This window comes from Sylvia atricapilla, chromosome 22, assembly GCF_009819655.1.
Source record: "Sylvia atricapilla isolate bSylAtr1 chromosome 22, bSylAtr1.pri, whole genome shotgun sequence".
NCBI lineage: Eukaryota > Metazoa > Chordata > Aves > Passeriformes > Sylviidae > Sylvia > Sylvia atricapilla.
This window is the reverse complement of record NC_089161.1, coordinates 4323343-4567665: the sequence shown is the minus strand read 5'-3', so window position 1 is coordinate 4567665 and position 244323 is coordinate 4323343. Positions and strand designations below refer to the sequence as shown.

Below are 244323 nucleotides of genomic sequence, written 5' to 3'. Positions count from 1 at the left end.
TAACTTTGAATATGAAAAAAACTTTGAATGTTAAAGTAAAATGAGATTTTATTAATCAATGAGCTAGATAATGCCTTAAAATGTTTGCAAATTTTACTTGCATCTGCTTTTCCAAGTTTTCTGGAGATAAACCAAAAAAACATTTTACGATTTTTAAATTTTACCAAACCAAACTGCTTCACATAGTGTGATTTGTTTGAACTTTATGGACTGATCTTACTTTCCTTGTCTGAAAACAATAAAACTGATGTTTTATTTTGCTTTGAATTTTCTGAAATTCCTGCCTCAAACATATTTTGGGGAGCTAACTTGACAGAATGAATTTGGTTTGTGCAGCTTCTTGGCATTCACTTACTCTTATATCAGATACATTATTTGTTAAATCAAATGCATGAATAGATTTTTTTAAATGAGAGGAATACTGCAAGTTTATGAAATCTTAAAGTAAGACTTGGAATGAAAAATGAAAAGCATGACTTTTAGCATGATTTTAGCTTTGGGTTATGTATATATAGGGCAAAGTGAATGGAATTGATTAAGTAATTTCCATTATTGAAAATACAAATTTTAAAATAAATTAATCCAGTGACTATAAAACACTAGGTACCAAATTTTATACCAAATAGGGCAAATTCAACATTTTTACTATCTTGCCTTCAAACGCAAAACATAAGACATCATAAACCTTTCCCTTATTTATCCTGAAATAAATTACAGCAAGCCTGTTCCACACTCTAAACACAGGAAAGGTAATGCTGTAGATTCAGTAACCTATGTTAGATGTCTCTGGTGGATGCAGGTTGGAACCAATGTTGAATTCAAAATGTCTCTTGATAGATGGGAATACATTCAGTCTTCCACCCTTGTGAGAGTATTGGAGGTGTGATTATGACCCTCCACTAGAAACAGGTGAAGGAAGTTGGTGATGCTGCTCCTGCTCCCTCAGGTTTGTCTCTGTGTTGATTCTGGCCTGTGTGATCTTGCTTTGATCTGCAAACTCAAACAGCCTGAAAATGCTCTTTTTGTGGAGCCTCTCTGTTAAATTCCTGTCTCCTCCCCCCATCTCTGGCATCTGGAATGGTGTAAATCCAGACCTGCACAGGTGGCCTTTCAGCTGTGAGGAGCAGTTTGAGTGTGGATACAGGAATGTTTTCTACAGTAATAATGAGTTTTGCACCATGGCTTTGTCCTGCAGCATGTTCCACAATCCAGGAGAACAAACCCTTCCATGCAGGAGAGGGGACTGAGATGTCACCTGGGGGGAAATTGTAAAGGAACACATCTACTTACTGCCTTTGAAAACTTGCATTCTAGCCAGTGTTAAAGCAGCTTCTACACTTGGACAGTGGACTGTGCTGGAGCCAGTGCTGGGATCTGCATTCCCAGGGAGAGCAGAGACTGGGGGTGGTGTGTGTGGGCTGGGACTGTGGGTTAGGAACACTGAAATGTTTTGAGGCCAAGCCTCAAAATAACACAAACATTGGACTTGATTGTCTAGGCACAGAACTATGGAATAGCTTGGCTGCTGTTCCTGGAAGTTGGCTTGACCTGGATTTTTATTTTATCCCATTTCTAGCACTTAGGAACATGCTGGTTTAATCTGGGCAGCTGTGGATCCTGTTAATGGCTGGCTCTGTGTGTGCTCATTTGTGTCAGTTCTCTTCTGCCTGATGGTTTGGTAGTAAAGCATTACAAAGTAAAGTATTACATGTATATAATACTGATTCATGAGATAGGAAATGCAGCTTTGCTTAATTAGGCAAATTAGGTGCAGTAAATGATGTATTTGGGATTGGTTTGAACAGAGCAATGTAGTTCAGCTGTTAAAATACAGCTCCCACTTCTCATTACGAGTGTTAAATGGCCTTTAGAGTTTGTTTGCCTTCTATTAAGATAATTTTTGTGATGTCTCAGGATCAGGTGTTTCTTGCTGTCAGTACATTGTAGGAATTAATATCAAGAGGTTTGAATGAATGTAGGGCTGATTTATGTGTTCTGTTTTGTTATCAGCATATCAAGCAGTGACTCTCCCCAGAACTCCCAGGTGAAACAGCTGCATGTGGCTTGAACTTGCCTTTTGAATCATTTGCAAACTTTGATTTTGGGAGCTTTCATCTCTTTGGAACTTGTGTTTTCAAAGCCCATAAGAATTTGTCTTCCAAGTGTCTCAAATTTGAAAACACAAGAGAAGTTCTGCCCCTTCTCTTTGGAATCAAACCCCTCAATTTCACCAGCTCCCTGGATAATGGCTGACCAAAAGTAAGGATTTGGTTTTCTCCCTTCCATTGGTTTCTGCTGAGCAAAACTGCCAGGAGGAGGAAAACAACACCCTAAAATTTTTAGGGCTGAGATGCTCAATTAGTTGAAGAAAAGAAGTTTTAGAGTCTCTGGAAAAACTACATCCTGAAAATCTTCCCATTTGATTCTTTCACAAAAATTATTTAATATTTCCCACGTTTCTTCTGTTTGTGTCTGCAGAGGAAAGTTCATCTGTCCTCTGTTGGTAAGCTTTAAAACTCAGCTTTTGGATGAGGAGAACCAAAGTATCAAGAAAGGACATGAGCTACCCAAAAGGTCTGTGATACTATGGGGAGCTAATGAGTCCCACTTCTGTGTTTTAACCACCTGGCCAATCATCCCCAAACTTTTTTATTTTATATTTGGGATTAAAAATGTGTAGATTTGGAGCTCTTGGTGCTTTTCCAAATTACTTTACCAAGAGCTTTCTCTCTGGAGAATGACCATGTGTAGCTATACCACCCTTGCAGAAGCTGTAGTCAGAAATACTGAAAGTACAGACATGGTGTGATCTCTCATCTAAGGTCATTTCTCTCTCCCTCTCTCTCTGTCCCAGCCTATGGGCATAGTAATTTTGTGATACAGTTTTGGTTTCTTTCTTGGAAGCCACGGCTTTTTTGAAAGAACTGAGTTCTCTTGTCAGCTCTTCTCATTTTTCAGTCTGACTCAAAATGTACTTTAGTTTTGAAGCTACTATAGGGCAGTAAAAGACATTTTATACAGATTTTTTTTGTTACATTAGTTGTTTTATCCCTCCATGTAAGGCAGTAGTATTAGTTGAGATAATGAAAACAAAGGTATAAGATTTTTTTATCCACATAAAATCTATCTAAATGACATGTAAAGAAGTGAAGTGGAAATTAAGACATGTTATCTTTATTATTAATATGGTAACCTTTGTTTTTCCTGATGGTAACCCTTTTAAGCCATTGCTACATTTTAACAACTGTGCAACAACAGCTTTAAACCATCTTCATTGTTGATCACAATGGACAAATATACCGAGGTAAATTGCTGAATCAAGACAGCTCTCAGTTCATGTTCTTTAAAGCACCTGCAGTGTAGTTAATCTATTAAAGTGACATAATTAAATGGATTGACAAATATTTAATACTAAGAATAAGAAGTGTGTGTGCCAGCAAATAAATATCAGTACCAGAGTGGTACAGAGGGACAGAATTTTGCCAGTCTGTGGCATAAATGTGGTTTTATTTCTTCTTCCATGTGCAATTTCAAGTACTGTGTCAGCTACAGCCAGCTCACACCCTGATGACTGGCTGTGTGATGTATCTCAGTGGGATCCCATTGCACCAGTGCTGTTCTCCCTCCTGTCGGTCCTCTCTGGGCTGTGCAGATTTACTGAGAAGTTCAGTGTGTTGGCTTTTCTTACAATGCCTAAAATCATCGGGGTCCTGTGTGCTGTTGCCACAGTTCCACTCTCCAGGATACCCAGGAACGGAGCTCTCTGATGGCTAAAATGCCCTAATAGACCAAGAAAGGCAACAAGAAAGTAATTCTTGGCTTTCTTCCTCTTTTCATTTCTTGCTTTTCTTCTTTTAAACATGAGATTCTCTGCACTTTTCATTGCAGGAAATGCCTTCATTTCTCTTCTCTGTTTTAATTTGTACCCCCAAGGTATGTTGTGTGTATCTCAACCAGCGCTGCCTTTGGTACTCCTGGGGCTCCTTGTGAAGTTTCAAGCTCTGGCATTTTTTCATCTGGCTTATGAGCAAGAATTTCGTGATTTTATTTTTTTTATTTTTTTTTATCAGAATACTGCTGACAAAATGCTCTTGGTGCTGTTTCACTGGTCCTAAAAGTATGAGCTAGACACAGTTGGGTAATGATTTGGGTTATCTTTATAAGGATCCCCTATAACACACAAAATGCTGGGTGGAAATGCCAAAGATGCACACATAACAAAGTGGATACAATTTTTATGTATTTAGCAAATTAGTATAACTGACAAGAATCCCCAGTTGGAGGTATAGATGATGAAGTAACTCCTCCCTAGTTCTACCCTTTTCTGAAACTCTCTAACCTCTTAGATAGAAACTAAACTGTGTCTATGAAAATGTTTCTCAGAGAGCTGGTTTCAACCTTGGCTCCCAGAGAGACTCACCTTGGGTCCCCAGGGCTTGGAGCCACTAGGGAATTTATTTTGTCTTTCTGTCTAGTAGTGGGTAAAATGCTAGCTACAAATACAGTAATAGGCTACAGAACTACAAATATTTCTGTAAAGAACATAGAGAATATATAAAGGCAAAAATCAAGTTGGCATCACTCTGAATAGCAACACTAACAGACACTGAAATACAGATTGTAGACAAGGTATTTTAATATGTATCCTTTTAAATTTCATGGTCTCTTTTATCTGTCTGACAGAAGTTTAGAGATGACACATCTCTTGGTGGTTTTTTTCCTCTTATACAGCTAGATATATATTAACTGAATGTATGTGTTTAAAAGCAGAAGGAACCATGGTAAAAATACAACAGGGGATTAAATCAGCTGTTTCAAAATCAGAAAGTGTCATGAGTACTTTTGCTTGAGCACATGTGTACCTGTGCTCCTTCTGGAGTATTCCATTCCTGCTTCCTTTGCCAGGCTCTCCCTGTTAGAGCACAGTGAACAGACACTGCTGAAGGGATGTTTTGTGTAGGGAAGTGGCTGTCTAAGAGGGGTACTATAAACAATCTGCAGCTGGATAGCAACAGGATGCTAGCAGCCCTTATCTTTACAGACCGCCCTTATCCTTAGACAGAGACATTGTGTCTCTGGGGTCTAAGGGATGTAATTCCGGACAATATCAAATGTGTAGCAGAAGCCATAGGAATGCAGATGTGGGAGTCAGATTCACATTTCTTCATGAACCAATTGTATGCTTACTTTTAGTTTTATGCATGAGCTTATTAGGTGTGCTATATATTCTGTAAATGTTTCTAATAAACTGAGTCTTGCCATTAAATCGTATCGATTTGTGGCAATTTCTCCTGCCGACCACGACAGTTTTGGGCATGTGGTGGAGACTTTCCCTTGTGGCTTAGTTGGGTCTCTTGCTCCAGGTAACAAGTGGCTTTTGAACAACCCTTGATTTACAGGACATTTTCTGAATTAGTTAAAGTAGAAAAGACCAGGAAAGCTTGTTTGAGGGCATCACTACCTAAAGCAAAAAGTGATCCAGATGTCAGAGACAGAGACGTGAAATCAAATAAACATCATAAATAATAACAGCATGCTCACAGGGGCTTCCCCTTTTTTCCTGACAAACATTGTCCTTTGATAGAAGACCAGAGAATCGGGTTGGTTTGCTTCTGTTTGTCTTGTGGGGGTTCTTTTCATATTAACATAGGATTATTTCCTAGGAAATAGAACCACCAAGTAGACAACAGCAGCGTGGGTTTGTTATAAAATGGAGGTGCTTCTTCCAGTTACTGGCAGGGCTTCTTTTGGAAAGCCCCTTTTTTTTTTTGCATTTGAAATCAAAACACACAAAGTCTGAAAAAATGCATTCACTTGGAAATGCATACAGACTGTGATGTTCCTGTGGAGCAAAGTCTTCACCCTCTTTATTGATGTTGCTTTTATTGCACACTTGTAATAATATTTTGTCATGAAACATCCTTTCTGAAAAGCCAGCAGCAACAACAAGCACTTTCCACTTCCTATCCTCTTAAATAGCTAGTTCAATCAAGAAAAAACTTAAGAATTAAGAAATTCAATCAAGAATGGCAGCTGAGAAGCCTGGTTTCACTTTGGATGGGTAAGTGGAGTTTTTCTCCTGAGGAGCACCCTGGAGCTCTTCCCTCACTGAGTGCCACAAGCAACTTGCCTCTTAATCCAAGTCATCTTGTTCCATGAACCTTTGTAAAACTTAATGGCATTGCCATCTCAGACAAATTTGAATGAAGTTATCCAATAGGTTAAAAAATCATTGATACCTATGATCTTTTTTTCATTAAAAAGGAACTAATATATATATATAAAATGCTCAGTATGCTCGTTTCAGTCTTACTTCCTCTGGAAAACAGGGCAGAAAACTCTCCCTGGTGCAAGTTCTGGGAAAGTCAGAGGTTTTACACAGAGATTTTTGTACTTACATAAGTAATTGTTGCATCAGATACTCTGACTTCAGCAGTGTAACTGAAACCTTCCAGGCTCTGTGATGTTGGTGCCTGTCCTTTGCTAGAAAAGCTTGGATAGGGCCTGATAAGAGAAAAAAAAACACAGAGGAGAGGAAAAAATACAAACAGATCTCATCAATTTTCATGACTAGTATGTCATTTGAAACTGCATTAATTAATTGGGAGAATTGCCTAATTCTAATTGCCTAATAATTGGCATATTATTACAGAAGATTAAGGTGTGTTCTAGCCCATTACTTAATTAGGAAAATCAAGAATGTACTAATTTGGCATTGAAATTCTTAGTTTCTCTAGACCTGTTAGGCAAACCAACCCTGAGAGCTGCTATGGCTAAGAGAGCTCAGAAACTGAGCAGAGCAAAGAGAGGAGATTCATTTTGTGTCACACACAGCATGTGCATTCTGGAGAAAGAAATCAAGGTGGTCAAAATCGTTGCAGCTGCAAGCTGAAGATATTTACACAGTGTTCCTGTGCTCATCTTTGGTGCTTGGTTGTGGTGGCAGTGAGGTAGCTGTGGATCTTTGGTAAAATAATCATTTATCTGACTTTTAATATTTTCTCCTTTCTTTTGTTGTTGTTGATAAGGGTGAGAAGCAAAGAAAAAACAACCAAGAGGTGTGAGAATTTAAATTGTCATTATTTTCCTGTTTACCTCAGAGAGTTTTCAAGACACTTTGCCTTTTTGAAGTGGCTAACCTTCACTTTTCACAATACTTGGGGACTTAAGGAGGTTTCATGACATCTTCAACTAACTGAAGTATTTCCAGGCATCAGAACAAAAACAATCCAAAGTAACAAATGAAGGTGAGTGAAATGATGAGTAGCAGTCCTAAGGATGATTTTCACCAATGGGAATTAGTTTCTCTTGGGATGGGAGGAAAGGGAAGGTTTCTCAGGGGGAAGGTCTGTAACATGTTGGTGTTTTAAGTGGCAATGTGTAAAGCCTAAATCTTAGAGGAGTCACTGTGGTTGACTCTGAGCCTTCACCCACTCATCCAAACAGCAGTAAAATGACTGTGCTGAAAGAATTAGTGCTTCATACTGAGAACTTCCTTGAGGCTTGGTTGCAACTCTTGAAAAAGTGACAGCTGGATGGGGCTGGGCTTGGACTGGTTCCTGGCCAAGGCTTTGGGGTGGTGAAGTGCTCTCTGAGGGCAGCCCAGATGACTCAGGAGCCTGTGCACAACCATCCGTGTGCCTTGGGGGACAACCTTGGTTCTCACGAGTGGCAGGAACTGTCAGCACCACGGCTAGACATTGAGGCAGGTTTTTTTGTTCTGTTTTTACTTCTCTCTTTCAGGGCAGCCCCCCTCTCCCTTCCTTCTAAATTGTCTTCTCAACTCAGCTGAGTCTCAAAGCCTGTCTCCTGCTTGCCTTGAACAGCTGGAATGTCTCTGGACTGAATGAACAGGCAAGGAGCATGACTTGGTGGGACCCTGGAAGGGTCTCAGCCTCCAGAAAGAACAGCCTGTCCATCTCACTTGCAATGCTGGGAGCCAAGGGCATTTAACACCACCTCAGATGGCTGCCTGCAGCCTGCCTCTGGGACTGTGGCTCCTGCTGCTTCTCCAGGATGTCCAGACAACCCCACAGGTAAGGCAGGGACACACCAGGATCCTGCAGCTCCTCAGGATGCAGGAGCCTGGTGAGGTCTGGGGGCACCTGGGGCTGCAGAGCCATCCTGCCTTCAGCTGGGTATTGGAGGGGGTGTCCACAGAAGCAGGGTTTGTGCAACACAGGGGGTTAAAGGTGGTGAGCAGAGCTTTCAGGAGATAAAGCTATGAAGCAGAGCAGCCAGGAGATTTTGCCCTCACTGGGATCTCTGCAGGCAGGAGCATGGGATATGAGCTGTGATCTGCATCTTGTTGGCACTGGCAGAGCTGCTGCAGCTCCAGGCACATCCCAGCTAGGGAGTGAGGAAAGGTTTGATGGGGCTGGGGGGGCTTTTATTTTTGCCTGTGTGCTCGGTGACAAACCCATTCCTTGCAGAGTTTGGTTCAGAGAGCTGTTGCCCACTCTGCTGATGCAAATCAGGAGGAGCAGACTGAAAGGTGTAAAGGCTAAACAATAATAGAACTTTCCCTTTACACCCCCCACACTACTGACACTGACTTCCTCATGAATCCACTACTATTTCTGAATCAAAAATCACTTTAAATACACACAGCCCACTAGCTGCCCTCAGCTGATGCTGTAGATGCATGCCAGCTCCCTGTTCCAATCTTATCAGGGTTTGTGGGTTTGCTTCCACTCCCACACTGCCACTTACCCCCTCCTCCTGTGGATCACATGGCAACGAACCCTTAGCATCTGGCATAAATCCAGGTGATTTCCCTGACTGACACTTAAAAGTACACATTAAAAAAATAAAAAGGTCAAGCACAGAGAGATTGCACAGGTGAAGTCAAGTAGGTGAGTATTTGCATGCAGAGTTGGATTGGAAACGAGCCATATTTCCTTACAGTGGAAATACAAGCATTTATTATCCTAAGACATCTGTCTGTACATAGTAACTGAAAAATCCAGCACATCACTTGGGCTGTCAGATTTTTTACAAGACACTGACTCCAGTTAAATCTTTGAAAATAAGCAAGTTCTGTACCCTCTTCATAGACACTTGAAAAAGATCCTCCTGGTTCTTTTGGTAAGAGTAGGAGTTTGCTCTTGTGTCTTTAGTTGTAAATTCCCTTCCCACATTGCAAGTTTGCTTTGCTTTCCCTGGGTTATCTGTTCTGCCACTGTCTGCCTCCTGAAGTACAGAGGCATAAGTGTTCTATGGGATTGGAGTCTGTAATTCTTGCTCACCTGAGGAATGTTTGGGAGGGCATTCAGATAAGCTTGTCCAGTGTGCTGAATGCAGACTGCTTTAGGAGAAAAGCCATGAGAAACAAAAAGATGATACTTTTTCTCTTTGACATCACTTTTGGTGGTCTGTTCACAAAATGAATGGGGCAGAGAGAAAATTTGGTTTTCTGATACTCGTTGTCAATATTCACTGCAGAATTATCAGTTACCTGGAATAAACACATGGACATTGCTGGGATAAGCCACTGGCTTTGCACTGTTCTGCATTGCCTCTCTCACAGCAACACTTGCTCTTACTGCTAGTGGAGTACAAGTGATACTGCCTAATGGGAGCAAGTCTCTGTTCACTGGTCATATTTTTAAACCATGTTCCCCCTTACCTCAGTTCACAGTTTGGGTTTTGTTTCTTTTTATATTCAGAGAACCCTCACTTGTTGATAATGTCTTTACTCTCAGGCAAATGAAGCTTGACTACTTGAAACTGTAAAGTATCAGCTTTTTCTGTGCTGTCACAATTTGGATAGGAGCTTGACAGACAGTTAACTGTTTTGCTGCAGTATTAGTCAGTTCTAGAATAGCCACTGCTGGTGGATTATTTTTTTTACGGTAATATTCTTTCTTCCTGGCTTACAGCTCATTTGTAGCAAGCCGATTTCTTACTCTGCCTCACAATCACTTTTTCTCTATGAGTTCAAAAAACCATAAATAAATGAGTCAAACCTTGTCCTGACTGAATTGCAGAGTAGCCCACTGAATTCAGCACCACCTTTACAACTGCCATTATTTAAATTGGAATAGCAAACATTTTTGTAGAAATAAGGAAAGTGGGAAGAGCTGAAAAAAGTGTATTTTCTAAACCAAATTCTCTCAAGCAATTGTTGAAAAACCCAAATACTTCTGATCTATATGTTTACTTTATTTAATTGGTCCTTGATCTGCAATGCATTCAGAAAAGGAAAAAAAAAAATAGTTGACTTGCTGGGTGACTGAAAGCTCTAAATCAGTGCACCCTGTGCATGCTGTCACAGAGCAGTCCAAGCAGGATAGGAATTGTCTTTCCTTTCACAAGAAATATTCCAGCTCCTTCTAGACCCAAAACCTTTATTTGAAGAGAAGGTCAGAGAGAAAGATAAAGACCTACTGTCCACCACAGCCACATGCCTTACTCCAATAGGTGTGCGATCTTCCTTTAATGTTAAAGGTTTGGTTTTTTTTTTAATAATACACATTAACAAACAGAAGTCTAGGTTCTAATGATAATAGGAGATGTTATTGTGATAAAACTGGTACTTCTTCACTGACCCCTTAGAGAGTGCTGGGGACCAGCCTTCCTGCTGAGTTAAGAGCAGAACTTTGCATCATTGTGTTGCTGTTACAGGTCACATTGGGAGTCAAACAGCTTTAAAATTTGGAGGGAAAAGGATGACAAGAATGGGGGCATGGTGACTGATGCTGAGCATTGATGTGAATGTTATTTATCACTGAAAGGATCTGTACTAATTTTTATACTCATGAAGCGCCTCTACTGAACAGATGGTGACTTAGAGGCATTTTGCTTATGGATTACAAGTGATGATAGTTCAGAAGGTGGTTTCTCAGTCATAAACATCCAGCTGTGATTTGTTAAAATGAATTCCTTCCACAGCAGAGCACTTTGGGTTTGGCTCAGCAACAGCAGAGGTGGCTAAAAGCTGTGCTTGTGTCTGGACACTTGGCAGCAGCATTTGTTAGGGAGCCATGGATGACCTGTGTAACAGAGGTGGGTAGTGCAGAGCTGCCCTCCTGTGGAAAGGGAGAAGATAAGGCTGAGTACTCTCTCATATTGTGTCTGCATTACTTGTTCAGTATGTAGGCCTAGTTCATGCAGTGATTTATCACTGCACTACCATCAGGTCAAATTCATAATCAGAATGTGCACTGCTGGAACCAGCAGCAGAATCTAATAATAAACTCCTGATTTTCATATTCTTGGCAAGGTAACTTTTTAAACAGCTGTTATCTCACATTTTTCACAGACACTACTCTTTTATTTCAACCCCAAAACAGACAATTAAATAAGTTGTAAGCATATGTACTGCATAAGTAATCCAGTAATTCAAGGGTTTGTACTCTTGTTTAAAATTCAGCTTCATTTGCAGCCAGAGTTGGTTGCCCAGGAAGAAAAAATTAGGTATTTCTGGTGACTTCCCACAGCTCTTGCAGAGAAACTAATCTGGGCTGATTTAGCTACAGCCAGGATGCTGTAGCTAATTTGTTTCTTAAATTTTCTTTATAGAAACAGTTAATTCAGTAAGTAACTCACTGACCTTTTGTGCAGTCCCTGGTCATTTCCTGTTGTTCTTTCTGGTCTGGCAGAGTCTGCGTGGCCAGGGCACCCCTGCACACAGTGAGGACACAACACTTCCTTTTCCTCCAGTTTAGGGCTTCCTCCCCACAACAGGAAAACACCGAGTGCACCTTTGTAATCGTGGTCTGAGTCAGGCTGAGCTGGCACAAACACCTGCTCTTGCCTCTACAACCAGCCACAGAATGTGCTTTAGGGAAGCCCTGGGGTTATAGGGCAGAGATGTGTCAGAGTTCTCAGTTCTGTTACTGGACCCCAATGAAATTTAATGGTTTTGATGTGTTTCTATTTCTTGTTCTTCTGTTAATTTCCTCCTTGACCAAAAGTTCCTGTTTTCTGATGGAAGTTAAGGAACTTCTATGTTTTGCATATATTAAACAGGAGAATGGGCTTGAAATGATTTAGGTAGTGAGTTTCTGCACGGTGCACAAAGTATTGGTTCAAAGACCAGTGGAAAATTCATCAGCAGAAAGTGAGATGTAGAGTTTCTGAAATATTTGACTTCTCTACCAGTATCGTGTGGGAAAATCTCTGGGGAATCTGCTTATTAATTCTTTAAAAAAAAATTTTAAAAATCACTGTTCATATCTTCTAGTAAATACTGAAAATGAAATTCAGATAACAATATTTTTAGGGGATTCTGAAGGGAGATGCCAAATTCAAAAATCAGATTTTCTCATCTGAACACTCATAGCACTGTAATTTCCCAGAGCATGTAGTGGCCCAGCCACACAAAAACTAAATCTTATTATGTGCTTCTTGCTACAAGTTGTAGCTGCGTCTCGTTTTGTAAGCTAATAACAAAACTACTTTATGGTGGGGTTTTTTTAACTAAATAAATATTGGTTATGTAGTGATGAAAGGTTATTTCTGAAAACCTTCAGCCACAACAGGAGTGGGATCAGTTATTTGAATAAGGGCTTCATCACAGGAGTATTTGCAGCATTCAAAGCAAAATCCTCCTGTAGGATTTGTCCTAAATGATAAGTGCAATAATTTATTGGTTTATAATAGACTCTTGGGTTGCTGAATTCAAACAGTATGACTGCATAAGTAACAGAAAACTTGTATGCTGCAAACAGGAATGACCCCTGTGGATTACACCCAATCTATGTATATTTAGATGATGCTGAATATGGTATCACCTCTTACTCCAGTGCACACAGAGTTGGAAATCTGTTACAGATGTTAGGGATTTTATTCCTTTCCTTAAAAAATCCTTAGCACCAATTAACATGAAAAAATTTTAGGAGAGTAATTTTTATCCTTTTTTAAAGATTTGCTAACTGCTGCAACGTTTCTAAAGGAAATGCAGGCAATAATTTCGTTGCTTTGGGAATACTTGAATTTTCAAAAAACTGTGGGCTTTTCCTTACCCGTCTACAACTGCCATTGCTTGAGACAGGCATTGGGATCTGCTCTAGTACAGAATTAGTTGTTTTCTAATTGTGTCTTTTGTCTCTTTCGATTTCTAGACATCATTAACCCCACCTCATTCCTGTGATACACTAGAGAATTGGTTCTATGACGAAGCTTCACAAAACTGCTGTTACCAGTGTCCCTCAGGTATGTTTATAGTTCAGACAAATTCACATGGAGCCCTTCTCATAGAGACAGTAGGAACCCTGTGTGTCTGCAGAGTTGTCTTTTGTCCCTGAGGAAAGGGGCAGTTTCATGAATCACTGTCTAATTTGGCTCCAGATGTGAATCTGCTCTCCACTGTCCTGCTCCCATGTAGTCTGCATGCAAACTAGATAATGTGACAGAATTTATATTTTATCACTTCACTTGACACTGAACTAGCCAGGTCAAAGAATTCATTTCAAACTTGCCCTTGGGTGTGAATTAGCACAGTGAAATTAGGCTAAATGAGTTTCTTTTCAGAGATAAAAAACTATAAAATGAAGGTATGGAAAATCTGACTTTATTCTCATAGTCACAACAGTTTAGAAAGTGTCTCACATGAGGGAGGGAGCAGGGCCTTGTCAGGGGACACATTAAGCTGTGCTGGAAGCTGGGGGTGACTCAGAGGCACTTGAGGTCAGCACCAGGAAAGACCTTGGTGAGACAAGAGTTCTGGAAATACCTGAAACTGCCCCATTGGCCAAAACCCCCTCAGTGGGTGGGTATTTTGTGGTACTTCACCACCATCTGTGTCTTCTTGCAGAAGTCTTTTTCTTTTGTTTTTCTTAAAGGAAATTTCTGACCTGTATTTGTGTTCTGATGGTAACAGAGGGCTTTAGTGTTTGATTGCCAGCATTTGCATCCAGTTCCAGTAGGATTCCCACTGGGGCATTCTGTGCTGCTGGCCAGACCCCTAGAGTCCTTCAGAAGTTGTATATGTAAATCAGAGCAAGGCATGGAGAAAATGGTCCAATAAAAAGAAAAAATGGGTGGGGATGTGACTTAGACACATCCAAAGGGCCAAGAAAAGCCCTTTTGTTCTTCAAAACTGTACTTTGCCAAAGTCATGAGGGATGTCATAGTGAGGCTGGGTGAGAAGCAGAGATCTGATTTACACCGGGCTGTAATGAGCCACCAGCATCCATCAGTTCACCTTGGCTGATTCTTCATTGCTACGTCCTCACATCAGCTCTGGACTCCTCCACAATAAAAGTTACAGGAACCCTTTTCGACCTTAATTGTCCACTACTCCTTCAGGCAATAACCTGTTCATATCTGCTACTAACTCAGCTGCTCACTGCGAAGAAAGAGGAGCTTTTCTAAAAGTCCTTTTACTCAAAGGAAGGAAAGAAGGAAACATGAAACCCAGTTCCCTGGGAGCTCAGTAATGGCAGGACAATGGTTCTCATGGAGACTTGGTTGTCTTTTCTGTTGGCAAATGACTTGCCACCTGCCCATTCCACAGCAGTCCATTCCAGCTGGGATTATGTCCTGGCCCTGGACTTTAACACTTGAATGGGAAAGGCAGAAATGTCCTAGAGAAATCAAATAACTAAGAGAAGACTGTGGTAATGTGTTTAACAGGTAAACAAGCAGACAAGAACATTTCAGGATGTTTTTCTGCCCATTTTGGATATCTCGTATCTTTTTGGGGTTTTTTTCTCCAGGCTATATTAAAAAGAAACCATGTCCTCAGGATCCAGCTGAAGACTGTATGACATGTGGACCTGATCAATATTTGAATATATCCCCAAAGCCACGATGTGATGCCTGTGTGTCATGCTCAAAAGGTTTGCTTTTCCCCACACATACCTCACATTACATTCCCTCTCTGTGTATTTTATTTACAGTTAATTTGTATTTTACTCATTTTGAATTTCCACAGCAAAATTATCCATCCTTGGTTAATTAGTTAGACAGCAGAATGTTACCTTGCACTTAATCTACTTTACTTCCTGTGTGACCTGGGACTACCTAAAAATTCTCCCCTCCAACACTATCCTAGTCTGGTTTCTGCTTTCTGTCTTATATTACAAGCTCTTATCTACAGGCTTCTCTAATTATTCATGACTTAAATTACCTTCATATGGCTTTAAACTGAAAGAGGGCAGGTTAAATTAGATACTAGGAAGAACTACTTCCCCTGTGAGGGTGCTGAGGCCCTGGCACAGGATGCCCAGAGCAGCTGTGGCTGCCCCATCCCTGGAAGTGTCCAAGGCCAGGCTGGACAGGGCTTGGAGCAATCAGGGATGGTGGGAGGTGTCCCTGCCCGTGGCAGGGATGGAGTGAGATCAGTGCTAAGCTCATCTTCAACCCAAAATGCTCTGTGATCATGAAGAGGGACAGCACCTTTTTCTGCTTTCTGAGCATTAGAGCTGGTGTTGCTGAGCTTTGGCCCCACTTTACATTTCCCTTGCAAGGTGCTCCTTTGTCCCTGCATGTGTTTGTTGTCCCCAGAGCCAGACCTTGTGGAGAAGCAGCCGTGCTCCTTCTACTCCAGGCGCACCTGCGAGTGCCGGCCCGGCCTCTTCTGCCAAGTGACTGTCAAGGACACCTGCTCACGCTGCCAGCACCACTCTGCCTGCAAGCCTGGCTTTGGAGTCAAAATCAGGGGTAGGAATTCCTCACCTGGCCAGTTTACCTTTCCTGGGCCTGGAAATAGGCCTGGACCTGATGCATTTTATTTGGTCAGTCCTCAGTCATTATTTTTTATTCAGGCACCTCAACAAATGATGTCGTTTGTGAAGAGTGTCCTCCTGGGACCTTCTCTGATCAAAACTCCAGCACAGACATCTGCAAACCCCACACCAAGTAAGTCTGTGCTTCATTAATGGGACTGACTAATTAAGTGAAATTAATAAAGGATGAAAAAGGGCGTATCACTTTTGGTGCGAAGTATACAAATTCATCTTAGAAGCAAGAGAATCGCCTTGGGCTCATGTGCAGAGGTTAAAAGGCCTCTCTTTGTACCTGTTGTACAACTCTGGGCTGGAGGAACAAGGGAAGGAAGGAATCCTGCTTTCCTCAATTTTGGTTTACTAAGTAGAGTGGAATTGGCACATCTGTGTGAGTAGCAGCTTTGCATCCAGACCAAGAATTAATGCCACAGGGATGACAGAATAATGACTTTTACGCCGAAAGCAATAACTGCTGTTGGTACAAAAATGACCAGGGGGATGTTTGTCACATGGAAAACACTTGTACCTTGTACCTTGGCAATGACACCTGGTTTTTCATTCCCAGCTGTGCCAAGTTGAATAAAGTAACTCTAAGGAAAGGAAATGCCACACACGACCAAGTTTGCCTGGACCAGTTGCCCACTTACCTCACCCCAAGCACTTTGTCCATGAGATTCACCAATGAGACAAATAATTCTGACCTGAGGATGCTGAAGGAGAACCTGGTGACCTCTGCTAGTGGTGACCTTCTAAGTGTCACAACAACTGAAAGTCCCAGTTCACCTCCTGAGGAGAAAACTCAGGCTGACGCTTCTCCCACCTCAGCTAAGGGGAAGATGACAACAGGAGGTAACAGAGACACAGCATTTACTCTCTCTAGCACTTCTTATTTGGAAGTATCTTTGGTAAACACAATGTTTATGTGGGAGCTTCCTTCCAATCCCCTCTCTGTGCTGCAGGTGTAGTGCTTTGGGCAGTGGTTTTCTCTGTGACAGTGCTTCTTGGGGCCATGCTGATGTTTTGGAAGTGGAAGGTTTGCAAGAAGCGGGTCCTGGTCCTCAGAAGAAAGCGTGAGTTCTTCAAGCTGTAGCACTTGATGTGCTGTTTGATCTGCCAAACAGCAGATGGGAAACTCCAATGTGGGGACACTTGTAGGGGTCATTGGGGAAGAGAATGTTCTCTACAGGGCAAGTAAGGGTTTAAGGCAAGCTGCTCATGCAGGATGTTGGAGAACATGAAAGATGGAAGCAGCTGGGAATTTATGGAGGGAAGTGGGTGGGTGACCTACAAGTGGGAAAAGGGTAACTAGCTGCTGCTTCTCTCAGCACAGACACTAATATTAAATGATACCTGAAGTGCTGTGTGAGTAGTTTGTGGTTCTGGGAACAGGACTGGGCTTTGAGCATGAGAGGAAGGGTGATTTTTACTGACACTGACTCCCCATAGCTTTGCCTAGAGTTACATGTGGGGTGTGCCTGCAGAACCACATTCCCTCTTTTATAGAAAGCAGGGTGTGCACGCTGTAGGTTGGTTGTAGATCTGTGGGTGTGGTGAAGCTGTTGGAGCCTTCAGGCTCCATAGTGAGTTTGACTAAATGAAAGGTTTCTTTTATCAGCAGCACATCTGCATTCGGTCATCACACACAAATGTGTGACCAAATCTCAAGGTGAGTGACTGATGGGCCAGCAGTGTCATCCTTATGTCTGAAGCTTAACATGGGATTTTATTTTATAGAATTTTAATTTAAAAACTGGAAGTTCCTCATGTCACACGTATGGAAGAGGCCAGTCGTGTTCCTCCCCAGCAGGCAGGGGACACGCTGGATGTGACCAGGTGCCACCAGGTGGCACTTGGTTCCCACGATGAGTGAAGGGTTGGGTTCGGTGATGTCTCAGTGCTGGAAAACCCCTGATTGATTTCGGGACAGTCAGATATGGGAGACGTGTTCAGAAAAAAAAATCTGTCCAGATCCCATAATGTGCAAACATTTTACCCATTTAGCTGATCCCCTCTCAGCAATTCCACTGCCACTGACGGGTCTATTCTCTGTTGTGTCAGATTCTAATCACCGCACAGCAGAGCTTTTTATATTCATTCACTCAGGAATACAATTTAAAGCCTCTTTTGTGCAGCTTAATTTTCTCAAAATGGGTTCTTTCTCTCTCATTTGCCTTGCACAATAGAAATTACTGTGTAGCATTACAGAGCTGATGCTCTGAAAATAAATGTGATTGCACATCTGGGTGAAATTAGACAGTAGGTGTGAGCCCATCTACCTTCATGCTGCTACAGAATGTTGTACACTCCCTCCTCACCTCTCTTCCTTGCCCGGTGTTTCCTGGGATCATTAATTGAATCATGCATAAAATCCCACCCCCTTAATAACCATCTGACCATCTGATGAACTGACCTAACTTGTTAATCCGGTAGAAAGTTATTAACTTTTTTTAAAACTTTTTTTTTTCTTTTTAATAAGCTTGTCTTATGCTTATCTAGACAGTTTCATCAGTTTGTTTTTCCATAAGATGAATACCAGTTGTGGTGTGGAGACAGTGATACAAAAGGCTTTGGGGACAGCAGGATCTCAGAACCTGTTGCTGGTTCACCTCAGGATTTCATTTCAGTGTGCCCTGAGTTTTCAGAAAACCATCATGCATGTGGGGTGGGCAGGGGAGTGGTTTAGGAAGTCCATTGCTGGGTAATCTTTCAGAGCACATATAACATTCTTGGAATTGTATGAGGTTTCTTCTGATAATGTTTTTGCTTCCCATTGCAGGTTCAGATCTCGTGAACAAATGTGCAGTAAGTGTGAACAATATTCCAAACCAGGTCACTTTCCATGCCAAAGTAAAAAATGTTATTTTCAAATGTCCTGTCCAAAAAGTGCCAGCCTTTTAGTCTGGACGTCTCTCTACAACAGACAGACATTTAGGTGGGATGAGATGTATTAGGACTTGATACTTTCATGTCTTGGGTTGAGGTTAATGTGGTGTTAAATAATGTGATGCTGCCATTCTTGCTTGTGAGGGGATTTGTTTTGGTGTTAAGCCATTTATGGTGCGCTCCATGGGATAAGGTCTGAAATCACAGGATGAACATGCCTTTTCTTCCTTCCAGGAGAACTTTGTGTGTCAGTCCCATTTCATCTTTCTGCTCCAGCCACAGAGATGGGATTTGTGCTTTTCTCTTCTCTCCCTCCATTCCCTTCCCTCTGCAGGATTTGGCATGGCTGGGATATGGGAACACAGTGGGTTTGGTTTGTCATTCCTTCAGGACAAGCTCCTGGGGTTACAGTACAGTTTGCAGATGAACAGGACAAACATCAGTCAATATGGCAACAACAGAAAGCAGTTCCTCAGCTGCTGAAATCATCACAGTTTGGTTTGATTTCCCCTCTGTCAGTGAAATTACAGCCACTTCCATCCTCTGAATCTTCTCAGTTTATTAGGCTTGTTATCTTTAAATGTCCAGATCTGCTAAACCACTCTTTAGACCCTAAATTTTTTTTGCTTTTAAATGAGTTTGCTTTTAAATGTTGTGCATCTGCACACACACAAGATCCTGCTTTTTCCAGTTACTCTGGTTGCAATCAGCTGTCAGAATCTCAGAGTGTTAATGTTAATTATTGAATTGTGAGCAGCTTCAATTCTTGCCCCTATAGAGAGTCAGACATGAGCAAGGGTCATAAAGGGCATATTTCAAAATCTCTTTTTTCCCCCAACCATGTGTACACAGAAGAAGATCAGAACCACCAGAAAACTGTGATGCAGGACCTTCAGCCTCTCTCAGATTTTGATTCCTCTTTTAAAGAACTGCCTGTAATTAATTCTTCATGTGTTAGGTAGTTTGAGCTTGTTTCTTCTGCCTGACATTCTGCTGAGGCAATTACATTTTGAAGTTAAATCAGTTTGGCCTCTGGCTTGTTCTATTCTTCCATAGGAGCATGACACATTTTGCAGAGTCCAAGAAGTAGCTAAAACATATTTTCTTCAGTGGAAAGGGGGTACATTCCTGAAAATGTTATCAGAAATCTGTGAATTCAGCTTAGAAACAGTATTTTGAAATAGGATCTTAAGTGATGCAGGAGTCTAGTTTGAAGTTCTCATACCTGTTAGGTACTTTGGAACGTTTCACTCCCTATGAGAGTGGTGCTGGGAAGTCCATTCTGTTATCCTGACTGCCACAGGAGGATTCTGTGGACTTACTGCAATGTCCAAAGTGTTTTTACATTCACCCCACTTGTGCCCTCCTGTTTGCATTGGCAGAAGATCATACTGACCACTGACAGTGGGCCAGAGGAGGAGAAGTTAATTGACAGAACCATTCCTTTGGAAACCAACAATAACTTGGTGTCCAGCACAGAAAAAGCCCCGAGTCCTCACTGGAGTGTGACTGATGTGACACCAAGCAGTGGGAATGCCTCAGATTGCCCTGTGGATTCTCGAGTCAGAGACCACACAAATAACAGAATTGGTGAGTCTTGCTCTTTTTTATTTTCATTTTGTCATCTTTTTTCAAATTTTCAAACATGGCATACTGTTGCTCCAAGGTTAGTGGTAAACTTCCAAGTGTCCAAATCTCCTAACATAGATTATGCTGAATCTCCAGATATTTGGCACAAAAATACCTATTCATTTGAATATAATGCTTTCTTTTTTCCATGTTTGTCTTAGTCACTATGAATTTGACAGAAAACTCCCTTCTTCCTCCTTTTCATTCTAGCAGCTGTAAATTTTACAGAATTTTGAATATGTCAGCTGGAAGATGAGAATGAGAATTGTACTTAGTTATCATTTTCTTCTCTGGTTTCATAATAATGGCTTGAAATGTGTCTCTCATTTGTTCCTGTAAAGTCTTTTCCATGGCACAGGATGGGAGATAAAGTCAGGCAGGGAGCTCATTCACAGGGGGAGAATTGTCACCTGAGACATTCTGGCAGTGCTTCCAAACCCAATTCTGAGGTTATTTTTTTTAATTGCAAAACTGACCTTTCCTTACTAAATGCCCTTTCTGTTTTTACTGTGAGTGATGGATTGGGATGAATGTGATGATTTGATTTAAATATCCAAATATCTCCAAGCAATTAACCTGCTGTGTCTGATGTGCAGCATCCTTCTGAATTAGGTGCAGTGCTGCAAGCCACTGATAAGGCCTTATTTACCTTTGTGGGAAGGAGTAAGACAAGTTGGACCCAAGGTTCAGAAAATTTTGTAGTTTATTCTCAGCTAGAAAGAAATTAATTTCTTTGCAGGTCCTAAGACCCCACAACTTCTGTACAGTGCTGATTTTTACCCAAAGGTTTCTTTTACATGATCATGTTTCTTGAAACAGCAGGAGCATAAACGTTGGACTCTTTATATCTAGATCCCAATCAGTTGCTTCTTCCTAAGAGATTATTGTGAATATCTTCTGCCTTTTCCACTTTGTCTTTCTCCTGTAGTCCCACCTCTAGCTCAGTGGCTTAATCCCATGGGAGCTCAATCTACTTGATCTGAAATGTCCAGAGTCCTAATAAAAACATTGCATGAAAAAGAGCCATCTCTGGGGCAGCACTGACTGTTCACCATTGCTCAGAATCACTTTTTTCCTCCCTCAGAAAAACTCTACATCATGAAGGCCGACACTGTTATCGTGGGCTCTGTTTCAGAAGTGCCCAGTGGTAAGAACTGTGCTCTCAGAGGATGTGAAAGTAACCTGGATGCTCAGGAAAGCATGGAAGAGGAACTGGGAATGCACTACCCAGAGCAGGAAACAGAGTCTTTTCCAGGGAATGATGTGATGGTTCCTGTGGAAGAGGAGGGAAAGGAATTTCACCACCCTACCACTGCCACTGAGAAGTGACTACCCACAGAGTTTGTGTGGGAAGATGCAGAATCATCCAGTGTGACACTAAGGCTGAACTTCTGACAAAGGGGGTAAACACACTGTGCCTTAGATTACTGGGAAACTCCTGGAAAGCAATGAAACACATTCAACCAAGGACAGCTAGAACCCCTTTCATCTAACAAATGAGAGGGGTTTTTTCCCTCTCAAATCCAAACTGCCTTCATAGCTGACATCAAATATTTCTATTTCCCTGTCTCCCTGTATCATACTGAAAACAAATTTGAATCAAAGCTGCATCATTTAGAGGACATCTGGGTGTGAGCTGAAGTTTCACAGCTTGCTTTCTCAGTGTGAAGGAATGGATTGAAATCTATGTCTGGTTACTTCTATTTGCTGTGAAAATTCTGGCCAGGATTCTGAGGCAAGCTTGAGACTCTGCCACACTTCTTATGCTGTTTGTATTCCAATACTTCAAATTTTGTCATATATTATGCAACATCTCTCAAGGTATTTTCTCAAGGCTTCAACTTTTCATTGAAAATGATAATAATTTTAGTGTTCCCTAGCATGAACATAACTCTCAAATTAGTGGACTTCATGTTTCTTGAGGAATTAGGATCAAAAGGTGCCACACAGGCTCTGAAAATAGAAGGCAAATAAAACTTCAAGTCCACTGTACTTTAGGCCATTCTTTCTAGGTTTTGAAGTCTGATTCATGTATTTTTGACTACATCAAATCATTAAGTGATTTGTAAGTGTAAGTAAGTGTACAAAACAACCTCTTCTGATGATGCCAAGCTGGCTGAACATTTGCTATTGGATGAACTATGGGTTAAGCCCAACGTGGAGCCTGTAAAAAGAGAAATGAAGAAAAGAAACTATTTTTTCTAGTGAAAAAGAAGCACAGCAGTTATTTCTTATAACATTGTTCATATTGACTTGTTTTAGAAATGTCCATAGTCATCAGGGTGACACTGATTTGCATATCCTTTAAAAACAAGTCCGTTTGGTGGCCAACTGGCACGTGTTATGCTATTTTTAAATCTTTTGTGCTGCTTGTTCAGTAACTGTAAATGTAATAGTGCTGACTATACTTTTGCACAGGACAATGGAAAATGAGCAGTATGACAAAGCGTGTCTTAATAATCAAAAAAAGTAACCACAAAACCCAGTACTTGCTTTGTAGTTTTGTCCTGATCTGAGCCCTGTAATAACAGTGGTGCAGCTGCAGCGACTTGTCTTAGAGCACACACAAGGGCACAAAAACACCCTCCTGGGCCAGACTGGAGTCTGAGGCCGACATTTCATCCCTGACAGCACAGGAAGGGATTAGTTAGGAAGACCATAACTGCTGTTTGCATCCATCATAGTTCTGCTCTTGCAGCTGACTTTGGATTAAGGATGTCAGAATTTGACTCAGCCTTTATTATTCTTTCATATCCCCATTAGTTTTTATTCTCTCTTTTGAATTTCCAAGTACAGTCTGCCTCCATAAGCACCTGTGGCAAAAGATTACAGATATCATGTACTGTGTAAAGGACTTTTAGCACTTTCAAACTGGTCTCTTTATTTCAGTGAATGTCACTAGCTCTTGTCTTACAGAAGTCAGTGAGTTGCTTTTTATTTTTTCTTGGGCAACCAAGTTGCTTTTGTGATTGATTGTATCTCAGCTTTGATTGAATTAAGCCTCCAAGATGAGTTCCCATCTTTTCATATTACTCATGTAAGTTTGATGCTCCACCACCTTGGTCACTTTAGTTGACCTTTTCCACATCTACTTTAACTTCACTACATACTTCATTTTAGAGGACACCAATTCATGGATCCACAAACTGAATAACCACATTTACCTGGCTGTAATCGTTCGGGGTGTTCTGCAGTGACTGTTATAATTGTGTATTTCCACTCTGTATATTAATTAATCTTTTTTACTGGAACAGCTTTCTAGAAGAACTATATGCATTGCAGCCTGCTGGATGTGTTATAGTTAGTTGGTTTAATAATGCTGGTAATGTCTGAATTAAAAATTGCATGGATTTTAAGCCATGGGCATGCTTTTCCTGTTTGATATGTAAATGTTTAATTGTTAATTTCAGTACCTGTATCAGTCTCCGCAGAAGTATTTTGGCAAGAAAGCCATTTAAAGCTCAGAGAGCTCTTAGTGGATTGGAGCTTTTCTCAGGAGCAGGGCTGAATTTATAGTCAAGTCTGTCTGTACCATCCCGGCTGCGTGTGACACACGAGTGACCGGTGCGGTGGCTATTCACGGATACAGGAATGCTGCAAAGGGAACTTCGCCCTGTGGGCCCAAGGAGTTGGATGATGATCCAGTACTCCTGGAATACCCATGATCGGTACTGTAGGAACGGGGCCGTAGAGACCCTCCACACTCCCAGAGCCCCGCGTAGGCAGCTGCGATGTCCGGGCCACGGGGGCGGCATCCTCCGAATCCCCGGGCGGTGCCCCCGGGGGCCGGACCCGTCCCGGGGCCGCGGGGCCGCATCCGCCCCGCCCGCACTCGGCGGAGATGGGGCTGCGCTGGGCGCTGCTCCCGGCGCCGCTGCCGGTGCTGCTCCCGGCGCTGATCCCGGTGCTGCTCCCGGTGCCGATCCCGGTGCTGCTCCCGGTGCTGATCCCGGTGCCGATCCCGGTGCCGATCCCGGTGCCGATCCCGGCGCTGCTCCCGGCGCTGATCTCGGTGCTGCTCCCGGCGCTGACCGGCGCCACGGCCGGGCGGGTGAGCGGGGCCGGGCGGGGACGCGGGTGCTGGGAACGCTGCAAAGGGCGAGCGCAGCGGGGCAAACGCGGGCGGGCATCGCCTGAGGATGCCGCTCTGGAGGTGCGCGGGGAGCGGGCAGCGTCTTACTGCAGGGTCTGCGGTCCACCTGTCACCTGTCCGCCCCTTGTTTCCTCCCTCTTGTCACCTGTCCGTCCCTTGTCACCTCTGTGCCCCTGGGTTTGCGCTGGATTCACCGTGATCTCTACAGCAACCTCAAGTCCCTCTCTTAAAACTTCAAAGCTCAGCCTTTGTCCATGTTGTTGTTACTTCTTGGCTTCCCAAAGAAATGACTAATAGTTTTCCCGGATTTTCATCGGAAACAGGCTGATTTTTGCAGGCTTATTTGAATGTTTATAAAAACCGCGGTAAGTGTCCTGGCAAGTGCAGTGTGTAAATCTATCTATATCTATCCCATATCTATATTACACTGTTTACACAGGAAGAGCCGGTTGTGCTCCGTTGGTTCCCTAGAGCTCTTCTCTATTTAAACAGAAAAGCCTTTTAATTTACAGCAAAGATCTGATGTGCTGCAGCTGCCAGTGTCCTATTCCATATCCAGCTGCAGCACTGTTTGGCAGTGAGGATTTGTGACTGTGTCAGCCAGAGAGCTCAATGGGAGCTCTTTGCCTTCGACTCAGTGTTTTCTGAACTGGTGTATTGATAGCACCTTTCTGTCTGATTTTAAAATGTCCAGGATTGTGAAGATAAATATGGAAATGTTGCTGAGATCTCCAGGTCACTGTGTGGGATATTTATGTTATTTACATGCTTATTTCATCATAGGAATTTAGGCTGGATAAGACAAAGGTTCAGTGAAATCAGGTGAGGATGTCAGAATGTGTATTGAACCTGGAATTACACAATGGTCTTTTAAGGAGTACTGGCTGCTATAGTCAGCTGATAATGCATTAAAATAATTATCTTAACTGTTTCTCACTAATTTTTAATTCACTTCTGATTTTAAGGTGAAAGTGTTTTGAACCTGATTTACTGGACACTTTGCAGTGGATAGGACAAAGCAGATAGGGAAGGGAGAGTCCCAGAATTGTAGCAGAACTTATCACCACAATTTAAGTTTGTCATGCTTTGTGCTGAAAAAGGGGCTTTGGTTCAAAAGGAATTAGCTCTCCTCTCACTCTAAACATGACTGAAACATAATGATGGAAATAATGACAGAAACTTTCAGCATCACTTCTTGCACTGTAACAAAATAAGAAAAAGCCTATATGTAAAGTTAGAAAAACAAATACAGTAGTTTCAGAAATACCACATCTGCCAGAGATTTGGAAAAACCCCGTGCCGGTTATATCAAATTTTAACAGTGATTTGTTAAAGAAAACTTACTGTATTTTTGAGGGAGACAAACTGGCAAGGCAATAGTTCTTGAGTGACACTACTTCTTGGGTTTTTTCTCATTCATCTCAAAGTCTCTCAAAGTCTCAGTTCCCAGTCTCAGTGTCAGACACAGGAACTGAACATTATTTTTGCCATTTTAACAACTGAGTCACCAGGGTTATCAGAAATAGCCTGAAGTTTCGAAACAGAAAAGCCAGTAAATGTGTATGTTTTCCCAAATACATATACAATAAAATATATACCTTGTCTTCCTACAAACTTAGACTTCAATAATTTTTGCGTATTGTGAACAGCTTCAACATTCTGTGCATCCCCCTGATTTCTCATTCTGGGAAAATGTTTTCATATTCTGGTGGTGAGTGGCAATGAAGTAGAATTCCTGGCAGTAAGCAAAGAGACACTGTTTTCTCAGGGAGTGGGGAAGTTGAGCTGTAAGTCTGTTGGTGTGTGGCTGTGCAAGGACTCCTGCTTTACAGAAGTAAAATGCAATATAGGATGGAAGAATAATTCACATAATGGACCATAATCTTTGAGAGATGTGCAGCACAGCAGCTTTGGAAGAAACTGTATAGCTTGAGTAAAGTTGGTGCAGCCTGATACACCTCCAGCTGATTTGGGAGACGCTGTTATCTGATAATTAAACTTCACTAGAAAATTTTATGAGAAGTTTAAATATTTCAGACAGAATTCTGTTTTTTCCTGCCTCCAGTAGATCTGGTAGCTCAGCAAATTTTGTCTCTGTACCTCAAATCCTCTCCACAGAAATGGATTTTCCGTCAGAGGCCTCAGTGACTTCATTGTGGTTTCCCATGCGTGAAGAACATCGTGCACAGACGTAGTTCCCCATTGCGCTGGGGTCGCAGTCTGGAGGCAGGCACAGGGCTGAACACACCGAGGTCATGTGACAATAGCCAAAGTTCATGATTGGGTGTCCCCTTGTACAGGGGCTTTAATTTCCCGTGCTTACACATGTGATTGGTCGGGGTCTTAGCTCCGCCCAGCTCCCTGGCCAATGACACGTCTGCATGCAGGACTGAACGGGATTGGCTGGGGCCCCTGCTTGAGTTCGAATCCAACCTATCACTGCTCACCCAGAGCCTTGTTTACTTCTGTTCTGTAACTAAGCCTAACCCAATGGGGTTTCTCGTTATGGCCAATTTATCTGTATGGTTCAGACCAGATGTAGCTGTGACAGTTCCTCTTCACAGGAAGGATCCTGTCAATCTTCTTCTGATTGACAGCTTCAGTTTGAGGGCAAATATACGAAGAGGACATCAACAGAAATGTAGACGTGTGAGTTAGGATTAAAATAGATGCTTAAATATCTTTGTTTAAATGGCCTTGAGTGAAAATGAATGTTATATGAATGGATTCTATAGATTCATCTATTATATTAACATGTTTTATTTTTATTATGTAATATACTTAAATTTAATTACACCTGAAGTCCTTTCAGTTGGTGTGGAGATCGCTGTTATCCCACTCCCCAGGGACAAATCAGGTCACCTGCACAGTGATCTCTGTAGTGCAAACTAGAAAACTATCCAAACAGTGCAGGAATTCCAGAGTCTGGAGTCACTGACTTTGTGCATGTAACTTCTTAGTTATCGCTTAATGCAGAAGCATTGCAAAAATCTCCCTAGTGAGTTATGAAGTCAAAGGGAAGCAGTTTACCCATTTTTATGTCAAAATGTATTGCTTAATTTGATGTGCATAGGGCTAGACAAAATTTCCTCTTTAAGAATGTGCCTCTACTGATAGACAGATGAGGTATTTTATTTTTTCTTGTACTTGTCAAATGAAATGAAAGCTCCCAAAGTCTTAATTTTGTCCATATAAATTTCTTTTAAATCAGCTCTCCTTAGACACTGCTACCCTAAACTGAGAAGCACTAAGGCTGTAATGCAAACTGTGCAGCATCAGGTTTGTTTCCCTTCACACAATCTGCTTGTAGAACACTGACTCACAGTAAAAACAGGGTAAAATAAGGACTTTTGTGAGAGATACACACACTGGCAAAATGCAAAGATTGTGAAATAGAATCTGGCCTCTACTCATCTGTCTTTCAGCCCAAAGTAGCCAATGGATCTGTATACCACAAATCCTGTATGGCCCAACTCGGACTACAGGATTAGTGACATTGCTAGAAAACTGGGGTCTTGTAGCAAAGAAATCCAGAAGAGTTTTAAAACTAGTAAAAGGCCTACACTTCCTCTGACAGATTTAACAGCTTTGATTAAACTAGTTTATGCTGTGAGTAGCTACTAAATGAATTGAATCCTTCAGAGCAAACCAAGCTGAGCACGTGTGGCTGTGCGTAAATTGTAGCTAAGCCAGTCACAACTGCCTTTAGTTTCGCGTAAAGTTCTTTGAGGACATTTGGGAAAAAATTGTATATGGTAAGTCACTGAGAGCCACAGCTCATCAGATAACATTTCAGGGAGATTGTATCAGAGAGCAGAGAGATCCTTCCAAGCACAACTTCAGAGAAACAGGTGTGAACCCACCAACTGACAGGTTTTCCTGTGTCTGTAGCTCAAAGGGCAGGATTCACAACAGACAGGGAAGAGCTTGAGGTAAGAACTTTTTTTTTTGCCAGGAAGCCTCACCAGCAGGGTAATTTGTGATGTGGTTTATTGTATTTCCCCTTTTCTTCCCCTGTGTCTGCTCTTGCAGTGAAGTTTTATGGTTGGAAAAGGCTCTCAACTGATAGTTTTAATGAAGTCAATCATAGTGACTACAAAAATGGGATGAAAATACTTGGCCTTTCCTCTTTTAATAAAAAAGTAACTTAAATGAAAAATACTTCTGATGAGACCAGAGTCCTTTTTTCCTTCAACAAATTTTAGTGTCAGCTCAAGTTTGCAAACAGGATGATTTATCATTGTCCATCCTATGACATCTAAACTCAAGACTTTTCTCTGCCTTCACATACTCAGAAAAGGGTTTTTTTGACACTGACCATTGAGTAGGTTGGCAAAATCCTGCTTCTGATCACAGCTAAATAAGAGGCAGAGTATTTCAATGAGCTGCATAAGAAAATGCTGAATTCCCTTTAAGTAGTTGCTGAGGGTGGGACACAATAATCTCCTTTGTCAGTAATGTGAAGACACAATAGATATTCAACATGTTTTTCAGTAAGGCGGAAGGATATTTTCATTACCGGTCTACCAAGAGCTTGCTCCTGTTTTGATTTGTTTTAGTAATGATTCCTCTAAATGTGTGGAGATTTTTAATGGAGCAATCTCTTCAGACTGCAAAAAGCTAAGCAGTGTCACATCCTTTTTTAAACAATGCCTTTTAAAAAGTGCCTTTTCGGTCTAGTAGGAAACTCCTACACTTGTCCTACCTTACAGGAGCCTCCTTTAAATGAGTATATTTTCCCCTTTGAAAACAGTCAGTAAGTCATCAGATAATTTGACACTTGTTCATTGAAGTAATTGAGCTGTGCTCCTTCTCAGAAGCAGCAGTGCAGTTTTTGGAGACATCATTTTTAGAACATCAGTGCCTTTCTTGCTCAGGAAGGAATCACAGAGTATCTGGAAAGATAAAAGCCTTTTTTCCTTTTCTTTGGAAAGACTGACTGAAGTTTTTGAGCCGCTTTGCAGTAAATGTTTCTCCCACCAACCCACAGGTAGGAATTTAGGGTTCTCTGGTGTTTTGTTAGATGTTGTTTGGGCCATGGCAGCTGAGGAACTGAGGAACTCAGCCCTTTGGTTTGGGGGATGCAGTAGTGACCAGGTGTGATGGTAATCCCATAGTTCCACTGCACTCTTCTGAACCTAAAACCTGGAGAAATCATTGTCTGTGGCGGTGGATCTCTGGAAAACAAAGGAAATCGTCACATGCAGCTCATTAGCTGTTCACTGCCCTGCAGCCTCTTGGCATCTGCTGTGTTCTGTTTCATTGGGGCTACATCGGTGCCTTGGAAAGGAATGAGCTTGTAATTGCACTGGTCTTTAGGTATTTGTCTCTTGTGAGTCTCTAATTCAGGATCAGAAAGGACTTGTGACTCATGACTTCCCCTTGATTTCTCCTAGGAATATTCAGTACCTTACATGCCACAGTTTGCACAGTGCAACAATTCCAGCACTGAATACTATGACGAAGGACTTAATAAATGCTGCAGCCAGTGCCCTCCAGGTAGGTTATAATTCAAACTATTACTTTACACAGCCCAGTTCACTTAATTTTCAGATGATCATGGTCTATTTTGATTACTTATCTAAAGTGCATCAGATCTTTGTTGTTGTAATGCATTCTTCCTCAAAGACAACAAAACACTATGACTGCAAAACGCCTGCAAGAGACACATTGTCCATCAGAAGTGGAATTCTCCTGTGAGGTTAACCTGGCTGGGGCTTACCAGGTGTTAGGTTCAGATCTTGCGTAAGCACAGCTCTGCATGAGGCTTTCATTAAAGTAATTGAAGTAATTTTAGCCAACATTGGAGGGGAAACAACAGCTCACTAAGGGAATTACAAAAATTAGACAATGGAGACACAAGCCCACTAATAAAAATAAATATTGTAAAACAGGGCATGAAGTAATGTTTAGTTTCTGTACTATAATAATATCACTTATCTAAGGGGTTTTCCATTGGACAGGTCAATCTATCATTGCTCATAAAAGGCAGTTTTGTTGTCTTTTACTGTATATCAGACACTGCAGAGCAATGTCAGACTGGGGACAGGACTGCAGGCAATGTCTGCTCTGAGCTGTCATGACTTACAGTCCAGGGGTGATTTTAAGTTATCTGTAGTAAGCCAAAGTCATTGTCTGAGGGTTTTGGGATTGTTTTTTTTTGGAGGTGATAGTAATGTTTCTTGGAGGTTTTGGTAGTAAGAGTTTTTGCAACAAGTTGCAACTATATTATTACATTATATACAGAAAAAAAAAATTGGCTTTTTTTTCTCATTACATACTGAGCAGAGAAAATTTGTCTCTATAAATGCTGAGTGTCTGTCAGATCCGGAAGTTTAAACAGGAAATCAGTCTTTACTGAAACAGCTGCAGTTTCTTGAATTAACTGAAATTATCAAGATAGATCTGCTAAACTTCCTTTGTTCGTGATGGACGAAAGATGATTCATAGGTAAAACTTTCCTGTTGTGTTATGTAGTGTTCAGTACTAAATCAGTCTAAATCATTATCTGGATGTAGGAAGTAGAATGTAAAACTTCAATTAAGTACAGGGAAAAACAAAGTCTTTGGAAATAATTCATGTGGCTCATCTCCAGGGCCTCTTCTTTTGAAAAACAGATTTTCCAAGCAGCTATAAATTTTTTTCAGTGTTATTCCTGCTTTCTGACTATGTTTTCCAGGACATTTTTGTAATATATATGAGACATTGACTTTTATCTTCTTTCTCCTTTCACATGAAAGGGAAATGCCAACTGAGGTGTTTTCCTTTCTTCAAAATGAATATATTGGAATTCATATTTACATGTTTCCCAGCACTGTACTAAACTCTGCTGGTGGTGAGCAGCTTAGAAGAAACTATCTTTGATAGCTTTTGACTTTGTCTGGAATGCCAGTGGCTTCAGAAATCCCCTGCTTGGCTCTGTTAGGGCTGGCTGGAGAGATGATGGAGAAAGAATGGGCTTGTGTCCCTTTCACAGTGACAAGTGGTGAAGTTCTAATTCAGGCCTGTTTGTGATGTGACTTGACCTTGCCTCTCCACTCACTGCCTGTAATAGTAGTAAGGGTATCACCCAGGCACATCACTGTGGCCTGACTTTGGGTGTCAAACATCTCCATGTCTTCACCAGAAAACAGTTTCCATGAAGGTAAAATATTTGGTTTGAGCCAAAAGAGGCTCAGGATTGAGGCTGCCCTGTTTTGAATGTGGCTGGAATTCACTGAACTGAATGTAGGAAAAGGGGTCAAACATGATTTGACATAAATCAGAATTTCCTTGTAGAGACATGCAGTCCTCTACATCAACACTTGCTTTGGTGTATGATACCAAACTGATAATGTCAGTGAAGGGTTCTACAGCTCAGAATGAAACTAAATTCCTAGTGATCTTTTCCAGTGAGATGCCTTCTCTGTTTTGTTTTTTTTTTTCTTTTAATAGGTCAATATAGGACAGAGAGCTGCAGTCACACTGAGGATACCAAGTGCAGTCCCTGCAGACCTAAAACATACACAGCAATCTGGAATCATTCTCCACAGTGCTTTGCCTGCTCACCACCCTGCAGGAAAGGTAGGCTTGGATTAGTAAAGAGGCTTGCACAAAGACCGGGCTTGGTTTAACTTTGTCTTTTCTCCTAAGAAAACCAGGAGGTTTTGTCAATCACTTGCATAGTCCTCATGCTTTTGGAATGTGTAAGATTTAGGGATAAGAATAAAGGAAAAGTTTCGCAGGAAGCCTTGGCCCTTTTTAAGTTCTAAAAATGAGACACCAATCTTAGATTATTAAAAACTAAGGCACTGCATCACTAAAATATTCCAAATGTCATCAGTAGAACAAGTTCCTGCTTATACCCCATTAAGATACCTCAAGACTTGGATAATTACATTTCCAGCATCCTGTCATTTCTCATTTTGTCTGCTGAAGTGATAACAGCAAACATGGGTCGTGATATTCCTCTCTTAATTTTATTTATTTTGAAAGCAGCAGTCAGTGAGAGCACACTGGTTCTGTTCACTAAAGTAGCTTTAGAGTATATAAGGTAGAACATTGTACCAACCCCTGTACTTTGGGCTAATAGATCATCTGTGTTAATGAACTCAGTCATGCTGTTCTCCATCTTTTCTAATGGAAATTGGCGTAGAACATTTTATACTTGATTCACTGAGAAGTTTTAAAGGTACAGTCTAAGTTGAAAGGACCTTTGGTCTCATTTAAATATATAATCTTACAAAGCTGGATAATTACAATATGAAAATGTCTGTAGTAAAATCTCCAAAAACTTCAAATACATTGACATAGCCTGCACAGACTGAAAATCTCAGTGTGACCCCCAGGTACAGCAGTGGTGAACACAAATGGCCACGTTTGGGGTTATGACAAAATGTAATACAGCTGCAGGTACAGAGTTTTAACTGTGCACTCTACCTCCAGGTGCCAATTTCTCCTTGCCTAGAGAGAGAAAACTCTTCTGAAAATGTAGGCATTGGGGCATATTAACACATTTTTGGTTTGTGGTGCTATTCAAGCTCAAAACTTGTATGTGAATATCATTTCATGTTCACTCAAAACATTGCAGGCTATGATTTCAAACGTTGCCAATGACATTGTGCTTTATTGTTGTTTTAAAACCAGGGCTTGTACAGAATCAAACCTGCACAAGGTCCCAGGACAGGATCTGTAGCTGCCCACCCCACAAGTATTGTGTGTCCAAGCTAGACGAGTACTGCGAAGCGTGCAGAGCACACAAAAAATGCGGCAAAGGTTACCGGGTTTCCAGAAGAGGTAATTTGATTTTGAACACTCTGCTTACTAAACACTTACTCTGGCCGAATTCCCTACAGTTGTACATTCTTTTTAGAGTTTATTTTTATGTTCTTAGCAAGTAGGCATTAACCAGAGTCATAGTATTTTTCTCCAGAGGTATATCCAAAGGGACAACATGTTGCAATTTCTTACTGTTATAGATCATAAAGTTCCCAACCAAACTTAATCTTTGTTTCACTCTAGTGTGTGATTTATTCTGTACAAGTGACTGAGATCCAAGATCACTTAATCACTCTTTAAATCCTTGAAACAGGGCTTCAGGTGGAATTTTGGGTACAGTAAATAGTGATGACTCTGCTGAATTGATTCAATTCCTGCAGAATTGATCTGGTTTTATTAGCTGATGGAATCCACCACCCTGACAATACACCTGTCTCAAAATGATATATAATTTTCAAATATTTAAACACTGAACATTTTAAAAAAATTAGGAATCATTTGAGAAGATGCAGAACTCAACAGTCTGGTAATCAGTGAGTCAGGTGAAAAGCTCAGCTTTGTCTGCAGCACCACACCTGAACCTTTAATAGCACCAAACATACAGCTGGTTAATCTTCTCTTTGGGTGGGGGGCTCCAAGTGAATGTCTTCTGTGACAGTTACAGGCTGTATTTTTGCACTGCTTCTGTATCACTACCAGGATCTCTTGCAGACCCTGATTATTCACTCTTGTTTCTCACCAGATAAGTAACTGAAGTTTTCCTCTTTGTTTACAGGGACAGACAGCACAGACACAGAATGTAAACCTTGTCCCCCTGGCACATTTTCCCCTGAGGAATCGTACACCACCACCTGTACACCACATACCATGTGAGCCAGTGTTCCAACAACAGCCTTAACTGTGCAGGGCTTTCTGTCTTTCCTAACTTCTCTTTTTGTCTCCTGCAGTTGTAAATCAGTGGCTGTTCCTGGGAACAGCAGAAATGACACTGTCTGCAGTGACTCAGGAGCAGCCACAGTTCTGCCTCACACCATTTTGAACCCACTTCTGACCCAAAGTTCAGCTTCCCACAAACCTGAAATAATAACTCGACCTGTCACATTAAACCCTGTACCTGACCTGTCCCACATCACCGGTGAGCTTTAACTCATTTAAAATGACTTTTGTCTGCCTAGGAACCACATCTTTATTTAGTTCTGTGTCTTTCCAAGACCAGTCACCTATACACACACAGAACCTCAGAAGAGCTCAATTAATTCAGTGTGACACTCGTTGTAGTAAGCTGCATTTTTACCTGTGCATCTGCACTACCTGAGCACTTTCTATGGGCCTTGTAAATCTGGAAATATTTCTAAAAAAGAAATTCAAATTAGATTATACAAGGCATTTCCTGAGAGTTGCTGCTATAGCTGGTAGAGAAGTTTGTATCTTAGATTCTGGACTGAGGCAAACCTGACCTGGGGAGAGGTCTTTGGAGCCTTCTCAGCCTTTCCTGAGACAGAAGGTCCTGCCAGCATTCCCAGGTGTGGGTGGATGTGTCTCCTGTTCACAGCCCATCCAGAAGGCAGAGATGTTCAGGAGCATTCTGAGCTACTCGGCCTCATATGGTACAAACTTTCACTTGCCCAGAGAAATATCTTTTGTGACCAAGGCCAAAAGTCTGTCCTCACATTTCAGGAGAAGACAATTCAATTTTATGAAGTGGTGGTGACTGAAATGAGACCTTGGTGTCTGATAATTGAGGCATCAAATGTGAATGTCAGAGATACATAATACTTGTAAATTCAGTTTTTGTAGCCATTGTCAGAAACTACCAAACTATCCTTTTTTAATTAGATCCTTTGTTAGATCAACATGCTAAATAATTTCTCCTTTTTATCTATTTTCAGGAGCAGTAGCAGGGCCACTGTTATTGATCCTGATAATTGTTATTTTGGGCTATTGCTTAGTCTCCAAAAAAAAAGGTAAGATTCATGAAGTGAAAACAAGCAAATCTGTAAAAACTGGGAAGTGTCACCTTATTTCCCATTATCCTGACCCTGGTGGTTGACTGAAACGAGTGTGTTAGACAATGCTAGCTTTCTTTAAATCTGTTTTGTTCCTCAGATTTTAGGTTTAAACACACAACAGCCTTGGAGCTGGGCAACTGTGCAACAGTTGTGCTTCTGCTGAAGCTTGTTAAATATTTAGTACATCATTTAAATATTAGACAAATTCAGGTGTTATAATTAAATAGACATGACTGTGGTTTATTTTCATCAATACCTTTTCTCACTGACACTATACCAGAAAAGTTATAAATTTATGCAGATGCTTCTTTTTGCTTCCTGGCTAAATTTAAGTCACAAAATTAATACAATACAGCTTTCAATGTTTTCAAACTGTGTGTAATAAATGTACATTTGGAGTTTATTGCAGGAGCAGGGGATCACTCAGCCTAGATTAGGGTGCAGTTGTTGCAAATGGGACAGGTTTGGGTGCTAATAAACTGTCTTTGCTCTCTGGCAGCCCTTGTGTGGTCTGCCCCAGCCACAGAAGCAGATTTGGTGAGTGTCCTCTCTTTCCATCTCTTCCATTTCTCTAAAAATTATACAGAAATCATAAACTCTTGCCTAATTACAAGTAGAAGAAAACTGCACAGCAAAAAGAAAACTGGAGTGAGAACGGGGTGGTTTGGTCCTCCAGGGTTTAAGATGTACCTTATATATCCCAAATAATGTCCCACTCACTTTATGTGAGGCTGAAAACAGCAGAAAACCCATGTGGGCTTTGGAAAACCAAATTTGACAGCCTTTGGTCCCTAAGTAATCAGAGTAGTGCTGTGGGTGTCTTCAGGGGATGGGTTCATTTTATTAAACCCCCTAATGAGCTGTTATGAATTTTACTTGCACTCATCACTATGAAAATGAAAATAATTATAGAATGTCTTGGGTTGGAAGGGACCTTAAAGCTCCTCTAGTTCCAACCATCAATGGTTTCTTTAGCTGCCAAAACACTGACCAGCTCTTTGCTAGCGGGTTTTTCTTTTTTTAAAGATTAACATTTTTTGCATTTCTCTGCAAATGTTCCAGCCTTTTCCCCCTCCAGGAAAACAGTGTGACAAAAAAGTGAGAGATACAGAATTGCAGAACTCCAGTTGTTCTGAACAGGAGCAACAGCATCTCCTGGAAACTTCTGGGTCCAGCAGTAGCATCCTAAATAATCCAACTGGATCTGCAAATGTCAGTGTAATATGTAAAAAGGATGATGAAAAGAAAATCCCAGGAGGATTTCAGCAGCAACATTCACCTCCAGAAGGTTCTAAATTCCAGAGTGGAGACAGACACAGCTCTGTGAGTTCAGGTAGTAATGATTCTGCATGAACCAGAACCTCTTGAAATTTGATTATCAATTATGAGTCCTTTTAGCAGAAGTTTAAATGGCAGGATAAAACATCTGAGTCGTGTTCAGCAGAGAGAAAATTTAGTAACTTTTGAAAAGATAAAGCGATTGTTTAAAGTTGCCATGCTGAGACAGTAAAGAGTTTTCTCAGTAGAGAAACAGGTATTTAGGGGTTGGGGGTCAGGTGGTTGGCACTTACCTGTGAGTGGGAGTAGAAGCCAAAGGGAGCAGTAACAAAAGAACATTGTCAAAAGCATGTGAAATGACAAGAGATGGGCAAGGAATTGTTTGCAATCCAGGTCTCTGCATGAATTTTTGTAGCCTTTTTATTTCTGGGGTGATACGTGGACTTTATAGTACCAAAATGGTACAGAACCAACTCAACCACCTTGACTAAATTAAGTGAAGCAAAAAGATATTTAGTGCCTACTTTAACTGTAGGTCAAAGTGCTGGATAAAGAATCCAACTGCCCCATTCTGGTTTCATTCTTCTGTGGTTTGTGTTTATTTGACAGAACATTCTGGCAATGGAAGAACACAGGTGAATGTGACATGTATTGTTAAATTCTGTAGTCCAGACTGCAGCTCCCAGGGCCCTGAGCAGAACAGCTCAACCAGCAGGGATTATGGACACATTCCCTGTCACTCCCCAACAGGGGAAGAAACCCTCCTTTCAAAAGAAGAAAATGCCTTAAAAAGAGAAACTGAAATTCACATCGCAGTGGAAAATGAGGACAATTTACTTCAAGACTTACTTCCAGAAGAAAAGAAGGCTCCTCTGGTTATTCAAGATGTTGGGATGAAAACCAGTTAAAGGAAATTACAGATCATCTGCTGATTGACTGATAAAATCAATCAAAGAACCTCTTGTCTTGTAAAACAATCATTATGGTAAATGTAGCTTTCTTACAGAGATTTGAAATTTCAGATGAATATAGACACTGATGCTTTCAAGGTTGTTAGTGTCTTCTGTCGCTTTGCAGTTTAAAAGAAAAAGCATTCAAACTTTTTAAACTAAATGGCCAACTCCTCCCTTTCTTCTGTGATACCCTAAGAGGACCTTTATGAGACTTGAAAAGGAATGTTTTTCAATGTTTTTCAAACTTTATGCCGTTTTCTCCTGAGACTTCTTGTGATGATGATTTTTATTCGAGGTCTGCCACGTGTCAAGAACGTGGTTGTGACCAGCACTTCTAAGGGACTGGAGTTAAATAATCATTCTTTAATGCTCAGGAATCATCTATTTGATTTGAATTTTAAAGCTATTGCATTCAGTTTCCTATCCTGTATCTTAGTTGTCATACTTTCCCTCATCCTCCTGGATATTTCTTTGTTACAGGTTTGTTTTTTCTCATTATCACACCAAATTTCTCAAGTACACATAGGATATCAGGAAGTGAAGTCTTTTACACAAGCTTTTTTAACAACTAAAATGACAATTTTATGTCTAAACAACAGAATTTCATTGCCTGTACATAGTTTGTTCTTTTTTAGAAGGGAAAACCTAGACAGAACTGTTATTTTGGAGTAGGAAATAAGTTCCTTTTGTTGACAACCCTAGAGTTTGTCACCTTTGTGTCCTGGCTGATGTCACATGTTTCCCCAGTTGATCCTCACCTCATTTTTGAGGTAAACCATAAATCCAGAATATTTTCCTTGTGTTCAGTGGCTATTAGAGCAGATCCCTGTGATTATCTTTGCCAGATAGCTCACTGCCCTCAGGTGGCAGAGCATCATCTGTAATAAACGGAATTTACTCAAACCTCAGAACCTGAAAATCCTGTTCTCCTTCACTGCCTGGTGATGCTGGAGCTCCAACCACCTCTTACAGAAAATCAATGGAGGTTCTTCTTCAATTAAGTGGTTTGGAAGCCAATATTTAGGAACCCACTTCCCTTAATTACATTTTACATCTGTGACTTAACTGTCAATTGAAGTGGCTGTGTTCAACCAGAATCTGCAATCCAGAGACTGAATCCCACAGCAGTGAGGTCATACAGTGACACACCACCCTTGTTTTATGCCATAAAAACACTGCTGGACTATGTGATCTTTGTACTCCCCACTGAACTGTCCTAATCTATCTCAAGATAGACACAGTGGTTACTTCTGAGGCCTGAGATGTAAAAGGATCTGTCTGAATAACATTTATTCTATTGCTGCAAGTGAGTATGCAGAGTCTGAAAATGCAAATTTTAAACTTCCACAAAAGCTATGCTATTATATAAGCTGTTCTTATTTCTGGAACTGAAAACTGACAAACACGGCAGTAGTTCTGCTATGGAGAAACTTTTTGCAAATGTGTATTAACCTTACACTTGAAGGTAATTTTCAGGAAAGACTTTGAAAATGGGCACATTGAAACTACTACAGAACTGAAGGATTTAGGCATAAACCTCATTTTTCACAGCCCTTTGAACCTCTTGCACTGCAATATTTCTGCCAGCCAATTTTTCCTCAGTCAGCTCCCACTGTCGAGACCATACTGGAGCAGCAAAGGAAGATTTTTGAAGACGTTTGAAAACATTAAAAAGGAGGATCCCGTTACAGTAGTTAATTTACTGACTTTTTCAAATTAAGCTGCTGTCCTAGAGGGAAAATCCAAGTTTTATGTTGAAGTAGGAAAAATGAGCTTGTGTTTGCTTATAAAAAGTAAACAAAAAACACCAACACACCACCTCCCCCCCAAAAAAACCCGAACAACACCACCAAACAAAAAACCCCATGTATTCTCTAGTTTCCGGACCCTTTTATTAAACAAAATTCGAGTTTCCAGTGCGGCTCTCCCCCTGCCCAGCTTACCTAAGGCAGCTCGCCGAGCGCGCTCCGGGAGTTGTTGTCTGAGGGACTCGGTGTGAGGGGGCTCGGCCTGAGGGGCACGGACTGCGGGGCCTCGGCCTGAGGGGCTCGGCCGCTGCTTCTCTCCCGCCGGGCTGGCACACGGAGAGCCCCGCGGGGCCCCAAACCCGCCCGCTTTGAGCCCAATTCCGTGAGGGCCCTGCGGGACCTCGGCCGCCTTCCGACCCCAAACCCGCCCGGTGTGAGCCTATTCCCGTTCCAGCCCCGAACCCGCCCGGTGTGAGCCCAATTCCCATGAGAGCCCCAAACCTGCCCGGTGTGAGCCCGGGCCCAATTCCCGTGAGGGCCCCAAACCCGCCCGCTTTGAGCCCAATTCCCATGAGAAGCCCCGAACCCGCCCGCTGTCAGCCCAATTCCCGTTCCGGCCCAGAACCCGCCTAGTTTGAGTCCATTCCCGTTCCGGCCCCAAACCCGCCCGCTCTCAGCCCAATTCCCGTTCCGGTCCCGAACTCGCCTAGTTTGAGTCCATTCCCGTCCCGAACCCGCCCGCTCTCAGCCCAATTCCCGTTCCGGTCCCGAACCCGCCCGCTCTCAGCCCAATCCCTGAGGGCGGTGCGGGGCCGCGGTTCGGGCCCGCCCCAGGGGCGTTCCCGGGCCCCTCCCGCAGGGGGCGGTGCCGCCGCCCATCGATCACTCGGCGCTCCCTCACTCGGGCGCGCCCCCGCGACCGCCAGGCGCGCGCCCGCCGCTCCCCGCCCGCAGCGCAGGTGAGTCGGGGGTCCCGGGGGGTTCCCGAGGTGGCCTCAGAGGGACACAGGGGACACTCGGGAGAGCCCCGGCCCCGCCGCCTTTCCCTCCTGCGTCAGCCGCGGCTCCGGCTCCGCGGGTCCGGCCTGAGGGGCCCCTCCCTGCCGCACGCCCCTCACGGCGCCCCGCCCCGCCCCGGGGTGGGTGGGCGAGCGGCGGCCGCGGCGCGTCCCGGTCCGTGCGCCCACCGCGGGGCGGGGAGCGGAGCGCGGCGCCGGGGGCTCGGCCGCCCCGGGGCCTGGGGCTCCCTCAGGGCCTCCCCGCCCGGCGCGGGCCGGTCTCCGCCTCACGCTCCGCGGGGCTCCCGCGGGGTCTCTGCTGCTCCGCCGGGCAAGGTGACCTTTGGCGTCCTCCCCGCACGCGGTGCGAGCCCGCAGCTCTGTGCTGCCCCGTGTCCCCGGCAGCCTCAAGGGCCCTTCCCGCCCGGGTTTGGGCAGCGGGGCTGGAGGAGCCCCCTGCCCTGGCACTGCCCTGGCACTGCCCTGGCACTGCCCTGCCCCGCCGCTGCAGGGCCTGCTCCGCTCCCCGGCGGAACATCGCATCTTTATCGCTTTGAGCCAAGGCCTGCTTGGGGCTTCGCTTCTCATCGTGACAGTTCTTCTTCTGCTGTGTGTGTCTTACGGAAATTAAAACACTGCGTCGAAAATAAATGCCTTGTTTTTATTGCCAAGGTACAGCAGTGCACTATGGAGTTAAAAATATAGAAGCCTTAAAACATTTGAAAAATTCCTGCATGGTTAGTTATGTCCCAGGAGTTTAGGTTAAGGATGTGATGTACTTTATTTACAGTCCTTTGGGTGGCTTCAGGCATGGTTCATGCACTAGAGGGTTTCAGTCATTGGGATGCTGATCTCTGCTGTGCTTAAATGTTTCTTTAAGGTCTTTGTTTTGGTTCCAAACACCTGTAGGTTCCTTCTTTATTAACTTTTTTTCAGTGACAGTGTAACAAAGATGACAGTATGTGCTTTTGTTTAATCTCGAGTTTCTTGTCACTTTTATTAGAATAAAAACCTATAATATATGCTCTTGGTGGCCCAAGAGCACCAATGCTTAGTCTCTGTTATGTGAAATAATAGTATGGTTTTTGAAAATTGTTGAGAAATTTTACCAAGGCAAAACTGTTAAAACACGTTTTTTGTGAAGTCATGTGACTGATTTCAATCGAACTTGCCTCTGCTTTCTGTTTCATTCTTCAGGACAGCACAGTTTCACAGTTTCTCAGCCTTTAGAAAAAGCCTTTAATTGCTCTCTTGATTCTGGTTATTTTATTTAAGTATTAGTTAAATATTTTCACTGCCTTTTTAAAAAGAAAAAGTTGAAATGGGGCTGCCTAAAATCAAGCAAACCCTTTAATGAAAAAATTAAACCTTGATGTGAAATTAAAAATGTGACTCTTGAAGCTCTTCTGTTGTCAGCTGTAAATAAAAGATGTATCTTGTTTTTCTGCTTTGTAGAATTCAACGGTTTAGGCAGGTATCTGGGATTGGGAGAGTTTTTCAAACACAAAATTGATACATTTATTCCATTCTAACCTCTAGAAATGGCCTGCATGCTTTTTTCCTTACTGTACCAGGCCTTGCCCCACCCTTGCAGGAGTTATGAGTAGTTTTGCAATTCAGTGGTTAAAAAGTTGATCAGGGACTTTGGGATTTTAATGCCCTGATTACCACAGAGGGTGAAACAGAAGTGGCTGGAGAAGAGTGAAGGGAAATGTTCAGGAATGTGACCAGTGGTGATTCTCTAATGCAGCTTTTCCCCTCTTCAGTGCAATAATCTCTGCTGCCACTTTGAAAACCTGTTGCAGTAACTGTTGATGAGCTATTTTTGAGGCTTGTATCTGATTACTTCCCACACACAGGCTCTCCCAAAAAAGGGGTTTGAGTAGGGCGAGTTGCTTCACAGATGTCGTGTAAGAATTCTACAAAAGTACAGCAGGCTTCAGGCTGTTACTTCAGAGCAGGCTCCAGACCCAGCATGGTGAAATTATTGGCAGCAGAGGTCGAGGAGGCCAGTGCCAGCTTCAGATCAACATGGAATTTTGTTCTTTCCTTTTCTGGAGGAGGGTTGTAGATTCTCCTTGTTGATCATTGCAACAAAATGTGATGTTTTTGTTAGGAAAAGGGTGGAAAGGTGAACTTCATGTGCAAATGGGAGTGGTGTGTGATTACCAGATCTCTCTGTGAGGCTGATTTGACACTTAAAGGGCATAGGATAAAGCTTTTTTTAATGTAGAAATCAAACTTAGTGCTTTTATTTCTCTTTAGATAGATCCCAGTAAGACTCAAAGTGACAATGATGTCAGCTCTGCTGAGAGTGTGTATTTCATACAATAATTTTCTTGTTTTTTTTTTTTTCTTTCAGACTGAGACTAATTATGGAAGAGAAATCCAGAAAATGACAGAAAAGCATTAATTTTCCTCTTCTAGGACAGTCATGTTGGAAGGATTGGTAGCCTGGGTCCTCAACACCTACTTGGGCAAATATGTCAATAACCTGAACACAGACCAACTTTCAGTGGCACTTCTAAAGGGTGAGGGAGGCTTTGTGGTATTTTCTATACTGTTTTCATATTGTGATTTAGAAAAGTGGTTTTTTTTTTTTGTAATAACCGGAAAGTAGAATAGGAATAATCAGTTAATGTTGTGTTTAATGTCTATATAAACCCTTTTAATAGAGAGTTTGATGCTAGAACTTTACTGTGAACAGTAAATGATCTTGTTTCTCTTTATCAACACTCTTAAACCAATTTACATAAAATTTTCAAAAGTATTCTTAGCTATCTTAGCATGTTGAATTTATATAATTTTTTTCTTGATCCTGGTCAGTAACTTTGCTCTTGAGGGACCGTGGCAGGACGTGTCCTGAGCCTTTTACCTTTTAGTGTCATAGTTACACCCCTGTAATCTGGTCTGTGTCATGCTGCATCCACGAGTTTTGTACTTTGTACAGTTCTCAGATCAATGCTTTCTGTTCACCCCTTGCTGCTGTTAGCAGCTGCTTCTGGTGAGAATGATTTGTAATACACCAAAACTTTTCTGTGTGTGTGCTTTTCACAATACTAATAAGTCTCTCTTTTGAAAAAAGACAATAAGGAGAGGTTTTGTCTGTGGCTACGAGGTAGTTCAGATCTAAAACCCCACAGAAGATTGCTTCTGGATGACCTCATGAAATGGTTTGAGCGCATGACATTGGAAAATTAACAAGTGTGTTGAGTAACCATTGTGATTGTAACACAACCTGTAGTGGTAGGTTGGCTATTCTCATTAAATCCCATTTACTTTATTTTTTTTTAATAATTCTTGTCATTTTAGGCTTACAGTGTTCAAGCTGGCTTTCTATAACACAGTTTTGTTTAGCAGACTTATTTTTCTTCTGCTTTGTTTGTATAGGTGCTGTTGAATTGGAAAACTTGCCACTAAAAAAAGATGCCTTAAAGGAGCTGGAGTTACCATTTGAAGTAAAGGCAGGTTTGTATTTTGCTTGTGTGTGCCGGACAGATACTTTCTAAACAGGAAATATTGCATGTTTTAGAGGACCTGTGAGTCAGAGGCTTGAACAAATGAGGTAGCCTGATTTTTAGGTTATTTCTGTTTTAGCTTGTTTGTTTCTGACACTGCTTTTTTTTTTGAGGGTGATAAAATAAATTTTCACAGGAGTCTGATAGAGTGCCTGTTTTGTTTATTCAGGTTTCATTGGCAAAATAACACTACAGATCCCTTTTTATCGTCCACATGTGGATCCATGGGTGATATCTGTCTCAAAACTACACTTAATTGGTGCACCAGAAAAAAGAGAAGAGTTTGATGAGGAAAGGGAAAAGCTGCAAGAAAGAGAGCACAAGAAAGCCCTTCTGCTGGCACTTGAAGAAAAATGGAAGGTGAGTCATGCTTGTGTTTCACAGTGAAGAAACCTCTGTGGTGGATGGATTGTATTTTAGTGTCCTGACAAGAGAGAGAACAAATGCACAGGAAATGGAGTTAGAATTTGATTTATACATGCTGACACAGTGCAATTTCTGTCTACCACCCTCACAGTTATGTCATATGTCCCACATACATGGGAGATAGGTAAATATCTTAACTTGTTTAGTTTTTCTTCCTCCCTGTTAACAGTGATTTCAGTGTAGCAAGGTATATTGTCTGCTCACCAGCTGTTACAGTGGTTAGTAATGTTTATCCTTTGCTTCCTCTTTCAGAAAGAACAACAGCAGAAAGGGGAGTCCTACTGGTACTCAGTTACTGCATCTGTAGTCACGAGAATTGTAGAAAACATTGAAGTAAGTATTTGCTTTTGAGTGATTGGCAATTGCACGTTTGCCTTTAAAATGGAGAATAATTGTAGGATAGCAAAAAAGAGTACAGTGGGTTGTGAAAATGGTTCATTTTTGGGGAGAAGGGCAGGGACTGTTGATACCTGAGGAGAAGGTAGAACCAGGGAGTACAAAAACAGAGATCAGGAATAGGGTTTTTGTTAGGTTAAATATCTAGTAGAAATTTGCTGTAAAATTTCAGAAATTAAATATTGAATTGCCCCAGCATTAATGAAAAGTACTACTGCCTGCTCTAATCATGTAAATAGTATATCTCTAGTAATGTTTTCTTTTCTGTCCAGTTAAAAATCCAGGATGTGCATTTGAGGTTTGAAGATGGTGTCACAAATCCCTCGCAGCCGTTTGCATTTGGCATCTGCATCAAAAATGTCTCAATGCAAAATGCAGTGTTTGAACCAGTAAGTGCAGCTTGTGGGTACAAAAGCAGCTCAGGTAGGATGCTGCATTTATGGGTGCTAGCAAATATTCACAAAAACATACAGCATTTTAAAAATCTTTTGGTTGTTGTAATAAATTGACTCTGAGCATTTCATGTTTTTTATTGGGTATGTAGAACAAAAAACTACGTGGCATGTGGTGTGAAATCTTGACTTTACTCCACTTCTATTCCAGGTGGAGAAGCTGATGCGGAAAAAACAGATGGATGTGGCTGATTTCAGTGTCTATTGGGATACCAGTTGCACTTTACTGGGTGACTTGCCTCCTGGTCAGCTACAGGTACGTGAGAGAGGTTTTGCATATGAAAGAGAGGTTGTTGTTAGTCTCCTTTCTGTACTACAGACCTGATTCATGTAGAATTTATTGGATCTGGTCTTTTAAGAGCAACAGAAGTCATTGTTTCATGCTTTACTGATAGGATACATGTTCAACCCACAAAGGCTGTGTTGTGAAATAGCTTGTTGTACTTTTGAAGAGAAAGCACGTTCAAGAAGTTTTTTCCAGTGGACTGGCCTGCTAATAAAGTACATTCAATGCATGAAACCAATGCATCTAGTGACTATTGTACACTCGCTTCTCAGAGGGTAATTTACTTGTAACCCCCAGGAAGCAATGGATAGAAGTATGGAAAGTCGTGATCACAATTACATCATGGAGCCTGTCTGCACTTCTGCTCTTCTCAAGAGAAATTGTTCTAAGGAGCCTTTAAGATCCAGGCATACTCCACGGCTGGAATGTGACATTCAGCTGGAGACAATACCCCTGAAGCTTTCTCAGGTAAATACCAAACATTGACCTGCCAGTAACTGGAACAGGTATCATAAAACTGTGCCAGTGTTTGTGGCAACTTAAATGGTGTTATTTTAGCATACTGTTAATACTCTCTGAAAGATTTTGTTTGAGAGGCAGCTCAATGAGATATATTGAATAAGTTGTTTTAAAGTGAAGCATTCAAAATTACTTCTTTATTTTACTGAAACGGATTACTCTAAAAAGAATTCAATTGCTTGATTATTGCAGTAATAGGGTGCATGTTGGGAGTGGGGGGGCTGATCTGTACAGTGTACAATTGCAGCTGATGTTATGTTGATTACCTGGCATGGAAGATTTCCTTCGGTTTATTTGTAAATAAAGCCATAAATGGAATGTCACACATCAACTACTAGTGGCTAGGAAAAGATATGTCACAATGGGGAACAAAATTGTGAATTATGATTAACATTAATCTTAATTCTGCACCATGTGCAGGCCATTGACACCAGTAAACCAAACCTGTGATTGGGTTTTTGGCTAGGTTTTTCCTCTCCTCTTTTCCTGGGGAAACACTCACTGATCTGTGTGTTGTTTCATTAAAAGATGCAGTATCAACAGATCATGGGATTTTTAAAGGAGCTGGCTAGAAAGGAGCGACAGCTTAAATTCAGGAAGTGGAAACCAAGAGTTGCAGTAACAGAGAAGTAAGTACATCTCCATGTGTGGTGTCGTCAGCTATATTAGAAAAACCAGAATGAGAGAAAACCAAAAATGTACATAATATGTTAGAGATTCAGTTTTCACGTTTTTTTCCCCTACCTCAGAAATCAGTTTTAAATATTCAGATGTAATTCAAATGTAAAATTATCCTTACCTGAGACTTTCAGTCCAATCTGTGTAACTCTAAATTTTGTTGTCTGTGCCTGATAAGTGGCAGCTGGACTAAATCCCAGTGGAGTGCTGGGAGCTTGGGGAGCTTGAGGCTTTCAATCCAGTCTGTGTACCTCTAAATTTTGTTTTCTGTGCCTGATAAGTGGCAGCTGGACTGAATCCCAGTGGAATGGTGGGACTTTGGGGAGCACTGTCCTACACAGTGTGTAGGATCAGCCCATCTGTGCTGGCTCCAGTGCTGCTGCTTGGCTGCTGGCCCACTGCTTTTCACTGAGTCTCCTGGACCTTTCACCAGTTGGACATGCACTTGCTTTAGGTATTTTTTACTGAAACACTGTACTTGAAAATGGTTTCAGCTGCCGGGAGTGGTGGATCTTTGCCCTGAATGCAAACCTTTCAGAGATCAGGGAGCAGAGGCAACGTTCCACCTGGGCCTTCGCGCTGCAGCGCGCCCGGGATGCCGTGTCCTACACGGACCTGTACTACAGCAAGCTGAAGGGGGAACCACTGTCTGCTGCAGACAAGGTATTTGAGCTTCAGTTTCTTCTGCAGTGATGGTTAATCATCTTACATTTGGGTTGTTTCATCTTTTTGTGTTTCAAACCTGGACAAGTTAATAAATATCTTTACTTATACTGCAGACCGTTTGCACTGAGCTGATTGTCTGCTGACTACAGCTGAGATTTTAATGATGAGACCTGGGCTTGTGGGAGGTGTGTGAGCTGCAGGATTCGTGTGGTTTTGTTTTGGACTGCAAAAAGCTGTCTGGTTTTTGAGCTGTAACCAGTGTTCACCAAAAATAGCATTAACTGTTATAAAATGCCTGTAGCAGTTGGTGACATGCTTTCTTAACTTATGTTCTCTGTACATCCAAAAGGTATTTAAATACCAGAAATGTGTCTGCCCATATGCTTGGGTAGATAATTGGGGAAAATTGTGGCTACTTCACAGTGTTTCTATGGTTTTTTGGGGGGTTTTTTGTTTGTTTTGTTTTTCGAAGTTTATTTGAGGATGAATAATTTAATGCCCCTAATAATGAACCTGTGACCTACTTCAGAGAGAAAAAAAGCTCATGAACTATAATTAGCTGCTTTTTGTCTTTAGGTATATTGGGACTTTTTCTTCAAATCAGTTCAGGGTACCATGTACCACACTTGTATTAATTAAAAGTGAAATTTTGTTGATACTTTTAAGTGTATGTAATCCTTACTTTTGGTATTTGGATGTGAACTGTAGGAGTAGGTCAATGTACAGAAAATTTTTATAGTACCTGGCAAAGCCAGGTCTCATAGAGCTTGTATTGTGTTCAGCAGAACTGTGAAGTGTAGCAAGGGTAATGGCAGAAAAATGTCTTTTGCTTTGTTGTTTCATGATAGATTTTTTTAGACTTGGGTGAATCATCAGTTCCCTCAAACAACTTGTTAATCAGTACAAAGAAGACAGCATGTCTGAGTAACTGACTATGAATACTACACTGGCCTAATTTACTCAGTTCATTTCCTCCACCTTCTTTATTCAAGACAGAAGCTCTTTTTTGTTCCTGGCTAAGCAGTGCATTCTGTTAAATCAGTTTATTTTCCCTGGTTTAATTTTTGTGCTGCAAATCTTGCTTCTTATTTGTAATAGTAGGATATAGTTGTGATTTTTTTTTTACAGTGCTAGAATAGTGTATTTTACAATGCAAATAAGCTTTATTTATAATTCAGGGGAATGTCAATGTTACAATTGCCTACATGACTTTCATTACTTTTCCTGAGCTGAGGCACTTGGGATATGATCATTAATGCCATCCTAGTTCTTTGTCCAAGTCCCTAACTCAGGGCAGAGACACTTGACATGTTTGTGAACAAGATTCTGTATTCCTTTAATGCAGGTGCTTTACCATTTTTGTCTTTCCAGGCAGAAATGCGTCGTATTGAGGATGAACAGACTTATGAAGAGTTGAAGGTTCTGTATGAGATAGTTCATAATAAATTTCATGACTTAGCTGAGGTGAGAACATTCTCCATACAGGGTAATATTTGAAATCTTTAAGTGATTATCTGAGGTATTGTTCTGGTGGAGAGCCTTAGCAGGTATTTTCGTTGATTTGAAATTGTGGCATTAATGCTAAAATTGCAGAAATGCTCAGTTCCTGCAATTTTTAATGTTGTGTCACTTGCACAGTGAAATCTTTTGTTTTGCCACATGATGATCTTCTCCAGCAGAATCCTTGCCAGAATTCCTAGGTCAAATACTCTTCCTCTTAAAAAGAGAGTGGAAATGAAGACCTGTAATGAGTATTTTCCCAAAATAAACGTGTGGCAGAAGTGAGCCTCATGGAAATAGCTTGGGGAACACACTTCATTCATTACAGACCAATCTCCGTAACAATACAACATCATCTCTTGCAAATACAAATGCTAAAATGTTGAGCTGTGCTTTATGGTGTCAAATGACTTCTTTGATTTAGTGTTTCTGGAGACTAAGATTTAAATGGTGACATATGGCTTCATATGTGCATAATCACATTCATGTTTATATATTCATATGAATTTGCAGCAGTTAAGTGATGATATGTTTTGTTGTTTCTTTGCTGCTGCTCTCTTCTAGGCTGAGTATTGATTGAGAATGTCACTGCTGGACTGCTGAGTAAATAGGAGATAAAACTGTTTTTATTGTGGTGTTTTTTGTGCACTGGTGATACTCTTTCACTCAGCAGCAGTAACGTGTATGTGTTGAATGTTCAAACAGAGTATTAAAGAGCCCTTGCCTGATTGCATTGGAGGTTCCCCTGCAGCAGAACCTGCCCATGGCAGCAGCTCTGGGATGCTGCAGTACCTGCAGTCCTGGTTTCCTGGCTGGGGAGGTTGGTATGGATACACTCAGCAGACATATGAAGGTGAACCTTTTGAAGGGCTGCTGCCAGATCCGAAGGAACAGTGGAATCCAGAAGATATACTGGGTATGGAAACACAGGGTTTGCTCCCGTGGTGTGATACCTGGTCCAGGTGGGCAGAAAGAGCTCTGGGCCTGTGCTGGTAAAGGATTTTCTGCCAGCTGATGTGCCCAGGCAGCAGAGCCTGCCTAAAGCTGAACAACCTGGGCACTGTGTTGGTACCTGCTTCTTTCCGAAATGATACAGGGAATGTATGTGCTTCCACTGTTACTGTCATTTATGGCAAAGAGCTTTGGGACTTCTGTTCAAGTGTGTCTGTGGGGTCATGTGATTGGGTGTAACAGGAATAGTACTGGACTGTTGGGGTCTTTGTAAATTCAGGCTTATGTTACCTTGATTGAAATAGAAGAATTCTATGGAATATTCAGTTTTTTTAAGGAAAAGGGTATATCTGCTCTATTTTTTGTTTCTATTTTTCTCCCCGAGAGCTGGAGAAATCTTTATTTTCATATTCAGAGGAACATCTTGTTCTTCAGTAATCCTCCAGAAACTTAATTTATTTAATGTGTTGGTTTTGTCTTGTATTAGGTACGGATGAATTTTTTGATCCTGCTGCAGATGCTTCCAGCATGAATACCTTTACCAAAAGAGATCATGTTTTTGCTAAATTAAATCTACAGCTGCAGGGTGGCTCTTTCACTCTGTTGCATAGGAAGAAAAAGGTGCTGTATGCTGAAGAGACTGCTTTTATGGAGCTGGAGTTTTCAGGTATTAAGCCCATTTCTTTTCTTTCTTAAAAAAGATGAGAGCTGCCTGACAGTCATTGCACTATATAACAAATTTCTGTGTCAAATTTTTAGTAGAAATAAATATATATAAAGACTGCAAAAACACTTGTTTGTTGGACATTATTTTTTATTTGTAAAATGTAAATAAAATGTATGCTGTACTAAAAGTAGCAAAATAATTTTATTTGTTTTTATTCCAGGTGTAAAGATCTTGGCAGAATCCCTTCCTCGCAGAAAGTCTTCCCTTCTCAAAGTTCAGCTTGGTGGTCTTTTCCTGAGGGATTTGGCGACAGAAGGGACCATATTTCCTGTTCTTGTTTTCCCAAATCCTGTAGGTGAAAAAAGCTCTATCAGTTACTATGTAGGATGCATAATTTTGTATGAAAATAGTCATACTCCAAAATTCAGAACATTAGTATCCCAGAAAGGGAAAACAAAAGTCTTGAGCAAAAGTTTCTGTCTGTTGAATTTACTTTTTTCCTCTCTTCTCAAATATCATATGTAGAACTCTTCATTTTTTACTCTATAGTTTTGTGACTTCAGTTATATGTGTTGAGAAGAAATTAATTTGTTGACCAACATTTGATTTTTGGAACAATCAGCATCGCTGCTTAAACAGTGATTGTTCTTTTCCATAAAGCTCTACAGCCCAAGGTTCTGTTTCACCTGTGTACTGGTACACTAAACGTAGAAATAAATTCTAGAAAAGATTTCAAAGTTCTCTTCTGAGTGAACAAAATTTGAATCTAAAGCTATGAGCATTTCCCATGTATTTTTTACTGACTGCAATTTGCACTTCAGAGTTCAGCCTGTCTGCTGCAGGAGTGGAGAGTATTTGCTACTTAGTCATATTGCCTTCTTTTGTTTGGCCCTGTCAGGGAAAAATGCATATAATAATCTCAGACTTTATGTATGGTTCAACAGAAAATACTTCTGTGCTTATATCAGGTGGCTTGGTTGATTTTATCTAAACAATCTTTTTCTTTTAAATTCTTACTAGCAAAAAGAGGTTGGCTGCGTGTCTTCCTTTGGACTACAAAGTTTGTCCTCAGACCTGACTAATCAGAACACTGGTAAAGATTTTATTTTGTGTTTGATGAGATAATTCCTGCAAACCAGAAATTTCAGAACTAAGTGCCTGGAGTTTGAATTAATGCAAATGTTTTTTGCAAATGGTAAAGATAAAATCATAGAAGCTTTGTTCAAGATGTAAGGGTGCATGCAGGTTGACTTTAAAGAAAGAAATTATGTATTTCAAGACAATAGGAGTTACACTTATTCTTTGTTTTGGTTTAAAAATAAATTGATAGGAGTTCAACATTAGAACCCAAATTATACAAATGTTCTTGTCTATATAAACTTGTTGAATTTTATTGATTGTAGAAGTTGATCATATTGTTTCCTTTCCTGTTACTGGAGAATTCTTGGACACTTGTATTTTCCCAGTAGTACCACTTAAAGTTATTAAATTCTTAGGGAGTTGTTTTTTGCATTTGTCTTCTTTGTTTGTTTGGGGACTTTTTTACAGCTGCTTTTTGTAGCTGCTTTTTTTTTTTACAGTTGCTTTTTTTTTTTTTTTTAATTCAGTTGCAGATCCTGATGCCCCAGTATTTGAGATGCTTTATGAAAGAAATCCAATTCACAGCACTTTTGAGAGGCGCCTGGAAGTCAGTACCAGACCTCTAAATATTATTTACAATCCACAAGCCATTAAGAAAGTAGCTGACTTCTTCTACAAGGGAAGGGTTCATGCCTCAGGTTAACCTTTAATGTGTTTTTTTGGCGGGGTTGGGGTTTTGTTGGTGGAATTACATCTTTTCTTATCTTTGATCTTTATTTACTTTCATTGTTAGAAATAGAAAGCACTAATCAAAGAATCTTCACTTTAAGTTCAAATTTAGCAATACTCTGAGTCTTGAGGGTTTTCTTCCTTTGTTTGTTTTGTTCTTTGTTTAATTGAATCAGGGATTTTGCTTTGACAGACTCCTACAACTTCTTTAAAATTGCAAGTTAACTTTAAAATTGCAAGTTACTTTTAACACCTCATGGTGGATGTTAATTTCCCCTAAATTAAAAAGCATAAATAAGGAGAGGGGACTTGTGCCTGGAATCTGTGCTGGCAACTGATGGAGTTTTTTTAGAGGGAATTTAAAAGTATTTCTCTAGTAATGATACAGAGAAAATAGTATTCTAATTCCTGTTGCTTTTTTGTTGTTGCTGTTGATGAGGTTAAGGCTGCCCTTTGTTACAGCTTCTTGAGATAGTTTGATTTTTAAATTTGAACATACTTGTTCCTTAAATTTCTAAGCACAACAAGATTTAGGGTTCTAGTACCTAAACCTGTAACACCATAAAGTGGCCACATTTGTTTTGGTTGTTCAGTTTCTGAGGAGATGAAGGGTGACAGTAAGTAACATTAGAAACATGAAAATGTTTTGGAAATACCTGTTGTATTTCTGCTGATTATGGTAAATAACAAAAGATTCAAATTACCTGTTATAAAGGTGTGTGTGACACCTTTTCTCACTAGGTGAGAATATTCCATAAATACTCAAGTTTAAAACAAACCAACCAACCGTGCAAAGAAAAACCCAGTGCCTACACATGCACATCTTTATATTTAGTCAGAATTTCCTCTGTGGCCATACTTATCTTCCTTTCTGTCTTAGTCAAATGCAATTACTCGAGCTGAAGGTCTGTGAGATAAAGACCAGAAAATGGGTGGGGAAGTATTTTTTAGTGGGATTATTTGTTTTTCCTTTTTTCTGTGCAGCAGCCTGGCAAATAGGCACAGACAGTGACTTTCACCTGCTGTGTTTTCCTGTTCTGTGTTTTATTGCTAAAATTTAAAGCAAATCTTCTATCTTTTTTTCTTCCTTTTTTTCTTCTGATTCAATAAAGGATGAACAAAGTTATGCCTAGTCAGTTTTCCCTTTCTTGTGCAGGTTTTGGTTATCAGTCTGAGTTAGAGGCCAGAGTGGCTGAAGCTGCCAGAAGACAGTACAACAAGCTGAAAATGCAGACAAAAGCTGAAATCAGACAAACCATCGACCGTTTATTAGTTGGAGACTTCATTGTAAGTTTTTGCCCCCAAAATGTTTATGTCGACTTTTAGCCTTTTGGTTTAGGACTTGCAGCTCTAAAGAGTGATGTTTGTTGTTGTTTGTGTGATGTTCTTTGTGAGCAGAAGGGAAGTTGTGCAGGAGGTGTTGTAGACTCCTTTTGCTGTCAGTCAGTCCAGGCTTGAAGTGCAGAGCATGTTTTCACCTGCTGAAAATGTTTTTTTATTGACTACAGTGGGAGTCTGTGGTTTAACATGGTACCAAACCTGAATGTGGCTGGAGTCTGTGACAGCTCATCAGGAGAAAAAGTGGCCAATTAGATGTTTTACATGGCTTCTTTTGGTTTGTTTTCTTGTGGGCTGTTACATCTTTCTTCTTAACTTTCAGGAAAACAGCAAAAGCTGGACTGTGTGCCTTGATATCTCTGCCCCTCAGGTGATCTTTCCCGATGATTTCAAATTTGTGGATCCTGTGTTAGTTGTTGTAGATCTGGGAAGAATATTACTCACAAATTCTCAAGGTATGATCTAGAATTATTGCTGCTTTCCTCTTCTATCTTCTTTCAGAAAGTCAGAGCTTAAAAAAAGGGTAAAAAAGTACAGGGAAGTTTTGGAGGATGTTCCTGCCTTGTAAAGTAGAAAAACATACTTTTCTTAAGATAATAAAATGAAAGGTAATATTAGGCAGTAAAGCCAGTTGGACAAAAACCTTCTAATGATAAAAATACTGTAGTTAAGTAGCTCTTACCTTTCATTTGGTTTTGAGGATCAGAAGAATTGCATGGGCAGAGTAATGGGTTCTTTTTTTGACGACTTGGTCAGAAGTGAATCTTGCAGTAAGTAAGTGGGTTAAAAATGAGACAATAGTGTCTTTTAATAGCTTCTGTACTACGTTGTGACTGACATCTCTGGGAATGTAGAAGTACAGTAGATTTCTTGTTGAGGAAAAAGGAACTGACAGTGGAAGGAGGCAAGGTATCAGATACGCTTTGTTTTTAAAAAAATAGGACTTCAGACAGGATGATCGGATAATCATAGGAAACATCTGAGGAGGGAGGAGAATACTTTTATTTATTTGCTTGTTGACTTTTTTTTTTTAATCCACAGAGGACCCTAAGAGGAGTGCAGGTGCCATTTCTTCAGAAGTCAATGAATTGAGTGATGAGGAATATAAAACACCTCTTGCAACTCCTCCCAATACTCCTCCGCCAGAATCCAACACCAATAGTGGCATCAAAATGTCTGAATTTACTGGAGTAGAAATAAGTGAAGAGCAGCTACAGGCACACTTAATGAGTAAAAAAATGTATGAGAGATACACACTTTCCTTTATGGACCTTCAGATCATGGTGGGCCGAGTGAAAGACAACTGGAAACACGTTCAGGATAGTGATGTGGGTCCAACTCATGTGGTAGAAAAATTCAATGTTCACCTGCAGCTGGAGCGCAGATTGATATACACATCTGACCCAAAATACCCAGGAGCTGTCTTGTCTGGCAACTTGCCTGACTTGAAAATTCACATCAATGAAGACAAGATCCTAGCTCTGAAGAACTGTTTGACACAGCTGAGTACGTCTGAAGCTAAGTCTTCAGATGCCCTACATTTAGGGAGAGATAAGATTTTTGCAGAGGTAGACCAGTTTGGCAGTTTGCACGATTCTGTCATGAATCTAACACAGAGTGTTGTTATGCTCGAGCAAAACACCCGGGAAGTTCTGGTTGAATCCCAGCTGCTTTTGGCTGAGTTCAAAGTAAACTGCATGCAGCTGGGTGTTGAGAGTAATGGGCGATACATCTCCGTGCTCAAGGTTTTTGGCACCAATGCCCATTTTGTGAAAAGGCCTTATGATGCAGAGGTGTCCCTGACTGTCCATGGCCTGTTACTGGTTGATACTATGCAAACATATGGAACAGATTTTGATCTTTTGATGGCTTCTCATAAGAACCTGAGCTTTGATGTGCCAACAGGAAGCCTTCGAGACAGCAGGGCTCAGTCCCCAGTTTCTGGACCACAAGATGCACATCCCATTGATGTTGCTGGTTTGGCAGAGAGATGCACTACAACCTCCAACACCTCACGCAGTAGCAATGGAAAAGATCAAGAGTCCTTGATAAAATTGGAGTATCAGTTTGTGAGTGCAGAATGCCCATCAATGAACTTGGATAGCAGTCTGCAGGTGATCTCCGTACAGGTGAACAACCTGGATATCATCCTTAACCCAGAGACTATTGTTGAATTGATTGGTTTTCTCCAGAAATCTTTCCCCAAGGAGAAAGAAGATTCTAGTCCTCAGCCTTTAATAGCTGACTTGGAGAGAGGTTGGAGGGAACAGGAAACATTCCAGTCTACTTATGCACAGAACACAGAGGTAGCAGTTGATATTCACTGGTTAAATGTACTCCTCCTCAGGACAGTTGGCATGACAAATGGAGAAAAATATGGCAGAAAAATTGCAACAGCCAGCATTGGTGGCACCAAAGTCAATGTCTCCATGTGTAGTAGACTGGATGTGAATGGGTCTCTTGGATGCCTTCACCTTATGGATCTGACCCAAGACAATGTAAAGAACCAGTATGTGGTGAGCATAGGGAATACAGGGAGGTATGAAAATCTCATTGGCGATGTAAATTGCTTGGAGTCTTTATTCTTTAGGCTTGATGATGGAGATAGCCTTCCAGATGCTTTAAGTTTCACTTTCACAGAAAAGTCAAAAGAGGAGTGTTCTCTCAACCTCAAAATGGCCTCCTTACACTACAACCACTCAGCCAAATTTTTGAAAGAACTGACCTTGTCCATGGACGAGCTGGAAGAGAATTTCCGCAGCATGTTGAAAAGTGCAGCTTCAAAAGTTACAACAGTCTTGGCAACCAAAACTGCTGAATACAGTGAAATGGTTTCTTTGTTTGATACCACACCACGATCAAGAGATGTTGCCAGTGCAGAAGATAACGAAGGCGATGCATTTGGATCACAGTCCCTCAAAGCTGATACTATTAAGCTTATATTAAATATAAACATTGAATCCCCAATTGTCTCCATACCTCGAAAGCCTGGGAGCTCTGAACTGCTCGTGGGTCATCTAGGACAAATATCCATTCAGAATTTTGTACCAGGAGAGGATGAATCTACAAGTGATAGGCTGCAAGTTGAAATTAAAGATATTAAGATGTATTCATTGAATAGTAGTCAATTTACAAACAAGAAGGATCCTGCAAGTGAGATACCCAATGGGCCTCATTCTTCATCAGGTCCTGCCAGCATTAACAGCCAGGAAGAATCTCATTTTACTCGTCATGACTTCTTTGAATCATTACATAAAGGCCATGGTATGTTAATCAGAGGAGTCTTAATTATTATAATATCAGTAGTATATGTATTATAGTATGAGTAGTGTATGAAAATGTGTGTTGACCATAGGTCTGACTGTATATTCTGCTTCACCCATCCTGAAACATATTGGTCAGTTTCAATGACAATGGGCTAGTTATTGTATTTATATCCATTTTTGGTCTCCTAAGCGAAAACAGAATGGTGCCTTTTAGGTAGAGATTGAGCAAAACAAACCATACAACCTTAGTCCAGCATTGCTCAGATTCTGAGCAGGATCAGTACCTACTCTGTTATCTCTTCCATACAGTATTTATGGACTAATCAGTTCACTCACTCTAATGTTGTTTTAATTTCACTTTCTCTTAAAGCTTTCCATATTCTGAATAACACTACCATCCAATTTAAATTGGAAAAGATACCACTAGAGAAAGATTCGGATTTAGCATTTCCTCTGTGTAATGAAGACTTTGGAACATCAAGCATCATGAAGATTGAAGGGAAATTTGTGAACCCTCTTCAGGTACAGAAATGTAATAATTCCACTATCAATATAAAAATATTTCCCTGCATAGAAGATAAGTATTTTTCAGGCCAGTATCTTCATGTTGGTAGTTTAGAAATCAGATCTTTTTACACATGTTTAGAAGAGATAGTCTTAAATCATCATCATCATCACCAATATTTAACCTTATTTGGGGATGTTTTAGACATCTTATGAATTAGCATAACTTTTGCTTCTCTTGAACAGAGAAGGAAAAGTAAATGTGTCACTGTCCAAATTACACTGTCTGAATAAGTTTATTTGCACTTGTAGTTGAAAATAAGAATTAAAATACCATTGCCTTGAAAAAAATCTGTGTAAGAGCAGAGGTTTTAAACAGAGAAAACTGAAACTTCTAACACTTAGGAGACAAACAATGACTAAGTAGAGTTTGTTTCATTTATTACTCTGTATGCTCAGGTGGTGAACTATTTTTAACACTCTGTGTGGATGGTTTTTGCCTAGGAATACAAGGTATCCTATTCTAGAATCCCATCCCTTGTGTTTCTGGGTGGTGTCATTTTGCAGAGCTAATACAGAAGAACTGTTTTGCTTCAGTTTTGCATTGTACCTTATTTTGCATTATTTTTTTCTGGGATGATCTCAAAATTTGTGTGGTTTGGAATTCCACTTAGGAGTTTTAGAATATATATATTGATTCGATGAATGTAGAGGGCTCCAGTGTGATGGTTGTTTCTTTTCTCTACATTTTAGGTGGTGTTAGCAAAACATGTATATGAGCAAGTCCTTCAGACTCTGGATAATTTAATTTACAATGAAGACTTGAACAAATTTTCAACCACTTCTGTATCTGCAACTGGTCTTAGTTCTCCTTCAGCATCACTTCATAGTACAGGCACAGAATTCTTGAGTGAACGGAAGGAAAATGGCTTATTCAGCCAACCTAGTTTTAATTCTGTTCCAAAGAAGCCCTTAGCTATCAGGGAAACAAAATCTTTTACTCAGATTCAAGCAAACTTTCACATCTCAGAGCTCCAGGTTCAGTTAAGTGCTGATCTCACATTAGGGGCACAAGGCCTTGTCAGCCTTAAGTTTCAGGATTTTGATGTTGAGTTTGCCAAAGATCACCCTCAAACCTTGTCCATTCAGATTGCCTTGCGTTCCCTGCTGATGGAAGATCTCCTAGAAAAAAAAACAGACTCTAAGTATAAGAACCTCATGGTCTCCCGTGGAGCACCCAAACCTTCCAGTTTAGCACATAAGGAATATCTTTCACAGTCCTGCCCTGCAGTATCCAATGCAGAATATCCAGATATGCCTCGTTCCCTCCCTTCCCATATGGAAGAAGCACCTAATGTCTTTCAGCTGTACCAAAGACCAGTTTGTGCCTCCCGTAAGAAGCAAAAAGAAGATGCTGATTCTGAGTATCCTCTGACTCCACCTCCTTCTCCATCAGCAGACAGATCCAAGTTGCCCTGTGGAAAAAGTAACTTTGATGATTCATTAGTTCATATCAATATATTTCTAGTGGATAGGAAACATCCTGAGTTTTGCTCTCGCTATAACAAAATTAACCGTAGTGTAGATGTTGATTTTAATTGTCTAGATGTGTTGATAACTTTGCAAACTTGGGTAGTGATACTGGATTTCTTTGGGATTGGATCCACTGCTGATAACCATGCTATGAAGCCGCAGCCTGAAGATACTCAGCAGACAATCAAAGCAGAAATAAATTCCTTGGCAGCTTCTCAAGCCCAAGAGCCTGTAAACACTAAGCTGGATCTAAAGGTATACTTGAGATGCAAAGCAGTAATTGGATTGTCTGTCATAAAACATCTGGTTTATAGGAACTTAAGGTGACATTTACATCATGTGTTTTATATTCCAGTGGGGAGTGTACATAAATGCAGAAACAGATACAAATGTGTGTAGCTATATTTAAAAAGAGGAGTTACAGAAAAGTAGAACATTTGCAAAATGTTTGGCTCCCTTACTCTGTGATCCTCTCTTTAATGAAAAGGTTGCTTCAGTATTGAAGACCTAACATACTGCAATTGGCACTGTGCTGTTCTAGGTACTTTGGAGTTTATTTATGAAAAAATGTCTATAGTTTATAAATATATATTCATATATGTTTATACAACCATATGTATAAACATGTTTTTTGAAAAACACATGATGTATGTGTATATAATATAGTCTTTGCCCAGAGGCCCTGCAGTCTAACTTACATGTGACAAATCTTCAAAGAGAAAAGATGAAGGTAACAGTGCTGGGATTTGTTCTTGCCCTGATCATTCTGAATTGCTTGGGAGACCCATTAATGTGCAAACAAGACAGTAAAAATGTTGCTGTCCTTCAGTGTCTCCTAATTTGATAATTGTTGTTTGCCATTCATGTGTTACAGTGCAGTTGTTCTGGCAAAAAGCTAAACAAGATGTTCCAGCTCTGAAGTCATGTTTTTCATACCAATTTCTTCCTGTTTTGTTTGACCAGGTCCATTCTTTATCCTTAGTCCTGAATAAGACAACCAGTGAGCTTGCTAAAGCCAGTGTGGCAAAACTTGCAGCTCACTTGGAAGTGATTGGTGAGTACATTGAAGGGCTCAGGTTGTTTACAGCTTAAAATAAAATGAGATGTGCACTGGAATTGTGATTTTAAATGTTTTTATTTTGGTACTTGTTGGGTTTTTGTGGTATTTTTGGACAAAATGTTCGTTCTCCTCCCACTGCTTCTTCCTTTGCTTTTTTAGGATTTATTTTAAATTGTGTCATCCCTCCCAATTGTCAAACCTTTCATAATTTTAGCTGTGACTGGCTGGAGTTTCAATACTTTCACAGAGCAGAACAATAGTTTTTATTACTGAGGAATAAAAGGAGGAAAAAAAGGAGGTGTATCTAAGTTTGACAAATCAAAGTAGAGTGATCACATGATGTGTGTAAAGCCTAGAGGAATGTGTGGGTTATTGCAATCTTTGTGACAGAAACACATGATTTTCTTTGAACATGAGGTTTAATGCTTAATTGAATTGACTTATTTAATTACTTTTTGATGAGGCTAATAGAAACTTTTGGGGTTTGGTAACCGGTCTGTGTTTGAGGATCCTGATTGTCTGTCCTTTGTTTTGCAGAGGGAGATTTAACCTTGCAGGGGAGTATTGGAAGTCTGTCCTTGAGTGATCTTACATCTCACGGAGAGTTTTACAGAGAACGTTTCACTACAAGTGGTGAAGAAGCGCTCATTTTTCAAATCTTTAAGTATGAATTTAAACTTTCTGTTACTCAATATTTGCTTGTTACTCCATTAACTTCCAATCCCTCCCAAAAGAGCCCCAAAAGTCAAACAAAACCAGAAAACCCAAGCCCACAACTATCAGGGTTGCACGATTCTGCTTTGGCCTCTTGGGACTTAAGTGAAGCTTAGAATATTTTCAGTTATAAACTTAAGATTTTTAACTTGTCTTTTTCTTGTAATGTCCAAAGAAATGGAAAAGTAGTTTTTTATTTCCCCCTAAAGCTGTTCTTGAAAGTATTTACATGATAGTTTCTTCCTAGCTAAAATGGGGGTTTTTTAGATGTTGGAAGAAGTTTTCAAATGATGAAATAGATTTTCCATTGCTCTTTGATTTTGGAGTTAAGGGTTTGCTTTTGTCATAATGTAAATTTGAATTTCTTTGTTACGTTTTATGGAACATGTCTTACCTTGTGATTTTTCCTGGTTTTCCAGTTAATCAGATTAGAAATTATCCATGTCATGTTATGGAATTAATTTCAAATATGACAGCACACTGATTCAAAATTGAATGTACACATTATCCTGCAGTGGAGTAGTTACCTTAAAAGCCACTGTTCTGATACAAAATCACCAAAGGTCTTACTGGAATGCAGAGATTAAAGGTACATTCCAGATACAAAATTTTCCTATTTGCTTAATTAAAACTCAGCAACACTTAAATGTACAAAATATAGAAGTACTTAATACAAATCCTGACTTTTCACGTCTACGACTGAGCTAGCGTTAATTACATCCTGCGAACGTTAGTTAAATCCTCTATATCACTATTTTGAAGGCAGCAGAATGTCTAAAATGTAGCTGCTTCTAAAATGTGGCTCAGAAGTGTAAAGGTTACTTTGCCCCCTTGTCACAGGTACGGGAGGCCGGACCCACTGCTGCAGCGGGAGTGTGACATCCGTGTGACCCTGCGCATGGCCTCGGTGCAGTACGTGCACACCCAGCGCTTCCAGGCCGAGGTGGTGGCCTTCATCCAGCACTTCACCCAGCTCCAGGATGTCTTGGGGAGGCAGAGAGCAGCAATTGAAGGGCAAACAGTATGTCTGGGCCTTTTTTCTGTTCTTTCCCAGCTGGATTTTCGCAGTTGAAATGCAATATATAATTTACATTAATGTGTCAGCTCGAGTGGATTGAAGTGGTGGGAGATTTTAAGAGTTTTGGTGTTGGTAGACATTTCTCAGGCTCATACTGTAATCAACAGACCTTAATTAGGACCATTCTGCTGCTGTTTGAAAGTGCAGAATACCAAATTTGCAGATTCCTTAAAAACTTCAGCACCGTGTTTCTTCAGGATGCACTGGACAGAAAGGTTCAAGGTGTTACCTTGTCTTACTCTCCACTGTTCACCAGGTACCTGAATTAGTTCTGTTCCACTCAGGTGTATGCCTCTGATTTAGTTTGATGGCTGGTAGGCTGAGAAGGTCAGAACTTCTGCATGGTCGAGTGCATGAATATAGAGATTGTAGACAAAATAGAGTATATCCATATAGAGTATATAGGGCATGATAGAGTGTTTCAATAATCAGGGCAGCCATAGACCACAGGACCCGATGTGGGAATAATTAATATAGTCAATAGTCTTCTTTTAATAGAAGCTTCTCATAATTGAAGGAAAGACAGTGAATGCTTGAATATTAAAATGCTTCATTGTTTATCAGGTGGGAAGCTTGAATGTGACTTTGAAACATCTTCAAAGAATGTTTGAGTGATGTTTGAATGATGGGGCTTTGCTTTTTGCAAATAATTTTTCTTAAGTAATTTGCTATATGGTGAGCTGAGTAGTGTCTATTCTGCCTCTTAGTTCAGGGGTGAAAGAGTGTGTCACTCCTGAGTGCTGCATCTCTTCCACAGGTTTTTCCTGTTTGCACCATAATACTTTATTAATGAGCCTTTATTCTCTGCCTAAAACAAGAATTTTGAGGAGTTTTAGTTGGTTGCTTTGTTGTTTGGTTTTTTGGTGTTCTTTTTGTATAAACTAACCATATCCTAATTTTGGAAATCAAGGGGTAATGATCCTGAATTCAGTACTAATCAGTGGGAAATATCACCTGCTTTCTGCAATTTTTGTAAATACTTTTAAAATGTATTTCTGCTCTTCCCAGGTGAGAGATAAAGCCCAGCGAGCTTCCCGAGTTCTTCTTGATATTGAGGCTGGGGCTCCTGTTCTGCTCATACCTGAGAGCTCCAAATCCAACAGTCTGATTGTAGCTAATCTGGGAAAACTGAAAGTGAGGAACAGATTCCTGTTTGCAGGGATGCCGGGTACCTTTTCATTAAAGAACAAGGTAGAAACATTACTTCTTAATTTAGCAGCTTGTAGTTTTGCTGGTTCTTGTTTGTTTTATTTCTAAATCAAAATTGTAAGTGATTCTTACATTTTATTTTATATATTTACTTTATTATACTTATTTTTATATTTGCTATATTTACTTTACATTTTGATATTTACTTTATTTATATTTATATTTACTAGACTTTATAGTTCTAGTAGTGAGAGTCTCTGCCAGGGTGCTGGCAAGTCTTAGAGATTTGCCTTGCTGCTGATGTCTGAGGCATTTGGGCAGATGGGAGACTGAGCTGAGTGCTTTGAGAGAACAGAGGGAATAAAGGAGGCTGAACTCACTCCAGTTGCTCTGGTGAGGAAGCAGGACCCAACCAGCTGCACACCTGAACATGTGGATGGGCTTTCACCTCAAACCTGTTTGGTTACTCCAGCTGTTCACCACTCCAAATTTCCACAGTGTGAATAGCAGAAAGGAGGGGTGTGTGTTGGCTGAGACTTGCTCTGACACACTGGAGAACAGAATTTTATTTTTTTTTCTGCTCTCTGAAAAACTGAGTGTGTGGAGTTGCTTTGATGAGGTGAAACCCTGGGAAAGGTTTCCAGTGACCGTACACGTGGCAAAGCGCAGGACAAGAGTATCTGGTGCTGCTCTTGAGAGATGCAGCCACAATATTTGTGGTAAGGAAGATCCATCTTGAATGGCTTGAGGGACTTGTCTGGGTTAGACACTACCCCTAATGCCATTTTAAAGGGTTTAGAAGTTGAATGGACTAAACTGCTGCAGTGGGTTTGTGGTGTGTCTGTTGCCTTCATCTGGTTGGTATCTACCTGTGTCTTTGCTGTCAGGAAATAGTGGACTGTGATGTTGGGTTGTTTCCTGAACTGTAGTGTGTTGATACAATAGAGGTTTGTAAGCAGTAGACTCCTAAATTAACATTATAAGTTAAAGAAAGTGTGCAAAATAATTTTATTTCAGCCTAGAAATACTGTGTTATGTAGCACTGTAGAAATGTAGGTGTTTAGAATGAGATTAGGTGGGGTTTGGCTTTTTTTTGTTGGTTTTGTTTTCATTTTTCCTCTGTCCTGTGTTTATTTTTGAGGATCGGATTTTACAAGGCAATGCATACAAGGATCCTGTTTTATTTGAGGTATTTCACATCTTCATAGCAGTGTTCAGGTGCTCCTCATTCATTCTGTAAAAAAGGAAGTATTCTTCTGGAATTTAGCACTTCAAAAAGCTACTTCATTTATTAAAAATGATGTTTCCAGTCTAAAGGTTTTGCTGAATTCTATAAGAATTGGATGTAAAGCTTTTGTGGTGTGCTCTTTCTGCATGTCTGAGGAGCTGCTAATTTGGATTTAATTGCATAAATTCATAGATTTATAGATGATGTGATGTTTTTTCTTTGCATGTACTTTTCAGTCTTTTCTTTACAGTATGAAGTTAAATGTTAATGTCCTTAAATGTTTTTCTTTAAAATCCTTGACTGTGTTAATTAATTTTACCGATTTTTTTTTCTAATATTTAAAAACCATGTAAGGCAAGAAGATATTAACAATTAAAACCAGAAAGGGAAGTTTATGGTAGGGATTGATGTGACATCAGAAACTGGATACAGAAGGAAGATGGGAAATGATAGTAACAATACAGGAGTCAGGGGCAAAGTGAGCAGCCTTGGAGTAAAGGCTGAGTAAATCACTAAAGATGATTGCTACCTGCATGTGGGACACGAGGTTCATTAATTGAAATGATTGACACATTAATCCCAAAATTGGCTTTGGAGTATAAAGGTGGTGTGTAAGCCTCTTGCACCAGACAAATCACAGAGTGGTTGTGGCCATTCCATGACAGAAGGCTGTCAGATTGGTCAAGCAGGATTTTTGGGAAAAGAAATTTCTGATGTTGGTATGACTCTTTTTGTAGTGAAATCTGCAGGGTTTGGATGCAAGACACCTCATGGATTTCCACTGGATATGTGGTGATGGGGAGATGTCTAAAATGTTTTACATCAATATAACATCAACAAACTTTTCTTTTTTCGCCTGTGAGGAGTTAACTACTAAGTGTAGGGATTTGTCCAACCTTAAACTGCAGGAGAATTTTGGGGCACATTTTGGTGTGACAACTGAAGTATTAAAAGTGCATAAAATGTGCATGTGTAGAAGTGTTAGTTCACAGATTGTAATAAAATTTGAAGTTGCTGACATGATCTTGCAGGAATGATGGCATATGTTTCTTCCATCACCTGAAAAACAGCTTTAAATATTTAAAAGTCTTTATTCTTCAGAAATGTTTAATATCATGACAGTCTTAACCCTCTATTTTGGTGTAAATTTCATTTACCTGAGGTTTTTTTTGTTTTATGCAAAACCCTCTGCTTTTAAATTAGTCTCATTGAAAAGATTCTGCAGCTTTTTTGAGAAATATTCCCAAAAATATTTTGAGAATCTGCTGTTAAGGCTAGAAGAGAAAAGTTTGGCCATTTTTCTACAGGAAAAGATACTGGCATTCCAGTAACATACTCTCTACAGCAGAAGACACTGATATTCTAGTAATTTGTTGCAGCTTGAACCTTGGTGCATTGGTTCCTTAGAATTTAAGTGAAAAATCGTTTGTTAATTACAAAATTTCTTTCATTAGCAGGATTCAGTTCAATTTTCCTCTCCTATGGGAACCCCAAAACACAGCATGAAGAAAGCAAGTGCTGATGAGTCCAAAATAGCAATGGAAGGATTGGTCATGAAAAAATCACCAGGAACAAACATTTCCAGGCTGAAGAGTGAGCCTGCAGTGAGCACATCGAGTAAGCAGCAAGGGCAGCCATTGAAGCTGCCAGTTGTCCCAAACCCTGAGAGCCCAGGTATGTGACAGCAGCAAGAACCCCATGGAGCTTCTTTTGCCTTGTGAAATAGGGCAGTGACGTACTGCCTTTATCTTATGTGACATTGAAAAAGTATGAGGCTCTGGGTCTGAAGACTATAGATTGGAGCAGAAATGATTTCTGAGCTTTAAGGCTGATTTTTGCAGCTTAAAGGATTATGAAATTGTTTAGTTTCTGTAAGAACAGTCTTGCAAATTGGGTGTGTTTTGAGATGCAGTTAGGAATTTACATTTACCTGTGAATGAGCTTGGAGTCTGGTAGTTACACATATTGATGAACATGAATAAAAAAATAAAAAAATGTGGAATAAAATCAAAACTAAATTAAATGTCTTTTTAAAAGTAGGTTGCATTAGTTTTGCACAGATTCTGTTTTTCTTCCTTAATGTGTTATCTCCTTTGTACTTGCAGAGGATCACATCTGCCTCTTAGACTGCATTGTGGTTGATCTGCAGGACATGGACATCTTTGCTGCTGAAAGACACCAGAGAGACTATTCCAAGACTGTGGAAGACACCAGTGCAGATTTGAGCTTTCCATCCTACTTGGTGAGGCAGACAGGAGGGAGCCTGCTGACAGAACCCTTCAGACTGAAGTTAAAAGTAGAGAGAAATTTGGACAAGTGAGTTTAAACAGGGTCACTACATGCTTTCACCTAGAGCAGTGTTTTAGATACCTTTTGTTGTATCCTGGAGGCCTTGCCTGCTGTGTTGGAGCTCCTGGAAGTGCTGAGGTTTCCTTTTTGTTGCAGGGAGCTCAGTCACGCCGTGGCAGACATTTCAATCCACGGCAACCTGTCCTCAGTGCACTGCTCCCTGGATCTGAACAAGTACAAACTGATCCGTGGGCTGCTGGAGAACAACCTCGGGGAGCCCATCGAGGAGTTCATGCGCCCTTATGACCTGCAGGATCCAAGAATTCTTGTAAGAGGATCTATGTGCAGCTGAAATGCTTGTGCAATGTCTGGGGAGGTTTGCTGATGGCAGCAATATTTTAAGGTCAAAGAAGCTCTAGACTTATTGTGAAATGGATTAAGGATCATTTTCAAGTTAAAGGGCACAGTGTTGTGGAAAAAGCCATCTCTGGATGTGTTTAAGAAAAGACTGGATGTGGCACTTGGTGCCATAATTTATTTGAGGGTAGGGTTGGGTTGGACTTGATGATCTTGGACATCTCTTCCAACCTAATGATGTTGTGATTCTGTGAAATCGTTTCACATTTCATTTCACATAACATTTCCCCAGTAATGGTTTAGAAGCTCTTTGGAGAGGAAGGACACCACACAAAAGCGGTTTACATTTTTCTGAAATACAGTTTAATTCAGAGATGAAAGTTAGGCAGATGCTCTGAAAAAGAATGTTGGTGTTCTCCTCTTTCAGACGGTGTTGAGTGGAGAAGTGTATACTTCCATGTCATTCCTCATTGACATGGTTAATGTGAGCCTGGAACTGATGGATCCAAAGGGAAAAGATGGATGCAGCTCTTTAGCCAGGTATGAATGTTCTTCTCTTACTGAATATCTTATCTTAAATACTATGCTCATGTCAAAGATACAGGACAAGAATTGAAATAATATGTGGAATTACAGTTTAATTATGCAGTGGAATGGAATTTCTTAATTAGAGCCCCAACTGAGAGTTTGAGCTGCTCTGAAAGATGAAACTGTTCAAAAGATATGGTCTGTCGTTTCAGTAATACTTGGAATAACAGTCCAGTAATGTTTACTTGCCCAGGAGAAATAGTACATTAAATAAGAAAGCGATATGAGGGAAGGTTAAAAAAGCAGATTTCTGCTATGTTGGCCTGTTGGGGTTCTTTTAATCCAGAAGGTTTTATATCAGTGGAAAATATTATTACATTTAGTTCAGATCTATTTTCGATCTCTATGACATGGGACATGACTGTAGTTGTTTTAGAAAATACCTAGATGAAAGATTTCAGCAGTGTGCCAGACTTGTGAAATAAGTGACTCCAAGGAATAAATAAACTGTAAGTCTCTTTGGTGTGTTGTTTTGCTTTTTATTCTCCTAGGTTTGATTTTAAGAAATCCAAGTTGCTTTTTGAAAGCTCTTCAAATGGAACAAAGTCTGTAAATCTGGTCTCTCATTCCATGATGGCCTTTGACACTCGTTATGCTGCACAGAAATATGCTACAGGCCCCCCAAATGTCTTCAATTGCATCTTTCAGTCATCAAAGAACACCAGTAGCCCAGGAGCAATCCAGATTGAATTGCATTTCAGGTTGGTAGTTCTGGGATTTGTTTGTTTTTAATTACATAATCAGTATTGCCCTGGCTTTAATACACCTGTTACTATTGCAGATAAACTTGGAGGCTCTTTATTTCAATCTGATGACATTTTTGGGGTGATCAGTGATACTTGATAGATTGAAATCTGCAGTCATTAATTCTCTGGAAGTTGTTGGATTTTTTTTTTTTTTCTTTTTCACTTGTTGCAATAAAATCTAGGTTTGAATGTGTAATAGATCAGATGAAGGTTTGACCTACTAGAATCAGTAGTGCTTAAAGCTTGATAAGTCTGGTCTGGCACTTTATGTATGTGTGCAGAAAACAAATTTGTAGAACTTTTAATATAAGGTGCACAAAAGCTGTTTCCCAGCAGGTGTCACACATGGTTTTCTGAGAGCATCAGATACAGACAGAAATGGCACCTCTTTCAGAAACAATCTCTGTATTCTCCTATATATTCTGTCCTACCCTGTTGGTTTTTTCTTACTTGTTTTAATCTAATTTGGTATTGAAATTTGGAATGTAAAGTATAATGTCAGTGTTTACCTGTATCAGCATGGTGGTTTTTTGAGGAATGTTAACTACCAAAAAAGAGGGTGAAGTGAAATGACTAGAGATGTTGCCTTCACTTCTGATCAGACTTGCTGACCAAGCTCAGCCTTCTCACTCTCATATAAGTATGATGCCTTCTGAAACAGTTGCAGGAGTAATGTAAGGGAAAAAAAGGTGTGGATTATTTTAGTGCAGTAGAAAATTTTGGAGGCATTTATTCATAAAAAACAGCTAAAGAAACTTGGCAATTGAGAGAAAATTTCTTTTGAAGATTTGGATGCTACATTACGGTTTTAGGTACCTAAAAATGTGTTCAGAAAGAAACCAGTATTTCAATTTGAATAAAACTAAAATGGGATTTACTAAAAAATACACCCTAAAAAACCCCTAGGTGGTTTTCACAGAACTGTTGAGTCAGTAGGTGGCTAGATCAGACACAGTTAGTAAGTTTGCACAGTACAGCCTAATCTGGTTTATGAGTGAGAGTTTCAGGAATCTTCTTCCCAACTGTTATGATTTTAAATTTTAGCTGCAGCAGCATGTGGTCTGTTTTTAGTGGTGAGAGCATCCTTGGCAGTAGATGTAAGGGCTGGCAGAACTCAATGATAGTGTTGTACTGGCTGGTGCCTCTTGAAATATCCTGGAGAGCCAGGGAGGGTTATGGGCTTTTGCTGTTGGAAGCAGCACAGGCAGAGGCTGCTCCCCACTAAGGCATCACAGTTCTTTGGAGATTTTATAGTTCACAGTGTGCTGGATTGAAAATCGTTTCATGATATTTAACCACTTAGATGATTTTCCGGTTAGCATGATCAAATGTAACTGGTATTCCAGATCATGAAGCCAAACAATTTATCCCTCCTAGCCAGACCCTCAGGATGGGATGCTGGGAGCTCAGGCAGGCTGACATTTTTTCTGAATGACAAAGCAGCTTCCTGTGCTGCAAAATGCTGTCAGAGAATGAGAGGAAATTCATGTTGTATCTCTTATCTCAGATCTGAGTTTCACATGCAGAATGTTAGGTTTGATAGATTTGACCCAACAGACAAAAAATGATAATAAGAAAAGGTTTTAAAATTTGAGATTTTGAAAATTAATATTGATAGTGTAAGTGTGTTAAAGGAGTGCGGTTTATAAATTTTGTCATGTAGTTTTTCAGTTCATCTCTTGTACCATTATTGATTAGAATTTGTGCAGTTAAGATCTGTTGGGGTTCTGTGGGTACAGCAAATTGTTGAATTTCACTGTTTATATATATGTATGTATTTTATACACACTGTAAACCAAGTGTATCCCTATAAAATGCCAATAATTCTTAGTAGATATGATAGTTTTCAGCATGATTTTAAATATTTGCAGGCTCTGAAGTTATATTCTCTCTTCTTAAAAGGTCTACAAAGGATTCCTCCAGTTTCACAGTTGTTCTGAACAATCTTCGTGTATTCCTGATATTTGACTGGTTGTTACTGGTTCATGACTTTTTATATACTCCTCGAGATACCAAAAAGTGGGAAAATCCCCATTTGTCCCGGCAGAGAACCTGCATCAGTGACACAACTGTTGTTCCCAAAGCTGTGAAAAGTGGAGTAGTTACCAAACGTTCCTCACTCCCTGTGACAGCAGAAAAGCAGCTGGAAGTCAAGGTTAATGTGACAGGTAAATGTGCTCTTCTCTGGTGCTTTTGTAGGAGTTTTTTTCATTAACAGCTGTCTGCTGGTTTAAAACCAGGTCCATGAAAGTAAATCAAGAAACCTGCTGCTAATGCCTAAAGTACTTAAATGATATTGCCAACTGCCCTGTTAGTTACTTACCCTTTGGGTTTTTTTGGTTAAGGAACTGAATTTGTGGTTGTTGAAGACATGTCCTGCTTTGATACCAACGCAATCATTCTGAAGGGAACAACTGTTCTCATTTACAAGCCCAAGTTGTTGGATCGTCCTTTCTCTGGCAATTTGTCTGGCATTGAGGTAAGAAAAATAAATTTGCTGCTTCTGTATAACATCTAAAATTAGAGGAGTTTGTGAATATACTTTACTGTAAATGTATATACAAAAGGAATAGTCCACAGATGCTTTTTTGAAATTTCTTGGTTTCTCATCAAATGCTCTCATTTTACAGCAGTTTTGAGGATAGTTCTGTATTGTTTGTGTTAAAACATTGTAAGACTTGACTGTAGCCTGAAAATATTGAGGCTAGTTCTTACCACGCCTGTTCTCTCAGTTTGTAATTTTTTAAAAATAATTTGCAATTTTTAGGTGTTTTCATGCCGGTTAGGAAACGAGCAAGAGACTGCACTGTCAATTATTGATCCAGTACAGATCCATATGGAACTTATTGGGAATTCTTCCTACCCAAGTGGTTCAGGACTGCTGGATGCTTTCAACAGTGAAGATTTTCCTCCTATTCTAGAGGTAATACTAAAGGCCTGAATAAAACTGTATGCAGTAGAGAATACTAGCAGAGATATATTTAGCCCAAGGATTCCATATAAGACTTTCAAATGAAAGAAGCAGGCAGAAAATGCTCTTAGTGGTAATGAAAGAGTGATTTATGGGATATGTTACAGAGATTAATAGTGGGGGAAGGAAATGGGCTAATTGTGTGGGCTCATGGTGTTAGATAGTTACTAATGTCTGAAAGAAAAAGGTTTTTTTCTATATTTCTGTTTGTAATTGTTAAGATGTATTCAAGGGCAAGTATATTTAAAGACTTTTTTACCATTGTATCAAAGTAAAACTTCTTTTCCCTGAGATGTAATGCTTTTGGTTGTTGGTAAATAATAACAAGTTTGATAATTTTATTATTGAATCTTTGAAACAGCATGGTGATCAGATTGTAAGACTAAATTTTGTCTTCCTTTGGGAAAAGCTTTACTAATATCTGAAGTATTTAAGAAAAATATGTAGAAAAGGGCAAGTGAATCTTATACTCTTAATTTTTTGTTTAGATTCAGTTGCAAGCACTGGATATTAGACTGTCCTACAATGATGTTCAGCTCTTCTTGGCAATTGCAAAGTCAATTCCCCGACAGACAAGTGCAGCTCTGCCTGACTCAGCTGCCTCAAGTGCTGGGAATGCTGCTGATCCCTCCAGTTCAGCCCTGGGGAGTGAGACCTCGGCACATGAAACCAGAGATGGATCCAAACGTGTGCTGGATCCTGTTCTTGGTATGTTTTTCACAGTTGGAGTGAAGCCATTTTTTATATCTAAAGAAAGTTTCTACAAAGGGAAGCTAATCTATATGCTTAACACAAAGGATGTTGGTATCTTCATGGTGTAAGACCCTTTGTTGGTTAGAACTACCTAATGCACTGTCCTGATGATTCTATAAAAAATACAAAAGCAGAGCAGAATTATGTGCTTTTTCTACAGCAGCAATCTTAAACAACCCCCCATTTTTTCATACAGATGTATTTTGATTTTAGAAATGCAAACAAGTAGATATCTGTCAAGGATTTATGCTTGGTTAACTGTTAATTCCAGAGGTGCAGCTGACTCGCCTCCAGGAGCTGGGATTCAGTATGGAGGATTGTCGTAAAGCTCTTTTCATCTGCCAAGGTAACACCAGATATTCTTAGCAGGGCTTTGCACATTGTTCTTGTTATCTTAATTGCAATTAAATAAAGCCTTTAGACTGTCAGGTGGCAATGCACAGGCACTGTTTTCTTCTTTAGAACATCTTTGGCTCTGTGCTGGCCTGTAGTCTTAAAAATTCTTCTTCCTGTTCTGCTGCTGTGTAAAATCCACCCCCCAAGAATTCTTTCTGCCCTTTAGGATGTCATGTGTGGGGTGCTTGAGTGTATTTTTGTTTGGGAGGTTTTTTGTAATTGGTAATTTTTATGGTGCACCAATTTCTTGCTATTACATATCTCTTCCTCTTGAGAGCATGTTTTTTCATCTCTTCCTTTTGAATTCATATTTCTCTAGTTCTGCATGAAGTACATGAAAAGTTTCAAGACAAAGCTTTGACACAAGTGATTCTTTTTTGCTTTAGCACTGTCATGCTTCCCACCTTGCCTAGAGGCATGCATAATGTTACAGATTTTTATTACATTTGCCAACTTCAAAACACATTTCTTACTCTTAGGACAGCAATGTCTTTATGATCTTCTCATATCTATGTTAAAAAAATAGAGCATATTGAAGGTACTGCTGAGAATATTTTCCTAAGAGAGAGGGTATTAGTTTGCTTCTATATGATTTTTACTAAGGACATGTCTTTGAGAAAGTAGGTGATGTTTGACTGGTTGTTTGCTTTTACCTAAGGTGACTTGAAAAAAGCTGCAAGTTGGTTGTTTAAGAATGCTGAACCTCTGAAATCAGTTTCCCAGTCCTCTTCTGGTCGAGATAGCCAGGGGATTGTGCCTTTCCAGTTCATCTCTGGAGTGGAAATAAAGGCAGAAAGTGTCTGCATCTGCTTTATAGATGACTGCATGGACTGTGATGTTCCCCTGGCTGAATTAACCTTTTCACGTGAGTATCTGGTTCTGCCCTGGCATAAAATGACTGTCAGTTCTGGATGTGTTCCGCATTGTGCTCTTATTTGTTAGGACTTATCAAATTTCAGCTGACAGTGTCTTGGTGGTGGTTGTGTGGGATATTGGGGGTTCCTTTTCCTTTATTTCTGTTTGATTTAAGTTTTGGTTTTTAGAAGATTACGGTCTTTGTAGGGTTAAGATTCTGGTTTCCCCTTTTTACATCATGTAACAAATGGAATCTGTCCTGAGCAGAATCCAAGGGAGGCTCTGTATTGCAAGGTGTGGCTGTCTGCAAATGTTATTTGAAGAGTATTATTATAGGCTTTTTGTACCATTTCAGTTTAAAAGACAAGACAAAACCTTCCATTGCTTACTTAACAATTCACAAAATCAGGAAGCCTGATTGTTTTGCATTAGTTTAAATTTCACTTTTTTTTCCCCCCCACAGGTTTGAATTTTCTCCAACATTTGAGAACCAGCCCTGAAGGCCGTGCTGATTTTACCCTCTCAGGAGATTATTACAACCGTGAGCTTTCAGGTGAAATACCTTTGGGGTTGTTGTTTTCTTATTCAAGTTTAGGAAACAGCCTTTCCTACTACAGGAGCCTGAAGCTCACCCACTAGGAAAGGCCTCTAAGGAAATAGGGAAAGGTTGACCTTGGGGACTGTGTGTGTGTGAGACTGTGATCCTAGACAAGATATCCTGGTTTGAGATCAGTTAGAGGGATGTGGAAAGTGGAGGGAGTGAAAAGTGGCACTCAGGTTTTCAGATGGAATTGCATAAGAAGGTTATCCAGCAAAATAACAGTTTTATAACAAGCTGTCTCTGCATTCTCTTCTCTCTTCTCTTTGTTTGGTACATTCAATTTATTACATATTTCAGGAAGGAAAAGCATGTGAGGGCAGGTGATTAGGCTGAAGACAAAGGATTAACATAAGAAGTTAATCACAATTTTTGTTTTAGATACAGAAAAGCAAATTAGGCCTCAATACAGGCCAGATACTGATAAAAGAAGTAATCTTAGTTGGGTGGGATTTTTTAACTTAGAAATTAAATTTTCTGTTACATTACTGGTGACAAGCACTCAGGAATTATCTGTTAATAACAAGGTGATTTTCTTGGTTTTAAAAAATACTTTGTTTTTAAAAATACATTGGGGGGGGTTTTCATAGCTTTCTAGACCTTTATCTTTTGAAATACTTAATAATCGCCAACTTAACATATGTGTGAAAATCATTGTCAAAGCTATTTGAGAGAGCTTCCAGCTGGTTTAAATGTAAAGCTCTAATTGCCTTCTAGTCCTTTAATTGGAGCTAAGATACTTCTGCAACATCCTACATATAATATACATGGTTTGAATGGACCAAATTTGTGTTAGGTATTAAATTAAATCCATAGGCTTGCAACTTCATCTTGAACAGAGATTAAAAGTAAAGGCCCTGATTATGGAAGTTTCATTGTTAAATACGTGCAGGGCATTGCAGTGTGGCCTCGTGTGTGTAGCAGAGGTGATGGTTTGTGTTTCTCTCAGGGTGGGAGCCGTTCATTGAGCCGTGGCCCTGCTCAGTGGCCTGGCAGCAGCAAGCCTCCAGCCGCCTGCACCCTCCCCGCCTGAAGCTGGAAGTGAAGGCCAAGCCACGGCTGGATATAAACATCACCTCTGTTCTCATGGGTATGTGGGAGTATTCCCTGAGAACAGCACTCCACAGTCTGCTTTTCACTACTGGAAATGACAGGCAGCTCTAATTAAAGTGCTGCTGGTGTCCTGTGGAGAGAGCGGGTCTGGCCCGAGTCCCTCCACACCTCCCAGGACACTGCACCAGGTGTGGGTGTTTAGGCAGCTTATGTTCTATCAGATGTTGTCAAAGTGTAAAGACATGAGCTGCATATGTTAGAGGTTAGTAGGAATTCTTTCTCTGGTCATATGAATTCTATCAAATTTGTATGTTCTTGGAAATTTATTTTTAATCAGAAACAGGCTTTCATCTAAAGCTTTCTTTACTTCTTAAAAATATTTTGATATTTTTGATATCATTTTTCAGTATATTGACAGGTGTAGTGGGGAGCTCCTCATTTCAGCTTTTTGGTCTCTGAGTACCTGAGCTGTCAATCCTCACCTCTGGAAATCAAACTATTTTGTTCATCATTAAATCCAATTTCATGTGAGCTTCTCCGTTGTGGAGCTCTAATTGTGTGCCTTTCCCAGGAATACTGTTGCTCATTCAGAGTTATTTGGTGTGCACAAAAATAAAAATGCCAACAGAACTTTCTGAACTTTCAGATACAACAGAAAAGCCTTCCTTGGTCCTTTCTCCCCCAGGGAGAACCTGGGAGGTTGGCAGAAAGGGGGAGCCGAGGTGGCAGGGGGAGAAGCAAATCAGTGATTCCTAAAATGATGCCTTTTAAAAGCAGTGATAATAAGTGGTGAAAAAGGTTTATAATTAATATTGTGCCAGAGGACTCAATTGGTGTCTTGATATTTATGCAGGAATGTGCCTCTTAAAAAGAAGCAAACCCCAAAACCCCTAGGAAGTACTTCTAACATGAAAATATTTAAGGTTAATTGCCTCGGCAGGGAGAGCTCTTAGATTGACATAGGAGTATCTTAGAACATGAATTCCACTGAAAGTCTTTTATCTTAGGGATATATATTTTTCTAAGACACTGCTGTGATTTTATGAGCTGTTGTTTGTCTTTAACTTATGTAAGTGACTCACAGAAAAAGCAGTGAAGTGAAACTTGTGCTGTTAAAGTGGAGTAACTTGAGTGTGATGAATTTAACACAGTTTTCAATGACTTTGTTTACTGCCACCTTGAAAACATTGGCTCTCTGTGCTTACATTCCTCTAGAGCAATACACATGTACCAAGCAGTCCTGGATGGAAGATTACTGTAAACAGGACAAAGAAGTGAATGTAATCAGCTCAGAAGACTGCATGGGTTCTTCAGTGGATCCCCCATGTTTTGGGCAGAGTATGTTAGTCATTAATCACACTTTATTTGAAACAGTCCTGACACACATGGTCATCTGTCTAATGTATTACAAGCATAAGTAGTTTGGCTTCACAGAAGACAGTGATTTGTTAGAGATGTTTGGGGAAAAAAAAAAAAAGACAAAAAAGCTGTTTTCTGTTCAATTATGTTCAGTTCTTTTAAAACAAAATGATTTCTGGCTGCTTAGCTATGAGAAAGAGCTTTACACTGCTAATTCTGCTTCCTTTCTGTCTGCCACTCTCAGTTAATAACTCTCATGTCAAGGATTAAATCAGAGTTTTGAGTTTAGGCTGTGTGCAATTCAGAGAGGATCTTTTCCTTTCTGTACCCCAAAGACCTAAATAACTGAGTTTCAGGAAAAAAATACTGGCTTTTTTGTGAAATAATCACCTGAGTAATAGCTCTCAATATGTGGCAGGTCTTTCAGTTTATTTTCTCCCAGAGTTCCTTCTGGAAGGAATTTTATCAACTCTAATGCCAGCTTAGAGTAAGCAAATGGGTGGAGACTTAAAATTGCATGATGTGTATCTTCCCTTATGCATGCAAGGGAACATCTGCCTGTGTTTGTGTGGATTTCCTTACCTGCTAACTTTGTCTTTCCTGTCTGCCAGGCCTCCCTCTTGTCTACCTTAGAACTAGGAGTACAGCCAGTTTGACTAACCTAGAGCATCAGATCTATGCTAGAGGTACTGTACAGCACACAGACACCAAAAGGTGGTTTTCTTCTTTGGAAGGCTCTTGCACAATAAACACTGTGCTGTATGTGGGGCTTTCTGGTGGACTGGCCTCTATATTTACACATAATCAAACCCCAAAAAAACCCTCAAGCTAAATAATGTAACAGCCACTTTTGTTTTAGTGTGCTAGATTTAGTATTTCATCCTGTCATTCTCTGTTCTTCAGGAAAGAATGGAGAAATTTAACCCCATGTAGAAAAATGTCTTTGTAAGGAAGGTTATGTGAACTGTTGATTATCCAGTGTCCCTCTTCTACAGGGACAGTACAGGGAATTGAAAACAGCATAATAATATGACAATACTTAATTTATATTCTAAAAATATTCACCATTATGTTCAATATACATATTTATGCCTAATTTAGCATATTTATGTACTTAAAACTTTCAGATGCTTTCAGAAGCACAGATTGTTTTCAGTACGCCTTAAGAAGTAAAGCATTCCTAATAAATAATTTGTTAATCCATTTGACAGGACAGGTTTTGGGCAAAATCATGGAGTATAAAGTAAGATTTTTTTCATTTTTTGACATTATAGAAGACAAACAGCACAATTCATAAATATATAGCCCTCTAGAAAAGTTAATGATTTGGAGAAAACTTTCTGGAAATCTACATCTGTTTCCTGTTCAAGTACCATTAGAAATGTTTTCTCTGACTTAAAAAAAAAAAAAAGAAACAAAAAAAAAACAAAACAAAAAAACAAAACAAAAAAACAAAATGGAAAATTTTGGATTTATTTTTCTGAAATATTTTTCTGTTTGTTTTTTCCTCCCCAAAGATCAAGCAAGCAGCAAAACATCTAATATTAATTGCTTGGCTTTTAGTAGGGGTTGCAGCTAAATGACTAAATTAATTATGAAAAACTCCTCCTGACAAAGATAGTCTTTTTTTATCAGGCAGTAGTCTCAAAACACAGCTTTTACATTTCTCTTGAAAATCAGGCCATAGTCCCAAAAATTCATTTTAGAAGTCTCCAAAGATAAATTGGCAATAGATTAAACACCAGAGTAAAAGTTCATTTGGCGTCTGGTCTAATTTTGTAGGTCCTGGGCTAGCCAAAAAATTATATAAAATGAAACTCAACACTAAAACCATGTATTTGCTCTTGGCAAAAATCTGAATTTTGACTTTCAAGGATTTCATCTTCTTGTTATTTAATTGGAAATAAGCTCTGTAAGCTTTAGATCAGATTTAAGTCTCCATGGACAACGTGAGGGTACGTAGGGATTTGTTGATGTGACAGAAAATCGTCTGTCATGATCAGTAACTCCTTGAAAAACCTCCCTGCCCTCCCCACACCACCCCTGCTTGCCTCTGGAAACCTTTTGGAGTGACTTCAGATCAGGTCTGGGGAAGAGATTTCTGTCTTAGCTTTTCTTTAAGCAGCTGATTTATTGTGTGTGCCTTCTTTCCCCTTCTCTCATACCAAAGATGTGTGTATTGAGGGAGCGTCATTTATCTTCCTTTTTAAGTAAATTACCGGACTTTGACAGGGGTTTTTCTGTGTCCAAACTCAGTAAGTATTTTCACAGATTCCAGGCACTGCAGTGTGGAAGATGAGAGTAACACTTGTGTGCCTGTTAGAAATTTGTGCTTGGAAAATGTCGAACATGGGAGGAGTAATATCTTCTTCTGGTGTTTTGCTGTCCTAGCAGTTTAACAAAACCAGATTGTTTTTGGTTGCTCTCAATTTATTTTCCATACTTCAGTAGGCTTTATCCTGCATAGGAAAACATTTCTACTTGTTCAGGCTTTGAGAATAAAAGTCCCTTTAAAGGGGATACTGGCTAACCCTGTATTTGTCACATTAAATACAGCATAAATCTTAATTATAAATGATTTTGTGTTCAATATTTAATGAGCATTTAGATGTACATAAAAGGTTTCTGATTATGCTTGGGTTTTTAGTTAGATTTTCTACTTGTTAGGTGTAGCTGAAGGCATAGTATAAGACTTGGTATAAAGAAACAAAAGAACATGTAGATTAAGCTCAGTTCCAAGGGGGGTTGATGTAGGGGAAGAATGTCTGTTTGTTTTGTACCATTTCTTTAGTAGTTACTAATTGTAAAATCTTTGTAGGTAATCTGATGTCCTGTTTCTTTGATTTCTTCAGTTAGTGTAGGTTGTGGTTCTCCAGCCATTGTATCTCATCCCACATTAACATCTGATGAATGTTTCTCATGGTTGTTCAGACAAGGCTGTGTTCTGTTTTGTAGCTGAAATGAAGACCCCAAAGCGCAGGCAGCCGTTCGTCCCCTTTGCTCTGAGAAATCACACTGGCTGCACTCTGTGGTTTGCCACCCTGACTACAACCCCAACCCGGTAAGGAGCTCTTCAGGGATCACTTCAAATGTATTTGTCTGGCTGCTCTTCCATGTCAGCCAAAGCCTGTTGTTTTCACTGCTTTTGTTTTGTAGAGACACGTAGGCAACTCCCAGTTTTACTCAGTTAAGAGCCTTTTCTTTGACATAGAGATAGTTTTATTATTAAACAAAATAGATTTTTTTATGAAGACAGCTAGCAGTATGTGGAAACCAGTCAAGTACATTCGTGGTGTGAATGTGTTCACTGCAGAACTGAGACAGACTAAAAAAACACTTGCAACTTGAAGTAGTCATTTTGTAAAATGCTGTGATTCTCTTCACAGGGCTGCGCTGTCTCACAGTGGGAGTCCAGGTGTTGTTCCTGAGGAAAACGGGACGTTGCTGGGTGATGCCCATAATGTCAGTGAATGGCAGGAGGTTATCACTGGGGAAGAGGTTCCGTTTGAGTTTGAAACCAGAGGGAAACTCAGACACAGGTGAAGGGACCAGGCCATGAGATGTTCTGACAGTCTCGTATGTGGAACACACAGGTTCACAGTTGTGAGGGCACTGGCAGGTGTCACATTAAATATGGCTTTTCTTTAAAATCTACTGTTAATATTTAGTTTCTGGTTTTAATACTCTTGTATGGACAGAAATTATAATTTCTCTGGTAAAGCAGCAACTATTGCTGGTGGTGGCAGCTATTCCTATATGAGAGTTGGATCATTGTAAGCTTTTTAGAAGGGCTCGGGGGTGTTGGTTACAAATCAATGTCCTGTCCTTTATTTTAAAGGACTGTTGGGGTGGTATGGTTGTTATCAGAGGTAAGAACTAGAGCTTGTTAACAAATATGTAGCACGCTTTTATTTTTGCAACATAGTTTTGTCTGTGTGTTCCTTAGGAAGGGTGGAGTAATTAGACAAAATCAGGTCCATTTATCAATGGAATGGAAAAACTCTTAAGATTTTTTAATGCCTCAGTGAGATTCTTTCAACAGAATCCAGAGGATGTTTGTGGTTTGAACTGTTTGGTATTTAGTTTGTATAATAATGCTTAATAATAATTTGACTTGATCCCACCTGGTAGGCACACACATGATCTAAGGATTCATCAGTTGCAAGTGAGAGTAAATGGCTGGGAAGAAGTGAGTCCAGTGTCTGTAGACAAAGTGGGAACATATTTCCGATACGCTGCACCAGATAAGAATTCCTCCTCTTCTACTGTAAGTTCTGATTTTGAGTGTTTTAAAAGAATGTGTGTAAATTAGGAGTAATGATGTCTGCAGTATTTTGATCTAAAAGCATCTGCTGTATGAGATTGTCCTCTTTCCAGTTAGCCTGGATTGGGAGAGCTTGGAGGTGCTGGGTTCCTAACTGTGTAAGCAAACCACAGGCAGAGCAGTCAGCACTTGATCTGTGCTTGGCAGGCAGAGCTTCCAGTGACAGAGCAAATGTATTAGTGACAGGCCATGCACTCGTGGAGACTGAGCTTTAAATCAGCCCAGCATTTCAGCAGCTACTTTTATTTCTTTTATTGCAGGAATGCTTTTCATGTGTTTAATTTGCTTAAAATAAACAACACTGGCAATTTCCTGGAAGCCTATGGATTGTTTTTGAAGTATGTGGCTCTGTAGACAAATTATACTTGTCATGAAGGGAAAATGCAGTTGTAATAATCAGCAGGCTGGCATTTGGTGGAGACTCAGTGATAAAAATGGTCTTGTAGATGTCAAGACTAAGTTTTGAGACTAGCTACTGGAAGTTACTGAGCACTGGACAAATAGGAGGGTGAGATCTTTTTGGTATGAAACAATTAAATTAAACTTGATACTGCTGACAAGAGCCAGTGGTCTCTTACTTGAATTTTCTGATGTTTTTATATCGAAGCACAAAAAGGATCATCTCTCTGTAATTTGAATATTGAAGGAAAAGGATGCAAATTATGAGATTATGATAAATTAATGAGAACTTCTGTTTAGCAACATCTCCTGGAGAATTTTTCTTAACAACAAACCCTCTATAAGCTTCATTTTTTTGCAAAGCAGTGTTGCAAACAGGCTTTGCTAATCGAGTTCTGACGTGATAGCAAGCTGTACTGAAGGTCAGAAACACAAAATGATGAAAGTTTATTCTTCTGTAGCAAAGTTCTGTGTTAAAGCTGAGAGTCGTATCTTAAAAGTTGAACTACTTTAACCGTCTTGTTTACTTTCCTCCCAGCTTGGAAGTCCAATAAATAGAACAAATATAATACATCCACAAGTCTATGTGAGTATATATTTTCATTTTTTTGAGAACTACTTAAGTAAGAGCTGGGAAACTCTACAAGTGAAGCGGCTTTTCTATCCTTCTGGTACCTTTTCAGTAGGAAAGAAGCAAAATTTAAGCAAACAAAATGCAGTTTTAAATCAGAACAAATACTATGATTTATCATTTGTCACCAGTATAAATGTTTGAAAAATTTGTCTTAAATTCCAATATATGAATTCTAGCATGTAAACACATAGTAAATGTTGCTTTCAGGATCAAAGTGGCAATGGCTGTGTAATGTAGAAGGTAAAACACCACAGCAGAAGGGCAGCTATGAGTGAACAAAGTATGAATACATTAGGAAAGCTCCACTTTATTTCCCAGTTTTGACAGATAGGAATGATGAGTGACTGGTAACTATATGAGGCTTAGACTTCAAACTCCACAGATTTATTAAATAACATAATAGCAAGATGATTTATGAAGTTCTCTTGGGATCTGTATTGCTGTTATATGAACTTTTTGAGAAAGATTTTGAGAAAGATAATGGAGTTAGTAGTATGTGGAATTGCTTTTTAATAATTTTACTGTGCTTTGGGGAGGAGGTACAGGATTAAAAACCACCATTATTAAACTATTTATACACCTTATGAGTTGCACATGGTTGGACTCAGTTGCCAAGTTTTTCTCCAGAAGTTAGTGCTTTGTAGTGGAGGTGTCCCTCTTCTAGATAAATTCATTACCTGAGCTTTTTAATGCTTTTAAATATCTTCCAGTTTTCTTCATTGCCTCCAGTTCGTGTGGTGTTTGAAGTGACCATGGAGGGGAGCGCCCGGAAGGTGATAACAGTGCGCTCAGCCTTGATGGTGAAGAACAAGCTGGAAACTCCAATGGAGCTGAGACTGGACAGTCCTTCTGCCCCTGATAGTGAGTGCTGTATCCTCCTATGCCCCACATTCCTGTAGCATTCCCTGTACACTGTGGGGCATTCAGCTTTCTCCACAAGGACATTCACCACCAGCTGTAATGCTTCGCACCAGGACAGACCTCCCTGGACAGGATATGGGGCATGTTAAGAAGAAAACAGCAAGACACTAGAGAGCCCAGTAGGATTTTTTGATTGTTGTTCAGATAAACAGGGAAAGCTGCGACTCTGTAAAGACTGAATCTTATTTCTGTATGTAGGGAAGTTGTCTCTTTAGCAGCAGTCTAGAGGGTTTTGGTGTTACCTTGCAAAGGTTTAGTGTAGAAAGGTAATGATACACTGATAGTGAACCAAAAGGTTTGAAGAATGAGGTTTTTTGTAACAAGCATTTTCACTAAAGCATTTGAGTACCAGCAAGTTTTTAGGCTGTTTCAGATTTACACAATGAAATTAGTCTGCTGCCAGTTTGTTAATAGAGCTGAAAATAACAGGTTGGTTTTTGAAACATGCATAAAGCAGGAAGTGATTTACATTAAAATTAAATGTATTGCCTTAAAAATTTGAGACTTACTGCTTAAAAATTTAATGGTTTTTAGTAAAGAAGCCTCTTTTGATATGTGTATTTTCTTTTCTGGTTGCAGAGCCTGTAGTCCTTCCAGCAGTTATGCCAGGAGATTCCTTTGCTATTCCATTACATCTCACATCCTGGCGTTTGCAAGCCAGGCCCAAAGGAATGGGAGTCTTCTTCTGTAAAGCTCCAATTCACTGGACTAATGTCCAGAAGGCAGCAGAGGTGAGCAGCAGCAAGAGGGAGTGTCATTCCATGGAGTCTGAAAACAGCCAGTTCTTCAGGTAATTAAAGCCCAGTTCTTTTTCTGTAAACTCTGATAAATGAACTCCTGTGAAAGTAAAGAACAGGAAAGAAAATGTTTAGAGATGAAAGCTGCTACAGTTTAGTGGGCTGTTTATTGGGTCTGTTGAATAGTGAGAAAGCAGTGAAGTGTAGCTGCTCTGTTTCTGCAGGGCTCCTTGAAGTCCCTCTGGCAGTGCTTGTTAAACTTCTGACAGTACAAAGCACACTATGAATATTTATTGTAAAAAAAAGAGAAAAGAAAAAGCTAGAAAATAGGATGTGAACTTATATTAAATTAACTGCTCTGTCTCACTGAGGATAAAGAGTGGTTTTCCAAAGAAATGTTCACAAATACTCACTCTTTGTCCCCAGTGTCCTCTGCTCAGTCCTGAGGCCAAAATTCTCTCTGCATAGTGAGGACTTAATGGAATTTTGTAGCTTTCTGATATGATTGATTTAGGATTGCTCTGCATTTAGGAAATACTAGGATAGGGATTATGGAAATTGTGTCAGGAAATGACCTTTGCACCCCATATCATGGCCTTTGCACACAGTTACTGCTGTGTGTCAGTCTCATGATTAATTTCCTAATACACTGGGTTTTTTAATGTATCACAGTGAGAAAAATAAACAAATTATTTAAAATGAATGCTTACCAACTGAATTTTTCACCTTAACTAATGAAAAGCTGAAATGGTCAAGTGGTCAGAGCAAGGTTATATCTACTGGGAAGAAGGACACATTGAGCATTTATGTTTAAAAACATGATTATAGTTTGCTTTAATGGTTAAAAATCTGCTTTTAGTAGCAGTTAAGAACATGCTTTTGCAAGTTTACAAAAGTTGGTTTTAAAGGTGGTAAGCTCTAATGGCCATTTTCTGTTGGGTCTCTGAAAGACCAGTTTTTGGGGAACTAACTTTGTTTAAAATCAGAAAACTCATGTTGTCTTAATGTCAGGCATAAATACAAAAGACCTTATAATAATCTGCAAAATGATTATGTGGAGAACAACTCTAAATGCTGTTTTTCTTATCAATCCTGAAGTTAGAGTACGTTTGAGGACGTAGTGCAATACAGAAAGACAAGGTTTGATTGTTCTGTCAAATTGATTGACTTCTCACGTGTGTTGGCATTCCCAGGTTTTGTGTTGCCATAAAGAAGGAAAATTACCCAGATTACATGCCCTCCAGCATATTCTCTGACAGTGCTAAGCAGATTTTCAGGCAGCCTGGGCATACCATTTATCTCCTGCCAACGGTGGTGATCTGCAATCTGCTGCCTTGTGAGCTGGAGTTCTACGTGAAGGGTTTGCCCATCAGTGGGACACTGAAGCCTGGCAAAGAGGTCGCCTTGCACACGGCTGACACAGCCCAGAACATTGAGCTCGGTAAGGCTCCTGCTCAGGGACCATTTACTGCTCCTCCCTGGACCTCCAGGAAACTTGTTTATGCAAGGAACTATGGCGCAGAATGGAAAAATAGAAAGCATTTAAATTATGTTTTCATTGGGTTGCAGGGCTTCTTATTTTTAATGACGAAGTGAGCACACTGGAAAAAAACCAACCCAATATTGCCATCATTCCTCCAAATCTGTCATTTAGAATGTTCGTTGTTCAGTTCTTGTTTTCCTGATAGTGGAAACTGGAGAGGACAGTGGTAAAGAGAGGAATAAATCAAATAAGCGCCAATATTTTGGGTGGTTTTGCTCTTTTCTTTTTGACAGAAATACTCAGTGTTGAGAGTATATGTGGAGTTACTTAACATGGGCTGGACCTGTAATGCCTAAAGCAATAATTAGCCCTAAGCAGGGTCCCTTACAGAACTTGTTTTGCTGTTTGTGACTTAAACTGAGGCATTTCTTCATGAAGTCAGAGCTTACTGGGCAGATTGAAAAGTTGATCAAGGTGGGCTCTATGGCAGATTAGGGAGATCAAATTACGTGAAACACCAATTTAATGCTTACCAAAACCTCGTGATTGAGTGGGTGATGTTTTATTTTGTTCTGCTTTGTTCTGTTTCATAGGGGTATTGCTAGAAAACTTCCCAATCTGCAAAGAGCTGTTGATTCCTCCAGGGACACAAAACTACATGGTGCGGATGCGACTGTACGATGTCAATAAACGGCTGCTCAATCTGACCATACGGATTGTGTGTCGTGCTGAAGGCTCTCTGAAAATACTCATTTCAGCTCCATATTGGTTAATCAACAAAACAGGCAAGTTCTGCTGTAATCATGAAGTGGGAAATAAGGATTTCCTGTAGTGTTCTGATTAGCTTTCTAGCCAAGTAACATTTTTAAATGCTACTTAAAAGGAACAAGTATAGCAACTGGGTTGCTATTTTACAGATTTTCAAACATGACCTGTTGTACCTTTCAATAAGTCGATATAGATTAGATCACTGTTAAAATTCATGGTTTTCAAAGACTGAAATGCTTTGAGAAGGCAACAGGTGTGAATTGCAGTGAGTCTGTGTGAACTTCTACTGGCACTTTCAGGTCTGCACGGACCAGTCTCATGACCTGCAGCCATGAACAGCTGTTTTAAGAAGATTAGATGAAGAACTAGAAGGAGAATTCATGCACAGTAATGGCTAAAATACTACAACAAAAAAATCTTGGTTTCCTTAATTTGAAATTTTTACTGTTCTCATTTTAAGTTGTACAAAGGTGATGTGTAGTTGAACACTTTTTTTCTGTGTTTACTTAAAGGATTGCCACTTATCTTCAGACAAGATAATGCAAAAACAGATGCAGCTGGTCAGTTTGAAGAGCATGAGCTTGCTAGAAGCCTCAGCCCACTGCTGTTCTGTTATGCTGATAAAGAACAGCCAAACTTGTAAGTAAGAAGGGCAATCAGGCAGAACTTTATAAAGGTGAAATTAGTAAGATGACCTCTGAAATTATTAAGTGTTTTAATACTGCATTGAGCATATTGAATTCTTAGACACTTCCTACTGAAAGCTCCTTGGTTGGCCAATTCTGTGTCTCAATTTATTCAAAATTTTTTTTTTATTTCAAAGATATAAGACACACAAATGCTATCATGATTAATCGGTCTGGAAATTACCAAGCTTTTTACAGGACATGGCCATTTGCTCCTTACCAATGTGTTGAAAGGGCTTATGGCAGAAATGCAGAATGAGTCACTCAGTAAGAGATTTATCATGGCTTCAAATGCTTCTGTATCCAGACACATACTCTTTTTCTGTCTGGGCATGTGTTTGATCATCAGCATCATGTTGCTACCTGATCCTTCAATTAAATGACTAAACTTTTGTGTTTCCTTCTTACCCGTAGTTGCACAATGCGGGTTGGAAGAGGAATCCATCCTGAAGGTATGCCTGGCTGGTGCCAGGGTTTCTCCCTGGATGGTGGTAGTGGTGTCAGAGCCCTCAAGGTGATCCAGCATGGAAACCGGCCAGGCCTCATCTATAACATCGGTAGGTGGTGATGGGAACACTGGAAAACCCTGTGGAACTCCTGGTGAGATACAATGTCAGTGACACCAGAAACAGAACAATTGCAGCAGAGAAACATATCTTCTTAAAGGCTTTTGGGGTCCAGAGAAAACCATTCAACAAAAGATTGTATTCTAATATTTTTATGTCTTGTTTTGAACTTTATTAGCTTATATATTAGTTTTCAGTTATTTTTAATTTTACATTTCATCACTGAGTGTTAATAACTACATTGTCAAACTGTTCTGTCTGCTTCTGTGGTTTTATTCCCCCTGTATGTTAATTCTAAGTACATTCTAAATCCCATGACGTTACTCTGATTGTTTTAAGTGTCTGTGTGCTGTAACTGTTAAGCCACGTGCTGCTTCTGTGGGTTTTGCTTGGTGATGCCTGCATAGGCTGATGTGCAGCTCCTGGATTCCTTGTGCTCCTGGTGTACATGAAGTACAAGCAGGTTTTAGTTTTGAATTAAATGAGAGTCTGGAACTTACTCTGCAGTGATTGTCAAGGAACTTTTCATACGTTTAAAAGTTAAATAATTACTTTCATTGAAATTCTTTTGATTGGGAATTAGTTGGGGTTTTTTTATCTTGAGTTATCTTCAGTATCTAAATTGTACTTGAGAAATAGAGGGTAACAAATGGCATAAGGTTACATTTACTATTTAAAAATAATGTTCCAGTTCAATACAGTGGTATGCCACCAAACCTTCATCTCAGGAACCAAAGAAAGAACTCGCATTCTCTGAAATATATTGTGTCAGCTGTCTTTTTCTTTTTTCACCTTGTTTTTTTACTAGGTATTGATGTTAAAAAAGGCAGAGGCCGTTACATTGACACCTGCATGGTCACCTTTGCTCCCCGGTACCTGTTAGACAATAAATCAAGCTACAAACTGGCCTTTGTTCAGCGGGAATTCGCCAGAGGTCGGGTAAGAAGCTTCCTGGTGCTGACTTTTTAGCATAGTACTGTACTTAGTCACAGCATCTGCTCACCAAGAAGAGCAGACCTTGTTCTTGAAACTATTCTTGGCTTGTTATGAGGATCTTTCTCATTATTGCAATAGTAGCATCCCCCTGACAGAAGAATGGCTGGCTTGTATTTTAGAGGTGTATAGGTTAATAGTGGATTTTTCAGTGCTGCGATTATTTACCAATTATTTACCAATTTCTGTTCCTAGGGAACATCCAATCCTGATGGTTACATCTCCACACTCCCTGGTTCCAGTGTTGTGTTCCATTGGCCAAGGAATGATTATGATCAGCTGTTGTGTGTGAGGCTGATGGACGTCCCAAACTGCATTTGGTCCGGGGGCTTTGAGGTCAACAAGAACAATTCATTCCACATTAACATGAGGTAGCTGTGACCTATAAATCTTCTGCAGCTGCAGTGTTTTGATAGAAGCAGCTGTTTACACTGCAGATAATGCAGATCAGAAGTTTACCTGTCCTGTACTGTGCTCTTGTTCAGGGACACTCTGGGAAAATGTTACTTTTTAAGAGTGGAAATTACCCTTCAAGGAGCCACGTACCGCATTGCGTTCAGCGACACCGACCAGTTACCGCCGCCTTTCCGCATTGACAATTTCTCCAAGGTAAAAGAACCAGACCCCATATTTTTTACCTTTACGTCTTTTTAGTAAAAAAAGTAGTTCTTCTGTATTTGTTAGAAGTGAGAGCTGACTAACTTGTGTAATGAAATGAAACGTAAGTCTGTGTATTTGTCTGTAATAATTGTAATTTTCTGAAGTTCTAGTAAAAATTGGTAGTTTGCAGCTACATCATCTTTTTCAAGTAATAGTGGTAACATTGTGACTTTCATGAGTGCTTTAAAAGTCTCACAAGGAGGAGAAGTGTTACCAATGAGAGGGATGATATTTAATCTGTTCTAGTCTTGTAATTTAGATTAGCAGGGTTTGAGATGCTCCATGGGCCTGCAGACATTTTAAACCAGAGATGGCAGATAAAAGCAAATATGATGTGTCTCATCCCATTAAAATTCTCGTTACTTGAGACCTGAATAGAAGAATATGCATATGGAAATGACTGAGTGGGGGGAAAAAAGAAGTGATCTGAACATGTTTCAGTCATCAACTCCTGATAAATGCGCAAATGATAGCAAAAAGTCTGTCTGATGAACAATTCCTGTATGAACAAACTCCTCCTTCCTGACTGTTACAGGTGCCAGTTGTGTTTAAGCAGCACGGGGTGATAGAGCCCAGGCTGTCCACTGATGTGAAGCCCATGACCTCTCTGGATTATGCATGGGATGAGCCCATCCTGCCTCCCTTCATCACGCTGACAGTGAAAGGAGCAGGCTCCTCAGAAGTTGTCTGCTGCATGAATGACTTCCAGGACAGCAAACAGCTCTTCTATGAAAACTTCATCTATATTGCTGCTACATATACTTTCTCAGGGTAATTCTTTATATCTTTGATGGAAATATTTTTGATGTTCACATGAAGCTTTAATTAATTATATCAAATTATTATTCTCTTAATGGTTACCATTCAAAAGTTTTTCACATGGAATTAAACTTCTGTCTTGTAGACAGAAGAAATGCCAAATTCAGAAGTTGTATAGCTGTCAGTAATTTGTGTATTTTGCCTCATTTGGACATAGTACCTTTGCTTTAGAGGTGCAGCTTGACACTGTTTGTTCTGTCACACAGTGAGAAGGATTTAGCATCTGGCATCTGCTGTGACCCCATTATGTGGTCTTGGAAGAGTCAGGATGTTTGGGTCCCTCTCTGGGGCCTTAAATGTCTTTTGGTGTATAAAGGACTCTTTACCACAAGTCACACCTATTTACAACATGCCTCTGAGGTTTAAGGTTGCACTAGTTTATATGCTACTGAAAACAGCTCTGGGAGATTGATACAGGGCTTTGTTACTTTCTTCAATATGAGGTAGAAAACTGTCTTTTAATTCATCTGTTTTGCCTGTGAATTTCCTAGTTTCAGTGAGAAATCAAAGCCCCTTTTAAGAATGTACTCAAGTTACCATCTTGCCCTGGTAATTCCTAACAAGAGGGGAAGACCCCCCAATATAAATGTTAGTCTGTATTGGGCTGTATTGGAAGTGTGAACTTCCAGTTTGAATTTTGGTGCAGATCTGATTCATGCTATAAAAAGAAGCTGCTACTCTGAACAAACATGATGCTGTTTTGTTGGTGTTCCAGGTTACAGGAGCCAAGTGTAAGACATGTTGCTTCAAATAAGGATGCTGCAAATGCAGAGCTTGTCCTTGATGTTTCTCCAAAGACTCAACGAGTTTTGCTGAAAAAGAAGGTACCAAGATACGTTTGACCTTTTTTTTTTAATAATACTGTTGCTATGTACAGAAGTACAATCAAATGCTGAGAGTAGGACGACATTAAAAAAAGTTCTGGTTTTAAAGGGTAGAGAGAGACTCCAGAGTGATCGGAGATTATTTTGAATTATGGTGGTGTTTCTGTATAAGATTTTTATAGGGGTAAAGGTGACCAAAAAGGGAATTGGAGTAAAGTAGCAAGGAAGGTTGTAAATGCCTCCAAGACAACAGAATGTGGTAGTTGCGTGTTCGATATTCTCATGAAGTTACAAGGTAGGACATGCTTCCTTTTCAGGAGCATTGTAAGCCACGTCATCTATTTCTGGAGCTCTTAAGAAATAGAAACTGTTTTTAAATACTGCTGAGATTAACAAAATGCTTTTAAATGCAGCTCTGCATCTAGATGCTGTTGTGTATTCATTGAATATCAGAGTTCAATCAGAAGCCTTTATCCAGACTAGTTCCTAATTCTAATTCAGGGCTCTGAAGTTAAATACATACAAGTCATTCCAGGAATTATAATTCAAAGCCTCTGATAGCAAAACAAAACCAAAACATTTGCTCTGTACTGTATTTAAATGTTGGATTTTTCTGTAACAGGAGCCAGGAAAGCGATCCCAGCTCTGGAGGATGACAGACTCAGGAATGCTTTGCCATGAAGGTTCTTCAGTTCCCCATAACCCCCACAAACCTTCTCCTCGCTCCGAGGACTCCAGCATGATTTTAGATATCGCAGGCCTGGCAGCTGTCACAGATAACAGGTATTGAAATACAGTTCCTCAGGACACTGATGGGAGTTTCTAACAGTGTTTTTGAAAACATACTTAATATAATATTCTCTGAATATGGAAAGACATTGTTCTGAAGGCATGTGAAAGAGCTGGATTTCATCTAGCTTTATAAAAAAATGTCGTGATCACCTGTGTGACTTGGAAATACTTGTAAAAGCATGGCTGATGCCTTTTCAGCAGGAGACTGAAGAGCACTTCAGAAGAGAGGTTAGGAAAACGACCTGGGGCAGAATAAGTGTTCAGCATTAACACAAGTGCAGAGTAAAAGCTGTGAGGTGCATCCTCTGAGCCCTGGGGCTTCCCCTGCAGGTACGAGCCGCTGATGCTGAGGAGGCCGGACCAGCGGCGCAGCACGACCCAGACGTGGAGCTTTCGGGATGGGAAGCTGACCTGTGGGATCCATGGCCTTGTTGTCCAGGTCAGTAGTGGTTAGATGCTGAACCTGTTTTGTTTGTTGCTGATGTAGATGACAATCATTTGGGATTAGTATTGAAGTGAGCTAAAAGCTTTGAGGCAAGTTCAGAATATGGAGTAAAGCAAACTTGTGCAGGCAGCTTATGGTTTAAGTTTATATTAGAATGTTCTTATTAATTTCAAATAACTGAAGGGCTTGCACTGTTAATTATACACTAGAATAGTATTTTAGTTAGTACTGTGATACTACATTGATCATGTTGTGATCAAATTACTGCAGTGTAGTAAGTTATTACTTTAAGTGACAAAAAAAGCTCTCCATTGCTCTCTTTAGATAATATTGCTGACTAAGTAAGGATTTACTTTCTTATCTGTGGGTCCAGGGTTCCTCCTTAGAAAGCTTTCTGTCTTTTTGGAGAACTTTTCAGGAAGGACTTTCCAATGTCCCCTGATGATGTGACAGCTTCAGTTTTAAACGTGCAGTGGGAATGCTTAATTCCAACTTAGTTACCAATAACCTGCCTAATTATCAATTACTTAATTATCAATCTGGGCTGTTTCTTTTATCTGCCAACTGACTAAACATGAGTTAGCAGAAACCTTAGTAATACCAAGTAAAATGCTGCTGGAATGCTCTTCTTTTAGTTCTGCAGAAAATACAGGTTTAAACTCATATATGTAAATAGTTACCTACCTAAATAGCTATCACTTGATTACTTAATTTTCTTTCTTTACTCTTTTTTTCTTTCTCCAGGCAAAGGGAGGAATACAGGGTCTTCATGATGGAGCTGAAGTTGTTCTAGGTCCTGATAACTCACTTGAACTTTTAGGGCCAGTTCCACCTGAACAGCAGTTCACAAACCAAAAGATGAGGCCTGGCTCAGGAGTACTGGCTGTGAGAGTAGTCCCAGATGGGCCAACTAGAGTTCTGCAGGTGACAGTCCTTCATTAACTAGAATCTAGTTCCATTCTTTGCTTATACTGGCAGTATTCTTTTTCTGTATTACATCTTTAAATCCTTATGAGAAGCTGCCTTTATAAGGACTTGAAGGGGATGAGAATGTCATAAGCCAGATGTAGTTATTACAGGAGTTTTCCTTGTTCCTAATTTTTCAAAAAGGTAATTCGCTAAGGTAGGACAATGTAGCTGTTATTTATATATCTGAAAGGAGTCATTGTAGTAATTTATTTGTTTTCAGATAACTGATTCTAACCAACGTAGGAGTGATCGTTCATTCAGTGAAGGAGAAGAACTTCCAGTTACAGAACAAGATCTGCGCAAGTTCAAAAATCCAGATACAGAACAGGAACTAGAAGTAAGATATGACAACTAGTCTTTTTTATTTTAATTTTCTTTTCTAGATTTCAAGAGGGATATGATGGTCAGTAACCTCTCCTGATGATGACCTTGTATTATAAACTTTAGATTTTCCTGCTACAACTTCTCATTCTTATAATTTGGGTTAATATGCCTTAATCCTCTTGATTCTAAGACTAATTTTCAAGGAGCTGCTCGCCCTCTCTGGAGATGATCCTAAAAAAATAATTGCTTTTCAGAAATGTTTATTTGATGTCACAAGTTTTTCCAGTGTTGGTCTGTTAGTGGTGGGATTTTTCCTGTTCTTTTCTCAGGTGCTCGTGAAACTGGAAGGTGGAATAGGATTGTCTTTGGTCAACAAAGTCCCTGAAGAGCTTGTGTTTGCAAGCCTCACCAGAATTAATGTCCACTACACTCAGCTCTCAACCAGTCAGGTGCTAGAGCTCAGTGTACATGATATACAGGTATTTGCCATTTTGAAACAAATTCATTTCTTCATGGTTCTTCTTCAGCCTTTTGAGTCATAATAGGTTTGGAAAATGTTTAGAGCTGCAACAGAGATCTTAATTCCTAAATATCACTGGAGTTTCAATTCTGTTTTCTGTCTGTTTTGTAGGTGGACAACCAACTTATTGGCACCACACGGCCTTTTATGCTCTTTCTGACACCCAGGATGATTGAGAATGAGCCCCTGGACCCTGGGCCTGCTGTGCAAGTCAATGCCATGAAATTTCCCAGTAAAAATGCACTGACTGATATATACAAGGTAAACCACCATGTTTAGTTTGTGTAACATAGGTATTACTTTGCTTAAATGAACTTCCCTGTTCTGAATTTTTACTTGTAATCTGAATTCAGTGGTTTGTGAAATACACTTTGTTGAATTAATTCTGAAGCTTAAAGGACACAGCATCCACCTTCTCATGTTGGCTGTGTTTAAAGCTACAGTACAATGATGAACAGGGTAATTAATAAGTATGTTAAAAAATGTGACAAATCAGTCCAGACCCCTGTCTGTCCATGTCTCTGACCTTACTTTTCAAGGCAGTTATTCTCTCCTGAGAACTGCAGCACAGTGAACCAGAATATCTCTATGTTTTGCCCTTCAGGAGTTCAGTACAAAGCTATAACTTCTCTCTGATAAGCTGTTATCTTGCTGCATAAACCCAGTTCTGTGCTCTGCAGCCATTTGGAAATGTTGGCTATAAATTTATCCACCAACTGTGGTGTGTACTGTGAGGGCAAAACTGAGTTGGTTGTCAAGACTTACTTTCTCACTTGGAATCTTCACGCATGTATTTTGACTGTTTTGAAAAGCAGCTGATTTTCTGAAGTGTTGGAAATGCAGTTCAGATTTTGAAGTGTTAGGATTAGGTAATAAAGCACAACGCCTTCCAGAAAATTGAAATAATCATCGGTGGTTGTAGATAACTTGAAGTGAAGAAAGCTACCAAAGACATTTTGAAGGTGGGAGTCTTGCTACAAATCCATGAGAGTGAAAATATTCCATTGAAATAGAGCACGTTGTCCTTTTTAATAGCTTACATGGATAATATTTCTGATGTTAATGGTGTAAACTGAGACTTGTTTATCTCTGTAGCATCTGCTGATCACTGCCCGAAAGTTCACAGTTCAAATTGAGGAGAAACTACTTCTGAAGCTATTGAGTTTCTTTGGCTATGACCAGTCGGAATCAGGTGTGGTATAAGATTGCACAGCCCAGTTTTACAATATACAAAAGTATTATGATCTTTGTGTATAAAATAAGTAGAAAACACCAGCACACTCTTGGCTGTGTGGAACTACCCACTCTTGAACAGAGCTGGAGATGCCTCAGTGGCCCCTGTGAAGCTGTTGATGGATGTTTTGCCTGTTGCAGAACTCAGGTGATGCCCAAATACAGCCTGTCTCTGCAAGAAGTTCAGTATTCATTTTCCATTCCTGTATCTGGATTCATCTGAACTGGGATAAAAGAAATTGTGTTATTAATTTAGCAAACCACTTTGTTTAGTGATTTGTTTGTTTGTTTATTTAACCCAGGGCTAGAAGTGAGAGCTGTGTTAATTTGTTCCTTGGGCAGTTCCTCTTGCTTCACTGCAAGAAAATTTTGTCTGACCTTTGTATTGGCATCCATACCCTTAGTTTTAATTGTAATGTAAGTTTTCTTTCATTCACTGAGGCAAGACAGACCTTTTCAATCTTCTGATCTCATAGATGCTATTCTAATCCTCCTATTTTAGTGTTTATCTAGTGCTTTGGAAACTTTCTGAAATGTTTGTTTTGGAGTGACAATTGAAAAAGTAATTTCTATTATGCAGTAGCCTGTGCACTGTTACATAATAACTATCACAGGAAAAGAACTATTTTTGGCATGATTCCAAATGGGGCCAAGCCTACAAATGATGCTCCAGAGTTTTGTCTTGCTAATCCACAGTGTCCTCTGAATTGTCTCTGCAAAAATAACAGTACTGCATTTCACAGAGGACCTAGTGATGAGGAAGAAGTAAAAATTTTGAGTTTTGCTCTAAGCCTTTTAACTAATCTCCCCTTTGTTGTGGTTTATCCTGTTCTTTTTGCTCTTTTTTTCCCTTACTTACTGTATGTTATTTGTAGTTTGTCTGCTGATATCATCCTAGATTCAGACAAAAATAATTTGCTCATTTACAGACAAAAATAATTTGCTCATTTGCAGTTAACATGTTTTATTGTTAATAAGTCTGAGTGCATGAGACTTGGTCATCTTTTGTCTTTGCCTTGCTTCCACACAACACCCAGGTGCTCTTACAAATAACATGAGCCTGTTAAAGTCAACTGAATTTGAGTCACCCTCCCTGTGAACTGATTTATTGGATGTCTTCCATGTAGGCATGATGTCCATTGTGTAGTGAATATCTGAAAGCTTGCTTTTTACATTATATTCCTAGTGAAGTGTGTAAGAAATTAGAGAGAGAGGAAAACAGACTGTAAGAGCAGGAGTGCACAGTAGGAACATTGCATAGCCATGTGTTATCTCCTTGTGTCTGTGTGCTGATAAAGAGAAATTAGAAGTGAAATTAAAAGCTCAAATAACAGGTTTTAGAGATGCAGAAAGATCTGACAAAAATTCTTGAGCCTCAGAGGTCAACCTCGTGTCACAAGGCATGAGTAATTTTGCTGGCTACACCAGCGGTCACACATACTTTTTATTTGTGCAGAGGACTGTTAACTCTTAACAGAGTGTGCATTCCTAACCCCATATTTATTTATCTTTAATTGGTTCTAATTCCTGTGTTTTGTCTGGATGCAGAGGTTGAAAAGTATGATGAAAACCTCCATGAGAAGGTTGTCGAACAAGGCGGAGCACAGAAACGATACTACTTTGAAAATCTGAAAATCAGTATGCCTCAAATCAAGCTGAGTGTCTTCACTTCCAACAAGCTCCCTTTGGATCTCAAGGTACACCAGAGCATTCCCAGAGTGGGCTTCCAGTAAAGGGGAGGAAAAGGGAACAGATGCTTTGATACTTTTAGTTTCCATTTACTCTTGCATTATCCAAGTTAAAAGTAATAGAAGCTCCAGCAACTTCTCACATTTAATTAGCATATTTTCCAGTCTCTTGTAATAGTCCTTCATTTTTGTAATTTCAGCTGAAGCACAGCCAACTGGACCTAATGACTCACTGCTTTACAATGGACCTTAGTTACAATAATGGAAGTACAAAGAGCTTAAAGGGAATTACTATCATAAAATAAGAAGTTATTCAACTTAGAGAACAGAAATACCGGACAACTCCAAGTGTTTTTGTCCAAAAAATGTTGTTTCATTGGAATTGGAGAATTTGCATGAGCACTGTGCAATATAGTCAAAAATTAAAGTGAACTGAGATTGAGTATGAACTTAAAATAGGTGGGAAATCTGGTCTTTTACATATGGTCATAAATCTGGCACAGTTGGGAAGTGAATCAGGGATTCCAGATTATGGCCAGAACATAATCTCATCCAGTGTTCCCAAATCGTGTGTTAGGACCTTCCTGGACACAATAAAGTGGCAGAAGTCAGTTTTAAATGATTAATTTAACATTTCAGTCAGAAATACTTCAGTTCTGTCTGAGCTAATACAACTACTTCTCTCCAAGATGGGAGAACTGAAAGAAAACCAACCAACCAAACCATAAAAAAACCTTCCCCATTGTGGAGGTTTCAAAAAACCAAAACTGAGATGCCAACTGGACTTTTTTGTCCTTGATATTAATTGACAACGATGAGCAAGCTTCTAAAGAAGTTTAGTGTTGTGTAATGAATGTCTGTCATGGAGTCTTACCAAGACAATCCAGAAGATCACCAGTCCTACATTGTTGTATTCTTTTACCAAATCCTTGTGCTGAGAACAGTTCAATACCCAGCTGGGGTATTCCTTGGCTGTGATATTCCTTACCACTAAACACAGCAGCAGTGTCCTGAATATGTAGTTGCATTTCAGCTGCAACATGAAAACCCTTGTAATTCCATTAGCTGAAATGCAGACTGAGGAAGCAGAACTAGCAGTGAGCGCCTTTAAGAACCCAGCTCTGTGCATTGTTCTGTTTGGATTTCCTACTGCCCCTGGTATAGGATTGCACATGGATCCATCTTGGCAGCCGCCAGCAGCGCTCCCAAGAGAAAACTTGGCATATACATTTTTCCCCATAATGTTAACAGTCCCTCCATATTCTGTATATTGACTTTCACAGAAAGAGTTCAATTCAGTTCTGTAGTACAGGAAAGTTCAGGGTAGGAGGGAGAGAATTATCACAGTAGAGCCTTTGTGGAAGTTTTTCTAATTACCTCTAATGTTTCTAGCTTGGGCATGGCTGTCTGGTAATTTGGTGTAGACAGATTATTTTTATTAGGTACCAGTATTAACAAAGTTGCCTTATATAATATCTGATAGTTAAACAGGAAATTACTTCCTACCCAAGTGAATAATGAGGACTACTCTGGTTGGTCATCCATTTACTGAAAAAATAAATAGCTCTTTTCTTACTTGCAAACTTAACTCAGACCTGTAACTTGCCTTAATTGCCTGCAGATGGCACAAAAACTTGTGTTCCTTAGACCAGGCAGCTTTGGTGATTAATGTGTAAAGATAAAACATCAGTGTGAAGCTTCTTGCCTTCTTGGTGAGTGTGCAGATGCCATTATCAAGACCTGAAGAAGAAGGGGCCTCTTTCTGTCTTAAAAAAATTAGCTTTCTTAATTTTTTTCCAAAATTTTTTATTTTAGTGTCTGTATTTAGATGTTCAGCTTGTCCACCTTAAATGCGGTTTTTTATGTATAAATTGTACAAAGCACAGATGGCCTATGAGCTAATTACAGTTTTAGTTTTCTTCCTTGAAAAATAATGGGGGAAGCTAGTTTAAAGAATTTGTTTAGACCACATAATGTTAAGAAATGAGCCTCAGGCTTACAGGAAATTATGTATGTTATTCCAGCTCATCCTGACTCTTAATCCCTTCACAGAAGTTCAGCAGGGTGGAAAACAGCCAGTTTTGTCAAGGAAATTAATTTAGGGTTGGAGTTTAATTGAACATTAGAACAATATAGCAAAATTATATATAGAATCTTAGACACATTTTGGTTTGAAATATTCCTATCAAGTGTAGGAAACAGATTGCATTGGAAACTTAGTGACTCTTGAGTTACTGAAGAAATGCAGTGCTAGGAAGTCGTGAATGCTTAGAGTTAAAAATTTGTGGGTGACTGCTCTCTGTATCAAAGTGTCCACACTGCAGTGGTAGAGAACTCCAGCAGCTTCAGAGAATTTTGGTTTGTTACCCATTTAAAGGATGCTGTGAATGAGAAGCAGAGAGAAGAATTACAGTGGCAATATCTTTTATTTACTCAGGCGTTGAAAAGCACACTGGGGTTCCCTCTGATCCGGTTTGAAGATGCTGTGATTAATCTGGATCCTTTCACTCGGGTCCATCCATATGAAACTCAGGAGTTCATCATTAATGACATTCTGAAACACTTCCAGGAGGTCAGTAGAGATTATGTTGTGGCAAGGGTTGAACTTCTCTTAGTTGAGGATGTGGGAACTCTTTCCTGACTGTTAGATGTTAGTGCTGTGTTGCTTCTTTGGTATATGGACAAGTAGTATCCTGGAAGATACATAAGAAGAATACACTGCATTTTAAGATGAAACTGTTGTTAATTTTACTGGTATTTGTGTGTTGATTTCTCTAGTAAACCTACTTGGGTTGGCATAAACTTCTGTTGTGGGTGGGATGGGGTTTTTTTCCATCAACCTTGCTGGTGTTAATGTGATCTGTGAGAAGTACTTTATTCTTCCTCTGGATTTTACAGGAGCTGCTGAGTCAGGCAGCAAGGATTCTAGGTTCTGTGGATTTCCTTGGCAACCCTATGGGTCTACTGAATGATGTTTCAGAAGGTGTCACTGGACTTATAAAGTATGGCAATGTTGGTGGTCTCATCAGAAATGTCACTCATGGAGTATCAAACTCTGCTGCAAAGGTAAAAATTGTGACATTAAAGTTTGCTGTAACAATAAGCAAAAAATAGGCAAGAAGTCCATGCTTCAATTGCTTTATGTCCTGTTGGTTTTGTAAAAATGGTGTTTGAAGTGTAGATTTTGTTTTTCTTTAATGCTTTCTGTACATCCCTGGGATGTCAGAAACAAGAGTCAGTGGACCACTCAAAGCCTTATTATTGCTGTACAGTTGAAACAACAGTTAACCAAATTGAGAAGTAATTTGCTCCTACATGCAAATGAACAAAGCTGCATTAAATTATGTTTATAATCTACATAGAGAGAGAAAGCACTAGAGAAAGTGTATTACTAGAGTATTTAAGGAGTTATTTAGTATTACAGGAGTTGTTAGCTGTTATTTTTGAGAAGTGGTTAAGGTGATGTGAATAACAATTATTATGCTGACACCTGAGGTTTGGGGGGTTTGTGCCACATAGCATAAGGAATTTCTAGATTGCTTTGTATTTATCTGTAGTTTAATTCCAAAGTTTTTGCATGGTGAACATTCTTTTCTCCTTCCTGATGATATCTGAGAGAATTCAATTACATCAGTGAAAATAACTGTATTTAGTGCCCAAGAGAGGGATGGTCTGAGACAGGAGTGAGAAGTAGGAAGCAGTTTGGATCATGGTTGATGCTGTGCTTGACACTTAGCAAACGTATGTTCTTGAAATGTTTTATTACGTACATGGAGTGTTGGCATGAACCCCTTCATGTATACAAAACTGCAATAATGCTTTTTTGACACAAGGACATGTTGGTAAATTTGGTTTTGTGAAAACTCTTTACTTTCTCTTATTTGTTGTGGTGTGTTTATTATTATCATCGTTTTCCTAATAGGTAACTTTGTACATGTATATTGTCATTGTTCATTCTTAAACTACCATTCCCACTTACTTGAATACAAGGAAATCTGCTTTTTCCCCTCCTTAGTGAAAAAAGGTAATTCAGAAGATGTGAAATATGCAGAATCTGTATAATTACAGAGAGCTCAAGACTAACATCAAACCTGGACCATCACTTAGTGCAGAGCTGAATCTGACCCAGAGAACTGGGCCATGAAGAACGATGACATGCACATTCTCTGTCATAATTAACTTATTTGCAGCATTAGCCTATTTTGTACAATTTCAAGAAATTCAAACAAAATGCTATGTTGATATTCCTTCCTTAGTCTCTTAGTAGGTGGTTCTCAGCACTGCAAATACAAGCAGTCTGGTGGAAGACTTGCTGAGCTTCTGGAAGGCAGCTGTATCTGTCTGCAAATGAGTACTTTTGTCCATGCTTTGTCATGGTGGTTGTAGTCTCTGGTGACCCATCCACTCCACCCAATAGAGTATGTTTCTTTAGAGTTTCCTTTCTATAAAGTGTTGCTTCCTCATCGCAGTCACATCTGCAGCAACAGTCTCATAAATCTTCCTTTAAAAGGCACGAGCCTTCCTCTGTTTCCCACAAGGGCAAGGTCATTCTTTGAACTTTGGAGTCATTTGTAACCAAGGGGTTGGTGAAGGAAGATTTTCAAAGGCAGAAGGGCAGTTGAATGCTGAGCTCCTTTCAAAATTCAACAGGAGCTGAGTGCCTGCTTCCCATTTATACCTTTGAAAATCACCCCAAGTACTATTTATCTGTCTTCCCAGGTATTTTTTTCTTTCTCCTTGATGCATCAGAAATGTCTCTGTGATGCAAGTCTCACAGTTCCCTTTTCAAAGTGTTTTATATGGTTTATGTATTTGTCCATTTGGAAAAAGGAGAAAAATCCATAATTTAAGAAGGCTTAGTAGTACATTGTGGATCTCCTTGAATCCTCCTTCTAAAGGCTGAATCTTAATTTCTGCTGCATAGAAGACTGATAAAAAAGGCTCAGGTAGTCAGATTGAATTCTTCCTTATGCACTCTATTTAGGCATTTAAATCTGCTCGAAACCTAAGCCAGGAATGTCCATATGATAAAAAAATTGTCATTTCAAGTACAGTTTGGGATGTGTTATGTTCGTGGTACAACCTAGAAATTTTACTTTCTGTCCTACTTTGTGTGTGTCTTATGAGTGTGTCTAGGATATGTAAGGTATTGGTAAAGAAAATTATGTGGAGAGAGAAACCAATTTGAGTTAGTCAAGAGAAACAAAACTGGAACAACAGGTCGTTTTCATCTTGCTGTTGGTGCTCTGGGAAGGTATTTTTAAGTATATTTTCACTGCATAAATTTTCACCTGATTCAGCTGTGCCACAGAGGGCTCTTGTCTTTGCAACTTATTCTGTGGATCTGGTAACTAAAGCAGCCAAAACTAGAGGAGCCTGTGTCCTGCACAGGCACTGAGGGCTGGGAAAAATCTCCATTTTGGTTGTTAGACTACCTGACTTATGAAGTGTCTGAAATAAAAATCTATCCTAGATTTTAAGATGAGTTAGCTATTAAGGTGTGAGTAGATAGATAAACAAAGAGTAATACTGTAATCATGGCTTTAAAAGTAACACTGCTCAACTGAATCGAGAAGTAAGCTATTGGAGTTGTATCTGGTTTTGTCATTTTATTGCTTTTCTATTTTATAGTTGTGCTGATTATCCCTGTAATGGCTTTTCCATGCATTTCAGAGCACGCAGTGGGTAATGCCTTCTTTCAAGTGGAGAGCTGCAGTGTATTTAAATTGGCACAAAACCTTAGGTTAAATAAAGTTCACTACAGACAGTTTTGTATTTTTTATCCCTTGGAGATTCCAAGTTCTGTATTTTAAAAAGTTCTTTGATCCTAAATATAGACACCAGAGGGAATTTCATTCCCTCTGAATGGAGCCTTCTATAGTTGCCATATGCGTAGAAATGTCTCACATTCTTGGCATCCACACTTTTCTTATTCCCCCGTTAGGCATGATAGAACTAAATCCTAAATTGTTCCTGTTTCAGATGTGTTTCAATTAGAAATGAATATTGAACAGTGAATTAGCAGCTGAACAAAACTGTTCTGTAGCTTGTGTTCTCCAAATGGAAAAGTAAGTGTGGTTGTTACTGGCTATTAGTGGCAAATAGGTGTTGTGCTGACACAGTGAAATTCCTGGTGGTAAAGGATTGAAAAGATTCACAACTTGACAATACTGTATTTAATGTGTCTGATGCTTTTCTACCTCTACCATGAATTCTCTCATGTTTTAGGAATTATGAGCACACAGTAGTTAGCTGTTACGACTCTGAGGTTAGGATACAGGATGGAAATAATTGGTATGTTACCTCCCTTCCTCTTGAGAAAAAAAATTTAATGAACTTCATGAAAGAGCCAAATTTTCATATTGAACTTAGGAGTTTCCAGTTTAATTAGGCTTCTTAAGGAAAGGTAAACCATCAGTCACAGCTGCATTTCCCTGTTAGGTTTTTTGGGAAGTACACAGTGTTCTGGGAGACAGGCTTCCTTCCAGAAGCAGGCACCTGAGGTGCCAAAACTTCCCTAGAGGGGAGTTGCAGCAAAATGCATTTAAGTATCTCTTTTCTTTTATGGCTGATGTACCTTTCTGCCCTGGACTTTCACTCCATCTATTTATTGCAGCTGAGTTCAGACTGATGGCAGAGGTGCTTAACAGAGATGGGAAAAGAGGTGAGGTGTTAGAATCAGGTAAGAAAACTTTAAGGCTAGTAAGGATGCTCCACGTGGGTGTTTGGCATGGAGGCATTTGTAGAACAGGAGTATGAAAGCAGCACAAAGAGAAAGGGGAGTTTTAACCCTCCTTGTGAGATGAATCAAAGCAGAATCTCAAGGGGTTGGCAGTGACAGAAAGATAACTGAATGGAAAATAAAGAGGAAGTAATAAAGGAATTATCTAAAAACAAATCTTGAACAAGTGTTTGACTTGCATGAATGTTAACCTTAACAAAGTTGGCAGTAAATACAATGAGAAATGGCTGTGGCACAGCACAGAAGGAAGGTACAGTTTGAGCAGTCCCTACCCAAAAACAGATAGAAAGGTTTCTAAAACAATCAAAGCTGATGGTTCCCTTTTGTTTAAAGTTTCTTAGTTCACTTAATCAACTACTCCTCTTTGATACCATTCAGAGGCAAGAACAACTGCCATTCTCCCATCTTTGAAGTTATTGTAGTTCAGCTCTAGCAACATTAGCTCAAAATGCCAAGGAAGTAGATGAAAATAAAATCATATCTTGGTGTCAGGGAATTTCTAACAAAAGCCTTTGCATATGAAGCCTGAAAAAGAAATACGTGGTGGTGTTTTCCTCAGAAGAGTCTTGAATAGAATCATCAAATGATGCTGTAGAAAGGTCCTGGTGGTGTTTGGGTTCTGAGTTTGCTGAGTGTCCTACCACTCTATGTTTTCATGATGTTTGATTCCTGGCTCTTCTCCTTAGTCTACTACTAAGTCTACTCCTTAGTCTACTACTTAGTCTACTCCTAAGAGCAGAATGTGTGTGGTTACTCTCAGTGTCACTGGATAAAGGTGAGGAAGGCTGGAATATGTGTCATGTTTGTGGGCAACCCTACAAATTAGAATTAGAGTTTTCCTTCAGGAAAGTTGGTGGTCATCCCTTTAAAAGGGCAGCTGAGGTATTGAAGTAGTGGGATTTAGCAGCATTTACCATAATTGTTTTCTGTTCCAAAAGTGATTCATGCAGTTTGGATCAAATAGAGCTTATTCTGCATTTTCTTCAGTGTAATCTTTGTCTTTCTCAGTGTAACATGGAGGCTCCTGCAGCCGGTCCAGGTGGCACTGCAGATCTTCTTCAGTTTAACTTGCATTTCGTCCACAGATGAGGAGCTCGTGCAGGTTTGCATGAGCAGTGAGAATTTGTATCAAAATGTGCATATTATGAGGTAGAAAGCAATTGAAATTCCCAGGCAGAAATGTTGAGTACTGAAGGAACATTACAGATGAGGCCATTTCCCCATTTCCTGCCAGTTTGAAAAGACAGCAAGTTTTATGACCAATTAGTGGCAATCAAAAGCCATGGAAAGTGTCAGTTTTAATGTGCAGAACATCTGGTATCTGTAATTAGTATCTTTGAAAGAGGTTTTGGGATAAAGGATCATCTTTGAGAAGTCTGAAATATTATTTTGTTCATCCTGGTTTTCATTTGTACCATGGGATAAAACGTGTGTGGCCAGCATCGAGGTTAAAAGTTTTCTTCTCACTTTGGTTTAAATTCAGCCTTGCTTTTACAAAGCTTCTTTCACAAAGTGAACACACTTTACTCCAGTATATTTTTATGTGGAGTATGGGTATGGATGTGGGTAGATTGAACAGAAATGGTGATATATTCTGTGAGAAGAACTGGTTTAATGTGGACTTAATGTCCTAAATGTACCCCATTCAAAAGCAAAGGGACACTTTGGTGGCAGCTTTGAATGAGCCTTACCCAGGAGAAATGACTCCGTTGACAGTGAGAGTCCTGTAACAGTGCAGCAGCTGCACACATGGACGTGCACAGCTGGATAGAGGAATGTACAGGTGACCATTTGACAATTGAAAAAGGAGATATTAGAGAGCTTTAAGTTTTACACCTGCTCTAGAGCTTCATTTTGAAGGGGGTTACCAGCTGAATGTCCTGTAAAATAAAATGCACTGCTCCTGTTTTGCTGACTCATTGGAGAGCTCAATGAGCAAAGGAGAATTTAAAATGAGGTATGCAAAGAGTTGCCAAGTCATAAACTGTGACACTGGAAATAAGCGTTTATCATAGATGAAATGAAATTCAGTTTTAAAGTGCAGGTTTTGAATTGTTACATGTCAGGCAGACAGGCACATCTATCCCATTTATCACCATTAGCATCTGAAGGAGAAAAAATGAGGTGTGAGTTTGAAATTCATAATTTCAGTCTTGATAAATGGCTGACTGCACCTCTCTACTGTGTATTTAAAGTTGTCGAGTTGAGCAGAAAATGTTAAGTAGTACAGAGTTAAACCTGAGGTTCCTTCAGTCTGTAACCCTGAGGAGTGAAAATAAGTGTTTCTGTGTCCAGGGGAGAAGGTCAGGCCGTACCAGGAGATCCAAACAGCTCAGAGTCTTCACTATTCACACACACACAGGATGGCAGGTCCAATTAATGTGCTTGCATGGGCTTTCCTTCAAAATACCTAGTAGAAAACGGAAAGCCTGTTAGTTTTTGAACAGGAGGTTCTTTCAGATCCCAAGTGTGGTCACAGATGGTCATGGCAGAAAAAGAAATTGTCTGGAAAGAGCCTAAGTGCTGCAGTTAGTGCAGATGGAAATGCTTTTGGAAATCAAAATCAAGAGAGCTGGTTAAGATGATGTTAAAACCAACCTAATGTGGCCTCTCTGAATACTTTGTTGTTAGCTACTTTGTTGTTAGCTATTAACTCAAGGTACTGGATCTCTTCAGGGTTTTGCTCTGTTTTTCAGTTTATTGAGGGGTTTCGTGAAGGAGGGCAAATAATTCCATTCCCAAAAAATAAACAAACACGAAGACCTTCAGGCTCGGTAAGAGTTAAGGCCGGGGGGAGGGGAATTATCTGTTAAGAGTATTAGTTGTTTAATAAAGCACAGTTGTCCTCCAGATGAACCCGCCAGTGACTTCGCGATTGGGGTCATTCCAAGTTCATGCTGTGGACTTTTGACTGCCTTCTGTGTCTGTGAAAACAGCCGGCGGTTCCTGCAGGGATCACTCATTCAGCCCTGTAACACAAAACTATTGCCAGCGGGCACCTGCTGGTGCTCCTTCCCAGGAGGTCCCCGAGGGAAGCGACCCGGCTCCTGGGGCACGGCGGGGTGGAAACAGCGGGGCTCCCCGGGGACACCCGGCTAATCACAGCCGCCCCATCGGGGCCGCCAGCAGCCCTTGTCAGGATGCATTAGGGAGCTCAGTTAACGATGGGATGTGAGCTAATTAAAGCTCCTTTACTTCGGGGCGTATGACATCAGTAGGGGTGGGGAATGCTGCAGGGAATCTCAAGGAGCAAGTTTGTTCAGTGGGAAAAGCCGTCGGCTCCTCGCGGTTGTCAGTAATTTGGAGAGGGTCAAAGTTTATGTTGCTCTGAAAATGAGAAGCTGATTATCGCTTTTTGCTGATTTAGTATTTTCTAAATTAAGATTGTGTCGGTGCTGTTCAGAGTGCCAGGACTCGTTTCTCTCTGCGCAGCTAGGCTGGGTTATAAATGCCTTGGGGGCTCAGCCTGAGCTGTCCTCTCTGGTTAGGACTGGATCAAAAAGTTGACTTGGTCTGTCTTGATGTGTAAAGGAAGATGTAAAAGTCTAGAGTGTAAAAATTTAACTGAATTCACAATCCTGCCTGCTAAAATGCCCCAAGTAATTCTTATGAGACTGACCAAAGACATGGCAAAAATATTTTGGGGAACAGCTTCAGACCAGTAGGCCCCTTTGAAACCTGGCGAGGAAGCGCCTGTATTTTCAAATACAAGCATTTCACTTTTCAGTGCCAGTGTAAGACACCATTGACCTCAGTGATAGGGAGGGAGGAAGCTGTGTTTGTTGTCTGTGCCTACTGCTGGCCAGTTTGTAAAATGAAATATATACTGCTTCCACTCTATAATATGTGTGTACTGATGAGTAAAGAAGCTGCTCTAAAACTTACTTCTATTGTAAGTCACAGAAATGTATTACATATCAATCCTGAGACACTGCAGTAAAAGCAGGGCTGCAGAATTTACTGGACAACTTTATCTGTCCCATTGCACCCAGTCCTTGTGTATATCCAAGAATCCAGCAGGGCTTTTTGATTTTTGTATTTTCCAAAGAATAGCAGCAAGATTTGAGGATGACCTTTTTTAACCGCAAATCCTAACAGCATGGATCTGTGTCTCCTTAGCCTGGAACATGTACACTGTGAGGATTTTTTGTCTCTGTAGGGAAATGCTTAGTTTGTAACTGTTGTCTTATACTGACAGACATCAGCATAAACATTGTCTTCCTCTAAAATACCATTAGTGAGTTGTAGCGTTGTAAGAAATTAAGGTGATTTTTAATAATGTAGCTGCAATGAAAATGACCACGAAGGACTGAACTAATTTCTAAATTAGTTCTGCAAAGCAAAGCAGAGAACCAAATAAATCCTGTGATTTCTGATCTAAACACAGTTCACTGTGAGGTTTGCACAGAAGTTTTAAGTGATCTGTATTTAATTTCATCACTTTCTCCCTTAACATTCCATTTTGGAATGTTCTGCTTTGCTGTCAAAAATATTTGTAGATGTACCATTCTCTGATGCTAGAATTACAATGGAATGTTTGGACTCAGATCATAATTGTGTATTTATCCTTTTGGGATGTCCTTAGAGAACCAGGCAGTGCCAAGAGCTTAAAAAGACTTTAAAAGATTACTTAAACCTTATTTCCATGCTGTGTGCTTCATGTATCTGGCTTAGAAGGAACAAGCAGTCTGAAGTCGAGTTTTCATTTGCTTTGAATTCTTTCTGTGCCCCATAAGCCTTAATTGTTTGGCACCAGCTTTGGTTCACAAACACTGTATATGGGTGTTTTTGTTTTTCTTCTAGTGCTTGAAACAGCAAGGGATATGTAGTCAGTGGTAAAAGGTTTTTGTGGTAAAACTTCCTTAATTATTGTGCCTTTAAAAAGAAAAACAAAAGACCAAATAACCCAAAACATGAATAGATCCGTTTCTTGTACAGATAGTATTTCATCTGCTTTTGCAGATCTTGGTGAATAGTTAGTATTGATTGTTGGTGCTGTGTAAATGTAAAAGAAGAAGTGATGAATCATTGATTTACTTGGGTCTGCAGAGGAGGAGGCTGAGCCCAGCATGCCTTGGGCTTGCAGAAGTGCTGTAACATCCTCAAGGGTTGTGGAGGGCTGAGAGTGGTTAGCATGCTCATCCAAAGACAGTGTGCACACCAGCATAGTGTCCTGGGATTTGGAGGAAAATATATTTACCCTCCTCAGGAGGATGGGTTTATGTTACAGCAGGTAGGCTGAAGTGCAGTGAGGTATGTTTTCTGCTTGCGGTTTGTTACCAGTCAGTAGCTTCATATCATACGTGAAGTGGTGTGGGATGAAAACCAGTGATCCAAGTGTTTAGAGTGTAGACCTGGAAGAAAAGATCAGTGTCCCTCTGTAGAAGGATAGTGCAGGAAGAACCATCTGCTTTGGGGACAAAAAGGGTGAGAGGAGGCAGAGGGTGTCTTGTGAATGAAGGTGGATGAATGCTCAGCTGCCTGCGGCTTTTAGGAGGGGCTGTCCTTCTGTCCAGGCAAAATGGATAAGGCAAAGCATTAAACAATACATACTGATGATAAGTTGAAATATTTTAAGTACATGAAGTGACAGAGCTTTTAATCAGCAGTCTGGAAGGCTTCTGTTCCACTCTGTTTGGAGAGGCCAAGTTGACAAGTAAAATACCCACTTCTATGTGTGCCTTGTGCAGACTGGCTTCATCCAGAAACACTTGGAGCCTTTTGGTCTGGAAGTAGGTAACTTTCCTTAGCTGACACTAATGTATTGTGTTGCAGTTCTGTTTCAAGGCAAAGGATGTCTGAAATGGGAAAAATGCAGAGATAAAAGAACAAGTGAGTAATTTGGTTTTTTCATCAGACAAAGAACTCATTATGAAAATTAGGGTAGAGAAGAGGGAGCTGTTTTTTACAAGTCCCTTGATTAGTTTCATGTTTGTTCCACAGTCTGTTTAGTTATGTTGGCATTTACATGGTCTTGGGTAGGCTTTGAAGTTACCAGGTCACACCTTATTAACAAAAGCTGAGGAAGACAAGGGTGCGTCGAACTTTTGGTGTCACCTTTGTTTATCTGGAGCCTATTTGCTCTGTGACCGGGTTAACAGCTCAATAAGGCACCATCTCTGCAAATTCACAGTCCTAAAACCTCAACTTCAGCAGCTGACATTGCACTCCCCAGAGGAGGCATCTAAGAGCATGACATATAGTGGGGAAAAGGCAAGTCTGCTTTTGTGCTTCAGCTTGTTCATATCTCCCTTTGGAGTTTAAGCTGAACTTAAACTGCTTAAATTTCTAGTGCTTGCTTAGGCTTCTGATCCTGAGGTAATGGCTCAGGAACTTGTTCTTGATACAGTGATTATAACAGAGACAGACTGGGCAGGAGGTGTCGTGCAGGTGTTTGGTTAGTTGTGGGGGTTTTATGTTAGAAATCTTTAATTTCCTTATTGTATAGGTAGATACAATCCTATTAGCTGAAACAGACTTCAGAAACCATTTCGGGGTAAGTATTTCTGAGGTGCACAGAAAAGTTAAAAAGAAGTGTCAGGTTGTGACCCCCAGCAGGTGATAAAGATGGATGTAGGTGTAGTTCGGATCAGTAATCAGGGTAACTCTGACACCACAGTCTAAATATGAGTCTAAACCTCACAGAAAAAGGATGAGTTGCCCCATTGCCCAGCAGCCCTTCCCATCACTTGCTAATGCCTGTGGACCATCTCCTTGTTTTATCTTCCCTGGCATTTCACCTCTAATTGGCAAACTCTGCACCGCAGAGCAGGAAGGGGCTGGTCCCAGCTGGGAATGGCTCAGGAGGGACCCACTCACTGTGCTGCTCACTGAGGAAGCCTCTTGCTTTGGTTACAAATGGTGCAGATGGTGACAAAAGTTTGGCTTCAGTCTTTATTAAAAGAGGCCAGAAAACAAACAGTCCCGGGGGAGGGGGGGAGGAGGAGCCGCTTCAAAAAGTAATTCAACATGAACTTCAGTTGCTCAGTTCAGATTTTGAATGTGTGCTCAGTTCACATTTTGTCACCTGAATCAGGGCAAAATGGAAACATTTCATGGTACGTTTGGTACGTGAAAATCTTTAAGTTGTTTTGCTTACAGCTGTAATTCAGTGCTATTTTCGAAATAACACTAACAAAAATGTCCCTGTTTAACATTGGGTTTACAGCTAATGGAGTTTGACTTTTAAACTATGTGTGTGGCATTTTTTTCTTTTTCCTCCTTACTAAGAGAAATACACAATTGCAGTAAAATTCTGTCTACACACAAACAGGATTGCTGTTGACAATTAGGTGTCAGATTCTGTGTCTGAGGAAGAAAGGAAGAGATGCTTGAGGAAAGACTGGATTGTATTCACAGGAGGAGCTGGAGTATTGGAGCTGGAAAGTGTGAGTGCGGCAGGGGGTGGTTCAGGGAAAGCTGCAAAGAGAGATTACCAATTCTCATCAATAAATTGGTTTATTCCTTCTGGCTGATGTCTAGTCATGCACTACTATAACTTCAAAATGTGGTCTTGAAAAATCATTTTCAAGTGTTGAGAGATTCTGTAATGAGGTTTGAATTCTGAAAACCTGTTGAGCCTTTCAATTTTTTATGGCAACTACTCTAACCCTTATAAGCAAAGTATTTTTCCAGAAAACACCCTAACCGTAAACACAGTTCATAGATAGCTTCAGGTTGGTTTGTGTCTCTAAGATTTTTTTTTTTTTTAAATAGCATCTACTTTAAGTTCACAACAAGGTCAAAAGTAGCTCAGTCCATGGTCACTATGTTCTGTTTAGTCTCCATATGATCAAGTCACAAGAAAGGTCGTGGGATTTCATTTCCATCCTTGTTAAAATCTACTTGTTTAGATAATCGGAGCCGCTGGACTGGTTTGTCTTTAGGCTGAAAAGGAGTGTTTCAAACCGGGACATTGTGTCATTAGTGAAAAAGAAACACAGCCTTGGAAGAAATGGCAGAAAAAGGAGGGGAACTTCATTGTGGCAGTGGGCCCAGAAATGAGCTCTTTGTCCGGTTCTTTTTTAATCTTCAGTGCCTCAGGGTTTCATAGCAGGTCTCAGTTGTCCTCTGGTGCACACCTGAGCCATGGAGGGGTTTTACTGGAGCTGCTGTGGCTGCAGAGGAGATGGTCCATGAGACATAGGCTGGTCCTTACACAATAAAGTCCTTTTTCTGGAAGAGCTGTGGTCATGCAGGACACCGGGGACTTCAGCACCCTGAGTGTCTTTGGCATTCCTGTGGCACCTGGTACATTCCCCAGCCCCAGTCGAAGACACAACAAAGCTTTAAATGATCTTGCCTTCCACAAGGGCGGAGAGATGAAGTTTGTTCACTTCTTGAAAGGAGGTACAAATGCTGATAGTATTTGAGAGTGGTACAGGAGGTGTCCAACTACACATAAACAAAACGCAGATAGTTTTTGGAGAGTGTTCCAGGAAAATTCCTTCTGGGAGTCCTTTTCTCTAGTAATATCCTGAATACAAGGCAAGGTTGATGGTTTTCTGTCTCCTTTTCTTGTCTCCCTCCTTCCACCGAGCTTCTGGTTTCTATCTGATTACATCAGACTAAGGGTCAGCAGATCACAACAGATCATTTTTGTTTGGTGCTTTTATATTGACTTGCACACAGCAATGGTCACAGTTCTCAGAACAAATCCTGTTTGGACATAATGTTCCCAAGCATGTCTCCTATCCCTCCCCACATTTTTCAAGGTAAGTGTAAGGAGTCAAAATGCTCCACACACACACTCAGGGTTCCCCTTGAGCTTTTGGTTTCATACCTGTGGACACATGTTGGAGGTTAGAATTATTTTTTTTTCCCTTTCAGGAAATTTTCTCCCATTTGTTGCCTAAGAGATGATAATGGTGATACTTATGAGAGACAAAAGATGTGCTGGATGAGGAGGGAGAGGGGTGCAACTGGCTGCCCTCTTAGCAGATAGGGCTTTCTCTTGGGAAGGGCAGAGATACCATGAGATACTGGCTGGGGAGTGAGATGCTGGGTTCAGCTCCTCATCAGTGGGGAGATGCTGGGCTGAGGCTGCTGAGCAGAGAATTCACCACCACCACCACCACCACGGGGTTCTGTCCTTTACTGCTTCTCCTGCTGTGGGTGAGGCTTTGCTGATAAGAGCAGCCATTGAACTGGGGCCTCATCAACACCCGAGCTCACTACAAAGGGCGCTCACCATCTGCTCAGGTGCCTCAGGGGACAAACCTGGGACCCCGAGCCCCTCTGAGGGAATATCTCCCAGCTGTTGGCGGGAGCCCAGCTGCCACTGCTGGTTTTTTGCCACTCCTTTGGGTTTCTTGCTGCACTTTACCTCGACATCCCTGTCTGCCTGACGTCCACAGCGCCTGCTACAGAGTTTCTGCTGCACTGTGTTTGCCACCCCTGGTATGCCCAGCCCTGCCATTCCAGCCTGCTGCTCTGAGGTTCCTGCTGCAGTCCGTTTTGCCACCCAGAGGGGCACTAGGACCAGCAGGAGCCCCTTTTCTCTCTGCACCCGCCACTACCGTGTGGAGAGGGACCGAGCCCCGCGCCACAGCGCCCCCTGCAGGCTCGGAGGACTCACCGCCCTGCCCAGCCGGGAGCCAGCAGCGCCCCTGCTGGCCGTGCCCAGAACTGCGCCCAAGGGGAAGGTGCCTGCGGCCCAGAGAGGGCTGGGGCTGGGCTCCTGCTTTTGTTTGTTGTTGTTACCATTGCTGTTCTTTCTTTGTCTTGCTATACATATATATACACTAGTAAAATCCCATATCTTTTCCTGAAAGTCCTATCATTTCAAAGTTGTAATAATTTGGATGGAAGGGGATCACATTCTCCTTTTCAAGGGAGGTTCCTGCCTTACTTGGCAGACACCTGTCCTTTAAACTGGGATAACACTTCTCAGCACAGCTGGGAATCCTGTCAGGGATCTCCCCCTGTTGTGCTGTGAGTGTGGCCTGGCTTCCACTCCTTTTACAGCACAGCCACTTCTACCCTGAGTTACTGAAAAGAATTTAATTAGCTCTTTAAAAATGTTGTAGTTTCATGACAGGCATATTTGCCTTGAAGCTCTGCATATATCTTTGCAGAGGAAACGCTTTATATCTAAATAACATTTCTTTCAGATTTTGAAGGTCATGGGCATTGCTTTTGGTACATCTCTCATAGACTTGGTTTGTTTTGGCTTGGCCACAGTAGTTGGGGCATCTCCTTGTCACCTCAGGATTCCAGTTACATGTGTTGATGTAGTTCTGAGCTTTCTCCATGGCAAAAGACTTGGACAGATTCTGTTATGTATCAAAATGAGTTGTATAAATTTCACAAGTAGGGTCTAGGAATTTTCTGCAGTGAAGCTACTTACCAGAAACAGTTTTTGTTCTTCCAGTAACGGAAAAGGTCTTCTCTTGCAGTTTGCTGGGACTTTGTCGGATGGTTTGGGAAAGACCATGGATAACAGACACCAGACAGAGCGGGAATACATCCGATACCATGCTGCAACCAGTGGAGAGCACCTTGTAGCTGGAATCCATGGACTTGCACATGGTAACCCTTTGCTGTAATTTTCACTCATATCTCTCTTAAAGGGGATGATCAGATTGTAAATAACTGCTGGGGGTTACTGCTGGGTGTTTGCTAAAGCCTGGGCACTGGAGCTATCAGAGGCTTTATATTTGAATTTCAGTGCTGACAGGTTGGGGTGGGGGCATTGTTTGGTTTTCAAGTCAACAGAAACTACATTTAATAATCAGGGGTTTTCACATGCAACTGGAAATAAAAGCTATTTAGCAAATTAAAATGACAAAAAAAGTTCATCCAAAACATCAGTTTCTTTGTGGAGGCATGAAATACCGACGCAAACAATTTTTTTGAAGGCCAGACATTAAAAAAAATAGTATGCCTGGGTTGTAGCTTTCTTATGTTTACTTTTAGCTCCAAAAACCTGAGTTTCATTAGACTCAGTAAATCAGTTTAAAGTTACATTTCACCAGTTGGGTTATTTTGTGGGTTTTTTCAGTGTACTAAGAACTAGAGACATTTATTTGTGTAAAGGGTAGTGGACTAGTTTTAATTTGGCCAGAACTTCACATCGATTTAGTTCATGATTTATCTGTTGAAGAAGGTTAAATCAATACAAGCCAAGTTTAAAGCAAATATTTATATTTTGCATCATCTTGGCTCAGTTTGTTTAAATGTTATTCTCACAATGTAACTGTTGCAGCCTGTGCAAAGCTGATTTGGCTTTCCCTAAAAGAGGATCTTTTCTGTGCTGAGAAAAGTCTTTTTGCTTTGGTCATACAAAGACACTACACTGTAGGTGTGAAAAATATCATGAAAGGTTTCTCTCACACCAGTGTGCTGAACAGTTTGAAATACAGGAAATCCAAAATATGTGAATCTTTGCTGAGAAGTCCACTATAAAAGAACTTCACTGTATTGTATTATCCAGTAATTAGTGTGACTCTTCTAGCCCTAAGTCTGTGGCATTTTTAAGTGCTTCCCATTCAATTTTTTGAAAAAATAAAGGAACTGCTAATTACTACATTTCAACAGACAGGATTTAATCATAAACTATAGTTACTCAAGAGGAGAGATTTAAATACTTTGTGCTTCTTGAGTTTGGCAGTTTAGATCTGCCTGGTCTGTACTTGAGTTACAGACCTCAGAGGAGCCCTTGGCTGCTGGAGGCTGAGCAGGTGAAGGCTTGAGCCAGCCCCTAGAAACTGATATTTTAATCACAGAGATGTGAAATCTCCAAAGTGTGTTCACAGACAATGTGAACTGTTCCAAGTCTTCTGAAATCTCAGTAGGTGCTTGATTTCTCAGAGCATTGAGGTTCTCAGGAAGGGCAGTGTGCACAGAAATGTCTGTCAACAGCATCATAGTTTAAGTCACTTAAACTGACTTTAAAGACAGTTAAAGTGCCAATTTTAAATAGTTGACGTTGTCCAATGGAGAAATGCACTTTGTTGTTTTCTGTCTCAAATTGTACCAGCTTTTGTGGTGATGGAATTTTTTCACATCCTAAGTAACCATTTAACCTGGGCAATTAGTGAGGGCTCTTGATGCACTTGCAGCTGCAAATGAACCTGTATAAAACTACTTCTAAATACATATATTTAATGATGCATTAAATGTTTTTCAGTGGGATAATATGGTCTGTACATATCCATATACAAAGTATAAAGTTACTGGTTGAAAGTTTGTGTATTGAATTAAATGCACAATAAACCATGTGGACAGAGGGCATGAGGTGGATGAGGTTCTGTAAGTTCTAGAACCAATAATTTTGGACTTCTCTGCTGCTCTTGTCTCTGCCAGGTATCATTGGAGGGTTGACAAGTGTCATAACGTCGACAGTGGAAGGAGTGAAGACGGAAGGAGGAGTCAGTGGTTTCATATCTGGCCTGGGGAAGGGGCTGGTGGGCACCGTCACCAAACCTGTGGCAGGAGCGCTGGATTTCGCGTCAGAAACGGCGCAGGCAGTGAGGGACACTGCCACCCTGAGCGGCCCCAGGTCAGCCACCACTTGGTATTTCTGATCAGTAATGCTGTAAAACCGTGTGTTAATGCCTGCTGCAACTTCTGAACTGGTTATCCTTCCTCAGGCAAAGCAACAATCATCAAAGTTACCGTGAGCTGTTATCCGCCCGTTTCATTCCGTTTCCTTTTGGTTTAGTAGATGGCATTTGTTGATAATCTAACAAGAGTGAAATTTGCCTGGAAAAGCTGCAACGTAAAACAGGGATTATTAACCTACACCATTAGATGCAGCAAAAAAATTTAGAAAGGCTGTATGTAGTAAGACTAAACTTCTACCACTGAATCCTCACACAGAGTTGAAATGAAGGAGTTGTCCCTGCTCGACTTCCATCTTCCATTTCGCTGTAGAAAAACAGCTCTTGGAAGGTTTGAAGAGTTCTGTCATCAGTTTAGTGCCACTATGTTTTGAGTTTTATTTTGTGCAGAGTTCTCAGTTGTGCTGGGGGGTGGCTGTGTACCCATCCTCCTGTGGCTGTGAGGTGTAAGCGCATCAGGACTGATGCTTTGGCTTCTTCCTTTGGTCAGTTACTGGTGTAACATGGGCTCAGCAAACTAACAGTGGTTTTGCTTAAAATAAATAAGTGTTCATTAGTACTTTCTGTGAGTGTGGCAGAGGGAAAGGACCAAGGGCTTCTCTGAGAGAAGTCTTTGTGCTCTTTGTGGCCAAGAGTTTGCTTTTTATTACTATGCCAAGATGTCCTCTTGTATGTACATGAGACCTGTGTGCTGAAGAAGTGAAAGAAAACCCTAAGTAAGTTTTGTTGTCAGAAAGCTTGGAGAAAAATGTTTGAAAAATGTTGGAGTTTTTGCTTGTTTTATCTTCCCATTTGGCTTTTCCATTTCCTGTGTTTTATTGTGCCACTCTTGGAATTCTGAAGGGTCTGCATGAGGGTTTCAGTAAACAATAAGTTTGATGAAGTATGAGGTGCAGAAAGCCTAAAGAATGACCCTAGGTGGGCTTTGTTCTGAAAATGGAAGTTTGTGTGTCTTGCATATTTGAGACTTACCCTGATTTGTAAAACCAAGAGGTCAAGGATTGAAATTTAGTAAGTATATTTGCATGCACGAAATTAAATGAGAACTCCAAGTGCATCCCTGAGAAAATTCAGTGTTTTGCTTGTGCATATCTTAATTTTGTGACTGCACAGGTTGACTGATTTATATAAAGGTGGGGGGAAGCACACCTGTCTGTGCTGTTAGCTGGATTTCTGATTGAGCTGTGTGTCTATTGTAATTTGTTTCAAAAAACACATATTCTTAAAATTCATGTTTTGACATGCTTCTGTGAGATACAGCCTGTACACTGTAGGTGTTACCAGCAGTTGCCAAACTGGACAGCAGCTGGAGAGGGCAAGAGAATCTCCAGCCAGCCTGATCTTGGGCTTCTGTTTCTTTTGGGAAATATTTCTCTTTGCCTTGTTGACTGTCAGTTAAGAGAAAGGGTTAAGACAAATGAGCTGAACCATGTTTTTCCTTTCACTAGGTTTTGCAATCTTGTTGTCACAGATGAGCACTGTGAAATGATGTTAGTGTCAACACACAGTCTGTCAGGTTTCTGACCCAACAACCTTTTACAAGAGGAAAGAAAAGAAAAAGGGGGGAAAGCCCCAACCTTTCTCAGGTTTTTCAGTTCCTACAGTTTTCCAGTCTACAAAAGTCTGATCAAAACTTTCCTAGCTAAAGAAATGTACTTGAGAATTCATAAGGCGGGGGGAAGGTGGGACCAAAATGCCACCTCCATCTGTAAGCAACCTTGCATTCATGTTTTGTTTGGTGTGAGGGTTTTATGTGCTGATATAATGGAGGAGCCAAATTGTCCTTTTGGGGGTTTAAAAAGTCCCACACGACAAAGGGTTTGTCTGTTTTCTGGGCTGCTGTGTCCCGCTATCCGCGTTTGTAACTGCTCAAGTATGTGTGGTTTGGAACAGGAGGGGAACAATGTTCCAAGCCCAGGCTGCTGGCTCTGCTTGGAGCATGCTGGGCCCTGTGGGCTCTTCCAAGCTCAGCACACAAGAGCAGCCTTCCCTGATGGATGTGACTGGAAATGCATGGCAGGAGTTGATCTCCAGTGTAGCTTTGAACACCTGAAGACTGAGTTCATGAGTGTGGCAAGAGCTGTTTGACCTTACCCTGTGCATGTTCCTGGTGCTGCTGCAAAGCTGACTCAGCCACTTAATTGCAGTTGCATTTAAATAGCAGGATACGTAACTGTAAATTATAGGCCCCTTGCAATTCTCTAATTACATGGTTGGATTTAAAAAAAACTCTGAGTTTCATCTGCTTTACTTTAACCATTGGATCAGATCTGAGTGGGATGAAGAATTTTAATTGAGGTTGTTGGCTTTCCTGAAAGACGTAGTCTAATTCCAGCAAAGTTCTTGAATGGAATGGAACAGTCTGCAGCATGTGTTCCTGTGATCAGGCTACATGGACATGAGTCTTTTTTTGTCTCCAAATGTGTTGATTTGTGTTGGAACTCCTGCAGCTGGCACACACCATGTGTTGGGAACATGGAGCCAGACCAGCACGGCTGAGGCACAGGTGATGGCTTCAGACCTTAAGGGGGTAGTTTCAAAGGTGTTTGGTTTAAAGGGTAAGAAAATATTTTTTAAATCTGACTTTAGGCTGGACTTTTTCAAGACTAATCTTATAAACTTATTATCTAAACCTAGATGCCCTAGTGCATTAAATTTAATGCAGAAGAGAGCATGAAACAGTTGGTGAAAGTGCAGCGCACATCCAATTTATAAATGCCTATGATTCGATACCTTTATTGAGAGGGTTTTATGTGTTCCAAGTACTCCAGTGTCACATACAACAGTTCTGATTATTTCCATATTTTTCATATACTGCCAAAAGTTTTAAAGCCCAGTTCAAAACAGGAAAGCTGTTATGTCTCTGGATATGCTTGGAGAGCTCTCGCCTAGAAACGTGTTTTACGTCCTGGTGCAGCACAAGTAAAGAACATTTATATTTAGATGTGTGTCTAACCTAACAAGTAGTGCAGGAAACTGTCTTTATGGCTTTCTCTCAGGCTTCTGCCAGGTCAGTGCAAGTTTAAGATTATTCTTGGACTGTTGCTGCGAGGGTTTATGTTCTTTTCTGAGTCACAATGTGAAAATTAGAAGTAGATAACTCTGTGACCTCCCCAGTTATGATGCATTCTGTCCATGAACTAGACTGTTACTAGTAAAGAGTAGTTTAAAATTGGAAAGCCATTAATGATCACAGAAAATGGTTGTATAAATATTTGATTCTTTTAAATGTACTTCATGAGAAAAGCAGCAATATGTGCTAGGTTCCTTTGCTCATCGTTTGAAGCCGTGCAGTGAGGTTGCAAAGTTTGACTCAATGTCAAAAGCAGATGATTACAATTTAAATTTTTTTGCCTTTTTGCATTCATCTCTCTGTTAGCTGTGATTTGTATTCCGAGGTCAGAAGCAGTGTGGCTGAGAGCATGAGTATCAGTGACACTGAGCAGAGGTAGGAAATTAATTAATCCTAATTGTATGGAGACCAACTCAGCCAACATACTGCCACGAGGTTCTCAGGTTTAACAGATAAATACTGCTTGAACCTTTGCACTTCTGTATGTGCCCCAGACTTGGTCCTGACCTTGGACTTGATCTAGATCTGACTTTACAAGTCTTTACAATAATATCATTTATGGGCCTTCTGGTCAAGGGGATGTTGTTATTCTTCTGGTAAGCCCTTTCTAAGATTTTCCTAGAAGCCAGAGAGAAAATGTGTTTATCAGTCTGATCAATAAATTACTTGAGCAGTGTGATTTCCTTCATATCCTTTCTTCATTTTCCCAGTGGGATAACAGGTCTTCGTGATAATCTGTTTTCTTTGAGCAGATTTCTCCATTCCTCTCCCTGTTGCACAGCTGTAGCCATGGGCTTTTCCTCATTGTCAGCCCAACCTCCTGTGCCCAGTCACTGTCCAACTGGATTTTATGGTTTACTCTCTTCTGTCATTACTGATGTCCAGATTGTTCCCTTGTTTTTGTGGAGGTGCTTTGGAATCCCCCACATGCAGGTTCCCATCTGTGTGGAGTGAAAAGGGCCTGTCATCCCCCTGCACTGGGACAGGCTGTGCTCTGCAAGCCACAGAATTGTCCTGGTTGGTTTTACTGCCATATCCCATTGCAAACTGATGCCCATTTTTCTGCTTGCTCTTTTGCCTCAAGAGGTTTTATGTTTTGTTTGATTTTACTGCTTTGCAGGTGTCTCCTTGCCCATTTCATGTTTGTGTTCTGGATTACTTTTCCCCAGAAATGCAGTGTTGTAGGTTGAATCCCATTTCATTTCCTGTCATATTTCTGACCTCTTCCAGTCGTTCCATATTTCAGTGTTCTCACTGGGATTTTAAATGCCTCTTCATTTGTCCTCCAAACATAGTTTTACATCACTGAATTCTTGTAGTTAAGCAAACCTGTGTTTGTGTCTACACGTTTTGCAGCACCTCAGTAGATGCTTCTTTTTCTGTGACCAGTCTCACCTGCTTGGTATTCTTCTGTTAGGTTTTTATTTTATCACTGGTAGTTTTCTGTAGTTCATATGGAGATCCTGGCATTGTTCTTGAAGTGTCTGCTCTTGCTTGTTGCATAAGTAAATGTGGATTTCCGTGTGGGAGAAGCAGTTCCCCAAAGGCAGCCCTGTTTCTCTTCAGTGTGGCTGATATAATCTCAAAACATTAATTTCTTTCTGAAAATGCACCTCAGATAATTTAGTATCTTAACTAGAAGGAGACAATAATCCGCCATCTAAGACCTAAAATGATTTCTAAATAAGTGAACCTGCCCTTTGGGATGAACAGAAGGTGGTTCTCTGTTCCTTTTTCTATTCAAGGAGTGCTTCTTTCTTCATGAGACACTTCTGGCTTCTAGTTGGTTCTCTTTTCTACAGCTGTCTTGTAAGAAGATGTTAGGTTTTCTTCTTGTTTCTACTCAGATTTTATTTTGCTGTGCATCAATAAACTAGTAGCACTTTTTCTCAGTCAAATACTGGTTATGTTTGCCTGGGAGTGGAATCTGTCAAGACTGCTTTGCATGTTCACTCTTCCTAAGGGAAAGTCAACTTCCCCTCAAAGCTCTCTGGAAGGAATTCAAGCAGCTGAGGCTTGTGGTGACTGTTCTGGAGTGCCCAGAGTCAGGAGAACTGAGGATAGACTGCGGTGTCACCCCACATTTCTGCACTTCTGAAGCTCAACATGCTCATACAGTGATTAATCAAACTTAGTATTTCAAGAAATAAAAATAAAATTTTCAAAGTGATACAAGTTTGGAAACAAAGTGAAGTCAAGCCTGAGTACCTCTGTATGAGACTGAAATACAGGGAGGCAGTTTTTCTTCCTTTTTTTGTGTCCCCTCCTCCAGCATTGACAGGCTGGGCATCTCACAGTTTGTTCCCTTTGCCCACCCCCCTGGAACAAAGAGCTGCAGGACCATTTCTTGGGAGTGCAGGCTCTGTTCTCCACAATAAAGCAGGATTTGCTATGCATGACTGAAGAAATGATGCATGTAGTTAGTTTACATTGGGTTTCTTTTGTAACCCACAGGATACAGTAAAAGCAGGATGAAGCTTTAAAACATTGAGTTTGCTTAGTCATATTTTATTACAGAGTCAATAACCCTAGAGTCTCATGTATAAAAATGTCACAGTTTCTAGAATAATACATTGCCTATTGTTTGTGCCCAGAAAAGTCCAGATGATTTGGAGAATCCAAACTGCACTGACACATCTCCCTTTCCTTTTTGGAGGATTGAGCGGAATTGGTGCCCAAACTCTTTAACACATTTTTTTTTCATTACTGCAGCTACCCACTGTACTAAATAATATTTCCAGGAGGCTGTTCCTGGGGGGATCAGTACTACTAAATACTATTTATGTTTAGAATACTCAGTTGGCTGCAGTCTGTTGTCATTGTCCCCTTTTCTGAACCTCACTCAGTTTAACTATTTGGATGGTATGGAAGTAAAATCCGTGGTGTTTGGACCTAGAGAAGCAACATAATCCTACATCATTATTATTATATAGATGTGGTTCTTTTCACATCTGCCTATAGGAATATTTTTATGTAATTGAAGGTTTTGGGGAAAAAAAAGAGCAATTATGGGCTTGCATTAGGCAATGTTTAATCTGCACGTTTTACACTTTACATATGTTATCTTGATTAGTCTCTGGGGCTTATGAGCTAGACTTGGAGTAGCAAGGTCTGAGAGAGAAAAACCCCAAAACAACCTCCTTACCTGTTTGTAAAAAGACTTTTTTTCAAGCCCAAGGGTTTGAATTGCTGAGGCTGTTCAGCTTCCTCACATTGTCCCTCTGGGCTTTTATGCACCCTGCATTTAAGGAAGAATCTGTAGATGGTTTAAATTCCAACAAGGAGGGCTAAACCTTTAGTTAAGACTTGTGTAACTTTTTGTGTTTAAGCCTTTTTGCTTTGCCATGACAGAACATATTAAACTGAACAAAAACCTGGCTTAGGGAAATGGTGCAGGCACTGTGTGATGACATGTCTGTTGGCATTAAACAGGGAGCCTTTGTGAGGGACTGGCTGTCATTCTAAATCCCAGCATCTATTCTGTGAATAAGAAGGATTTCCCACTAAAACGTTAGTATTTAACTTGACATTTGAGGGCAGAAAGATACCCTGGCTGCTTTTAGACTCTGGTCAAAGGACAGAGGCACTGGAAGGGAGTGTTGCAAGGGGAGGACAGACAGTAAAGATGGAAAACATTGAAATGAGCAATGTTGAGGAGTTTCCTGAGCATAAAGTAAGAAATTGTCTTTTTCTTTAGATGTCCATTCATTAAGAATAATAAATAATTTCAAAAGGATGAATGAATGCAGAGTTCCCACTGTGGTGGCCTCCACAACCCCCAAATACTAGTGCCATGATATTAAAAGTAAGGGCAGGTGCATTTCCATCCCTGGTGAAAGGTGCTGCATCCAGTGAGCCATGCCCAGCTCCTGTTAAACTGCTGCCTGGGCTGGGTTCAGTGCAGAACTCTGGGTTCAGATGCAGTTGGATGTTACTGTGTGCAGTAACTGGTCTGGAAAAGGTGCGAGTTAACACGGGAAATGTGGTGTGTGGTATTAGTCTGGTCAGGGATGAAAGGAGAGGTGGCTGAAAATGTTCATTGTGGGTACAGAACTTGCTCCATTTCCAGTGCAACACTTCTGGAGGCCATGGGAAAGTTTCTTGGGGCACACAGACATTTGTAGTAGGTGACTAATGTTTTCCAGTTCAGTTAAATCCAAGGCACGGTAACATTTGCCTGCCATAGTCCATCAGAAATAGAAGCAATTATGAACTTCCTTCTGAAAAGAGCAGATAAATCCTTTGTTGGATTTACCACAGATTTATTCTACTACTTAAACTTTGTGTGACATGAAATATTTGCTTCACAAAGTGGAATTCTTATTCTGTGTGCCCACTTCACAGTATTTAGCTGTTAACTCAAAGGAATGCAGCTAGACAGGGAGGAAGTTTTATGTCTTCTGGAAATACTTGTATTTCTAGAGCCTGCATGTTCTGTCTAACTATCTTCTATTTCATCCAAAGCTTTAGGACACAAAGGCCAGAAAGTAAAAGGAACACGTCTTACTGTTTTGTTCTGGCATTAGTGTGATTTTTAGATCACAGCATCTCTGCTAAAGGATACCACTGTCTTGGTATATTCTGTGTAACACTTGCCTTGGGTGGAAACAATTCCAGAGAGCTGCAGATTTAATTAGTCTGCATTGGTGCCTCCTAGAATAGAATTGGAGAGTCTTTGGGAAAGAAAAAATATATTCATGCATGACCATCAGCGGAACCAACTAAAAAGTCATTGAAGATTGGGCCATAAAGTATTTGCAGTTCCAATATCACAAATCTGCCTGCTTAGAACGAGGTGGGATAAGTTGGGAGCATCTGCCCACCAGGAAGGAACAAAGGCTTTATTCAAGCCATGTTCTGCTGGGATGGACCAGGACAGGCTGTGGCCAATGTCAGGCTGTGGCCCAGCACCGAGAAACATGTCATACACATTCTGTGAGTTTTCATCATCTCTTCTGACCCTTTCTCTAGCGTCTTCACTTCAGAAAAATAGCAGGAAAGATCAAACTAGTCTAATGCAATAGGAGTATAGGGTTTGTTAATGTACTTATTTCTAAGGCACAAATGTCAGGAGCTGCTCTCCAGTGTAGGGACCTGCTGAGACAGCTGTGCTGGTGCCACAGGGGTGAAGTCTGCTACAGCAGTCTGGGGTGGCTTCTTGGCACTGTCTTCATAGTGAGGAAGGTAAGCATGGATATTTGTGTGCTGAAGAAAGAGTCCACAGGTACCTTCTATTTCCTGAACAACTACTGAGAGTCCTTGGGGTTTTCCATGTATGTATTTGCTTCTGTTGTGCAGATTTGGAATAGTCTTGTCTGTTTGCCTTCACTCCTGGTGCTTTTGCCTTGAGATCACATTAGGGGTGTCTTACATCTTTAGGTTGTGATGTTACCCTGGTTTCAGCTAGGATAGAGCTATTTTTTTTTCCCAGTAGCTATTAGTGTTTTGGATTTGGAATGAGAATGGTGTCAGGAGCGGGATCAAGAAGTTCCCTTTATTTACAACAGGAATAAAGCTTTAAGTAGAGAGTGTTTGAGCATACCCAGAGGTGGATTTTTTTTTTTTCACCTCCAGACCAAGTAATAAGATGTAGGAAATGCCCATTTTAGACAAAATCAAAATATTCTCTGTGCACTGTATGGCCAGTATTTTTGTGTCTTACTAGAATTTCTTGCTACACCATAAATGCTGGGTTCTCTGAGGTTACTCCCTGTGTTTAAAGCTGTGGAAATACTGAACCCTGTGGCCGTTTGCACTGTCAGGTTATAATTTCAAACAAAGAGATACAACATTGCTTTAAAACTAATACCACTTTTAAGCAGTATTTTAAGACAGTTTAGTCAAGGTTCAGATTTATGTAGCAATTACAGGCTTGCCTGAAAGCAGGAGAGCTGGAGGTGCTCAGGTGCGCTGTTCACCTGGTACCAGACAGACTTTCCCCTTTGTCATTACCAGGTTTTGTGTTCAGTCCCAGCCCGGAACGGTAGATGGGAGCCCAGGGCCTGCTGGGATGGGGTTTTACACTTGTGCTGTCCTTTTGCCCTTCCCCTGAACTCTTTTCATTTCAGTCATGAGCAAACAGTCAGTGCCTGAACTAACAACCCCGCAATCCTCCAAAGCACGCTCCTTACAGTACCAAACAAAGGGAGGCCCGCGTGGGCCGGCCCAGGCCAAGGAATGCAGCTTCGGGGTTCTGCTCCATAAATTTAACCAGCACGACAAAAAGGAGATAATATGAGCCTTCGTGATGATCTGAAAGGGGGAGGTTTGTGTCCCATTGATTGCGGTCTGGCCCAGCGCCAGCCCCAAGCCTGACCGACAGTTGAACCATATCGTTAAGGCGTGTAATACAGCTCGAGTGTTGTACAGCAGCCAATGAGTACATATCCAGAGGGCAAAAGTTTATAAAGAGTCGAGGCTGTCCTGTTTAACCCTCTCACACTGCCTGTAATATACACTGCTGCCATTCACAAATAGGCACTTCGCTATTAAAATGTAAACCTTCTACTTTCTGTGCTTGGAAAATATACACGTGTGTCTGATTTCTAATGTGCAGCAGATTTATAAAGTGATCGTGGAAAAATATGTAAAACTGATCTTTTTTTTTTTAACCAAAAAAAAAATATCCAGCCCACTTTTATTTCAGCACTACTTCATCCATAGTTACTTTTTTGTTCAGAGACGTCTTCTGGGTTGTTCTGCAAACTCTTTCATACAGATGGAGCTATTTATTGCCTTGATGTCACCTCATTTAGCATGTGGCTGGTATTTTTATAGATAATTTTTTCACCTAATGTTGCTGTTAACATGTGGAATGCTCTTTATCAGTTTTGTAAGTACAGCCAGTTGATCTGAATTGTTCTTGCAACTGCAAACTTTAAAAATCAAAACAAACCTCATGAGTAGCTTTTTCTGGGTGAGGTTTGTGCTAGAGCACTTTGCTGTGCCTGTTGCAGCTCCAGTTGTAGTAACTGAGAAATATAAAAGGGGGGTCAGAAAGAGAAGAAATGTCCAGTCATTAGAGTTGATTGACACAGTCCTTCATGCACAGCCAGAGACACTGTTGTGATGATGGGTAGGGCCCCTGGTTTGTTGTTCTGGGTTTTTTTTCCTCCAAGTACATTTGTTTTCCCAGAAAGGCAGGAATACAGTGTGGAAGCATTTCTGTTAGAATTAAGTGTTTTACACTCAAAGTGACCATGTTTGCATTTGTTACAACTGGATATTGCTTGAGCAGCATTGATGGGACCATTACAGACATGACTCCCCATCCCTGGCAGTGTCCGAGGCCAGCTTGGACTGGGCTTGGAGCAGCCTGGGATAGCAGAAGGTGTCCCTGCCCATGGCTGGGGTGGAATGGGATGAGCTTTAAGGGCCTTCCAGCCCAAGTCTGGGGTTCCATGGGCACAGACATACGAGCAGTGCTCCATCTGCTTCAGGCCCTGCCTGACAGCAGATAGTATTTAATATTTTAAACCCTTGCACAGTGCCCTGAGGCTGAGCAGTGTTACGGTCTTGGACACTTTGGTTTCACCAAGGCACGTTCAGCTCCTGTTCTCAGACAGGTGTTTGCAGGAAATCCCTGCTGTAAACCATCTTTTACATCGAGTCAGAAGGTAAATGGGAGCATTTTTCAACACATTGGTTCAACAAGAAACTCTTTAAGGTGACAGCTGCATTCATCCCTGTAATCAGTACAGGAAGAGTCTGGGGGAAATGGGAAGCTGGGATGGCAGTGTTATGTTTTGTCAACTTCTTAAGCTTGATGTTACCAAAGTGCTTGAGAAAGTGTGAGTTTTGCTGCACAGCTGTTACAGGCCGAGGTAGGGCAAGTGGTGTTAGTGCTTTGTCTGCTGTGCAAGCTCATACACCTTGTTCAGATGCTGGATTTGTAATATGGATGTCAAACTTAAGTTGTATCTTAATTAATCTCTTCTCAGTGCCTTTTGAACTTGGAGCCTGATGAGGTTATGTACAATTGCAAATCCAGGGAATAATTCTTAATTTTGTTTTGATCTGGTGTACAAAAGAAAAGGGAAGAGGGAGAAAAGCTCTATCTCCAAGAAACTGGCAGGAACAACTTCCATGATAAACAGTTGCTCCTTGAGCACGCTGTACTCTACTAAAGGCATGTCGGGTCAGCTAAAGGTCTGCAGCATCTGAGCTGGGAGATCCCTCCAAAGAGGAGGGATTTGACTGTAAGTGGGAGGTTTTAACCCTAGGCACCATTTATTTGCATGTTTCAGCCTGAAACTAGCATTTTGGGAACACGTTTAACAAGCACAATATATTCCATGCATTTGCTGGAATAAACGGCGCATATGAGCTTCCTCAGATCTGCAGTCAGCAGGGAGCTGTCTGGCTCGTGATTTTACACATTCTTGCATCTAACTGAGACATTCTGATGCCAAATCCAGCACTCAACTGACTGCACCATGTGTGCATTTTAACACACCTTAACAGCATCTGTGTTGGAACCAGTGAATGAATCCCATGGCAGAGCTTTGCCGGATCTCTGGGATTAGCGACCTGCCTGTTGGGAACTGCACCCCCAAGTCCAGCACAGGGTGGGAGGGAGGCAACTGCACTGACCCCCTGAGACAGAGCACCAGTAGAATCCCCAGGAAACAGGGAGTCTAGATTGCCACATGTTTTCCTGAAATTAGGCCCAAGGCATTAAATGTTCCCAGGCGCTGAAAACTGGCACATCAAAAACCTGCTGTCTCTCCCCTTCTGCTCAGTGAATTCAAGGAATATTCCTGCTCATCACATGGGTTCAGCACATGAAACAAAGTTCAGTGCATCAGTGAGGAAAGAATCATGGAAATAGGGGAGTTTTAGTGCTGTGCAGAGGTGTGATGTGCACTACAGACCCCATTACAAGTGGCACATGTTTGTTCTTATTTGTTAGCCATGTGTTCCCAAGCTATGGCTGCAGCATTGAGGTTGCTGCTGTGATGGCTGAGTTTTCAGCTCAATTTTTAAGGCATACACTGTTCAGCATATAATTGGTTCTGGCACTCCCCAGTGTGCTTTGCACAGCGTCCTCCCATCGTGTCTGTGGCACAAGCATCGTCCTCATTCTGCATTTCATGGAAATCATGTGCATGGGATGGTGATCCTCATGGAAGGCTGCAGGTCCAAGTCAGTCTGGAACTCGAGCAAGTGGACCAGGTATTTTAGTTGTTTATTTTATGGTAGAAGATAAAGGTTATTCTTCCCTTAATTTATGAGATCATGTCACTTTTAATGTCTGAAATGCACTGAAGCCTCCTCAGACAAAGCAACTCTCCCTGTGTTTAGGAAGCAGACTTTTTCCAGAGCCAGTAATAGTTTGATTTTATTATTTCTTTAAAATACCAGCAGCTTTTGAATTCTGTCTTACATTACCTGCCATTTTCCTTTGTTTGAATTAAGATTGTTTTATAATTATTTCAAGGGGATAAAAATTGTTGCCAGGTTGAAAGTCAGTATGCCAAGCAACAGCCCAGAGCAGGCTTTTGTCACTAAATTTTATGCAAACCTGAAAAAAAATCGAGTTTACAATGGAATTTTAGCTGAATTTTAGCTGTAGCAGAACCAGCAAATTACTGCTTAACTGGGCTGGGATAACGAGGTGATGAGATTGGACCATGGCTGGTGACAGTTGCTGAAGTTTTGGCAGCAAAAACTGGGTATGGCTAAAGAAAATGATTCCTAGAGAGTTTTGGGGGGAGCCCTGGGGTGAAGGATCCCTTGGGAGGGAGCCCATGGCCAGGAGCACCCCAGGGTGTGGCCACAGGGTTTGGCTGGCAGGCAGGAGCTGCAGCAGGTCAAGTCTGTGAGGAGCCTGGGCCATCCAAAACTGGTTCTAGTGCCGAAATTTCATCTCCTTGCACTTAGAGCTGTTGTTTGTGCAGGATTTGGGGTGTGCATGCTCAGGCTGGGTTTTTGAGCAGATCTGTGGTTTGCAGTGCTGTTCTCTTACCCAGCTGAGAAATCCCCCAGATACACATTTTAAATGAAATCCAGTCATTACTGTTGGTCATGGGGTTTTGTCCATGTTGGTTTTTCTCAGAAGTTGCTACATTTCCTAAAGTTGTATTATGATGAATAATTATTCTGGGTGTGATGCTGAGGAAACTGAAAGATGAAAATTTGTAAATAATTTCTAAATCATTTTAGAATAGGGATGGTTTGTTTTAGCAGACCAACATCTTTTGATATACAAAGTTTGAGGCCTTCTGAATTTTATTTTTTGATGTTTTTGTCAAGGCACTCAGGGTACACTTGAAGGAAATTTTTTAGGTCCAAGAGACCATCAAAGATAAGTAACAGTTGCTGTTCTGAAAACCGCTGTGTGTTTATGCACCTCTGCAAGAATCACATCTACAGACCTGATAGTGGGTATCTGACAGGGGCAAACATGAGTGAAGGAGCAAGGACAGGTGATTCTGGAAAACATGTGGTGTCTCTTGGAGAGTTTTCTCAACCTAAGTTGGTCAATAATTATCCCCAGTAATTCCTGACCACTTCCTTCATCAGGTTGATGATGTGTTTGATTGCAAAACTTGTGGCTTAAAACCTGCTCCCAAGGATTCTGTGAACTGCTCAGCAACTGCCAAGCAGCCCATGGCATGCACTGGTTCCAGTGTCAGCTGGAGTGAGAGCTGCAGTGCTCAGCTGGGAGCAGGGCAGGGCTGCAGTGTTCCCTCCCAACACCCTCTCCCAGCCCTTTGTGCCTCCATCCAGCAGCACCATTCCCTGCTGTGCTGGGCAGACGTGAGGGCATTCCTGCCTTGTATTGCTTTTGTGTGCTTATTAAAAAGGAATCAGCAGATCTGCTGAGTGCCTGGGTAATGGAACCCAGATGTGGGCACTGCCGCCCGCTCTGCTTGACAAATCTGCAGCTTTGGGGATTTCACCAGGCTTGCTTATTATTTACAGAACGTAACTTGAGACAGCAGAACAAATTTTTAGATTAAAAAAATCAAGTGGTGTGGAATGTTTTTAGCTGTGCAGACCAAACAGAGCAGTTTGCCAAGGGGGCAGTGGACTAAATCCATTCAGTTTAGGCACAGCACCAGTGGCACGGGGTTGGAGAGCTGCTGGCCTTATCACCAAGAAGGGAATGATCTGTTATCACCAGGAGCAGTGTCTGAGCATGGAGGGCACAGTGAGCACAGAACTTGTACTCTGAAGTGTTTCTTCCATTTAAAAACAAAACCAAAACATAAATCTTGGCTCAGAAATTGCCAGACCTTCAGAAATCCATTGTGGTGCCCAATGCCTTTGTAGCACTGGTACTTTTTCCCTGACCTGCTATGAGCCAAACATAATAACCCAATGGTCCCTGTAGTTACAGTGTCCATGGGATTAAAAGGCCCTGTTCTATCCCACTACCATCAGGGTAGTCTTGGTTGCAGTGCTTCAGATCCTTCTTCTCAAGGAACTACAGAGTATTAGAGAGGCTGGCACAGGGGAATGTTTGTCTGGAGGGTGGTTCGTGTAAAACCCACTGCACGATGCAGCTGCTCTGTCCCAGTTATCCAACCTTCCTGAATGCCAGATGGAAAGTGTCTCAGCAAAACATTATTAATTGGCCACTGTTAATTAAAACCCACCTCAGGCTACAGTCAGTCACTCTTTGAACTTGTCAGTAGGTGCCATAGAGAGGTTTAAGAGCCAACAGGGGTTTCTTTGATTTGTGATCCTTTGCCATTTTCCTGCTTTCAGAAGTTAGTAGGTAGGACAAGCAGCAAGATGTGGATTATACTGGTTGGAATTCTTTCATTTCTTTGGAACTTTTGTCTCAACATTTGGCATTCATGGAGGCAAACACTTTTGTTTATAGCTTTGTAAGGCTCTAATAGGTAAAAACAGGCATGTGTTGTTCACCTCTTCTGTAGGTTTAGAAAGACAAGGATGCTGTACCTGGTGCAGATGAATCTTGCTTATATCTAAGGAATTTAAGGGGTAGGAGAGGTGACTTGCTCCAGAGCCATAGTACTTTTTATAGCACAACTGCAGCCACTGAATTAAGGGTTGTCAAAAACTTCAAGGAAAACAAATTTTAAAAGGGTACCCAGGGTTCAGGTGTGGGACAGGGCTACTGAGGGGGAAGGGTGACAAGGCAATGAGGCTCCAGAGAAAACATCTGCAGATCATGGAGCCCAGAGGATGAGTGCTCTCACCTGGTGGTGGGCAGCTTCAAAAGCAAAGTTAAAGCTTTGTGGGACCTTCCTCCTGTCCCTGGATCAGAAAGGTTGGAGTTTCTTGTGCAGGGTTTTACAAAGAGTCAGGATGGGAAGGGAGAGCACTAATCCAAAATGGTGGGTTTGGCTGGGAAATTTGTAACAGCAGTAGCCTGGAAGAGCTGTGAAATACCATGGAGCAGCCCCAGAGTGATGCTGCTGGGAAGGGACAGGGAATGAAGCAGAGCTCGTCAGCCTGTAACACAATTCTTCAGGGGCAGGGCGTTCCAGGAGCTTGAAGGAATTCAGAGTATTATTTTTTAACAAAATTCTGCTAAGGGAGGAACTGAGCCAACAGTTCTGCAGTGCTGTGGCCAGTATCAACCTCTGATGGCTGTCAGCCCACAAGTGTGTGTCCTTCTTACTGTCATTTTTAATAGGCACACTGAAGGATAAAGTATGTTAAACCCTGCTATGGAAACCCTAATTAACGAGGATTTTTCTTCTGTCTTCACTTAACTGTGTGTTCCTATTTCCATAACCATAGGGTTTGCAGTCTCCTGGCACTGTCCATTGGTGAGAGCTCTTGCTAGGATTTTTGCACTATTATTTTCTTTAGAGCAGTGAGAAGAAACAGTCAAATCAGTAAAACTGCTAATAAGTACACCACCAAATCTTTAGAGTATATGCTGCTTGGGTCACTTCTTCCTACTAATTTAGCTACTTGCTCCTTCACTGTAGACAAAATTGTTCTAAAAATTTTTATTATTTTATGGTTCTGTGCCTCACAGAAATGTGTGAGTAGACGCCGCATCTTCCAGATCCAGGTCTTCCAGGATCTACACAAAGCCGTGCTTGTGAAGACCTGGGATTTTTGTAGTCCTTGTATTTCAGAATGAGCAGAGCTGTGTGTGCAGACAGGTGTCAGAGGAAGGAAAGGCTGCACCTCTCACCAGAGGTGATGTCTGTAATCTCTTGCTGCAGGACCCAGGCGGAGCGCGTGCGGAAGCCCCGGTGCTGCAGGGGACCCCAGGGGCTCCTGCCCCGCTACCTGGAGAGCCAAGCAGAGGGACAGGAGCAGCTCTTCAAACTGACAGACAACATCCAGGATGAGTTGTGAGTACACAGCTGCTTACACAGCTACTCTGAGTACTTCTCTTCAGTTCTAGACCCTCACCACTGCGAGGATATTGAGGGCCTGGAGTGTGTCCAGGGAAGGGAGCAGAGCTGGGGAGGGGTCTGGAGTACCAGGAGTGTCTGAGAGGGCTGGGGGAGTTCAGCCTGGAGAAGAGGAGGCTCAGGGGGGACCTTGTGGCTCTCCACAGCTCCCTGACAGAAGGCTCTGCTCCCACAGCATGGGGGACAGGAGCAAGGGGCAGGATGAGAGGAAATGGCCTGAAGTTGCACCAGGGGAGGTTCAGGTTGGATATTGGGGTAAATTTATTCATGGAAAGTCATAAAGCCCTGGCACAGCTTCCCAGGCCAGTGGTGCAGTTGCCATCCCTGGAGGGATTTAAAAGCCATGTGGATGTGGCACTTGGGGACATGGGTTAGTGTTGGCCTGGGCAGTGCTGGGGGAACAGTTGGATTTGATGGGCTCAAAGGGCTTTTCCAACCCAAATTGTTCTGTGGCTCTACAGGAGGAATATCAGTTTGTTGGATTGGGGTCTAAGGGCAGAATTCATCTCTTGCCCAATCTCAACCTTAGTTACTGATCAGCTGTGTCAGGGGAGGGTGTCACATGGTGTGTCTGTCACCCATCAGCACATCTGCCAAGGCAAAGGGTCAGAACTGCTGATGGTGGAGCTGGCGGAGGGATGTACAGGTTCAGAGGGTCACTTGGTGTCACCAGTGTCACTGGGCAGGTTCCATGTGCCACTCCAGGTTCTGCCTAGGAAGAGATTGCAATCTGCCCCTTCCTTGTGGCCCCGTGAGTTCACATTTGGGGTATCCTCTTTCTGTCTCCTTTCAGGATCTTTGTGCCTATTCAGGATGGCTCTTAGGCAGGGAGACTGGGAAGAGCAATTTGTGACCAAAAAACATCACCAGTGTAGCCCATAGCAGAGCAGTGGCCTTTGTCATCAAGTCACACTGTTCATTCACTGACTCTCACCATTAGGAACATCATTCAGCAGGAACACAGTGTTTCTTGTCATGGAAAATAAGTACAAAATTATGCCTCTGACTTTTATCCTAGTATCATAATCAGAAACACATTTGAAGACCTGATTATTTGCATATTTTTCTTCAGAGTTAAATCCATAAAAGGGGGTTTAATACCTTGCTCTACTGTTCTAACTAAATGTTTCCACATTTTTTTCCAGTTAGGCTCGCTGTTTCACTTCTGGAAAATATTGTGTAATTACTTCCTGATGTTGTTAAAAACCCCACAAATTCTCCAGAGATCTGGTTGCTTCTACTTTGTTCTACTGGATCATGTTTCATTTAAATTTTAATTTTATTAATTTGAGATATTTTTAATAGTGTAGATGTATAGGTTTAAAAAAAAGTTTTATCTTGCAGTAGTATCTGAAAAGGTTAAAAATACCTGTTTTAAGAACTAGACACTGAGAAGAACTTAACAGTTGGCAAGAGCAAAGGTAATAATGCGTGACTCAAACTTAGAACAAAATGTAGAGCCTGAACTACAAATTAGCTAATGTTTCTGGGCTTCTCCATTAACTCACTGACCTCTGTTTCCATTCCTCAGAATATATACATGCCACCAGCAACAGTCTTGTAAGGAGAAGTACATGTATCATTGTTGTTCTTACAGAGCAAATGCAACCTGTGGTTAGTGCCCAGGTGCTTCCCCTGGACCTGAGAGCAGCTGGCAGTGCCCTGTGTGTCCCCCTGGATGTCCTGGTGTCCCCAGTTCCATCCTGACCTGGTGGGATCTGGGGCCTCCCTTCAAACACTCATGTTTGATGTGCCTGTCCAGGGCACCAGGCTGTTCTTCTGCAGCTGTACTGCTGCTCTGGGTTTAAATTAAGTTTTCTGTGACACTTCATAAAAAATGTCACTCCCCATCCTATTTAACTAATTTCAAAGGCAGAACCTTACCCTGAAGTGTTTGAACTCTGATGGAAAACTGCAGGGCAGCTGCTGATTTCCGGAATTCTGTTAATGTTGTCTTTCACCTGGGTTCCTCTAAGCTGAAATCCACTTTTCTTCCAGTTTGTTTTACTTAAAGGAACACAGGTTTTTTTACCACCTCCTGGAGCTTCATCCAAAATTAGAGGTGGGCAAAGCATGTTACAGGCCTTTTTTAATGAGGCTGGCTGTGCCCTTCTCAGCACTGACATGACCATGGAGTTGGTGTGTGCACCTTTCCCAGTGTGAGGGAGTTCAGTGCAGAGCTATGTCTTTGAGAGGACTGGGAATACAGAATTACTGGAGTTATCCTTTTATACCACAAAAATAAACCAAGGTCTGACCTCTAGCCATATTTTTGGCTATTAACATACCTTTTATAGCTCTGGGTTTATTTGGCTACAGATCAGAGTAGTTTGTGCACAGTGATATTTAACTGGTAGAGCCAAGGGTGCATTTGAAGATGGGGAACTTTTCTGTTTACCAGAAACCCACAGTTAGTGACAAAGGTCACTGATCTCTAAGGCAGTGGAGGATTCTGCAGGATGTGAGGACAGCAGGCAGGTTTGTATGAGCAGTGGCTCAGAGGGCAGCAATTGGGAACCTGCCTGACAGCAGCAGACTCCTCCTTTAGAGATGCATGTCAACCCTGGGGGCTGTTGGCAGAGGTGTTTTACTCTGTTTAGCACCACTCTATTACTCTACTCAGCTATGATTCCACATTCAAGTTGCTGAATTTTTCAGCATTTAAAAAGCCACACTAATGAGGTTCATTTCAGTAGTAAATCAGGAGTGGGGGAGAATAATTTGTGTGTTCAACTTCCATTTCACTCTTGCACCTTACAGTTTTTCTTTCATACACCAGTTTTTTCAGCCATCGTAACTCTCAATATTCCTAACTCACTCTTCTCTCCCTTTTCCTATTCATCACTCAGCCTAATCTCCCTGGGGAAACCTGCTTGCTGCTTAACCTCTCACCCCTTGTTAAACAGCTAATTTCTCTTTTCTGCTACTGATCCTGGCAGCAGGTTCAACTTGTTTTTGGTTTTGAAGACAGGGAGGTGTGGGGAGCAGGGAAGCACAGGAGGGTTATAGGACAGCTGTTGTCATAAATGTCTGCAAACCTTTCACATACCAGCTCTGGAACTGGAGTTAGTTGCAATTAAGCTTCAGCATTAGGACTCACAGTGCTCCAGAGCAAGGAAATTACTGTTCCTAAGTCCTTGTCAAAGGACATTTTTATGTGTCCCTGTCATGCCCAGAGCTGGTGGCCAGGCAGGCAGCACTAATGTTTGATTTACAGCATGATCGTTTTATAACTAGGCGAGTGTCCTTCATCAGCTCCATTTCTAAACAGTTTAAATTAAACACAGATGAATTGTACACATTGCACTACTGCATTTTCTGATGGACTTCTGAAGGTCACAGAACAGGTGAAGACACTGGTTAATTTGCTATTTTTAGCTTTAGGCTAACAACGTTTTCTCCTTTGTTGCAGTTTCATTGCCGTGGAGAACATCGACAGCTACTGCGTGCTCATCTCCTCCAAGGCCGTGTATTTCCTGAGGAGTGGGGACTGCATGGACAGGGATTCCATCTTCCTGGAGGTCAGGTATGATGACCTGTACCACTGCCTGGTGTCCAAGGACCACGGGAATGTGTACATCCAGCTCACCAAGAAGGCTGTGAACACCAGCAGCGGCGTGGCCATGCCAGGCCCCTCCCAGCAGCGGCCCATGGTGAGGAGCTGCCTCCCCTTTCCCCTTGTGCTCCCCAAAGTGTTTTAGTCACAGCCTTTGTTCTGGCAGCACTGAAAACAGCTGCTGCCCAGGTTTCAGTGACTGCAGAGTGACTGGCTCCCCAAACTCCTGAGAAAGCTGAAGAAGGGAAAACCCTAAAATATTCCTGCAGGCAGAAAAGTAACAGAAAGAAACATGTATTTACCTGTGAAAGGCTTTTAACTTTACCACATAAATGGAACCTGGGTGCTTTGCTGTCTGTTTAATCTTCTCCTACGTGTAGTATTTTTTTACTGTGAGGTCTCTAACACTGGAACCAGTGTTTACATTTTGTGCCATTACAGTAGTTGCTCAGGGGCAGTTCCACAGGCCCAGTTACAAGCTCACCCCTGACCCAAGTCAGTTCACATTCCAAACAGACCATCCAGATAAAAGGTGGGAGGGGAGGCAAAGGAAATAACCTCAGATATGGCACAGTGTTCCTGCTCTCACCCTTGAATATCTGTGTGTGTGCCTGGTGCTCCCTCATGCCTCTTAGTGCTGAGAAGGAAACTCCACTGAAGCCTTTCTGTCCCTTACTTCAAATCTAAAATCTCTTCTGTTTTAGCTGACAGCAGGAGCACATTAAGAAAAATCCCCTTTCTTTCTGCAGGTGAAAGTGAAATCGGAAGCTCTGGCAGTAAAGCTGTCCCAAGAAATCAACTATGCAAAGAGCCTTTACTATGAGCAGCAGCTGATGCTGAGACTTAGTGAAAATCAAGAACAACTCGAGCTGGACTCTTGAAAATCCACTTCCTCACTGCCAGAAAGAGCTGCAAGTACCAGGCTAGAGCCAGAATTGTGTGACTAGAGAAGGAAAAAAAATACAATTTTAGTATTTAGAGAAAACAAAAGAAGTGGCTTTTCTTTTTTAAGCACTAGTTGTATAACAGAGGTGTAGCTGACACAGCTTTGGGTCTGAGAAAAGCCCTGTATTTTGCTAACATGTATATATGTACAAGTGTCCATGTAAATATGACGGGCAGCGGGTGTTGGTATAAATATGAGTCTGTTTACTGTGTAAAGAAATTAAAGGAGCTCTACTGAGTCATACTGCACTACCTGACACAAGCTCTTCTCTCTCTCTGTCGTCTTTTTTTCCTTGAGAAAACTGATTTTCACGGTGCAGGAATGTAGATAAACCTTTAAAAAATAAAATTAAGACTTAATTTCAGCTGTTGGAGCACAGGTGTCCTGTGGTTTGGAGCTTTTAACACCAGGAATAGGGTGCATTAACAGCGGGGCATTGGTTGGGTTGTTTGGTTTTTGGTTGGCTTTTTTCTCTTAACTCACTAATACAGGTAAATACAGGAGATCTGGTCTTGCACTGCAATGTCAGCCTCTTTTTTAACAAAAAAATTGCATTTTGGTAAATAATAGGGAGGATTCAGTTTGCATTCACAGTCTGCATCTCGAGGCCCCTTTTCTGACTTGTTTTTGAAGCAGTTGAAGTGAACAGCCTTTGAAATTGGACCTTTAACTTCAGATTTTTCCCTCCCTCGGGTGGGAGGAGAGGAGATCACCCAGTATCTTCAGAAGTAAACCTCTAAATAATAAAAAAAACAAGGTGGGTTTTTTCCAAAGTTGTACAGCACATTGGTATTTGTCTCATTAACTGTAACCACACTGAGAAGGGAGGGGTGAGTGCTCTGAAACACCTTAACCCACAGGAACTGGAGCCCTCAGTGTCACATTTGTTCCCTGCAGGTGCCAGCTTTGGGTATGAAGACACAACTCTTCTGTAACTGCTGAGTAACCTGCATTTTAAAGTGTGACCTTATAAACCTTTCGATTCAGTGTAAGTAGAGCTTTAAAAGGTGAAGTAATTTGAAGGTAAAGTTCTTTCATGAAGACACATGGGAATATTTTGGTGCTGAAGGTTAGAATGAAACCAGTTCTGAGCTCTTGTAAAATACTGGGCTGCTAAAGGTAGGGAGGGAAAACAGGGAGTAGTTCACTGCTGTTTGGAGCATTTCCAGGGGATGGATGGAGTACTTGGGGTCTGTAACCATCCATGAGGAGATGATGTGCAAACACCTCATTGAGCAGTGGCACCCTTGGAGTGCCCTCAACTCAGAGAGCTGTTTGTGTGAAAAAACCTGCCCAGCTTCAAGGTGAAATAAAGAGGAGGTGAAATAACACCTCAGCAGGGACAGGAAGGAAGAACTGTCTCTAACTGGTAAAGAGATGCCACAGCATGGAAATGACTTGTAGAAATGAACCTTTTCTGTGTCTTACTTCTCTACTCCCCTCCCCTTTCCTTGCCTGTTTGCCCAGTCCTCTCATCCCTTTTACTGACCTGTCCCATCCTTTCCACCTTTCCTCTCCTTTACTGTTCTTCTCCCCCTTTACTATCCTACACTCTCCTCCTGGCCTCTCCTCCCTTGCCTTTTCCCTGGCCCAGAATTTCACTCCAGTGCTCCTGCAAAGGTGAACAAATCCAGGGGCTGTGTCCACACTGTCCCTGATGGAAAAACCCCCACCCCACCCCACTAACTGACCCTGTCACCAAGTCTGACCCCAGGACACAGACATCACTTGTCTGCCCACTCCTGAGACAGGGAATGTCCTCACTTTCTCAAGGCATGAAGGTAACTGGAAAAAAGAAACGTCTAGACTCCAAAACCAGGGGTGAAGTTTTGTCTGTCTGAACTTTTGTCTGAAGTCTTGCGTGTCCTCCTTCATCTGTGACACCTTCACAGTGACAACCCCTTTTCCTTGCCATCATTGCTGGACCATGAATGATCCTGTTGCCAACAGCTCCTACAGCTTGAGGGGTTCCTGCAGTGATGGGAGCATGGGGCAAATATGAACAACACCCTTCCCTCCCCTCTGCTCCTGCCAGAGTCCCAGAAACTCAGTGTGATGATCCATCTGAGCAGCTCCAGTCCCAAAGGCTGCTTTCCAAAGCAGAGCAGTGTTTACATTTTTGTGGGGAGAAGCTAAGTGGCTAAATGGGCCCCATCTCAAACCAGAGCAATAATCAGACATTTCCCAGTGACAGGGCCCTTTTGATCTCTTCACTATCTAATTTCCTAGACTGCGTGATGCTTCTCAACATTTATCTATTTTCTCTTCAGTAAAAGACTTTGTGACATCTTCACCCAACTCTATGTATATTTTAACCTTTTTTTTTCTCTGAAGCACTGTTTAGTATGAACCTGCTTCCTTCAGTGCACAACCCAACAGGCTGACAAATCCTCTCAGCCCTTCCTTTGTTTTCCTTCTCAGAGGAACCCACCTTGATTTGCTGCTCACAATGACTTCACCTCTGGTTCCTCATGCTGAAAAAGCAGGTTCCAGTGAGTATATTCTCTTTAGATTACAGCTTGCTGCACAGATACTAAAAAACAAAAACCAAAAACAACCTCGCCCCCCCGAAAAAAGCAAAATCAAAGCATATTTTAATTCAGTCAAGAGCTGCTCGAAATCCACTTATACAAGTTTTCTTCTGACAGTAACCCTGTGCACGTGTATGCTTCTGTACTGCTTCTTTTAATATATGCACCCACCCCCAAATGTATATATACACCTCAAAATTTGCTTGAAAAGCAAAGGCTGTGTTCCAGACTCTTCTATTCCACCCTCCTCAAGGCAGAGTTGTTGCAAAGACAGACAACCTTATTTTTCTGAGGATAAATACAATAAAGTAAAATTTTAAAAAAGATACAAAGATTTTTTAAAAAAATAGCATAATAATAAAATGTGGCCAGAGCTTCAGACTCCAGTCTGGATTGCTGCAGCATTCCAGCTCAACAGCACACTCTTAACTCCACATTACATTGCTTAATTTTATCAAATGCAGGACTAGGACAAAGCACTTCCAACTCCCCTTGTATTACAGGTTTGACTTTATTGCAGCCCAATTCTTACAGCTGCTGGTCACCTCCCAAATGGTCTGAGAGCTTTGACAGGGGGCTCAGGGCAGCACAAACCCATTTGCCTTCCCCTGCCAGAACAATCCCTGGCCAAGAAAATGCTTTGTTAACAGGGCTTGGAGCAGTTTTGACCAAACCATGGGGGTTCTCCAGCAGCAGATTTCCTGGAGTGGGAGAATGTGAGGCAAACTCAGCCCCAACTGGGTTTGTGACCAGCCCTGCTCATACCTCTGGTGCAGGAGAGGGCAGAATCTGACAAGGATTCCTGCCAGAAAGTAAAGGTTACTCATTAACCACTGACAAACACTGGGGAAAAAAAACAGTCATATTGTTTTGCTCAGTAGAACCACAGCACATTTTCAGCCAGAAATACAAATGCTGTGGGTGCAAACTGCAGTTCCCGTAGAGGGGTCAGCTCTGCTCAGGGCACTGATGATGAACAGAGCATCAGAATCCCAGAATCCCAGACTGGTTTGGGTGGGAAGGGGACCCTAAAGACCATCCCATCCTCCCCTGCCATGGGCAGGGACACTTTGCACTATCCCAGGCTGCTCCAAACCTCATCCACCTGGCCTTGGACATTTCCAAGGATGAGGCAGCTTCAGCTTCTCTGGGCACCCTGTGCCAGGACCTCCCTACCCTGTGCAAGTACCACATAATTCATAATAACACAGTGTCACAGCGGGCTGGCTGCTCTGTGTTGGGGTTTTCAGGGTTTTCTTCCCTGGAGCCCAGCCGTGTGCCCAGCACAGAGCAGGGGTGAGATCAGCCCTGTACCTCAGGCCTGCTCTGGGCAGACTCAAAAGCACTGAAAGGCCATGGGCCAAGTAAACAGCTTCCATGTGCATTTCCATTTTGGATAAATGGCCGGGTCACCCAGAGGACAAGGGCTGTGGATGGGAGCTGCAGAACAATGGGTTCTGAAAGTGCCAGCAAAAAAAGTCCCCCTGCATGCTTCAGCTGCAGAGGAATTCTAATAAATAAAGGAGAAATCCATCATACCAGCTATCCCTCAGCCCTCCAGACACCACAAAAGCAAACATTTGCTCTGCCCCAGGAGGGCGACTCACCATTCCTAAGGACTGCAGCTCCAAGGCCTTTGGCAAACAACCCACATCCAGCCTACAAACCACTGGGTATCAAAATAATGATGCAGCAAAAAACCTGTGCCTGCATGCAGGCTTAATGGGAGGAGAAAAATAAAATAATTCTTACAAGTAACCCACCATTTGCATGGCCAGACTCCCTCCCAGCCTTCTTTTGCTGCAGCCCTTCAGCAGCTCCAGCAGCATCACCACTGATGTGTCCCCCTGCCAGTGGGCAATTCTAGGCCCTTCCATTCATCCTTTTTCTAGATTTCTTTGAATCCCAAAGTGTGGAGGAAAGAGTATTTGAGGTCAACATCCCAGAAATGTGAAGATTGTATTCAGCACTCCCTGCTGTACCAGAGCACATCTTTATTTGTGGTATAATAGCACCTGCATGATCCTTCAGAGGCTTATCCAGAGACAGAATCCTTATGCCCCCAGTTCAGCCAGGCAAATGTTCTAGAATTTTGTGTATAAATGGGTGCAATCATTGTTTCTGACCTGGCTCCATACAAAGCTGACTCCAGTCATGCAAATTTATAGTCACAGAATTGTTTGCCTTGGATGTTTCCATGGATGGGGCACCTACCACTGCTCTGGCAACCTGTGACTGTGCCTCACCTTCACTGTCAAATGTTCTTCCTTATGTCTGGTCTGAGTCTACTCTCCTTCACTTAAAGACCACTTTCCCTTCTACACCTGCAGGTCCTGCTAAAAAGTTTGTCCCCATCTTTCAAGGCCTCTTGAAATAGTGAAGGGGCTCTAAGGTCTCCCTGGAGACTCCTCTACTGGTAACCTCCAGCTCTCCCAGCCTGGCTCCAGAGGAGCTCCAGCCTTTGGAGCATCTCCGTGGCCTCCTGTGGACCTGCTCCATGTCTTTCCTGCACTGAGAACTCCAGACCTGGATACATTTCCTTCCTCCCTGTATTGGGTGCCTCTGATCTGCACCAGCCTCCGCAGACAATAAGATGTCACCTCCACATGGGACCTCCTTGCTTTGTGGCAGTTGTTCTTTGATGTTACTCATACATTATGCTTCAATAATCCCAACTGCTGATCCTGTCCACAAAAAAAATATTTTTTTTTTAAACCAGACCATTATCTACCTGGAGAAATTCTGTGCTGCTGCTGAAACCTTGTGAGCAGAAATCAACAGCTGCCAAGGTGATAATCACAGTGAGATCACACCAGGGCTGACATTTATAAGCAGGTTTAAGAGCCAACTCCCCCACTTTCTGCTTCCTGATTTCAAACAATAAAAACCCACAGTACACATACAACTTCACTCACCTTTCTCTCCACAGACACCTTTTCCTCTGTCGATTGAGCACACACCAGAGGGAAACCCACATGCAGAAGAACAGGTATTATTCATACACCACCCAGATGGATGTCAGGACATCCAGGAATCTCTGCAGCAGTGCTGGGAGCTCTCCCAGAGCAGCGCCCAGTGTCAAAGCAGAGCTCAGGGATCCCAGCCTCAGTGACAGCTCAGCCCTGTGTCTGCCTTCACCCCAGGACTATCCCCTGTGGGTTTGCTGTGGCTTCCAGCAGAAATAAACCCCACAGAGCGCAGGACTCCACATCCTCACCCCGGAGGACACCCCTGAGGACAGCCCAAGGGCCCCGGGGACAGCGCTGCTGAGCGCAGCTTCCACTGCACCTCTCACACCAACACGGACCCAGGAGCCACCTGTGACACAAACCCCACACTGAGTGACCGGGGCACAGTCCCAGCGCCTGTGCATCCACAGAAACCATATCCACAGAAACCCCATCCACGGAAACCCCATCCACGGAAACCCACATCCACGGAAACCCACATCCACGGAAACCCACATCCACGGAAACCCACATCCACGGAAACCCACATCCACGGAAACCCACATCCACGGAACCACCTGCAGGCCTGTCCCAGGCGCACCGTCCCCGGTGGACAGTTTCCCTCCACTCCCCATCAGAGGGGTCCCGGAGCCCCAGGACGAGCAGGGAGCCTTTCTGGAGGCCTGGCTCCCGTTCAGAACAGAAATATTTCCCTTGGCTTGCGCACGTTGGCGGGGCCGAGCGCGGTGAGAGGCTGGAGGAGCCGGTTTTCCATTCCCCCTTCCATTACTCTTTTTGATTGGCACTTTAATGAGGGCGCCGGGGGTCGACCCCCTGCCAGGGGGCCGGTTCATGCCCCGTTTATCTCACAGTCCATGTAAGACTAAAATAACACGCCAGGCTGAGTTTCACTGGCTTGTGATCCCACAGCCCACCGTGATGGATTGAGTGACTGCAGCAAGTTGGCAGCTAAAGTGTGTTGTAACAGTATCTTTCTGTCAGCGCAACACAATGGATTTGCTGATTCCCGGCCTTTTCCCAGTATCCGCCGTTGCCATCGGCCCACGAGCTTCCAAAGTTCATTTTCCAGGGGGCTGCAAAGTGATAATAAATAACACAGCAAAGGTTACGCCGAGCTGTTTCTTCCCCTCGGCTGCCCCGGTGCTGACGCAGGAGGAGCCGCGGTGCCAACTGCACAAGGACGGCCATAAATCCGCCCAGGGAGGAGGAGGGAAGGTTCTCTGCTGCTCCTTTGTGGGAGCTCCTCGGGCTGAGCCAACACGTGCGGCACAGAGCTCCCGAAGGGCTCCGGGCACAGCCCATGGGGTCCCAAAGGGATTCTTCCCAAAGGAACAGGGCACAGCCCATGGGGTTCCCAAAGAGCTACACCCCAAAGGGCTCAGGGCACAGCCCATGGGGTTCCCAAAGGGAACAGGGCACAGCCCATGGGGTTCCCAAAGGGAACAGGGCACAGCCCATGGGGTCCCAAAGGGATCCACCCCAAAGGAACAGGGCACAGCCCATGGGGTTCCCAAAGGGATTCTTCCCAAAGGGCTCCGGGCACAGCCCATGGGGTTCCCAAAGGGATTCTTCCCAAAGGGCTCCGGGCACAGCCCATGGGGTTCCCAAAGGGATTCTTCCCAAAGGGCTCCGGGCACAGCCCATGGGGTTCCCAAAGGGATTCTTCCCAAAAGGAACAGGGCACAGCCCATGGGGTTCCCAAAGGGAACAGGGCTCAGGGCACAGCCCATGGGGTTCCCAAAGGGATTCTTCCAAAAGGGCTCTGGGCACAGCCCATGGGGTTCCCAAAGGGATTCTTCCCAAAGGGAACAGGGCACAGCCCCAGGGGTTCCCAAGTTTTCTCCAGAAGAAAATTCCCCAGAGGGGGTGCTGAACTTCACAGGCTGCAGAATCAGGACCAACAAGGCACAAGCCTTGTCATCATCTCACTTATTTGCACCAATATAACCCATAAATTCACCAGGATATCCAGGGATCCTGAGCGAGGCCTGGGTTACAGGATAGATGCCTTTCTTTAATATTCTGTACATTCAGTATCCTCATAGCTCTTCTGTAGGAAAACCTCAAACAAACCTTTGGAAAACTGGAGTGTAGGAAATGAACCGAATATTTTTAGTTATCCAGAGGTCTTCTACCTTGTCTCTGTGTCCTGTTTCCTCAATATCCCCTTCATTCTCCTTGTCACTGTCTGCAAGGTAAAGAACAGCCCTCAGATACTGGGGAGAACACTAATTTTTGGGTTCCTGCCATCCCACCCCCTCCCAGCAAAAGTGAAGAAATGAGATCCACAAAAGAAGAGGCTCTTTACTTCCTGTATAAGAATTTTTGACAGCACAAATTTCAAATTAATCACTCTCCCACCCCCCAATAACCAATGGTCAGACCAAAAACCCACCCTGGGGCTAATAAGTAGGAAGGGTGAAGCTGTTTCCCTTGATAGGACAGCTCTGTAGATCTGTATATCCACAGTTTATTTAAGGCCTTGCTCAAGGCAGTAACACAGCCAAAAACAGCTCCAAAACCAACTTTAGAGATTCAGCTGCCATAATATCAGTGCATCCTCAAATATTCCATTGTGGGTACCTAGAACCCTTCTCTGGATCCATCTCACTCTGGGCAACGAGTGTGTTCCTGCCAACAGCAGAAATCCCTAGAGAGACTGAGAAAAGAAGGCAAGAAAATGAGAATACAGATGTATGAAGGGATTCAAAGATCAAGGAAAAATGCACCAGGATCCAAAAAGAGAACAGGATGAGGAAAAGGGGCCAGACCAAGGAGCTGCTTGAGAAACCCTCTGTTCTCATCTCAACGGCAGCAGTTTGTATGGGCCACACAAATCACTGCCTGATGCGGATTTCAACTCACAGTGCTGCAGAAACGAGCCTGATGAGCTGAGGAACCTCATTTGTGAGAGGAGAGACAGCCCCAGCCCCCAGCTGGAACAGCAGTGGCAGCACATGAGGCTGCTCCTGGTGGGAGCCTTGGCAGAGTGTGGAGCTGCTCCTGTGCACACTGCTCCAGAGATCCCAGCTCAGTGCTGTGACCCAACCTGCAGATCCAGCCCTCAGCCAGCTCTGAACTGGCCACCCCAGAGCCTGCCAGCCCAGCACAGGGATCAGGGATGTGCCTCAAACATCGTGTGAAGCTTCCCTGGAGCTGTGGTGGTCCCTCCACCTCCCAGTCCCACTCCAGCTCAGAGCTGCCCATGCCAGCTGCTGCTGCCAGACCCTAAATGCTCCTCTGGGGACAGCCAGACACTTACACCCTGACACAGGAGAGGGCACACTGAGCCTACAGCCAGAAAGCCTGGGAAATATTAGGAAAAACGAGTGGGTGGGGGAGCTCCAGGGACCAGTGGGAGGATGCGGGAAATCAGTAACACCAATCTGAATAACTGGTAACAATTATTAGATCTTTTTTTGCTATGAATCATCTCAGAGACTCATCATTTAAATGATGTCACTCAAGGGGCAGTAAAAAATACAGTAGGAGCCACCAGCCTGCCATGGCAGGGGTTTGGGGCCACTGGGTGATTGGCCAAACAGGTCTGGGAAACTTCTCCAATGCTTGGACAAGGGAGCAGGGTTTGTGGAGAATATACACTCTGACAGATCAGACAGGCAAGTTTGTCCTTGGCAAGGCTATCATGTCAGTTATGCCTGAACTGCTGGAGGAGGAGTAGCCTCACTTATCTGATGACCACTGACCTTGTCCTTGCCCTGTCCCCTCCCCAGGGGTGGAATTTGTATTTGAAGCTACAGGTTGTAAAATCAGCCAGCCAGAACCATCCTGAAGGAACAAAACTAAAGCAGAATGACAACACAAACCAAGGAAACAACAGAGTGAGTTTGAACAGAATCTCTTCTCTGGGTTCACCAAACCCACCCAAGAGCTCCCATCCTTGCAGGAAAAGGGGCAGCAGAGGTGGTGCTGCCTTGTGCACATCTCATCCTTTTATCTTCTTACACAACTGCAGGAGAAGAAAACCTCTTTGATCAATAACCAGTAGCATCAGCAGGCTCAGGAACTCAGCAGTGACCACATCACAGTCCTTATCCCTATCTCCACACCTTCCACATACCACACACCCTTTTCTCAAACTGCAGAACCACGGCCACTTTCTGCCAACACAAAACCCCTTTGTCACCCTGTCCCTGTTTGCTCCTCACCTGTGGGCAAAATTCTGGGTGCTGTCAGTGCTCCTTTGCAGCCAGTCTCCTAAACCTGGCAGCAGCTGAGTGTGAACAGACATTTATAGGTAGTTCCAAGAACGTCCCAGATCCAAAATGTTCAAAATGGGGATGGAAACCATCCCTGTATGTGGAGCAGAGCAAGAGGCAAAGCTGAAATAATTCATTGCTCTGGGAAGGCTCTTAGCTTCCTGCAGTCAGGGATTATCTCCAGGCTGCTCTTCCCTTTTCAGTCACAGCTCCCAGCAGCCACCATCCAGAAGTGCACTGCCAGTGACAGTTTCTTTAGGGGGTTCTACAACAAATGGTTTTTACTTTTTGGACTTTTATGGAATTTAGGCAACAAACAGAGAAAAATTCAGGACTTGGTTCCTGGAAATACTGTGCATTAGAGAGCTGCTGTTGGTTTCAGACCTTCCTTACCTACAATGAGAGAAAAGGAAAATTAGAGAACTCCAGAGCTGCAATTGCAACACAATGCTTTTCAACCCAAGACTGAAGCAATAGAAGGTATTGCTCTCCAACAGACCTGTCACACCACACACCAGAGATACAGTCTAAGAAAGAAGATCAAAAACTTCAGGCCTCACCACAAAGCGCTGATTGTGATGGAGCAACTACTTAAACCCCAAGAACTTTAATTTGCCTGGAGCTTCCTGGGGAGGAGGGAGTGGAGGCCGTGGGGAATCAGGGAAGGGTCAAGAGAAGAAGTCCAGCACTTGGTTCCACACGTGCATCTGGAGCACAGCCCATTTCAACAAGGTAATGTGAGTCTGAGCCAAGTACACCATGTCAAGTTATCAGCATCTATTATTAACCCAAAGAAATTAACCTCAATGGTTAGCATAATGCTGTGTTTTTACAACATCTGTCAGCAATTATTTGTATTTACTTGCGCTGCAAATACAGAAGAAAAATCAGAGAAATAAACACCAGAATTTCCACCACTCTTGTGTTTTCCCACAAAGAATCTCTAATCATCACTGCTTAGACACTCACATTTATCCCTTGTCCTCTCCAGCGTGGAATTCCTTCCCAATCCTCTACGACCAGCAATTATCTGTCCTCATTCACCCTGCAGCAAACACGGACCAACCCCTCTGCAATTACTGGTGTTAACTTCAGGGTTCTTATACCAGAAATCATGGGAGCTGTGCTATCTCTTGGATTCCAAGCAGTGGCCGTTCTCCCTTTGCCTCCCCACGGCCAGAAGGGAGGCAGCGACAGCGAGGGCTGCGCTCCAGCCACACTCCACCTGTGCAAGGCAGGGTGAGGAACAGGTTAGCTGGGTGAAAAGTTCACTGCAAGCTGAGCTGTCTGTTTCTCTTGCCTAATTTATCCGATATTTGGCTAACCTTGCTCTGAACCCAGCCCCCAAGACCCCCTCCTCTCATCCCTCCCCAGCGGGCTGCTGTCAGCCAAAGAGCCGCCTGTGATTCCCTCCTCGCTGACCCTGCGAGGGAGCGGGGGCTGGGACACGGAGCACAGAGCAGAGCCCCAGCCCCGAGCACATCGTCATTATTTATGCTCGAAACTCCAGCGAGAGCAAAGCACAAAAGGCCCGCGGTCAGCAACATCGCCTGCCACGGTGTTCTGCCTTATCAGCCTTCCCAAGGTCTGCACCGCACAGCTCCCCGTGGATCCTCCCCGCCAGGGGACGGGCACACCGCCCCCGACACGGCATTAACCCGTCCTCTCCATCACCTCGCTGCTGCGGCTCAACATCCTAAAAAAGCAACCTGACGGACCAATTTAAATTTTGCACGGCACAGAGCGGTAGCTGCCGTGACACACAACACGAGCTGGGAGACTCTAAAGGTGTTTTTTTTTTGACTCCAAACCCCATAAGGTCAGTGCAGAAAAGGCCGGAGGGTATCAAGCTACTGCTGCTCTTTGGAGACCAGGATTCCCTGACCCACAGACCTTTATGCATCCATAAGCTCCTCACCCCGCAGAACACAGCCAAGGTTTGCTCAGAAGCTGCTGAAGAGTTTCCCTTTCTCTGGTGATGTGATGTACAGGTGCTGTACAGGTGCTGTACAGGTGCTGTACAGGTGCTGTACAGGTGCCCACATCCTGCCCCTGTGCCCAGACTGTGGGTGCCAAGGAGCTCTGCCCTTCCCCTGCGCTGCTGAGCGCCTTTCCCCCGAGCCCACGTCAGAGCCCGCCGCTGCTGATGCAAACTGCTGCAGAAGCTGCCCGGAACACTCACTGCTGGCAGCCTCGCCTGGTTTCCCTGCTGTGCTCAGGACTGTTCCCAACACTCCTCAGGGCAGCACAAAGTGGATTGGATGGGCTTCTCAATGAACTGGGCACAGACCAAACCTGCTGCTGAGCTGACCCTGCTCCCTTTGGGCTTTAACCAGAATCCACACTCACATCCCCTCCTGCTCTCACCCCTCTGCCTCCCTGAGAGGTGCCCAAATTCTGTGAACGGAGCAGAACAAATGTTTCCTGTAAACCTTTATCATTTCTGACCTGACAAAGATCCTCTCAGCTGCGCCATGGCTTTGATACACCTGAGCTGCCTCAGGTCCAGGAGAGACTCTCACAGAAAACTTATTATTTTCACAATCTGCATCATCAGAGTGCCCAAAACTCCATTACAGAGTGTCTGTCCCACTGACAGGGAGGGCAGAAAGAAGTCTGACAGCTTTACAACAAGTGGAAATTCCTTGTGGGTCTAAGAACAAGGTTGAACTCGTTTCTCAGGGTCAGCAGATGATCTCGCCTTGACACACGGCTCCATGTCTCTGGAAGCAGTGAAGACTGCCCTAGTTCTGATGTAGTCACTAATTTAGTGACACCATCCATTCCAAACGTCACCACTCCCACACCAAAGTAGCAACATACCAGTTCACAAAGAGTACTTTGAAATGAGAAACCCCACGCCCTTACCAAAGCACAGGATCCAGCACCACCCTCCCCATCTAATGCTCCGCGTTTTCAAGGCATGAAAGTTGCTGAGAAGAGCCAAGTAAGGATGTCAGGAACACATGAAACTTCAAACTGCTACAAAAGTAAACTGAGGATACACAAAACCCCCTCAGTTGTCTCTGGGAGTTATCTCCTGTGTTCCTCACCAGTAGGGCAGCACAGCTACTCACCACTGCCTCAACTCATTAATCTATAAAATAAGCAACAAAGTATAATCTCCACACAAGGAATCCTCTGTGCAAACTTCGTTATGGATTTTAACCCCTCTTCAAAACTGCTGGAACTGCTCATGGGTGGGTAAAAAGGAACGGGATTGTTGCAACAGGTGAGAGAGAAAGTCAACCACAAACCTCAGTGCCACAGATCCCTGTTTGCACCTTCCAGCCACAGCACACAGAGCAAAAATACTTCAAATGATGCCATCCCTGCATAATTAAAGGCAAGCTGAATGTAATGAAGCCCAAATTGTTTACAGGTGCAGCTTAAGAATCACCTAATTTTAAAAAAGACTGCTTCCTTTTTTTTCCTCTACATCAACATAGTTGATGCAGCCATTTTAATAATTCAGCCCCAAACCCCAGAGCTTGTTCATAGCAGAAAAGAGCTTGTGAAAACATTGAGACAACTTTCACTTTAAAAGTACAGGAGGGCCATTAACACGTCAAGCTTCAAAGGAAATCTATGTCCTTTTCTCCATGTATCCAACTTAAAGGCTTCTGTTTTGGGGGGGTGGGAACCCAAACCAAACCAAGGAAAAAACCTCAAAAAACATGCAAACCCAACACTTCCCCAAAACCATCTCAAATCATGAAAATGTATGAGGGCAGCAATCAGAAATTAACCTTCCAGCCTCTCAGGCAGATTCTTCAGCTCTTGCTGGCTCCCGAGGAAGATTTTTGCCCCCCGTGACTGCAGACAGACCCTCACAGACACAAGTCTCCCCTCCAGGCACTTGGGGCACAATTCCAGTGGCTGCTGCTGTTGGAACAGGCTCAGCTCAGACACAGCCCCTACACTGCAGAGTCAGGATCAACACCAAGAGATGCAGGAATGATGCTTAAAACAAAGGAATTCAGTGAGAAGAGTCCAGTTGGTTGGAGCATGATGCTGATAATGCCAAAGTTGTGCCTTCAATCCCCGTAGAGGCCATTCAAAAGTTGGACTCGATGGACCTTCAGGGTCCCCTCCAACCCAGAATAGTCTGTGGTTCTAAATGAAAGCCAGGGACAGGGAATCCCATGACCCTGAGAGGCTTTGCTGGTCAGGAGACCTGGGCTCTGGGGTTTCTCCACGACCCCTTCCCACAGCTCTGAAAGGTCCCACTGGAGCTCCCCCAGCCCTGGGCTGCAGAATCCCAGGAGATAAACGTGCAGGTGTCAAACACTGAGGGCAGGGTGGCTGTGGACCCAGCCGAGGGCTGTTGGCAGTAACAGGGTTGTTGATCCCAAACAGGGCTTGTTGTTGATAACAAGGCGTGAGAAAGAACAAGATGCAGCTGGAGAAGGGCCTGTGGGAGGTGGGGCAGCACTTCCCTGGGACAAACATCCTTGTTCCTGCTCCTGGAGACAAGCACAGCAAAGTGCAGGAATGAGGCTGGGAAGTGGGCAGGGACTATAACGGGGATCAAGACCACCAGAGACTCACAAAGCCTCCCACCCATTTCCAGAAAGGTCTGTAAGGACATCTGTGACACCTGATCTGCACAGAAACTGAGAAAACAATCCTGACAATGGGAAACCCTGTCCATAAAAAGGCACCCTCCCAAACCTGGGTGATGTCCCCAGGATCTTGGGCATCCCATCAGCTGGACTGATGCAGCTGGATCCATGCTGAAACCCAGAATGACACTCCAGTAGCTGGATCAACACTGGATCTGGAATTGGTGGTCCCTTTCCTTTATTTTCTTTTTTTCCTTTTTTTTTTTCTTTTTTCCTTTTATCCTTTCTCCTTTTTTTTTCTTTTTTCCTTTTTCCTTTTTTCTCTTTTCCTTTCTCCCTTCTCCTCTCCTCTCCCTGACCTCAGCACCAGCAGGAGGACAGCACCCACAGCAGGAGTGGCTCCCTTGGCCAGGCACATCCACAGCCAACCCCAACCAGGCACAGGCGGGTTCAGCACCTACAGAGCAACCAAAATATGAAAAGATCCCTCACATGTGGGATCTATTAGGGCATTTCGAAGGAATTCAGGTTCATTGTTTCCCTTGAAATATAAAGGTTATAAAACTTAATGGCCACATGACAAGGAAACTATATGAAACACTCAGAGATTTACAGAGTGACTGCTCAGCTCTCGGGGCATGTGGCTGGAAATTGCTGGGCAAAAGCCAACGAGACCCATGGTCTGAGCTTTTGGGCAGTTATTTCTTCCTTTCTTTTCCTGACCTTGCAGACTGGTATTCGATTACCACAGCAGCTCCAAAGTCAAACAGAAACACAGCTTGTATCTTCTTTCAAGTATTTATTTCTTTTGTCCTGTTAACACCAAGTAGCGAAAGGAATTGTAAGGATTTTGAAGGGAGGGGGAAGGAATGAAAGCAGGAGAAAGGAAAAAAAAATATGGACATAATGGCTTAATTTCTCACAGCATGTGCAGCACAAATGAACAGTAAACAAATCCCAGGGAAAAATGCAAACAAAGGCTACGTTTGCTCAAAGTTCCAAGAAAAAAACCCATCGTGTGTGCCACTGAGCAAACATTTCTGTGATTAAACCCTCAGAGCCTCTGTGTGCTTTCTGGGCCAATTCAGCACAGCAGATTCCTTCCCCCTTCTCCCAGAACATCCCTGGGCTGGGTTTCCAAGCCTTGTTTTTGTTTAAGGCATGGAATTGTTGCAATTATGGCATTAAGAGGAAGCAGCCATCTAATCCAACGAGTCAAGGGCAAGTGTGAAAATCCGATTAGAGATTTGCCACTGGGGTTTGTCCATACAGAGTGAAATAATTAAGCAGCAGATCATGAACAAATAACGTATTTTGTTGGGATTTCTGACCCGGATTCTGGCAACCCCAGCCAGGGCAGAAACTCGTGATGTTGGCTGCCACCAAAGGCTCTTTCAGTGACCCTAAGGGTTGTAGCAGCAGTAAAATCATCAATTATCTCCTTGTGTGACACCAGGTGAGACTGCACCATTTTCTGTCACCCTTCCTATGTCTGTAACAAATGGAAGAGCTCTGGCAGGGCCAAGCTGGCACAAGTGAGAGTCAAACAATGTGCAGTGCTTTTCCTGCATTTCCTCACTTCCCAAACCTCAGCTGCAGCACAACTCTGGTCCACTTCATTTTCTTAAATGAACCAAGGGTGAGCATGCAGCAACACAAATCCCTAAGTGCCATCACGTCATTCCCCTCCTGTGGAAATGTGCCATGCCCTGATGTTGGGAGGTCACTCACATTTTCATGAACTCTTTGCAGGATTTCCAGTGTGATTTCTTTTCCCCCAATGATCTGAGGCTCAGAGGTGGATCCAGTGAAAGAAGCAAAACCAAACTGCGAAAATTTTCTGCTGCAAGTTAAAGGCAAATGCACTTTTGACAGCATCCCAAGTTCGGGTTTTTTCCCTTGAAAATGTCTATAGGCACGTTTTTGATCACAGGATTGGAAATATGTCATGAGAACACACTCAAATATGCGTTCGCATTAACGCTGCTGCCAGAAGCCATCTCACAGTCATCACCAGACATCCTGGAGCCCCTAGAAAGCTTTCTGTGGGATTGGAAGGCATCCAGCCAGGAGAAAGCAGAGCCACCATGTGATTGGGATGGACAGTTCCACAGGAAAACTGTGCATTAATGAATGGCACGGGCTCAAAGCAGGAGTTACAGTGAAGAGCTTGCAAGGAAACCACTGGCTGAAAACCATCATGTGCATAAATAGATTTGGTAAATGAAACTCTGAAAGAAATCTATGTAAAAATGATCCAGTGGAAGAAAGCAGGCTGATTTCACAGCAGGAATTGCCCATGTAAAGCAGTGCTGCTGGCTGTAATAATGATCACTGGAATACAAGCTGCTCACCCAGCCTTAAAGGATGTGAACCTTGGGCTGCAAAAGGACATTCTGAAGTATTGTGAAATAATCTATTTTACTATTTGTATGTGGTAAATTATCAGCAGGAATCAAACAGCAGTGCTGGGTATTGGGGCTTGCACCGTGTTTCTATTTTTCAACAGATGATTTTTACCTTATGACTCCCCCTCTAACCATAAAGTGAGGTTCTGGCCACCCACTCCCTCCCAGTCCTTCCCAGTTCAAATTCGGATCGTGTAGGTGTTAAACAGAATGTGCAGTCATGAGCAGAAGTAACAGCTCTCTGGGGTTCAGCTGCAATTCATGCTTCAAGGGAACAAATGGGGAGATATTTAGGGCACTTTGCAGGGTTAATGTCTAAGGTGTGCACAAGGCACAGGTGAGGAAGTGCCTGAGGGGAGGGCGCAGAGATGAACAATCTGCAAGCACAGCATTCTGGCTCAGGAACTCTCCAAACACAGCCCTCTCCAACGGGAACAATTGGAAGAGACAGATGAAATGAAAAATGAAGGGATCAGCAGAAATCAGGCCTAATATAAACCCAACTAAAATAAACTCAGCATGGCTCCTGTGGCTCATTCAAAAGCAGCTCTTCCCCAGTGAACTCAGGTCAGGGGAAAGATGGAATAGAACTTCTCTGCTCTGTGCCTTTAGGAGCCACTGGCCACTCTGACTGGCAATGGGAAGAGGTTTTAAAGGGAAATACTGAAGAATGCAACTCTGCCTCCTACATTGCATCACAGGAAATGTGACATGTCCAGCCAGAATGTATAACTGCTCCTAAATCCTGGGCTTCAGAATTTGAAAGAATTAACATTATTTTCATAATTGATGTGGGGTCAGAGCTGTGTGTACTTGCCTGAATTAAAAGCCAAGCAGTAGTTTTTCCATAAGAAAACTTAAAATTCTGTCATTTATTTTTAAAACTGGAATGAAGATGCTTTGACTCTGCATGTGTAAAACAGAATGATGTCAGGAGGCTCAGTGTTGTATCCCTGGGATGATGGAAGCAGAGCATTCTATTGCACCATTAAACTGAGTTGTTTGTAAATTATTAATGTGCCTTTTAACATATGTAGAAACTTTTGCTACAGGACATCAACACTGGGGTTTTTAAATTACTTTTCTACATCAGCATCAGATCACTTCTAAAGAAATTCAAGGCTATATTTGATCATTTGATTAACATGCTTGTTAAACCTCAGCTAAAACAACTGACCTCAGAGAAACTGAATGTGGTTTAGGGTTCAAAAATATTATAATAGTTGATGTGGGTGAAGAAGGTTTTTTGGCTATAGCAGACAGTTGAGAAATGTCAGAGTGCTTCTACTGAATAGTCAAAAATATCAGAATACTGAAAGTTACAGACTATTCAGCCACCAAAGCACACCTCATAGTGCTTGCTCGTGTCTCTCTCCACTGTCTTTTCCACAGTCTTTAGAACGGGAGGAAAATATTGCCTGGCTCCACAAGTGTTCTCCATGAATTTGCAGCCCTGAGAGGGGTTCAGAAAAGAACACAAGGTATTCTATTACTGGGAAGAAGAGAGCCAACCTGAGCTGTGATTTTGTTTAATCCCATGGCTGAACTGAGTCAAACATATTCCTCCACATTTATTACCATTAACAAGAGGAGATTTGGCCCAAGACCTCAAGGAATCAGGTAGGAGCTGCTGTGGCTCCTTTTTCTGGTACCTGAGAGACTCCCCCATTCTCCAAGGCTGACATTGCCCCAAAGAATTGCTTTGTTCTCTGATGAATGGATTTTTTTTTTTTTTTTTAGCACCTATTTTGCTACATTTAACAGTTGACGGAGCAGAGATCATGAGCTTGTCACCTCTGCTGCTACTTGGAGTAGGCAGAGCTGAAGGAGGTGTAAGACTGTGGAGTGAACTGACTTCCCTGTGACATGTCTTCAGGGAATCAGTGCTCCCAGCAGGCTCTGGGAACAGGAATTAAGTGTTTGGATATCACTTGTTTTCCATTATTGCCATTTCTATCTTCTTTTAACATTCACTGACATGTGAGCCCTTTTTTCTTATTCCATATGACAGCAGCATTCGTGTTGCCAAAACACCCCAGGAACCCTGCACTTACTGCAGTCCTCTCTGCATAAAGGCACTAACAGTCGACTTTCCTGGAAGAGAGAGCCAGGAATTGCCTCCTTATCTTAGGGCTGAAGTTAACGCTGCCCTGTGCCAGCCCAGTGTCTGGGAACACTGATCACATCAGCAGTGATGCCCAAGGGCAGCTGGTGGCTACACCCCAAAGTGTCTGACGCTAAAGAATTCAGGAAGGGTCTCAATTCCTGCCCAGGATTTGCACATGGTGGTCCAAGGGTCCAGTCAGGGGTCAGGTCTGAGGCAAGAGGTGAGAGTTGTGCTCTGAGCTTATGGACAAGCAGAGCCCTCCCTCAGTGCTTGGTTTGTAACTGGTTATGTGATGTCTCCTTCTTTTATCTGGATTTTCCAAGAGCATCCCATGGGACCAGAAGTTTACATCCATCTGTTCAGAGTTTGTATGTGCAGCCTTTACTGTGCTAGTGCCCTGTGACAGTGACCTGCTCAGGAAAACTGACTCGGTGCCAAATGCCCCAGGGACCTACAGGAAGACAATTTTGGAAGCCAGGGTCATTTTCAGACAGAAGCCAGCAGGTTTCTGAGATGGACTGACTTAAGGCATTGATCTTCCAGCTGTTCTCCTTAGTTGCACATGGCTTGGGGAGGGAAGATTTCCAATGGGAACTCTTCACTTCTGGATTCCTGTCATTAACATAGATAGGGAAACTTCATGTCTAGGATGCCTACCAGTGAAAAGCCTGTGCAATACAGAGGCAAAAAAACACAGATAAAGAAAAATCGTATTTAAAAAATGCTTTTGCCCAAGAAAAGATAGGAAATGGAATCACATCTACCTAGTGCCACCAGGTCAGGATGATTACTGACACAAGCCAGAGAACCACATGTCCTTGTAATACCTACACATGATGGATGGTCCCTGCAGCTGGAAAAAGTGAGTAGGGTGTCACACTGACCCTTGTTTTTACATGTTTGGGCGGCTTTCCCTTCCTCAAAGAACAAGAATCAGCCATCAGTTACCAGCAGATTGGAGTTTCCAAGCCAGCAAGCTACAAAAAAATTAATTGACTGCTTTTTAGGGCATGGTGACCCACTGGAATGAGCAGGAGCAACAACAGGCTTCTTTTATAGACTTTGCATTTGGCTGGAAATCACACGCCTCTGTTATTATATAACTTCAGGGATGGTAAGGTGGCATCTTGCCTCTGTCTGTTTAGGGCCATCACACTCCCCCTAAGATTACATCTTATCTTCTATTTTGTATTCTCATATACTTTTCAGTCACCCTCCAACTCCAATTACAGTGCTTTTTCCCCTCATTTAAGGAGGAATTGTTCTAGTTTAATGCAGAAAAAAATCATTATATGATGCATAAAAAACCATCACATACTTGCCTCAGATTTTTCTGTGCTAATGTCACAATGCCCATAGCAGAGGTGAGCATAAAGAACTAGTAAGTCTGGACTCTTTGGGAATGTGTGAAGATATAAATTGTCTCAGATGTTAGTGCCTTTAGTCCAGTCCAGCTGGGCTGGGTCAGTTGTGCTTCTGCTGACAGAACTGTCACAGGAATAAAGGATGGTGTGAGGTTGAAAGTAAAGATGAAAAGACCAGGGCAGGACTTGCTGCTTTCGATGGTCCAGGGGACAATCAGGTGTGTCCTGTGTGTTCCACCTCTGCCCTGCAGCTGGGGTAACTCAGCCCCTGAACAGCCTCTGTCTGCTCTCCCACTCCTCACCTGCTGATCCAGCTCCTTGGAGACACACAGGAGTGTTTGTGCGAACCTTCAGCTTCCTGAAGGTCCTGAAGGAAGTGCTGAGGTGACCTCAGTGGAGCAGAGGTGGTAAAGTGGTAAGAGGTATCTGAATTGCCATCTTGCCACGGGAAACACGGCACAGAAGAGAATGAGCTGCGAGGAGCAGGTGACGTTCTGTTTTCCCTCTTGTCTTTCTCCAAGTGCCTGAATATGTGCCTGCCACTACTCAGGGCTAAACATCTCCTTCAGAAAAAGCACGAGGTCAAAGAGGATTCTGTTCCCTAGAGAAGGCAACTGCTGCTGGTGACTGACAGGTTTGCTCAGACTCCAAACATACCAGGATCTTAGTGCCGGGGAGGTGAGAGCTACAAACAGTGCAGAATATTTTCATTCTCAGGGCTGGTGGTTGGTAAAAATGCAAAATACTGCATTTGACATAATCTTGCTTTACCCTAACCTTAGAACCGGTGCTGTCAAAAAAGCGGCTGTCACTTAGATTAAATTTATTAAAGCCACGTGAAGAAATAACAACAAAAGAGATGACCCAAGGATCACCCTGTTTTCTTTTCTCAACAGCTACACCTCAGCTCGAGGAAGGCACTAGGCCACATTAATGTCTGCTACAAGCAGATGTGTTCTCTTCGAAATACATGCACCCACTTATGCTCTGCCTGCATTAAGTCTGTTACTGGGTTTTTAGGAGCTTTGGCAAGTGCTATCTGTTAATATCTGAAGGTGGGAGTGTTCAGGGAGTTGTCGGAAAGGCTTGCAAGACTAGATCTGATCATACCCACCCACACTAATTAACACATTACATAAAAGTACAACAAGTTTCTCTTTGCAAACATCAGAATCACTTGCCCAGGCACTTTCTGTGCAGTTCTAGAAGAACTTGAGGGACAGACTCTATTGCTTTTTAACCTCAGCAGAACAATGGGTGAGTGGGGAGGGTACAGCTCCCACTTTCAGGGCCCACCTTTTTTGTCATGCTTCTAAAAACATGCCATTGGCAGGCACATGGCTGGAACAAGCTTTTTAAGGTTCACCAAGGGTGTATGAGGGTGCATTTTTTTTCTGATCAAAAACCACAAAATGAAGTCTTGAACATGAGGGATCAGATTCCAAAGGACTCCACCTCTCCCTGTCTTGACTTGCTAATTCTGAAAATCACTTAATATAAACAGTGGCCATTGAAGCCACCTTGAACTGAAAAATCCTCCCGTTTAAATTTAGCCTTTTTGGTTTTTGTCAGGACCATGTCCCAGACCAGCTCATGTTTCTCTATCACTCAAATTTTAAACCAGCAGCAATCTCCTGTGTAAGAGTGATAGTGAGGACTCTTTTACTTCTTCAGAGTTTGGAGCAAGTAAAATGAATTTCCTATGAAACTCCTGTGACCTGCTCCTGCAGCATCACTTGGACTCCTCCAGCATACATAAATGATCTCGATTTACTCCAGACTCCTGTATGACATCTGGCTTCAAGATGGTAGCACAGAACACTGCAGTGATGACATAGGAAAACAGAAGGAAAAAAAAAAATTGTGCAGTGGAGAGCAGGAGGCAGCAGAGAGAGCGGGGAAAATCAAAATTAAAATAAGTCAAAAGGCGGAAATTCCTCAGAGAAGGCCTTAGGCTTCAACAAAGCTTGTCCACATTTGCAGCACTTCAGGATTACCCAACACTACCCTGATGTGGGAAGGTCCCAGCAGACCTCAGCAGCATTCCAGAGGAGCTCTTCTATTAAAAAAAAAAAAGTGTTCAGTGTCTCCATCCACGTCTGCAGTCGCTTGTTGGATGGAGACTGTCCCGTCTCACAACACTCACCAGGGAAGGAACTCTCTTACCCAACTCTTCCTGGCTATCTGAAAAGCAAAGTCAATGTTTTCCTCATTATTTTCTGTTTGCTGCAACCCTCTCCCCCACTGTGACTGCTATTTGACCTGCTGTCCGCTCTGGGACCCTGGGGGGAGAGAGAGGGAGCTGTGTGTGTGGAGGAGAGGAGAGAGATGATGAGGCTCAGCTATGTCCTGACTTGTTTATACTCATCAGAAAGAAATCAACAGCACTCAGTGTGTAAGACAACTCTGGAGATAGGGAACATCTTTTGTGTGGTGCAGGGAAAGAGCAGATCTCTTTAAGGGACAGGATTTAGGGATGAATGGCGATTCCAGCGCGTGTTTTTACCTCACTTTTGCATTAGGAAGTTTCCAATAAACAGAATCTCAGCACAAAGGTTTAATTTCAAGGGGACACTGCTCTTTCACCAGGGCTGTTTGCTCTGGCAGCTACAAGCCTGGCACCCCCAGCTGGGATTGATGAGGAACTGGAATGGACCAGAGAGCACAAGGGGATGTTGGTATCACCTTCCTCTCCCAAACCTCTCCTGATAAACTTGTCACCTTCAGTATTTCAGGCAGATCCTGGAAGGGTTCTCCCCTCACGGCACTTGACTTTTCAGTGAGACAGGCTTCTCAAAAAAATTGACAAAAAATAAAGCTGGAAGCATTTATTAGGGCGAGCCTCAAAATCACAGAGATTGATGTTTCTTTTCCTCCTCTCCAGAGAGCCTCAGACATCCCAGGAATTCCAAGGAAAACTGCACTTTAAGAAACATGTTCAGAGGTGTCACAGTGCTCCAGGTTACAGTTCTGCACTGACTGAGGCAGGAGAGCCCCTCCAAACACTCAGCCAGGCAGAGGGACTTCACCAGTGGCACTTCTGGCAGCACCTTCCTTTTGGAGAGCTCCAGAAGGGAGAAATCCAGTGCTCTGCAGTAAGGTCAGACCTGATTTTAACATTCACACCTTTGCACCTCAGCAGCAGGTCTCCATTCAACATGGAAAAAACCAAAGGGATATTTTAAACAAAGCTCACAGCTTTTCCTCAGATGTCTTTTAGGAGAGGACATGTTTTGGCATATGGGGTTTTTCCTCATCTAAATTTTTGTACAGAACCTCTTGATCTATGAACAAATACTGCTTTCCCTTTCTGTAACACATTGCATTTGAATTTGCTGAGCTTTTGACATTTAGGTAGTCAGACTTGCAATTTTGAGGTAGGGAAACACTAGAAATATCTGCTTTGCAGGTCAGGGTGTTCTTTCAGATGATGCATTTTGCTCCAAGCCACACAGGACATCTATGGAAAAGCCTGAAATTCGAGTCAGGAGCTCTAAATTCACTCCTTTTACCACACATCCATCCTTGAGGCACTTCATTCAGGTGTCTCCAGTTAGACTTGCTACTTCCTGTATTGCAATTACATGAATTCCTCTGTTAGTAGTGCTCCAATGTGCTGCTCACTGCTTTTTGCACAGGAATGCAGCATCGCCCTTCCTAGGCTGTCAAAGAAAATATTTCATTACAAAAATAAATAATGTCTAGCTGCTTCTGGCACCTCAGTCCAATTTATCACTTTTGGCTGATCAGTGCCTGATTCAATGTCCCTAAAGCACAGTGGGTTTATTCTCAGATGAATTAAAAATGCATTAAATCAGGTCTTTGCTAAATGTGCTCCCAAATTTCCCATCTCATGAGCATGATACTGCCTCTTAGAGCATTATTCCACTTCACTGTGCAGATTGATACAATGGATTTTCCTCTCCATGGATTAGGTCAGTGAATATATGTTTGTACAAGCAGGCTCTAGTTTTAGATCTAGATTTAGTTCATCCCCAGTGTGCTGCTGCCTTCATGTGTGGCATTTTGGGATTAATGCTAAAAATATATTTGTATTTTATCATAAATGAACAAAAAAAAAATCAGAATGACAATTTCACATATGAGTTCAGTGACAGAAAGAATCTTCCACTACTTAAACTCTCAGCTCTGCTGCCTGAGCCTTCCTGACCAGCCTCCACAGGGGAAATACAACAGCTTTTTTGGGCCCAGAAAGAGAAGTCCTGGGTGGCCTTTAGCAAAGAAAACATTGCTTCATGGTTTGCTCCTTCCCCAGTGTGTGCTGGGGACAGCTTCATCATGGGATGGAAAGTGAAGAAAGAGAAGGAAGCGTCCATTAAATGTCCGTATCTTTTAGTTCTTGTAAGTAATTTTGAAGTTCCCCATTCAAAAAGCTGAAATGAAACCAGTGGCAGTTCCTCTGGAGAGAGGGCACAAAGCCTGTTTGGGATGGGATGTGCTGCCTGTCCACTGAGACAGCCCACAGACACTTAAGAAACAAAAATCACATCTTAAAACTATGAGTAGATTTAACAGTTGAACTCTAAAGAATTAAACACCATAGAACCATTTTACACGTTCTGTTTTTCTTTCCAAGGGTCCATAGTCCACTCACTCAATCCTGTGCAAAGGTCATGTTACTATGGATATGACCTGCAAGAAATGTGTTGCCTCAGAGCAGCACAAGTCACATGAACAGGCTGAAAGCCAAGACTTGCTGATTCACAGTCCTGTAGGATTTTCATGCTTGTGCTGGGTTCACTGCAGAACAGTCCTTGTGCCCTCAGCTCTATGTTCGTCCTTTAAAAGTGTTCATGCAGGTGTAGCTCCCAGAAAACTTGTGGATTTCTTCAAGTGCAGCCTGAGGGAGAATGCTGAAGTAGAAGCAGAAAGAAAATGAAAGAGAAGAGACAAACTCCTCAATCTGTTCTAATGAGACATATGTAAATATGCATTTACGTATATAAATATACAAATGCTCAAAAATCAGCTAGTGAGAGACACAGACAAAACCGGCATCAGTTTCCTGCTGTGAGGAGGCCTACAGGGAGACAGTTCCATCCAGTCACTCTTTCTCTACAGAAATATTTATCCAAAAAGTCTGTAAAAGCTGTAACTTGGAAGATACCATTACGTTTTATTTCTTCCAAATACTGTACTATGATATACACAAATTTAACCTGAATTCTCTGGTTAACCTGCCATCTGATTGTCCAAGGCATGTGACCTCCTTAACCTAAGGTATGGATAGAGATCTGATTTCCTAACAGCTATTAACTCTTACAATGAAATGGAACAGCCCTTTTTCTTGTCAACAGAATTTCTGGGAACTTTTACCCCAGATTTTATATTCAAAGCAAAGCATTTACTGTGAACTATTATTTCTTGTTTGAAATGCAATACTGAAATTATTTTCCACAGAAGTCTCATTGCCTTGTTTCACTTCCTGACTGCAGCAGCTTTTCCAAAGGCTTTAGTGTAAACTGTCATGGAAACAAAACAGTGAATGTCCTTTCTCAGTGGTTGTTCCAGGATGTGAACTTACAATTTTTTCCTTAGGGACCTTAAAATTTCAGTCCTGATCATACACAAAAATATTGATTTAATAGTTTCACTGATGTAACATAGGCAATGCTCTCTAAATGGAGGTGGGATGCCCAGGCCTTATGGTTCAGAAATCCTGCACAATAAAAAGCCCGGAGTCCGGCAAGTGACTTAATAAATCCAAATCAACTACCTGTGTCAGTTAATTATTATGAAATCCCCTAGACAAAAATTCAGTTTACACCTCAGGAATCCAAGTTTTGGGAATGAAACTGGTTTCATAAGGGGTTATTCAAAGAAAAAAACATCTCCAAAGGGAATCTCAGGAAGTGTCTCCCTTTTGCTTCCATGACTGTCTCTCAATGGAAGAGATGAGAGAGCAGCTCTGGTCAGCCTGAGCTTTGCCTCAGGAAGCAGACACAGATCCAGCCTCCCTACATGGTCAGGCTATTGCTGGGCAAAGGAAATACTCACCTTTTTAGGATAACAAGAACATGCATTGTCCATGGAAGGAGCAGGAAGGCTTGATTCATCTGAACAGCTTCTACCGTCCTCCTGGCCACTGTCTCTGGCTTGAGAGGAGGAAAAAGACTAGGGAATCTGAAAAAAGAAAATCAACAATAAAATAGTTACATGTGAACCAAGCTCCTTTCTTTAAGGTTTCACTGTCCAAGTCCTATTACTCTAGGTTATTGCTGGTTACTGGCCTTCAAACGTGCCCAGGACTGGCTATGGCTCTAAGAGGCAGAAAATTCCACTTCCAGCCAAAAAGCCAAAAGCAGAAAGCCCAGGTCCCACCAGCACCACTGGGTTTGCTAAACAGTTAAGGATGTACATGTTGGTGCCCTCAGGGTGAAGTGGCAGAGAGTAACCAGAGCCCTGATTCAGGGTTTTTCTTAATTTCAATGCAAACCAATACCAAATGCTGTCTTTTCAGTGATGGTGTTTTTCCTTTCACTCTCTGTTCCACTTTGCTTGATTCAAATCTTTGACAGGTGAAAGACAAATATTTTCCTCTGTTGCTTTTAATACCAAACATAAGGCTTTTCCCAGCTCCTGCACTAGCTTGACACTGCAGATTTTCTTGACTAAGAGAGTACAGTCTGTATTAACAGGTTATTTTTCCCATTGTAAAAGATTAATTTGGACAGCCATTACTTGTTCTATTGGACAGGGGTAAAAAGGAGGTACTGATAGTCTCACTTCAGGAAGTGGCTGCCATTCCTTTCACTGGGAAAGGATTAAGTATTCCAGTAAAGAAGGAACTTGTACTGTTAATTCTCAAGTAATTTGCAGACTGGTCCTTTTGCATGACCTCGATTGCAGTTTGCTTCCCCACCCTCTCTGGTATGGCTTGAACACATGCAGGGAAAACCAGCTTCCAGTTCCCTCTGCAGCAGTCACAGGCTGCAGGAATATCCCAGCACACTGAGGGAAGCAGCCTGATGAGTCCCAGGTGGCCTGAAGTGACCCTCTGTTCCCAGGCAGCCAAATGAGACATCAAATTCTCTTAACTAAATGAAGCATTAATTAGGAGTGTATTCTGATGATTCATTTAAAATGAGATGCTTTATTCTAGTTCCCCTGGACTGACCTGATTCTCATGCCCTGGAACATCTCTGTGCTGGTGTGGAAGGGCAGGACTGTGGTGGCATTCACTCCAGGACAGTCCAGCAGCCCCAGGGTCAGGCTCTCCATGAAAGCAAAGGATGAGGCTTTGGAGGTGCAATAGTCAATGGCACCAGGGATGGCTGACAAGGCCAGGACAGAGTTCAGGCAAACAATGTGCCCATTCTGCAACTCCAGCATCCTTGGCAGGAAAGCTTTGGTGGTCTGAAGAAGAAGAAAGTTAAAAGAAGAAAAGAAAAGAAAAAAAAAAAAAAAGATTTGCTCAGCAGTGATACAACAAAAACAGCATTGATTGAAAAAAGTCACACAGACACAACAAGTCCAAGTGTCCTGTCCATTATGTCAGGAAAGGAGTGGCAGAGGACCTTGTTTCTCTGTCATTTTCTGAGAGTCTAAGTGGGCAAAGCTTGTGCAGAAACACAAGTGTCTTTCCTAGCACATATATAAGCCGTACCCCCAGATAAGGGACATGAACAGAGTGCCTTCCATGCTTAAGGACTTTCATGGGATAAAGTCCTCAACTAAGTGATGAAATCATAAGAAGCCTTTTTTCATTTCTATTGTCTAATTCTAAATGGACTGAGTTTCACAGCTCCCTTCCCTGTAGTCCCACATTCCTCTGATGTTCCCTTCACATCATCATACAGGAAACTCCTCTGGGAGCTCATGCTTTGACAAAGGCATCAAAAAATCACAGAATGGGAATAAAGAGCATCAAATACTGAGTACTACTGAAAAAAAAATATTTTTGATCTCTTTCCTCTGGCCTTTGCCCCCCACATTGTTTTTTCTCTCTTGTTCTCAAGACAGACTGGTTATACCAAACATCTCTTAGAAAGACCTATTGGCTGTAATCTGTCACTCTCCTTCCCAAGCCTGGCTACATGGGACACAAGAGCTTATCTCACCCAGAACTGTCCCAGGGTGTTAATGTGCTGGGATTTGAGCAGTGCATCATCGTCGCTGTCCATCAGGCTCTTCCCATGGACCACAGCAGCATTGTTCACCAGGATGGTGATGTCACCCACCTGCAACACAAAGCAAATTATTTGTGACAAATTATTGTCTCCTCACAAATCAGCCATTTCCATTAGAGCTGAATACCCATTAGTGCCCAAAGACACCATTATTTTCACAGATTTTGACATTCTTGCCTATGGACCTGGTAATCCTTTGGATCACCTCACATTGGGATTCATGTTGTACAATCTTATCTGCATGGTCACCCTTCTTTTTTCCCAATGTATCTTTTTTCTCATCAAATACAGAATCACAGAATCACAGAATTATTAAGGTTGGAAAAAACCTTTGAGATCATCAAGTCCAACCACAAACCCAGCTCCACCACTGTGTTCAGCACTAACTCATGCCCCCAGGAGCCACATCCACGTGGTTTTTGAAGACTTCCAGGAATGGTGCCTCCACTACTGCCCTGGGCAGCCTGTTCTGATGCTTCACAAGCCTTTCCATGAAAATGTTCTCACTAATATCCAATCTAAACCTCCCTCGGTGCAGCTTGAGGCTGTTTCCTCTTATCCTGTCCCTTGTTCCCTGGGAGCAGAGCCTGACTGCACCCTCCTGTCAGAGCTGTGCAGAGCCAGAAGGTGCCTCCTGAGCCTCCTTTTCTTCAGAGTGAGTCCCCCCAGCCCCTTCCCAAGGAGAGTTCTCCCAGACCTTTTCCCGCACGGCCTTGGCTTGCCGGTAGACCTCCTCCCGATTGCCCACATCGCAGATGAAGTAGTGGCACTCTGTCCCCATCATCCTGATCTCCTCCGTGGTCTCCTTCAGGCACTTCTCAGTCCGACCCCACAGGATGATCTGCAGCAAGAAGCTTTTGTTAGAGTCAAATTGCTTCTGTTTCATATCTAAAATAATTAAAACATGCTTCTGACTTCGATGGAAATCTTTGGTGTGTTTTCACTGCCAGGGCTGTTGTTTTGCTTCACTTAAGACAAGCAATGACTTTCTGTTACATGGGGAGTATCAAGTGGGACCTGTGTCCCATTGCTGATCCTCTGTTTACAGATCCTTTACAAGCAACACAAACTAAAACAAAAAAAATCAGATTTTAGGCCTAACACGACCAGTTTATGGAACATTTGGGAATTTTTCTGTATCATGTCATTTCAAATCTCTCCCTGTTATTGCTATCCACATGCACAGAATGACAAGTTTACCCTAAAACCACAGACCTTCCTGAATATCTGGTGTGTTCTCTACTTCTTATGTTTGGAAACAAAATCTGCTCTGCTGTAAAATGTACTTTTTCAGCCCAGTAGTTACTTGCAATGCTGACTGCAGGCTGGTGTCTCAGGTGCATTCCAAACAACTGTTCATCCTACTACAGACTTCTAAAGTGACAAATTTCAAGCATTAATTTATTTTGCAGCTCCCATATGCAGGATTTCACTTGCCACTCCCTTTTAACACAGTAAAAATTAAACACTGCTTTTTGTACAAAGAAAATCCTGAATATTCACGGAACAAACATTCCAATAACGGAGCATGGATTTGGTTTACAATGAGACGTAACCAGCCAACTCTATCTGCACTTCTACACCACCAGTGAGGTCAGAAATAGAAATAACTTGAAAAGTCACCAGGTTCATTAACTTTCATCATGGGGCTTTGTCCAATACAATTCTTTCTAGTGAGGCAAAAATATCAAGTTTGAAATGGGGCTTCCACCACTGTCCTTCAAACATCAATCTGCAGCTAAACAGATTTAACCATCATATTTTTTCTCAGTACACAACCTTGTTTTCTGTTTCTTTTAAGGCTACTGGAAGGAAGATAATTTCATCTCTGTTACCTAAGACATCTATGAATGAATTGATCTATTGTTTTTGCTCTTCAACTAAGTCTTCTCAGCACTCATCATGCTATAAATGGTGAGTCACTGTCATTCTGCAAAAAATAAATTACTGAATGGAGCATGTTACTACAATCAGCTGACTGCTTTGTGACTCTAAAAGCAAGATCCAAAAAAGAAAGAAGAAATCGCTGCTACATTGAAAATGCAAAACTATCCTGCTACTTCCATGCATGTATGATCCAGGATTATAGTTCCTTCTCACACTACTGTGTATTGATTCTCTATAAATCTGACCAGTATATTGATTTTTAATGGTTAAAAATAAGTCACTTAAACTTCAAAGATTAAAGAACCTTTGAGTTTTCCAAAAGCTGAAAGAACAGAAAGAAAAAGGTCTGAATTGCATCACTGCTTAAAGCTCAATCCCTGCAAATAACTTAATAAGAGCAAGATAAACAAAAAAATTATGTGTGCAGTATTAGCCCACAACAAATCTCTGGCAGGGAGCTTTACCATTCTTATTTTTAAGGACTAGTTAAGCTTATCTCATAACTGGTACTAAAACTAATCTCTGGCAGGGTCAAAGAGCTCTTCAGTGTACCTGAGCAAGGCTAAAATGCCGAAGTACTCAAATCCTCAACCATTTCCTAAATGAGTTACATTTACAATTAATCCCATTTCCATGTCATTGGCACATCTGTGAACACAAACACACCCAGACTGATAAGATTTATATCCTCAAATTCTCCAAAGCACTAACGAATCTGGTTAACCAGAAACTTCAGAGCGTGTATAAATATGCCAGAGCCATTTCATGGGAAATCTTATCTCAGGGGAAGTAATTTTCAAAGAAAAAAGCTGTGATCACACTTAAAAACTGTAAGAAAGCATATGGCTGAAATTGCAGCTTGTGCATGGCCTGGCTTCCAAAGTCCCAGTATATCACCCTTGGCCATCAGGGCTTGGCATCTCCTCAAAGCTTGTAAAACTGATGGCTATTTACTCACTTCTGATTCCAGGGCTAGACCGAGGAATATTTTTCATGTGTACACTGCAGACTTGAAGGGAAATCAAGAACATGTGAGAAATTTCACAAGCTCTCAGGAAGTATTTACAAAATACTGTTCAGCTGTGAGCACATGCACACTTGCTCTCCCTTTCACAACCCACATGGAAAGGGGAGGAAAAACCTCTGTGGAAAGGGGAGGAAAAAAAAAACACCACAAAATGTCAACTGCAAACATCAAGTTTGTTGCCCAATTTTTTTTGTTTGTTTTTTTTAAATCTGGGTGAACTTCACCCTCTTTGCAGGGTTGGATTAGCCAATGCACACACTAAAATATTAAGTGACGTGTTGAAGGTAGGACAGAAGAGGAGAAAAAGAGAAATAAGGTGTCAGACAAGAAGAGTGTAAGGCAGGAAACTGCCCTCACATATCTAATACTCCACTGCTATTGCTAAATAAAAGGTAGATCCCTCACTCTTCACTTCAATCTGTTTCAAACATCCATACAGCCTCCTATTCCCAGGAGCTGCCACTGATGCACTGAATGTCAGGAAATAAACATGGAAGAATAGTTAAGCAAAGGACAACCTGTCAAAGGAACATCTGTCTGTGATGCAACTCTTGGATGTAATATTTTTTTATGCCCCAATAGTTTTGTTGGGATCTTTAATATCCTATAGGCAAGTTTTGCAAGGTGACCCCATTAAAATCTGGGCCATCTGGAGAAGACAGAATTTGTTGCTTATCCTGCTGACAACCTTAACTTCAGCACTGACTTCTTTCCATGAGAAGTTTTCGTGTCTGTGATACTGTCCACACTCAGGTGAAGGCTTTAGCCTGTATAAGAGAAAGGCAGTAAATAAAAGACCATTCTTTTGTGAGAGGTCCCTGATGGCCCAGTGGGAAGTGAGGGCTCCTGCCATTATTTCTGCTACTTTTTACAGATGGATAAAACTCAGAACTCAATACAATGTGCTTTTGGTCCAAATTCAAGCTTGACTGCTCCTATGAGATCATATGAGACTTTCAATTTCTCTCTTACATCTGGCCAGACTGAATTGGCACAGGCTTCCCCCCAGCCTCCCAGGACATCAGATTTTACAGCAAGACAAGTCTGGAGTTGCTGCATTTGTCTCACAGTTGAGGCTTCTGTTGCTCCTGAACATCTTTAGGGAGGGCTTGGTTCAGTCTTGCTGCACAGGCAATACGGCAGTTTTCTGATGTTCCTGATGTTTTCTAGGTCCTTACTCTCCTACTGCCTCCCGAGATTTTCCACAAACTCCTCAGTTCTCTGCCCTCATGCATTCATCCTCTTCTGCAAAATGTGCCATTAGGGAGGCTCATCCATGTTCTCACTGCTGCTGAAATAAACCCTTCTGCTCTCTGCTGACCTGATGAGCCACTGTGGGCCTGGGGCTGTTTGACGCTGCCCCGTGAACCCCAGTTACCCAGACACTTGGCTCTTCACTTCCCTTGGGATGCAACCCTTGGGATACAGGAATAGTATTTTCTGCCCAGTAAACATCAAGAAAGGCATCACTTCACTTCATCCTGCCCCAGCTGGGATTTAAGGACTGCATTCATGAGGAGTCCAGACCTGTGCCTTCCGAAATGGTCCATTTTATTAGGGAGCATGATTTTTCAAATTTAGACATGGGCCTCAGAGTCTGGTCTGTCTCCTCTTTCCTTTCTAAGTGTAAGTCTAAACTGGCAATAAGTGTGTCCCAAATGGAAGCTGAGAATGACTCCAACAGACACAAGTTCCTGTCTGGACAGAGGAAAATGCGAAGGGATAAGGAGAGGCATCATGTTCATGATTTCCCAGCCCATCAGGATGCTGCACAGCCACCCATTCACTGTAACTTAGTGGTGGACAGAGAAACATTTAATTTGCATTTTGGAGAAATTCTTGGACAGACAGTTTTCCATCCTGGAAAGAATCCAGCCCTTATTTCTTCTCCCCCTTCATCTCTCGCGATCCTCCTCTGCCTGCCCGTCCCTGCTGCAGCAGACACGCTCTCCTTTCACAGAGTTACTGACCAGAAAATTGGCGAGGGCAGGAGCCCGGGGAGGTGGATAATCCCGCTCCAAGGCTTCCTGCCCGCGCTCACCTCGGCGTGACCCCGGGCTGGCAGCGGCCAGGGAGGCAGGTAGGATGGGAAAGGCATCCCTGACACTGCAGGCAGCAGGGCAGGAGCCTGCCACTGGACACAGGCAAGAAGAGATTTATGACAAGGGAGGAACTCTACATACCCTCCTCCCCTTGGTGAACTTCAAAGTAGGCAAGGGCTGTGACATCACACTCGGGGCAGATTTTCCCAGGACTTCTCATGGAATTTCGCAAAACAAACCTTATCTGTTGATCTGGAGTCACAGAACTCCTTATCTGACCTTAGGAAAATCCTTTCAGCTGGAGGGGCAGGCGCTGCATCCTCTGCTCCCAGAGGACTCGTTTAACTCTGGATTTAATCTGCTAATGAGGCCTGCCCCGAGGTCGGAGGGGATCAGAGGGGAAGGGTTTGCTGCTCCTGGACCAAGGCTCGGCTGTCCAACAGAGACCTGCACCGGCGTCGTGCCAAAAGCCCTGACAGCAGGGCCAAAGCCTGACTTTCACCATAACTCTTCAAAAAAGAGTTATGCCTCTGACCACCGCAAAATCAGATAAAGCCACTAATTTAAATAAACTGGTCTAGACTGAAGCTGCTATCAACCACAATATAAACACATGATCAATGCTTCCAGAGACTGAAGGATATTACTAGTGCAGGACACAAGCTCAGAGCTAACTTTACATCACTTACAAGGCCAGTTACCTTGTTCAGTCTGATTTTATTGCTAGCACAGTACAAGAACAGCAAAGGAATGTTGCCCTTTTACATTGTCAATTATTTTGGCACTGTACCTTCAGCAACCCCCCTGTGCTAGAATTTCTGCCTCCAGTGAGCTGGAGCAGTACTGGAAACGTGTCCTGCCACAACTGCACTTCTGACACCAAACATCTGTTATATCTAGACACTCCCCTTGGGTTATCTGCGTTGTATTTGAGTAAAGAACTGTTCACTCTCGGTCTTCTACAGCACAAGGTGGGTTGTGATTAGCAGATATAACTTCCATTCTGAAAGTTTCTCCATTTTACGATTCATGAAGCAATTCTCTGATATAATCTGAAAACACTGAAAGATTAAAGTGTTGCAGAGAGACGCGAATGCCCTTCCTGCCTGATCTCATTATTGCTGCCTCCACAAATCAACCACAACTCCCAGCCCCAGATCAGCAGAGATAGGAAGGAAGTAGTTGGTAGGTCAACACATTTCATTCCCCCTTTCAACCTCTTTCCTAGTCCAGTGGAACAAAAGTTGCTCTGTGTGAGCTGGTATCTGTAATTGCACAGACCTTTGTTCAAACACAGAAAGCCTTTCTGCGCCCAACACTCAGTTCCTGCATACTTTTAGGAAGTACAAAGTGTAGATAATCCACTGAAGTATGCCAGTCTTATCCCCCTATATTTACAAAGCCTGGTAGTACTAACTCACAGTCTGTCCTCCGAAAAAATGCATTCCAGTGTGTCCCATAATCCTGGCAGAGTTTTGCATATCGTGAGAAAGGGAAGCTAAATCCCACAGCCTCAAAAGCTCCACGTCTTTTGCCTGTCAATGGCAGAAGGGTTTTCTCCTCCACCCCTTCCCCTCTCTTGGCCCCAGGCAAAGGCAGACAAGTTCTTTCAGGAGTTCTCCATGCGAGAGGCAGCTAAAGGCTGATTACTGGAAGAGGGAAAGGTGTGGCCCTGCAGTGTGAAAAGCCAATCTTCGCTTTAGAAAAGAAAAAAAAAAAAAAAAAAAGAATCTTGTGATGCCTGAAGTAGGTCAAAATACTTAACCCAGCCCGTTAGTGACACTTGTGTAAAGGTAAGCAAACAAAACAAGCCAGTGGCGAATTTCTCTCAGTTCCCACAGCAAATATCAAAGCTGTAAGGGACAGGGATGAGAAAGGTCGCATGTTAACGTGGAGAATCAAGTGAGTAAGCCTGTGCCTCTATTTTACACACTAGCTTTTCTAGATTACTATTTAGCAGTTGTAAAGCCTGTAAGAATTGAATTTAAATTTAATCCTGCCACCCTGGTAAACAGAAACCACAGACTTTATTATAAACTGCTTTAAGTCCAGGAGTAACATATAGTAATGAGATTAAAAGTTAAGGCCAAAGAGACTTCAGAAGGAGACTAAAAGGGTGAATTCCAATCCTTTTAGTCTAAGAGTCAGAACTTTTATTAGTTTATATGTTGACTTAGCACTCAATGGGATTAACATTATTCACCTAAACGACACTCAGTTCCACTTGTATCCGAGTCATCTTTTTCCCCTCTGAAAGAAACCAAACAGCATCTAAAAAATCACAGAGGAGTACGTCAACACCTGCCTGCTGTTCAAGAGAGGCTTTCCTTGGCAATAAAACGTGTGATTTTCTGTGTGCACACAGGCATTTCAGACCAGCTCCCCCAAAAGAGGGGAACAAATGCCCACTGTTCTCCGAGTCAGGACTATGTAAGGACAGGTGGCCCCATGCTGACTTTTTTTTTTCTTTTTCCCCAGTGTATTTTTTCCAATTGCTTTCGTCTGCAGCACGAACTGCGACTCCAGACTGCCTTGGGAGCAACTCTTCCCAGCTCTGCTGAGAGCAGCGGAGGAAGGGGAAGGGTGAGGGTTGTTTGCAAGGAGAGGTCAGGCAGGAGTCAGCCTTTACAATCCCATTAACGCTGCGACAGGGTCAAACCGAGTGCACGTTCCAACAAAAAGCACCAAGTGGCCACAAGCTGCCACCCTGGAAGGTCCCTGGAAGCATCTGCGAAGGGGGGAAAAAAAAAAGGACAGACTTTTAATGGTGAATGTCTTGCCACACCACGTGTGAGAAGCGGCCGCTGCTCCAGGGATCCAAAGCACACAAAGAAATATCCCGCAGTAAAATTCTCTGGCTGCAAAGCAGGAAGAAGTGGCGGATCTGGGGGTGGGGAGAGGGGTTAGAATAGTTCTGTATTTGAGGTAAGGCTTTGGAGACATCCACCAATAGAAATATAATACTCCACCCTGCAAAAATAACTAGTGTGCTGCTGCCGCCTCCGTTTGCTTGGCATGGCATCCCTATAATCCTGATTCCTATAAAAATGTCCAAGGAGATCTCAGGAAATTGTGGGGAGGGTAAATATGCAGGTGCAGAAAGGCCTTTTGTCCTGCAAGCTCACCAGACAAGACAAAGGGATAGAAAGTCAGCGAATAACATTTCAAAGGGGAAAATTTCTACGATGGTCCGACAGGACATTTCAGCATTGCTGAAGGTTAGCTGTGTGCACGTTTTTCTTCCAAAAGGCTGCATTATTATTTTGACTTATTGCATATAACCCTGCAGGTAAAAAACCTGTGGCATGTTAAATGTTCATGTGAGAGAGTTAAACATTTACTACAAGGCAAAGTTATGTCTACACTGAACAGCAACTGTTCTTGGAAAGCTAAAAAAATCCAAAAGTTAGATTACAAGGTAATGTTAGGAGAAAAGGACATGTGCAATTCAAAAGTGGCCCCAATACAGTATTATTTCACCTGACTGGGCTCTCTTCAACCAACAACTAACTGAAAAGTCTGCTACTTCTTAACTAACAAAGTGGAAAAAACTGGCAATATAAATGCATGTAAAAGCAGAATTAAAGAGCCCTGGGTGCCAGTTGAAGTGGATTCTCGTGCAGAGTTTGTGTTTCTATTTCTGAGATGAATTCTGTGGCAGAGCATCCTAACCTTGAAATGCTGGGGGGTTTTAACTTCCAGTGGAGAGGGCTGGCCACTGCATCCCCCAGGGACAGCACTGACTCCTAGGCTAGACCCTGCACAGCTTATAAAAGCATTAGTTATGCTGCATTACCAGTTTAAAGAATTGTCAGCTTTAATTCTGAACACCTTCGGTTTTGCTCTAAGCTAAATCATGATGAGCAATTCGCCAGCACTTCACTTATTTTGGGGAATACATAAAAAATTCTCTACAAGCTCTATAAAAATAAAAAAGTATACAGATTTATCAATTAGATGCTATACATCACTGAAAAGAAAAAAACTAGGGAAGGGTTTAAATTTGTTAAGCTGGGAGAAGGTTTGCAACAAAAAGAGCCATGGAAACCTAAGGGTGAATAATGTTTCCAATGCTGTCATTATAAACTGCCCTCCAGAAAGGGCTAAAATATGCTCCAGATCATCCATGTACATAATAGGATGCAGCTCTTGACTGAAAAAAAATAACTTCTTCTGGGAGGCTACTGGAGAAGTATTTGAGTTAAAATAGCCTGCCTGAAATTTGTGTATAAACTGAACACCAGCAACTGCTCCAGACAAGCTCCCCTACAAGCCTTTCTCTGCCTCCAGAAAAAGAGAACTGCTACCATTTTCAAACCATATAAAAGCTGTCAAAAGGTGCCTTTCTTGCAAGAATTTTAGTCAAAGAAATAAAGAGCACTGCTTAGAAGAAAGCTTCAATATTGAAATGCTTAACTGGTTGCCTATCTTTTCATGTGCTTTTCAAAATGTTATTTTTTAATGGTGGCTGTTGCTATGCAACAGGGCAGAATCTCTAAAATCTATTCATGAGTTGTACAAATGGCAGTTTTCAGGACATATTTAACTCTCTCAGTCTATTAAGTCGAAGAAGGAGAATGGGAATCAGAGGACTGTAAACTCCCAGAGCATGACCCCACCCCCCCCAGGGGTACAGCATGGCTTAAAAAGAGTCTTTCACTGATTATAAATAATTTTCAATACACTGTTACGATAAAGTAGCTACCTCACTTTCAAAAAATGCAAAAAACAGCACAGCTCTGGTTAAATAAAATGATATCTAAATGAGAAACAAAAGCTATATACACGTTTATTTTACCCAGAAATGATCAAAGCAATTCAAATTCAGATTCTACCACAATGGTAGTTATTTAAACAAGAGGGGCTGGTCAGGCAGTCACAAATCCAGCTTTTGCATACTCCTAACTTGCAGCTGCCTGGAAGTTACCATCCTTTGGATGTGACTGCATGCTTTTCAGGCCACTGCAATGCAAAAAGAAAGTTAATTCACTTCAATTTGAACATAAAATCAATTAAGTTATCACAGAGCACAAGACAAACCTGACTTTCCAATAAAATAAACTGTATAAAGTAACCTGGTCAGTAATTGCTGAGGGGCAGCAATAGACTATTGAGGCACAATAATTCTCAGTGTGTTCTAAGGTAGTCACAAGCACAGCTCTTTGCCTGAAGGGTTCCCTCCCTGCCAGCAGCTTCAGAGCATTGGGGATCTGGAAACTGCTCCAAGAAAAGTGTGTGAAATTTAGCCCTAAAAAAACAGGCCTATTTTTGGTTGACTCAAATTCACTTTTTGCTTCCACTGAAATATAAGTGACAAACCCAACTGAAGCAATGGCCTGAAGGACAGCAATCCCCACGTGCAGCCCTGGGGGATCTGGGATGGATTGTCATTGTTGGGATTTCACTTAGAAACATGGATCCTGAAACAAATAACTCCACTTGGCCTAAATCTGAGACTCAAATGCAAACCAGGAGTGTTTTAACTGTTTTTATTGATTCCAGTGGCTAAAGAAACCCTTCTAACTTCATCCCAAATATATCAACTCCCTCTGAGATGGATCTTTTTTCAGATGACAACCAGCATTCTCTTTATTTAGTGCATTTACAATTTCAACAACAACCTGAAAATGTGCAGTTTATAACTTTATTTATTTTATAAACTTAATTTATTTTCAGTGGTTAAGAATTTTCTATCTCTTATTGTCCCTTTCAGGTCAGTGAGGAAGAGAAGCTAAAATCCCTTTAAAGTTGTTAGATGCTCTTCTAAATCTCTGGTTTTGCACAAATGCTGGACTAAGATGAGACAGTGTCAGTGGTCAAAGGCATCAGGAAAGCTCAGTGAGAGCTGTAAACAAGTGCAGTGATGTCAGGAGGAGCTGGCTGACCCACTGCTGAACTCTGGCTCTGAAGGACATGCAAAGTGCCAGATCCTTTTCCCACACATGTGTGCGCACACACATCCCCCTCCTTTCATCAGAAAAGGTGTCACAGAACAATCTGCCACAGTTGCACATCATCATCCAGGGAAACAGACCCTGGAACCCCTTTTGATGGCTAAAGGCTTTGCTTTTGAAGAGACAAACCTACTTCCACACAGCACAGACTGGTCTCTTAGGGGCCTGGATTACAAACCAGTAACAAGAAGCAGAAAGCTACAGCATTGCACAACCAGCACATCCCAAACCCAAAATCAAACAGCTCGGTTCAGCGAGGCAAGACTCCTGCATTTCCCAAGGGCCTTGGAAATACTCTGACATAATTCCTGATCAGCTCACTGCTGCCAGAGCCAGCCCTGAACTGTTATCATTTGGGAAAGAAGCACTTGTACCAGCTGGATGTCTTTAATATGCCACTTGGAAGCATGACCTAGTCTCCTTAAGGCTGAGTTTCTCCTCACAGGGAAGGTTTTTTAGGAGTTGGGAACAGGGAATTTGAGGTTGTAGTCAACATCAAACCGAGCTGCTGAAAGGGGATGTCAGGATTTTCCATTCCCTCTCCACCAAGCTTCGCCCAGGGAAGTGCTGATCAGAGACACGCTGTCTGTGTTTACTGCCAGCAAGGAGACTGAAATGACAGATTGAAGACAAATACTAATTTAATGTTCATGTACAAAATATCTGGCTGCCCATTGTTATTGCTGATCCATTCTGTTGAAGAGCATGGAAAGACAAACTGCTCAGTGCCTTTACAGCAGCACTCTTCACTCCCATAATTTAGGCTGGGTATATCTGAGTTTTTTCTTGAGGTCCAGTAAAAAAGTTTACCTAAGAATTTCTGCTTTCAGGTAAAATGGTGCAAGTTTGTCAGATCTTCAGACACAAAGAAAATCTTGGGTGATTCAAAGGGCAAATAGAAAAAAACCCAGTTATAAGTACATAAAAGATCATGGTTGGTTGAGTGGTGACTCCTGTCTTTAAAACATAGACCTGGTCATAAAGGAGATATCTGCTCCTTAGTGCAGCTTCTAAGAAACACTGAAGGAAGATCTTCAGTGCCTGAGGTTTGATTTTCTGATACAGGCCAGCACTCACAGAAGTTTCAACAGCAGGGTTCTAGTCCAGGACTTACTGGGAAAGAGGATCTACCAAAATGACAAACAGTACCCATGGATACACCTGTGCTGCCCAAGAAAAGGGAAGATGACTGAATGAGAAGTCAAGTTTGAGCTTCACTTGCATCTATTTTAAATGGCCTTTTCACTGAGATAAGGGAAGAAATATATTATTAGCCAGGTCACACCAACTACCACCCACCTTTATAAAGGGTCTTTCTAATCTGTAGCTAAAACTGTGTCATACTACAGGATAATCACAAACAGAGTCTTTCCACGCATCATTTTTATACCACCTCAAAATATGTATAATTTTATGATGGTTAATTGTCACCGATTACACACTGAGAGCCAGGTTTACCTCACAGGGACACACCTAAAGCACAACTGATTCAGCATTTGTGCTTTCAAACACGATTTTATTGCCATAAATGGAGCAATGACACATTTGCTCAGGCAGTGTTGAGACAACAGAAATCCCTATGCTAACCAAAACAAATAAGCTCTGCAGCAGTGCAGTCAATAAATTGTAATTAAGAAGGTGGCAACATAAGGGTGGCTGTCCACAAAATCCCATCGTAATTATGCATAGTTTACGGCTAAGCTAATGGGATGAACAATTTAAATTAATTACAAACTCTGCCAAGGTACCCATCTATTCCCAAGTCTATTAATTAGAATCAATTTAATCCCCACTGGGATAAAGGTCAAACAACATGTATTTGACCCTTTTCTCCTGGCGTCAGTGTTATCAGCCAATGGATCTGGCAGCGCCTGGGTCTGACTTGTTTGACTCTTTAGGATGTTGACAGGATGCTTTGAAGAACAGAGTCTGGGCCCAGCTAAAAAAATATCTAATAATTTCTGTTTTATATTCCAGATAAGCATGGGTTTAAAAATGCCAGAGCTTGTTCTCTCTCGGTGGTCAGCTCTGAGGCTGTAGTTCTCCGTCTTGAAGAGTTTTTCTTTTCAGTCTCCCTTTCCTGCAGAAAACCTTGAATTAGCAATTGTGTTAGATTTGTGTCTTCAATTTGGGACAGGGATCAAAGTGAAAATGAACACTAAAAACAAACTAGCATTTGTAAGAGATTTTTAAAACAAATACTCAAATTAATACTCAATACTTAAATACTCAATAACCATTACCTGACATTTTCAAACTGCCCAGAAGGAAAGATACCAAATTTCTAGACCCTTGTCCAATTTTATGGGAAGGAAATCAAGGGAATTGTTACCTTTTTTTCTTCTCCCCATCACTCTTGTAGAATTAATTAACCAGCTACTTCTGTGAACTTCATCATTCTCATCTATTTGTCATATTTTTTTTTTTAATTGCTATAATACTTTCATTCCTCTTAGGTTACTGTCAGACCAAGTTCCTGGTCTTTGCCCTGGAAGTTCTTGATATGCCGACTTTGAATGTTGCTGATCTCCTTGAGAAATGGAATTCAGAGTCTATTCAGAGTGTTCTAAGTTCCTCCTTTGTAATTTTACTATCCACTGCATAGTATCACCCTAATAAAGCAGCTTTCCACAGCAGCCTTAAGAATAATAAAATCTTTGATTCCTTTAAAATGTTTTAATCAAATGCTTAAGATTGTATGCATGGATTATGGTCACTCTTAAAGCAAATTGGTGTGCCTGGCTAATTAAATTAGACATTAGCTCAACAGCATGTTTGATTCTTTTATAATGCAGTAAAAACTACCTACAGTGCTTCAGATGGAAATAGTTCTACAAATCTGAGACTTTTTCTTAGCCTGTGCCAGAGCCATGACATAAATGCAACATAAATACAGAGCAGCACTTTTACAAGTCACTGTAGGTGATGAAACGACGCAAATAAAATAGGGATGAATCACTTCAGATAAGTGGCGTGAAACATCATAGCCCAAAACCTTCCTGTCAGCCCTGAAGTTCAGAAAATCCACCTTTTTCCTTCTTGGCACAAATAAGACTGAGAATCAGACTATGGTTGAGACTCTGGACCTCTGGATGTCCTGTGGTCCAACCCCCTGCTCAAGATCAAACATTTCATCTACTGCTTGGACCAGGTCAGCTCATTTTCAATTTCACTGCCTCTTCCTCCAGTTTGCCAGATCTGAGCCTCTGTTTTCACTTTCAAAGTATTCACTTTCACTGTACTATCACCTTTCATTTAGCATCAGGCATTCTACTGCAGCCTTTACCTCCCACAGCATTAATTTTTAAAACAACCTGTTTTCTACCGCATATCCTGCACCTCTCTAAACATTCTTCAAAACTCTTTAGTGCTGCATTTCAAACCCCACCTTAAAACTTCCATTGCTGTAATGCCTCCCCCAAAACTTTAAACTGGTTAAACAAGTGGTGCTGCAGTCTCTGGCTTTAATCAGCAGAGAGTTCTGTGTTGGTACTCATTGTTGCTTTTTGGTTTTTATCTCCACTGTCACATTTATTTATTATATCCCTGCCAGCCCTGAGGCCAGCATCATCTTTTGCTGTTGTTCTTACAGAGCACATTTAGTATCTTTATGCTAAACAGTTTTTGGTGTGAAGTCAGTTTTAGAGGCGCTGCAATGACATTAATATATAACCTCATCTGTAAAAGTTCAAGATTTTTTACAGCATTGGCACAGTCCTTCTATTTAGTGGGAAGCCTCATTTAACTGCCTTGATGCCAGACCTTGAGCATATTAAAAAGTGCTGGATCTTGGTGTGCCAACACAGCATGGTCTCCCTGGGACAATATTTTCTCATGACATCACCGTTTCTTGATGGGAGATGACAAGACTGTAACTCTGCAAGTTCTGCTTAGTGGTAACATTATTTATTCTCCTTACAACATACCCAGCAACAAAAGACAGGTATGTTCCAAATTGTAAGTTAAAACAGCTCCAGCCCAAGCTGCTTCACAGACACCAAAGATCTGAGAGCGGATAAATTCTGGCGGTGCCTGCCAGGCAGAGACACTTATTCAGCATGTTATTCCAAATGCTGGCCTTGGCACCAGCACCCAGCACAGGCTTCATGCCATCGCAGCCTGGGACTCCAAACAAGGGCTCTTCTGCCCATCCTTAAATCCAATCAACAAAGTAGAGAGCTGCCAACAGGAAGCCATGAAATAAAGCTGCCGTCAGGATGTAATCTCTGGAGAAATAAAGCCTTTCTGGAGACCCAGTCAGATCTATGTTCTCATAGTTTACCCAAAGTTTCAAATTAATGTATTATTTTGCATGACATGGAAAAACATTCACTCCCCAGCTCCTCTCATGTACTTTTGGTTGCTGATAAGTTGTGACATGCTCTAATAGTTCACAGTAAGATTAAGTGCTTAAATTTAAGGAAGATTAAAGTAACCATCATTTAACATACCCCTGAAGCTGCTGCATTCCTATGGTGGTTTCTTTCCAACAACACACAAAACAGGCAAGATTAATCACTTACAACCTCATATTTGCACTACAGGTAAATATTCTCATTACACTGAAATATCTACAGCACAGAAAATGTGCACTTTCCTTTTAGAATACATTATCTTTTTCACACAATGTCAGATTGCCTTTTCCAAATGGTCACTTACTTTTTTTGCATTTCAAAATGACTGCACAGAAATCCATTAGACACATGGGCTGTGTGTCATTGTGGTACCACCACAGGGCAGGAAAAGCATTCACAGTGGGGACAGATGCTCACCTGGCAACAGTTTCTTAGCACTGAAATCTAAATATATATGTGTGTAAATTTTACACTGAGCCTTTTAAAACCGGGCCAAATTAAGTGCAGTGCACCACTCTGGCATATTGCACTAGGTAATGTACATCAGAACTGTGTCCATTTCTTTTATAAACGTAATTTTAAAGCCTTTCTTATTTCATTATGTTGGGTCATGATGCCTGTTAAAAACAAGTAGACGGTGATTAATGAGATTCTGAGGAAAACCAGGTCCTCTCAGCTCTGAAAGTGTGTCATTTTAAACTGGCTCTTTTCCTTCTATCAGGACTAATGTTCTCTGGGATGGCCAGATCAGGTCTAGTCATGTTCTGAGCTGAGAAGGAATGAATGTGTCAGAAATCAGTTATTACTTGCAGAACAAAAGTGTCTCCTTGACAACTGGCCCAGCAGAGTGGATTTTAAAACTGACAGAAGCAGAAGGGTTTGCTGGGGTTCCTGCAGGGATCTCATCCCTTCCCCACTCCCCAGCGCATGGTCAGGAATTATACATCTTTGTACATTACAAAAGAAAGGTTTCTAGCTTTGGAATGCTACAGCCCATCTGGATAAGTCTGGGGCATATTTCCATTTCTGTGCACCAAGACTTTGATGCCAGGCAAGAGATACTCCAATGCAGCTTAGTAAGACTCTTCTACAGGCTCTGGAAGTGCAACCAGAGATGAATGTGTGAGAGTGACTGATATTTTAAGGCATTCTGGAATAAGAACTCTTACTGAATCCATGGGAGACACTCATAGCTCTTGTCCTGCCCCTCAAGAAAAGTTCCCAGCTCTGAAACACCAGCAGTGGCTGTCTCTTTTGCCCTCACTTCAGGAGATCAGTGTTAATTTAACATCCAGCTCTACTCACAGTGCAGCTAATCCTTGTTCATACAGCATTGCTGTGTGTGATAAATAAGCTTTCAGAAGGTATATACTAATTCATATGAATCAGGACAATAATATAGGGGCCATTCACTTAAAAGTTGGATTCAGTCCTTGTGGGTCCCTTCCAGCTCAGACTATTCTGTGAAATCTGTGATATATATGGCAATGTGATCCAGAAAGACCAAAGTGAAATATTCATAGACCTACAGATGGAATTTGTGTTAGAGAAGCATGCCATTGATAAGCTCGTCTCAGAACTTCTTCAAATTTTCCATTACTGAGAACACAAGGCTAAACTCTAAGACACAATACCATATTTTTATACAATCTCTCTCCAATACTCTCAGCCTAAACACAAAATAGCCTCAAATCTCACTCAGCTAAACCTCTCCAATTATACAAGGCTTTCAAACACTTGTAATTCCCCTGAGGTTTTCAGTTCTGTTGGAGAAAGTGAAACACTGAGGGGAACTCCGGGTTCCAGCAGCAGCGTGGGTTTACAAAACTCTCATCCCTCCCTTCCTTGGTGCTACTTCCTCCCTCAACTTCTCCGATCCCATCACTGAACTGAAAGAGGACAGCACAACCAAATGACAAGAAATCTTCCAAAGTGCAGACACTGAGGCCTGACTTTGAAAAACGTGAAAATGCCAATGGAAAGAACAGTTGAGATTTCAAAGGCTGTTGGGTTTCTGTTGGGTTTTTCTGGAAAGGCCCTAGAAACTCTTCTGAAGTCACTGTCAGATAAACAAGAATACTAAATTACATACTAGAGTTGGGGAATCTGTTTCTGTCCTATCATTAACATCTTTTTCAGTTACTTTTATTAGGTTTTGTTGACATTTAGAATGCCTAAGAACCAAGCATCCCTTTCCTGTTCAATCATACCTCAAATTAGATAATCCGTGAATAAGGTAAACTAAATGACAAGGAAAACTTTCAGAGATCAAGGTTTTCTAAAAGAAAACCTAACAAAGAGCAAGACATATAAAAGACATAGGAATCGAAACTTCTTCACGAGAGACCATCAAAACCAGGGCTGAAAACTTTCTGGCAAAGGCACTATAATGAATCTTCTGTAGGAAAAGCAAATAGCTTTGAGGAAACCAGGCACAGTTTCCCATTCTACTGAGCAGTGAATGAACCCATTCAGCCCCTACACCCCCTGACTGCTCACATCTGCAGAGGGCTGTTCTCCAACACCAGAAATACTGTTCAAAGGGGCCAGTCTTCCCAATATTAGCTGGATTATACAGTACAGTCTTTGCAAAACACCATTAGGCTTTGGAAGTGGATTTTTATTTCATAGGCATTAAATCATAAACTCATAAAAGTCTCTCCTTCTCCCATTTCATTAACACAGACATTCTCTGCCATTTTAGCTCACCAGAATATCAACAGCCATGAGCCTTGACAGAGCTACCAGTGTGTGAGACTGAGGCAGAAGTGATGCTTCATTGACCAAGTACTTCTAAGGTACAGTCAAATTCTCAAGCGCTAAAGCACGCAACAGTGAGGATTTTGAATTTTGCAAGCAGCCAAGAAGGGACTGAAAGCAGAAAGTTAATTTCTCCAGCAATTCAGCCACAGCAAAGTAGCTTCTCAGCCGGCACTTATGAATCTGGACACATCTCTGGGAAGTTGGATTACAACACTTGAGCACTTCCGGAGAAAAGTCAGTGCTGTTCATCCCTCATAATAACACTAACATGTCCTGGATCATCTGTAACCACTTCATCCCAGCATACAGCTCATTTACATGCTCTTGGCTTTTTCCAGAAGTGCTCCAGGAAGCATTTCAATACACAGTGCCTCCCAGGACCAAGTAGCTCTTGACAACTACTTCAAATTACAAATGGAGTATGGATCCTTTGACCTCTCAGTGTGCACCTGAACAGGAATGATCTGATGATTAAAGTCTCTCATTGCCTAAAAACTGCTCAGTCTTAATTGAAAAACACAGAACATACACTTCTGAAACTGCAAATAGAACTGGCACTGCTTTGTGCCCTTATTGGCCATTTCTTTGGAGAGGCCAATGAACAACTGTAAGAAACATCAGTTGAGAAGGAAATGTCTCCTAGACATTTATCTATCTAAGCGGCATTTGGGGCACAATGGCAGAGCAATGGGGGTAAAGAATGGGAATCAGGATGGATTTACAAGAGCATGCCCAAGAGACTTCCATTCCATTAGATTGAGAATTTTAGTCTCCATGCTCATCAGTCAAGCACAAGACATTGTATTTCCATTTGCATGAACCCTTTGGGGATTTATTTCTTGTCATCTTCATACCTTTAAATGCAAGATCAAATTTTACAGTAGACGACTTGCAGATGTGACAATTCATAATCTTATGAAATACATTTGCCACCTTGCGTGAAAATGGCTCCCGTACATCTCACTTGTGAGCAACAAAACCAGCCTCTGAAACTGAGTGTAAGATGAAATCCCATCCAGTCTAATTACCAGAGAAGTTTCATATCCTCACAGTCCCAACTAACTTATCTTCCTGAAGATTCTAATCTCAAAAATATGGTTATATATCGCCGCCTACCTCCAAAACCCCGCCACTATGTCTGTGTGCACAGGCACTGGGAGCACTTGGTCAGGACAGGCTGCACACCCTGCACCAGAACCTGAGCCCCTGGCACTGCTGCCAACCACCTCCATGCCACGCTGGGCTTGGCCCCAGAATTCCCCGCCTTTGCTGGGAGCCTTTTACTACACTTGGAATAAGGTGATATAACACTATCTGATAATCAGAATCTGTTCTTATTTTTTATGATCAATAATTGAAACTTTGCATATTATTGTAAGACAGCTAACTGTGTAAAAAGAGAAAGCAAATCAATTTTCACAAGCCTTATCAAATGATGACTTGCTAGACACTGCAAGCCTTCTTCGTTTCTTTTTTATTGTCAAAGACAAAGTGTAAAATTGAAGAGGAGTGCCAAGCAGAAAGTTGTGCATGGTACATGGTGATAGCATAAAATCTACAAATTTAGGGTTGAAGCAGGAAAGAAATGGAATCTCAGAACAAAGGGAATGGAAACTACCACATGTAGGTAAAATTGGCATTAAAACTGCTAAGGAGAATAAGCCAACTTTGGTGTTCTCACCACAGGCTGACAGGGAATGCCAGTACCAGGGGGCTCAGAACTTACTGAGGGCCATGTATGACTGACTGGCCACCATGATATAACTGAAAAGAAAATCTAATTCAAACTGAGTCAATGCAAAGATGTGAACACCTTGATGACACACATGAAAACATCCCAAAAGGCAAAACACCCCAAAGTTCTAACCACTAATTATAAACACAGAGCACTTCAGATCATAATATGAGACAAGTAAAAAGGTATCCAATAATTATTCTCATGTATTCTTTCTTTGTACAATACATAGAGATTTTGTAGACAGGACATATAAACAGAATACAGTCTGTGTCTATTTACAGTCATTCCATCCTCAGCTCTCTCTCAAACAGCCCTGTCTCCTTTTGGCCCCTGGTTCCTCAAGGCCATTGTTCAGCTCCCAGCTCAACTGCAGCAAAACAGCTCTTAAATGTGCTGTATAAATGGTAGCACTTTAATGCCAGAGCTTAGCATAGCAACCAGCCTCTCTAAATAAATAAATAATGAAGTGTGGTATTCCAACAGATAATATAAATACACTTTCAGCAAATTTCTTGGGTCCAAAGGTCAGTCAACTTGTTTGCTCTGACTCCCAGAATGTGTAAATCTCAACATGATGTTTAAACACAAACACAGACAAACATCAAAGTTCAATGCTGACATATTTTACACCTCGGAGATACATGCCAGAATAGCTCTGTACCACACAGAGAAAACTGTAATGCATGTGTAAGGAAGTGACAAAACACTATCCTGAACTAAATCCAAATTTTTTTCTTTAAATAACCTCTCATTCTGTATTTTTCTTCTTCTTTCTTCTCTATTTACTCTCATTCATCCTCTCACACAGAGAAGTATTTGTGCAGCTGTCTAATTTCACCAGTCCTCCCCTTAATTACCAATAAAAGGGGAGATGAAACTTTCCATCCTAAGACTCATTTAAGGGATGTGTGTTTCTGTATCCCTGACTGATTCACATGTAGGGAACGTATCTGTACTTACAAACCCACAATATTTCAAGGTAAACCACCAGTTCCTGAGCAAGCAAATAGACCCACCAGCTACAATGGCACTTCTGGGCTGCTGTGCACACCAGCCTCTCTCCTAAAGAAAATGTGCAAATAATCCCACAGCTTCCACTCAAGGTGTGCTCTTCTTGCTGGGTTCTCATTCATCTTCTCCTGGAACAGCCCTGGGCTGTCCAGAAGTGAATTACAAGGGACTCCAGGAAGCCCAAGAAATTAATTTCACAAATGGAAACTCACTAAGGTGAAAGGGAATACTTCTCCCCACTGACCCAGAGCCACCTGCCCCTCTCCTGGGGTGATATGGCTGGATATGATCCTGACAGATGAGGGCTCACTGTACAGGATCCCCGTGCCCAGCAGTGCCAGGAAGCAGCAATGGAAGTGAGCACTGGTTCCACACATAGGAATTGCTCAGCTCTCCTTCTCCTGCCACAGGAAGCCTGGGCTGAGGAGAACACCTCTCCTTTGTCAGCAGAGGGGGATTCACGAGGGGGACCTTTCTCACCATCACGTTCTCACGGATGGGATGGGGAAAGGATGCAGGGAAGGAGGAGTGGGGCAACTTCTGGAAATGCAATTGATGTAATGATCAGTTCTGCAAAATGAGAGCCTCTCTCACCTTTTTCAGGTGATGCCAGCAATCCCACCTAGAGGTGGGGGAACAGGGCTCCCGGGCAGAGCAGCAGGTGGGTGCTCCCCCTCCCCTCCCTGCTCACCTTCCTGACTCCTCTCCTGGCGAATTCCCGGGCCAGGTGCCGGCCGATGCCTCGGCCGCCGCCGGTGACCAGCACGTTCTCCCGGGACAGGTCTCGCAGCTTGGGCGGCAGCACCAGGCACACGGCAGCTTTCACCACCAGATACACCATCTGCACCGGGAACAGCAGCAGGGCGCCCAGCCACTTCCAGATCATCCTCTTCTCCCAGGCAAAGTTCTCTTCCAAACCTCCACGGAACCAAGGTGACAGAGAAAGAAAAGCAATACCCTTCATGCACCCCCAGATGGGTGACAAGTCTTCAGCCCCCTTCCAAAACTTGGGGGCAAGAGGTTCTTGGACTGGAAAAATCCTTCTCTCCCCCTGAAAAAATTTGGGGCAGGAGTAAAGTAGTGCAGAAGATCAAGTCACTCCCCTGTTTCTTGATCGGTGTCCTCTGGGATTGTCACACGCAGGTAGAACAGCTTCCTTGCTTTTTAACTGGAAAGCTTTTTTTTTTTTTTTTTTTTTTTTTTTTTTTTTAATTAAAAGAGAAGAAAAAAAGACGAGAATGAAAAGTAACCATACATCCCTCCGCTGCAAAGACCCACATAAAAATCCAGTATCCAAACGAAAGGTTTTTATATTTAGAAAAATAAAATAAAGCAGCCTATGTCTCCAAATTTCAGCCTGCAGTGCCTTCCAGGCAGCTCATTTCTATTCTTAGACTCAGGAAATTGCTTAAATAAGACAGAATTACCAGGACCTTCTTTTTAAGAAAGGCTCTATTCAGAGTGAGGTTGTTGTTTTTGTTTTAGCATCTATAAATATCTATAGACGTTCTGTCCTGAGCCGGTTTCAAAGGTTGAGCTGGTCACTGCCTCTCTCTGCCCCCTCTCCCGGTTTTTTCACTTGGAGCGTCTGATCACAGAGCAGGAATTACGCCGTGCACTAGTTCAGCTCTGGCTCTTACTCATTTCTGCCTATTGCCGTCTCTGCCGCTCAGGGCCGCGGCGCTGGGGAGGCTTTATACCCCATTAATCCTGATTGACAGTTCAAGTGTCGGGGCGATTTCACTACTGTTCCTGGGAGTGGCCGCTGCTCTGCCCTCCCCCGCCGGCCGCCGCCGCGCCGCCAACTCCCTGCGCCTCGGCGGCCGCTGCCAGCGCGGCGGGCAGGGCCACCTGCGGGCACGGCGGGGCTGTGCGGCCACCCGGGGCCACCCTGGGCCACCCTGGGCCACCTGCGGGCACGGCGGGCTTCTGCGGGCACCTGGGGCCACCCGGGGCCACCCTGGGCCACCTGCGGGCACGGCGGGCTTCTGCGGCCACCCGGGGCCACCCGGGGCCACCTGCGGGCACGGCGGGGCTGTGCGGCCACCCGGGGCCACCCTGGGCCACCTGCGGGCACGGCGGGCTTCTGCGGGCACCCGGGGCCACCCTGGGCCACCTGGGGCCACCTGCGGGCACGGCGGGCTTCTGCGGCCACCCGGGGCCACCCAGGGCCACCTGCGGGCACGGCGGGGCTGTGCGGCCACCCGGGGCCACCTGCGGGCACGGCGGGCTTCTGCGGCCACCCGGGGCCACCCTGGGCCACCTGGGGCCACCTGCGGGCACGGCGGGCTTCTGCGGCCACCCGGGGCCACCCTGGGCCACCTGCGGGCACGGCGGGCTTCTGCGGGCACCTGGGGCCACCTGGGGCCACCTGCGGGCACGGCGGGCTTCTGCGGGCACCCGGGGCCACCTGCGGGCACGGCGGGGCTGTGCGGGCACCTGGGGCCACCTGCGGGCACCCGGGGCCACCTGGGGCTACCTGCAGGCACGCCGGGCTTGTGCAGGCATCCTGGGCTACCTGCAGGCACTCCGGGCTTGCCGCGGGCACCCTGGGCCAGCTGGAGCTACCCTGGGCCACCTGTGGGCACGCTCGGGCCACCCTGGGCCACCTGCAGGCACACCAGGCTTGTGCAGGCACCCTGGGCCACCCTGGGCTACCTGCAGGCGCTCCGGGCTTGCCGCGGGCACCGTGGGCCACCTGCAGGCACCTTGGGCCAGATGTGAGGACCCTGGGCCAGCTGGAGGCACACCGGGCTTGCTGTGGGCACCCTGGGTGAACCCTGGGCATGCTGCAGACACCCTGGGCCACCCGCGGGCATGGGGGGCAAACTGTGAGCACACTGGGCTTGCTGTGGGTGTGCTGGTGCCATGTTGGACTTGTTGCATGCCGTACTGGGCTCCTACCACACTGGGCTAGCTGTGTACCACACTGGGCTTGCTCCGTGTTGTCCTGGGCTCTCTTATGCCGCTTTGGGCTCACTGCATGCCATGCTGGACTCGTGCCACCCTGGGCTCTCTGCAGGAACCAAAGGGCTCTGTCACCAAGCCAGGCAGCCCCTGCCTCCTCCCTCACCTACATTTATCAGAAAGGTGCCTGCTGTGACCTGAGCCCAGGGAAAAGCAGGTCCAGGAAGAATCAGGGCTAAGGCTGAGTTCAAGGGAGCCATCTCTGCCACATGGAGTTTTGACAGGGAGCTGCTCGCCCAAGGTCAGCTGGTGTGTGGAGGGCAAAGCTGCCTGCAGTCCTAGACTGCCAGCTGAACCCAGCCTAGGCTGATAATCATCAATATCTAATACCACTGGAGCAGTGTTTTTCTGGATAACATGGCACCTCATGGATTTTCCATGCTGGAAGATGCTGAGAACTGGGAATATAGCACTGGGCAGTGAAAAAGGCAGGCTCTGAATGACAGAGGGAGACTCACCCTTCCAAAAAGGGTGGTTTCTTCCAAGACCTTTTTGTCTGGTGATAAGGGCATACCCAGAAGGTCTCCACAGCACTTCAGACTATTGTAATAGGGGAAAGGGCAAAGTGTATTAAAGCAGGTCCCCCTGGCTGTTTGCACTGTCAAGCATTAGACAGGTAAATTACAATTTCAGTTGTACAGATTAAGCTTTTCTGAGGAGGCTGTAACTGCACATTCATGCCCAGCCAGGAGCTGTGGCAACAATCAGAAATAACCTAAAATGCAAAGCTTTGAGGATATCAAAAGATATCAAGGATAGAAAACCTCACAGTGTTGTCTTCACAGCTGGACTGGAAAGAAATTTGGGGTTATATGTGCAGGTATCACTAGGATTCATCAAAATTAATCCAGTGCACACATTCACTCAGGTCTGGAGCCAGATGCACTATCCTGGGAAGCCATCTAGAGGTAAACACCGGAATGAAGGGAAAATTGCACTTAAAAACGTTCTCCAACTTCTTCACATCTCTACTTTCTAAAACTCCAACTCAATGGATGTTTGAATCTAAGCATGTGTGAGAGAGAGAGGTGAGTTTGGAAGCTGAAACCCTTTAAAAATAAACTCACTTTTCGCCTTTGGAATCAAGCAAGTATTTTTGAAAGCAGGCATTCAAAGTGGCCACGTGGGAATAGTGTGTTTGGGGGGGGGGGGGTTTTGTTGGCAAAAAAAAGGGCAGCCAAGTTTCTGGTGCCTCTCACACTCAACAGCTATATCACACATAGATTTCTTAATAAAAAATATGAAAAATACCTAAATCCTTGAATTTCAGCTCTAGTAAAAGTTCCACAAAACTTTTAGGGAAAATTAAAAAGGAAATAATATCGAGAAGAGAAACTTGCACAGTTTTTACCTTTAACTGCCAGGTTACCTCATATGAAATAAGCCATACGACTGTCACTGCATAATCACAAAGTGTCAGGAGAGAGGGTTTTGAAGAGAAGATGAAGCATCCCAAGTGGAAACTGTCTGTACATACTGTCAGAATCAGTGAGTGTTCCCTAATTCAGCTGTGTCTGAAGCAACCAGAGAATTTCCATTGCCTGTTGGCAGCGTTTACAGCACTCGGTGTGTTTTTACAGTAATACCTCTAGAAATGCAGCTTAGGGAGGCACCTGGCATTACAATTTTCCTCTTAGTCCAACAGCTCTGGAGGGGAGGGAGAAATTACCCAGAGAACCCAGTGTCTGGCTTAAACAGGAATGACTCAGTGTCTGGACTGGGAACAAATATAACAACTTTCTGCTACGGAAATAAGGAGCAGTGTTGAAAATGAAAGGATGTGAACTCCATCAAAGTATATTTGGTTTTTTGATTCCTGAGTTCTGGCTCTTTACGCTTAAAGTGCCACAGACGTTTAAAACAGAAAACTCATCAATATTGCACAGTTAACTTGTTTAGATTTAAAAGAAAATTCATTATTAATGTAAAACATTTGCAGGTCCTTTGAAGCCGGGGGAATGGAATAATCTTGTGAGCATTTATTTCATGTATTTATTTCCAGTTTGAATATTAATATACGTGTTTGAATAAAATATGTCTTTGAAGTGGTTTTTTTATTCATTATGATTTTGACCAATGTACAAAGTTGCTACCAAATTTGGATTGGGAGTTAAAAGACACTTCTAGATATGTAACATTTTCCTAACCTGCTGTTCAAATTTCATTAAAGTATGAATTATTTTACTTCTTTAGTGCCTTGGTTTTACCTTGAAGCAGTGGAAATTAGTAGGTGCTACATTGTACAAACCTACAAAAACAAGAAGCAAAAGCAGATTTATAGTAAAACTGAAGCTGGTGCATCTTGCATGTAGTAAATAAAAACTATACGCAAGTTACTTTAAGATTCATGTAATTCAACCAAAAACTCAAATAGTTTTAAACACTGCACATACTACATGTGAGAGCATTAGAACTTTAGAGGTATTGTCCCTTTTAATTGCAGTTCTAGTCTGAAAAGGAAAAAAGAAAAGGAACATTCCAGAATTTCATCCGATTGTTGTAGAGCAGCCACTGCACTCTTTCTTGGGAAGAGGTCTTTTTCCAAACTGTGACCATTACAAAACCAACGTGGACTTTTATTCACAAAGTCCATCTCTGTTAGTGAGACTCCCTAAACTTCACTTTCATATAGGGCTGATTATCCAAAGTGTTTTCAATACTGCAGGTACAAATGGACACTCAGCACATACCTCTGTGAGGGTAACGAGGATCTGTCACATCACAGCAATTCTCTCCAATTATCAGTCCAAAGTTGTCCCAAAGTGAATCCTGCCCATGTTTCCACTCAGAAGTCCTAAACCAGTGCCCTGAAACATTTTATAACCAGGCCTGTTAATTCTGTGAAATTGCATCATCTTCAGAATTAATTTTGCATTTTCGGCAGTTGTTTACTAAACCAACACTCACAACACAGTATAAACTGAAAAAAACAACCAACACAACTTTTTTTAAGCCATTTTCATGGCACCTTTAACCATAACTTTAACCAGTTTACAAGAACCAGAAGGTAGTCAGGCTGTCTGGCACACAGTGGGATTCTTCAGGTGGTCCTGTGCGGGCCAGGAGTTGTACTTGGATGATCCTTATGGATGTGTTCCAAGTTGAGATATTCTATGATTCTATGTATTTCAGTGGTAACTCAAGCCAGTTTTGGCTTTCATTTGTTGATTTAGATTTCTGGGTTTTTACTTGTGCAGCTTTTGGACTGTACTAAGTGTAGATTCACTCATATTTTCAATAAGAGTCATAGAAACTGTTTTTTTCTGACTTGTGGTGGCCTGAAGGAAAAAACAGCAGTGAAAAGCACATTTACCTCCAAAGCAAGTTGATACACTCTCTGTACACATCTCTTACATGACAGAGCTTCATTTTTGCAGTACAATGTTACCTGGATCTGTGATGAGGCTCAGGCAGTATCTGAATGCTCACAGTTCATGTTACACCTGGGCAGAAATGTGTCATAGAGCCTTTGCAGCCAAGTTCCTACCAGCTTTGGAAGGCTGTTTGTACAAATGAGGTTGCTAAACTGCAAGAACTTTTGTAAGGAAAATGAGCTGGAAATTAAAACTATGCTTGAGGCACATCTGAAAGCCATTTGGGCTAAAAATTTTGTGTTTTCAAATATATACAGTATAAACTCAAATATATACAGTACAAACCTGGGAACACACAGCACCAGTTCCACAATGGAAAGGCTGTGTGACTACAGTGTCAAGTAATACCATTTTTTACATCAGTGAAGGGTTCTTGATCATAGACTATCATAATTACAGAATAAAACTTAAACCTCCTTTCAAAAAAGACAACCTTCTGCCAGGTTTATCTGGTTTTTGTTAGATGAAGTACTGCTGTCAAATTTGGATAAATCAAGAGCTAAATTTTTGTGCTTCTTGATTTCGTTCTTCCCTTGTGTTCACACTTTCCATTTGAAATGTGTCCCAGTGGTCTGTGATTTCACACTGTCCTCTTACATGCTATTAAGAGTCTGATACTGTTGCCTTCTAAGTGGAGTTCTGGTTTAAGCTCAAAGGAACCGGGTTTCTGGTTAACTTCAGCCTGACAGCAAAGACTCTGGGTCAAGCTTTTCACAAAAAACTGCATTTTGATGTCTTAGGGCTTTCCCAGGCTCTTACAACAAAGCAGTGTCACGAGTAAAGATATAAAAATGTCTTACTGAGTAATTCTAAATTCTAGTGACATTTCTTTCTAGATTCAAGAAGTGTAAAAATAATTGTCTTTGTATGCAGAAGTGCTTCTAGGGGCTCTCTGGAATTCAAAGGGATGCAACATCACTGAAGTGGTCCTTGTTCCACTTGCTGAGTTGTTTTCATACGTTAGAATTTGTCATTTGTAGTAACTGCCCTTGGTTTTCTTGACCTATCGGTGATCAGAAGCCAGATCTCTCAATATCTTGGGCTGCTTCAAGAGAGAACAATGCTAAAATACCACATGTGAACAGAAATGGAGTGACCATGTTTATTAACCTGATTGACTCACCTTCTCTTTGGTGCCTTTACTCACTTTTAAGCCAGTCAATATTTACCCATTCCTTCAGTCCTGCCAAAACTTCTAAGACATAAAAGGAACTGGGGAAACGGAAGAATTATGTCTTTAAGGCTCTTACAATTAGAGAAAAGTCCTGAAATCCTGCTAAACCAATGTGACATTGATTTTGACAAAAACTGAAGAGCAAGCTTATGCCTGTAACAAGTTTGTACTGGAAACCGGTAAACTAGCTTAGGAAGAAAATATCAGGATAAAATATTCCCTGAATTTCTTCTAAACATGTCTTTCAAAAAGAATTCCTTACATGCATCTTTAGCTTCCTTTCAGAGTGAGAGGTTCACCAGTATGTACTGAGGTGAAATAATTCAGGGCCTCTGACTGTCCAAAGTTTCGTCAAACTTGACAGTTTTACAAAGGAAGTCAAAAAGAAGAGGAATGTTAGGAAGAGAATGGTGGTGTCAAAGGCAAACAATTTTGACTGGGAGGCTAGGATAGGTAAGCTCACACTGAAATCCATAAACCCCAACCTAGATATTACCTCAGAATATAAAAGTATCTTCAATTTTTGCTTTAGTTTATGTTGTTTTGTTTTTTAAAAGTCATTCAAGTTAGTGTACCCCCACAGGCCTGGATGGAGTAGGGTTGGGAGGGGCTCAGTGGAGTGTCCTACACCTCATCGATGGAAGAGATCAATTATTCCCCAGCTTAGTCAGTTCATTTGCATCAGAATTGGAAAGATTACTGTGATCACAAGGTCTAGGCCTCCTGAGTTAAGCTGAGAATTCCATGTTATTATTTACATAGATTTAATGATCTTAACACCTTATCTATCTATCTATCTATCTATCTATCTGAATTTTAAACTACATAAATCAATCATCTGTACTTGATGAGCTCCACTGAAGTTAAGGATTAGACTTATTCTCTTAAGAATCCAGTCTGGTCATTCATCATCCGGTACTTTATCTCTTATGACTCATCTTGTTTACTCATTCCACACAGCTAAATTTTTTTTTTACCCCAGTGACTAATTCACATTGAAGTTTCTTGCTCTTTGCTGTAATGCATATTTTGTATAAATGGGATTTTTCTAAGCAGATATATTTTGTCTGCTTTTTTAAAGTGTGTGAGAAAATGTACAAAGGACTCACCTTTTTTTCAGTGAAGATCTCTCTGAGGGAATACACTGCAGTTGGTTAGCCAAATGCAGAATTCTGTGGGGCATAAAAAGGAGTACTTCTCTTCTATGGCCATGATTACAAGCTTTTATAAGGGGTTTTTAATGGAGTATTGGGGATATTAGTGGGGATAAATAAATGTTTCAGTGTTCAGAGGATAAGCACGGGTTGTGTTGCTCATGTCAAGCTGAGCTAATGCTTGTTTGCTTTTTAATGTTACCCAAATAAGTTCTGTTCAGTCACAAGGTGGACAGAAATACACAGTTACACTTGGTGGCTCATTCCTGCACTGTCATCAGCTCCTTTGGTGCAAGCATTTGGGTATCATATGCTCTGATCACACCTGAACTACAACCATGGATAACACAGAGTCATCTTAGAAAACACAGCAAAATATGGAGTTGTAAAGATATCAAAACCTCTTTAGAAAAAATCAGCACAGAGGGTTAGGGCCAAAATTCTCCAAGTCAAGGAGAAGTTTCCCTGTGCTAGCACTGCACCATTGGTGAGCCCAGAGCTCCTTGCTGCACACTCAGGCTGGCAAATACCTGACAGGTCTGTGTGGGTCTCCAAAAGCAAAATTCCTTGAGACTGAGTTCAGAATGCCTGTTCTAACTGTTCTGGCCAGCTGTCTGCCTCAGCAAGTGAGCAGGGGAGAAGATCAGCACTAAGTAAAAAGCCTTGGAATCATCCTTCAGACCTATTCCAAGAGCTGAACCGCTGCAACTCCTGACCATGGAGACTGGAGTCCAGCAGGGCCACTCTTCCATAGGCTCTCAGACACTCACGGGTACACTTGCAAGACATCCCAGACAGATTTTCAGACCATAAAGCAGATAAAACATAAAAGCCATTTGCAATTTTGGAATATGCAAAAGAATGGTGTTTCCTGGAAGTGACTTTGCTATGTATGAACTTGAACCATGCCAAGTGCAGTTGTCACAGCCGGATGTTTGCAGGCTTCCAGCACCTGTCAGCCCTGCCTGAAGGAGAAGAGCAGGGAGAATTTAATATGCAAATGACTTCTCTGTGGAATCAGTCTGGAGGATATAAATACGGAATCATATCAAACAGTGTCTAATTATTCCCACTAAAGAACAATGGAATCCTATTATATTCTGGTTTTAATAGCAGGAATTTTAGTTGCTTTTGTACTGCTGGTTTTACTTGCAACTGGTCATAATTTCTTCAAGGGAGAGATTCCTCCTGATGTTTGCCAGCCAGCAAAGCTCCGCTTTTATCACCATATGTACACTCTGATGGACATTCTGGTGAGTTTATCATGCTCTGGGATACTGGGATTTTCAGAAAAGGAAAGACTTGAGTGTGAAGATATGCATCTAAATACCACAACTACGTGTAATGGGAAGCACACAGCAACACAGATTTAAAGGCCGAAGGTTGATTTGGTTCCTATTACCATATACAAAGCAGCCAGGATGAGGTGAGTTCTTTTAGTACTGAGATATCCATTCTTATGCTGCAGTTGTTTATTTCTATAAGGAAATTACTTGTTGTGTGGATGACAGGAGAGCTGTGGATATAATTTACATGAATAATAATAACCCAAATTTCTATGTCTAGATGCACTCTGATATATGTAAGGTAAATTCCTAAATTCTGAGCTATTTGCAGTAATTTTCTTACCCTTGCTTCTGTTTTTATTCTGCACTCACAGAATTACAGAGTCCTAGTTAAATATCATAGAATCAGGTAGGTTGGAAGACACATCCAGAAGTCATCTAATTGAACCTCCTGCCAAAGCAGGTTTAAGCCTGTTATCACTTATTATCTAAGTACCTGTAAGCCACACTCACTGTGCTATGGGCTTTGCCATCACAGAAAGAAATAGCTTTTGCCCAGAAAGCTTTCAAAGTAGGCAACAGGAGTATGCAGGAGCAGCCTAAGCCCTGTCATGCCTGGCACGTAACATGTCAAAAGAAAGCCTGCAGGAAGATCTGAGTGGTTTCTTTGATGTTTGTATGAAGCTCACCTCAATTCTCTAATCCCCAGTGATACAGAAAGAACATAGGGACTTGGGCCCACATCCTGAGAGGTGATTTGGGCCATTACAATCTATTAAAGACTTAGGTGGGTTGCTTGAACTCACACAGCAGCATTCACCAAATCCAGTGGTTGTCCCTGATTCTCCAGTGGTACTTTTCTGCCTTGTCTGCCATGAAACAAGAGGCTGCTGTCCTTACATACTCACACTGCTCTTTGTGTTATGTTACATATAAACTTAATATGACAGTAATATTACAATAGGACAAGGTTATTAAATTCTCTGATTTCCCTGTTTGGTGGGTGAAAAGATTCTTTCAGGTGATACTTTTAATCCATTTTCACAGCTTTTAAGTGTCTGTAACAGAATGAGTACATATGCTCTCTTCATTGATAATGTGTTACCTGAAGTTCAGCATCCTTTTTTCTGAAGAGTTTAAAGATGCATTTCACCACTTGCTATACATTGAATCCACTCACCTATTTTTCTCTCAAAAGCCTTTAGGCATCTGCTGGTACTTTGGGTGGATTTCTGGTTTATGTTTTTGCTCAGAGGAGCAGCCCTCACAGTAAGGACTTCACAGGTTTCTTATCAAGTGCATAACACTTCGTGTATGACATGTGTGATAATTAACTTATTCTGCTCATCCTGATGAATGCTGCTCTTCCTGTGCCACCAAGCTGTGCCACCACTGTGCCAGTGATGTGCCTGTTACTTTATGCTCCTGTAAAAACTTCTTTTTCCACAATACAGGACAGTCTTTCCCCTTTTCTTCCACCTTACTTGCAATGTCTTAGAAAAGCTGCAGCACCAGATAAGTGTGTACCTTCAACCAGAAGGTACAAATTATGCTCCTGCTGCATCTGTCCACATCCCCTGTCATGAAGAGATCAGTGACCATATCAAATGGAAGAGATGAGAGGAAGCCTCCTGGCTTTTGTTTCAAACTACTCAGACAGATCTGTGTTCAGACTAACTGTGCATATTGCACTGTGATATGAAGCTTTGATGATAATTACTGTGGTTGGAAAAGCACACTTCAGAGTGACTGACAGAAAGACTTTCTGATATAGTCCTGAAGTCCATGAAGCTCAAATTGAGTAGATTTTGCTGCTTTTGGTATGTGATTTTGTAATTATTTTGAAGTAAAAATCTGGTCCCCATATGATCTTCACATAAAAAGATAGTTTGTGCCAGAATTTAGGTGTTCCAGCAAATAGATTTTCAAAGACCATGTCTCACAAGAAAAGCTGACATGTTCTTTTTCATACAGATATGCACAATTTAGGACCTGGTTTATGTAATACATTTCACTTACTAACACTGACCTTATCTGTCTAGAAATAGCCAAACTTTTTAGGTTTTGAATATACTGCTATAGGTTCTGAAGTATTTCCTAATTATTGATTAAGATGTTTTTCAACAGAGTACATACCAAATTCCCTCTTCTCCTTCATGACAGTGCTTCCCCTGAATTTGGAGATGGCTCTGTGATGTCAGGGACTCCTAAGACAAGGCAAGGAAAGAGGATATTTAGATAGGATGCTCTGATACCAAATTTATACTGTTATCTGAAAGCCCTAAAAAACCTCAAGGATGTAAGAAAATTCAAATGAGATTAAATGGCAATTCTGCCAACTTCAGACATTCCAAAACCATAACTCTGACAAAAGGACTGACTTAAGAGTCATGAGAATTGCTGTTTGGAAAAGATTAAATTCACCCTGTGGTTTCTGCCACTGTTGTACTGGGTCTTACAGTAGTTTTGCCCTTTGCCATGATACCTTAAAATGGGCTTTTTTAAATGCAAGACAAGAACTGTGGCCATCCATTTGTCCCTTAAACTACCCTAAGCACTTCTGGCATTGGTGGCAGAGTGTTATGAAAAAACTCCAGATCATCTCTGGATTCCCATCTTCGTTTCTAACTGATTTTCTCCCTCTTCCATGGCTCATGGTGATTTCTCTTATTACTCCTCACCCAACTTGCTTATTGCAGACTGGTGTAGATTATTAGGAAGAAAAAATCTGTGATACACAGGTTGAAAAAAACAATTTACACAAGGCTGGTCTTCAGTTTGTAAGGAATTGATACAGAGACTTCTGTGGCTTAGAAAAGAACAGCAATACAATTTGCAAATGGCTTGTGATGACTATCATCATTCCAGAAGAATGAATTGCAGTTGTCCAGAAGGGCATTTAAATCACCATGTAATAGGAAGGGAAATGTTGTTCTAGCAGGAAATACATCCATTACAACATGTGTTCAAAGGAGGATTTCAGTGTGATCTTTAGACTGCCTTAATTATCAGCAGTTGACTGCCTTGGATAAGGGCATTTAACAAACCTTCCCTGTCTTCAGAATATTTAGGTTTTTGCTAATTAGATGTAAAAACTGACTGCAGAGTCATTTATGAATAGCTGTGAGATCTTGAAAAAGGCAGTGGTTTCACTTATGGAGGAGGAGATAAGATTCAGAACCATTTTCATCAGTTCCTCACTTGGGCCAGCAGCCCCTCAGTAATGATTACAGACACAATGTTTTTCTTGCAGCTTGTTCTCGCTGACCCCATGGCTGGGAGCTGACCCCACACTGTTAAGTCAACCAGTCTTGCCCACACACTGGCCCGTGTTTTTTTCCCCCAGTATGATAATCCTGTCATGAGAGGGGACATTTTCTTCTCACCTAACCTTAAATCTTTTAACTGAGGCATCTGAAGTACAGTTTATCATGGAGATTAACAGACACCTCCAGAGCATGATTTAATACACCTGGAATTGGAACCATCCCCAAGAAATGCCTCTTTCTATTCACTCATTAGGAAAGGAGCCTCAGGCCTCCCAGCTTCCACACCTGAGCAAATGCCTGTTGTTACTTGTGGTAAATCCAGATCACAGGAACTAGAAGGCATTTATATAAGACATTTAATGGAACAAGTATTACAACATTCTTCCCACAATCATGAAGATGTAAGTTTTCATGTTCTTAACCAAAATCCCAAAGACAGTTATTTGTGGGAATCCTACAAACTAGCAAATCACCAAGCCTAATTTTTATGCTAAAAACAGTGTAGGAAAAAGGTCTTTACGAACTGGGAAGACTTGTATTCCCTAGAGTAATCTCTCATTTTTCCTATTCTATCTATCTAGGCAAAGACCTTAAACCACTTGTGTATCATGGAGGAGCACACATTTCTCAGGCTGATCACAGAAGGACTCCCAGCATGCTGGGATTGCCAGCTCTTCATTAAGGATCTGCATTTTGGTGGGGTACCCATAAGGATTTACCTCCCAAGGGAACCATCTGCAGGCAAACGGAGAGGAGTCGTCTTCATCCACGGAGGATGCGGCATTTTCGGAAGCATCAGTAAGGAACTGAAAGAGAAAATGTGACTATTTAGCTTTGCTAACTCCCTGTTTTTAAAAACTCCTGACGCCAAGAAGTGACTGAAGCTTAGTTGGATAGACTGGAGATAGAAAGCACTTGGTGCTTATTTTTAACTTTTAAAACTGTCTAATCTGCACTTATTTAGTATTTAAATTATTTTTATAGGATATAGCACTCTTTGTCATAGAACCATTAGGATCATAAAATGGCTTGGGTGGAAGTAACCTTAAATATAATCTTCTTCCACCCCCTGCCATGGGCAGAGACTATCCCAAGTTGCTCCAAGCCCCGTCACACCTGGTCTTGGACACTTTTCAGGGATGGGACAGCCACAGCTTCTCCATGCAACCTGTGCCAGGCCCTCACCACCCTCATAATAAAAATGTGCTCCTTATATGCAAATGAACTTGCTCCTCTCTCAGTTTAAAACCCATTCTCTAATAGTAATAATCATAATAATTCCTTCTTTTCCACACAGATCAATGATCCCTCTAAATGTATGAACTACACAGCAAGTCCTGATGACCAAAAGTCTAGATTATATTTATCCTAAAGAAAATTTAGGTACTTACTAAATAGGCAAGGGGCCAACAAACTATTGTGGTGATATGTCATAAAAATATAAGGGACAATATTGACTGAAGTTTTCTAAGATGTTAATCACATCAACAACATTTGTTCTTCAGGAAGTTATGAAAGAGTATGCCGGTACATAGCCAGAAAATCTGATTCAGTGGTTGTGTCTGTTGGGTAAGTGAGATCCAACCAGTGCTAATCTCAGAATTAGAGAACTCTGCTGCTTTCCCCCTGCTTCTCACAGGAAACTAAACTCTAGTGCTGTGTTCCCCACACTGCTGTCATGTAGGAGTCAGCATGTGCCATGGAATGGCAATGGAAATACCTGAGCCAGGGTTGGAGTTACAGGTTTGTTCATTGTACTATCATTGATGAACTAGAGTTCATCACTATCACCAGAGAAATCATTACCTTTGTTTGAAAATAAGAAATTATAAGCCAAATGTCAGATTTTAATACTTGAAGGGAATATTTAAAATCATTTGGGGTGCTTTTATAAAGTAAATAATGAGTCTAAAATTTAGTCTTTTTTAAAGCCAGCATGGACCACTGCTTCCTATAAAGATATTTTGATTATGGAAAATATGTGATTGTATAAAGAAACCTAAATTTCCAACAAATTCTTCCATGAAAATATTTATTATTAAGGGATTTTATTAAATTGGGAGGAATTGGTTTTGAGAAGGAAAGGGAGGAAAAGTTGTTCTGGTTTGCTTCAGCTTGTAAAAACTTTAAACTAAATATAATTAATGATGTAATTAATTTTGGTTTGGGGGAGTTTTTGCATGGCGTGTATTTCAGAGGAGACACTCAGAATGTGTAACACCAGCTGCCTTTTCCACCTCTCAGGTATCATTTAGCACCTGAGCAAAGGTATCCAGCTCAAACCCTGGAATGTATCACTGCTACCATGCACTTCCTGAAGACTGCAGAGACCTACGGGGTGGATCCCGCTCGGATTATTGTTTGTGGAGACAGTGTAGGGGGCACATTCACTACCAGTGTTTGCCAAGTGCTAGGACAAAGGACAGATATCCCAAAGATCTGTGCCCAGGTGCTGATCTATCCATTTCTCCAAGCACTGGACTTCAATCTGCCATCTCACCAGAAAAATGCTGCCGTTGCCTTCCTGACCCGGGAGCGCACAGTCTATTTTATTCTCAAATACCTGAACAAGGATTGCTCCCTGAAGGAACCAATTCTGGCTGGTTCTCATGTTCCTGAGAATATAAATTTGAAATATAGGAAATGGATAAATCCAGATCTTATTCCAGATGCGTTGAAGCTGGGCTATAAGCCACCACTCCCCGCTTTGTTTTTACCTCAAGTCCATGAAGAAGTGCAAGAACTGTTTGAGCCCTGGATCTCCCCGCTGCTGGCAGAGGATGCTGTTATTTGTGGCCTCCCTGACACCTGTATTATCACCTGTGAGCACGATGTGCTCAGGGATGATGGGCTGTTGTACAAGAAACGCTTAGAGGACAACAACATAAGTGTGACCTGGCACCACGTGGAAAAAGGCTTTCACAGTTCAATGGGATTTTTTGGATATGGTATTTTCTCTTTCCCATCATCAAATACAATAATCAACCATGCTGTAGACTTTATAAAAGGCTATTAAACAATTTTCTTGCATACAGTGCACTGGTATTTAGAAAGAGTGTGATTGAATTAAATGATTCAATTAACTATTTGCTCGCTATTTGTCCATTAGAATCAAGGGAAGAACTTATGACATTAGCATGGTCTGCTGAATTCTGATTTTTACTTGCTATTACTTAGGAGCGGGATGTTTAGAGGCTTTTTGTAAGCTTGCTTTGATGTTCTCTTCTTGCACTCTTGTAAGAGCTTTTGTTCTCTTCATATGTCAATGAATAAAAACTCATCATAACAAAAAACATTCTAAATGTGTAAATAAAAACCACCTGCAATGTGTGAGTAATAAGCCATATACACATGCATGCCCACGTAGTGTCCCCAAAATCAGCATGGCAATACCTCTGGAGAGTGGAGATTCCTTCCCTACTTCAGGGATGAGTAGTAATCACCATCAGGGTGTCTGTACAGACAAGCAATAGCTTTGCATTTATGTTTAAAATCGGAAGGAAGGAATTTGATGTACTCACAAACCTGATTTTAAAAGGAAATAGGGGACAGGTAGGTTGGTACAGCTCACACCCTGGTACCAAAGACTGCAACAAAGATTAAGTGAGGGAGAACTGCTCCAAAGTAACTGAATATCCTCTATATCATATTCTGTAAATTCCTTTCTGAGCAGCATTTAATTATATTCAGCTTGCCTGGCTTTTAGGGAGAAAGGACGTAAATAGCATGGAACCCGCCAAATAATTTCTGTGGATATCCAAAGCCAAAGAAAAATCTGAGCTCAATTGTTACATTGCTGTAAGTATTATATTGTTTATTAGGAGAGATCCACTCTTGCTAAACACAGATGCCAAAGATAATGGCCATTGCATAGCAAAATAGCTGGGCATGCAACACCTAGGAATTGTAAAATGTTTAACTGTTGTGCAACCACCTTGCCTTTGTGACATCCACGCACACATGACTGTGGAAAGAGGTTACTACATGTCTACTCTCTGCCAGGCAAACTGTGAGTAGGAAGAAGACAGTGGGCTGGATGTTCCATGTTGTCACCATGTTAATGAATGCTGGTGACAGGTGAGCTGGTTCACATCTCTGCAACAAGTCACGACTTGAGGGTTCTTATTCTCTGGTCCCTCTCAGCAGAATGAAATTACATTTCTTCATGCTCTGTTGACACAATAGAGAGTTTCTTTGTATCATTTTTCCTGTTGCAGGCATAGCAATTTGCTCTTCAAGCAAAGAAATGCTTCCAGGGGTAAATAATGTGCTAGTTCTAAGTGTTCCACCCTTTGAGAACTTCAGGATCTGCCTTGGTTATGAAGACAAAGGCTGGGTTACCATCTCACATGTTGGTAGCTGAAGCTGAGGCAGCAGAGTCTGTATCTGCTATAAAGACCTTGCAAAAAGTTAAATGATATTGGAGAAGTTGGAGAAGGTTGCCAAGTGCCAGAACTAAGGAGGCCTGTACAATTCCACCTTGTATTTTGTAAGTTATGAGATAGTCACAGATGATCTCATGCTATTTTACACACAGTTCAGTGCAGCATTATACTCCTTGTCAGTTCAGGTACCCAATACTTGTTTTCTCTCTTTTATCAGTCTCTGGAATTATGCCTCATTTATGAGTCAATGTCCAAACTTGACATTGATCTATTCCTGAGATTCTTCCATGGTCCTTTATTCATTGGTCTTTAATTTACTACAAATAATAACCAATTTAGCTTTATAATATGTCAGTAGCATTATTAATTTTCTTGAACACATGTTTTAATCATGGGCTATAACCATTGAGTGCAGATGGGTAAGCAGGGAACAGCAAGTGCTGACATATTGTATTCTTTGTTTAATCATGACTCTCAGATTTTCTAAACTTTAAGAAATCACATGATGTCTCTCCATGAAACTTCCTGTACTTTATTTTAATTAATTACAGATCTGCTACATGCCTTGCATTGCTAAGATAGAATGTTTGAGGACATTCTTATAGTCCCCAAAGCATGGCATTTTCAAATACAATTTTTAAAAAATCAAGTACAAAGCATGGGAGTCAATGCTACCTACAGAATTATGGGCACCAAAGTCATTCCTCAAGGAATTATGCAGCCAGAGAGTGAGGACTGACAAGCCCAGCTCCCGATCAAGTTCAGGCTTCCAGCACCAGATGGCTCTCATGCTCCGCAGAACCCAAAAGGAGCTTCTAGGGTCATGCAGCACTTTGTCTGGAATGTTTCCCAGTATCCCAGTACAGGCTTCCACCTACAGTGAGTTCTGTTGCCAGCTAATCAGCACCATGATCCAGAGGCAGAGAATGTTTTACATCTGTTACATCCGGCTCAGTCTCTCCCCTTGCATGTGCACCCATCTCACAGAAAAAGAACAAGGAGTGACAAGATTTCAGGACCAAATATTAAGCTTTTCACAGGAAATTATTAACAAAGGGAGTCCATGATGTAGGAGAAATAGAGCTTTGGCCTGGTCTATCCCCTGCTCTATCTCACAGGAGCAGAGACAAAGTCAAAAAAATTATCAGAAGCTAGAGAGAGCATTTATTTTAAGAATTATTTAGGGAACAGTTTTCTCCATCCTGGGCCTCAAGCTTGCGAATTGCTGAGACTAGCTTACAAAGCATTAAGTCCTACTCTGTACCTGCAATGCTCAAAGAGAAAAAAACACGTTATTACTTCAGAAACCAACTAGTTTGTTTCTTTGACACCTTCCAGCACATCCAGTCTTTGTGTGGAGCCCCTGGGGGTGCTGTGATGTCCCGACCTTGCCAACATGCCCAAACGAGTCCAAGACCTACCAGCTGTTGGTGAATTGGCACCAAAAAGATTAAGAACACAGAAGAACAATAGGTGCTAAGAAATGCAGTACAAAGGATCTGTCATAGGCGTCAAGAGTCTTCTTAGTTCCCCAGAGGGGCCAAATCTGGTAGGTGTATTAGACCACACTTCACCCACTGGGACAGCGGAGTTTAGCATATGCCAATTAATTCCTTTCACAATTAAAGACTGAAGAAGGGAGCTGCAACTGTGTTTTCTGCAACAGTATTTCCCAATGTTCTTGTCTGAGCTTTAAGAAAGCTGAACCCGCTGTGCACCTTTGTCCTGATGGGTTTGAATTCACCACTGCCATTTCCCAAGTGTGTCCCAATCCCTGGGCAATGTGGCTATCACCAAAATCCCTTATCGAGATGGGCATCAAATGCCATTAGCCAGAAGGATAAACAAAAAGGAATCTGATTTTACACTTAGCATATTAATAACCTTCTGGCAAGGGAGGGAGAAGCATGGGGACATTGGGAAATGAAAATCCACAAAGATTTGTTGGATAAAATGGAGAAATAGTTTGGGCAGAACATGGAATCAGCTGCTTTTTTAGAAAATGTAACATCAGACTCAAAAATGAAGCCTTGTCCTGCTTATTCTAAACAGTTTCTGAAGTCAGGTATCAAGCCTGAGCCATTCCCTGTGCAGGTCATGGACGATGCATGCTAAAGCCCTGGGGTTCTCTGTCTTTAGTTTCATTTTATTGTACAACTCAAGGTCAGCTCATCCCTTATAGTGTTTTATTATTATTTAAGAAAAAAAATGTAGACACTTTTAAACCTAAATTTACCTAAAAAAAAATTTTACCCACACTGTGATTTTTCAGAAAGAGAATATGCTGCCTTCACAGTTTGAACAAACTAAAACCACACTGTTCCCAAAGGTGACATCACATGAGCTGTGCTTTACAGATTTTTTTTGCTTCAGGTTGAATCTTATCATTAATTATTTGTGTATGGAAAAATATGTTAGCTCCAGAGGAAGATCCTAAAGCTCACCACAGAAGAGTGGGCTGCTAATGTCTAGTCAGTGCTACTAGCCCTGAAACCATGAAGTTCAAGTCTAGTTTTCATCAGTTGGAATTGTATTTCTACCTGGTATGACATCTGTACATAGTATCTTCCTCGAAGACAGAGACTGCGGCAGTGCCAGGCTCAACCAAGAGCCAGATAAAAAAAACCAAACAAACCAAACAAAATCCAAGGAAACACAGCAGCTGGTGCAGGAGGAGAGCCATTGAGGAGGATGAGGCAAGAACAGCCCTCACACCAGGCTGCAGCTGCCTCTGGCTCCAGTGGACTCAAAGATGCAATGGCAGCAGCATCCAAAATCTGCCATCACAGGTGATGAAACATGTTTGTGACACTGAGCCTTGATTTCAATAAAAGTCAGAAACAGTAAGGCATGGAGGCACAACAAAGTAAGAATCTAAGCAGCTTGGAAGATAATCACCACAAAATGCTGTGCAGGAACTCACAAATAATAAAGGCTTGCCTGTAACCAAAAAACAGAGAGAGACAGAACAAGATTTTGTCTTCTTGTAAACTGACACTGCAATGATCCATCAAGTCACGATTCTGCTGTGATGGGCACAGCCTTGTTCGTGCAAATGTGAAAACCAGTCATGCAAGCCTCTCCCACAATTAATTGTTACTGTCTAATTGTATGGTTGAGTTACCACATGTCTTCATCGTCCTATCGGTCTTTTAAAGCTGGATTATGAGCTATGACGAGAACAGCTAATCCTGTGCTTTTACTTTCAGAAATCCAAAACTCTGAAAAAGTGGGAGGAGGCCACAGCTGGTTCTTTCTTGGGCTTCTACCAACACAGCAAGATGGAACTTCTCCTGGCCATTTTTCTCACAGTTTTTACTGGTATTGTGGCAATTGCTTTTTATTATGAACACCCTAAAGCAGAAATTCCTCATGCAATCAGTGAGCGCCAAAAGCTTTATGCTCTTCATTACCTCATGAACTTTGGGCTTGGTCTGGTAAGTAAAACTTAATTAAAGATTGAATTTTTAATTCTATTTGTGTTAGAGGGATAATGGTTTGGTGATGTTTTTTAGAATCAATGTTTAAATAAATAGCAAATATGCAACTGGGCTGATTAGGTGATGGAAGCAGATTCCTTCAGCTGTGCTGTGCATAACAGACTCCCCTGTTTGCTATACAGCACCAAAGGCAATATTTTTGAAAGATAAAAATGGGCAGATTGTGCAGTTCCCAGTTTATTTCTGATGGCTTGTGTTTTAGCTTTTCCTGCCTGCTGCCTCAAGGCAGTGCTGGAAGGCTTAGAAGGCGACTTGCCCTATGCATGTGGAATTTCTGCTCTGTGTAACACTGTGCTTGCTTACAGAGTGAGCAGCTAAATGATGTCTGTGATCTCAGCTCTCTCCTGCAACCCTGTCACTCTCCTCCTGAGCCATCTGAAGACAGCTGCCACATTCATCACCATTTGCCTTTCATTATGCCTGAACAACTTTCTTTTTTGAGACAGTACATGTAATATCTAGAGTGACTTTCTGTGTCATTGTTTTTGGCACATTTTTGATCCTTCCTTGCTTTTCCTCCTTGTTTCTTTTCAAAGCTAAAACATGACATGCACTTGTCTTTCTGTTTCATCAAACATCCTGTCCTGAATTTATTGTTGCCCCAGACATTTAAAAAACCTTCTGTGATACCTAAACTAAGCTTATTTTAGTTGTTTAAATTATAAAAAACCCTGTTCAGTCTCTATGGGTTATGCAATGCATTTCACTTCAATTCTATGTTCTAATGTTGCTAATTCTTCCTTTCTTCCCCTGCCCCATTCCTTACCAAGTTTTGTTGGAAGTCAGTGAGCTGCCAAGAAGGTGTCTCACAATGTCTCAACACTGCTTTGACAACAAACCAATAAAACAGGATAGGAACTGAAGTAAAAGTTAATTTTCTTACATGTATTACACAGTGTATAAACATCCACATTTTCTAAACACTGTGTGATTACTCTTTATCCATTGAAGTTTTAATTTTGTGTAATTCATTTGCTAAAAGTGAAACTGCAGAATTTAGAAATGTACTGGTGATTTATGTAATTTTTAACTTCTGATCTTACAATTCTCTATCCCTTTTGCTGGCCAGTGAGAGGCCAAGCACAAGCACTGGCATACACTGCCTGAAAGGAGCAGAGAGATAAGGACATTAATGGAGGGTTAAACCAAAGTTTAAATGCAAGTGAAGTTCAAGTCATGTAGCAACTCTGCTATGGCTGTTGGGCAAATTACTGATGCCAATTTTTTTTTTTTTTTCTTTCAAGGGCTGACAATCCATGAAGTCAAAACTGCATGGAAAATTAGTTTACAAGTATATCCAGTATTCAGCTGGGACAAAAGGCAACACCAAACACTGTTTAAGGTCTCCTAGGACTCCTTTTAGTATTTGCAAGACAAAGATGATCTCCATAGTCCATACAGATATAGCTAATTGCAGGTTTAACCTTTACTGTTACAAAAGTAATAGTGTGAGGAAAGAAAGTACCAGAGGGAAATTGAATAAATAGGTAAAGTTATTTTCCCATGGACATGGACCAGGAGTTCTACAGAAGGAATTGATATGAGACTATAACTTTGCCACAAGACAATCCCTCCTGTGTATGGGATCAGCTCTTCAGATAGCCTAAAATAGGATACCTACACCGAATTTAACAGGAGCACAGTTACTGAGCCACATGAGGTCTGTGAAATATGAGGTGAAAATGACAAGGACAGGTTTTTAAGGTATATGCAGTGCACACCTTTAAATGTATAATTCTCCTTGAAATGCATATGCATGAATAACAGCAGCACAACAAATTGAATTACTCACTAGAGAAGTCTGCTGTGGAAGTAGTGCAAAACTGAATCCAATATAGTAGAAATACAGTGATACTGCCTCACATTTTTCATCTTGAGCAGGAATAGACTAGAGCAGGCTACAAGTGAAACAGCTTAAAGCCAAGCAGATGCAATGAAGTAGATGAGCCCAGAGTGACATAAGAACCTTAGCCCAAGTGTTTAAGTAAGAATCAGTGAGCTGTGAGAAGATCAAGCCAGAGTTCAAAGCTATTCTTGGTCAGGACAGTTGTGGTAGATGCTATGGATTTTTTTTCCCTGCAAGTTTGAAAGCTGTTTGAGTTTGGGAAACAAATGTATTGCCTATGTTTCTTCATCCAAAGCTAAAGTTTAAATTTAATTTATTTTAACTTAATCTGCTAATTTTGTTCAGGCACATGGCTACTGAATCACCTAAAAAGGTGAAGTATTTGACAACTTTTGTCTACTATAATAGTTTGTTTTCCTGCTGAATTGACCATAGAGTTTAAAATTTTTCATTATCAGTCTCCAGGTTAGGTAGAAATTTGCATAATTTGAATAATTATGAATTCATTAAATTTGAATAATTTGTGGTTTCTTTTATTACCAGGCAACATTTTTGGACAAAGTAGGTATCATCTCAGAGGTCCATCTCCTCAGGGTTATAATGGAGACAATACCACCATTAAAGGATACACGTCTTCTTATCAAGGACTTAAGGTTTGAAAGGGTTAAAGTGAGAATTTACCAGCCAAAAACATCAAACAATAGCCAAAGAAGGGGGATCCTTTATTTTCATGGAGGAGTTGGCCGGCTTGGAAGTATCCGTAAGTAACAGAAATAAAATGAGCTACAACAACAAGCAGCATCCAGAAAGGGTCAGGGAAGGGACCACAGTGGGTGATCTGGTCCCAGCCCTCTCCTCCAGCAGGGCCATCCCACAGTACAGGACACAGGATTGTGTCCAGACAGCTCTGGAATATCCTCAGTGAGAGAGACTCCACAACCACACACTGCAGTTTCTGATCTGTTATGGTATATCTTAAATTACAAAAGTTATTATGTTTAACATTATAAATAAAAAAAAAAAATTGTGACAGAAAAATCAATTTACTTACATACAATAGGCATGTTAAAATCTCTTTATATAGATTGTGTATCTAGAATAGGCTCTGAACATTTTAATACCTATTTTCTTCCTTCCTCTTCATGCTTATGAGAAAAGTTGAAAAACTCATTAGAATTTTATTTCTTATTTAAAGCACCCATTTTTTGTTCAAGTGTGTGCAAGCTTGTATGTGTGTATCATGCTGTGTGTCTTCATAGTGGAAAAACAAAGACAAAACACAGTTTGGAATCTGACTGGGAAAGAGATGGGATGATGCCTCATGCACAAGACAGTACAAAATTCTTGTACTGGATTTAGCAGATTTATTTTTTTTTAAACAACTTCTCCCCTTCAAAATCCCTTTAGAAGTGGCAGCAGTGGTGCTGTCTGTAACTTTTGAAAGAGAGGATCAAAGCAATGCATTGGTTTAAATTCTGGGTTTCTTACAGGCCAGAAGATACTCACAGCTGTAAGGAAATGATGAGCAATGCCCAGGTCAGACCATGCCTACATGTTGTGTAGCATTAGCCACGCAAGAGAGATAAGAAATTCAGAATATTTTCATTCCATTTATTTTTAAAGCAAGTTCTAATTCCAGTGAACTATTGTGTTTCATAGGGGCCTATGAAAGAACGTGCCGCTCTCTCTGCAGGAAGACCAATTCAGTGGTGGTGTGTGTTGGGTGAGTGCACCCAGCCCAGACACTGTGACCCAATTTGCAAACCTTTAGTGCACCCAAGCTCCTTGTAAAATTCATTCAGTACCTATACTTGATGATCACATGCCTTTCACCAGCACTCATTTCTCTCGGGAGGAATTAGTTAACTAATCCCCAACTGTTTATTTTCAAATGAAATCCATTACAGTAATTTTGAAATTTGTAGCTACCACTAAGACATGAGGATGTTTTTGTTTTCTAGAGCCATATTCAAACCACCTTAGGCTGAAAGCCTTAACTGTAACTGTTTCTCTTGAAAGGGCAGCTGCCCAGAACACCAAATACTCATTTCAGAAGTTCTGAAAAATACAAGAACCTCATGAGTTTAAAACAAGAGGTTACAAACCTTCGACATACCCACCCTCAAAAGAAATCTATACCCTTCACTCTATTGTCTTAAATTCTTCAGTAAGTTACACTTGCAGGCGTGATGCATTTCCATGAATAAATGGAAGCAGGAAATTCACACTTAAGTCGTAGTCAACCTCAGATGACCGTAAAAAATATTTCTTTGAAGAGCTGTAATGCTTTTTAGAAAGAAACAATGTCTAAAAGTTCAGTCAAAGAGTTGATTACAATTACACTAATTGCTGTTTAGATCCTAAAATACTTGAAGAACCAGTAACTCATTGATTCTGTTTAAAGAATTCAGCTTCCAGAACACTGAAAACTCTTCAGATTTTCATTAATAATTTTCTATGCTCGTATTTTCTCTGCTCATATCCTCTAACAATTTGTTGTTAAATGTTCATTTTCTAACTGGAATTAATGATAATTGATTGACACACTTGCCTTGCCAGCTAATTCCAAAACAACTCTGATGTGCCTTCAGTCACTTACAAGATACGTAAAGAAGTATTTTACAAAGCTAGAACAGTGTACTGACTCTCCCAAATACGAACAGTAGCAAATAATAAATCAAAAGCATTAATGTGGATCAATTCTATTGCTGCAAGTATAATTTTCCTGTCTTTTGAGAGAAATAAATGAAAATTCCATCGGGCCCATTCACTAGAAATGACTGTGCTAAAACACTTTCACTCCTATTTAGGTATCGTTTAGCTCCTGAGCACCCATTTCCAGCCCAGTTTGAGGACTGTCTCACTGCTGCCATCCACTTTTTGAGGACTGCACAAGACCACGGAGTCGATCCTTCCCGTGTTGTCATCTGTGGAGACAGCAGTGGAGGGACACTCACTGCTGCTGTTGCCCAGGCACTGGTGAACAGAAGAGATCTCCCAAAGCTGAGAGCACAAATCCTAATATATCCTTTTCTGCAGTGTGTGGACTTCAATTTACCTTCTTATCAGCAGAATGAGAGAGTCCCCATTTTGCTAAAGGAACGAACGCTTGTTCTTGGCTTGAAGTATATTAATAAGGACTTGAGCCACATCGAAACAATATTTAAAGGCTGCCATGTTTCAGAAGATCAGAGATTGAAATATCAGAAATGGGTAAATCCTGACTACATCCCTCATGAGTTTAAAACAAGAGGTTACAAACCAAGTCAAACATATCTACCCTTAAAAGAAATGAGTGAACTGGCCGAGTTCATGTTTGACCCTGTTTTTTCACCACTGTTGGCTGAAGACAGTGTCATTGCTCAGCTTCCTGAGACTTTCATTTTGACCTGTGAATTTGATGTGCTTAGAGATGATGGACTGCTGTACAAGAAACGATTAGAGGACCATGGTATAAAAGTGACCTGGTGCCATCTGCAAGAGGGATTCCATGGAACAGTGTTCCTAGCGTTTTTTGGTAAGGTTTTCAGATTCCGCTCTGGAACTAAAGGTGTGGAAAAAATAGTAAATTTTCTGAGACTAATGTAAAATTCCATTTTTTGCTTTCTTTTCCTAATTCCTATCTCTTTTTGCTTACGAACTTATTTTTAAAAATCCTCAATTTTCCTTTCCTTAAATCATCACGTAAATTTCTGCATTGCATCTATCTCCTTTTTACCCACTGAGTTGACTGCATTATGGCCTTAGCCTCATTTTCTCTCAGGAGAGGCAGAATCAGGTGAATTTACATTTCTTTCCTCTACTAGCTCTTCAGTTTTCTCTTGTAGCCATTAAAGATCTCATCCTTACAGCAACAGGCTTTGCAGTGTGGTCTGGTTCTGGTACTACTAGAACACAAACCATGTTTGAAAACAACCTGGGGCAGGTAACAAGGTGTGAATCTACCAGATCGGTGTATAAAGAGTATGGTCAAAGACTTGGCAAAGCCTGTATCTGGTGAGAGCTGAATTTGACACAAGCTTAAAAAGAACTGAATGTAGCACGAAAAATGTGAACATAAACAGAAATGAAAGAAGGGGAAGAGAATTAGAAGAAGAGAGGGAAAGGGCAGGCCTAGAACTACAGATGTTATAACAAGTATTGGTCAAGGAAAACAATATCTATTTAAAATCCCATGCATATTCATTTTTTATATAGATAATAGATACATGGGAATATAAAGTAATATCAGTTCCTTTACAAAGTATAGGCCTGCACTGCCTGATGCAGGAAGGACTCTCCCGTTGTGGGCAAGTGTCAAGTGCCATTGGAGAGAAAGGAGAATGACTGAGAAAATTTAAAAAAAAAATCAAAGTTCACGTCAATCTTAAACTGTTTACAACAAGAGATGAATGATCAAGGAAACCAATACAAAATAAAATGGCATAACAAAAATGTAAAGCTATTTTCTCAGAAATTAACTCAAGTATTGCCAGAAATGTCAGTAAATGTTTTAATTACACCATTCTGAGGTGAATGTATAACTGTAGAACAGCGTAATTGTTTCAGGTTTTGTTATAATTTTATATCCTGAATTAAAATAACTCATCATGTCACTAGACTCTGTTGTTTTAAATTCTTCCGTAAGTTCTGCTTGGAGGCAGGATGCATCTCCATGAAGAAACAGAAACAGGGTAAGGATGCAGTTTTACAGACAGTCAAAACTTCTGACTGTCTTTGCTTAAATTAAACTGGAACACTTTTCACACTGAAATTACCACCATTCTTGTCGGGGAAATCTGTAGCTCTCTAATTTTCAAGTATCTGATATTACTGTAGGTGTTTTCTGCCCCCTACTGGCTCATTTAAACTATAACCAAAAGCAAGGATGCTGCAGACAGTAAGGTAAGACAAACGATCCAACAGAAGACACTCTACAACCAAGGGAAGGGCTCTCCTGCAATGTTCTGCATGGCTATTTACATTCAGCACATTAGCAAAGAAAGCCTGCCAGAACAATATGAATTACACTTAGTTACACTCACATAGTAGTCCAGGAAAAAGGGGAAATTTTATAGCAATCTTCCATATGGCATCTCTGAATGAATACAAGGTGAATAAGCATAAAGCCCAGAAAATCTTCTCCAGTGTTTTTCCTGATTTCTAAGCACACACTTCCACTGACACTGCTGATGCTCCACTGTTTTCCATATGGGCAACTGGTTCCACGAATGCTGAGGTGACATCAGTGGCAGTTTGTCCATAAAGTGATAGAGATGTACATTCTTGACACTAAAATAGACGAGTCAGACTAACACAAAGGCTGACAGCTGCCAAACCTCTCATGGGTATTACACCCCAAAGACCATATGATGAAGATACTACAGATTTTTTTTTTTTTTTTTTTTTTTTTTTTGTAAACCCAGAGAAGTCCTGGGTTATTGACAAGTTTTTGCCTATGAAGAACTTAGAAAAATACGATGTTGACAAGTAAGTTTCCTTAGCTGGGGCAGTTCCTTCCCATCTTGACAAGAACAACTAGTTCCTTCCACAAGGGTCGGTGAGGTGCCTGAGGTGGTAATTCCCTCCAGAGTTTGCACTCTGAGTGAAGTGACAGCCCAAGCCATGCTGCCCTCCAGACAGGAATAGGGTGTGGACAAAGCTGTTCCATCCAGAGGTATTAACCTGAGAATTTGGGCATGAGCCACATTTCTTTAGCTGGTCTCTAGAGTTTGCCCAAGGGCACTAGAGCACAAATGAAAGCATCCAGGAGCAGATGGGAAGGAACACTGTTGAAACCTGAAAACTAGTGAGATGCTGGGAAGCTCAGTGCAGCTGGGAGGGTTTGACACTTTGAGTTGCTCTGTGAGACAGAAGATGTTGCAGGAAATGAAGAATGGGAAAGCAAACTGCCCTGCATCATTCAATCACCAGATGTTAGCACCAGCTGAATCTGTAAAACCTGGAAAACCTCTTTGTGCTCTGGGCACACTATGTGAGTACCTGAAACACATTACCAAAGGTCAAACTGTGGTTTGATCTCAATGTTTTACTGAACCTGTTCTTATGCCTTCCTAGCCTGAAGCTGTTTAATAACAGAGCACATTTTAAGCCATAACATAAGCTTAGATTACCTGCTCTAACCAATCAAGTTCAGAGTGGTGTATTACAGAAGTTTACGACTTCACTTATCCTCTGCTGCAATTATTGTTGTCTTCACATCACCTATTCATACCACACTAGTTACAACTCACACACCCTAGTGTTTTTAAAATAAACAGGCAATTAGAAAGTATTCCAAATTTACTAGCTCTATTATTTCTAAATAATGCTATTTATTATTAAAAGCACTTAACACTATTCTCTCCCTATGATGTCCATTCTCTGTACTGCTCAGGCATAATCCTCCAAACTCTGGCTCTTGTTATTTCTGTTTTCCTTGTCTCAGTTATTCACTGTTTGCTGGTTCCTGTGAGAGTACAGACACTGCTAACCTGAATATTTGGAGTACTGAGACTCAGACAAAGTCTCTGGCCATGGCAAAATAAGGGCAGTTGAAGTTGTTATATTTACATTCAAGCAACTTCTGATTTAATAAGATTCATTTTGATGTGATGACCTGCCATGAAATCCCAAGTGGATGTTCCAGGGCAGCTTTTTGGAATCCATACGTATGGAGCAGAATTCATTCACTCTGAGGAACAGAAGTGCACAGCAACAGAGACAGACACCCAACAATCCATCCACATTTCCCAATGCTACTTACTCTACAAAACCTTCCAGTTGAATAAGCATTTCAAAAATGTACCTACTCTGTCTGAACTGCACAAGATCTGAATTTCCATCACTGAATACAAATACATAACCTTTTTTTTTTTTAATACAATAGAGCTTTTTACTCCAGAATTTGTTAGCAGCTGTTTAAGCTGTTTAGCCTAGGAGTCATTTGTAAGGGACAGACTTCAAAGAAGAGAAGGAAGAAAGAAAAGGCTAAAACAAAGATTTATGCCAGACTAAGTGCAAGGTGCTGTTCTGTCACAAGAGCAAAGCATACAGGAAGTAGCTACTTATTTGGGTGGAGAGATGGAGATAACAAAAGGGAGGACATTGAAAGGTAGGTAGGAGGCAGCCCAAATGCAGAGGCAGATGAAGCAAATACACAGTACCTTTAAAAACCAGTATGGTAGAGCATGTACTAAGCTGTAATTTCTTAAAGCTTCTTATTGTCACTGTGAAGAGCATATTAAATCCATCCCACAGATCAGAAGACTCAGGCTTACAGGTATGAAGAGCTCTGAGATGCTTTCAGTCATTTACATAAAACAAAGAAATGTGAACTGAAGTATGGCAAGTTCCTCCCATGCTCTACGTGATATAAATCAAGTCAGTTAAATTACTCTACAGTTTCTAATTCTTCTGCTAAATTACTCAGAGAAAATAAGAATAACTTTAAAAAGCAAGGCAAATTGTATTTACCAGAGTGTTTCATTTTAAAACGAACATTAAAAAATAAATAAAGACCTCTACCAGAAGCTATCATTTCTGGGTTTAATTTAATTTAATTTTCTTTGTAATAAGTTATTTTTTCTTGTTTTCTGTTTCCTGGCTATACCTGCTGGACTCAGTACCTCAATACAATGACTACTTTACCATGCTTTGGTTACTCATCATAGGATTTCCTGTGTTACACAGAGTAGCTCTGCAATAGTCAGCTGACTCCAGGTTAACTATGGTGGAATCATCCCACAATCACAGTGAAATGTGTTGCAATGGTTTAGAGAAAGATTTCACAAGAAAACCAATAATTCATGGCAGTCACAGAATTCATTAGCACCAACTCCCCTGACCCTCCTGCGTAGTGTTGGGTTTGTCAGCTCCTTCCTCTTCCACTAATAATTAAGGGGAAGTTGATGAGTTTTACACATTCTCAGCCTACAAAGCTATGTGTGATTCCACAGCTACAGAAGCTTTAGAAAACCCACAAAGCTGAGTCTTGGGAAAACCTGCAAAGATCACATTTCTTTGGGTAGGTATAAGTATTGTACTTCCCCTTCCCATCATTACTATAACTATTAGAAATATGCTGAAAAATCAAGAGGAGAATGAATTTTAGAGTGTATAAATGGAAGTTTGCTGATGAGAAAATGGAAAGAATTTACCCAACTATTGTCAATTCTGTACTCATCAAACACTACATTAACCAATATTAAACTCCAGCAGCACCAAGTTCAGTGAATAAAGAATCAATTTGTGAGCTCTGAGTAGCTGTTTTATAACAATAAAGAACCACATGAGGCCCATAATTCTCATTACAATGTCAAACTCCAGACTGTGTTCATTTTCTCTGGTTAAGTGGAATCTCATGAACCCTTAGTTAGTGCAAGGCTGTTCTCATCATTAGGTAAAGAATTTGTGGAAGTTGGGGTTTGAGGATGAGTTTGCTGAAAAACAAAAGTATGGCTATAGCAAAACACATCAAACATCCAGCATTTAAAGAACTATCTCTTTACTGCCAGATGGAGAAAAAGCCTTTTTGTTTGCAAAGATACAAGGTACTCATTTCATGCAGTGGATTCAAACGAAATTAAACATTCTTTTGACAATTTAGCACCTCAAAAAACACTGAGAAAAACCCTCACTGACTGTTTTGTAACAACTTGAGAATCTGACAGTGATCATAGATATTCCTACCCATGCTATGGGTACAGGAATGGCTGGCCAGACTGGAAATAGCTGAAATATATGGAATATAAGACACCAAGCATCATCAGACAGTTGCCAAGATAAGCATCCCCAGAATGACCAAGCAGCTCTCAGACCATGGGATTGGCTTGATTCTGGAAAAATATGGACACTGTATTAAGAGGACAAGGAGGACTGAGATGCAAACAGCACAGAGGTAGAACATGCTCAAAGTCCACATGCTGAGTATACTCTAAGAGTAACATATTAAGAGATTAAAACATTAGGATATTATTTTGTAACATTAATTCACCAACATTTCTGTAAGAACAGAAAGACTGTAATGGAGAACTGAAAGATTTTTGTTTGGATTGTCATGACTGTACAACAGATTCTTTTAAAAGACAACTGCCAGGGCATAACAGCAAAAAGCAAATGAACAAAACCCCCAAACTGTCCTTTTGTAAATTTATTTTTAAATAAAAAGACAGTAAATTAACTTTCCTTCCACTCTATCAGGTCCATCAAGGTTTCAAAACAGAGGTGGCATGTGTGAGATGTTTTGGTTTTGATAAAAGCTGATTAATTAGAGACTGACTGAATAGAAGTCTTGTGTCAAACGGTTGTCAGCAAGAACTCATAGAGTTAACAGCAGATAGACATGTGCTCTTTGGTATAAGGCTTTCATAATCTGACCATACAAGTAGCAGGTGTTTATTAGCCTTTGGTTACCTTCAAAAGTTTAATTTACTGCCACTGAAGTACTAAGTACCTTTAGGAATTTTTTATTCTTGATTAAAGGCTCTTTAGAAAGCATAGAAATTGCCTCCTCTGAGGATTCAAATATAAGAAATCGTCAAGAATGCTGAAATCAAACATTCAGAACTGATATCCATGTGGAAGTTTATTTCAGGACATTTTGACTGATGGCACAGACATCAGAAAGAAGCACTTAGGAAAACCGGGCTGTTCTTATAGGAATATATGGCAAAACCCCAAAAGCCAAATCCCCACAGGCTGTACTATAGTATCACACTACAGGGAGACATTTCCAGAACTAATAACCACAAGCACCACTAGGCTGCCCCAGCTGTGCTGCAGAGCCCCGTGGAGAACATCTGATAAGCTTAGGACAAGCTGAGCACTGGCCATGGCCATCTGGGTTTGCCTTCAATTCTCTACAGTCTAACATTTTAACTACTTATATCCGAAATTTGTGCCCTGTGGAAGGGAAAGGCTCCAAATCAGCCAATCTCAGCACAGAAAGGGCCCTAATGATCTCCCTATTTCACAAACCTTGGCACAAATCTATGACGTTCTCATCCCACACATCCTTACCTTCACAAGCCAATGTTGTGCAAATCAGCTGATGGTGTTGCCTTGATTTAAATACTGCGCTAATGAAGCTAAAGACTAATTCGGTTTTCAGACAGGAATTCCAATTTAAAAGCCAAGGTACAAAATGTTCAGGAGCTGTACATTTTAAATACTGTAGAAAATGGAATTCTAGTAAGAAGAACACAAATCAGAAAAATTACTTCACCAAACAACTGCCACCAATTGTCACCAATCCCTCACCAAAACACATGTATTCATAATGCCTCTACACTGAACTGCAAACAAGAATTACAGTGAATATGAACCTCTGAGGGTTAATTACTAAAAAGCTTTTACCAGAAACAACAGTGGCTTCAATCTACAAACATACCCTCAAGTGTCTGGAGAGACTTTGTGTATGTTAAGCTTGCACTGATTTTAAACACTGAGCAAATGTACTCTTATTTAAACAAAAATTAAAGCATGAATGTGTCAGTGCATTCCCCTATGAGACCGAGTTTATAAAAAATTGTGGATTTGAGTATTTTTCTTCTCAGAGAAGTGTAAATATGCTTTGATGACAAATGCAAGTAGCCACACATCACTAAATTTTAACACTGTAACAGGAATGCCCATCTGAAATGAATCCACTACAAACCAAAATGACCATCTTCAAATCAGGGCCCCTCTGAATAATAATTTCTCCTTACTTGTGAATAGCTTGTAGTATTAATCACTTCCATACTGTTTGAATCCCACCTGCTGTAAAGGGGACAAAGCAAGCATATGAGTGTTGCCAATAGTATCATTAGCAAAAGAAGGGTGGAGAAAATTGCATTACATTGCATTGCAACATTATTAAACATTTAATTTCTGCATATGAACTGAGCACTTAGTCTCCCGTGAATACACCTTAGATGGACTTCAAAACAAGGCTTAACCCAGCATTGGTTTTATAGCATTCACTCCCCTTGAAGTGAAATGGCATCTGTTTATACAACTTTAGCAATCATAGGAATCTTTTTTATTTCTCCTATTTTAATACCAGCACTGTTTTTGGGGGTTGCATTATATGATTTTTTCAACTCAGAACTGCCACCTGGAATTGAACAACCTCTAAAGCTTCGTTTTTTCCACTCCGTGATGATTACAACCATGGTCGCGGTAAGTCAAATTTCTTAACCTGGGGGTTTCACTTTTGCTTAGGTAGGATATTTGGGAGCTGAAGGAAAATGGCTCAAGGGGAAAAAAAAAAAAAAAGAAAAAGCAATTAACGCTCCTGAAGCCTGTAAGCATTGATATATGAACCCAAAACATGTTAAATTAACTCATAAAATTAGTATGACTAATCTTAAAAGCTTCTTTGGATTTTTCAGTCAAACTGCAGTCACTTTTATGCTGGGAAACTTTTACATGAAAATTTAAAACAAATATCTAGATGTATCCTGTACATATTGAACTGCATACAGCTGCATTGTACATAGAATAATGCTGTCTGTTCAGGAACAAGCCAACATTAGTCCTCTTCTTCCAAATTCTTTCTTTTCAACAGGGAAAGATTTTGGAGAAGCTGGGGATCTGCAATGATTTAACCATACTGCGATTAACGCTCGATGGGATACCCCCATGGAGAGATTCCAAACTGCTTATCAAAGATCTCACAGTAGATGAGGTACCCTTGAGGATTTATCAGCCCAAAAGCCCACCCACTGGCAAAAGAAGAGGAATTCTGTATTTTCATGGAGGCGCTGGCACATTTGGGAGCATTAGTAAGAAATGGGCAAGTTTTATTTTTCAGGTCAAACCCAAATTTTATATTTTTGCCTTCAGGCATGTGTCAGTCAATGTCTACCCTGTCCTTCTCAGTGTCATCAGCCTCTGCTCAGCTCAAACTGGAAAGTATTTGTGGAATGAATAGTCTCGTATTAAAGGGAGTCACATCTCTGCTTCCTTTGGGCAAGAGACCTGTGATCCAGAAATCCCTCACCCTGCTCTCAGCTCTCAGTGAGGGATGCTGCTCTACTAAGACTACCCTATCTTACATAAAAGATATAATATGGGTCCAAGGAAGAATTTAAATACATTACAAAAAAAAATCAGTAAATAAATTGTCATTCATGCAAACAAGGACTACAAATGAAGGAAAATAAAAATAATGAAGGAGCAATTTGGGGAAGTTTGATTCTTGTGGCAACACGGCACAGGATACTTGATTTCTTTTCCAGAAAGGGAGACAACCCTTGTCTCAGCAGCTGAGAATTCAGCTTCTTGAGTGCTCCAGATCTCCTTCTGAGCAGCCAAGGCTCTGAGTGCTTTCTCTGCAAGCCAAGACCCCTAACATGAAAATCTGGACTTCGAAACAGGGGTCAGGCAGTGCAATTTGATGGGTTTGAAACCTTTATTGCTTCAAAGGGTAGGTCTGCACTATACTGGGCATATTTGAGTTTCCTGGCATCCTTCAGCCCCATGCACGGATCACAACATAACTCTTGTGCCGTGTGTTCCCCTCTGCACTGGGGCACAGATAACCCACCCTGCTGTACTCAGGAGTCTGGGTGGAGTGTCAGGCTTACATCTAGAGCTAGTCTGGCTGGCAGTGAGGACTCCAGGGATGGCAGGGACTCTGTGATCTAAGTGACAGGTGAATTCCTGTCACTGGAAGAAAAAAACACACCTCAAGTTGCACACTGAGTCCCTGTTCACATGGCATGGCCTGATGTAACAGCCATACCTGTAGACAGAGAGTGGGACCTGACCTTTGGCTTCAATTCCTTTTGGTGTTTGATAACAGGATAACAATCAACATGATGACAAGCTTTCAGAAGGCCTTTGGGAATTTCCAGCCTAGGAAGCCTGAAGTCTGCAACCAGCAAATAAGCAGATGCTACACTGAAGAGAATCAGTGGACAGATAATTATGACTTATTCCTCAAATAGATGTCATACTTCACAAATCCTAGAATCATTGAATAGTTTGGGTGGAGGGGACCTTAAGTCTCATTCTCAATCCAAGTCCCCGCCACGGGCAGGGACACCTTCTACTATCCCAGGCTGCTCCAAGCCCTGTCCAACCTGGCCTTGGACATTTCCAGGGATGGGGCAGCCACAGCTGCTCTGGGCATTCTGTGCCAGGGCCTCACAACCCTCACAGGGAAGAATTTCTTCCTAATATCTAATCTAAGCCCACTCTTTATCAGTTTGACCAATTTAAGTTTTTTAAATCAGCAAATACATGAATAAAGGAGATTGAGTTGTTAAACCCCACTTTGATTTCCAGAAGTCTCCTAAAGTGGCTACACACCCATGACAAAAGAGGGAATTCATTTGGATTACAGCTGATTGAAAGACAGAAAAAAGATGGGTTATGGGAAGCTCCTGTGAGATTCCCTTAAGGACATCTGTACTGGGAGCAGTGCTTCTCAATTTATTCAAACACAGAAAAGATGGTGCAAGGTGATGTGGTATTAAGTCCTCTGAGGATCACAAATGGATGGCTGAAAAACTACAGAATGTCTTTATGACAGCAGAGGATCAGGCAATAAAATGACAGGTGAAATGGCATGTAGAGAAGTCAAACAGATGAACAGAGCATTCTGACCTTATAAATGAAGCAATGGACTCCAAGCAGGAGCAGGAAGATCTTGCAGGAAGAAGGTTTTGGGATTGTGGCAGGAAGTTGCCTGAAGATGTTGACATAGTACACAGTAGCAGTCAAAAAGCAAATAAAATGCTAGCAATTATTAGTAGGAAAGGAAAGACTAAACAAGAAACTTTTTTATGCCACTACAATAAATCCATGGTGTATCTAATATAGTATAGTGCTTATAGTTCTGTTTCCCTCTCCTCAAAAAAAGATAAAGCAGTAATGGAAACACTTGGAGAGGCTGCCTAGGTGGGAAAAGTGCTTCTGTGCAGAGAATATGTGAATGAACTATGACTCTTTAGGCTGAAAAAGATGCATAAAGACAGATACACTAAGTGACTACAAAATCATGAGAAGCAAGAGAAGTTAAACAGGGAAGGATTTATCCATGATTTCTTACAGTACAAGAGTCAATGTCTCCAGGTGGAAGCACTGAATGCCAGGTATGAAAGAAGCAACCAGAACTAGCTCTTCACACCTTCATAAGCAAGCAAGAGAACTCCTCCTTGCACAAAGCTGTTAAAATCATGGTTAAAGGTTAAAATCATCGGCTTAAGAAGTGGTTTGGTTAACTCACAGAAAAATTGCCAATTAAGGGCATTAGGTACAAAGACAGCTTCTGTCTTAAAGGAGCACCCTGAGCCTCAAATTCCTGTATGCTCCTTTGTCCTCAGTTTACATTCTCCTTAGACATGTTTGTTGACCACCAAGTGAGATGTGAGATCATCCCAGACAGATGTCTGAGTTTCCCAGTATCACAGTCCTTACATGCTTGTGTGATGCTCCAAGAGTCACTGGCCAACAGAAAATGTTAATGTGTAAAGACACATTCCATAGCAGGAGTTCCTTATCAGTCTCGTGTTGCAGTGCCTCCCACATAGCATATGTTTAGGGATCTATATTTTCATTTCAAAAGGATATTTGATTTTCAAATCAACATTTCTGATAAACTTTCTCTCCAGGAGCCTTTGAAAGAATATGCCGCTATATGGCCAAAAAATGCAACTCAGTGGTTGTGTCTGTTGGGTAAGTGCTATTTTGCCATAGAAGTATTTATGGAAATACAGCTCTCAGTTGAAACTCTTCTGAAAAATATGCTGAAAATATTTACTGTTTTAGATCACATCCCTATTTTTCACTTAAACCTTTCATTTATAGGCGAAGTATTCTAAAACTGCTACAGCATCATTAGTTTGGCCTCCCAATCTACACTAGTTAAACCCAAATATGATCTTTAAAATTAAGAACAAAAAGTCTGCATAATGACCACAGCAAGTGCAAACAACACAAACTGAATGTATGTAACTCCACTGCCAATAACCACAGTCTCTGACATTTCAGGTACCGTCTGGCTCCTGAACATCCCTACCCAGGGCAATATCTTGACTGTCTCAATGCCACCTTATACTTCATGAGGAATTTAGAACAGTATTATGTGGATCCTGGTCTCATCATCCTTAGCGGTGACAGCTGTGGAGCTAATTTTGCTACAGCTATTTGCCAAATACTGCTGAACGATAGAGATTTGCCAAAAGTACGTGCTCAGGCCCTACTTTACCCAGGACTGCAGGGGCTGGATTTCCACTTGCCCTCCTACCAGCAGAATGCTTTTGTCCCCATGTTGACCCAGAGGATGATCATCTACTTGTGTTTTCGATACCTTAACAGAAAACCCACAGTTTGGAAAGATGTTCTACAAAACTGTCATGTTCCTGAGAGTATGAGACACCGGTATAAAAAATGGATAAGTGCTGACCTTATTCCTGATGAATTTAAGATTAGAGGTTACGTACCACCAAAACCCTCACCATATAAACCTGAAGTCCATGAAGCTGTCAAAGAAATCTTATCACTACCATTTTCCCCACTTTTAGCTGAAGATTCCATTATTTGTCAGCTCCCTGAGTCTTACATTGTGACCTGTGAGTTTGATGTGTTGAGGGATGATGGTCTGTTATACAAGAAAAGACTAGAGGACAATGGTGTTCAAGTGACCTGGTATCATTCCAAGAATGGCTTCCATGGAATTTTAGCCTTTTTTGGCTACGGGATTTTTTCCTTTTTATCTGGAAATATGATAATGGACAGTATGGTGAATTATATAAACAGTTTATAGAAGCATTTTTCAGAGGAAAGATGTAAGTTATGCATTATCTTTGATGAATTTATACTTGGCAAGGTTTGTGGTTATACTTGATTTGTGGTTTGGATTTTGACTGCATTTTGGAGTTTCTGACTTCTGCTTCTGTAGTGGCTCAATCAAATGTTAAGATTATTTGAAGTGCCACCATTCTAGAAAATATTCTTGTAAAAACACACCCATAAGACTGACAAGGCACTTAGCATACCCTGTTTCATTTAAACAATAGCAATTTCAGTATCTCTGCATTGCTGGCACACACTGAAGGCATGAGACAAGAATCTCCCCGAAGATTCTTCAACACCGCGGAAATGCCGAAGACAACAACTGAAGTCTGCTTTGGCCCTTGTGACAGACAGGAAGTATTGATGGCATCAGATGGAGAACTCACCTTCTATGAAGTCTTAGAGCAGACCCTGAGATTGCAGCCAAGAATTTAGTTTCCAGGGTTAGTCTGTACAAAGACTGCGCTGCTCCAGAAATAAGGAAATCAAAAGGAAGGCTCCTGTCTGGAGCTAGTGGGACTAGTGTGGGTGTGATTTTGTTTGGGATCTGAGAAATGATGTTTCATTTTGGAACTTCATTCTCCAACTGGAATCCCTGAACTTCAGTGAGTGTGTGGATGTCAGAGAAGTCCAGAGGTGAGACTTTTCCATTACCCTTTCTTTCTTTCAAGATTATCTTATGCTCAAGGCTACCTGTTCTGCTGTGTTGAAAAAGTTCTCAAAAATCATGTAAAGAAGGCAGAGAAGCACAATTTTATCTATACTATCACTGTAATGCTATGCTGATTCTGTGATGCTTTCAACAACAAAAAATAAAAACTAACACTGCAAATATTTCTGTTAAAAGAGTGAGAGTTACATTTGCTAAACACACACTGACTTATAAACCCAACTGAACCCCACCCCTGGTGAAAAGAACAACACAGGCAGGCAGAGACCACAATCCTGCTACTTCTACCTGGTCACATCTGTGCTGTGGTCAGTGATTAACCTACCAGACAACTGGATATGACCACATAACTCTGAAAACACAACACAAACTGACAGTCCACAAACTGCTGGATGGACTATTTTTTTTTTTCAAATCTGGGCTTTTGCTGAGTTTTGAAACAAGATTTCCTTCTACTTCAGAATATTTTATGATGACCATGTGTCCTATTAAAAACACTCAGCTTCTCACTAGAGAAACAATATGAAATTAATTTTCTATAAAGTTTTATAACTAAAATGACATGGTACTTTCCCCTCCATCACTTATAATTTGACTCCACAACAACTACAAAAAAATCCCCACCAAAACCCCCCCAAAAACCCCACTAAAAAAACCACTCCCAAACAAACAAAAAACCCCAACCTCCCCACATTGCTGCCTAATAGTTAGATTTTTACCTCCTTTCTTTCTCCATGAATTTGCAATTTAAATCTTCTGACATCCTAGTTGTTTGAAGAGTTGCAGACTTAGATTCACAATGAATTAATTTTCATCATTTAAAGTACACCTTCTCTACATTAGCACAATCCTACTTCTCAGCAAGAACAAGATAAAGCAGTTTGATTTGAAACTTTTTAATCACTTGTTATCTTAAGTCATTCTCAGCCACAGCCACTTTTGTTGCATGCAGAGTTACTGAAAGTTACCTGCAACAAGGTCATGAATCTAAAGTCAGCCTCCTGTGGCTTTTTAAAAGCATGTTCTTCTGTTAGAAGAAAACACAAATACTAAAAATAACTGAGATTTGGGTAATGATGGAATTTTCAAAGTGCATGCACCTTTCCAAAGAGCACTGGTGACAATCCCTTTGACCCTTCTCAGTGACATGCAGGTTCCCACTCCTGAGGAAACTCTTCAATGGGTGTTTTATAGTGCCACAAACTCAAAGCACACAAATGCCCTTTGTCCATTTTCCACCTCCAACTAATTTAATACTAATGCAGTTCATTCATAACACTCTTCTCCCAGCTAAGCACTGGTTTCTTGCAAAAATTGTAAAATGCCACAGACATAGTCCTGCTAACAAATCAAGGACTTTGACCAACTTATCTTTGGTGAAAAAACAGGAATGGGGCGGGGAAAGAAAGTGGGAGAGGGAAAGATACCTGCTAATGTATTTGTAAAAGGGAGAAGAGAGGTTTTTACTGGAGCAAAGAACAGGAAGATTAACAAAGAATGAGGAAGTAACAAGACAAATATATATTGGAAAGTCAAATCAAAGACATGTCAGATCACTGCAGTTCAGCATAATGGCAGCTGTACTCACAGTGCTGGTGTTATTCTTAGCTGGTTTTCTTGCTGGAATTATATTTTTGGTCATAGGGGCAGTTAATTTTGATTTTACCAACTCAGAAATTCCTCCTGGAGTGAATCAGCCTGCGAAGCTCCGAATCATTCATATAATTTTACTATGCACAGCTGTGGTGGTAAGTGAACCTGGTGTGATTTTGGGGGGAAGAAGAGTGTAGATTTTAAACTTACTACCATGGTAGAAGCCTGCATGGAATTATGTTCCAGAGAGGAGACCAGGGCATTGCTGTCATGCTGCAAGTTTTATTGATCTGAGTGTTGCAAAAGGAACTTTTGCCAGACTTCTGACACTGCACTGCTCTAATCCAGTCCTGCCCAGCTCTGTCTTGGGCAGTACATAACTGCTGCCTTAACACAAGTGTGTGACTGTGCTTCCACCCTGACTCGAGCTGACCTAGCAATGGTTTGATTTATAATGTTTTTCCATGTTGGATCATTTATATTTCCATTCTTTGTTCAGACTATACCAGATGTCTCTGGGCCATGCTTTCAAGCTTTGCTTGGGCACGGGGATGAGAATTCTGTATTTATTTTGAACATAAAGTGAGAAGCTGGACATTTCAGAATTGGCCTTGGGAAGGGAGAGTTTCTGTCATGCAAGTGACAAATTAGGTAACGTTGCCCAAGAGGAGCTGAAGGAATTCTTCCACCCAAAGCACATTTATGTAACTCCTGCAGCAACCAAGCAGGATTGGCTGATGGGAATGAGGGGCTCTGGCCAGCCCAGCTTCTCCAGGTGAAGCAGCTTCTAAAAGCGTGGAAAGGTAGTTAGTCTTCAAGAGCAGCAACACTGCTCACTCAACATCTGGTGAGCTCTGCTGACAGAGGAGCTCCCTGAATCACAGCTATTTCTGTGTAATGACAAGAGTAGAGATGCTCTGATGAGACATGGCATTAGATAGGAAATAATAGAGGTTGTGCTTATTTCACAAAATTAATTTAATGGAATATCTGCAGAGATACAGGCTATTTAAAATTTAAAAAGAAAAACAAAGAGAAAACAATTCTCTGTCATAAATATTCTAGATTGTGGTAAACCATAGTAAAGAATTCTAGATATATATTCTCATGCATTGGCTGCACAGAAGTTGTAATTAGAAAGAGATTACATCACCTAAGCAGCTGGAAAAGCCAGTTCTCCTAATCATCAATCCACTGCCCACCATAAACCAGCATTGTATGCTGCAATGTAAACAATATAGGGTGAAAGAAAACAAACAAGCTGAATGTAAAAGTTAAAATATTCTCAGTATTGTTCCATTCCTGCTTGGAAAATAGCAAATACAAAAGAATAAATAATTTTATCATGTTTGTATACAACTGGAGACACTAAGACTAGTTTCCGAAAAAAAAAAAATTAAAATCAGTATATTGCAAAATGTCTTAGCTTCTTCAAGAAATCCTCCCTCAAGATCAGACATGATGAATATTATAAATAGCTGGAATCACTGAAGAAAAGGCCTTTTGTAGATAAATATATTGAGAGTCATGACACTACTGACAATCCATGCAAATGTGGCTGTCTAATAAGAAATATTCATAACAGAATCCTGAGTATTATGAACTTGATCCAAATATTCCTAAGGATTGACGTACTGATTGGCATGGCTGAACAATGCATTTCAAAACAGAGGCTATGCCTTTTATTTTATTTATGCAAAGTTATGTTGGAGCACTAGCTCTGATTTGGATTCACTTTCTGGTGCCTGCCATGAATATCCCTGTGGCACAGAGAATGAACAGAGAATGAGCATATTTAGTTCCTACTAAATATGTCAGGATCTTCTTGTCAGTGCATGGCACACATCAGTGAGACTTAGGAGATGGATCAAAAAGCAATTATCAAACATATTCTTAACTTAGTCAACTCTACTTTGGGCAAGTGTCTGTACCATGAAAATCAGCACCAGAATGATCATCTTTAGCTATGTTTTCACATCTTCTGGGGGGGAAGGACAGAATAACCAGTAAAACCAAACTTGCTTTCAGTGTTAGGTAAAGGACCCGCTGAGGAAGCAGAGGGATCTATTTCACCAGTCTGTTAATGTTGCATTGTGTGGGGTTCTGTTCTTTGGACCATGTAACTCTCATTACCTCTCCTGATGCTGCTGTTACTTGTTCATTGTCTCCTGTACAACTACTCCCTTTGTTTACATTATTTCCCTAAAAATACATGACTTAGGCACCGTGAGTTTACTGCTCACACAGCTCCTTTCCTTTGGAAAACACAGGATCTCTCGAGTGAGTTCTCTGTTTTCTTTGCCTTTGAACAGGGAAAGATTTTGGAAAACATTGGCATCTGCACTCAGGTGAGCTTTGTGAGGTACATGCAAGGAAGAAAGACTCTGGGGGCAGACCCAAAGCTCTTCATCAAGGACCTGTGCTTTGAGAAAGTGCCTGTAAGGATTTACCAGCCCAAGACTCCATCTGCCAGCCAAAGGAGAGGAGTTGTGTTTTTCCATGGAGGAGGATGGGTATTTGGAAGTCTTGGTAAGATATGTAACAGAAATAGTTTAGTTAAAGAAATACATATTTAATAAAGTTGCTTGTTTCTTGATTTATAGCAGTTGCAAACTTTGAGTATAACCACAGGTTCAATCTCATAATTCTTGCTGCCAAAAGAAGGCATCTGCTGTGGGTCACATGATTTTTCTTAGAGGACTCTGGTCTAAGAGGAAAAAATGCTGAAATAGAAAGGTGAGGAGGTACAAAAGAACTGAGGAGCTTTGTAGGAAGCAGCAGAGAAAAGCAGAGAGCATTCTTGCAATTCTTTGATTTCTCCAACAGATAACAACTCTGGAGAAAAAATTCACCCCAACCTAAATCCAAACCCTACCAAATCTCTTTCAGACACCCATGAAGAGCTGTGCCGCTTTATTGCCAGAGAAAGTGAATCTGTGGTTGTATCTGTGGGGTGAGTCTTTGCTCATGCTGATTTTGAGAGATAATTTCCTATAGTGTAAATATCACCTCCTGTTCCCCCAGTCACAGCAACAATCTTCCTCAGAGAAATGTCTCTGTGGGACTTCTCAAGTATGGGATTTACAACTTCATTCTACTGCTGCTTGGAGACACTGAAGACTCACTTGGGCTGTTTTCACTGTCTGATTACATCACAAACTACACATTTGGTTATCTAGCTGGAAAATGAAGTTTTGAATCAATATTTTCAAATTCTAAACTCAAAACTAATTGTTAACTGTGAAAAACAATCTTGCTTGTCTAAGCAAGCAGATAAGCAGTAAGAAAGTAAACTATATGATCTCCTTAACACTTATTCAAGAAAAGCCTACTTGATGCTTAGAGAAGCAGTTTGAATGACAACCTAATACACTATCAAAATACTGGCATAATGGTTCAGATTACAAGGATATGTAGAATAACTTTACGTAACAAAGATATAAACCAGAAGCATTGACATTTGTGTCCAACCAATGAACAACTGAAGCAGAAAGTAACTAAGTGATTGTTGATAAAACCTACATATAGTTGGCAGCTGAGTACTTGTGTGTTGTTAAACTAAGAGATCATAAACAGATGATATCATAACAAAATAATCTGCACCACCTACATCTTATTGATGGTAATCCTATGGAGACAATGAAAATTCAGCAGAAATCAGAGTGTTCCTGCTTGCAGGAACCAGGACTTCAGCAATACATTTAAAACTCATATTTCTTTCCCCTCCTGTTGTCTCCATGTCCCAGGTACCGTTTGGCCCCTGAGCACAAATACCCCGCTGCCTACGAGGACTGTCTGAGCGCCACGCAGCACTTCCTGCAGCACCTGCAGCACTACGCCGTGGATCCTGCCCGGGTCACTGTCTGTGGGGACAGTGCTGGGGGCAACCTGGCAGCTGCTGTGAGCCAGACCCTGGCAGGCAGGTCAGACCTGCCCAGACTGCGGGCTCAGATCCTCATCTACCCAGGCCTCCAGGCACTGGACTTCAATTTACCATCCTACCAACAAAACCGGGGAGTCCCTCTCTTATTCCGGGAACGTGCTGCTTTCTATATGTTGCAGTATCTAAATGGAAATGCAATAAAACTGGAAGAGGTCTTGGAAGGTTCCCACATTCCTGCAGATATTAAATTAAAGTACAGAAAGTGGGTGAGTCCAGACAACATCCCTGAGGAATTTAAGGTCAGAGGCTACAAACCACGAGTGCTACTTGACTGTACAACTGAAGTTTTTGAGACAGTGAAGAGGTTCTGTGAGCCCACCCTGTGCCCGCTGCTGGCTGAAGACTCCATTATTCAGCAGCTGCCAGAAACTTTCATCCTGACCTGTGAGTACGATGTGCTGAGGGACGATGGCTTGTTGTACAAGAAGAGGCTGGAGGACAACGGGGTTCCAGTGACCTGGTACCACATCAAGGATGGATTCCATGGAATCATAAACCCATTTAATAGTGTCTGGTTGTCATTTCCACCGGGAAAAAGGGGCCTTGATAATATTGTGGATTTTCTAAGAAGCTTATAGCAACATTTTTCTTTTTTTCTGTAAGAGCTGCCAAATTTCTGTGGTCTTTTATGTTTCTAAATACCATACAAGAAGTTCATATATAACAATTTGTTAACAAGCAATTATGCCAGTGTGATCACCCTGAAAGACATTTCAAGGATAGTTTCTTTTAATGCTGTTTGAAGTAGTCCATGCCCAGTCTGCCTATTTTAATCATCTGTTTGGACTAGACACTTGTCCAGTACAAGTGCTGCTCTCTCAGTACATATAAAAGATGCAGTAAAATTTAAAGCCAACATCTGGTCTGACCTGTTTTATTCAATTACAGTCGACAATTTCACTCTTCCAAAAGTGTGTGTTTTGGCAAAGAAGAAAGACACTGACACTAGTGCTAAAATGCACAGCCTGTACTTTCTGCTACATGTAGTACCTGAGTTTAAGATTCCCAGTTCGAAGATGTATGTTGGCAAGGTAACCAGAGTTTTATTCTCAAAAAATGAAGTCACATTAGTTAACTTGACTTCTAGAACTGCAACTGTTCCCAACAGAAATACTCTATTGACAGTTTTGTTTAAATTACAAGGGGAAAATGCTTTAAGTGTTTTCTCTTATGTTTATCAAACATTCGGGGACACTGAAAAACTTGTTCTTGTGCTTGAATCGAGTCCTAGAATCACAGAATGTTTTGGGTTGGAAGGAACATTAAAGCTCATCTCATTCCAGTGCCCTGCCATGGGCAGCGGCACCTGGTCTAGCCCAGGTTGCTTCAAGCCCCAAATAATCTAACAACAAAATAGGACTGATGCTTTTACTTTTGAGGAGCATGTTACTTACCTTTTGCCCCCACCTCTCCCTTGTTTCCGTTTTCTTTTCTAAATGTCCTTGTTAAAGGCATGTATTCCAAACTACGTAAAGCACGACCACAATGCAGGAAGCTAATGTCATGACTGAAGATCAGTTGCAAGGGATGATTTAACCTTCACATTTGCTGGCCCTCCGTCACAGAGTAGAACTTCATTAAGGACTCAACTTCAGTCTCTGAGTACTCACTGTTATAATCCAAGAATGACAATCCAATAATTCCATATTCAATACCAGCCCCTTTATCAATCCCACAATTATCATAAAGATAAACAGGAAATTAAACACATTGACTCTTCTCAATGTGATAACTGCTGGCACATTGCACAACATTTCCAAGGACTTTAAAGTGAGCAACACCTGAGAGATCTCTTGCAACTGGGACTGCTCCAGGCCTTACTGTCACCCGAAAAAGCTAAATCACAGATAGGTGTGAAGACACATCACCTCTGGATATGCAAAATGGCTTTTTTTTATTTACTGCCAGTGACACTGCTGGTGATTTTTGTTGCTTCATTCATATCAGCAATCATAAAAACAATTCGAACTGAGTACGCCAATTGCAGCATCCCTCCTGGAGTGAGCAATCCTGGAAAACTTCGATTTATTGTTGCTGTTTTGATTGTTTCATCTACTCTGGTGAGTAACTCTGCTGCGACTTCTGCCAGAAACGTTGTTAGATGCTAATTTTGTATGTGTAACTACCAGAATCCTGTCAGCTCCATCAAGGCTTAAGTGATGGCTTTTCTTTTCTGGGGGCTGACTTGAGAGGACAGTTTGTGGAAAATCATTTCTGTTAGACCTCAGTCAGATTTTTCCCTATTACATAAGGATTAAGTCAACCATAAGAGCCCAAGCTTTATCAGCTGAGCTTCCCTAATTAAATTTAAAATTAAATATTTATAAAAAGCGAGATTGCTTTGATTTCCACTTTAGCTGAGCACACATGATGTTTTTAGGCCACTCTTGGGGCTTTCCAGTAACACAGAAGGCTGGGCAATGGAAGTACCAGCAATGGGGGACTGGATGCTTTTTAAGAAGACAAAAGACAGAAACCCCAGAAACCTTAGAGGGATGAGAGACAGTTGGGAGCACTGGCAAGGCCTCCCTCACCATCTGCCCCTTTACCAAGTGCCCTTCACTCACTACGAACCCTGTCACCAATTGCCCCTCACCAGCTGCCCCTTCAGTGGGTGTCCCACATTAAGTGCCCTTTTCCAGGTGCCTTCTCACCATTTCTCCCTCACCAGGTGCCCCTTCAACGAGTGCCCCTCGCCAACTGCCCTTCTCCAGGTGCTCCCTCACCATTTGTCCCTCACCATTTGTCCCTCACCAGTTGTCCCTCTCCTGGTGCCCCTTCAATGAGTGTCCCACACCAGTTGCCCTTCTCCCGGTGCCCCTCACCAGTTACCCCTCCCTCACCAGTTGCCGTTCTCCCGGTGCCCCTCTCCATTCACCCCTCACCAGTTGCCGTTCTCCCTTTGCCCCTCACCAGTTGCCGTTCTCCATTCACCCCTCACCAGTTGCCGTTCTCCCGGAGCCGTTCTCCCGGTTCCCCTCAGGCGGTTCCCCTCACGCCGCTCGCCCTCAGGGCTGCCCGCGCGCGCCGCCTGCCCTCAGCTCACCGCGGCTGTCCTCCCTCTCCCAACAGGGCAGGATTTTTGAGAAGATGGAGCTGTGCAGCAGCCTGGCCGTCAAGCGCTTCGTGTTCTCCTGGCGGAGGCCGGACCCGGAGCCGGGGGTGCAGCAGGAGGACGCGCGGTTCGGGCGGGTGCCCGTGCGGGTGTACCGGCCCCGAGCGCCGCGGGCGCGGCCCCGCGCTGCCGTGCTGCTGTTCCACGGCGGCGGCTGGATCTGCTGCAGCCTCGGTACGGTCTCGGTGCGGCCCCGGGACGGCCTCAGTACGGCCCCGGGACGGCCTCAGTACGGCCCCGGTCCGACCCCGGTGCGGCTCCGGTCTGATCCCGGTACGGCCCCGGTATAGCCCCGGTATAGCCCCGGTCCGGCCCCGGTGCGGCCCCGGTCCGGCCCCGGTATAGCCCCGGTCCGGCCCCGGTCTGACCCCGGTCCGGCCCCGGTATAGCCCCGGTCCGGCCCCGGTACGGCCCCGGTATAGCCCCGGTCCGGCCCCGGTCCGGCCCCGGTATAGCCCCGGTCCGGCCCCGGTCTGACCCCGGTCCGGCCCCGGTATAGCCCCGGTCCGGCCCCGGTACGGCCCCGGTATAGCCCCGGTCCGGCCCCGGTACGGCCCCGGTATAGCCCCGGTCCGGCCCCGGTCCGGCCCGCTGCCACACCACCCCCGGCACCGTCCTTGTAGCAGGCGTTGCTTTAGGTGAAGCCACCCGTGTGTGTGTGTGTGGCCGACACGATTCCGGGCTCTACACACAGACGATGATACAAAACTTTTTCACGTGTGTATATACTTTTTAAGCAAACAAATTAATGCCCACTGGTTCTAAATTACTTGATTCTCCTTCATAAATTGGTATTCTACTCTCTTTAGTCTTTTTAATGTTTAGTATTTAGTTTTAATGTTTAGTATCTTTCCTCTGGTAGGGACTTTCTGACGCACGTATACTGAGTCTTTTGTTAGCTGCTTCGTTTATATTCTGGTCTCTACAAAATGTCCTTGTAGTCCCTAAATTCTGCCCCTCTTGTATCCAGTTTCAACAATACACACACTCTCCCAGGCCTTGTTTTTTGAAGCATATCAAGGTTAGTTTGGCAAAACTTTTTTTTAAAGTTTCAGTGGTTTTTCCAATCAAGTCAACAATAACAGTCTGTGTGAAGAAAGTTAGCTACATGCTGCCTAAAAGACTAGTACACTGATTTAAGACTAGCACACCGCTTATAATTTATATACTGGTTATGATTAATTAAAACTATTAATTAAAAGCGAATTAGAAAAGTTATATAATTTCCAAGTGCAGGAAGGCTGAAATCCAGCTGGGCTTTCCCACCCAGCGCTGCGAAGAGAGGCAGTGGGCAGGGGGAGAGGGGAGCTGGACTGTTTGTGGGCAGCCAAACATCCTTTGATATGTTTCAGATTCCCATGAAAGGATCTGCCAGTACATTGCCAAGGAAAGCAACTCACTGGTGGTGTCCGTGGGGTAAGTTACGACCGACTGCCCCAGAGAAACCTTTTTGCCTCTTGCTGCTTCTCAGCACTGCGGGGATGTGCAGCTGGTGGCAATGTTCCTTTCCAAGAGCTGGGCTCCACGATCCTCATGGATCCCTTCCAGCTCAGCATTTTCTGTGTTTTTCCTAGGATTCTGGGTGTCCAGACAGAATTTCAATGGGGGTGTTTTAATTTCTCTCCCTGCTCCATCAGCTAACAGCCTGCAGTAAGGTCCATGTATCTCCCAACACAGAGCTATGCTGGCACCACACAAAACCAAGGAATGCTTTCCAGAGGAAAATTACAATGTGTTTAGAAATTACTAATAAAACTACTTGGAAGGCGATGATTCAGCAATCCATTTAAATAGGTGTAATAGGTATAATTACCTTGTGAACTTCAAGGCACTTTCTAACAGTAAGAATCAAATGCTAGTTAGTAATAATACTACTAATTAGTGTGACTAGTACTAGTAATACTGAAAAATATAGTCCTAGTTATTTAAATAAAGAAAAAATAATTCCAAAAATGAAATATCCTAAGTAAAGGTGAGGTGCAGATTGATTAAATTACTTAATCCACAAGCCAGATGCAGTCTACACCAGAAGAGAAAAACGAAGTTATATCACTTATTTTGTGATAAGGGCTGCTCTCAGAATATCCCAACTATGCTATGTCTTTGCAGCCTCATCCTATGGCTAACACTTCTCTGTGGTTACTCAGTGGACAAATACTGTTCAGTAGATAAAAATACCTTCATGGGTTGATTGTTTTTTTTCCTGAGGGAAAATTACTCCAACACAGGGAAAAGCAAGATGCTGTAGAAATTCTGTATTTACACTTAAGATATTTCCTTCTGTTACTTTTGCTGTCCCTGTCTGTGTCCCAGGTACCGTTTGGCCCCTGAGCACAAATACCCCGCTGCCTACGAGGACTGTCTGAGCGCCACGCAGCACTTCCTGCAGCACCTGCAGCACTACGCCGTGGATCCTGCCCGGGTCACTGTCTGTGGGGACAGTGCTGGGGGCAACCTGGCAGCTGCTGTGAGCCAGACCCTGGCAGGCAGGTCAGACCTGCCCAGACTGCGGGCTCAGATCCTCATCTACCCCGGCCTCCAGGCACTGGACTTCAATTTACCGTCCTACCAACAAAACCGGGGAGTCCCTCTGTTATTCCGGGAACGTGCACTTTTCTATTCTTTGCAGTATGTACAAGGTGACATATCAAATCTGGAAGAGATCTTGGAGGGCTCTCATATTCCTCCAGACATGTGGCTGAAGTATAGAAAGTGGGTGAGTCCAGACCACATCCCTGAGGAATTTAAGGTCAGAGGCTACAAACCACACAAGCCTTGTGAATTCAAGCCTGAAGTTTTTGAGAGAGTGAAAAGAATCCGTGAGCACACGCTGTGCCCACTGTTTGCTGAAGACTCAATTATTCAGCAGCTGCCAGAAACTTTCATCCTGACCTGTGAGTACGATGTGCTGAGGGACGATGGCTTGTTGTACAAGAAGAGGCTGGAGGACAACGGGGTTCCAGTGACCTGGTACCACATCAAGGATGGATTCCATGGAATCGTAAACCTGTTTGATCATTTTGGTTTGTCGTTTCCATCTGGGAAAAAGGGATTGGACAGGGTTGTTGCATTTATAAAAGGCCTGTAAAAAGAGCTCTCTCTCATTATGCTTCTCCCACTAATGTCTCTACTTAGGCTCTCACACCTCAGGTAGTTCAGGTCAGCAAGAATGTGACACCTTTTGATGTGTAAAATAGTAATTCTGATATCTGTGAACTTCAAATTAATACAGGTCTTGTGTTAATCTTCAAATTAACACATTCCTTGTGAGACTCCTGACAGTTCAATCTTTACAGTTTTTCTATGTGTTGTGTATTTTTTCAAATTGGTATCTGATTGATTCCTTTCTTTAATTACTAAATTATTTACTTCTATACAAATAATCTATGTGGAATGATTTTGGATTAAATGTTCACTACAGCCAAGTTATTTTTGATGTCCATTTGATAAGCTCCAAAGCATGACTTAATTTAGCTAAAAATTGTAAGCTAGGTGAGCTGGAGGGAAAACTCTGGACAAACAGGCAAAAATAAAGATTCTAGTAAGGAGATTGAGCAAATATTCCGTGACTGAAAAAATAGCAGTGTAAGGCCAGAGCTGATGGGGGACACCTATCTGGAGGCACGTAAGGGCTGCTCTGATTTTGAAATAGTTGTAGCTCTACAAAATCCTTTTTAATTTTGGAAAGTCTCCACTATGCCCACCGTGGACAGGATATAATGTTGAGGGGAAATGCTCATAACAGGTTTTAGAAAGGCAGGAAGGATCAGTGAACTGGGCTCTTGGTGTGTGTGTATTGAAATGTATAGCTTAAAGAGAGATTATGAAGCAAAATGTTTTCATGTTCTTCCAAAGGGTGTCTCCCAGAATTAACTTTTGCAGAAACTGTGCCGTGATTCTGTGCTAGAATCTGTCAAATTGTCCTTTCTCCACGGCTTGAGTTTTATTTACGGGATGAGACAATGTTTTCCCTGACATGATGCTTTGTTACACACTGCTGATGAAAGCAAGAACAGCAGTGAGCACACTCAGGACGGCCAGACTGAGGACATGGAAATCACAGAATTGCTGGGGTTGGGAGTGAGTGATATCTGGAGATCATCCAGTGCAATCCCCAGGCAAGACAGGGTCACCTGGAGCAAGTGACATCCAGATGTGCTCGGAATTCTCCAGAGGGGGAAACTCCACACCCTCCGTGGGCACTGTCCCAGTGCTTTGTCACTCTCAACGTAATTTTGCATGTTGAGGTGAAACTTGCGTTTTAGTTTAGGCCCACTGCTCCTCGTCCTAAGGAAATCCTCAGGGAAAAAAAAAAAAAAAAAAAAAAAAAAAAAAAAAAAAAAAAAAAAAAAAAAAAAAAAAAGAGTGGAAGAGGGAGAGAAAGGGCTTTTCTCATCCTCCAGGGTTGAGAAGAACAGAACTTTTTACAGAAACAAATGCTGACTTCCCTTAGCTCTCCCTGCGCAAGGGCAGCCCCTCAGTGAGCGCGGGCGGCCAGCCCTTGCTCTGCCCTCCCGCACGGAGCGGCGGGCAGCGGCGGTGAGCGGGCCGGGGGCGCGGGGGCCGTGCCAGCGCCGGGCCGGCGGGAGGCGGCGCCGGGCCCGTCCGTTCCCCGGTACCGCGCGCAGGTCACGCCGGGCCTCCTTGAACTGAGATTACCCGGCCGGCACCTCCGGCCGCTCCGCGCGGCTCCCCCCGGCCGCCCGCACCATGACCCCTGCGCCGGCTTTGCGGAGCGGCCGCACTCGGCCCGTGACGGGGCCGCGGCTGTGCCCAGCGCTGCCGGGGGAGCCCCGCGGGGCCGCGGCCGGGCCATGGCGCTGCTGCCCGCGCTGCTGCTGCTGCTGCTCCTGCCCCTGGCGGCGCTGGCGGCGGCCGCCGTGCTGCTCGGCCTGCCCGGCTACGACATCCCGCCCGGGGTGAACCAGCCGGCCAAGCTGCGCCTGGTGCTCACCGTGCTGCTCGGCACCGCCGCGCTGGTGAGTGCCGGTGCGGGGGGCGAGGGGGCGTTCGGGGAGAGCCGCGGGCTGCCGGGGGTGGGCTGCGGTTGCACAAACGCGGGGAGCCGGGGGCAGGATCTGCGTGTCGCCGCTGTCCCCGTGGGATGCTGGCGGTGCCGCATCACGGGGAGGGGATGCGGGGAGCACCCCCGATCGGGTTGTGCCCCGGGGTACCCGCCGATCCGGACACTGTCCGCGATATACCCCGGTCGAGGACGCTGCCCCGGGCGCCACTGGCACAAACACTGCCCGGAGCATCCCCCGGTCGAGGATGCTGTCCCGGGCACCCCCCGGTCGAGGATGCTGTCCCGGACAGCCTGGTGCCGACACTGTCCCGGGTACCCCCGGTCCGGCTGCTGCGGGGAGCGCTGCCCATGTCGCGGGCAAACCCCGATCCCGGTTCGGGAACGTGCTGGGGCGTGTTAGCGGAGGTTGCGAGCGGCTGATTGCAGTCCCGAATTCGGGGCTGGGCTGGTGTTTTGTCTCATAGCTGCCCGCACCTTTAGGCGAAATCACCTTGAGCAAGGAAAGCTGCAGCCCTTCAGCTGCTCCTGCCGCGGCTGACATTTATGGCACACAATCCGGTTAGGGCTGCTTTACTTAATCCTTGGACTCCCTTTGGCGGCGTTGCATAAACGGCATTAGAGCCCCCTCAGCTCTGCCTCTGTTACTTGCTGTCTTTGAATTTCTTAAAATCATCTGGTTTGTCGCTCTTTGAGCCACAAACTCCTTAAGCCCCTACTATCACACAGACTTCGTTTTCCTCTACATAGCTTCTTAAACCATTTCCATCATCTTTAAATTAAATTTACTGACAAAGCTGCCCAGCAATCCTGAACCCCATTAGCAGGTGAGAAGACAGACTCACTGGGCATTAAAAAGAGGGATATTGTTCAGCCAGTGAATGGTAACTGTTTGATTCCCAACTTCTTGTTTGTTCACTTATTACATCAGATTTATATTCTAGCTTGCAAGAGCATTGGGAAAGGAAGCAACTTCACTTTGCTCGGTAGATCTGTTGTGTGAATAAAAAGCAGTAACTAACTTGCACAACACAGCTTGGCACTTCAGATTTGCCAATTCACTGAGTCTAATTAATGAATATTAGTTTCACCAATGAAAAATTGTTTTTTCATTGTATTTCGTTGTTGTTATCAAGTGTAAATGAAACAAGAATGACCACAAATGTGTGCAGGACAATGCTGATGATTAAAATATGTAGTACAAGACAACCAGTTTGGCTGATCTTTATAAAATTTCTGATGTGACTTTGGATTTGAGTAGTGCAAGTAAATTTTTGTGCAGACTGCAGGATGTGAGAACTTGAGAAAAATGTTTCATTTCCAAATCAGAGTTCTGTGTTTCTTTAAAATGTCCCCCAAATAAGTTTGATGTAAGTACAATGCAGAGTTTTTGTACTCTAGCTAACTCCAGACTTTTAAAAATGCCTTAATGTCTTTTGCCTTTAACAGGGAAGGATTTTGGAGAAGACTGGGCTTTGCAGCCAAATCACTTTTGGCCGATACGTGCGACAGGGACGAAAACTAGGGTTGGATCCAAAGCTCTTTATCCAGGATCTGCAGTTTGACAAAGTACCTGTGAGGGTTTATCAGCCTAAAGCTACCTCGGGTGGACCAAAGAGAGGCATCCTCTTCTTTCATGGAGGAGGCTGGGTGTTTGGAAGCCTTGGTAAGATACTTCCTGAGGGAACTGTAGTAGTGTAGAAAGAGTATTCTCATCTTTTGAGAAGACTGAAATAAGGTGTGGTTTCAGCATGGGGTTTAGGATGAACTCTGAAGCCTTTCTGGAATGGACATTTCTTAGACTGTCTCAAAGCTGAGGGCAATAGCAAAGCACTAACAATAATATTTCTTTTGCAGATACCTATGAAAAGGTGTGCCGCTACCTCTCCAGGGAGAGCGACTCGGTAGTAGTGTCTGTGCAGTAAGTGAACACTACCCAGTTCTGTGCTTGGGAAATTATGGCTGCTGTGGGGCAACAGCAGAGCTGCCCTGGTGTTGGAGATGTTCTTTTTTGGCACTTCTATGGGATTCTCTCAAGTCCATAAAGAGAAAAATAGTGATAACAGAGATTTTGCACTCCTTAATTGTTCATGCCCAGAGATACTTCTAAAAGACACAAATGGAAATATTTGGCACAAAGTCTATAAAAGCCAGTTAAAAACTTAGGTAAAAAAAAAATCTTGCTTGTTCTGAACATGTGGACATGTAATTAGATGCTCCAAGCAATTGGGAGCTATGGGAAAAGAAAATAATCATGCTGAAATACTCCCGTTTTACACATAGGAGGCAGAGGCACAAAATTATTAAATAAACTTGTCTGGAGTACAGAGGGAGTTTTCACCATCACTGAGAAGTGTACAATTCCTTATTCAGATCATTAATCAGAGACAATCCTACTTCAGTGAATCCTTGTGACTGAGCTCACCATTTACAGCTTATCTGCAATCCCAAACAGAGCAGCAGCTGTTTGGAGGAACTGAAGATCCTAACCTAGAGCCAAAGCACCCCAAAAGGATAGGGCTGAAGAGCAGCACACGAGACCATTTCCTGGTTACTACAACTGACATTTCCTTGCTCTTGTCTCCGTGTCCCAGGTACCGTTTGGCCCCTGAGCACAAATACCCCGCTGCCTACGAGGACTGTCTGAGCGCCACGCAGCACTTCCTGCAGCACCTGCAGCACTACGCCGTGGATCCTGCCCGGGTCACTGTCTGTGGGGACAGTGCTGGGGGCAACCTGGCAGCTGCTGTGAGCCAGACCCTGGCAGGCAGGTCAGACCTGCCCAGACTGCGGGCTCAGATCCTCATCTACCCAGGCCTCCAGGCACTGGACTTCAATTTACCGTCCTACCAACAAAACCGGGGAGTCCCTCTGTTATTCCGGGAACGTGCTGCTTTCTTTGCTTTGCTGTACCTCAATGGGGATGCACTGCACATGCAAGAGGTCTTGGAGGGCTCTCACATTCCTCCAGACATGAGGCTGAAGTATAGGAAGTGGGTGAGTCCAGACAACATCCCTGAGGAATTTAAGGTCAGAGGTGTGAAGCCACTTGGGCCCACTGATTTTATAGCAGAAGTTTATGAGACAGTGAAGAGGTTCTGTGAGCCCAACCTGTGCCCACTGCTTGCTGAAGACTCTGTTGTTCACCAGCTGCCAGAATCTTTCATCCTGACCTGTGAGTACGATGTGCTGAGGGACGATGGCTTGTTGTACAAGAAGAGGCTGGAGGACAACGGGGTTCCAGTGACCTGGTACCACCTTGAAGATGGATTCCATGGAATCATAAGCCTATATGATTACTGTGGTGTGTCATTTCCATCTGGGAAAAAGGGATTGGACAGTGTTGTTAACTTCCTAAAAAGCTTGTAGTAAACATCTTAGATTCCATGAGTCTGTTCATACCTCAGCCTAGGAAAATATCTTTTTAGGATATTTAATATCAGGTTATGGGTAGACAATCAGGAGCAGCCATTAACAATGATAAACAAAGCTCATCAGAACCTAATTCCAGCTGTTTGTTGGAACATGGAATATGCAAACCTCATGCAAGCTTGTACCATGCTGCAGGCCATTGTCTTTAGCTCTGTTAGTGAAGAACAGTTCTTTGAATGGACATCCTGGTTTGTTCCAGTTGTTTAAAATAGAGTGCATTTGTGTGAAGAGAAACTGTGTGTTAGCAGGTGTGTGTGGTGTGAGAATAAAACCCAGCTGATGTTAGTGGGTTATGAGCCACTGACAATAAAATAATAAATATGATGAAAATAAGGAAATATGATGCTGTGTCAAGTGTGGTCTCTGTCACTGTGGGCACAACAAACAAATGGTTCTGTGGCCAACATCACCAATGTTTCTCAGCACATAGGCAGGACTGGAGCCCCTTTCCACTCCAGTTTTAGCATTGGACTACTGGGTAATGTGTCACCCACATAACTTGAAGGACAGTTCCATCAACCATGGAGGGGAGTGCTGGGGGGACAAACAAATATGATTGCATCACAAAAAGATGGGCAGGACTGGTGGAAGATTGACCCAAATGCTCTACTACAGCTCTCATTGGAAACTGACTGGAGGAGAGGATGAGGGAAAGATGAGGAGAGAGAGAAGGGGAAGTCAGGAAGGGGGGCAGGAGCAGCAGGTCTGTGCTGGGGGGTAGTACAGGGCTATAGCTGTCAGCTGGAGTCCAGCCTCAGCTCACAAGAGTAATAAGAGGGAGAAGAATAAGCATCTTCTCTTGGCCTGTATTAATTCATTCTGTTTATGACCTGCCCTTCCTCTCCTTAAACCAGGGCAGAGCAATGCCCAAGCACAGGCTGCACTGAGGGGTTCACACTGGATATAATATTGGCCAATTAAAAGTGGCACTTAGGGCAGTCACTTGAGGCTGCTGTTCCAGTTACACACAACTGTGCAGCAATATAGGCAATAATACTTACCAACATAATGCAAGGGAGACTTCACTAATCCTTCCAGAATTTAATACTTATGACTTGGAAGATCTTTAATAATCTGGATATTGGTCTCATTTGCCTGCAGAAACATGAGCATCTTTGCTAGCAGAGCTGCTCAATAGATTTTGTGCCCTGCTTAAGAGCTCTGCAAAATTTTGTCATTAGACTTTTAACTTTGTCAAAACATGCCAGTTAGGTTCAATATTAGAGCTGTTCAAGCAGATCCTCCTGACTCTGCTAAAATTGCTTCCTTTAGATTTTTTTTTTCCTGGAACCAAATGCCCAGACTGTGTTGCAGTCTGCTGCAGCAGAAATGGAACAAATAGGGGGGGTCGTGGGAGAAATGGTTCATTCATCATTTTCAACTGCTAGTTCCCATGGCAGGTGAAGGTATTTAACCAAATTAACAAAAGCACAGATAATTTTTCAAGTGCAATACAGTGTCTTTCATTTACACTATGGAACCAATCCAAAATTTTACAGTGGCTGATTTTACCAGCTGAGACAAAGAACATGGACTTCTTCCCAAAAAAAGCACTTGTGTAGATGAAGAAAGGAGCACTGGGACAGAGCTGCTGTGTTTACTGGGCTGCCTCAGCAATGCTGAGTGTTGTGCATCTCTCACATTTATAAACTCAGCAATATCTCATACAGAACAGCCTCATCAGCTTCCCAGCTCACAGACCAAGCACTAAGGAGAATCACAATGGGGAAAGTTGAGGGAAGGAACAGAAAATTCCAATGTGGGGCTGCGTGTGCCAACATTCCAGGCAGTGATGATCTGTGACTAATACTTAAATCCTATTTTATATATCCTTAAACAACTGTATGTGTAAAGGAAGGCACTGGAGCTCTGTGGCCATTCAAAGGCCCCAGAGGTCCCCTGTAGGTTGGATTCCAGGGGGAATCCTTCCCAAGGCACACAACCAGCACACACTGCTTGGGACTCCCTGGGTGTTTCCCAGTCTGTGCCCTGGGGGTGACCAGGGCACATGAAGAAAACCAGTGTGTTACTCCCACCTGGGGCTGGGTATTGTGTCTTCAGGACATCTCCTGGGCTCTAATAGCAGCTTGCTTGTAAAATAGGATTATTTTAATCAGCACACCTCCAATTCACATAAACAAACTGCACTTAAATAAGGCCCAGATTTTTTACAATACTTTTCCCACAAGCATCATCTGCTAGAACCTCCCTTGCACCAAGGTGCCTCTCCACCCCCAAGTATTGTTACCATTCTCTCTAGACAGGCAGCTGGAAGGCTGCATATGCAATACTGCTGCATGAAAACCTTAAGCAGCACAAGGCAATCAGCTTTTCATTTTCAGCCTTCTTAAATGTGTCTGCAAATCCATGATGCAAGTGTTGAAATCAGGCTGATCAGATCTCATGACATACAGATGCAGTTGCTTAAGTTAAGTGGAAATTCACTTGAAATGCAAATGCCCTTATTTTCAGGGATTAAATTATAAGTAACACAGAGACTGACAAAGGTGTGTGATAACAGTGGGAAAAACACAGTCTGACTCAGAACCACACTAAGCCAACTGAGTGCACAACAGCATCATGTGCATCTCATTTCAGGGCCTGCCACCGCAGCACTTCTCATCCATCACAAGGAAACAAGAAGCCAAAATTCAGTGTCAGAGTGTGCTGAGAACTGCAATGGACACGGCTACAACCTGTGCTGCCTCCCCCCTGCAGCTGGAGTGCAAGCTGGTCTGGATTCCTCAGAAATCAGATTTCCCCATTCTTGGGAGTTCTTTGGCATTGTTAATTCAATGAAAAGGAACATGGTGCACTGGTCAATATATAGATTTAGAGACAGGATCCTCCTTGCATTGAAATTCTGGAAATGGATCTTGTGGTGACTTTTGGCTACTTTCTTACCAGTCAGTACTTTAGGTTTTGGATTAATAAAGTGGAAATGTTATTCATACAATCCATATTCACCACAGGAAGCACGGAAGGAGAGTGTCA

At 41.9% G+C, this 244323-nt stretch overlaps 10 protein-coding genes across 17 annotated transcripts; 9 read left to right on the top strand and 1 right to left on the bottom strand.

The window, feature by feature from the left end:
• Positions 1-7830: 7830 nt before the first annotated feature.
• TNFRSF8 (TNF receptor superfamily member 8) lies at positions 7831-23542 on the top strand. Of its 2 annotated transcripts, none has more exons than XM_066334321.1 (11): positions 7831-8036; positions 13068-13158; positions 14664-14786; positions 15454-15609; positions 15714-15807; positions 16240-16523; positions 16634-16744; positions 17293-17340; positions 18451-18476; positions 19940-20147; positions 21271-23542. In XM_066334321.1, the coding sequence occupies exons 1-11, from the start codon at positions 7965-7967 to the stop codon at positions 21513-21515; spliced, it is 1458 nt and encodes a 485-aa protein (XP_066190418.1). In that variant the 5' UTR covers positions 7831-7964; the 3' UTR covers positions 21516-23542. The 2 variants fall into 2 exon arrangements, with proteins under 2 accessions (XP_066190418.1, XP_066190417.1); XM_066334320.1 differs by having other exon boundaries at positions 18451-18521.
• Positions 23543-24015: 473 nt separating this feature from the next.
• On the top strand, positions 24016-38187 carry TNFRSF1B (TNF receptor superfamily member 1B). Of its 4 annotated transcripts, none has more exons than XM_066334317.1 (10): positions 24016-24237; positions 29676-29778; positions 31714-31842; positions 32905-33054; positions 33812-33905; positions 33984-34171; positions 34926-35000; positions 35545-35582; positions 36108-36378; positions 36933-38187. In XM_066334317.1, exons 1-10 carry the CDS (start codon positions 24028-24030, stop codon positions 37229-37231), a joined length of 1557 nt encoding a protein of 518 aa, XP_066190414.1. In that variant the 5' UTR covers positions 24016-24027; the 3' UTR covers positions 37232-38187. The 4 variants fall into 4 exon arrangements, with proteins under 4 accessions (XP_066190414.1, XP_066190413.1, XP_066190415.1 ...); XM_066334316.1 differs by having other exon boundaries at positions 24016-24339; XM_066334318.1 differs by having other exon boundaries at positions 24016-24339; positions 36108-36368; positions 36933-37103.
• Positions 38188-39854: 1667 nt separating this feature from the next.
• Positions 39855-136106, top strand: VPS13D (vacuolar protein sorting 13 homolog D). Of its 4 annotated transcripts, none has more exons than XM_066334314.1 (70): positions 39855-39983; positions 42385-42553; positions 43413-43490; positions 43710-43900; positions 44219-44299; positions 44635-44751; positions 44966-45070; positions 45398-45568; positions 46148-46248; positions 46792-46960; positions 48335-48427; positions 49169-49379; positions 49902-50081; positions 50302-50432; positions 51102-51174; positions 51689-51859; positions 53047-53177; positions 53551-53683; positions 54270-56492; positions 56865-57016; positions 57752-58786; positions 59495-59585; positions 60129-60255; positions 61146-61326; positions 62392-62574; positions 65215-65434; positions 65866-66076; positions 66206-66377; positions 66834-66946; positions 67486-67695; positions 69643-69908; positions 70086-70219; positions 70508-70663; positions 71200-71317; positions 71736-71810; positions 72519-72725; positions 73179-73268; positions 74263-74403; positions 75582-75704; positions 76337-76411; positions 78681-78786; positions 79112-79264; positions 79857-79992; positions 80987-81034; positions 81793-81943; positions 82583-82793; positions 83934-84181; positions 84817-85008; positions 85504-85630; positions 86092-86234; positions 87052-87182; positions 87432-87607; positions 87722-87845; positions 88432-88667; positions 89431-89539; positions 90162-90322; positions 90662-90770; positions 91521-91700; positions 91966-92082; positions 92399-92548; positions 92701-92850; positions 93685-93781; positions 95371-95519; positions 97948-98082; positions 98409-98576; positions 112650-112782; positions 114559-114754; positions 131046-131177; positions 134653-134893; positions 135546-136106. In XM_066334314.1, exons 2-70 carry the CDS (start codon positions 42457-42459, stop codon positions 135675-135677), a joined length of 13077 nt encoding a protein of 4358 aa, XP_066190411.1. In that variant the 5' UTR covers positions 39855-39983; positions 42385-42456; the 3' UTR covers positions 135678-136106. The 4 variants fall into 4 exon arrangements, with proteins under 4 accessions (XP_066190411.1, XP_066190408.1, XP_066190410.1 ...); XM_066334311.1 differs by having other exon boundaries at positions 71200-71419; XM_066334313.1 differs by lacking the exon at positions 76337-76411 and having other exon boundaries at positions 65218-65434; positions 71200-71419.
• A 22613-nt stretch (positions 136107-158719) lies between these two features.
• DHRS3 (dehydrogenase/reductase 3) lies at positions 158720-186577 on the bottom strand. The gene is made up of 6 exons (XM_066334330.1): positions 185525-186577; positions 164754-164897; positions 163988-164107; positions 163045-163283; positions 161925-162050; positions 158720-160780 (listed from the first exon to the last, which is right to left on the bottom strand). Exons 1-6 carry the CDS (start codon positions 185795-185797, stop codon positions 160696-160698), a joined length of 987 nt encoding a protein of 328 aa, XP_066190427.1. The 5' UTR covers positions 185798-186577; the 3' UTR covers positions 158720-160695.
• Positions 186578-194584: 8007 nt separating this feature from the next.
• LOC136370625 (arylacetamide deacetylase-like 4) lies at positions 194585-201241 on the top strand. The gene is made up of 4 exons (XM_066334127.1): positions 194585-194755; positions 198639-198855; positions 199563-199626; positions 200302-201241. The coding sequence occupies exons 1-4, from the start codon at positions 194585-194587 to the stop codon at positions 201071-201073; spliced, it is 1224 nt and encodes a 407-aa protein (XP_066190224.1). The 3' UTR covers positions 201074-201241.
• Positions 201242-205723: 4482 nt separating this feature from the next.
• Positions 205724-211376, top strand: LOC136370681 (arylacetamide deacetylase-like 4). Its single transcript, XM_066334208.1, has 4 exons — positions 205724-205879; positions 208332-208548; positions 209448-209511; positions 210599-211376. Exons 1-4 carry the CDS (start codon positions 205724-205726, stop codon positions 211374-211376), a joined length of 1215 nt encoding a protein of 404 aa, XP_066190305.1.
• A 7371-nt stretch (positions 211377-218747) lies between these two features.
• On the top strand, positions 218748-223524 carry LOC136370686 (arylacetamide deacetylase-like 4). Its single transcript, XM_066334212.1, has 4 exons — positions 218748-218930; positions 219319-219535; positions 222371-222434; positions 222750-223524. Exons 1-4 carry the CDS (start codon positions 218748-218750, stop codon positions 223522-223524), a joined length of 1239 nt encoding a protein of 412 aa, XP_066190309.1.
• A 2270-nt stretch (positions 223525-225794) lies between these two features.
• Positions 225795-230609, top strand: LOC136370624 (arylacetamide deacetylase-like 3). Its single transcript, XM_066334126.1, has 4 exons — positions 225795-225971; positions 228129-228345; positions 228706-228769; positions 229563-230609. Exons 1-4 carry the CDS (start codon positions 225795-225797, stop codon positions 230335-230337), a joined length of 1233 nt encoding a protein of 410 aa, XP_066190223.1. The 3' UTR covers positions 230338-230609.
• A 1033-nt stretch (positions 230610-231642) lies between these two features.
• LOC136370632 (arylacetamide deacetylase-like 4) lies at positions 231643-236082 on the top strand. Its single transcript, XM_066334135.1, has 4 exons — positions 231643-231819; positions 232832-233048; positions 234227-234290; positions 235188-236082. The coding sequence occupies exons 1-4, from the start codon at positions 231643-231645 to the stop codon at positions 235960-235962; spliced, it is 1233 nt and encodes a 410-aa protein (XP_066190232.1). The 3' UTR covers positions 235963-236082.
• Positions 236083-237560: 1478 nt separating this feature from the next.
• Positions 237561-241655, top strand: LOC136370743 (arylacetamide deacetylase-like 4). Its single transcript, XM_066334310.1, has 4 exons — positions 237561-237853; positions 239347-239563; positions 239755-239818; positions 240492-241655. Exons 1-4 carry the CDS (start codon positions 237689-237691, stop codon positions 241264-241266), a joined length of 1221 nt encoding a protein of 406 aa, XP_066190407.1. The 5' UTR covers positions 237561-237688; the 3' UTR covers positions 241267-241655.
• Positions 241656-244323: the final 2668 nt, after the last annotated feature.

Coding starts and splice junctions, on each gene's coding strand:
- TNFRSF8 (XM_066334320.1), top strand. CDS start 7,965: ATGGCTGCCTGCAGCCTGCCTCTGGGACTGTGGCTCCTGCTGCTTCTC. Junction 8,037..13,067: donor ATGTCCAGACAACCCCACAG/GTAAGGCAGGGA, acceptor TTCGATTTCTAG/ACATCATTAACCCCACCTCA. Junction 14,787..15,453: donor CTGTGTGTCATGCTCAAAAG/GTTTGCTTTTCC, acceptor TGTTGTCCCCAG/AGCCAGACCTTGTGGAGAAG.
- TNFRSF1B (XM_066334316.1), top strand. CDS start 24,028: ATGGGGCTGCGCTGGGCGCTGCTCCCGGCGCCGCTGCCGGTGCTGCTC. Junction 31,843..32,904: donor CTCACCACCCTGCAGGAAAG/GTAGGCTTGGAT, acceptor TTTTAAAACCAG/GGCTTGTACAGAATCAAACC. Junction 35,583..36,107: donor CAGCCACAGAAGCAGATTTG/GTGAGTGTCCTC, acceptor CAAATGTTCCAG/CCTTTTCCCCCTCCAGGAAA.
- VPS13D (XM_066334311.1), top strand. CDS start 42,457: ATGTTGGAAGGATTGGTAGCCTGGGTCCTCAACACCTACTTGGGCAAA. Junction 57,017..57,751: donor AATTTGTGAACCCTCTTCAG/GTACAGAAATGT, acceptor TCTACATTTTAG/GTGGTGTTAGCAAAACATGT. Junction 87,608..87,721: donor TCATTCCACATTAACATGAG/GTAGCTGTGACC, acceptor GCTCTTGTTCAG/GGACACTCTGGGAAAATGTT.
- DHRS3 (XM_066334330.1), bottom strand. CDS start 185,797: ATGAAGGGTATTGCTTTTCTTTCTCTGTCACCTTGGTTCCGTGGAGGT. Junction 164,108..164,753: donor CCAAGGCCGTGCGGGAAAAG/GTCTGGGAGAAC, acceptor TTTGTGTTGCAG/GTGGGTGACATCACCATCCT. Junction 163,284..163,987: donor ACACCCTGGGACAGTTCTGG/GTGAGATAAGCT, acceptor CTTCTTCTTCAG/ACCACCAAAGCTTTCCTGCC.
- LOC136370625 (XM_066334127.1), top strand. CDS start 194,585: ATGGAATCCTATTATATTCTGGTTTTAATAGCAGGAATTTTAGTTGCT. Junction 198,856..199,562: donor CGGCATTTTCGGAAGCATCA/GTAAGGAACTGA, acceptor TTTGTTCTTCAG/GAAGTTATGAAAGAGTATGC. Junction 199,627..200,301: donor TCAGTGGTTGTGTCTGTTGG/GTAAGTGAGATC, acceptor TCCACCTCTCAG/GTATCATTTAGCACCTGAGC.
- LOC136370681 (XM_066334208.1), top strand. CDS start 205,724: ATGGAACTTCTCCTGGCCATTTTTCTCACAGTTTTTACTGGTATTGTG. Junction 205,880..208,331: donor TGAACTTTGGGCTTGGTCTG/GTAAGTAAAACT, acceptor TTTTATTACCAG/GCAACATTTTTGGACAAAGT. Junction 209,512..210,598: donor TCAGTGGTGGTGTGTGTTGG/GTGAGTGCACCC, acceptor ACTCCTATTTAG/GTATCGTTTAGCTCCTGAGC.
- LOC136370686 (XM_066334212.1), top strand. CDS start 218,748: ATGGCATCTGTTTATACAACTTTAGCAATCATAGGAATCTTTTTTATT. Junction 218,931..219,318: donor TGATTACAACCATGGTCGCG/GTAAGTCAAATT, acceptor TCTTTTCAACAG/GGAAAGATTTTGGAGAAGCT. Junction 222,435..222,749: donor TCAGTGGTTGTGTCTGTTGG/GTAAGTGCTATT, acceptor CTGACATTTCAG/GTACCGTCTGGCTCCTGAAC.
- LOC136370624 (XM_066334126.1), top strand. CDS start 225,795: ATGGCAGCTGTACTCACAGTGCTGGTGTTATTCTTAGCTGGTTTTCTT. Junction 225,972..228,128: donor TACTATGCACAGCTGTGGTG/GTAAGTGAACCT, acceptor GCCTTTGAACAG/GGAAAGATTTTGGAAAACAT. Junction 228,346..228,705: donor ATGGGTATTTGGAAGTCTTG/GTAAGATATGTA, acceptor AATCTCTTTCAG/ACACCCATGAAGAGCTGTGC.
- LOC136370632 (XM_066334135.1), top strand. CDS start 231,643: ATGGCTTTTTTTTATTTACTGCCAGTGACACTGCTGGTGATTTTTGTT. Junction 233,049..234,226: donor CTGGATCTGCTGCAGCCTCG/GTACGGTCTCGG, acceptor GATATGTTTCAG/ATTCCCATGAAAGGATCTGC. Junction 234,291..235,187: donor TCACTGGTGGTGTCCGTGGG/GTAAGTTACGAC, acceptor TCTGTGTCCCAG/GTACCGTTTGGCCCCTGAGC.
- LOC136370743 (XM_066334310.1), top strand. CDS start 237,689: ATGGCGCTGCTGCCCGCGCTGCTGCTGCTGCTGCTCCTGCCCCTGGCG. Junction 237,854..239,346: donor TGCTCGGCACCGCCGCGCTG/GTGAGTGCCGGT, acceptor TGCCTTTAACAG/GGAAGGATTTTGGAGAAGAC. Junction 239,564..239,754: donor CTGGGTGTTTGGAAGCCTTG/GTAAGATACTTC, acceptor TTTCTTTTGCAG/ATACCTATGAAAAGGTGTGC.